Here is a 205,229-nt window from a genome sequence, read left to right as displayed (position 1 = left end):
TGCCCTCCCCCACCCCGTATTTTAGCCTTATTTCCCCAACAGACCTGCCCCCCTCAGTTGTCAGGCTAAATATTTTGGCTTAGCCGGAGGGGCGGAGAGAACTGAGAGGTCCCTGCAAGCCAATCCGTGCCGAGTGGGGGCGGGGAGGCGGGAGCTGGGCGCGGCCCCAGCGTGCCCGCCCGGAGACATCCAGGCCAGCGCGCCCAGCAGGCGCTTGGGAACCGGGCGTTCCGAGGGGGCCGGAGACTCTCCCCAGTCTAGTCCCTTGCGCCCGGGGACCCCGCTGCCCTCCTCGGAAGCGCTCCCTGGCCTCTGCTCTGCCCTCGGGGTTGTCTGGCCTCTTGGCCTGCCTTTTACTCTGAACCCTGTGTCACTTTCTCCCTCTGGAGACCTCTCTGAGGCTCTCCCTATCACTGTTCGCATCTCTGTCCCCATCCCTCTGTCTCTGGATTCACAGAGTCTGTCTCCACCTGCCTGTCACTCTGTATCTCTGTATCTCTTATTTCTTTTTTCTGTCTCCGGCTGTCTCTATGTGGGATTCCTTGTCTCTCTGCCCCTGCCTTCCCCCTCCTCTCTGAAGCCTGGGTCTCTGTGTCCCTTAGAGACCCTTCTCTTCCCTGAAGCCACCTGGAGGAGAGCCAGAACTGGACCCAGCCAGGGCTGAGACAATGGCAGTGCCCAGACTGTGGCCCTGGGGAGCACGCCTGCTCGTGATCTTCCTCTCTTGGGGATCCGGCCTGGACACACTAGAGGGTGAGTCCCCAGCACTGGCTCCTGGACCCCCATCTCCCTCCCAGCCAGCTGGGGTGCCAAACAACCGAGCTTCCAGCCAGAATACATCTACTTACCCAGAATACATCTACTTACTCTGCCCTGCGATAGGGGACTGGGGTTAGCTCTCAGAAGGACTTCCCATCAGGAAGAGCAGTTAGTTCCTCACATAAAGTTGTTTTTCTCCCAGCTCCCTTGGACTTCAAAACAAGGGGGTGAATAGATGTCCTCCATTCCTGCTTTTGAAATCATGATCCCAGCAAAGCCTGAATGAGAACCAAAATGAGGCTATGGAGAGTGTTAGAGGTCATCTCTAAGGCTACTGAGTGGGAAGGGGCAGGGAGGGGAGAGGTAGCCGAGAACCACGCACCATTAAGTAACTCAACCTATTGTGCAGGCAGGAAACTGAGGCTCAGAGAACTAAAGGTAAGGCCTGCCTAAGTCCGGAGCTCCTGCCTCCAGGGCCCTGTTCCATGTCCCCCACCCTGAGGGTCCATCCACTGTGGGGTTGCAGAGGCTGGTTTCGAGGGAGGACTGCTTTTCCTCGGTGCCCAGGGCCTATCCCCAGGCTAGACACTCCCCAGGAGTAGGGCTTGGGGAGTGGGGGGTGGGACTATGTGGACTAAGCGGCCCTCATTGGGGGTTCTGGGGGCTTGTGGGGAGAGGAAAAAGAGCTGAGGATGGAAGATTCCAAAAGGGAAGGATTAAGAGGTATCCCCTTCCCCAATTATCCCCTTCCCCACCAGACTGAGAAAGCTCAGGGAGTCAGCCCGCTGTGCCTGCCTGAGAGGTCCCATAATGCCCCTCAGACTGGGGGCCTCCAGAGGCGGGACAGAGCCTCCCCTCCCACAGAGACAGAGGAATGATGCAAATGGGTTGGGGTGGGGGGAGGTCCCCTGAAGGGTGCAAGTCACAGAGGCTCTGCCTGCAGGGCATAGTGCCCCCCCCACCACTGAACCCCCTCCATCCTCCCACTGCTGTGCCAGGACAGGGCACAGCAGATGCCAGCTGGAAGTATGGTTGTCAGGACAGGAGCACGTCCTTGTGGGGGGGGGTTGGTATTTGGTCAGGGGACCCAGATGTCCCATTCCCAGTGCAGCTCTGCACAGAGCCATGTTCTGAGGGAAGGCAGGGGTTAATGTGTGACAGTCTTAGATGTGTTTTTCCAAATGACTCCCATCAGGGGAGCCATAGAGAGGCAGGGGCATGATGGGAAGTGGGATCCTGAGAGAACCCCCCATCTGCCTCACAGAGCCTGATTGGCCTTTGCCTGGAGGGGATAGAAGTGTTTTCTCAATCTCTCTCCTTCTCTTTTGTGTGTGTGTGTGTGTGTGTGTACCTGCATGGGCTCAGACACACACACACACACACACACACACACACACACACACAGAGCTGCTGGGCACAGCCAAGCTCAAGACCACTTTGTACAAGAGGGAAAAGGTGTGACGTAACCCCCAGGGAGCCAGCCCTGCCTGCCCACCCCCTTAACAAACCATCAGGGGATGGGCCTGGGCAGTGTGTGTGTGGTGTATGATGTTGCTAGAGTGCTAGGTGGGAAGGGAAGTAGAGGCTGGAGAGGTCAGCAGGACCTGAATGTCAGGTTCCAGAATTCAGACTTGAATCTTCTGCAATTGAAGAGCCATGGAAGGTCCCCTTGGGAGCAAGTAAGTCCAGGCATCTAGCCCCGTTAAGGGAATAGTCCTGGGTGTCTTGGGAGAGAAGGGGAAGTGGGGCTGGGGCCTGGGTCTGAACAAGCCAGACATGCCTGAGTCCTCACAGGAAGAGTAGACTTGGGATCCAAATGTCCATTGTCCATGATCCCTGAGTGCCCAGTGATTCCAGCCCTGGTTTGGGCATCATGGGGAGATGCAGAACTGACTAACAAGGTCTCACCCTCCTTGGAGGAGGTGACAGAAATGTAGACAACAATGCTGTGGCAATGCCCCACGTATGCTGGCGTGGGCACTGGACTAAGTGCACCGGAGCGTGAAGGGGAAGTGATTAACGCAGGGTCAGGGAAAGGAGGCTTGACCTGAGGTTTGCAGGACAAGGGCTGAAGGACCCTTCTGAGGCTGGAGATGTGAATGGGGACAAGTTTGCACCCTGGAATGTGTAAAGGAACAGAAACTTGAATCTTTAGCAATGGGGAGCCATGGAATGCCCCTTCAAGAGTAAACAAATGCAGGGGAAAAGCATCTAGCTCCCTTAGAACCGAGAAAGATGTGGGGTAGAGGAAGCTCAGACCATTGCTTTCCAGTCACAGAATTCACTCATTCATCAAACTTTTATTGAGTGCCAATTTTGTGCCAGGCACTGTACCAGGCACTAGGATACAGCAATGAGTTATACAAATGTCCCTGCCCTTATGGAGCTTACAACAAACAAAATAGATATATTTATAATAACATACATAAGTAAATATATTATATATAAATTACATATTAGCCAGTGTTAAGAATATACATATTAGTATATAAATTATATATCAGTCAGTATCAAGAATTATAGAGAAAAATAAAGCAGAAAGGGGAGTAGGGAGTGTCACAGTTTTAAATAGGATGGTCAGGCCAGGTGTGGTGGCTCATGCCTGTAATCCCAGCACTTTGGGAGGCCGAGGTGGGAGGATCACTTGAGGCCAGGAGTTCGAGACAAGCCTAGGCAACATAGCAAGACCCCATCTGTGGTGTTCTCCACTCTGAAGCCAGAGTGATCGTCTCAAAACCAGCTGATCACATTCCTCCTCTGCTTGGACCCCTCCAATGGTGCCCACCTTGCTCGATCTAAAACCCAAGGACCTCCTCACGGCCTCTGAGGTCCCACACGATTTGGGGCCCTATAACCCCCATAAAGAAATTATAAAGAAATTAGCCAGGTGTGGTGGCATGCACTTGTAGTCCCAGATACTTAGGAGGCTGAGGCAGGAGGATCGCTTGAGCCCAGGAGTTCAAGGCTTCAGTGAGCTATGATGGCGCCATTGCACTCTAGCCCAGGTGACAGAGCGAGACTGTCTCAAATAAATAAATAAATAGGACAGTCAGAGAAGGCCTCGCTGAGAAGGTGGTATTTGAGCGAAGACTTAAGGAGGTGAGGGCACCGCATAGAGAAAAGAGGGTTCCAGCCAGAGCGAACAGAAAGCACAAAGACCATGAGGCAGGGGCCTGGCCTGCTCATTTGAGGAACAGCGAAGAGGTCAAAGTGGCTGAAGAAGAGAAAGAAAAGGGATAAAATCAAAGAGGTTATAGGGCCCCAAATCGTGTGGGGCCTCAGAGGCCGTGAGGAGGTCCTTGGGTTTTAGATCGAGCAAGGTGGGCACCATTGGAGGGGTCCAAGCAGAGGAGGAATGTGATCAGCTGGTTTTGAGACGATCACTCTGGCTTCAGAGTGGAGAACACCACAGAGGGTGGAGGCGGGGAGATAATCCGGGAGGCTGTTACTGTAAATGCAGGGAAAGAGGGTGGTGGAAGCAGTGACGGTGGTGACAGGTGGTCAGACTCTGGATGTGTTTTAAAGATAGAGCCCACAGGATCTAGAAGGTGAGAGAAGGAAAGGAGTCAAGGATGGGGTTCGATGTGGAGCCTGACTGCAAGAATGAGTTTACTATTAATTAAGATGGGGAAGTCGGCCTTGGAGGGGAGGTCAGGAGCTCTCGTTTGCCCAAGGTAGGATCCTAAAGCTGCAGGGGAGCCCTCTGAGGCCCAGAGAGGAGGCCACCCCACACCCAGAGCAGAGCCTGGCTCCCCACTCAGTGTCCTAGTGCCAGTGCGGTTCCCCTCAAAGCTGTCCGGGCTGGATGGGGAGCTTGGCCTGGGTTGTACTTACTGCTGTGTGCCATGTGTGCCCACAGTGTGCCCCAGCCTGGACATCCGCTCAGAGGTGGCAGAGCTGCGTCGGCTGGAGAACTGCAACGTGGTAGAGGGCCACCTGCAGATCCTGCTCATGTTCACAGCCACAGGGGATGATTTCCGCGGCCTCAGTTTCCCGCACCTCACCCAGATCACCGACTACCTGCTGCTCTTCCGTGTCTACGGCCTGGAGAGCCTTCGCGACCTCTTCCCCAACCTAGCAGTCATCCGAGGCACCCGCCTCTTCCTGGGCTATGCGCTGGTCATCTTTGAGATGCCACACCTGCGTGACGTGGGGCTGCCCGCACTGGGGGCCGTGCTGCGTGGGGCTGTGCGCGTGGAGAAGAACCAGGAGCTGTGCCACCTCTCCACCATTGACTGGGGCCTGCTGCAGCCGGCGCCTGGTGCCAACCACATCGTGGGCAACAAGCTGGGTGAGGAGTGTGCTGACGTGTGCCCTGGTGTGCTGGGTGCTGCTGGCGAACCCTGTGCCAGGACTACTTTCAGCGGGCACACCGACTACAGGTGCTGGACCTCCAGCCACTGCCAGAGAGGTGGGCACTGGCACAGAACGTGACTGGGGGCACAGGAGGGGCAGGGTCAGATGGGGCTGGGTGGCCACAGGATAGTGTGGGTCAGTATTTTGCTTGCCAGTTTTTTAATCCACACTCATCCTATGGGACAGGTACTACTATTGCTCTTCCCATTTTGCAGATAAGAAAAGTGAGGCTCAGAAAAGTTAAATAATTAATGCAGGATAAGGCAGTCAAAGGATAGGCATAAGACAGCATCAGGTAGTCATGGAGTAGGTAAAGGACAGGTACAAGGTGGGCGTGGGGGGAAGACGGTAAGCACAAATAGATACAAGGTAGCACAAGATACCATAAAGGGCAGTGGCTAAGTACAAAGCCAGATGGCCTGGGTTCAAGTCTCAGCTCTCCTCCTTACTGGCTGTGTTCACTTAGCTTATCCATGCCTCAGTTGTCTCATCTGTAAAATGATCATAGGGTTGGTATGAGGAATGAGTTATTCTACCAAGCATCAGAGCAGTTCCTGGGCCATGGTAGCAGTTCTGTGTTCCTAATAAGAGTGGCCACAGCACAGGTGATCCAGGGTAAGCTGGCAGTACCATAATGGGGAGGCTGGGCACTGAGCAGAAGGAGAAAGGGAGAGGTGACAGATGAGGAACAGGACAGGTGAGGGCAAAGATGTGAGGTGGGATCCTCTTTAGGAAGATGCACAGAGAGGAAACAGAAAGAAGGCAGTAGAGAAAAGGGGAAGGAGAAGAAGGAGGGGATGCTTGGAGGAGGAGGTAGGGGAGGGAAGGAAGACCTTTCAGAGGCTGGGAGCACATCTGGGGTGTCCCACCTTGGAGGTCTTCTCCATTCAGCTCCTGGAGATCAGCTCCTCTCACCCCCCGTTCCTCAGCATCAGGGTGGGAGAGTAACCAGATCCCTGCTGTATCAGCTGGGCCCCAGCTCCCTGATGCCTCCCTGTTGGCTGTAAACACAGCTGCTGCACGTCCTCGCATGTATGGTGTCAACACACCCTGGCTGCCCCTCACCCCACAGATCGCTCCCACAGACACCCAGCTGCCACTGTGCAGTTTCCAGGCCACTGAGCCCCCAGCTCCAAACCCTCCCACTGCTGCTTGAGGCCACCGTCTATGCAGGGCAGGGAGCTGAAGAGGCAGGCAGTATGGGCAGGGGCATGGGTGAAAGATCGGTGGTGGCCCCTCCTTGCCTGGGCCTAGCTGCTCAGGAGAGGCTGGCTGGCTTACCCTGGCACTGTGCCCAGCCACGATCTGGGAACCAGGCCTAGACAGGACAGCAGGCTGGAGAGCAGCAGCCCTAATGGACAAGGTCACTGCTCTGTCCTGAGTTCTGATCACCCCCCCAACCAGGCACTGTGGGAGGTGGGAAGCCACATACAGGGGCCATAGTCCTTGTCCTCAAGAGCCCTGTCTAAGGGAAATAGACTCAGGTAACTCTGGTTATCCAAACTGGAGGGATATGGGTGCAGATTGAGAGTATCATCCCTGGAGAAATGTATTGGGGCCAGCATTGGAAAGGAGGGCCAGGACTCAGGGGACATGGGTAAGGTCTAACACAGTGCTCTGCCCACAGTGTGCCCCTGCCCCCATGGGGTGGCCTGCACAGCAGGGGGCCAGTGCTGCCATGCTGAATGCCTGGGAGGCTGCAGCCGTCCGGAAGACCCTCGTGCCTGTGTAGCCTGCCGCCACCTCTACTTCCAGGGCGCCTGCCACCGGGCCTGCCCTCCAGGCACCTACCAGCAAGAGTCCTGGCGCTGTGTCACAGCAGAACGCTGTGCGAGCCTGCGCTCAGTGCCCGGCCGCGCCTCCGCCTTTGGCATTCACCAGGGCAGTTGCCTGGCCCAGTGCCCTCCAGGCTTCACTCGTAATGGCAGCAGGTGAGCACAGGGTGGGTGGGAGGCACCCGGGGAGCAGTGAGGGGGCCTCAGGAGGTCCACACCGGTCCAAAGCTCATAACATCTGCTTGCCCCTGCCAGCATATTCTGCCACAAGTGCGAGGGGCTATGCCCCAAAGAGTGCAAGGTAGGCACCAAGACCATCGACTCCGTTCAGGCGGCACAGGATCTGGTGGGCTGCACCCACGTGGAAGGGAGCCTCATCCTCAACCTCCGCCAGGGCTGTCAGTACCTACTTTGGGGCCACACCCCTCCTCCTGGCCACACCTTTCCTCCTAAGCCACACCCCTTGCAATGACCCCCCCCCCCAAGCACCACTCTCCATCACCCTGGGTCCCAGCCCTGAGGGCCCACCTCCTCTGGGCCCCCATCCAGCCCCCTTGCCCTGCAGACTCATCACTTTCCCTGCTCCTGCTCCAGCCCTGTCTTCCCATCCCCAGATAACCTGGAGCCGGAGCTGCAGCACAGCCTGGGGCTGGTAGAGACCATCACTGGCTTCCTCAAAATCAAACATTCCTTTGCCCTCGTGTCCCTGGGCTTTTTCAAGAACCTCAAACTAATCCGGGGGGACACCATGGTGGATGGGTAAGGGATTAGAATCAGGTCTCTGTCTAGCTCCTTCTATTACACTCCCTCCCCAACACTGTCAGAACAGGGGTGAAGAGAATGGGCTCTGGAACCAGTTCTGCTACTTAGTAGCTGTGTGACTCTGGGTACGTTACTTAACTTCTCTGTTCTTTAGTTTTCTCATCTGTAAAATGGGGCTAATATAGCACTACTTACTTCATGAATATTACTCATGTTGTCCTGTGTAAAGCACTTAAAACAATGCCTGGAGGCCGGGCGTGGTGGCTCACGCCTGTAATCCTAGCACTCTGGGAGGCGGAGGCGGGTGGATTGTTTGAGCTCAGCAGTTCGAGACCAGCCTGAGCAAGAGCCAGACCTCGTCTGTACTAAAAATAGAAAGAAATTATATGGACAACTAAAAATATATATAGGGAAAATTAACCGGGCGTGGTGGTGCATGCCTGTAGTCCCAGCTACTCCGGAGGCTGAGGCAGGAGGATTGCTTGAGCCCAGGAGTTTGAAGTTGCTGTGAGCTATGATCACTCCACTGCACTCTACCCAGGAGGAACCCATAAGCCACCCCCTTTCCCATGCCCTGCCCCCACCTCCCCACAGATCAAGGTCCCCTGGCCTCCCTCAGGAACTACACTCTGTACGTGCTGGACAACCAGAACCTACAGCAGCTGGGGTCCTGGGTGGCCGCGGGGCTCACCATTCCGGTGGGCAAGATCTACTTCGCCTTCAACCCGCGCCTCTGCCTGGAGCACATATACCGACTGGAGGAGGTGACTGGCACGCGAGGTCGGCAAAACAAGGCTGAGATCAACCCCCGCACCAACGGAGACCGTGCCGCCTGTGAGATGCCAGCCCCAGAGCCAGCGAGTACACTCGCAAGACACGACCCAGAGACACACCCAGAGATATACACAGGAACACCCAGACACTCACACACTAAAACACACTAGACACACGCACCTGGGTGGGAGGGGGCACCTGGAGGGGACAGTCTGAGAAGTTCTCTTCAGAGGTCGCATTGGGGATGGGGTGCCGCGGGGTCAGGGTGTGAGCTCAAGCAGGTGGCAAGCGCTGTTGAAAGCAGGTGTTCGCCCTCGCCCCACCCAGGCCAGACTCGAACCCTGCGCTTCGTGTCCAACGTGACGGAGACCGACCGCATCCTGCTACGCTGGGAGCGCTACGAGCCGCTGGAGGCCCGCGACCTGCTAAGCTTCATCGTGTACTACAAAGAGTCGTGAGTACCGGGGGCGGGGCCAGAGCGGGGGCGGGGCCAGAACCCGAACCGGCCAATTTCCTCAGGACCGCAGGCCCCGGTGGGGCTATGGAGAGCCAGGGAGCCAGGACCCCCAAGTTGCACTCTGTTGTAGGTCCCATGTCTGGCTCTCTCCCCTCACTTTCTTCATCCTTCTGTGCCTCAGTTTCCCCTGACCAAGTGAAATGGGTCGGGCTTCTGAGAGCCCAGGAGAGCCATCCTTCTGGGAAGGCTAGCATAATTAAGCTTCAATTCACTATGCTAATGTTCTACACTGACCACATGCTCCTGCCCCAGCAGCGGTTTGGGGAGTGCCCACTAATTTGGCCAGTTTTATGAGCAGCTCTGCCAGCATTTCATTTAAGCTTGAGGAAGGGAGGGAGCAGGGACCAGCTGCTCTTTTCTTTGGAGAGAGTGGACTGACCCTAGCAGGAAGGAGAGTTGTTAGACCACAGGAAGGACTTCTCCAAAAACATGGCTAGGAATCAAGAGATATCCTTAGAGGAGAGAAATGGATGTTGGGTGGCAGGTTGGGAGGGCAGGAGTGAGGAGTACTTGCTCTCTCTATGGTAGACAGAAGACGGGGGGCCACCTGGCTTGAAAGCATTTCCTGTGAATTCAAACTGAGGTCTTAGTTGACCGCTAGCTCAGGGCCTGGCCCAGGAGGAGGGAGGAATGAAGTCAGTGGTAGGAGGCCTACTCAAATGGCCAAGACTCTCCTAGGCCTCAGTGGTAAGTGAAGGTCTCTAGCATGCGGAGCTAGATAATTTGTTAAATATGGATTCTTGGGCCTCACCCCTACAGATTCTGATTCAGTTTAGTCCTGAGTAAGGCCCGAGAATCTGCATTTCTAACAAGCACTTAAGTGATGCTGAAGCTGCTGCTTCAGGGACCACAGTGTAAGGAGCACCAATGTGGACTGCAATGTGAATGGCACCCCCGGCTCATGCAGTTCACAGTCTGTGCAACTATACACAGCTGCCTCTGGGCTTAAAGGGCAGAGAAATTTGGGGGTCCTTCAAGAAGTTTCTATAACGTCACTGCTTTGCAGTGTGACTGTGGCTGTGCTCCCTCAGAGGCATACCCTGTGTTTCCTGGCTCAATTCTGGCTCTGACAGACCCAGACCTACTCAGTGTGTCATGCCCCACAAGGCACCTGTCCCCATGGCACCCACTCTGAACCTCCCCCTTCCCCACCTGCTCCAGGACAATCCTGCCTCTGGGTCCCAACAACAGCAGGCATTTCCAGCTGGGCCTCAAGTCTCCCCACCCCCACCACCTGCTTTGTCCTTGCCTCAAGTTTTGTCCCTAGTTCAACATGAATTCCACCTTGTCCTCCTCCAAAGAAACACCATGGACATCAGTGTGATGCTCCCTTGTCTCCCTGGTCTACTTTGATATCTGTCAGTGTGGGCTTCATTTTTATCTCACCCAAGGAGCAGCCCCCCTCCTATCCCTAGAGTACTTCCCCAAGCCCTGCCCCTGCCCTGACCTTCAGGCACTCGGCACTGGTTGCCTCTGACTCCAATTAATTACCCTGTTGCAGTGGGTCTTGGCCTTTTGGGCTCATGAACATGTTTGAGAAGCTCCTGAAAGCTAGGAACCCTCTCTCTAGAAAAGCACACATGCACAAAACTTTGTCTGTGGTTTGGGAGGCTCATAGACCTCCAGAGCCAATTCATGGGCCTAGGCTAAGATGCTCTACCCCTGGGAAGAGTGGTCTCCTGGTTCTAGTTCCAGACAATCCCCCTTGAAGGGATTAGAATAACCTTATTGCTTGCTGTTCATAGGAGAGGGGACCCTTTCACATCTACCTTCTAGTTTTATTTATACAATGCAAGATTTTTTGAATATTTATTGAAACTAAATCTTCATATTCCCTGCTAAGGATGAGGAGCTATTTCATCACAAATCTGGCTGGTGACACAGATATGACAGGGTCCACAGGGTCTAACAGGTGGCAAGAGTCATGGCTCTGCCCTCATGCATACAGGAAGAAGAATGACAATGACAATCCTGGGCTGATTCAGAAAGGGGTGGTCCTTGGCTGGGCATGGTGGCTCACGCTTGTAATCCTAGCACTTGGGAGGCCGAGGCTGGTGGATTGTTTGAGCTCAGGAGTTCGAGACCAGCCTGAGCAAGAGCGAGACCCTGTCTCTACTAAAAATAGAAAGAAATTATATGGACAACTAAATATATATAGAAAAAATTAGCCGGGCATGGTGGCGCATGCCTGTAGTCCCAGCCACTCGGGAGGCTGAGGCAGTAGGATCCCTTGAGCCCAGGAGTTTGAGGTTGCTGTGAGCTAGGCTGATGCCACAGCACTCACTCTAGCCCGGGCAACAGAGCGAGACTCTGTCTGAAAAAAAAAAAAAAAGAAAGAAAGAAAGAAAGGGGTGGTGCTAGAACTTGTGGTTGGGGCTGAGCCACCCCTCAGCTCTGGGGATGGGGTGTTCAGCCCATTCCAGAATGCCACGGAGCACGTGGGTCCAGATGCCTGTGGAACCCAGAGCTGGAACCTGCTGGATGTGGAGCTGCCCCTAAGTCGCACCCAGGAGCCAGGGGTGACCCTAGCACCCCTCAAGCCTTGGACACAGTATGCAGTGTTTGTGCGGGCCATCACTCTCACCACTGCTGAAGACAGTCCCCATCAAGGAGCCCAGAGCCCCATTGTCTACCTCCGCACGCTGCCCGCAGGTAGGCTGAAGCATTTGGAACCGGCAAGTTCCCATCCCACTGAGAATCAAGGGACCAAGCACCAGAAATAGAGAAGCCGAGGCACTGAACACCCGGCCCAGAAAGACCAGGAGGCCAGATGCTTGAGTCCTAGAAACAATAGGGGGCATTTGCTTATGTCCCAGGGAGGCCTGGGGTTGTGACAGTACAGGGTGAGTAGTTGAGCAACTACAGGGCCTGTGGAGGAGAAGGGAAAGGACAGAGTGCTGCATTCTAGGAAGAAGGGGTTCAGGGCCACGTATTACTTGGGAGAAGAGCGGGGTTGGACCCCAGACAGAGGGGCTCATTACCAGACAGTATTCAGAAGGGGGACCCGCAACCCTTGAGTTGTACCCTCCTCACACCCCCAGCGCCCACGGTGCCCCAGGACGTCATCTCCACGTCCAACTCCTCCTCCCACCTCCTGGTGCGCTGGAAGCCACCGACTCAGCGCAACGGAAACATCACCTACTACCTGGTGCTGTGGCAGCGGCTGGCGGAGGACAGCGACCTTTACCTCAATGACTACTGCCACCGCGGTGTGCAGGGAGTCGGCGCAGGCCGGCGGGGAGAGGCAGGGGATGGGGACGCCGGCCAGGGAGAGCGGAGGGACCGGGGCGTGTAGACCACTGGTCTGACTACTGTCTTCCCTGCCGCGGCGCCAGGCTTGCGGCTGCCCACCAGCAACAACGACCCCCGCTTCGACCGCGAAGATGGGGATCTTGAGGCCCAGATGGAGTCCGGCTGCTGCCCTTGCCAGCACTCACCTCCCGGTCAGGTCCTGCCCCCGCTGGAGGCGCAAGAGGCCTCGTTTCAGAAGAAGTTTGAAAACTTCCTGCACAACGCCATCACCATTCCCAAGTGCGAGGACTGGCGAGCAGCGGGGCGGGGCTGGTGGGCGGGGCCTGTGAGGGGAGGGTCTGCGGTTGGGAAGGGTGGGGGGCTTTGTGGGCGGGACTTACAATCCTGTGGGTGGGGCTTGAGCTGTGGGTGGATTTGGAGGCCTTGAGCCGCTCCAGAGGGCACAGGGATGCGTTCCGGACAGGCCTGATAGGGCTCCCCCTTGGTCTCCCCAGATCCCCTTGGAAGGTGACGTCCATCAACAAGAGCCTCCAGAGGTGAGAGGGGTGGGGCCGGGAGCTGAGGGCGCGGCTCCCGGGGCCGGGCCTTGGCTCTGACCCACGCCCTCCCCAGGGACTCAGGGCGGCACCGCCGGGCCGCCGAGCCCCTCCGGCTGCGGGGCAACAGCTCGGATTTCGAGATCCAGGAGGACAAGGTGCCCCGGGAGCGAGCGGTGCTGAGCGGCCTGCGCCATTTCACGGAATACCGGATAGACATTCATGCCTGCAACCACGCGGCGCACACGGTGGGCTGCAGCGCCGCCACCTTCGTGTTTGCACGCACCATGGCCCACAGTAGGTGACACCCACACACACCTTCACCGACCCTAAAGACCCCTGTGCTCTAACTAGCTGAGTTTGACCTCCCACCAGCCCCAGAGCCTCGTTTTGCTCTCCCCTCCCAGTTCCTGTAATACCAGAGCTCCCCCCGCCAAACATCCCAATTCAGCCCAGTTTAGCTTGGGTTTGAACATAAGGTGAGAGGAACTACTTGCAGCCCTGCTGCTAGATGCCCCCTCCCGCAGGAGAGGCTGATGATATTCCAGGAAAGGTGGCTTGGGAGGCGGCCAGCAAGAGCAGTGTTCTCCTGCGCTGGCTTGAGCCACCAGACCCTAACGGGCTCATCCTCAAGTACGAAATCAAGTACCGCCGCTTGGGAGAGGTAGGTACCCCAGGGAACCCTCTATCCCAGGCCCATTTTGGGCCTCTATCCCCTTCCCAGCTAGCTGTTCTGTGTTACCCTCAGGAGGCCACAGTGCAGTGTGTGTCCCGTCTTCGGTATGCCAAGTTTGGGGGGGTCCACCTGGCCCTGCTGCCGCCTGGAAACTACTCTGCCAGGGTGCGGGCAACCTCACTGGCTGGCAATGGCTCCTGGACAGACAGTGTTGCCTTCTACATCCCTGGCCCAGGTATGCACAGCCTCTCTCCCAGACCTGTATCACTGAACAGACCCACCTGGTCCCCAGCCCACCACAGGCCCCGCCACCCATCCCTCCCCCGTCCTCATCCCCTAGTGTGCAAAGAGAAGCATCCCCTTCCCTCTAACTTCTCCATCTTTGATCCTGCCCTCTGCTGCCCTCTGACCCTTTCCTCTGAATGATGACCCTGTCCAGAGGAGGAGGATGCTGGAGGAATGCATGTCCTCCTCACTGTCACCCCTGTGGGGCTGATGCTGCTCATCATTCTTGCTGCCCTCGGTTTCTTCTATGGCAAGAAGAGGTGATGACAAGTCCCACCAGGTCCCATCCCCTCCTGCCCCTGAGCCCTCATCAGAAGGTCAGTGCAGAGGATGGTAGGAAGGTCAGTGCAGTCGGAGTAGAAAGAAAGGACTTCCGTAGAGGCAGTAACTTTTCTCCTGAGAATGGCATGGAGGAGACACACTTCTCAGCTAGAATTAGCCTGGAACGTCCCTAGTTTTAGCAGTGAAAGTCCCGCATCCTGGGAAACCCTTCAGTCTGGGCACACTGGAACTGGTGGTCACCACAGTCTCAGCCCAAGCTGAGGAATAAAGAAGCTGGTCCTGCCATAGCGTGGGGAGAGGAAGGAGACCTCAGGGTGTATCCCAGGATGCCTGATGTCAGGACCCTCTGGGGCTGGCTACAAAAAGGAAATGGGGGAAGGACCTTGATTAGCTGGGCTCCAGGGACAAGCTAGGGGGCAGAAGCCCCTCTCCTCTTGTGTCCTCCCTATTCCCACCCTGTCAGATGCCAGGACTAGGACCAAGACCAGCTTGGAAAGTGCTTAGGGCTTGCTGGGGGTCACCCTGACCAGGGCTGGGGGTGTGGTCAGTAACTTCCCTCCTCCATGAAATATCCCTCTTCCTTGTCCTCTGACATTCCTGAGGACCCTTCCAGCCTGACCCCTCACCTCCCATTGCAGAAACAGCACCCTGTATGCTTCTGTGAATCCGGAGTACTTCAGCACCTCCAATAGTAGGTCTGGGGTGCATGGGCAGGCAGTGTGGGAAAGGGAGACAGGAGAGGAGGAGAGGCAGACTTCCAGGAGACCTTCTTGCAGAAGGCAGCCTCCAGACCAGAGCCTTCAGAAGAGGAGGGGAGACGTGAGTGGAGGTGTGGCAGAGGGCAGCATCCTTGCCCTGTGACCCCTGCCTCCTCGCAGTGTACATCCCTGATGAGTGGGAGGTGCCTCGAGAGCAGATCTCCATAATCCGGGAACTGGGCCAGGGCTCCTTTGGGATGGTGTATGAGGGGCTGGCACGAGGCCTTGAAGCTGGAAAGGAGTCCACACCTGTGGCCCTGAAGACAGTGAATGAACTGGCCAGCCCACGGGAACGCATTGAGTTCCTCAAGGAAGCTTCTGTCATGAAGGCATTCAAGTGTCACCATGTGGTAAGGGAGAGTCAGGAGCATTGTCAGGGTCATAATTAGGGTAAAGGTCATGTAGTAAGAGGGGAATGTCAGAGATGAGGTTGGGGCACCATCAAGGTCAGTGTTAGGACTATGGTTAGGATCCTAATTGGAGTAAAGGCCATGGTTGGGGTTAGAGTCAAACAGTGTCATGGTAGGGTGATGGCTAGGACTAAGATCAGTCATGGTTGGTTATCAATATTGAGTTTCCAGATCATTATTAGGGTCATGGTTGGGATCAGGGTCACGGTTGGACCAAGTGCATAATTGTGATGATAGTCAGATATGATGAAGGTCATGGGCTAGGGTCAGGGTCATTATTAGGTCAGGATTTGGTTACAGTCATGATTGGGGTTAGGGTCAGGTTGATGTCTTGGTCAGGCTGTGGTCACAGCAGGTCAAGCTTTTGGCCAAGTGGGTCAAGGGAGCTAGGTGGACCTGCAGCCAGGCTCTTTGTCTGTCCCAGGTGCGTCTCCTGGGTGTGGTGTCTCAGGGCCAGCCAACTCTAGTCATCATGGAGTTAATGACCCGTGGAGACCTCAAGAGCCATCTTCGATCTTTGCGGCCTGAGGCAGAGGTGGGGACCCTGGGCCAAGGGGCTAGAGAGTTAGAGAAGACTTGGGCACACTGTGGGGTGGGGGACAGTCCTGGGCAGGAGACAAGTTCCTTCTTCACCAGCCCCCAATCTTGGCTCTAGAATAACCCTGGGCTCCCACGGCCAGCGCTGGGGGATATGATCCAGATGGCTGGTGAGATTGCAGACGGCATGGCCTACCTTGCTGCCAACAAGTTTGTGCACCGAGACCTGGCAGCCCGCAACTGCATGGTGTCCCAGGACTTCACCGTCAAGATCGGGGGTACAGAGGGTGCCAGGCAGATGAGGGTGGCCTAAAAACTAGAGAAACTCCCCTAAGCTCTGGCCCTGATAGCCTATGAGAACTTTGGCAAATCACCCCCACCCTAGATCTCAGTCTCGTCCAACGGCAGAGGGGCTTGGATGGGCTGATCTCTGAGGTCCTTTGAGCTTCCACATTCCAGGGTTCTTGGAGACTCTCGGGGTGAGAGGATTGGGAGAGGTACCCCTGGGCCAGGAGCTAGGGTACTGTGCGGCTCTTCTGCCTCACACCTCCTCCACTCTCACCCTCACTTTCCAGACTTCGGGATGACTCGGGACGTGTATGAGACAGACTATTACCGCAAGGGTGGGAAAGGGCTGCTGCCCGTGCGCTGGATGGCCCCTGAGTCTCTCAAAGATGGAATCTTCACCACCCACTCGGATGTCTGGTGGGGCCTGGCTGGGGCACAGGGCTCCAGGGATGTGGAGGTGGGATCTGGAGAGGGACCTGGGACACTCCCCTTTCTTGGGGTGCACTGAGCAACGTGAAGAGTGCTGGGCTCAAGTGCTCCCATGTGTCATCCAGGTCCTTTGGTGTGGTGCTCTGGGAGATTGTGACCCTGGCTGAACAGCCCTACCAGGGTCTGTCCAATGAGCAGGTGCTCAAGTTTGTCATGGACGGCGGCGTCCTGGAGGAGCTGGAGGGCTGTCCCCTTCAGCTGTGAGTCACCCTGCCTGCCCCCTCCTTATCCCTGCTATGCCCACACCCCCATGATTCTGGCCCACCTCTTCTGGTGCTTTTACATCTGCTGATCCCCAGCTATGAGCCCCCCAATTCTAAGCCCCTACTACAGCTCCCAATTACTTCCCTCTGATGCTCCCAGACATAATGCCTATGATCTCCTGTACCCACTGACCAACCCTCCAGTGCAGGAGGCCTGGGGTGTGGCTGGGACTCCCGGACCCCTCTGACCCTGCTCCCCACACCCGCCAGGCAGGAGCTGATGAGCCGCTGCTGGCAGCAGAACCCACGCCTGCGCCCAACTTTCACCCACATCCTGGACAGCATACGGGAGGAGCTGCGGCCCTCCTTCCGCCTCCTTTCCTTCTACTACAGCCCGGAGTGTGGGGAGGGGCCGGGGCTCTCTGCCACCCACTGAGGCAGAGCCTGACTCCTCACCAACCCCAAGAGGGGCTTCCTCAGACTGCAGCCCTTAAATGGGGGTCCAGGGCGCTGAGGGACACTCCGTTCCCAGCTGACTGGCCTCCCATGGGCAGAGAGCAAGGGGTCCAACCTGTCTGACAGTGAGATGTCTAGATGTCTCCTGACCCCCTCTCAGACAGGCAGGGGCCGAGCATGGTGCAGAGGGCAGGAGCAGGGAGGGGCATCAGAGCAGCCCCACTGTAGGAAATAGCTTCTCAGCAGTCTGAGCTCTCCATGAGAAAGCAGGCAGGGTCACAGCCAGAGTGGAGATCAGGCCATGGACAAACGTCCTGCACTCAGAGTGAGGGGTAGGAAAAGAGAGCCTGCTCAGAGTAGGAAAAGAGGGCCCACCCACCCTGGAGGCAGGGTCTGGAGAACCCCACCCTCAGCTTTAGGTCTCCTGTGGACATCTGGGGCCATCAACACCTTAAAACCAGATGAGCAGTCAGAACCAGGCCTGGAGCCCTCTCTGGCCATGTTTGGGATGCTCGGGTGGGTGTCCGTATGACTGTGCTGCCTGCCACTGCATTTCACTTCCTCCCTCTGCCCCAGACCAAGTGTTGTGTAGCGAACCCAGGGACCTGGGCGAGTGGTCCCCAGCCTAGCCTGCCATCACCTCTTCCTCCCCTCTTGTCCCACCCAGGGACCCCCAAGCTTGGTGCTCCTCCTTCCTTCTCTCCAGGGGCATCTCTTGGTGCACATTCACCCTCTTTTCAGTCCCTTCCCCTCAATTATTAGCCCTGGATTATTAAGGCTTTACGAGCCTTGTCTTCCTCCCTCCCCTCACCCCCCACCCCCACCCCCGCCTCTCATGGGAAGACTGGAGAAGGCACAATAAATGCCGACGTCTGTTTGTACCCTGGTCCCAGGCAGCCCATTTTCTCTCCATCTATATGGCGTTAACACTGGATGAACTTCCTCTCTCCCTCCTTTGGGACTTGAGGCAGTGACCCTAAGGCAGTGATACAGGATAAATACACTCTGTCAACACCATCTCCGTGAGGACCTGAGCAGCCAGAGTTGCCACGGCAGTGAAGCAGGACAATCTTGCTATTATCCCCTGTGCAGGGCCAGAAGTGGTTGCGCCTGGCAGGGAACCTTTGTATCTGGCCTCCAAGCAGAACCAACCAGTCCCTGGCACCACACCTTTATTTTGTCCCTTGCTATGTCTGTCCACTGGGCAAGCATTTCCTGAGTACCACAGGAGAGACTTTAAGTGGGCAAACATGGTGGGGGGAGCCTGATGACATCATCAGTTTGTGCTCTGTGTCTCCCACCCAAGGCAGGGGACACACACCAGAGCAGGGTCTGTGTGTCTGGCACCCTGCGGTTATTTGGGAGGCCAGAATCTCAGCTTCTGGCTGAGATGCCACAAGCAGAGATGCCTTTGAAGCACGTTGAAGTTGCGCAAGAGGGTCGGTTCCCAGGCTTTTATGCCAGTGCCATGAGGGCTTTGAAAGGAAGAGTTGAGGACTTCAAACCTTGACGAAGTGGGTGGCAGTGGGAGGGGCTGGTCACGGCTCAGGACTTTAGTTTCCTGCATCCAGGTGCTTGGGGCCATAGCTCCCACACGCTGCCACGTGCTCTGGGTCTGGTGAGATGTGTGCCTCGGAGCCCCTTTGCTCGCTCATGCCAGCAGCTGTCCTATAAGCCGCAGCTCCTTCGGGCGGGGCCTGGGTGGAGCGGGCATGAGTCTGTGCCAGGCCGTCTCTAAGACAGTAACTACCCTGTTACCCCGACGGAGTCAGGGCTGGCGGCAAGGACCACCCCTCCCCTGCCCGGCACTGGTGACTGAAGCAACAGTGACCCCTACTGGTAGCTAGCAGAACCGCAGCTAAGGGAGAACAGATGGGGGAAGTTGTGTTCCCTCCCTTCTGATGTTGGTCTCCCGGAGGCCTGCAGGAGAGCGGAAGGGCAGAGAGACTCCACACAAGCCCTGGATCTGAGACCCGCACGCTCACAGAGCACACAGCCACACCTGCACCTGCACACGCCCGGAGGGCAGCACTGGGGTCAACCCGTCTCCCCACCACCCATGCCCCCTAACCTTCACAGTGCTGGTCATCCGGATGTGGAGGAGCTCAAGGAACAGGCTGGGAGTCAAAGAAAAGAGGGCTTCAGAAATATGCCATCTGGCCTCCGCCTCCAAAGATGAGCAGGTGATGACTGGCCCGGAAGTACTTTGTGGAGAAGGATATAGGGATGCTAGAAGACAAGCTCACTGCCATCCAGGTTCTAGAAAAAAAAAAATGGATTTAACAAGGTAGCAAGAGAGATGGAGGGTGGACTTCAGAAGGGACTTCCCAACTATACAGAGAAGCTTTGTCTCCTCTCTGAGACATCTGGGGACAAGACAATAGGTTGGCCTGGGGAAGGAGGGATAGACACCTACCACAGAGGCAGAAGGGTAAATTTCATGAATCCAGAAACACCCCTCTTGGTCTCCTCTTCTCCCCCGGATTCAGACAAAACCCCAGGAAAAATAACCTGCAGCTGGCTGAGCAGAGTGGAGACAGATGAGCATAAAAGGGCATGTTCACCATCTAGTCCCTTAAAACTGTCCCTGTGGCCTTGAAACAGGTCCTCCACCTGGGCACTGGGGGCTGGGGACTATGGGTCTCATGGCCTACTCCCTTCAAGCTCAGGAACAACTGATGCATCTTTGTGGGGACTGGGACAACAGGTTGCAGTCCTGCAGGGAGAGAGGCCTACAGGCCTGAGAGAGGAGGTAGAAATGGCCAAAGTCAGGCAAGCTGTGCCCTGGAGCCAGGTCTCAGTGGAGGCAGGACGAAGTGGACACTCATAGTTTCTCTTCCTCTAGGCTCTCGCTACAGAGCAGAGGGCTGAAGCAGAGACGGTTCCTGGATGTCACCAAGTGGGAGGAAGAATGGGGTACAAGAACATGAGAGCTCAGCATCCCACCCCTGCTTTTGGCAAAGTCTCTCATCTCACCCCATAACACCAAGCTCACGCCAAGTCCCAGGGAGCTTGGATGGGGGCACCAGGTCTTAGATGCCCAGTTGAGGGGCAATCCTGGAGTAGAAACTGTGGACTTTCCCCTTGGCCTAGTGTCCACACACTGTGGAAGATATTCTGTGCATGAGCTGTTTGGCTTCTCCAACTTTCAGCTGGGGGCTACAAACAAGGGGGGTGTTAGCACAGGGCCACCAACCCACAGCAAAGGTCTTCCTCCTTCCAGCCAGAGGCTGCTATGCACAACCCTTCAGGCCAATGCTGTCTGTCCCTAGGGGTGGGAGGAGAGTTTGGGTTTCCTCCCATCCCTGTGGGGACTTGCCTCCTGCCCACCCCTTATGTTTGTCCAGGAGGCAGAAGACCTGAATACGTGGGTCGTCTCCTGGTGAGCCACCATGAAATTGAGCTCCTCTGGGTCACTCATCCAACAGGGCCACTAACAGGTCACCACTAACATGGGATTATTCACTGCTAGAGAGGGTGAGGGAAGTGGCACCCTCTTGAATTTGTGCCAAATCAGGAAGTACGGTGGGTGAGGCTGGGGATAGATTCAGAACAGAGAGTGCGTGGTGAGTCCTGGTATACAGTCAGCGCAGAGGGTTCTTGGTGAGTCTCAGGCACACAGTTAGGAGCCTGAGATAAAGTCCTCAGCCTCAGCTAATACCGACTGAGGCAAGGCTCTTCAAAGGGGCCACATGGCTAAGAGTTTTGATGTCCCTGCTGTTGAAGGACAGCCTGAATGGCCATGGGGCAAGTGTTCAGAGTGGGTGGTGAGGAGTGGGGTGACATTGGACCTGCATATCTGAATTTCCCTAACTATGGGCTATTTGCCCTTCTCCAAAGTCAGTAGATCTAGCCCTCTGCCCAGGATCCTGGCTAACTGAGTAGGTGGCCCAACCCCAGCTTAGCTGACCCTGGGAAGACAGGACATCTGAACAGTTGGGCCTCCCAGAATTAGCAGACTAGGAGTTCCTGGCAGAGGTACCGCCTCTCCCCAGTCTCATCACTGCCACCACGGAAGAGGAGGGAGAAGAGAGAGGGCAAGAGGGGAGGCACTCACGGGGTGTTGATGGGACTGAAGTCCTAGGACAAAGAAGGGGGGCTGATCCAGAGGTGCATGACATTCCTCTTGCCTCTCCCACCCTCTCCCTCCACCCAGAGTGAGAGCAGTTCTCAAGCACCAAGGCCGTTCTCCAGATGCCAGGCAGAGGGAGGACAGGAAAGGATGGGGGTGTCAGCGAAGTCATGAGCAGAAGGAAAAACAGACAACAGGGGGTGTGGAAGAGAGAGAGGCACAGAGAGGTGGGGAGACCTCTCTACACACAGCAACGGAAGCTGTGAGGACACCCCAGGACTTCTTACCCACCCCTGCCCCTTTGATGTCTATGGGTCTGGCCCTCAGCCCTCCCTGCTTGTGAGCAACAACATGGGGACTTTCTGCTCGGTCATTTCCAGAAATGGCAGGTCACATCCTGAGGGAGTAGAGGACCCACTCTGGCTCCCACCCTCTCAGGTTGTGTCAGGCTGTGTCCTTAAGCAGAACTGGACAGGAGGAGGGAGGTGGACAGGGGTGCAGGGGGAGAGAGGGGAAGGATGGTCGAAGCAGAGACCAGGGTGGCAGCTGGGAGGAAATTCTGAGACTATGAAGGATTCTCAAGAAAATGAGACAAAAAGGACAGAGGTCGACAGCTGGGTCAGACAAGAAGTGGAGAGGGAGGAGGGGCCCAGCCAGTAGCCACCTGTCCAAGTGGTGGTGGGCGTGGAAATGGACTGCTGCCAAAGCAGGAAGGATGGCGGTGGCACTGTGGAAAGACTTCTGGGGGTGGAGGGCACAGGTGTGAATGAGGCAGGAGGGAGGCCTCTTTTGGAAGTGGAATTTCCTAAGGCAGAGACCTCCATGCTGCAAGGCCAAGGGCTGGAATAAGAGAATGGATGCCCAGCGTTTTGTAAGCTACAGCGCACAATGCAAAGTATTGTCCTTGCTATCTAAGTGTGGGATCATTTAAAGAGATGCTGCAGAAGTACATTTAGTGACATGGAAAGATGGTCGTGATGAACTGCAGAGTGAAATGAGCATGTTACAAATAATACAAATGATGCCATTGTTCACATTTGCATGTACAAACTGAGGAACAGATCCGGAAGAGTAAATATACATCTTCGTGGTGGCTTGTGGGAGATTCACATCTCCTTTTTGCTTACCTGCATTCTCTTTAGGTTTTTTAAAGAATATACAGTATTTATATAGTGAAAAACAAGCCGTTTGCTTTTACAAGGAGGCTCCCTGTCCAGAGGGTGGAGGTCCGAGGGGCAGGGCTGGGGACGGGTGAGGGCAGAGCTGACGGGGCCCCTGGCCCTGCCCTCCCTCCGCCTGGGCGTGCACCGCCGGCTCTGTCCTGCACACACTCTCCAAGAACACTTTTTCCTCCATGTTTTAGGCTGGACCGAAGTCCGTTTTCTTGAATTTAGGATTGGCAGCATATTTTTGTAACCCCACCATGTTTTCCATCTGGGGAGACATAAAACAGGTGGGAAGTAGAGAAAAGCAGGCAGTTCTTAGAGATTCCTGGCAGCCCTGGGAAGGCCGACAGCGCTCTGCTTGAAGTGTCTCTGGGGCCACAGAAAGTGAGTGCACCTTCCCCCTTCCAACCCTGCGGGATCTGCCACCACCCACGGTGGCTCCAGCTGAGTCTGAGATCCCATGCCCTCTGTTTCTCACGTGTGCCACGCCCTTCGCCCGACATGCCTTCCTTTTCCATCCTTCCCTCGCCCTCTGCCCAGCCTCTCTTCCCAGTCTGAGTGGGGATCATTGCACCGCGTGAGGCCTCCCTCCAAATTCTTCCCCACTGGGCTCCCCCTCTCCTCTCTTTCCCAGCCTGGAAATACACGCCCCTTCTGTAAGTTCCTCACCCAAGGCTGCTCCTCCCTGGGAGCAACAATTTACACTGGCAAAGAGTTTTCTATTTCCAAAGTATATATATTATGTGTGTGTGTGTGTGTGTGTGTGTGTGTGTGTGTATAGTGTGTGTGTATATGTGTATGTATATATATATGTATGTGTATTAAAGATGGGGTCTTGCTCTTTCTCCCAGGCTGAAGTACAGTGGCACAATCATAGCTCACTGCAGCCTTGAACCCCTGGGCTCAGGCGATCCTCCTGCCTCAGCCTCCTGAGTAGCTGGGACTACAGGCATGTACCTCCACACTCAGCTAATTTATTTTTTGTAGAGATGGGGTCTTGCTATGTTGCCCAGGGTGGTCACAAACTCCTGGGCTCAAGCAATTCTCCCACCTTGGCCTCCCAATGCATGAGCCACTGTGCCTAGCCTATTTATTATTCTTAGACCTAAAATATATTGAGCACCTAATACACATCTACACTTGACATACACTTTAACACAGGAAACAATCTGATGAGCTCATATTATTGCTAACATTTTTCAGATGAGGAAACTGAACCTATAGAAGTACAATACATGCCCAAAGTCTCACAAGTAATACATGGCAGAGCTGGGGTTCAAAGCCGGATCTGTGTGCACTTTCTCCGCTGTAACACACTGCCGACAAGGCATGCCACACTGGGCCTAGAGAGCTCTGGAGATGGTATAAGTCCACATGAGCGGGATGGTGTCCATACGGCCCCAACATCAAGCCATCTTTAGACATGGCAATGTGCTGAATGCCTACTCGTAGTAGGTCCTGCAGTGGACGAGGGAGTCACAAAGACGGGCAAGAACCGGCGCCTGCCCTGAGCATCACCCTGTCTGTTGCAAGAGAAGGCTTGTGCACAAATCCCTGCAGTGCGCCCCACAGCAGCCCCTCACGGAGCTGTGTAAGAACCAAGTCTATGAGAGCACCATAATGAAGGAATGAGGGTCATGAAACTCAGATCTCAACGCTTCCCTCCCGAAAATCCTTCAATGGCTCCCCAGTGCCAATGAGCTAATGACAAACCACACAGGCAGGCTGACCTCTGGGCTTCCTCTCTACAGCCTCCTGCCCCTCACACCCATGCCATCCCCCAGAGGGCTTCGCAGCTCTAAGCCTCCAGGCCTTCACTCCTGCACCCTACAACATCTTCCACCCCCCTCCACCTCTCCCTTCCCGTTTGTCCTGAGGATCACCTGCTTCCCTTTGAATCAACTCTCCACTGTCCCCTCCTCTCTGAAGCCTTTCCTGACTTCTCTGCCCCATGCAATCTTGTCCTAGGCAGGGTGGACCACTTCTTCTCACACCCTCCCCCCACAAACCCTTGCTTGTAGTTTAACTCTTACCACCCCAATTACCGGGATCTATTTACCTATTTATCTTTCTCACCCTCATGTCTCATTTAGTCCCTCATTTATCTTTGTATCCCTTGAAACTGCCACACACGCCAGCACATTATAGGTTTCCAATAGAGGCTCGATGAATTAATGATAACAAACAGGCTGGGGACAGAGAGTGCAGAAAGGAAAAAAATACTGCATTTAGAACCAGTCCTGAACTGAATCTCAGTCAAGCATACTTAAGTTTTCTGGAGCTAAGTTGGTAATTTACTTCTCCAATCCTCAGTTTAAGTCATCTATCAAATGGGAAGTCCACTGCGCACCTTGAAGCACGATGCCCGACCCAAGACACCTGCAGGACTACCTGCCTCTTCCTTGAGGTGGTCGGGGATGACGTTCAGGCCACATATGGGGACTTCAACCCCGGCACTGCATCAGGAAGTCTCAGGCCTGATTGCCATGACTCCTTCTCAGCCATGAAGTCTGAGCTCTGGACCATGCTACAGGAGGGAAGGGAGGATACTTAAGTCTCTCCAGCTTCTTTAGCCCTCTACTTCCAGCACTGAGTCTGTGAGATCCTGAACTCCCTCTAACATCTTACTCCTCAATCCCCAAATCCTCTGGTTTCTGTCTCTCAGAGCATCTGAAGCCTCCCTGGGTTCTCTGGGGTCCCTTGAGCCACCAGGATCTTCTACATTTCTCTACTGGTCTGCCTTCCTGACCACCTCCACGCAATCCTGGAGCCCGACTCTCGGGTCACCAAGAACCCTCTCTGCCAGTCTCTCCAGACCCCCAGGATCTGTCTTTCTCTTCGCCATCCCTCTCCGCCCCTCCAGGCACTGTGGGCTCTCACCCTGGCACCATCTGGACACACAGCCGCCTGGCACAGGGACTCCAGGTGCTGCAGGGCTCCTCCCCCTGCCCTCCTGTCGCTGCCCCAGCCAGTTGATTGCAATCCACAATAACAGCAAATTCAGCCTCAGGAAACTTCTGACAGCAAATACCCATAGCAGGGGAGAGAAGGAGAGAGGCGGTGAGGGCAGGCTGATCTGACCCAGTGTGCTCCTACAAGATGACCATCCTTCCTCCACGTCTTTGCCCGGGCTCTTCCCCATGCTCGCGATGCCCTCTCCACCCACGACTTCTCCTCGGGGTCCTGCTTAGCTTTCCAGGCCCAGGCCAGAAGCCCCCAAACTGCACAATCCTGAGCCTCCTCCCCTCCTCGCTCTGTGGCCCTATCTGCTTTAGGACACGGCCCCTTGAGGGGAGAGGATGACATCTGGGAGCCCTTCCCATGAATGGCCCAGCAGCGGGCAGGGGTGAGGGGAGACAAACTCAGCCAGAGGGGAGACCTGAGGTCTGGTCCTCAGCCGCAGTCAGCAGGGATAAGAAAGGTGTTAAGTGCTCCCTTCGTGGTGCTGGGAGCTCCTGAGAAAGAAGGGAACAAAATACTGAGCTTCTCCTACACATCAGACCCTCTGATAGCTGGCATCCACTGACGGTGGAATCCCACAACCACCCTTCCAGAAAGGTGTTCTTTCCTCATTTTCCAGACAGCAACTGAAGCTTTGAGGGATCAAGTAACGTGCCCAGGTTCCCCTAGGCACAGGGGTAGAGGGGAGATGAAGATGCAGATGAGGGTGACAGTCTACAGCCCGAGAGGCTAGGACTCATCCAAGCTGAATCCATCTGAGTCAACGTCAAGGCACACAGAGATTCCTGGCAGCCCTGTAACCTGGTCTGCACGGGGACAGCGCTGCAGGAGGAGGCTCAGCCTCTCCTAGGAGACCTCTGCCTGCCAGCGCTGCTGGCTGGGGCCCAGGCTTCCAGGCACAGTGAGTGATTCCATTTTAAAGGTGAAAAATGCTTCCACTGCAATTATCACAAAGTGTATCAAAGTGGCGGCACGGTTTCCAGAAGTGGGCTGTGCAAAGCTACGTTCCAGCCACACAGAGCAGAGCAGAGCCCCAACATTTGACTGGGCTGTGCTGAGACTGCCCCCCACTCCCAGGGAGCTGTGCTTCCACGGCAGGCCCTGGAGAAGACGACAACCGGGTGTTTGAGTGCTAATAATCAGACTCGCTGCTCTGCTTGTTTGGCCCTTTTCAAATAGAAAAAGAGACAACCGATTTGAAGGGAGAGTGGGGGGTGGATACTTAAGACCAAGCTGTCCTAGTCCTTACAGGGTCCTCCTACTCACAGCTAGGGGCAAGGAGACAGAGTCCATCCCCAGGGGCCTCCGTGTCCAAAAGGCAGAATCCTGAGGTGGGGGTGACCCAGGTTCTGGAACTCTCTGCAGAACAGGGGCTGGGTGGGCAGACTTTGCAGCCCCTCCACACTCCTCCCCTCTGCCTTTTTATTTTTTCCCATCTTCAGCCCTGCTCTGCCCCACCTCAGGCCTGAAAAAGGGGACACAGGGACACAAGGAGCCTGGTCCCTGGACTGGGCTGCAGTGCCCTAGGTCATGGTACCCACTGTCCCCTGTTTGGGACACTTTCTCCAGACTTTGAAAGGCTGGTTCCTTCTCACCCGGTCACTCCTCAGGAGAGGCCTTCCAAAAGCACCACGTCTCCATCTAACGCCCTGCACTGTCATCTTCATAACCCAGATGATGAGCTGAAATCACCTTTATTATTTGTTCCTAAGTTTATTTCTCTCACCCTCACCAAAAAGCAAGGGCTGCGCACATCCTGTTTGCTGCTGCGACCCGGTGCCTGGCACCGCCTGACACACCGTGGGAAGGCTCGACTCCGTCGCATGAGCTACCAGGACGGCCCTCCGTTTCTTGTTATTACTCTATGGATATAATAAATCCAACGATGACAATCCCCGACCTGAGTGCAGCAGCCTTTTACAGCTGACAGAGCATCACCCTGAGTCACTGTTCATGTTGTACATACCATGCCTGAGTCTGGGTTATTCCCATTTTACATATGAGGAAAGTGAGGCTTAGAGGGCCTACAGGACTTGCCGCAGTTCACAGGTCCTTACTGGTGGTGAAGCAGAGGCTCAAACAGACCCTGAGTCCTAGCCTCCTTCCACAGCTGCGCAGTCACCTATGCCACGGAAGGGTAGACCACAGTCCCTTCTTCCCTCGCCATTCTCATCCATGCAGGTGCCCGTGATAAACGCAGGTGCGTGTGTGAAGACAGCGGCTGCCACAACAGAGGCTGGCCTGTGACTGCACGTGAGGGGACGCACGTAGAACTGCAAGAGAGTCGCCAGTGAAGAGGACCCGTGTGGCAAGTGGAGGAGGAGCCACCTCTGCCTGGAAGGGCTGATGTCCTCCAAAACGTTCTTTTGTTCCCTTCTTTATGTTTTTTTTCTCAAAATGTCAGTGCATACTTATTCAGCATCTCCTACCTACCAGCATTTTGCTAGGCACTGAGAATTCAGCATAAATAGGAGAAGGTTACCACCTTGGAGAGGAAAGGAATGAAGAAAATAAACTCAGAAACCTATCACTTCTGCCACTGATTCACTGTTTACTCAGTAAACCAGCTGATCCTGAGCCCACTGTAATATATTTAAAACCAAGCAAATGATCTAATTTATCAGTTTCAATACTAATATTACATTTGCAAATGGATGGCCTTATAATTTTCAAAGAATTGGATATATTATATGACACTACATATTATTTTACAGGAGAAGTTGTTTTCGTAATTTCATAAGAACAAGGAATAATTTTACTAGGCTTGGCTCATTATAAATTCATGTACTAATTATGTTAAAAAGCTGTGATTTAGAAACCCAACCAGACACATGCAGGCCTGTGGAAAAAAGTAGCTGTTGAAATCAGGGCTAAGGGCTGACAATTTCAGGTTCCTAATCTCTCACTTCTAGGTCACTTCTTTTGTTACCTGCTAGTTTTCAATTAGAGGAAGAGGCACTAAAAGGTTAATATGCAATTGGTATTTCTTTTCACCCAGATGTGAACTCCAAAACAGGGAGCTGAGATTTCCTTTACTTTTGCCTGCCCTAGTGCCTAACATGTTTGGTGTACTGCGGGCATAGAATCGATGTTGACTAAATAGATAAAGGAAGAGTAACTATAAATTAATGCTTTGGTTCTATAAATGCCTAGAGCTGTTCAGAGAAAAGACATCATGTGAAATCTAAAATATCACTGCTCCTTTCAGTAATGTTGTGGGAGTGTGTCATGATCTCTCATGATGTTGGCAAAGCACATTCTGCTGGGTAGAAAACTACATGCGAAGATGACTATGATTCTGCAAATGAGTCCATGTTTTGGGCTAAAATTGTTACAAAGCATACATTACCGAAAGGGTAGAGTGCGGGCTGGTGGTTAGAAAAGTGTCTTGGATTCTCGTTTCTTAAAGCTTGAAACTGATCCGGTGTGGTGGCACATGCCTATAGTCCCAGTTACTTGGGAGGCTGAGGCAGGAGGATTGCTTGAGCCCAGGAGTTTGAGGCCAACCTGGAAATATAGTGAAACCCTATCTCTAAAAAAAAAAAATGGAAACTGATCTTTTTTTTTTTTTTTGAGACAGAGTCTCACTTTGTTGCCCAGGCTAGAGTGAGTGCCATGGCGTCAGCCTAGCTCACAGCAACCTCAAACTCCTGGGCTTGAGCGATCCTACTGCCTCAGCCTCCCAAGTAGCTGGGACTACAGGCATGCGCCACCATGCCCGGCTAATTTTTCTTTCTATATATATTTTTAGTTGTCCAGATAATTTTTATTTCTATTTTTAGTAGAGATGGGGTCTCGCTCAGGCTGGTCTCGAACTCCTGACCTCAAGCTATCCACCCGCCTCAGCCTCCCAGAGTGCTAGGATTACAGGCGTGAGCCACCGCACCCGGCCAGAAACTGATCTTCTAAGGGGAATTCCATAGAGGGCTCTTTTGCTGTAGTAATAGTTAAAGGCTTTGACAGTCCTGCTCCTTTTCCACTCCCCTCAGGTGTCTTTAATATGAATCACTCAGTGGGAAAGCAGTTCAACAGTGCCTACCCCTCTGTGGGGGATGTGTCCTTAGCCCTTTGGCAGCTGTATTGGCTAGTGGTTGAGAGCCCAATATCTGAAGTCAGACCACCAGCTTCTAATCCCCATCTAGGGTCTGTGTGACCCTGGGCAAGTTGCTTAACCTCCCTAAGTCCCACATTCCATATCTGTAAAGTGAGGAGAGTAATAACACCCAGTTCCTGGGCCTGTTATAAGGGCATGTGAGTTCATACCTGTGAGGCACTTAGCACAGTGCTCGCTCATGCAAACACTCAGGACATGGTGGCTACATCTCTCTCCCCACCCCTACAGCCAAGAAGTACCAAGTTGGAATCTCCAGGTTCAGATTAATGTTCTCATTGTATAACTGAAGCTAAGCCTCTTGACCTTGATCTCAGTTTTCTTGTCTGTAAAATGGTACCGGGTAATCCTCAAATCAGGCAAAGCCAGGCCTTGGCAGTTATTTGTCAAACAAGACCTGAATATACAAGGTAATGATGGGCTATTGTTAAAGTCTGGACACAAAGGACAGGATGGTAAAGATTAAAACTCATCTATTTTGGCTGGGCGCAGTGGCTCATGCCAGTAATCCTAGCACTCTGGGAGGCCGAGGTGGGAGGATCACTTGAGGTCAGGAGTTCAAGATCAGCCTGAGCAAGATCTGGTCTATTTTTATTTCTACTAAAAATAGAAGAAAAAAAAATCAACTGGGCATGGTGGCTCACATGCCTATAGTCCCAGCTACTCAGGAGGTTGAGGCAGGAGGATTGCTTGAGCCCAGGAGTTTGAGGTTGCTGTGAGCTAGGCTGACGCCAAGGCACTCTACTCAGGGCAACTGAGTGAGACTCTGTCTCAAAAAAAAAAAAAAAAAGAGAGAGAAAAACCTCATCTATTCAGTTCCCTGAAAGCAGATAGTAGGAACAAAAATGTGCAGAAACATATCTGTATGATCCACTGTGTATTATTCTTGCTATATTGGACATAGGTCTCCTCAGATTCCCTTAATCACCAGCTTCTTTCCAAAAAGCCCAGCCTAGAGCTAGCTACAAAGAAAAAGATGTTGCCCCTTGCACCTGTTAACACTACGAAAGAGGCACAGCTTTCATTTGGCCTCTTTGGATTTCAGGGGCCAGGTATGCTGCACTTGAAAATTTCGCTCAACCTAGTTACTGGGTGACCCAGAAGGGGTCGGTTCAAGTGAGTTCCAGAGTGAAAAAGGTCCCTGAAGCAGTCCAGGCTATGGGACAGCCGCTCTGCCTCTTGGGCCATGTGATCCAGCATGTCCAGTGGTGCTAGAAACACTGCCGTGGATAAGGGTGGGTGGAATCTTTGGCAAGCTCCAGTGGAGAAGTGCAGCACGTGCCCTCGGGTTCTGGAGCAAGGTCAGACCCTCTCTGACACAGAATTACACTCTGCAAAGCAGTTGCTGATATGCTATTGGGCCGTAACAGAGACTGAAGGCTTGACCAATGAGCATCAAGTGACCATTCAACCTGAGCTGCCCATCATAAGCTGAATGTTTTCTGATGCAATGAGTCATAAAGTTGGAGATGCAAAGCAGTAATGGAAGTGATGGAAGTGATGGAAGTGATACATTTGGACCAGGCTTGAGCTGGTCCAGAACACATAAGTAAATTACATGAGCAGGTGGTGGCCCACACTCCCAAATCACTGCCCCTGTTGTACTATTTCTTCCTCAGCCCACATTTATGACCTCATGGCAGGGGTAGGGATGGTCCATATAACCCATTGACAGATGTGCTGGTACCAGTAACAGTATGGCCCCACTCGGGGTGTCCCTGAAGGACAGCGGTAAAGGGAAATCCTACCAGGGATCACATATTCGGTCATCCACTCTGTAGATAGTCAGTGATGGTCCGGAGTGAGAACATACATGGACTACTGGGAAGTGGCAAATGCCCTGGCCAGTTGGTCAGGGCTCTGAAAGGAATAAAATAGAAAGATTGGAGAAAAGGAGGCCTGGAAAAGAGATAAGGGTATTGCAGGGCCAGTATTAGGAGCATTTGCACGATCCTGAGAATGAGTGCCCAGTTTGTGCCCTCAGCACTCACTGGCCTCACCCAATCCCAGCCCTAGGTGGACCTATGGAAGTGTGTGCCCAGCATGCAGATCTTTGTGCCTCTTGAGAAAGAGAGAAAAATACTCTTGACTACCACCTTAAAGTGGGCCCTGTGACAACTGGACATGAAGCTCTCCTCTTGGGGAATAAGTAAGGAATTAGGAACATCTTTGCACAGAGTAAGTTCATGCCCAATGCTGTAGTATGGGAGCTGGATATGATGAGAGGACAGAGGGGTGCGCTGTGTTGGACACAAAACTTGTACACTCCTTAGATTTTTTTAATGGACTCCTTGTTTCCAAAGGGGCTATCTGCTTCCCAAACCTCCGCCACTTCTATCAGGGCCCCTGTTTTGGTGGCCAGAGCTGACTGGAGTCCCAGGAACGCATCATCTTCTCACCCCACATCTTGAGGCCACCTCTGAGTCACGCCTCCGTTTCTGATTAATATCAAACACCGCACATGGGCCGTGGGTCTGGCTTCCTGAGTGGGCAGCAAGGTACAGGCGATCAGCCTCTATGTCAGTTCCCAAGGGATAAGCTTAACCAGTGGGAAGTGGGAAGCAAGACAGAGCTGGGCAGATAGACAAATTCCTCCTTCTTTCTCCCTTCCGTGGATGACTCCAAGGTGTGATTTCACCTCGCACCCTGTGTGAAGAAAGCCCACTTTGCCAAGTGAGAATGCCTGTAAGCACCTGGCTGTTGCTGTTTGCTGCGGGGTTTGCAGTGGTAGCCAATGCGTTAACATCGTTTTGCATCTTTTTTGGCTGCGCTACTCCTTTCCTCACTCTCACCACTCTGAGCTTGGTCCCTCTTCTAGAAGCAACTTTCCCCAGCGTCTTCAACCTGACTCATTCTCTGCAACTCAGTTCAACCCCATGTCTTCTGACATCACAGCCCCCCTACACCCACCCCCCTACACACATACATACACCCCAAGCTAAACTGGGGGCCTCTGAGGGGAGCTCCCATAGCATTGGCCCACACCACCAGCTCACTACAGCTTTAATAAGTATCTGTTAGCAAGTCCATGTCCCCCACCTGATATCTTGAGACAAGGTCCTTTTTCCTCTCTCAGTTCTCAGCAAAAAGAACAGTGCCTGGTACATAGTCACGAATCTTTGGCCTAAATCCCAGTGGAATTAGTGAAAGGAAATCTAATTTCAAGTCCCAGCTCTGACATCAACTTCTAGACACTGAAAGACCCTGGCCAAGGCACTTAATTCTGTGCGCTTCAGTTTGCCTTTCTGGGAAACGAGGATAATGTTCCCTGTCCCCTTCTTAGTTTGTGAGGCTCAAACAAGAGAGAAATAGGATTGGTCCTCTGAAGTGGCAGTGGGTATAAGCACAACAGAGGTTTAAGACATCATCACTGATGTTATTAACAACTGCTAACAGTGTTGATAGTAATAACAACCTGCTTAGCTGGAGGAAAGTCTTCTCTCTTCCTCCAGGATTGCCCAGTTTTGCCCTAGCCCACCTCCATTATCTGCTCAAGAATGGAAGCCATGGCCGGGCGCAGTGGCTCTCCTGAAATCCTAGCATTCTGGGAGGCGGAGGCGGGTGGATTGTTTGAGCTCAGGAGTTTGAGATCAGCCTGAGCAAGAGTGAGACCCTGTCTCTACTAAAAATAGAAAGAAATTATATGGACAACTAAAAGTATATACAGAAAAAATTAGCCAGGCATGGTGGCGCATGCCTGTAGTCCCAGCTACTCGGTAGGCTGAGGCAGGAGGATTGCTTGAGCCCAAGAGTTTGAGGTTGCGGTGAGCTAGGCTGACACCACTGCACGGTAGCCGGGGCAACAGAGTGAGACTCTGTCTCAAAAAAAAAAAAAAAAAAAAGAATGGAAGCCAGGCCCCCTCCTCCCTAAGCCCTTATCTCACAGATTTCACATGACCTCAAAAAGTCCTTCCAGAAGTCTGACCCACATCCTTCCTGTTGCAGCCCCGCCCCCTCCCCTCCTCATGTCTCCTCAAAGTATAATCCTGAGTAATAATCTCCAAGAAGCCCCAAGCACCTAACAGGGCATACCCTTCTGAGGTTGACATTCCCATTCCCACCACTCAAAGCAGGCCAAGAGACAAGGCCCCTGTGGAAGAATTTTCAGGGAGAAAGCAGAAACCCAGAAAGAGAGAAAGGAAAATACTAGTCTGGGGTAAGTGAGCAGAGAAAGAATCAGAAGGGATGGAGGTCAGATAGCAGTAAGGACTTCCCAACACCTAAACACAGAGTGAAACAAATATCCACCACTGCCATACCACCACTACCTTCAGCTGCACAGCTTCCGGGGGTGGGACAATTAATTGCCTGACGGCTTTCCATGACGTGGGTCTTCTGCTGGGGCTAAGGCTGTGGGTAAGGTGACATTTCCTGCCTCCAGGGGCCGAGGCGAGAAGAGAGATGAGTTGCTGAGTGTGCACACCTTTCAGGAGCACACAGACACACCCTGCTCTGGGATCCCTTCATTGGCTGGCCCCATGGAGTTCCCCCTGACCCAGGTATGCCCCCAAGGTAAGTGTGAAACTTGTGAATGCTGGCAAGAGGGGACACCAAGACCCCCATGCCCCTGCTTGCTCTCCTGGATCTGAGCTCCCATTTCAGAGGTGAGGGCCCCACCCCAAGCCAGAGCAGGCAAGGCTGATTGGGAGGGTGCCCACAACCGCTGCTCCCTTTCTGGGGCTCCATGTCCACTCATCCCTGAGGACAGAGGTGACAGGGCTTGCTGAGTGTTTCTTAGAGAGGAGAGAGGAGGAAGCAAGAGGATGAAGGGGGTTGGGAGGCAGAGGCTCTTGGGCCAGAAGAGGGGCCTGCCCTGAAGAGACTGTGGGACTTTGGGGCCATGAAAAGGCCAGCCTAATTCCCAGGCTCTCCTTCCTGGCACCTGGTTTCCCTGACAACCCCCTCCGTGGGCATTAGCTCTCTGTGCCGCCTTGGCTCCTTACTCCTTATCCCTGAGAAATCCCCCTCTGCTGTCCCTCCTGCATTTCTCCTGTTGTCAAGACCATCCCAGCCCTCCAGGTCCATGGTCAGAGGCCTGTGGGGCCCCTCTGAGCCTGCGGGGAGGGGTAGGAAGCAGAGAAGAGGCTGCCCCTCTCTGAGAAACCCCAGCTGCCCTCTCTGTGCTAACAGGGAGTCACAAAGCCCCCGCCCAGACCTTCAGCACCTTTCAGCCCATGGACTTGACCCGTAGGAGCTGCCAGGGCCTGGGCTTGCTCTCGGGGCCCAGACTGCAGACCCTGAGGGCTGAGGAGGCCCAGCCCAGCGGCACAGCCCCAGCAGGCCACTCTGCGGTGAGTCAGGGGCGGGGGAGGGGGTATGCAGCTCCCTCATCTCTCCCACCCTCTCATGGGTGTGGACTTGTGGATGGATCGAGGTCACCAAGGGAGGAAGCAGGAATGATGGGGGCTTCCCACAGGGCCAGGGCACAGAGGCAGGGAACAAAGATGGCGTGTACCTTCTTCACACGCTGGGTTGCTCACTTGCCCCCTCTCGGCTCCTCTCCCCGGGGAGGCTCAGGCTGAGCCCATAGGTGACCGGAAACAGGCAGAAACAGGCATCTGCCTCTGTGTGTCAGCGGGCTTCACTCGCCCAGTGCATTCCAGATCCCCGGCTCTGTCCCTCCCACCTGCGCAGTCATCCGGGAACCTTCTACTGCAGGGTAAGGCCCCCGCATTCTGGCCTCTGGGGGAACTTCCTGCATCATCTCCCTTCATCCCCAGGCCAGGAAATGACTCTGTCCACCTGGAAGGCCTTGCTGCCTCTCTCACCTCTATTCGACGCAATTTAACAGCTCATTGCCACTGGGCTACAGTTCCGCAGGACCCAGAGGGAAGAAGAAGGAGAGTCTTTGGAAACCAAAACAGCTGGAACTGAGGAAGGGATTTAACTTAGACCTTAGGGAAAACTTTTTGGTCAGTTATGCCCTAAAATAGGCAGGAGGAGCTGGGTATGAGGATGAGAAAGTGGCAGCTGACTTGGAATCACAAAAAGGGCCACTCATGGCTGCTTCCGGCTCCTGGAATTCTGCCCCTGTCCAGGTATTGCCCCAGGCACCTGGGGCTGCTTGTCCCCCAGACGATGCTGAGGAGGTGCCTGCGGAGGAAGGAAGCCTGTCCCTACAGGCCGAGATCCGGGCTTGGTTCCAGAAGACCCAGGCCCACTCGCTCCTGCAGCACGGGGCAGCCCCTGCCTGGTTCCATGGCTTCATCACCCGGAGGTGAGTCACTGAGGAGGCCCAGAGGGGGGCAGGGGCAAGTGCTGGGTGCTGCGGCCAGTCAGGAGTAAACTAAGGCTACAACTCCAGGCTCCAGCTCCTGGAGTTTCCCAGGCCTTTCACTGAGGCAGCTCTCCTGGGGCAGATCATTGGAGAGGCGCCAGCTCAAAACCCTCTGTGCCTCAGTTTACCTTCTCTTGGCTCCATTATCTTCCTGTCTCTAAGGCCTCTCATCCTCATATTTTCCACCTCTCTGTCCTGCCATCGCTTACTCCATGTTTACCTCTGGCTATCTCCAGCCCTCTCCTCTTTCTTCCCACCCTTGCAGATCCTCCCTCCGCCTCCATTTCTCAGCCTCACTTCTTGTTTCTCTTTGTTCACCTCCTCAGTTCAGCTCATGACTTCTGAAATCAAGAAGGCTAACTACCATCCCTGTTGCGATGGTCGCAGCCCCTCCAGGCTGCCCTTCCAGGGTGAGGCCAGGGGAGGATGCAGGGCTGGGGGTGGGTGCCCTGGCCCCTGTCCACACCCAGTCCGCGCAGCAGGGGAGAGCGGCACGCACATCCTCTCTCCCCATCTTCACCCTATCCCTTCTCCTGCGGCTTCAGCATGCTGGCTTGGGGGTAGGTGTCCCTCATGAGAGCCAAGGCGACAGAAGCGAGGCGGGAAGAGTCAGAGCAGGGTTCCACCTCCTCTCTGTCACCCACAGGGAAGCCGAGAGGCTGCTGGAGCCCAAGCCTCAGGGATGCTACTTGGTGCGGTTCAGCGAGAGCGCGGTGACCTTCGTGCTGACGTACAGGTGAGGGGCCGCGCCCCGCCCAGCGACCTGGAGGCGGGGCTTCGGGCCAATTGGAGGGGCGGGACTTGGTGCTGGCCCCCGGGGGGGCGGGGCTGTTTGCTCAGCCGCTGCAGGTAGGGGTCACGCCCGCGCTGGTGGCCCTGGCGCAGGAGAGGAAGAGGCTCTGACCCCAGTGGCGCCTTCCAGGAGCCGGACTTGCTGCCGCCACTTCCTGCTGGCCCAGCTCAGGGACGGGAGCCACGTGGTGCTGGGCGAGGACAGCGCCCACGCGCGGCTGCAGGACCTGCTGCTGCACTACACGGCACACCCGCTCATCCCCTATGGGGAGACGCTCACCGAGCCCCTCGCCCGCCAGGTATGCCCCCCCCCCGACCCTGACCCAAGACCCCAGAGTCTCAGGCTAGTGCCCTTTTGCACCAGAGCCCAGGCGCAGGACTACAGCACCAGGCCCTATCTCATGCCCACGGACAACCCAGCCACACCAACCTTGCCCACACATCTCTGTGGGAAGCCCTTGGAGAAACACCGGTCCTGGGGAGGAGTCCTTAAAAGACCAGCCCAGCTACTCAGAGACAGAGGGCAGGGGCAGGCTAGCTGGGCACACAGTGGTTTGTTTTTTCAGTTGAGATATTTTACTGAGTACCTAGAGCGTGCCGGGTGCGGCAGGCCCTGAGAATAGACCCATGGACAAGACAGACAGGTCTCAAACTCACAAAGCTTACCTTCCAGTTGCAAAGACAGGTGAAGAATAGGAATTGAGTGTGGAGGGGGTGATGCAGGGGAGATACAGGGTGCCATTTAGCCTGGCAGGGAGCAGCAGCAGGGAGGGTCTTCCTGAACAAGTTCAAGCAGTTCTGAGGACCGCTGTGTGCCAGGCATCTTTTGGGCACTGGGAAAATGGCAGTGAACAAAACTGACCAAAATATTCCCACCTTAATGGAGCTTACATTCTAGTAGGAGACAGACAATCATTAAGTAGTACAAATAACAAGCAAACATTACATAGTACGTCCAGTAATGGAAAGTAAGTGCAAAGAAGAAAAACAAAGCAAGTGATATGGACTGACAGGGTTGGGACAGTTTTACATACGGATGTCAGGAAAGGCCACTCCAGTAAAGGGACATCTAAATAGAGGCCTGACTGCAGTAAGGGGGAGAGCCATGCAGATGACTGGAGGAAAAGCATTCTTGGCAGGAGCAGCAGGTGCAAAGGCCCCGAGGCAGCAGGCAGCCGTGATGTGTTTGAAGAATAGTGAGAGCCTCGAGGAAGCTAGCGTGGGCGACAAGGACTGAGGGATGGAAGCAGGATATGAGATCAGCAAGGTGAGGGAAAGGGGTCCTGTAGACTCTCATGTGGATTTGGAATTTTATTCTGAGTGAGTTGAGGTGGCACTGGAGAGTTACATGCTGAGGAGTGACATGACCTGCCAAGTGGGGGAGGGGCAAGAGTGAGGTTGTGACAGACGAAGGCTACTACAGTATTTCAGGTGAGATGACGGCAGCCTGGACCTGCCTAGCAGAGGTGGAGGCGTGGGGAGGGTGGAATGCTGGGGCTGGTTAGAAGGTGGAGTTAACAGCGTTTTTGCAAGATTGGATGAGGATGAAGAGATGGGGTTGTCACTGACTGAGATGAGGAAGGCTATAGGAGGAACCAGTCTGGGTGGGGCGGGGAAATCAGGAGTTCAGTTTCTGACATGCGCAGTTCAAGATGGCCATTTGACGGTCCAATAGAGATGTCAGGTAAGCAGTTGGAATACAGAGGTCTGGGCTGGAGATAATATTTGACAGTCACCAGCACATAGATGGAAGCTAAAGTCTTTAGAAGGGGTGAAATCTCACTCAGGGGTCAGTGTATATGGAAAAACAATGAAGCCCAAGTCTTCAGCATTTAGAGTTTGCAGAAATGAGGGGAACCTACAAAGAAAATTGGAAAGAACAGTCAGAGAGGAGGAAAACCAGGAGAGGGTGACACTTGGAAGCCAAGTGAAGAAAGTGAGTCAAGGAAGAGTGAGTGGCAATTGGTCAGGAATCGTCCATTGGACTTAACAGAAAAAGTCAGTGACCTAGACAAGAACAGCTTCACAGAGCTTTATTGGGGTCGAGTCAAAGAAGTGGGGGCCGTGCCTGTGGGGACCACCTCTTTTGTGAGGAACAGGCGGGGACCTGAAGATTCCCAGGCAGCAGGAGCAGCAGGCAAGGAAGTCTGGAGGTGAGGGGAGCCAGCTGGAACTAAGGAAGCTGAAGTCAGAGCTGCTGGAGTCCAAGATCAATGCCCAGGTCACACACGGCCTTGTCACTGAAGCTCCCGGGAGTTTGATTTATCCTGGGGCAACAGGGACCACTGAAGGATTGCTAGGGGAGTCTGTAAGATCACTGTGTTAAAGACTGGAGAATAGGTTGGAAGGGCAAGAGGATACAGGCAGAGGAATTAGGAGTCCTGAACGAGGGTGCTGGCTATGCGCACGGAGAACTGTGCTCGGAAGTGAAAGATATTTAGGCAGTGGAAGGAACAGGGCTTGTGTTCGATTTGATGTGGGGAGGAAGGTGGAGGTGTCAAGGCTGAGTCGGAAGGTGCCATTTGGCAGCAGGGTGGAAGTGCTACTTTTTATTCATGAAAGAAATGCAAAGGAGGGGGTTGGAACAGGGAAAAAGAATTCTGATGTGGATCCATGAAGCCTGCAATACACCTTCACTTGGAGACATGCACTTGATGGACTGCAGGAGCATGAGAAAGCCCTACGGCCTTAGCCTACAGACTCAGCGGGCGTGTGGAGGGCGTTCATGAGCCTAGGGCTAATGCTGGGCTGAAGGCGCACCTGCTGTAGGATGGAACCTTCCCGCTGGGAGGCTCATCTCTCCCAAGGCAGTCTCTGCCCTTAAAAATTCTAGCTGGTATCTCCATATATTAATCTTCTACACCCATAGAAATAAACATGCACAGCTGTCATGGAGATTGGTCCCCATGCCAATAACTTTTAAGCTAAAGATTCCTAAAGCCTTGTTGCATTTTTACAGCCATAGGCACAAAGGGAGACTGGCCTGGCCTTGTGTTCCAGAAGAAATTAGGTTTAATGCTAGATATGGCATGTGACCAGAGCATACCCCACCTCCATCCATCCCCGGGTCTCCTTGCCATCTCCACCCCCGCTTCCTCACCATGGGAACACAGTCCAGGCCAAATTCCTGTGTCTGTCCCCTCTCCCCCATCCTCCACTTGGACCAGATTATTCCGTCCTCCTGGATCTTCTGCCTACCCCCCAACCCTACCCTCCCCTGCACCAAATCCTTCAGACTTCCTCCTTTCCCAGCAGATTCCAGAGCCTACAGGACTTTCCCTGAGGACTGAAGAACCAGATTCTGGAAGCAAAACCCAGGACCCAAACCCTCAGTACAGCGCAATCATCAAACAAGGGCAGGCCCCAGCCCCAACGCAAAAAGAAGGGGCCTGGGAGCCAAAGGAGGTATCACTGGGCTGGAGGGGCTGAGGGAGGGGGAGGGGCCCAGGGACAAAAAGAGGGGAGAGGCCAGCAAGGGAGGTGAGGGGCCCAGAGGGAAGGTGGTGGGGCCCAGAGGGGAGGAGGCTCAGGCTGGTACTTAGGCTCGGGCTTTGGCCCTGCCTCAGTTGCTCTCACCTGACTCCTCCCTGGCCTTGCCTTCTCTCCTAGCCCTCCCAGCTGCCCAGGCCCAAGCCTCCAATCCCCGCCAAACCTCAGCTGTCCCCCGAAGTCTACACGAGTCCCCATCCGCGACCCCGCCGGGCCCCACGCCCCAAGCCCACCAACCCTATCTACCATGAGCCTGATGAACCCATAGCCTTCTACGCCATGGGCCGGGGCAGCCCTGGGGAACCCCCCAGCAACATCTATGCCGAGGTAGAAGGCGAAGACCCACCATCCGTGCCAGTGCACCCTGTCCTATAGAAGTGCCAGTCCAGACCTGTCCCAGGAGGCCAGGTACATGGGGGTACAAGGAAAAGGTAGTCCAAGGTTTTCCTGCAAACTAGACTGGGGAGGGTGGAGAAGGTCAGGATGCCTGGGTCAGGATAGAGGTCGGAGGTCTGAGGTGGTTTGGGAAGGACCAGAATGGCCCAGGCTGCCAGCAACCCTTTTCCAGGCCCAGAGATTGCTCCCTCTCTTCTTCTAGGAGTCATTCAGACCTGCCTCCCCTTTGTCAAGCTGCCACCCTCTCCTACTCCACAGAGAAAATAGAGGCCCCCAGGCAGGGTCCCCCTCAGCCCCTCCCCACCCGAGCCTGCATTCTCATCTGTGTCCATCTTGTCTGGCAGGCCCTCTTCAGACGCACCTGGGGCTGGCCCCACCCCGTGCCTCCCTGCCTCTCTTCCTTGGCCTTCATGGAGAAGGGCACTTGGGGTCCTCTGTCATCTCAGATGAGCTCAGGGGAGGAGGCATCTGCACTCCCGACCTCCTTCTGCACACTCCTCCCCTGCCATCTCCCCTCACTGATCCAGTCGGTGTTAGATCCACTGGCTGCCCCTGCCCTCTCCCTCCACCTCCGCCCTCTCCTCAGGCCCTTCCCCAGCCTGCCGCCCCGCTCCTTCCACTGCCCTGGCTCTCCCCCAGCCCTGGTGCCTGCTCACACCCACCCACACTTCTGCCAGCTACTGCTCTCCTAGAGCTGATGTCACTGCTCATGTCTCCATCCAAGCTTCTTTCTGGGCTTCTGGTCAGCTCCCCAGTGTCCCACAGCCTCCAAAATTCAACACGGCCAACACCGCTCTCACCCTAGCCCCCCAAACTGCTCCCTCGAGTGTTGTATGTCCTGACTGATCACTCTCCAGCCAGCCAACTAGCCCAGCCAGAATCCCAGGGCTCCCTCAACATCTCCTCCCTCCTCACCCTGCTCTCCTCAGAAGCCACTAATTCCTGCTCGGTCTCTTTTCCTAAATAGATTTTTCCTTTCCCCAGTTCCAGCCCTCATCATTTCTCATCAGGACTTTTCCAAGAGCTTCTCAACTGGTTTACTAACCACCAGTCTTGCTACTTCTGATCCACTCTGCCCCAAGGAAGCCAGAATGGTCTCTCTGAAACAGCTGCCTGGCCCATGAGACCTTCCATACTTGGGAGGGGTGTCCCACCTCCTTAGCCTTAATACCACTGCTCCCATCCTCCTAGAATTATTCACATTTCTCCAAACTCACCAAGTGGTTTCAAGCCTCCTAGGGTTCGCACCCGCCAGTCCTTCTGCCTATATCAACTTCCAGCAAGCTCATCCTCCCACTGCCCAGCAACCTTCTAATCATCCATCAAGACCAGCTTGCCCTTCTTTGGAAAGTCTTCCCTGACCTGACCAGAGGCCACCCACCATGCTTTATATACACCTGCCACTGATCACCTGGGGCTACTCTTATCTTCCCATCTCCCCATCTCCCTGATGCTCCCCCTTCCCCAGTAGAGTGTGAGCTCCCTGAAGGCAGGGCTGGGACTTATCGTCTGTTCCCAAAGCACCCAGCTTAGTGCCTAGCACAGAGCAGGTGCTCAGGAAATGTTTGTTGAATGAATGAATGAGAGGGGTTTAGACCCCCTACCTGGAGGCCAAAGTCTATTAAGACCAGATGTCTTGGTCTTGAGACTTCAGGTAGGCCTAAGAGGCAGAGGGTAGAGGGTGTGACCTAGGATTATCCTTCTCTCTGCAGAATCCAGGTGGGCCACAGCTGCATTCTGAGACCTCTGTGGCTGGACAAGGCCCTCCCCTGCCCCACAAGCCCCCATTTCCCTGGAGACACACCCTTCCCCACAATCTTTCTAGATAGATGCTTCTGGACAAAGGACAGGCGTGGCTCCTCCTTGGGCCTCCTCAGTAGGTGGTGAGTCTGAGCAGGGGGAGAATAACTTAGAACATCAGGTCCAAAGACCATCACACATACCTGGGCACCCTTCTCAGGAAATATGGATGGAACAAACAATAGGTGATCAAAGCTGGAAAGGATCAGCCATCATCTATTGCAAGGATGGCAAAGATGTCGTCTTGGATGTCAACTCCAATCCATTGGTCCTGGCTGCCTAGATCACTGCATTGGAAAGGATGTTAAGGTCATATCTGAACTCAGGAGAAAAGAACACTGTGATTGATTAGTGATGTCTGCCTTGGGTGAGGGAGGGAGGATGAGCAGCATTTCATTTGCCCTTACAGATCAAGTCCAAGTCCCTCACTGTGCAGATAAGGAAACAAAGCCAGAGAGGTATAGTGACTTGACCAAGGTCAAGGACTAGAACCTAGGCTTCTTGATTCCCATTTAGTGCTCTGTCCCTTACCCCACATCCACAAACTCTCCTCCACTGGAAATATCAAAGATTTGCCCAGACAGGAAATCTGGCTGCTTTCCAGAGTGCTGCCACGCAGGGGCCTAAGTGCTGGATCCCAGCTTAACCCTGTCCCCCTGACAGGCCTGGCCCCACTCAAAAAAGCCTGGAGGTCAGAGGAGCAAATGTAGAGTCCGTTTCCTCTTAAGGACATGCCCACTGGCTCCCTCCTGCGAGTCCCCAAGAACCCAGTGGCTCGGTGCTTGGCGATCCTCTAAGACGGCAAGCAAGCATATTAGGAGGGCCCTGCTGGCTCCCACTGCCCTGGTTTCTCCTCCTGGAGTCTAATTTCCTCGGCCCTGTGAGCCTTTGAGTCTGGGCCCTGGTCCAAGGCTGCTGTTATCTGAGGAATGGTTTGGTGAGAACAGATGTTAGAACTTGTTTGTTGATTCTTGTCTGGCTAATAAATCATCACCAACTGCCTGCCCCCACAGGGATCCAAGTCCTCAGGCTCCTTCTGTCTCTGTCTCTGACTTTCTCTCTCCCTCATATCGTGGAAGGCAAGTGGTTGAACTGCCATTGCAGTAGGGATAGAGGGGTCAGGGGCTTGAGAGACACCTGGGCAAGGGTCACAGATCTATCGGCTGAGGGCTGGGAGACGCCAAGGCAGGGGACACAGACCTCTCTCTGCAAAGTATTCCTTCTCCAGCTGGGGCGGAGGCAGCCAGGGGCAGAGGGGTGGCTGCATCACCTGAGGGGTGCCAGTAAGGAAAGAGGGACAGGGAGGGGTGCGGTGGAGGGGTATCCCCTTCATCTTCTCTGCAACCCCTCTGCCAAGCATGGCACTGGGGGGAGGAAGGTGTGTTATAAGCCTGTGTGTGTGAGTCCTTGGACAGGAATCCCCCCTGAAATGGCTCCAGGATTCTCTCGTGTCTTCCCAGCCTCTTGGGTTTAGGCCCCTTGCCTCAGTCAGGACCCCATTCCCTCTCCTGTCCCTCTTATGATGCTTCCCCTCTTCTCTGTCCAGACCCGCTTCAGGGCCAGCCTCCTGCCCCTGTGCAAAGCTTCACATTCTGGGCCTCCGGCCACCTGGAGGAATGCATCCTGGGTCTTACTTCTGTCTCAGACTGGGGACTTTCTGAGGCAGGGCTGTGTCTGCCCCTGGAGCATTCTCAGGGGTCAGAGACTGCCCCCGACCCCCCAATCCGGAAGCCACCCAGGCCTGGGTACTCCTGCGGTCCCATCTGTGTAGCCTGTTCTTACGTACCCATTCCTACGAGAGCTTAGTTAAGGCAAATCGGTGCCTCTCAGGGTCCCTCTTCCTGCCAAGTGGCCCTATACCAGCCTGAGGCACAGAGATCCTCCAGAACCTTCCTTCAAGCCATGGTCCCTACGCCTGGGTGCTGCCACCACACTGCACCACCCCCAGCCTGGCACGGGCACCAGCGCCAGTGACTAGCCAATTCCCCTCCTTTCCACTCCAGTGCTAATCAGCTTAAGGAGAAATATGGTTGCTGAGTCAACAGAGTTGGGATTCCACTTCCTTTTGTTTAGACTTCAGGTCTAAATGCCCTCCTAGCAAGAGAAGAGGTGGGGAGGGAGGCAGAGGGGGAGGGAGAGAGGAGCAGATGGCTTTGCTGAAATCAGGGAGGAGGCTGAAAGTGCAAGAAAGGTCTCAGATTAGACTTGGGGAGTCACCTGTGGCAGATTCCTTGCGGCAGAGGGAGGAGGCAGAAGAGTGGCTTACTATACAACAAGAGATGGAAATCAGAAAGTCAGAAAAAAGGATTTCCTCGGATTTCGGGGTGTAACAGAATGGGCAGGTGTGGGGAGGGGGCCAGAAATGCCTAGGGACCCACTTGGTGTTTCTGGAGAAGCAAAGCCTACTAAACAAGGGCAGAGCGGGACCCAGGGACCTCTCCCTCCTTCAGCTCCACACAGTTGGGGTGGTGGGAGAATCCAGATGATGCCCTGAGTTCCTGTCGTGGCACTGTGCTAACTAGCTGTGCAGCCTTTGGCAAGGAACCCTTTTTCTGTGCACTGCTCCCCACATTCCTTATGAAACAGAGACACTGCCCCCCTCATTTGCACACAAGGTCACTGGCACAGGTGAGATCATGAAAGTGAAGGGCTTTGAAAAGCAGGACTGCTGGGGCTAGAAGGCACTTCACAGACCCTTGTGAGAGACTCAACTAAAGAGGAAACTGAGGTGACGGAGCAGGAGGCAGTCAGGCCCAGGGTCCGAATCTTGTCATCCCAACTGTGTTCCTCCCAATACCATGGGCCCTCCCAGACCAAAGGATAAGGTTCCAGTCCTGCTAAGGGCAGGACCCAGGGGTGGAACCTCCCTTCCCCTCACAACTGGGGGCTCCATGCCCCATCCTTAGCTGAGGCCTGGGCTGCGGTGAGACCTCAGGAGGAAGGAGTTGAGTAACTTGTACAGACGGGGACTGGGCAATTATGCTGAGCAGATTGTTCCTCCTCCCAGCCAGGGACGCCACTCACACAGGGGGCGGGGAGGCATTTTTCAGCTGACTCCGTCCGCCCATGGTCATTCCTTCTCTCCCCCTGCCTCTTCCAGCAGGGCCCCCTCCGGCTCAGCCCCAGCCCCAGGTCTCCGTCAGAGCACATGGAAGTTCTGGCCGTGAGCAGAGCAAGTGAGCAGAGCAAATTGCTCGTACTGCAGCGTCCAGCTCTGTGCTGTGTCATCAAGAGCCCTGGGTTCCTGTTGTGACACTGTGCTAACAAGCTGTGCAACCTTTGGCAGGGAACCCTTTTTCTGCGCCACTGCTCCCCACATTCCTTATGAAACGGAGATACCGCCCCCCTCATTTGCACACAGGGTCGCTAGCACAGCCCCAGCCCCTTCTTCAGTGCAGCTGACCCTGATGGCTCCTTCCTGCTTCAGTGTCCCCTAAGCTGCCCCTTTCGCCCTATCTGCTCGCTCAGCTAATGCAGTAGATGGTCTCAGTAAGGTGACCTGTGACTCTGGCTCAGGGGAAAGGGGATTGAAACTACTAACTCCCAAACCTCAGCTGTCCTGATCCCACAGCACATCACACCTGACAAACCCACTCTGGGACGGTTGGGGGCCGGTCATCACTGAGGCCCCACCCTTACCTACCTCTACTAGTCCTCACCTGAAAGCTGAACCTAGAGGGAGAGAAGGTAAAAAAAGACAGGAGCACGCAGCCCCGAGCATCCCAGCATCCTTGCCACTTCCCCCAGGCCCCACAGGACTTACCACTGGGGTTTCTTGGACAGCAAACTGAATACCTCAGCTGGGGTAGAGACCTGACTGGGCCCTGCCTAAGGGGTCTGTGGCACTGGTAGCACTGAAACACCCTCATTACGACAACTTGTCATCTCCGTGCAACTCTGATGCTTATATAGCCCTCAGCTCTGCTGTCCTCGTCAGAGCAACACTGCACCCCAGAGCTTTCCCGTCCCGCCAACAGCTGCCTGGGATATCTGGATCCATTTCTGACCAAGGCCTTCGCACCTTCCTCTTTCTGCCCATTGGCTGTTGCTGCCATGCCAGTTTTAGCCAATATCATTCCTTCAATCTCCCTCATCCCTGTCTTCACCCTCCTATTTATTTATCAGAATTTGAGGCTACTGCCTCCAAGAAGCCCTCCCAAATGCAGCCTGTCCATTTCCTAACTTGTTAGTATTTCTCAGTGACCAGAAAATTCCAACCACCAAATAAAACGCCATTTTTGATAAGACTAAAAAGTGGCTTTTAAAAAAAAAAATGTGGCCTAGGCTGGGTGCAGTGGCTCATGCCTGTAATCCTAGCACTCTGGGAGGCCGAGGCAGGAGGATAGCTCAAGGTCAGGAGCTCGAGACCAGCATGAGCAAGAGCGAGACCCCGTCTCTACTAAAAATAGAAAGAAATGATTTGGACAGCTAAAAATAAATATAGAAAAAAATTAGCTGGGCATGGTGGCACATGCCTGTAGTCCCAGCCACTCGGGAGGCTGAGGCAGGATTGCTTAAGCCCAGGAGTTTGAGGTTGCTGTGAGTTAGGCTGACGCCACAGCACTCTAGCCAGGGCAAAAGAGTGAGACTCTGTCTCAAAAAAAAAAAAAAAAAAAAGTGGCCTAAAACTACTTGAGGAGGAAAGGGGAGGCAGGAAGACCCTTAGGGATATCTAGACCAGTTCTGTCCATTCCCAGAAGACACTGGGTCTCGCCCCACCACCTCCTGCCTCCTAGCCCAGAGTTCTTCCGGCTACATCATGATGCTGCTCCTAAAACAAGAAAGCTGAACTACTGGGCAGGGCTGCACCTATTGCACAGATGGATATAAGCATTTGACTCATGGGGATCTCAGACCTTTGGGCCCAGCTGAGCCTGCCTCACCACCTAAGACACCTAGAGGGGCAAATCTCAGCACTGGCCCCCAGTGCCTCTGGACAGTGGGAGTGTGGCCGGGGCTGATGCTCCTTGCTGAAGGATTGGCTGGATGCACAGATTTGGCCAACTATAGCCTTAGTGTCCCCGTGGGATGCAAGAGCCCTGTCTGGCTCCAACCCGAAGTAGGTCAGATTTCAGATAAGCGGGTGGTTTTCCTGTAAGTGATGAAACCCTCCTCTGTACTTAATGAGAAACAGACTCCTCAACTTACCCCAGCATACAAAACCAGAGGCGTGGTGAGATTCCTCATTTCTGTCTCTTCCTTCTCATCTCCAAGACCCCATCACATACCTCTTCAAACTGCCCCTCTAGCCTTAGCCTTGTCTCCCGGTCACCATGACTGCTAAACACAAATTCTTCTCAGTGTTTCCCTGCAACAATGGACTCAAGCATCTATGTCTGGTCAACAGCTCCTCCACCTGGCATCCAAGGCTCTCTTGTAGGAGTTTCTGCAACACTACTTCCCTGCAGGAAACCACAGCACCCAAGCCCTACTGGAGTCCTCGTACCCTTTACAATATTTCTCAGTGGTAGTTTGCACTATGACATACACACTATGACTATCCCTACTTGAACTTTGCCCTGAGAGAAAGGAATCATGCCACCTGTCTTGTCACTTCTGGGCATCACAGTGCCCTATAGCTAACTGGAGTTTAAAGACCCTGCCACCTCCTTCCCCAACAAAGGCTAGGGATCTGGAAGTCTCCAAGGATATCCATCTAGCCCCCAAGCTCTATGTGAAGTTTGTAAAACAATCCAGGACAACAAACACCAGTGTCAATTTGAATCATCTTTAGGGACAGGCATTTCATCACTTTACCTCCTGCTGGATGGAATTTTACATCTAACAACTCTTTTATGCCACAGAAAGAACCTCCTGACTTCCCCAGTCTCCAGAGATACCCAAGATTAGCAGTACTTTCCATATTTGCGATCACAGGCCCCTTTGAAAATCCCCCTGCCCCACACAAAATTGTGCATACAATTTCTAGGGTCTTCAATGGCCGTGAACTCAGCTGATGGTGGGTAGAGGGGAAAAAAAGCAAAGCAATCATCAGCACAGCTCAAGACAGTTTGGAAGGTGCTTCACATAGGTAAACACTGAGATCCAGGACAGGGCAGGCAGCATCTGTCGGACTGAATGTTTTATTTCAACAGACATCCCTGGTTTAAAAAAAGGGGGGGAGGGTCAACACTTCATCACATCCGACAGGGAGCAAAACTCCCATCCAAGAACTCAGAGCCCCTTCTGAGGCATCACTCGAGTCTTTGCTAGCTCCAAGACAGAAAGGAGCTGAATTTTCTAACTTTTGTTAAGAAAAATCTATCAAATGTGTTCATTCTCGCAGAGGCGAGCACTGGGTCCTCAGGGAAAGAGATCCTGGGCTTAGAGCAGCTGGGGTCCCAGAGGTGAGGCTGGGGGCCAAGCCAGCTGAGCTGGCAGGAGATCCTGGGAGCAATCGGTTTCAGAGCCCTAGAATCCATACTTGGCTTGCGTCTGACGGCGGCTGAGCTTGTTTTCTGACCAGGTGTTCTTCAGTTCCAGCTCCCGCTCCTTAGCCTGTGGCAAGGAAGAAGGGGTTGGAGAAAGTCAGACTGGAATTCTGAGAGACATTTTCCTCTTGCCAGTGTGAGCATCCCAATTTAAAATCTTTCTCCCATTAAAACAATTATGAGGAAATAGCAAATCCCTTGAAAGACTGACTGCTCCAAGTAGGAGGAGAAAGCAAGAAGCAAAGTAAAGAAAGCAAGCAAAGCAAAGTCATCTCTTTCAGAAGCTATCAAGATTTAAGTAGAGGCTGGGCACAGTGGCTCACACATGTAATCCTAACACTCTGGAAGGCTGAGATGGGAGGATTGCTTGAGCTCAGGAGTTCAAGACCAGCCTGACCAAAAGCAAGACCCCATTTCTACTAAAAATAGAAAAATTAGCTGGGGTGTCATGGTGCAAGCCTGTAGTACCAGCTACTTGGGAGGCTGAGGCAGTAGGATCGTTTGAGCCCAAGGAGTTTGAGGTTGCTGTGAGCTAGGCTGATGACATGGCACTCTAGCCCGGGCAACAGAGTGAGACTGTCTCAAAAAAAAAAAAAATTAAGTAGAATAAATAATCAAGAATCCTGGTGCTGCTTCTGGTAGAATTAATGCTGAAATGCTCAAGTGGGAAATAGACAAATGAGAACTAGAATTTGGCTTCTGAAAGGAAGGCAAATCAGCTGCCTTAGATACTCGACCAGCAGAGTGACAGGGGACAGCCTTTTCAAAGACTTGGTCAGGTCAAAACAGAACATCAACTAACAACAACTTAGTCTGGAGATGCAGTTTTGCTGCTGTGTTAAACATACTGTCTGTGGTACCCCAGAAATTCATATCATTTTAAAGTAACAATTTAAGCTGTGAAAAACAGAAGTACTACAATAATGACTTCTCTTTTCTGATCTCAACAACTGGATCTATATTAAATCCTGGGAATGTACAAGCACCATCCTAGAAAGGGGACTCTCCCCAACCCCCCATCCCAAAGTTATCTGATGCCTGCTCATTTCCATTGAAATTGAGGGGAGAAAGTAAGAATCCGTGTTTGAAAAAGACCCTACCCTCAAATGTTTCCACTACAAATCACAAGATAGGGAAAGAATACAAAGGAGTACCTGAAAAGGAAGGTAAAAAGATGACAAACACGCTGAAAGCAAGGTTTGCCACTGAAATCGCCAACCAGAATGTACATTCACTCCCTAGGAAAAGGGCCAGGAAGGGGTCTTATTCATGTCTGTATCTTTGACAGCACTTAGTACAGTAGGTCTCAAAAAGATGACTTACAGACTGTACCTGGTGCTATTTATAGTCAAGAGAAATGTAAACAAATGTAAAAATACAGTATTAAACTATAACTGCATAAAATTTACTCTCTACTACTGTAATAATTTCATAGCCACCTCCTGTTGCTATTGCAGTGAGCTCAAGCATTGCAGGTATCAGCTTATAACGCCATGTCGCACTAAACATTTCTGCCTGAGCAGTTGTCTCTCCAGTAAATTGCATATTGCAGCAAAATGTGATTTCTCTCAGTTCTTGCATATTTTTCATCATGTTTACTGCAATACCATAAACTTCGAATAATACCTTGGGATCCATACGAAGTGCCACCAGTGATGCTGGAAGTGCTCCCAAGAAGCAGAGAAAAGTCGTGACATTACAAGAAAAAGTTGAATTGCTTGATATGTACCACAGAATGAGGTCTGCAGCTGTGGCTGCCCACCATTTCAAGATAAATGAATCCAGTACAAGGACCATTGTAAAAAAAGAAAAGGAAATTCATAAAACTGTCACTGCAGCTATTCCAGCAGGCATGAAAACCTTGTACGTTTTGCAAAATACAAAACATGTGTTAATCAACTATTTATGTTATCAGTAAGGCTTCCAGTCAAGAGCAGCTAAGTTTTGGGGGAGTCAAAAGTTATGCACAGATTTTTGACTGTTCAGGGGGTTGGGACCCCCCCCCAACCTCCCATGTTGTTCAAGGGTCAACTGTATTTGAAAGTTGCCCAGTCATATCAAATAAATACCAAGACATATTCTAACAGACATTTTTGGATTGTCTGTAATTCTGAATTATTTGTGTGCTCCCTGCCACAGAAGAAGGAGAATATAAAACCAAGCTCCTCATCAGGTGGATGTTTTGCTAAGTTGGTGAATCAACTTCGTAAAAAATTTTAATTACTAGGTAAATGTGCCATTTAAAAGAACCCTATGATAAACCATTTAATTATGTTTTAGATATCTGAATTTTCACTTACAGAGTTTATTCCAAGCACCTGCACCTGAGTCTTATCTGCAACAAGGCTGAAATAGAGCAGGATCATACTGAAGGGGATAGCCCCCCCTAGTGGCCACATGGAGAACAGGGGTGGACACCTGCTGGAAGATGGTTCCTGGCACCTGGGCTTCCAGCCTACATCTCAGCCTTCAAATTCCCAGGTTTACAGGGATCTTGCCTGCAGCAGGGCCCTCTGCTCTCTCACCTGATGAATCAGATATGTGATCTGGTGTTTCCGCCGCTGCTGGCCTGTAGGCTGCTCACCTTTCTTCTGCAAGGGAAGAAAACACGGTCATTAACCCACAAGAAGAAAGCAGAAGTTTCTCAGTTGCCCAGACAGTACAAGGTTAGGATAGAGAAACCAACTACGCAGCCCAAATCTTGGGGGAGAAAATTCAACTTGGAGCTGTTTTTCTGTCTATATACTTACAAAACAGTTATTCAAACCATTATATAAAAAAACCAGTTCAGAAATACTTGCCTAAAATAGCCTGCGAATATCCCCATTAGACTGGAAATATTTTGAGGTCAGGACTGTCGTCTGTTTCTTTGGTAATCTCACCCCACTCCCAGCACCCACCACGGGGCTCTATCCATGATGGATACTCGAGACCAGTTTTACTTGCCTGCAGTCAGTCTGAATCAGCTTACATGCCAAGGCACAAGTGATCTTCTGCCCTCCCTCCATGCCTCCCACAATCCCTGTGCCCATCTCCCCTTAAACCCTCTTCATCTCTGTCCCCTTCTCCCCAGTCAGGCCAGATGTCTAGCCTGTCTCCTACCTACTGCTTACCAAGCTCTCTCCCATCAATCATCTCTGGCTGAAACCCTGCCTCCCCATTCTAGTAAGTGCCAGCAGCTTCCCTGGAATCAGAAATTTCACAATTACTCCACCTCTCTCCAAGCTTCCAGCCTCTGCCCATAACTGCATCAAACCCCTAACCAAGCTTTGATGCAAATGATTTACTGTCAAAGTCTATATTGGTCTGGGCTTTCATTCTGTGGTTTTTCTGTCCTCTGCCAGAGTTGTCTCAGACTAGAAGCTTCCTAATCAGCTCCACCCAACTCCCAAAACTCCTCTCTAGAGTCTCCTCAGCACTTATGTAATCAATTTGCACCATAATCATTTACACTCAAGTGTCCTTAAATCTCTTCTTCCCAACTACAATGCTGTCAACTACTCAAGGACAAGGACTGTATTTTTTTCTCCTTTTAAAAAAATCTAGTTCAATACAATGAGATGGTAGGAAGAAAACTTGGAGGGGGAAAGTAACAAATTCTAACAGCTTGCTGCTATTTAATGTCATGTAATGTGACAGTTAAAGATGATATACATAAAACATCCAGCTCTGTTCCTGGCCCATGGTGAGCATTAACAACAGTAGCTATTACTATGTGACCATGCTTCTCAACCCACAGCTAGTAAAGCATGCTCTCCTAAGTGGTTTTTCCAGTAAACAGTGATGGATCTATGCTGATCTAACCACAATCCTTTGCTCTGTCCTGTATGACCGCCAGCATTCAGTTATAACAAACGGCTGGGGCTCAGATGGCCATCTGTGGCCATAGAACAAAGCAAAGCAAATGGGGGGGGGGGGCGAGGAGAAGGGAACAAAATCCTCGACCTTGGCCTTGCTGGTGCTGGGCTCAAATCCAGGGCTTCCCCATATTTTCCCCCCTGTGGCAGGCTCATAAATGTCCACATTTGCTGTTCTCAGCTACCAGGTGAAAAGATGTTCATCATACTGACTGAAGAAAACTAGCACAGAGAAGGTAGGAGTGTGGTGTGGGAAATGTGATGAATAAAAGCATCTGAAGAGACTACAGATGGCTACAACAAATAATGAAAAGAAAGGAGAGAGCAGGAATTGCATGATCAGAATCTAGGAAACCCAAGATTTCTGAAGCTCTGTTGTGCCCACACCTCAAAGATGTACTGAGCCAGGTCCTAGCTTAACAGGATGGAGAGAGGGATATGATTACAGGGAGAGGGCAGAACAGCTGTGGACTCTGCCCAGCCAGGGAAGAAACCATAACACATGAGAGATCTTCCCAACTGCAGGCCAGGTAACTGCTCTAACCATTAAACCTCAGCAATCAGACTCCACCATCCAACTGGAGAGCAGTTAAAGTGCTGCAAAGTTCTGGAGGGCAGGACCTGTATCTGTGATGCTTGGTGCATACTACTGCAGTACCACGAGCAATATGTGTCCCACTTACTTTGCTGAACGACTTCATGGTTTTCTCTTCTGTCAATGACTTCGTCATCCACTGCTGGGCCCCACTGAGCTGGTCATCACCTTTGATCTCCACAAAGTTGATTTCCTCCCTCCCTCGGTTTCTCTTCCCCTGCAGCCGCTTAAACTGGAAAAGAAAAAAAAAATGCAGGAGTCAGGAATCTGGGTGAGGGGATCAGGAGATGTTGCTAAGGATCTAAAGTTATAGGGAATGATTTTATGACTCACCAATCCCATTGCACCCTCTATTCCCCTCTGTGCAATACGTCCTTTCACCCTGCCATCTACCAAGCCCCCTTGATGCCAGATGAAAGGCTGCTTCTACTCAGAAGATCTCCTGGACCCAGGTAAAGGGAAGCCAAGAGATATCCCCAAGCTTCATGAGTACAGAAAAACAGTGGTATGAATTTGTATTCAAATTACATATAAATCTTATCTGCCTAAAAGGAACAGCATACAATTTTCAAATTATTAATAAGAATCAGGGTAAAAAAAAAATCCAGGATTTCTCCTCTAAAAATCAGTTCTTTCTTTATCTCTGAATCAGCAGGCCCCATACCAGAGTGGATGTTAGAGCGGGAGAATGTGGAGCTGGGTAGAGAGGGAGCCTCACACACACACAAAAAGGCCCAGCAAACTTTCTAGGAGGCTGCTACTCTTCCCTCCTAAAACAAAAACAAAACAAAACAAAAAATGCCACAGATCACACCACAAGTCATCCAGAGATGTACCTGGAAGGGAGTGTGGGTGAAGGGGAATAGAATTTAAAAACACTCAGAAACTTCAATGAGACCCAGGTCCTGGTCTGAACATTAGTGAGGCCTCTTAGGTTCACTCTACCTGCAAAAAACTATTATAACTTTTGCCACTGAGTTCTCAGCTGTGTCATGGGCTTAAGAACAAAAGGGCTCAACTACTGAACTTGCCAAAAAGGATACACACAGGGGACTGGATGAACACAGTATCAATCACAGGCAGAAGTATGCAAAGGGACGGATACTCTTCTGGGAAAAGGTGAGTAGGGAAGAATTACTTTTTAGAAGAACCTCCATGGAAAGGTAGCACCTTGCTATTTCTCCAACTCCCTCCTAATAGGCTGTGGCTCCCCTACAGATTGAATAGTACTTTATATCCTAAATGTGGGCCTGATACCCACAGGGCACTTCCCTTGTGGTGAGGTTCAGGAGAAGCTCCACAGTAGGGGAGATACAGTTATGTGAAACACAGGGGTTATTTAACACAGCTGCTGGGTGCCTCCCAAAATCCATTCTCCCCTTTAGTGTGAATGAGTCCAAAATTTTAGCGAGGCATATTACCACACAACTAAAAGACTACATTTCCTAGACCTCCTTGCAAATAGATATGACCATGTAAGCAGATTCTAGTGAGATAAAAGGGGACATGCTCTTAAGAACTTCTAGGAAGTCTCCTAAAAAGGGGGAAAGGGGTAACATGCCTCCTATCTCCTTCTCCACCCTGCAGTATCTCCAATGCAGATGTGATGGCTGTAGCTTTAGCTGCTATCATGGACCACAAGAATTAAGGCCACAGTCTAGAGACAGCAAAGCAATGATCAGAAGGGGACTGGGTCCCAGATAACTTTGTGAAGCTGCCATGCCACCCCTGGCCTGTCTACCTCTATCCTGTTTTAATGAGCAAAAAATTAACTTCCCTTATAAAACCCATGATTATTTAGAGTTTCTCAGTTACATGTTGCCAAACTAATCCTGATACTGTTTTTTGGTTTTCATTTTTGATTCTTCTTTATTTCCTTTAGTTGCAGATTTAAAACCTAGTGTCCAAGGGTCAAAGATGGTCATTTATGCTTTGTTAACTTACTGCTTCGTCATCAATGAAGGAGGCATCTGGTGCAATTTCCTGGGGGGGGACCAAGGCCGGGTCCTGTGCAGGATAGTAGCCACCGCTATAATAATCCTGCAGCCAAAGAGAAAAGAAAAACCACACCAATTGAGGGCACAGTGGAGAGGGGAGACCAAGGTCTGCCCAGAAACAGAGAAAACTCTCAGCAAAGAGGTAGTAGTGACAGACGCCACACTACAGCCCCCTCAAATGGACCAGTTAAATGCATAGATCCTAAGGACCTACCCTATAACTCAAGAACAGTTCTGGCAGCTTTCCTGATCTATACTATCCAGACAGATGGATATATTTTAGGGAAGGGTGACAAGGAATCAACAAAGTCTCTCCTACTTCAGTCTATACCCTGTTCCCTTGGTTGCTCCCAAGAGCAATTCCCATCCCTTACACCTCTAATTGCATCCTCAGCCCTGCTCTTCCTGCTCTTAAGACCCCAATAAGCTACAATGTGAGCAGAGACAAGAAGGTATGAGCCATGCCATTCCTACTCCTCATCCTATCTGGACACAAGGAGACTGTCTATAAGGGGTAGGGAGGTTGTAGAACAGTGACATAAAATAAACCACTGTTTGGTTTATTATAAAATTTACAATGCTGGTAACAAACCAGGTTTGTATTACCAGATTTTTAGTTCAGAAATCTGATGATTCCCCTTAGAGGTGAAGTGCTCAGATATTATTGTGGACCCTAGAGGAAGGGGGTGAAGGCAAGGGCAAGGCCCCTGCTGTGGCCAAGTCAAGTACCCATAGGGCCAAGAAACTGTTTCCCTCTTGCCTATACTTGTTCCTAATTCTTCCACTTTTGCCCAAAACTCCAAGAAATGCCCCTCTAAGAACATTCATTTTATAATGAGCTAAATGGAAAATAGGTTTAATATTCACCACATAAAAATAATATATAAAAGTCCAGGGCAATTAGAGTATGGATTTTCTATAATGGTATTCACAATAAGATACATTTAAATTTCAGAGTCCCCTCATGTTTTTTTGTTTGTTTGTTTTTTGAGACAGAGTCTCACTCTGTTGCCTGGGCTGGAATGCCGTGGCATCAGCCTAGCTCACAGCAACCTCAAACTCCTGGGATCAAGCAATCCAACTGCCTCAGCCTCCCAAGTAGCTGGGACTACAGGCATGCATCACTATGCCTGGCTAATTTTTCTATATATATTTTTGGCTGTCCATATAATTTCTTTCTATTTTTAGTAGAGACAGCGTCTCGCTCTTGCTCAGGCTGGTCTCGAACTCCTGAGCTCAAACAATCTGCCCACCTCGGCTCCCAGAATGCTAGGATTACAGGCATGAGCCACTGGCCACCCCTCATGTATTTAAAGTGCTTTAATTTGCATAGACTCCCTCAGTGGTATTTATAACTGCATAGAGAATTCCAATTTCCTATTCATTTGCTGGATGTAAACCAGTGGTTTCATGGATTTAAATAGCATCACTTTTTTTGCTAACGAGGTCAAATCACTTATTATCTTCCCCTTTCCCTCTAAAAACAACCTTGAGGGGAGATATATGTCTCTGATCAGCCTACAGGATACAACAAAGTTTAACAGTAAAGACTTAAGAAACAAAATTGTTTTCAAAGTCTTTGGTCAGAACAAGGTCCCCTCAAAGCCCTGCCTCCCTATCCAAGCCCAGAATCAAATTAAGATTAACACCGACCATTCAGAATCACAGTGGCTGAAGGAGACTTAAGTCTTCCAATTATCCCAGGCTGGCAGTAAAACTCTGCAGCTGCCCGGTCAGGGGGCCAGCCAGCTGCCTCTATTCAACCCTACCACTGGTGCCAGGTCCAACTCCTAGGAGCCTTCTCCATCTAGGGAAGCTCCGACTGCTGAGAAATTCTTTCTTTTTTTTCTTTTACAAGATTTCGTCATGAGTAAATTCTTTCTTAAACCTACTTACAAACTGGTATCTTACACTTTCACTCTCTAGGGCCACAATGAACAAACCTAAATATCTCTTCCAAATAACATTTGAATGAAATGTCAATAAAAATAGTTACTATAACCATTTACTGAGCATTTACTACATTCCAGACACCACCATGCTAAGCTAATGTAATTCTCCTTGCAACATTTCTCATTTTATAGCTGAAGGAATCTGAGACACAGAGAGGCAGTTAAGTAATCTGCCCAAACTCACACAGCTTGGGATTCAAATCCCAAACTGCCCTCAGTACCCACTTTCTGTCACTGCCCAAACTATGGTCTTCTCTCTAAGAACTTGCCCTTTCAACTTCTCCTGACCCAGTCGAGGCCTTTCACCATTCTCCTTATTCCCCCTTTGCATTCAACTCTCTAATTCCCTCCTTTCCTCCTCAGCCCCACCTCTCCATTCTAGTTTTCTCACCACTCCCCATGTCCAGAAACTCTTCTTAGACTAACTGCTATCTAGAAACCTATGCCATAGTTCCTTTATTCTCATCATCTATATTTCAGGAGCCTCTCTTATATCTTTAAGATTAGAGACCACTCCTCTTCCACCTTCTCCCTATACCTCTCACCAGCTCCCACAATAAGATTTTGTTTTCAGCAAAGGGGTAGTACTCCAGGATATCAGTCTAGGTAAAGATTTTATGGCTAAGACCTCAAAAACACAGGCAACAAAAACAAAAATAGACAAATGGGATGATATTAAACTAAAAAGCTTCTGCACAGCAAAGAAAACAATCAACAGAGTGGAGACAACCTGTAGAATGGGAAAAAATATGTGCAAACTATTCATCCAACAAGGGACTAATATCCAGAATATACAAGGAACTCAAATATCTCAACCGCAAAAAACTGAATAATCCCATTAAAAAGTGGATAAAGGACTAGACATTTCTCAAAAGAAGACATACAAATGGCCAACAAGCATATGAAAAAATGCTCATTATTAATCATCAGAGAAATGCAAACCAAAACCATGATGAAATATCATCTTACCCCAGTTAGAATGGATATTATAAAAAAGACAAAAATAACAAATGCTGGCCAGGATGTGGAGAAAAGGGAACTGTTATACACGGTTGGTGGGAATTTAAATTAGTACAGCCATTAGGGAAAATAGTATGGAGGTTTCTCAAAAATCTAAAAATAGAACTACCATATGACCCAGCAATCCCACTACTGGGTATTTATCCACAAGAAAGGAAATCAATTTATCAAAGGGATACCTGCACCCCTATTTTTACGGCAGCATTATTTATAACAGCCAAAATACGGAATCAACCCAAGTGCCCATGAGATGAATGGATAAAGGATATGTGGTGTGTATGTGTGTGTGTGTGTGTGTGTGTGTGTGTGTGTGTGTGTGTGTGTAAAATGGAATACTATTCAGCCATTAAAAAAATTAAATCCTATCATTTGTAGCAACAGGGATTCAACTGGAGGTCATTCTGTTAAGTGAAATAAGCCCGCACAGAAAGACAAGAATCACATGTTCTCTGGCCGGGCACCGTGGCTCATGCCTGTAATCCTAGCACTCTGGGAGGCCGAGGCAGGTGGATCGTTTGAGCTCAGGAGTTCGAGACCTCATTTGAGCTCAGGAATTCGAGACCAACCTGAGCAAGAGTGAGACACCGTCTCTACTAAAAACATAGAAAGAAATTAGCTGGACAGCTAAAAATACATAGAAAAAATTAGCCGGGCATAGTGGCACATGCCTGTAGTCCCAGCTACTTGGGAGGCTGAGGCAGGAGGATTGCTTGAGCCCAGGAGTTTGAGGTTGCTGTGAGCTAGGCTAACACCCTGGCACTCTAGCCCAGACAACAGAGTGAGACTCTGTCTCACAAAAAAAAAATCACTTGTGATTCTCACTCATATGTAGGAGTTATAAAAGTTGATCTCATGGAGGTAGAGAGTATAATGAGAGTTACCAGGGGCTGAGAAGGGTGTGTGGGGGTCGGGGGTGGGGGGTGAAGAGAGGTTGGTTAATGGGTACAAACAAGCATATAAAAGGACCAAGTTCTACTGTTCAACAGCATAGTAGGATAACACCACATTGTATATTTCAAAATAGCTAGAAGATTTGAAATGTTCCCAATACAAACATTCTGTGCCTATATCAAAATATCACATGTACCTCATAAATATGTACAAATATTATGCGTCGATAAATAAATAAAAAGATTTAGTTTTCAGAATAAAGGTGTCAGTTATGTCGTTCACCCTGTCAGACTTCAAGACTTGGGCAAGTTAGATCAACATGGTTCAGAATAAAGGTAGTATGTTTTAAGGCCTAATAGGTATAAGAAAATCAAGACACTATAAGGTTAATTCAGCCAAGTGACACTACAGAGGCCTTATTACTGGCACAAAGCTCTCCCTCATCACCATTCTCCAACATTCCCTGGCCTGCCCTTCATGCCTCCTACTCACCTGATAATAAGCACCAGCATTGGCATCGCCGTATGTGGAAAACTGATTGTAGCTGTAGTCATCCCCAGGCTTAGGCATCCAAGGGGCCCCACTTGAGCCTGCTGCCATCTTGAATTCAAGGGGGGCATTGGCTGCATCGTCCTGGAAAGCTGGCTCTGGTTCCGTGCCTGGAGGCAGCTCTTCAGGGACAGTGGGGATGGGGTAAGGGTATGGCTCAACTCCAGGTGGCTCAGCCTTTTCAGGGAGGGAAAAAAAGTTCTCAGGGGCTACTTCCTCATCACTGTCATCCTCCTCCTGTGTGATCTGCTTTGTCACCTGCAGAGCAGCACTCTTGGCAGCAGCCTTGATGGCAGAGGGCGACGGAGTTGTGGTTGTGGTGCCCACAACAGGGGCAAGAGAAGTCTTGGTCTTAGAAGCCAGTCTGGAGGGCTTAGTGTCAGAGGAGCCATCCGAGGGTTTGCGGGAAAAGGCATGGGGCAGGAGCAACCTGTTAGTCTCTTTCGCAGTCAGGTTTTTAGGTTGGGGAAGCAAGGCAGACAGACCAGTCCCCTCACCGGATCCCTGGTGAGCCAGGGTTTAGAGTAGGAGGGAAGAAAGAGGATAAGTGAGATTTTATGTTATGTACTAGCAACACCAAAAACAACAATTTCAGATATGTGCTCTAGCCCAAAATATTACCAGCCCTTGTTTCCTTCTTACCTCCGTCTACTCAGGACATCCAATCTGGGCTTAATTCCTCCTACCTCAGGGCCCTCTGCTGGCTGCTTCTCCCAAGGTAAGATGTCATTTCTCTTCTCCCTGACTCCATCCCAACTCAGCTCTAATGCCCTCTCTGCCAGAGAGCCTTCCCCAATTCTGTGTCTTCAGCAAATACAATACTCTTTATCTCACATCATCGTTCCTCCCAAAATGCTCAGGTATCTCTCCAGCTCACCATTTAACCTCTCTCCATATCCAGAAGGGATCTCTTAACATGGGAACCCTCTCCTTCCTTTAGATTGCTACCCAAAGTCAAGAAAGAACGAGTCTCTGTCCAAAAGAGACATTCATGCATATTGCCAAAAGTCTCCTCCCCTCACTGAGGCAGAAGGTTGACCCCAGCCAGACCCCTCAGCAGCTGCCAATGATGCCTAGGAAAGAAAGGAGGCTGATCATGTTCAAAAAGGAGGCAGTGAGTGTGGAGACTAAGAGGGGTCCAAGACAGCTTTTTCCAATTCTTTAAATTACTCTCCTTGTCACCACTCCCAAAGCAAAGGAGGTAGAATTTCCTTTTTCTTTTCCCAGATGCAAACTGAAGCCTGAGCTTGGGCTGAGCAGCCCCCTTTAAACTTGAGTGCTGGCCGGGCGTGTTGGCTCACGCCTGTAATCCTAGCACTCTGGGAGGCCAAGGTGGGAGGATCACTTGAGGTCAGGAGTTCGAGAATAGCCTGAGCAAGAGTGAGACCCCCAACTCCACTAAAAATAGAAAAAAATTAGCCAGGCAACTAAAAATATAAACAAAAAAAAAATTAGCCGGGTGTGGTGGCACACACCTGTAGTCCCAGCTACTTGGGAGGCTGAGGCAGTAGGATCACTTGAGCCCAGGAGTTTGAGGTTGCCGTGAGCTATGATGATGCCACTGCACTCTACCCCAGGAAATAGAGTGAGACCCTGTCTCAAAGAAAAAAAAAATCTGACAAAAGTCCCCTCCCCTGCCCACATAAAGCCCTACAGATGTAGTATATTAGCTTGTTAATGCCAGAGGCAAGCATTGAACTTATCAATTTGTAAGCTAATTGGCCCAGTGCATCCATAGTTCCTAATACTCATAAGAATCTCTGAGATTCTGCTGTCTGTATGCTAAAGGGCCAGCTTGGCTGAGGGCTGAGGACTGAGGGAGGTGCCAATTGGAAAAAGGGGATGAAATAAGGTCACTGTGTCACTGTCCTAGAGTACCAGCATACTCTAGCCCTCTCAGCCAAAAAATGCCCAGAATGAATAAAAATAAGACTTCTGAGTCAAGCTGGCCAGGCAGAATTGTTCATCTGGAGAGTGGGCTCTTCTCTGTTGTCTGTGTTTACAGATTTGGGTCAGTCCAGCCTGGCAGCTCCCAAAGGCTCAGGCTCATAGGAACCAGATTGAGGAGCTGGGTTGAGCATACCCTCAGGCTCCCTCTGAAGTGTCTGACTTCTCAGATGACACCTGGGATCATGGCTACATCCCTTTGCAGTGCTGGGTTCCCACTCTGCCTTAATAGCTCAGAATTCCTCTATCTACTCATCTTTTCCTACCACCTGAAGACTGCTCTTTACTTGTGGGATACCTTCTGAGCCAGTCCACCTCCTCCAGGAAGCCATCCTGGTAACAGGACTGGCCTTGCTCTGTCTCAGCATGCCAGCTTCTTCTATGACTCCTTCCTCCTCGACACTCACTATAAATACAGACACACCAGTACCCTGACCAGTTATCTTTCTAACTTCCACAAGACCATGTCCTTCTAAGAACTATCAGAAGTGCAAGTGATACTTTAACACAGTCAGGGGAAGGGGCACCGTCAGCATCATACACCTGAATCATGAGACTACTTTATAAAGGCAGGACTGCTTTTGCTTTTCCCTGAGACATATCATCAACGTGAGGACAGAAAGTATATAAATCAACAAGTGTGGAAAGAACAGGAAGAAACTCCTGGGGGCCAGAATAATGGTACTAAGACAAGGGGAAACAGAAGCGAACAGCAGGGAGATCATCTACTAACACTGTCTTGTTGAGGACTTATAGTCTTGTTTACGGAGAAGGAGCCAAGTGCAATTATTAAGAAGTTGGACTCAATAGTCAGACTGTCTGAATCTGAATCCCAGCTCTGCCCACACTAGTTATCTGACCTTGGACAAGTTCCTCAGTTTCGTCATATGTAAAATAAGGATGTAATAATACTACGACTTAGGCACTATCATGAGGATGAAATCAGTTAAATGCTGGTAAAGCACTTAGAACAGTGCCTCATACATAGTAAGTGCTATTTAAGTGTTTATTTTCCAGGTTAAAAATGAGACAGGGAAAAGATGGACAATTTTAAAATATAGATGGTCCCTAACATCATTTTAACCAATCCATTTATTCTACCCTCCCTAAATAATCCTTTTACACGAAATGTAATGAACTGAATTGAGTTACAATTCATCTCCTACCACTGCCCGTCCTCTAAGAAAGGTAACACCATCATGCTAAAGCCAGGAACAGTGAAAAGAGGGTAGAGATGCACGAGGTCTGAGGTTATAAAGGAAAACAAAACCAAAGCTAGATAGTTCTCAAATACTTGTGTTTGTTCTAAACCCGATTTGAAAACTGCTAGGCATTGTAAGTCCTGTCTTTCAGGAAACAACAGAGAAGAAATGGCTTGTATTATGTCACAAAGCTTACCTGAAGCACAGTCCTCTTCTTTGTGGGTTCATCTTCCTCAGAATCTGACTAAGAGAAAAAGAAATGGAATAAGGCCTCACTGTTTTGGAAAAGTGGAGGAAACACGTTAAATGGAAGAAATACATCTGGGACAGCAGAGGAAAGCACACATAAAGGGTTAGAAAATAGAGGCCATCTTGTCTGTGCCCCACCTCTGTACAGAGGTGCACCTACCCTAGGCCCAGTCAAACAGCAGAGCTTCCTTCCTGATTTTAAACACTTCAGAGAGCTGGGTATGCCTTGACCTCCCTTGGTCACTCATTGCCCTACCCACCCAGGCCTGCTACATAGCCGTCACAAAATCAATTTACTTTCTTAATAAATTAACGCTATTTAACAATTAATACTATTTCTTCCTATTTAGTCCTTGATGGAAAGAAAAAGCTATACTCATTCTTCTTTCTATAAATCTGTCCACTAGAAGATGAATGGGATTTGGCCCACAATCTCACCCAATCTCGGCTTCACTTTTAAAACCACTTATATAGACTACATAACCACAGGGCTGGGGAACTCCACTGGGACTAAGTGATGTGTTAACTACTCTTCAATGAGGCATTAAAGGTCAAAGCCATTGGAGAAATCCATTCCATCTCCAAGTATGATCTATACTCTGCCAGACAGAATTGTTCATGTTCAGGAAGAAGGCAGGCAAATGATGACTGTGAGGATTTGGGGCAAGACTGGATGGAGGTCATCTGTGTTATCCTTCTGATTCATCAGGATTGTTTCTAAGACAGCTCTCACAGTAAAAAATATCCAAATTTTCAGCTCAATACCTTCAAGTCTAGGAAAGATCCAAGGCATACGAATGGCAAGCTTTAACATTTTATTTTTAAAAATTACTCCCCAAACCAAGAACCTTAAAGCTTTCCATTTGTTCCCAGGGCCTTGGTTTGGACATCTGTAAAAAAGGTGATTAACCAGGAATCTAAGATTCCATTCATCTCCAACATTCTATAAAAACTCAAATCCTCTGCCTGCCTTTCTCAACTGACTGCTACATCTCACAAGTTCCTTTTTGAATTTGTCTGTTACAAAAATCTTTCCATCATAATTACCTACTATATTCAAGACACGGTGCTAAGTTCTGTAGACAGAGTGTCCCAACTGGCATCCCAGGCAGGGCTTAGGGCAGCTAGAGTCCTGAACCGCTAGTCTCTACGGGTACAACCTAGACCATTAACCCCAATGTACTTCAAAGATTTTGTGTGCACCATGACATGAAAAAAGAACATGCTCTCCAAGAACTTACACCCCAGTAAGAAGAATGAGAAGTACCTAAATAATTGTAATAAAAGGCAATAAAAGATTAGAGCATTGACTGTGGTTCAAACATCCCCTCAATTAGTTCAGCCTTTATGGAAAACTATATGGAGGTTCCTTTAAAAACTAAAAATTAGAATTACCATATGATCCAGCAATCCTAATTCTAGGTATTTACCCAAAAGATTTGAAATCAGTTTGTCAAAGAGATCTCTGCACTCCCACGTTCACTGCAGCACTATTCACGATAACCAAATTATTAAATCAACCTAAGTGTCTATCAGTGAACAAACAGATAAAGAAAATGTGGTGTGTGTGTGTGTGTGTCTGTGTGTATATATATATATATATATATATATATATATATATATATAGTAGAATACTATTCAGCCTTTAAAACTAAGGTTCTTCAGGTACTACAGGATAATAGAAGATAAAAATTAAAATTAAAATAAAAAGAAGGAAATTCTGTCATTTGCAGCAACATGGATGGAATTGGAGAACGTTATGGTAAGTGAAATAAGCCAGACACAGAGAGACAAATACCACATGTTCTCATCACTTATATGTGGAATCTAAAACAACCAAATTCACAGAAGCAGAGGGTAGAATGGTGGTTACAGAGGCTAGGGGAAGGTGGGGGAAATGGGGGGATGATGGTCAAAGGGTATAAAATCTCAGGAGCAATAAATTTGTTGGGTTTTTTTTTTGAGATCTATTACACAACATGGTGAATACAGTTAATAATAGTATATGGTACATTTCAAAATTGCTGAGAGGCCGGGTACGGGCAATCCTAGCACTCTGGGCGGTGAAGAGGGAGGATCGTTTGAGGCCAGGAGTTTGAAACCAGCCTGAGCAAGAGCGACCCCCGTCTCTACAGAAAACAGAAAAATTAGCCAGGAGTGGTGGCTTACACCTGTAGTGCCAGCTACTTGGAAGTGTGAGGCAGGAGAATCGTTTAAGCCCAAGAGTCTGAGGTTGCAGTGAGCTATGATGACAGCAGTGCGCTGTAGCCTGGGCAACAGAGCAAAACCCTGTCTACAAAACAAAAAAAAAGCTAACAGTAAATTTCAAATGTTCTCACCACAAAAAATAATAAGCATTTGAGTTAACAGATATGTTAATTAGCTTGATTTAATTATTCTACATTGTATTCATAAATCATAGCATCACTTTGTACCCCATAAATACATATAATTATAAATTGTCAATTTAAGGGGGGGTAAGGTGGGGGAGGAAAAAATTTTTAAAAAGTAGTCAATTTAAGCCAGGTGCAGGGGCTCGCATCTATAATCCCAGCTACTCAAAAGGCTGAGGTAGGAGGATAGCTTGAGCCTGGGAGTTCAAGACAAACCTGAACAACACAATGAAACCTCAGCTCAAAAGAAAAATTATCAATTTAAAATAAAATTTAAAAAAAAGCTCATTAAAGAATCTGCTGCTCCTGCATTTGTGCTTTCTTTCATGTAAGTCCTTCCCCTTCCTAATCCCACTCCCTGTACCTGTATCCCTGCCACCTGTCTATCAAACTGCACTCTGTCCTTCCTGGCTCAAAGCTCCTGAGAAGTCTCTCTGATGCACGGCACCTTGCTCTTTATCACTCAGTGTCCTTGCATCACTCATCTGTTTAAGGTGGCATCGTATTAACTCTGGTCCATTTGTGCTTGCTCTATAAACATTACATTTTTCATGTGTGTATTCTCACCTTTACTCTGACAGTGACAGCAAAGGCCATATCTTATAGTTGAATATTGCCTCCCAATACTCAGTACACAATGATTTTAATTACTAACTGCAGTCAAAAAAAAAAAAAAAAACCATAAGGGAACTCTGTCTTGGTACCTGAATGTGAGGGATAAGGAAAAGAGTGTCAAAGAAAGGGACAAACATCTACTGAGTACCTCCTACATGTCAGGCAATTTACTCATAATTTTTCATTTAATCCTTACAATAACACTTCAAGATAAGCATTAGTATCTCAATTTTAAGGGTAAGGAAAATGAGGCTCAGAGAGGTTAAATAATGGCTAGGACGTGTTGGAACCAGGACCTGAACCAGTCCTAGTTTTCATGCTTTTGTAGCAACACCACGCTAAGCTATGTTTGACCAGGCCTGAGACCCACGCTGACTAGATCCCACGTGATACGGCTGAGAGTGAGAAAATCAGAAACATGGGTTTAAGTCTCAGCTCTGCCACTTACTGGGTGGGGACTCCAGCTATTTAACCTCCCCAAGCTTCCCTTTTCCCAAGAGGTAGCTGGAAATAATACTTATCCACTTCACAACTGCAGGAGACCCAGTAAAAATGGGTCTCCTGTCAGTGAAAATGATAACAAAAAAAATTCTAAACAGAGTTCAAAGATTATTATTCCTTCTGGTTTGCCAAGATGTCAAACTCAACCAAGAAAAACAGCACCCAACCCCTAAGCATTTTCTACCTCTTATCTCTGTTCCAAACTCCCATTGCCTCCTTCAAGCTCCTGACCATCTCCCTTGTCTTTTAACTGTGAAGATTCATCTCCTTTCTGGCAGACCACACACAACCACCTCACTATGGGGTACAAGGTTTTCATGGAGTCCTCAGGCACATTTAAACTTTAACATCTTAGGCAATGGGTCCAATGGCAACAATCTGAAAATAAACAAATTTTATACAAGTTTAAGATTCTATTTGTAAAACTGTATAAACATATTCTTATTTTTCAGATCCTGTGACAAACAAAAAGTGGCTAATTTGAGAGTGGTAAGCAAACTGTCCTACAGATAGTAAAATTGAAGGACAGATCAGCTATAGGAAGAAAATTCAATTTCTCTTTAAATGTTACAGATTGTTTCTATCATACTCTGACAATCAGAGTTTATGGTTTAAAAACACACACACAGAAAAAACCTGTAGGAATACTTTAGAACACCTTATTATTTTTGGATTTAAAGGACTACTGGCCCGGCGTGGTGGCTCACGCCTGTAATCCTAGCACTCTGGGAGGCCGAGGCAGGAGGATTGCTCGAGGTCAGGAGTTCAAGACCAGCCTGAGCAAAAGCGAGACCCCCATCTCTACTAAAAATAGAAAGAAATTATCTGGACAGCTAAAAATATATATAGAAAAAAATTAGCCAGGCATGGTGGCACAGGCCTGTAGTCCCAGCTACTCGGGAGGCTGAGGCAGAAGGATCGCTTAAGCCCAGGAGTTTGAGGTTGCTGTGAGCTAGGCTGACGCCACGGCACTCTAACCCGGGCAACAGAGCGAGACTCTGTCTCAAAAAAAAAAAAAAAAAAAAAAAGGACTGCTATGGCTACTCACATCATCCTTCTCTTTGAACATCCTATACTAAACTTCTACTGAATCCCATTACAAATTATCTCATGACATGCCCTAAATGAAAGACTTCCTGGAATAGAACACTAAAATAAGAACCTCAAAAATGTGCTGAGCCCCTAAATGCTGTTAAGGCATGGTTACTCATCTTTGAGGGAGAGGTTGAAGTATTTACTTCCCAAAGCTGACAGACAAACAGGGCTCAGAGACATTCAATAATAACCTATGCCACAAAGGATGCCTGGGGAGATTGAGAGAGAAACAGAACAAGGACCTACTGCTTGGCCCTTGCACTAACTTTAGTGAATTACATTCTAGAAGAGGTTAGAAGCATGGCACGCACTGGTTCACTATAGAAAGACGTTTAGATGCCACTCAAAGCACTTCTGGGCATGTGGAGGCCTGAATGAAAACTCACAAGAAACACAGAAAAGTACAGGAAGGAATTATCTGAATACTTCACAAAAGAAAATAAATTTCAGTTTAAAGTACCAGAAGGCAGAGAGATGAATAATCCAAATGCTAAAAGATGTGGTATATTCTCCAATCATCCTGGGGGGAATACAGCTGTCTTAGAGCATGTGAAAGCAAATCAAGTTAGCTCCTATCAAGAACTGAGCTAGAGGAAATAGGCTTAGCCCAAGCACACAGGATTCAATTTAGACACTAAGAAGAACTTCCTTGATGGTGAGAGGTACAGGAACATTTTATTTTTTATCATGGTGAAATACATATAAAATTTACCATTTTAGCTGTTTTTAAGAATACAATTCAGTAACATTAAGTACATTCACAATGTTGTGAAACCATTGCCACTATTTCCAAACTTTTTCATCATTCCAAACAGAAACTCTGTACCCATTAAACAGTATCTCTTCATCCCCACTCCCCCAGCCCCTGGTACCCTCTATCCTACATTTTCTCTATGAATTTGAGTATTCTAGGTACCTCATAAGTGGAATCACACAATGTTTGTCGTTTTCTGACTGGCTTATTTTACTTAGCATAATGTCTTAAAGGTCCACCCATGTTGTAGCACGTATCAGAATTTCATTCCTTTTTAAGGCTGATGTGTGCACAGATCAGATTTTGCTTACTGTTCATCTGCTGATGGACACTTGAGTTGTTGCCACCTTTGGCTACTGAGAGCACTGCTACTGTGAACACTGGTGTACATGTATCTATTTGAGTCTCTGCTTTCAATTCTTTTCACCTAGGAGTGAAATTGGTGGATCATATACTAATTCTATGTTTGTTTAACTTTTTGAGGAACTGCCAAATGTCTTCCTCAGGAATATATTAAATGGAGGTTGTGGGTGATCTGAGTGGGTCTGTGCCATTAGACCAAGAGAAGGGCAATGCTAGAAACACGGGAGCACCCAGGGCTGAGAGAAAGTGTGCTGGGACACAACAGTTACATATGGGTTTTGGAGGCACAAACTGGTTATGTCTCGTAAGAAAGTATTGTATTTCTTGGCTTCAAAAGAACCTGGGCCTCAATGGCCACCACTGTCCTCTCTGCTCCAGCTGCCAAGAGTGACAAGACACACATACCCCGAGACTGCAGAGCAAGTACGGAAACAGACATTTTCCATTAAGCCAGGTCCAGTGGGATCTGCTAATCTATCAGAGCCTCATTCCCCATGGCAGCTTCCCTCTTATCTTCCCAGGCTCTGGTTCTGAAAGACTCCCTCTCCAAAAAGCAATCACTAGCAGCCAGGGCCAGGAGCCAAGGAAGAAATAAGGGCCCAAGAACAGACACCCCCGCCCTGGGCTCCAAACTCTAATCAATCACTGCTACTATTATCCCGATTAGCCAAATTCATCAACTTTTTTTACTCTGTGGTCTCTAGTATCTTCTGCTAGGATATTGTTTTCTCTCCCATTTTTGCATTCCTCATTTGTATTGCGTTCTGGTTATCTGGATGCCCAGGGCTCTTCCGTCTATCTTTTCAGTAGGCACTGTGACAGAACAAAACCTAGGTTCAAATACAACCTCTGCTACTCCCAAACTATGAGATTTCAGGGAAATCACCTCTGTTCTCTAAACTCCTGTTTCCTTCTCTGTAAACAAGGGATAAGTGCCCAGCATAGTGTCAGACATTAAGCAAGTGCCCTACAAGTATTAGCACACTCCCCTTTCCCTTCAACTAGGGCTAAAACTTAGCTAAATCCACAGCAGATAACTCTTAATTATTTGGTTACTAGAGATGACAAAAACTGGTGAAATCTCAGTCTCAGAATTTCAAATTTTCCACCATCTGGATAAACAATCTGAAAGTAGTGGTAATACTAATCCAAGTAACCCTAAAATTTCTAGGTGCTTTGGTATACACATTATATGACAGAAAACTCTTACAGCAGACATTCTTCTAATTTTGGTTTTTCATATCTTAATTTCAGAAGTCTGCATCCCCTGAGCCTATCAAATCAACCAATGTAGCTTGGGTCACAGCAAGAAGGGTAAGAAGGGAAAAAGGAGGGGATGATTATACATTCGGTGGATCATTTCTAATTCCTCACATAAATCACAAGCTGACTAAATTTAATTTTGGAATGCACCTGGAGGGAGGATTTGATATTATCCTGACTGTAGATGATTGGATGATCTAACTTAAACCAAACCAATCAAATGTTCCCTATTGGAAAGCCAACACTGGGTCTAAGACTGTAGTTCAATCTGAGCTCATCTCTAAAAGGGAGGAAATAAAAACCAAGGTGTGGGTGGCCATCTTTCCCTACAACCAAATGTGCAAAGAGCAGCTGTGTGGGTCTCCAACCAATCTCCAGTTCCTAATGCCAGGCCCTTTCTGAGGTACTGCAGTATATTTATGATGCATTACCACTTAAGCTAGCTTAAGTTGGTGTCTGACACTTGTAACCAATGAAATCTAACTAATCCCCAGTCTGCTCTGTACACCACTACCCCTCCAAGTGCCTGAGGCAAAATGCACAGGGTCAACCTTGAATACTCTCCTTCACTGGTGACATCTAATCAATCCTCTAGTCTTATCACTTCTACCTACTAATTACACCTCCATCCTCCAGTTCTCTCCATCCCCTGCTATTCCCTCACCCAGGCCACCAGTCTCTCTCGTACTGTCTCTAGCCAGTCTTGCTCCCTCCAAATCTCCCACCACTCTGAGAATTTTTGCCCAGCCTTTAAGAGCTCTTTACTGCCCCAGAATGAAGTAGAAAAGATCTTAGCATGGCATCCAAGGCCGATTATCATCTGGCCTCAGCCTCACCCTGGCCTCATCGTTCACCACTAACAATGCGCTCCAGCCACTGTGCCTTACTCACTTGAGGTTCCCCCAAAGCACTTTCCCTCTCACTCACCTCTGGGCTTGTATACATTCCTCTGCCTGATATGCTCCTCCCCACTCTACCCTCCTTTATCTGACTACCTCCTACTCATCTGTTTTCTGTTTAGACATCTCCCCCTCCTAGAAGCCTCCCAAAACTGGGTTGGTTATCTGCTAGATGTTCTCCCATGGCACCAAATCTATCACGGTTTTTCTCTGACCTGACCTAAAATCTATTTCTTCTCTGTGACCCCTGGTAGACCATAAGCTCCTCTTGGGCAGGGTCTATCATGTTCACTACTGTACTCTTAGCTTCAGGCAAAAGCAGCAGCTCAATATTGTTTTATAAATGAATGAATGAAAAAGAGCTTGGAGTTAATTATTTATACTTCAACACCAAACTCTAAAGGGAAATTATTTAAGAAGAACTAATCCGTTCCTTCAAACATGTACTAAGTGCAAGACGTGGAGCTTAGAACCAGCAAAGCTTAGAACTACACAGGGGCACAGACCTGAAAGGTGAAGGTCACCCTCACCTGACCATCTTGAACATTCTCAGGCTACCTTTCTCTAGGAATTATGTGTTCAGAGAACAAAAATATCAACTTGAATAGAACAAACATGGGAAACCAAACCAGTTAAGAGCTAGAATTTTACTTTATTAGCCATGTCAGTGTTCACCTCAGAAATTTAGTGAGTTATACTTACTAAAAAGGGATAGAGTTAGGAATCTTCAGAGTTTTCTGCCAGGGTCAGCCATCCTAAATATAAGATTACCAGCCTCTACCAGCAACGTTTTCTGATGCTACCTCCGCAGAGCTAGTAATGAGCCTTTCTACTGTCTCAGTCAGGGAACTTCCCTTGTCCCAAGTTAAACCAAGGCCAAGAGTTTCCATGGAGCAATAAAAGGCTTTATTCTCGAACCTGAACTTAGTCGTGACAGACTCAGGTGTGAAAGAAGGGAGAAATGATAAGGAAGAAAATTTGGAACAAGATAGGGAGGGAAATTCTGGAACCTCTTTCCATAAAGAATCCACATTCATTTTACTCAATCCATAGTTCATTCACTCTGAAAATATTTACTCAGTATGTGCCAGGCACTGTTTTAGCCACTAGGGATATGGGGGAGCAGGGCGGGAAACCACCAAAACCCTGCCTTCATGGAGTTTTGTGTACTAGTGGAAGGAGAGAGGCAAATACAATATATAATACGTTAGTAAGCGCTATGGAGAAAAATAAAACCAAGAAGGGGAATGGGGAGTAGTAAGCAATTGGAGGTTGCAATTTAAATAGGTAAGCTAGGGAAGCCCTCACTGAGAACAAGCTCTTTAGGCCAAGACTTGAATGAAGTGAGGGAGAGAACATTAGGATACCTGGGGGAAGAAACTTAAGGATCACCAACTGCAAAGGGCCCCAGTAAGGGCAATAAACTTCTCTAAGGTTCTCAAAGGTGAGCCCCAGGGACTGACCAATTAACTTCTCAGAGGTGAGAAGGGAAAGAGCTCCCAGGTAATGCTAAAAACACTCCCTGCCTCAGGCTTAATGCCACCTTTATACTTAAAACCCTCACTCCAGAAGAGGCTTTGTGTTATTTTTCTGCTCCAACACATAGAAACAGCATAAGTTTGGCTGCCTCTTCTAGAAATACCCAAGCATCTTAATTCACCTAGGTTTGACAATACCTACGTGGTGAAACTGAGGCATAGGTCTGAGGTTCAGACAGACTTAGCTCTTAATCTTCACTCTGCCCTTTACCAGGGGAGATCTTACATGCTATACACCTGCTTCTCATCTGTAAAAAGTAGTATGCTGGCCTGGCGCAATGGTTCACACCTGTAATCCTAACACTCTGGGAGGCCGAGGCAGGAGAATCACTTGAGGCCAGGAGTTTGAGACCAGCTTGAGCAAGAATGAGACCTGTCTCTACCAAAAGTAGAAAAATTAGCCAGGTGTGGTGGCATGCGCCTCTAGTCCCGGCTACCTGGGTGGCTGAGGCAGGAGGATTACTTAAATCCAGGAGTTTGAGGTTGCAGTGAGCTTTGATGACACCACTGCACTCTACCCAGGGCAACAGAGTGAGACTCTATCTTTAAAAAAAAAAAAAAAGTAGTATGTTACGTCCCAGAGTTCTGTAATAATTGAAGGAAAGGACCAATGCCTGGCAAATAATACGCACTCAACAAATATTCAATTTCTTCTCGAACTCTCCTCAAAATCAGAATCCAGGATTCCTATCCTTTTTCTCCCGGCCTGATGGTTTTATGTTCAGAGGCAAAGAAAAAGATTGGTCCCGGATGTTCAGCAAGGGCTCAGAAGTCCTGTCTCCTGCCATTTCTTCAGCTGCCAGATTTCATCCTGTTCTCAGTATGGGAAGAGGGAAAAAAAACAGCCTGAGGTGAAGATGCAAAGAGGGAGCAGAAGCAAGCAAGTGTTCCTAGGCCTGGACCTGGGCCTGGCAATGCCAGGTAGGTGATGATACGTGGCCCTTCTGCAGGCAAGCCCAGCTTCGAGAAACCCACATGGACAAACACCCTAACTCCCCAAAGGTGACAAACTTCAGCTCAATTAATCACACTGTAAGAGGATTCCAGTGACTTGAGGAGATGCATTTATAGGAAAGAACCCCGCAATCTCCACAAGTCCCTCCTACTGAGCTCAAACCCGATGGACAGCTTGGGGGTGCCCTCCCCGGATACTCACATCTCCCTTATGCAGCTCCGGCGCCGCGATCTTCACAGGCTCTTTCCTCTTCTTTGGCTTGGGAAGCCCCAGGGGGGGCCCGGCACCGCCAATTGGAGGGGGCAGACTGAGGCCAGGGCCTCGGGGCGAGGGCAGCCCCAATCCCAGCCCCTCCCCAACTCCCGCCGCTTCAGCTGGGCTCACGCCCGGAGGTGGGGGGAAGCCTCCCAGGCCGAAGGGTAAGGGGGGAGGAGGCTGAAGCCTGGGGTCTCCGGTGGGTGGGGGCAGCAACAGCGGCGGGGGAAAGGCTGGGGCCAGCATCTGAGGGGGCGGAGGCAGCAAGGCCGGACCCTTCGGCGCAGGGAGAGAAGCGAATAAGCCCCCTAAAGTGGGCCCAGATGTAGGTGCTGCCGCCTTCTCTTCCTCTGGCTCGGGCTCAGCCTCATCCGGCTCACTCTCATCGCTGCTGGCGTAAGCAACCAGCGACATGGCGCCTCCCGCCTTTGGAGCGCCCTTGCCGGCAGACGAGGCCTACTTGAGACCGGGGATGCCCGGAGGCCTAGTAGGCCCCGCCACTGGGCGGGGCGGGGCACCGAAAAGTACGCCTGTTCCGTACTCTAGGGCTAACCCCGGCAGAAACCCATGGCTGCGGTTGATTTCCACCGAATAAGGATTCCCTCTTCACTTAAGCTCCTAGTCCCGGGCAACTACACACAGCTAATGGCCGCCGAGTCACTCCGCCTCCTCCTCGCCTCACCAATATAGAAACTACAACTCCCAGAGAAGACTTTGGTCACAGCCCCATTCTTCGCCGCAGGGATCTCAGCGCAAAGCACGGCGGGAGTTGGAGTTCGAAGAAGGATTAAGGGGCGCGCAGAAAGACAGGAGGGAAACCCCCCCCCCTGACGCAGGGGCTCCTGGGATGAGTAGTTTTTTTGCTCGCCTGACAATTCCAAGGAGACTACAAGCCCCATCGGTCACAGAGACGGGTAGGAGAGCATTTCGGTACTTGAAGTTCCCTAGGGTAGTCCCTTGGGCGCTAAGGTTTCTGGGAGATGTGGTGCTCTTAGAAACTGCATGTGATGTCGGGAGTGAGAAGGAGTCTGGGAAGGTGGAAGATGGGGGTGGGAAATAGCTTAAAGGGAAAGTGATCTGTAAAAGAATTGATGAAGCTCCAGAGTCGGCTGAGACTGGGAATTAGAATAAAACACCCCAAAACGAGCAAGGGCCCGAGGGACCTGTACGAAATTGGGCTGCAAGCCAGAAAGAAGCGAGACCACAGGCCTAATACTAAGCATCTGAGAACTGAAATAAATGTGACGTAAGAGGGAAGAAGCGCTCTCTCTTGCCATGACCAGGGTGGACAGCCAGGAGTACACCTAACCCTGGGGCCTGGGGCCTGGCCTCCCTCTGCAGCGACCAGTGAGACAGAAAGATGGGCAAGGCCCTGCCAGCCAGGGCCGGGTACTTGGAGTTAATCCCTTCTCAGCTCAGTGGGGTAAAGGGGCTGGCTATGGCTCAGGCCCTTTCACAGTTTAGGAGTCACCGGAGTCCATTCCTACCTGCCTGTGCCCCTCACCTATCCATCTGCAAGTGTCTTTTGCATCCCTTTATGTCTGTAAGTGCTGTTTTTTATACCTTCGTGTGTGACCTTGTTACATCTGTCTCTAAGTGCCTTTCTTATCTATCCATGTTTATTGGTGTCCCTTTCCAGCTCATTTATGTCTGCCCGTAATGATGTGCTCTGCATCTGTCTTTCCTGTTCACCTGTGATTTTGTGTCCTTTTCTTTTCCTTTCTTTCGTTTTTTTGCTTTTTGGTTTTTGTTTGTTTGTTTGTTTGTTTGTTTTTGCTTATAATCACAGCCTGAGTGGGTCTTTGAGTAGGGCTGCACAATCTGAGAGAGAGAGAGAGATGGATTTAATTTAACCATCCATTCATCCACACCAACCCATCCCCCTGTCAACATTTATTGACGACATACTATGTGCCAGACACTGTTCTAGTGTCTGTCCTCTTCTTGTTTGTCCATCTTTGCCCCCACCTGAGACCCTGTGACTGAGTGCCCTCTACTTGTCAGCCCTAGTTGTGTGTGTCCTTTACATGCTAATCCACCTCCCTGCTACCAGAGAACAGAAAATTGTATTGAGCTCAGCCTGCAAAAAAGCTGTTGAGGTTTGGGGAGAAGGCTGAAGAGGAAGATGGAAAAAATAATGAAGTGGGGAACAATGATGATGACAACAATGAAGAGGGACAGTGAAAGCCCCAAACTTGAATTCTCCATCAGACAAGTCTGACATGGGGCTCCTCCTCCCCACCCTCTCCATATGTCTAAATCCCACCTGGCCTTCAGAGGCAAACTCATATGCCTCCTTCTCCATGAAGCCTTTTAAGACCTATTTCCTCCCTGCTCTGGATGCCCACAGCATTTTTTCTGTGCACCTGTGCTCAAACTTTAATGTGCATAAGCATCACTAGGAGAACTTCTGAAAAATACAAATCCTAAATTCCAGCCTAAGATATTTCTTTCAGTAGGTGTGGGGTGGGGCCCAGAAGACTAGATCTTTAAGAAACTCCTCAGTTGATTGCAAAGCAGGCACATTGAGGGCCACATTGAGAAACTAGACCATCAAGTCTTACCTCACAGCTGGTATGCCTTGTACAATGCTGACTTCTAAAACCTGCTTTCGAATCTAGGTTCCCCAACCTACTCTCTGGTGACTTTGGGCAGTCACTTCCCGTCTCTGAGTCTCACTTTCCTCCTTTGAAAAATAAATAGAGTATTAGGGAGCCCTGTCCTACTTCTGTGAGAAACATCTGACATTAACACACAGTGAAATGATTTAGAACTAAGAGAAATGACTGTTCTTGTTATTTGTCAACACATCTTGCCACACTGCAGAGAAGCCCCTAAAGGAGAAGGACCTGCCTTTGTTTACCAGTTATTGTCTAAACTAGTTCTTCTTACTGTGAAGATCCTGATTCATCTTATTAGGTATATACCCTGCCCTCAAAAGGCTGTTTTCAAGTGAGAAATTGATAATAGAAACTTCAGGACAGGGAAGGTAAAGGGATTTATTTCTCATTACGCAGCTGTTTTTATATCTTTAGAAATTTGTAAACAGTACATGTATTATCTTTTCAAAACTAATAATAACAATAATAAATTCTTCCAGTACAAGACAGTGAAATAAATAGGCATATCTAATGTTTCCTTCCTAAAAAACTACTAAAACTTCAATAAAGGAATTTTTTAAAAGGCATGAAAAATAATTTTGAAAAGACTTAAACCCACAAAGATGGGGAGTTCAGAGGAAGAGACAACACAATAACAACATTTTGGAAGGCGGAAAGCACATGCGCCAGAGGTACCTGACTTGGCACATCAAGAGAGCTGAGAACCAAGCTGGCCTCAGGCAGGGTTGAGAAGCAATCTGATCTATACTGTAGAAGCTTCAGAGGGCTCAGGAGTGATGGCATCAGGTAGCTCTGGAAGTGAAGGAGAGGGGAGGGGAACAAAAATGAAGGCTGTTTAAAAGCTGTTTAAGAAAAAGACAGGTCCTTATATCCCCTACCCCATTTCATGCTAGTGGAAGACTGCCTCTCTCCAACCCCAGAAAAAATAAACAAGGGGTCTTTTTCTCAAGAAGGAATAAAACAATGGGTTTCTGCTGTAGGGAAAACCAGGCACAGTCAAGGGTATGGGTACTATACAGAAATCAGGAGAATTAAAGCAATATGCAATACTGAGACCCCCGCCCCCCAACCCCCATGTTTCCCAAAAGACAGGCTACCAAGTCTTTATCCTCCAGAGAGGGTACTGGAAAAAATCTCCATAGAAAGTCTGTTCAGCCCAAAAGGAAAGACCTATAGGGTCTGATACCAGGGATTCCCGCTACAAATTTCCCAACCAGATAACCATGATGTAAACTTTTCAGTTGACAAGCCCCAACCACATGCCCAGAGGTACAGAGTGGCTTTTTTAGCCCCCTACTCTTAAACATGAGCAGGCACCAAGGGTTGCATATTGAAGAAAGCCTCTGAGTGATAAAGATAAAACAAGTAAACAAAAATAGAGAAAGTGAAGGAAGAAGAAAACTTGTAATATCCGTTAATAATTTTCTCAAATAAAAAGAAAATACTCTATATATGAAACAGGAAAAGAATGCCATAAAAAAAAGTAACATGCAAGCCAGGTGTAGTGGTGCACACCTGTAGTCCCAGCTACTCTGAAGGCTGAGGAGGATCACTTGGAGTTCAAACCCAGCCTGGGTAACATTCTATGGGTTTTTCTAAAACCCCATCTCTAAAACAAAAAAAAAATAATAAATAAAAATTTTAAAAAGGAAGTAACATGCAGAGAACAAAACAGAACTCTTGGGAAATAAAAATATAAGAGCGTAAATAAAATTCTCACTAGAAGTGTTGGAAGACAAAAGTTAAGACAATCATGTACACTGTGATAGCTCTTCTCAAAAAAAAAAGAAAAGAAAATCAGAGAAGCAGCCCAGAAAATCCAATATCTGAATAATAAGGGTTCCAGAAAAAGAGAACAGAAAAAATGGAGGGGAGGGAATCATCAACAAAATAATTACAGAAAACTTCCCAGAATTGACAGACAAGAGTTTTCAGATTGAAAAGGCCTACCCACTCCCCAGTAAAATGGATAAAAGTGGACCAACACCCTCATGAAATTTCAGAACACTAGAGACAGAGAAGATTCTACAAGCTCCCAAAGAGAAGAAACAGATCTCTCAAAATGGGTCCGGAGAGAGTGGCTTCAAACTTGGTAACGGCCATACTGGAAGCTAGATGACAAAAGGCTTCAAAGATCTGAAGGAAAAATACTTCCAGCCCAGAATTCAGCACTGAGCCAAACTATCAGTCAAGTGCAAGAGTAGAATAAAGACATTTTCAGACACGTAAGTTCTCAAAAACTTTCTGCTCTAAGCACCTTTTCTCAGGAAGTTACTAAAGGGTATGCTACATCAAAAAAAAAAGGGGGATTAAACCATGAAAGAGAAACAGTCTCCAACACAAGAGAAGGGTGAAGGGAATCCCCAGGATGGTGCAAAGGGGAAATTCCAGGACAGCTGTGCTCCAGATGCAGAAGGCTCCAGCCAGGCTGGATCGGGACAGAAGGCTTCAGGAGAGATACCAGCAAGAATTTGAAATCGAGAGTGTATCTGATGTGTCTCAGTATTTTGAGAAGTTAATGAAATGGTGGAGAATTCATGGCCGAATGAGTGAATAAGAGCCTAGAAAATTAGCAAACAAAAACCCCAAACAGTTAACAACTTAAGGAAAATAAAATGTGCATAAAAGGAAAAGTAATCATGGTTTACTACATGGCTCAGATGTGACTGATACGTGAACACTGAATATCAGTACAACAAAAAATGTAGTGTAACTCTCATGTTTGGGGGATAGGAAGAGTCTATGAGGCTGAGTCAGAGGAAAGAACTAAATTCTCATGTTCCATAGGTTTTTGGTGACAGATAATGCCTAGAACTGAGTAAATCAAGAAGTCAGAAAAGCATGTTGTTTAGAGATATGGAGGTAAAGAACCCATAATTAGTTAAAACAGTTTGAATGTTGACTGTTGTGTCTCTGGAGAGGGGGAATAAAGGAAAGTGGTAGCTGAGATCACTGTTTTTCATTACAACTGTACGACTCTGCTTCCTTAAACCATGTGCATATGTGACTTTAAAAAACAAAACAAAACAGAAAACTCAAGTAGAGTTATACAACCATTGGTTCTTAATCTAATTTCATCATTGGTCTATACATGATCCTATTTGATTTATCTATTAAAAAGATATATATTTAAAATATATATATTATATATACAAAATCACCACCCAACCCAAACTATTCACACTAATTTATGGCTTCTTATGTTCCCCTTTTTCATCAGCACACCGCTCCCCCCCCCGGCCCCCCCCTTCCACTAGGTACCCACTGTCCTAAAAGACCTGTTTCTAGGCCAGGTGCGATGGCTCACACCTGTAATCCTAGCACTCTGGGAGGCTGAGACGGGAGGATGGCTCAAGGTCAGGAGTTCGAGAACAGCTTGAGCAAGAGTGAGACCCCATCTCTACTAAAAAATAGAAAGAAATTAACCGGACAACTAAAAATGTATAGAAAAAGTTAGCCAGGCATGGTGGCACATGTCTGTAGTCCCAGATACTCAGGTGTCTGAGGCAGAAGGATCGCTTGAGCCCAGGAGTTTGAGGTTGCTGTGAGCTAGACTGACGCCACGGCACTGTAGCTCGGGCAACAGAGTGAGACTCTGCCTCAAAAAAAAAAACCTGTTTCCATATATACACATACATTTTTTTAAACACATCTGTAGGTACTCCTGAAAATATACTGTTTAATTTTAGCTGTTTTTAACTTTATCAAAGGGATATCAACCTGTAGGTAATAACTTCCTTTTTTTTACTCTATATTCCCTAGATTCATCCACACTGAACATGTCTCTTGTTCTTTTCTGTTTTAAGAATATTCCTTTGGGCTGGGCATGGTGGCTCACACCTGTAATCCTAGCCCTCTGGGAGGCCGAGGCGGGTGGATCGCTCGAGGTCAGGAGTTCGAGACCAGCCTGAGCGAGACCTCGTCTCTACTAAAAATAGAAATAAATTATCTGGACAACTAAAAATATGTATAGAAAAAAATTAGCCGGGCATGGTGGCGCATGCCTGTAGTCCCAGCTACTCGGGAGGCTGAGGCAGTAGGATCGCTTGAGCCCAGGAGTTTGAGGTTGCTGTGAGCAAGGCTGACGTCACGGCACTCTAGCCCGGCAACAAAGTGAGACTCTGTCTCAAAAAAAAAAAAAAATATTCCTTTGTATGAATACATAGTTTAACTCCCCACTCGCCTGTTGATGGGCATTTGAGTTCTTTCTAGGTTTTTGCTGTTAGGAATTAAGCTGTGATGTTCTTTCTTCTCCATGTCTCCCAGTGCACACATACAGCAGCTTCTCCTGAGCATATGCTTAACAGTGGGAATAATGGGTCCTAGAGTATGTGAAAGTTAGACCTTACAACTTGCTGCCAAACTGATTTCCAAAGCAACGTGTAAGTGACTCTGTTAGTCCACAACTTCTCCAACATCTGATACTAGCAGACTTCCTAATTTTTGCCCACTGAATGAGTGTACGTGGTTTCTTACTGGGATCTTGATTTGATTTTGCTGATCACTAATGATAGTTCCTGTGCCTTCGTATGTGTATTGGCCATATGTTTTTTTTTCCCTTGTATGATACTATTGTTCGTGTATTTTGCTCATTTTTCAATTGGGTTGTTTGTCCTTTTTTTATTGATTTGTAAGTGCTCTTTATTGTCTTGATGTGATCTTATTTTGGTTTGCATGTATATTTGAATTTTTTAAAATACCAAAAAATAAAGGAGAAAAGGCAGGGAAAGATGAAATCTGGAGAAAAAGAGAAGCTTCCAAATGGAAACACTGATGTCAGAGCAGGATCAGGGTGTGTCAGGGTGACTGACAGGACCCAGGGCTGGAGACTAGACCACTCATAGATGAGCCTCTTTATAATCCTGCCCAGCCACCTGTCTTTTTCATCTTTAGAGTTGCTCCCATTCCCCAATACTCACCCAAGGCCTGGCACAGCATCTAACAATGCCCAAGGAATATATGTAGGAGTGAATGAATGAATAATCAGGTGAATGAACGAAGCCCTGAGCCCACAGGCAATGTGGTGGCAGAAAGGGATTTTCAGTACCCTCACTGCCATCTGTCCTCTACAGAACCACAATAAACCTCCTCCAGCAAGGCCAGACCTGCTGCCCAACGTAGGGGGAGGCTCTGTCTCCCTGAGACGGAGGGCAGAGAGCCCAGAAGGGCTCAATCTTATCAGTGCAGAAAAATGGACTTGGTCCCTGCTCACTGGTGCACCTCCCAGGGTCCTCTCCTCCCCAAGCCTCTGTCCCCAGTATCTCAGCAGCAACAGCCTTGGTGGGAGAATGCTGAAGAGTGTGGGTAGACATGGTCAGAGCCATGGCAAATCTGTCCACCCGACTCTGGCCCCAAACCTCATTACTTTAATCCCCAGGGACCAAAGAATAAATAGACAAACTTGGGGTTTGTGGCTGTACAGAATGGTGGGCTCTCATCCAACCTATGGCACCCCTGTCTGTAGGCAGCAAAGTTACTTCCAGCACTTGTCAGTAAACTCCTGCAAACAATGTTGCTATGAATGGCCTTATAACTTTTTCATTTTGCAAAGTGGAGAAAAAAATGGTGAGAGATCCTCACTTCTGAATGAGATGAAATGTGTACCGTATTATTTACTGCTACATTGTGTTATCAAAAGAAAGAAAACAACCTAAATGCCCATCAGCAGGGGACTGATTAAATAACTTATGAAACTTCCAGTCCTAGGATGCCAGTAAAATAATAATAAGAAGAATTTATGACACAGAAATATGGTGAACTAGTACCATTAAAATGAATGGGGTGGATTTCATGTACTAATATGAAGGAGTCTCAAGGGTGAAAAAGAGTAAAAGTATAGCGTATATGGTATGTTGCAATCTGTGTAGAGGAAATAGGTCTCTCTGCATTTGCTTGAAAATTATACAGAGAACGTATTACTGGAAGAATACATACAAAATTGGTAATATTTCTGCCTTTAAGAAGAAAATTGGAGGCTGGGTGCAGTGGCTCACACCTGTAATCCTAGTACTTGGAGGCCAAGGCAGGTTGATTGCTTCAGCTCAGGAGTTCAAGACCAGCCTGAGCAAGAGCGAGACCCCGTCTCTACTGAAAAAAACAATAGAAAAATTAGCCGGTGCACACCTGTAGTCCCAGCTACTCAGGAGGCTGAGGCAGGAGGATCGCTTGAGTCCAGGAGTTTGAGGTTGCTGTGAGCTAGGCTGACGCCATGGCACTCTAGCCTGGGCAACAGAGTGAGACTCTGTCTCAAAAAAAAAAAAAAAAAAAAGAAGAAGAAGAAAATTGGGTTGTAAGGGAAAGGGGTAACATGGAGATGACTTTTCTATAAATTATCTTCTCTATCTCCTAAATTTTGAATACGCATGTATTACCTACACAAAAATTAAACTGAATTTTTTTTTTTTTTTTTGAGACAGGGTCTTACTCTGTCACCCAAGCTAGAATATAGTGGCATGATCATAGCTCACAGCAACCTCAAACTCCTGGACTGAAGCAATCCTCCTGCTTCAGCCTCCCAAGTAGCTGGGGCTACAGGCATGCACCACCACGCCTGGCTACGTTTTTTATATTTTTTGTAGAGACGGGGTCTCGTGATGTTTCCCAGGTTGGTCTCAAACTCCTGGCTTCAAGTGATTCTCCCACTTCAGCCTCCCAAAGTGCTGGGATTCCAGCTGTGAGCCACCACCCCTGGTCTAAACTGAATTTTCTAAAGTGGCAGTCTGGAACTCATGAGGATCTTAAGGTGCTTTGACCACTTGCTGCTCTACTAAGGTTGAAGTTCTCTCCTCTGAGGGCTAAGGAGCCACTGTCACCACAGTTCTTGGGAAGAGCTAAAAAAAGAACCCAGGAATACAGCTCCCTGGGAGCCTTCATAGTCCCCTCCACACGCAAGTGCTCACATTGCTCAGCCAGGATCACTGCTGTCCTCCTTTCCATGGCCTGGCAATTCCAGGCCCCTCCACCTCCGTGCTGCTGCCAGATAAACCTTCCAGCAGCTCACCTCTGCTCATGTTTCTCTCCTGCCCAAACCCTTTTATGGCTCCCACTGTCAGCCAATTAAATCTAAATTCTGGGGTATCTGGCCCAGGCATTAGTATTTTTTTAATTCCTCAAGTGACTCTAATGTGTAGCTCCAGTTTGAAGTCATTGCCCTGGAATAAAGGTATCCAATAGAACTTTCCTTGATGACGGGAATGTTCTATATCTGTGCTGTCCAATACAGTAGCCACCAGCTATATGAGGCTACTGAGCACTGGCAATGTGCATAGTACAACTGAGGAACTGAATATTTAATTGGATGTAATTTTAATCAATTTAAGTTTAAATGTAAATAGCCACATATGTTGGACAGTAGAGTCTTAGAGAATGACTTTAATGATTTTCCCTTCTTTTAAACCAGAACCCTCTTTTTAAAAATTAACTTTTTTATTTTGTTATACACATAAACAGAGGAGTTATAAAGCAGCATTTTAAAGAAAAATAGCTAATACTACTGTACTAACAGCTAATAGCTAACACATAGTAACTAATAGTACCTACTGTGTGCCAGGCACTGTTCCAAGCATTGTATATATATCACATATATTGATTGAATTATCAACATCCCCCTTTACAGATGAGAAAACTGAGACACAGAAAGTTGAATAACCTACTGCAGGTCGTACAGGTGGTAAATGGTGGAACTGGGATTCAAACTCAAGTAAGCTGACTCCTCAGCCCACACTAACCACCCTCACCCTGTGGTACTGCCAGCTTTGTCAGAGCATAATGCCTGTACCTTAGAAGCTCGATTGAAGGAATCCACATTTTCAAACCAAATATTATTCAAAATCTAATATAATGATAAATGATAACCAATTTTACCAAACACTTATTATGTTCCATGCTCTGTTCAAAGAACCTTAAGTGCATTAATTCATTCAGTCCTCATCACAATCCCATATTATGGACATGGAAACTGAGACTCAGAGAAGTTAAGTAACTTTCTTAAAGTTACACAAAGTGTCAGTGCTGGACCCAGTACTCAGACCTTGTTATCTCTGACTCCACAGCCCATACTCTTAACCACTCTGACTCCATATAAAATGCATAAAAGCAGGGCTGCTCTTTTATTTGGGGTAGCATGGGTGGGAGGGGGCAATGGAAACACAGTTTTGAAAACCACTGGGCAACATAGCAAGACCCTGTCTCTACAAAATATTTAAAAAATAGCTGGGCATGGTGGGGCGCACCTATAGTGCCAGCTACTCGGGAGGTTGAGGAAGGATCCCTTGAGCCTCAGAGTTTGAGGTTGCAGTGAGCTACGATGGCACCACTGCACTCTAGCCTGGGAAACAGGGGGAGAACCTGTCTCAAAAAAAAGAAAGAAAAAGAAAGGAAGGAAGGAAGGAAAGACAGGAAAAAAAAGAAGAAGAAGAAAGAAAAAAGAAAGAAAGAGAAAAAAGAAAAGAAAAGAAAACCACTGGTCTAATCTAACCATCATTCTCTCTTCCATTTTACAGAGAGTGTAACTGGGGCCAAGAAGTCATGATGCCAGCAGGTCACATGGTGCTGAGGGACAAACCCCTCGACTCTCTTGGAAGTTAAAGGGAAGGAAGGGGATGTTTCCCTTGAACCTAATGAGCAGGTGAGGTTTTATATTATTATTATTTTTTAGAGTGGAAGAAAATTTCGTTTAGAAATTCTAGTTAAGTCACTTACCCAAAGCCCTAAAGCCAGTAAGTGGGCAGCAGAATTCAAACTCAATACCCTTGACATGCAAAACCAGGTTGTTTCCACTGGACTGCACTGCCCCTTCCTCCATTACTCTAAAGTCTATCTTTTCCTGCTGCTGTCAACTCCTCCTTCCTGATATGTACAAAAATAAGTTCACCACTATCTTGCCTGACTTCACTCCTCTAGAGACTCACTTCAGAACCCTAGAGCCAGATCTGTACCCACAAGCCTTATCTGCTTTGGGGCCCCAAGTCCCCCAGCTTCTATCCTGACCTGCTCCCTCACACAAATGTAGAAACACTCACCAGCATCAACAGAACATTTCACCAAAACCAATTTTGAATTGGTTCCAGGCTGGGCCGGCAGGTTGTGGGGGGCCTATGTCTTGTGTTGTTTTAGACCCTCACTACTCAAATTGTGGTTCTAAGCAGCAGCAACAGCAGCCTCAGCATCTTAGAGTTTGTTAGAAATACACACACTCCAAACCTACTGAATTAGAATCTACCTTTTAAGAAGATTCCCAGGTGATTTGTTTGCACATTAAAGTCTGCAAAACACTAAGTTAGACCTGAATCCCAGGGGAACCAGGCTTATGCCCGCCTGTGTAACTGACCCTCTGCAGCTCTTGGCTTGGTTGTTAGGGACAGCTGTGAGTTGGTTGATGATGTTATTGTAAGGAGAACTTGGATATTAAATTGCAACCAAGGCCTGGGAGATTATTGCAACAAAGGGAACCCTGGTCATATTATTGCAACCAGCATCTGCATGGTGGACTGAATGAGAGGCCCAAGAGATTTGTTGGAATAAGAATTAAGAAGCCTGATTAAGCCTCTTCCACACTGGCTACTGTGATACAACAACGTGCAGAAATGGGTAGGACTCTTGGTTTTAACTAAATTGGGGTTTACTAAATTGGAAAATAGTTTTGAAACATGCTTGTTGTACTGCAACTGTGCATATTTATAATAATGGCCTGGACACTTAAAGAAACCTGTTGTGACACTGGATTTACTCTTGAAACATCTTTAAGAACTTGTGACAAGATTCTCTCCTAATAATAAGAACAACAGGCAGGGCGCGGTGGCTCACGCCTGTAATCCTAACACTCTGGGAGGCCGAGGTGGGAGGATCGCTCGAGGTCAGGAGTTCAAGACCAGCCTGAGCAAGAGCGGGACCTCGTCTCTACTAAAAATAGAAATTATCTGGCCAACTAAAATATATATAGAAAAAATTAGCTGGGCATGGTGGCGCATGCCTGTAGTCCCAGCTACTCAGGAGGCTGAGGCAGTAGGATCGCTTAAGCCCAGGAGTTTGAGGTTGCTGTGAGCTAGGCTGATGCCACGGCACTCACTCTACCCCAGGCAACAAAGCAAGACTCTGTCTCAAAAAAAAAAAAACAAAAAAACAATAAGAACAACAGAGAAAAAGATTAGCCTGACAGAATCTGGACTATTACTCTGACTGCATTTCAGAGTGGAATGCATTGTAGAGTAAATACCAACTGGAATCTAGTTGCTCTGTTGCAACATGTTTGGATTTGCTGCGGAAACAAATCGACAAGTCTGTGGCTGAGGCCTGCATGGCTCTTTTATCACAACAGGACCTTGCAGAATGGCCCTACCCCATGCCAGAAGGGCCTGGTGTGCCTACGAACAGGACCAGAGGGACTCCTATCACAAGTGGAAACTATGCTGAGAGGCCACACAGTTATAAAGGCAAAACGCATGAAATGCATTGCCATTGACATAAGGACAGCCAACTGTTATGCAGGACTCTGGGAACCACAGGTGTCTTCTAATGATAGGCCTGGTGTTAGCATGGCAGTCATGTTATCCCATCTTACAATTGAGGAAACTGAGGCTCACAGAAGTTCAGGGGATTGTCCAAGTTCTCATGACTGGTGAACAGCAGGGTAAGATGTGGACCTGGGCCTTTTAGCTGCATGCTGTACTTCATTGTAGGGAGACTTTGCATATGCTTTGAAGTAGGATCACGAAATATGTGGGAAGAAAAACATGCATATTTTACCTATTGGAACCTAGCATATTTTGTTACAAAATTTTAATGACCTGGATATGCTGTAACATAAGATCCAAATGTCTTATAAGAGACCATAGGTGTCTGGAATTTGGGCAAATACAATGATAGCAAATCAAAGATGTAATTACAATAGTCTTCTTCAGCTTAGAGCGAAGAGGCCTGAGTTCAAATTTTGGCTCTATCACTTCTTAGCATATAACCTAGGCCAAAATGTAGTCTCTGCGAATTTGGCAAATTCCTAATCATTCTTTAAGGCCCAGCTCAAAGTCACCACCTTTGTGAAGCCTTCCCAGATCCGGCCCCACTTCAGCCCTTAAGAGAGGCAGCACCTGGCTCCTCGGTCTTCACAGTTTGTTGGAGGGTTTGGACTTACTGGCATTCTAGTGTCTTTTCCCGCTAGAAAGAACAGAGCTCATCTTGGAGGGGTTAGCTAGTCATAGAAACCAGTTCTCTTTTGCCAGGCAGTAGCATAGAGAACTAAGATCTGACGCACCCGGAACGTTGTGCCATAACCCCTTGACCACCTCCTGACTACCAAACTCAAGCCTTTCCTCCCCAGCAAAGGCCGACCTGAGGGCTCAAATCCCCGACGTTTCCGGGACTGCCCCCACAGACGGTAAGCCGGCTGAGGTCCAGGGCGGACCCATGTGCGCGCAGCGGCACAGTGCCCACGCCTCTAGCCCGGGGCGCCTAGCACGCTGCCAAGAACCGCGTGTGCTGAGCAAATATTCGTGGATTGGGAGGGAGCAGAGGGCAGGGAGACACTACATGTAGACGTCCACACTTGACTGCGCGGGGCCGCGGGAGTGAGCGCCCCGCGGAGCCAGGAGAGGGGCGGAGGCCGCTCCGTCCAGCCGGGCGCCAGCTCCTCCCGGGCGGGCGGGCACCCTCCGACATTGGGCACACAAAGCCTGCTCGGCGTGCTCGGCGATCGGCTCCTCATGTCTGTGTCGCCACGCGCAGCCAGGCGGCTCCAGGTTGGGCGTCGGGCTGTGGCAGGCACTGGGCGTCAAGAAGCTGCACGCATCAAACCGCCGCGGGAGGGAGCGCGAAGGGGGGAGGAGGAGGAGGAAGAGGAGTGGGCAAGGGAGGAGGGAGGAGTAGGGACCGGGCGGGGGGTGGAGGAAGAGGCCTCGCGCAGAGGAGGGAGCAATTGAATTTCAAACACAAACAACTGCACGAGCGCGCACCCACCGCGTCGGAGCTTTGCCCCCGATTCGCGCCCGCCCCGTCCGTGCGGCGCGCGGGCGGAGACGCAGTGGCCGCGCGGGAGCTCGGGCCGGGGGCCACCATCGAGGCGGGGGCCGCGCGAGGGCCGGAGCGGAGCGGCGCCGCCACCGCCGCACGCGCAAACTTGGGCTCGCGCTTCCCGGCCCGGCGCGGAGCCCGGGGTGCCCGGAGCCCCGCCATGTCGCGATCCAACCGGCAGAAGGAGTACAAATGCGGGGACCTGGTGTTCGCCAAGATGAAGGGCTACCCACACTGGCCGGCCCGGGTGAGCAGCGCGGCCCGCCGCCCCCTATCCGCCTGCGGGCTTGGGTTGCATAACACCCGGGAGGGCGCGAGCGCGCCGCGCGGAGCGGGTGGAGGTGGGGGCAGGGGGCATTTCGGTCTCCGACTCTTTCTCTGTCGCTTTCTAGCCCACCCGCCGGTTATATAATGGTGGAGGCGGGGGTGGGGGGGGCGAACACCTGGCGAGTACGGCGTCCGCGCGTAGAGGCGTGTGCGCGGCGTGGGGTTCCGAGGGCGCCGGTCACTTCCCGGCCCCCGGCTCCCGGCTCCGCGTGCTCAGTTCCGCCCCCAACCCCCATACTCCCAGAGGTTTCGGGCACGCAGCCTGGGTTTGGGCCAGTCGTGTTATTCCTCCCATGCCACCCCACTCCGGGACCCCCTTAGAAACCCGCAGTTTCTTCATTGTCGCCCCCAGTTCAAACTCTTCTGGCATAAATGGTTAAGGATTCCAGCCCAGAGAGGGATAGATGGAGGCGGAGTTCGCTTCTAGAAAACTTTGGTTTGGGGCATCTATAAGAGGTCTGAAGTTGGGAGGGTCGAGGAATGGTTGGAGGCGGTGTAAGAGGGGATCTTCCTGGCTTGGAAATGATCCGCCAGAACATATCAGACCTCAGCTCCACAGATAGAGGCCTCCAAATGCTGCCAACTCAAATTTGGCACTGAGGGTGGCAGGGCCCCTTTGTAGGGTTGGGAAGCCCAGTCCAGAGTGTCTCTTAGTAGGGGTAGGGGAAGTCTGAGTTCTTTCTCCCACCCCCACCCTCACCCATGTGAGCATCTGCCGCCAGAACGGCCCAGTCTCTGCCATGTGGTTGATTCAGCCCGCCAATATAAGTCCCCTCGCCACTTCCAGCACCTGGCCAGGTGGGAGGGTGGGGCCCAAAAGCCAACCCTAGAGTGTTCATCATGTTTCCCCTAAGGACTGAGACAAGTTAAGTAAGGAAGATGGGAGGTTACCAGTTGCTGGAGGGAAGTGGGGGTGTCACCGAGACAGGGAAGTGTCAGTGCATCTGGCAACTTTAAAATAAGCTGGTGTAGAAGGGCCTTTGGTATCGTGTGAGAGCTTAACTCAGTCCCCTAGAGTGTAGGACTCCCGTAGAGTGAAACCCAAGAGTAGAAATGGGTTGGGGGAGGGGACCAAGTGCAGAAGGACTGCCTTATGGCCCTGGGTTGCTCTTCTCAGAGTAAGTGTGTCTGTTCATCTGGCCCAGACACTGCTCTGAGCTTAGGAAATTGTCCCAGGCTCATTTAGGGTGTCAGGCCAACTTTGGGGCCACTCTGAAAAGTCCAGGAGACCATTCTTTACTCTGTACCCTCTCCTGATGAGTGTACCTAATCCCGCATGCCTTGAGCTCCTTGTTCCCTGAAACTTTCGGATGGATCAAATAAGACCTGGCCTCTGCAATGGAGTGAAGTACAGAGAGAAGTGGGTCTCTATAAGCTTCCAGGGCCTCCTAAGGGAGGTTAGGGAAGGGGCAGTGTGAGGAAGCAGCCACTGACAGCCTTGTGTGTGCATATATGTGTGTGTAGCCTATGAACAGTGGTGTACTTTACCCTGAACCCTGTGATCCAACTGGCTTCTTGGCCCAGACGCTAAGGCCCTAATGGGCAGGGCAAGAACTGAACCCAGGTCTCTGCTGCCCCTACCTCCTGGGGGTGGGACAAAGTCCAGAGGCTGGGCTAAGCCCTGGGGAAGGGGGTGTTAGCTGGAATGTGGGTTGAAGAGAACCCCTTCTGGATCAGGTAAGAGAGAAAGGGGGTAGGGGTACACAGAAGGACACACACTGGCCCCGTGAGGAAGACCCTCAGGTTTCTGGTGGCCTTTGGAGTGAGGGCAGTGCCTGCGACTAGGGCTGCCCTCCATTTCTTCTCTTCACCCTGGACCTCCAGAAGGGTGGGACAGGGGAGGCAGAGTTTCTTCTGTTGAGGCCTGTACCTCTTAGATAAAGTTAGAATTGGGGTAGGGAGATCAGACTGATCTCAGAGAGGTAAGGCCTCACAATTTGCATGTGTCTGGCTCTTGATTTTGACAATTGAGAGGAGGGTTACACCCAAAACTGTTACTTCCCAGACACATCCCCCTTGAGCCCCCAAAGAACAGACAAATCTGAGTCTCCTCACCATTTCTTGGACCCTGTCTTAGTCTTTAGAGTGGCAGAGCCTGAGGGGCCCAGCACCCCTGAGATAGATGAGGAATAGGAGCCTTACTGACTGCCCCATCCACTAGGCAGCCAGAATCTGCAGCCATAACGAAGGCCACTGTGGACCTTTTTTTCCTCAATCCCTGCTGCTGGGGAGGATGGGTGATTCTGGGTGAGACTAGAAGGGCCCAGTGCTTGAGAGCCCAGCCAGAGGGGCCACGTGATAGGCAGGACCTGCCTGGAAGGATGGTGTGACTCCATCTTAACCTTCTCCTTTCCCTCTTCCTCCTGCCTAACTTCCTGGGGGATCTCCAAGCACTTAACAATTAGCGTCCAAGACTTCAGGGATTTTTTTTCCCCCCCTCAGGTTCCTTCCTCCTTTCTCTGCTTCCTGTTTCACAATCCCAGAAAACCTGAGGACCCCACCCCTCCCCCCTCCCTCAGCACCTTCTCTTTTCTGCCTCTTGGGCTTGCCACACTTTCCCGGCCCCAACTGTCTCCTGCCCCAGATTTTCCGGTTCCTGGGTCAGGTTGGGCCTCAGCCCTGGGTGTGGTGGTCAGAACCCTGGCTGGCAGCCAGAATGTGCCTTAGCCTCCCTAAGTGCAGGGTAGGTGATCCTGGGCTTGTTCTGGTTTGAGGCTTGGAGAGAGGTGTTCAGTCCTCTTTCCCCGCAACACCTGAAAACTTCAGATTTCTTTTCAGACCTTGGAGGGTATCCATGGGCTCTGGAGGATGGGATTTCATGTGCTCTGGCTGGTCTGATGGGCTTGGGCAAATGCAGAGGGGTGAAGGTGGGGCTGGATGGGCCCAGGCCTGAGGAGAAGTAACTTGCCTGGATCCCTGGAATGGCTAAGAGGTAGCAGGGCCCTCCTCTGTTGGCTAGTGGAGGGCTACAGTGGGGTCCCCAGCACTATCTGGCTCCACCCTGACCCACTTAGCCTTGACTCATTTGTTCTGAGTCACAGCCTGGATATAAAGACACCGCCTGGGAAACAGACATCTGTATTGGGGTACAGGACTCTCCTGAGACCTCATATCCTCTATGTCAAGGAAGAACCGCCTTTGACTCCCAAATGCATGAAAAGACATTTCTTTTGTAGTTTAAGGGATAGAGGTGCTACTACAGAAGGGATTTCTCTCCTTTTTGGGGTAAGAGTTTGGGAATTCCATTAAGTGACTAGAGCACACCTCTCCTGGCCCTTCCCTGACAGATTCCTACAGTCAAGGTGAGGGAGGGGATGGAATGACCCTTTTGGGGCAGATGCCCAGCTGCCCAGGCCCCTGTCCTCCTCCCTCTTCCCTCTAGACCCACCCTTTATGTAGCTAGAAGTCAGCAGGGCGGGTGTATCTGGTGTGTCTCATTCTATTTTTAATCCCATCCGTTCTTTGTTTCTCCCCCACTCCTGGGGCTGGGCAGCTGGTGGCCTCCTGGGTCCCCTGCCACACCGTTCAGCTCTGAGTTTGCTTTCTATGGGAGTTTGGGGTGGCAAGAAATGATGACCAGGTAGCTGCTTTGCTTTGCAGCCTGTGCTCCTGGAGAGAACCTTAGGTTTCCTCATTTCTGACCCATCACCCACTCCACCCCTCTTTTTGAGCCTCAGTTTCTCCTCTTTTATAACACATTTACTATGAGCATATTATAAATGCCCTGGCTCAGATGTGGGCACTGTAAATGCAGAGATCAAAGTTCCCTGCTGCACTCTCAGCCTTAGACCCTTCAGTCCCCACCCCCACCTCTGGTTCCGGGTACACACAGATCCACTGAGAAGAAAAGCCTAGGGGAGGGCTTTTGCTATTATTGTCCTATGCCTGTCTCCTGGGATCTCTAAGCCCTGGAGGCTCTCATTTTGTTTTTTGCTTCCCCTCTGAGAGGAGGGTGAGGAGCTAGCTGGTAACCGGACCCAGGTGTCCTGGCTGAGGACTGGTTCCTCCACCCCTACCCCTGCCCCTGGTCTGGCTTCCTGAGAAGGATGCCCCCTCCCTGTACCCCCTACAGCGGCAATCCAGCACTAGCTGTGGTTTAAGCACAGCCAGGGACCCAGGTGCCAGACTGCAGGCATGGGGGTGGGGTATGTGTTAGTGTCCCCTCCTCCCCAATCCGGAGTGAGGGCCTGGGGGGGAGGGGCAGTCACATTCCTGGTTGCTGAGTGGCCCCGGGGGCGGGGTTGGGTTGTCATGGCGATGAGGATCGTGTTTGGGGGGGAACTGCGTGCCTTTCCACCCCCTGCTCACACCCCAGTGTCTCCTGGTTGTGGGGAGGGCCTAGTTTGTGCTGGCCCTTCCTGGGGGGAAGGGCTGGACCTCTGTCCCCAGAGGCCACTGGGCAAGGGAGGAGGTGCCCAGAAGCCTGAAGACTCCAAGTCTGGGGCAAGATGCCCCTCAGATTTGTGCCCAGGGCCCCACCCCTTCTCCTGGGTCTGTGTCAGCTCATTCCCATCTACCCAGCTTCCCTGTCTCCTCAGGCCCCTAGTTGGGCCCTCTGTCCCTGTCTCTGTGTGTTAACCACTGCCTTGGCCTTCCGGTCTCTCTCCTGTCTGTGCCTGGGGCCCTAGTCAACATGGCCACCTGGCCTCTGTCCGGCGGGAGGCCAGGCTGCTGGGGCTGCTGCAAGTGTTGCTGGGAATTGTAGTCCCCACCCCACCCCAGTTCAGCTTGGCCTGGGCTTCCCAAGGCCTGGTCTGGGAGAGGCTAGCTAGGCCACTGCCTCTCCATTTCCCTGACCTCAAACCTCCGTATCTCTCACCTTCTCTCCTCATGCCACCAGCACATGTGCAGCAAGGGAGCAAGTCAGGAGATCTGAGTCTGAGACCTGGCCCTCACTAACTTGCTCTGTCATTTTGGGGAAATCCCTTCTTTTCTGGGCTCAGTTTCCTCATCTGTTAAATGAGTTTGGCTACTTCAATGCCTTTCAAAGTGTTCCCCAGAAGCCTTTGGGGGGGGTATTGAATAGGTAGCCTTTTGACCTCACCCTTCCACTTCAGCCAGAGCAGTCTTTTGTTTTGTTTTATTTTGTTTTGTTTTTAGGAACAGGGTCTCCCTTTGTTGCCCAGGCTAGAGTGCAGTGGTGTGATCATAGCTCACTGCAACCTCAAACTCGGGCTCAAGCCATCCTCAAACCTCGGCCTCCCAGGTAGCTGGGACGATAGGTGCCCAATACCATTCCTGGCTAATTTTTAAATTTTTTGTGGAGATGTGTTCTTACTGTGTTGCCCAGGCTGATCTTGAACTTCTGGGCTCAAGCAAGCCTCCTGCCTCAGCCTCCCAAGTAGCTGGGACTATAAGCACAGGCCACCATGCCCAGCTAAAGAGCAGTCTCTTTTTATCTGTATCATAGATTTATTCAGCAAATATTTATTGTGTACCCACTGTGTGCAGGGCACTGTGCTGAGATAAAAGCAGACCTGGTCTCTAACCTCAGGACAGATCTAGTCCAGGTAGTCCACGTAGACATTAGTCAAATAATGTTATTAATCAGTGTAAAAATGGAACTGTGAAGAAGTCTTAGGAGAGAGTTTTACCTGAAGAGCCCACCGGGTCAGGAGTGAAAGGGAAGCTTTCTGAAATAAGTGTGATGGAGCTGAGGTTGGAAGGATGATCAGGAATTAGTGGATATGAGAGACTGAAAGGACAGCATGGTGGGAGCAGAAAGGGCAGCGTCCTGGGAGAGGTTGATTGCATAGGTAGGATGCAGTATATGCCACGATGTGGTCATTTCATTCTCAACACTATGGCGTAAGCACTATGACTATCTCCCTTTTACAGATGAGGAAACTGAGACAAAGAGAGTTGCCTAAGATCATACAAATGGTGGCAGAGCTGGGATTCAGAGCTCACCATTATGAGGTGGGCCCTGGAGTCCTGAAACGGAATTAGAAAGTTTGAGGCAAAGGGATGAAATGCTTGGATGAGCATTTGGAAAGGCCCATTCTGGCTGCAGTGTGGAACATGGACTGTCGTGGGGCACAAATGGAGACTGAGAGGATAGGTATTATAGAGGCTATGGTTTTAGTCCAGGCAACAGAGGACAGTGGTTGGACTAGGGTGATAGCAAAGATAAGGGGCTTCGTAGCCAAGACCTGGACATGTTGGGGGACAGTATGTGTGCTGTCTGGTTGGTGAAAGAGAGGAAGGGACTCCTGGGTTTCTGTTGGGCTTCCACGCCTGACTTCATTTGAACAAAGTTACACTGCTAAAAATGGTCCAAAAGCCACCTTGCTAATCTCCTAGTTCTCTCTCTCAGTCTGGCTTTATACAAATGTGGCATAGAGGTCAGTGCCCCTGCCTCAAACGTGAGACCCCGGGACTCCAGCTCACGCTCACTTCCCTCATCTCACCCCCAGATTGACGAGATGCCTGAAGCTGCGGTGAAATCAACAGCCAACAAATATCAAGTCTTTTTTTTCGGGACCCACGAGACGTGAGTTAAGGCCAAAGGGGCGCGTAGGTTGGGAGGCCATGGGAGGACCGCTTTGGGGAAAGAGAGGTGGTGATGGTGCCCCTTTTGTGTCGGGCTATGCAGCTCAGGGGCAGTGAGGGGCTTGAGAGCACAGTCTCCCATCTTTCACCAGGGCATTCCTGGGCCCCAAAGACCTCTTCCCTTACGAGGAGTCCAAGGAGAAGTTTGGCAAGCCCAACAAGAGGAAAGGGTTCAGCGAAGGGCTATGGGAGATCGAGAACAACCCCACCGTCAAGGCTTCTGGCTACCAGGTGAGCCACCATCTGCCCCAGAGACCCCCTGGAAAGCAGGTGTGGCCATGGGCTTTGGAAGCCCCGGGCCCACAGATGATGCTTAGTCTTCAGAAACACCAGGGCTTTCAGGGTAGGAGCTATCGGGGTGGAGGGGAGGGGGGCTTTCCTGCAAGAGGAGATGGGGTTGGGGTGTGTAGCCTAGTTGTGGTTAGGGCCATCTGTTAGCAGCCTGGGGGCAAGAACAGGATGGAGGCGGTAAGTGGGGATAGGCCTTTGTTGGGCCCAGTGTGAGTATAGGATATGGCCTTAACTCTTTCCACAAAGGCTTCCAGGAGGAGGTGCTTGTGAGCCGGGCAGGACGAGGCGGGAGGGTGGGGGGCGGGGGTTGGCGGGGAAAGGGTCCCAGCTCCCTTTGGGAGAAGTTGACCCGAGGTTTTGCCTCCTGCTCCAGCCCTCCCCCCTCCTGCACAGAGCCCTGCCTGCCCGGCCAGTGGGTTTACCCTGGGGCTAATCCGACAGAGGTGGGTCTCAAATCACTCGTGAGACTGGGCACCTGGGTGGGGGTGGGGGAGAGGTGGGAAAAGGAAGGAGTGAGTGGCTGAGGGAGGGGTCTGGGGAGGGGGCCCAGCATGGCAGCCACTGGTGCCACTCAACCTCTGATGTCTCTGCCGCAGTCCTCCCAGAAAAAGAGCTGCGTGGAAGAGCCCGAGCCGGAGCCCGAAGCCACAGAGGGGGACGGGGATAAGAAGGGGAATGCGGAGGGTAGCAGTGATGAGGAAGGGAAGCTGGTCATCGATGAGCCAGCCAAGGAGAAGAACGAGAAGGGGGCGCTGAAGAGGAGAGCAGGGGACCTGCTAGAGGTAACTGCTGCGTGCTGGGGCCTGGGCCACTGGAGCATCCTCAGCAGGGTGTGCTACGCTCCTATTTCAGGGAGTCCTTGGTCTGAGATAGATCCAGCCCCTAGTCTTGGGGAATCCCCAGCTGAGCAGATGGAACACAGAAGGCATTTTAGCCAGTACAAGGCTGGGGAAGGACTAAGGGTGTCAGCCCAGGAGGGAGCCTCTGAGGAGAGGAATGGGGGCACAGATAGGTGGCTGGTATCCTCCGTTTCCGGCCTCAGCCCACCTTGTCTCTGACAATCCTGCCCAGGACTCCCCTAAACGTCCCAAGGAGGCAGAAGACCCTGAAGGGGAAGAGAAGGAGGCAGCCAGCTTGGAGAGTGAGAGGCCCCCCCCTGTGGAGGTGGAGAAGAATAGCACCCCCTCTGAGCCTGGCTCTGGCCGGGGACCTCCTCAGGAGGAGGAGGAAGAGGAAGAAGAGGAAGAGGCTGCCAAGGAAGATGCTGAGGCCCCAGGCGTCAGAGATCATGAGAGGTGAGTGAGCCCCCTGCCCTCTTGGCAGCTGGGCTGAGAGGGCCCGGCCACTTGCGGAGAGGAGGAGAAGGGCCTGCAGTGGTCAGCCTCTTGGGAGGCAGGGTGGGCTCTCCCAGGAGACCGGCACTGGCTGGGGCAAGGCCAAGCCAAGGCCACACTATTAACCCTTCTCTCCTCCAACCCTCCCCTGCAGCCTGTAGCCACCAATGTTTCAAGAGGAGCCCCCACCCCGTTCCTGCTGCTGTCTGGGTGCTACTGGGGAAACTGGCCATGGCCTGAAAACTGGGAACCCCTTTCCCACCCCAACCCGCTCTCCTCTTCCACTCACTTTCCACACCTCAAGCCCATCATCCCATGGAGGTTGACCTGGATGGGGTAGGCCACCTGGCCCTCATCTCTAGGTCCTTACACCCCTATGATCTGAGTCAGGGCCATGTCTTTTGCTCCCTGGGATGAGATCAGGCCATTGGGTTCCAGGCTTGGAGCTGTTTTCTAGGGCTTCTTTTGGGGCCTAGATCAGCTGTTTCCACCTCCTGACACCCTTCTCCCCCTCCCCCAGGCATCCTGGACCTCTGGGTTGGGATCAGAGGTAGGGATGGAAAGGATGGAGCATAAACAGCAGGATGGGCTTCTGGGGCCTGGGAGGAGCAATCCTCAAGTAGGGGGTTGACACAGGAGGGCAGCATCTTCTTGAGCTCCTGTCCTCTCCCACACCTATTATCCCAGCTGCCTGGATTCAGGGAAAGTGGGACAGCTTGTGGGGGAGGGACTCCCTTCCGCAAATTCTCCATGATTTAGCAACACCCATTCTTCCTTTTGCTGACCCCAGGAGTTCTGGGAGTTGTAGTTTATCATCAAAAGATTTTGGGGCTTCCAAGTTTGGGCCAAGGGCCTGAGATCTAAAGGGTTGGCTTTACCCATTTGGGTGGGAGTATTGAGCAGTATCTGTGCCCCTTTGGATTTCCGGAGCCAGAGATAACATGCCCTGGGGAGACCCCTGGCTGCCCTTTCCCTTTCCCCACAGTGCTCAAGGCCAGATTAGTCATATATATCACCCAGACATAAAGGAAAAGACACATTTTTTAGGAAATGTTTTTAATAAAAGAAAATTACAAAAAAAAATTTTAAAGACCCCCTAACCCTTTGTGTGCTCCCCATTCTCCTATCTTCCCCACCATTGCCCCCATTTCTGAGGTGCACTGGGAGGCTCCCCTTCTATTTGGGGCTTGATGACTTACTTTCTTTTTGTAGCTGGGGCTTTGGTGTTTCTTCCAGTGTCATTTCCCATCCACATACCCCCACCTGGTCCCCTCAGTGTTGTCACCAGATCCGATTTGTAACCTGCTGAGAGGACAGAGGGAAGTAAGTGCCCTCTCTCACCCTCTTCCTAGTGGTCTCTCTATGCCTCTCTTTGTCTCTTGTCTCTTTTACCCTGGCCCCTCTCCCTCGGGCTCTGATGAAAAATTGCTGACTGTAGCTTTGGAAGTTTAGCTCTGAGAACCGTAGACGATTTCAGTTCTAGGAAAATAAAAACCGTTGATTACTATATTGGATTCTGACTGATTCTTTGGGAGCATGTTGGTTAACTGAAGACAGGGAGTGAGGGAAGGGAATACAAGTGGTTTCCAGATCATCTCAGTTTGAGGTAGGGGGTGCCAGCCTCCATTCCCAGCCTATTGGAAATCCAAAATTCTACCTGTGGGCAGAGTCCTAGAATAAACCACACCATTCATTCTACCCCTCCTGCCCAGCCACTGTTTAACACAGGTTACCCCATGAGCACAAGAAGTGGGGTGTGGGAAGGTGCCATAGCCGGCAATGGCCATGGAAGGTGGGAGTGTTCGGGCTGGTTGTAGAAACAACACTGACACCAAAGAGTGATCCAAAGAATAGAGACGTATAATCCTTTCTCCTTGCTAATGCTAGGGGTGTCCGCTAGTCTTCACTGGTGGTGGGGGGTAGGGGGAGGACGTTAATAGATGGAATTCTCCCAATACTCCCCTGTTAAGTGGAATTACTGGATTAGATCATCTCTGAGGTTCCTTCCAGATTCTGACATTTTGTGACTAGATCATTTAATACCATTGGAAAGGCCGCGTTTCGTCCCTTTCTCTGGAAAGCCTATAGCGGTTTTGAATGTGCCTTAACCTCTTCTGCAGAAAGGGACAGGGAGAGTTATTGGCTGTACTCTGGCCTGGAAAGGGAGGAGAGGCCCTTTGCGTTAAACAGGAAGCCACAATCACCTAGAAAATGGAGCTATCGTCTCTAGAAACTACAATTCCCAGCGGCCTCCACGTAGAGCATGCGCAGGAATATGCCACGCGCGTCAGCCTAACCAGCTTACCTTTCAATTACCGACATGCTCCACGGCGTTCTCAGTGTCTTTGATTTCCTGCCCCGGCCAGATTTCCTGTTTCCAGCTTATTTCTGATCGCTGGACTACAACTCCCAGAATGCTGAGAGATTAGATTCATTGCTGAGTTTCCGCTTTACAGATGGACTACATTTCCCAGAAAGTCGACCCGCGGGGCTGACGTTCCACGTGCCAAGGTGACAGGCGGCTACTCCGCAGTGCTGCGAGAGGCGGAGGTGAGGGCCGCGCGGCCCTGAGGTGTTGCAGTTCCGGGGCGCGTCCGGGAGGCAGGTGTGGGAAGGGCCCATCATTTTCCCTGGCTGTGGCTCTGTCGCCTCCTCGGGGTTTCCCTGCACCGAAAACTTGGATCGGGTGGGTGCTGAATACTGCTGGGGCCTGGCGGTGTCTGGGATCGGGGTTCGCACCCGGGATGAGGCTAATGGAGAAAGCTAGTTGTGACCTGAGGGATAGACGTTCGACCCCACTACCTTGCACGGCACCTCCAGAACACGCTGTGAAAACCCCACTGCAAAAGGGGCACCAGCTTCTGGATTAAGGAGGGAAAGAAAAGAAAGATCTATGGGGCGTGCAAGCTACTCCAGTCTGGGCTGGCTCAGACCTAGAATGAGTGGGGTTAAGTGACTCCTTGCAGTAATCACGCAGGAGGCTTGGGTCTCAAGATTGGCCCTATTTCTATCAAGCTAAGGCAAGTCACTCCAGCTCCTAGAGCCTTGATTTTCTTGTCTGTAAAAGGGACCTTATGATGCTTACACCTGGCAACCTCCCTCAGTGGACAATGTGAAGATAAAATGGCAATAATATTGAAATTCCCAGCATTTGGTTTGTCACATAGTGGTGTTCCCTAAGTATTTGTTGAACCTGATATAGGAACATCGAGGCCCTTACATTCAATCAGTGTTAACTGAAAATAACATTAGGCCTTTTTTTTTTTCATACTGAAAAGTATAAAGAAGAAAAAATGACCCGTATCTCACTGTTTGGATAAACCCATTGATATTTTTTTTAATGCATATGATTAGGAAGTGCAAATGTTATGGAAAGGAACAAAATGGAAAGTAACAGCCCTTCCAAATAGTTCCTCTTCTCCAAAACAAGTACTTTAGTTTCTTGTTTCCTTCCCATAATAATATATTTATGCCTGTGCCAGAATATATATTTTTAATTTACCCCAAAGTAATAATACTATTTACATTATTCTGTACCTGTGTTTGTTAGACTATTAAAAATAATTTAAATGACACCTACAACCCAGTAAAATGACACGGATAATGAAACTGAAGCTCAGAAGTTAAGTAAGTTGCCTAGGGTCACACAGAAACATGATGGTGGAACAGGGACTGGACCCAGGTCTTCTGACTTCCCAGTCCAGATTTTTTTTTTGCCATTACAGTATACTTTGTCTTTGAAGTTAGGGTTCATTTCTTATCTATAAGATGAGATTAATGATAACTTCTTCATCAGTTGTCCTTAGGCTTAAGTGAGATGATACAGGAAAGCATTTATCCGGGCAGTTGGCAAGTAACAATTGCTCGATAAACTGAAGAACTTATTATTTTTGCCCTCAGTTTATTTGTTACCCCATTAATTTAGTCCATCATCCAGAACTGAGAGGCATAGAGCACATACTTAGTTCGGAAATTTATGACCCAATAATCCTACTTTGGCCCTTTTTCCCCTTTAAAAAAGAAGCTAACTTGGGGAGAAGTGGTTATTTCCTGAGAATAGGAATTAGAAGTGGGATGGGAACATTTTAACCCATTTTTATCTCTATTACCTACTTGTTCATTTCACCCTGTAACTGCCTGCCTTTTGGCCCTATGCCAGTGTGTGTTCCATTATGTTTTCTTCGTATCCTGCTGTTTGTACATACATTCAATAATTATTTATTGGGTACCTACTATGTGCCAAGCTCTACTGGGATCTGCTGGATTCAAGAGTGAGCTAGATAACATGGCCCCTGGCCTTAATGAATTTTTTGGACTTTGAAGTCAGATATATGTGGATTCTGCTGCGTGGTAACTTTGTGACCATGAGCAAGTTACTTAACCTATTTCCTCATCTATAAAGATAATATCATCTTGTGAAGGTTCAATGAGATGAGTTCCTTTGAGCAACAGAGTAAGTGCTTTAAAAATGTTCCTTCCCTTGCTTCTTTGCCCCGTTCTACCCCAAAGCTGACGAGGAAGGTTTCTAAGCCTTTTGCTGGCAAAGGGATTTCTCACAGCCTTCAGCCATGCGTCTCTCTGCCCTGCTGGCCTTGGCATCCAAGGTCAGTCTGCCCCCCCATTACCGCTATGGGATGAGCCGCCCAGGTTCCCTGGCAGACAAGAGGAAGAATCCCCCTTGGATCAGACGGCGCCGGGTGGCTGTAGAACCTATCTCTGATGAAGACTGGCATCTGTTCTGTGGGGACATGGTGAGAGCCTCAGATGGGGCAGAGTGATGGGGAGGCTCCTGGACAAGGATCCTCCTCCCTGACCCTCATGTCTTCCCACAGGTGGAGATCCTAGAAGGCAAGGATGCCGGGAAGCAGGGCAGAGTGGTTCAAGTTATCAGGCAGCGAAACTGGGTAGTCCTGGAAGGGCTGAACACAGTAAGTGAAGAGAGAGGATGGGGTGCCCAGGAAGCCTGCCCCATCTGTCCTCCATTAAGAGCAGCACAGGGCAGCAGGAGACTGGCTGAGGGGCTAGTGGTACTTCCGAACCCTCTACTTTTCAACTTGGGCTGAATGCGCTGAGCAGCATAGGCAAATCCCCTTTACAGCCCCTTGCTTTCTGACATCCCCACTCTCTCGGACAGCATTACCGCTACATTGGCAAGACCAAGGATTACCGGGGGACCATGATCCCTAGTGAAGCCCCGTTGCTCCACTGCCAAGTCAAACTTGTGGATCCTGTGGACAGGCAAGCACATGGGGCTCTGGTCAGAGGGTCTCTCACCCTCTGAGTCCATGAAGGTGTTGTCCAATGGGAATGGTGGGTTGGATGCTCTGGAAATTGAGGGGCTATCTCATGGACACAACTTCCTGTGGGTACCCCCAATACAGAAGTAGAGAAACAAAGTGGTAACCTTGGTGTTTTCAGCCATTGACTCTACTTTTGGGTTGGAGGGTGGCAGGGTACCTGGCTCCCAAGTCAGGCTCACCTCTTCTATCCACCAGGAAACCCACTGAGATCGAGTGGAGATTTACTGAGGCAGGAGAGAGGGTACGAGTCTCCACGAGATCAGGGAGAATAATCCCCAAACCTGAATTTCCCAGAGCCGATGGCATCGTTCCTGAAACATGGATTGGTAAGGTTGGGTGAGGGGCAGGAAGATGGGGGGTGGGCAGGAGGAAAGTAAGGGATGTTAAGACAAGTTGGCAAGCCCTTCCACCCATCTCCTTTCCTCTGGCTCAACAGATGGCCCCAAAGACACATCAGTAGAAGATGCTCTAGAAAGAACCTACGTGCCCCGCCTAAAGACACTGCAGGAGGAGGTGATGGAGGCAATGGGGATCCAGGAGACACGGAAACACAGGAAAGTCTATTGGTATTGAGCCTGGGGAGAGCAGCTTCTCCCCCACTTCTGTCAGCATTGAAGGCTGGGGCACCTCTTCTTCAGATCCCAATAAAGAGCCATGAGTCCTCCTGTGTGCAGCTGCTGTCTCTAGTAGAATAGCACCCCTAATCCCAGTATACCCATTCCTGATGTTATGATATAATCTGGATGGAAGTCAGCTAGCCTTATAGTAGCCCTCCCAAGGACAGGGCCTGCAAATCAGGGATGGAGGCCAGAGGGAGAGAGAGAGGTTCCCTCCTTGGAGACCTCTGAGTAACAGAAGCTGCCACTTAGGCTGCCTGTTAGGGAGGGCAGTGGGGACCAGAGTATGACAGAGGGAACTCTGCAGCAGCAGCACTATAGGGAGGGTGCAGTCTCCTTTTCTCTCCTTATAGAAATGGAAGGGAACTAAAGATTTCCATTTTTTAATAAATAAAAAATAAAACTTTATACAATATTACATAACCTATGAAAGGAAAGGGTATGACACTGAAGGCTTGTGGGGAACCAGGATTCTGGAGGAAGCAGGATGCTGGTTCTCTGGGTAAGGTACACTGTGCTACACTATGGTATCTGGGTGGTTTCAGATGGGGTCTGAGATGTGCCCCTACTCAGGCTGTGTCAGCTGTCTTCAGTCTCCAGAACAGAGAAGGCCTGACCCAGGGGCATCTTGGTGGCCACCAGAACCAGGTTTCTGGGAGAGAGTTCAGGGCTAAAGATGGGCAGGAGCTCAGCGTGGAAGCCTAGGAGAAAAGCAAGGCTAATCAGAAGGGAAGAAATGAACCAAACTCTCAGCCACTTCTTGCGCAGCGTGTAGGCATACCCCCTTTTCCTCCTGGGGGAAGCTCTAGGGGGACTAAGGAGACCCTGCTGTCCATGAGGAAGACTTGGGACTGACTTGGGAGGCAGTCCTCACATGTTGGACCTTCACAGTGCCTGGGTAGCGTGCTTAAAATACACCTTAGGGAGCCACCAGCAGAGGCTGATTTGGTGAGAATCTGTACTTTTTAACAAATCGCCTACCCTCACCCCACTGGTGACTCTAAAGCAGGGGTCCAAGAATCACAACAGTGATGAACCAGGCCCAGCAGATGTAGGGGCTAGGACTTGAAGGAAGAGCCCTAGAACTCTAGCCTCTCTGGCCCTGGGTCCCTACTGTATGTCATCCTTACCTTGCTCCTGAAGGTAGAGCAGCCGGTCCAGTAGAATCAGTGTCTCCACCAGTGGGGCCAGCAGTAGAGCCAGGCTGAAGAAGGCCACCACACGGTTCTCCTGGGCCTGGTGGCCCTGGAGGGCAGCCAGATTCAGCGGTAGCTGGGGGTCTAGCCCCACACGCTGCAGCCCCCGCTGCACATATCTGTGGGATAAGCCATAGACGGCACTTGGCTTGGTTTTAGGAACCTCCACCCGCACTTAAACTTTGCCTGTTTCTAATTTGATTCCAACTTTGCTTGGTTTTCTACCCTCATATGCGTTTTTAAATATTTCTCTAGCTATGGGCTATCTAATAGCAAATCAATCTAAAAATTTATTTTCCGTCCAATTGTTTTGCCATATTTTTAGCATTTAAAAAATTTTATATTTCTTTGATAGTCTGATAAAAGAGGGACAACTCCCTCTTAAAGAAATTTTTGTGGGCCAGGTGGGGTGGCTCATGCCTGTAATCCCAGTGCTTTGTGAGGCTGAGGCAGGAGGATTGCTTGAGGCCGGCCTGGACAATACAGCAAGACCTGTTCTCTGTAAAAAATTTTTTTAAAAAATTAGCTGGGCATGGTGGTACATGCCTGTAGTCCCAGCTACTCAGAAGGCAGAGGCAGAAGGATCCCTTGAGCCCAGGATTTCAAGGCTGCAGTGAGCCATGATCATGCCACTGCACTCTAGCCTGGGTGACAGGGCAAGAACCTGTCTCTAAAAAAAATTTTTTTACCTTCCCCATGCTATGTCATATGAAAAAAATTTTTTAAATAAAAAATAAAAGAAGTTGCCCTGGTCAGAGAACCCCAAATCACTCCTCTGGGCACATTTAGATTTTCTCTGGGCCATGCTAACAAGTGAGGGTGGGAGGAGAATCAGATCTCCAGATGGTGATCTTCCCCCTACCACCCTCCACATCCCCCAACCTCACTCTTCAATCTTGAGCTCGTGGACCCGAGGGATCCCCTGCACGCCTGGCCGACGGAGCTCGGGCTGGGCACGTCGGATGACTGTCTCCAGTGCTGCACGGTAGCAGTGAGTTCGGAGGCCAGGGCCAGCTTTCTGTAGCCGCTCAGCATACTCTTCCAGGGCATGGCAGGCCCCCTCCCGAAGCCTGTAGGGCAGTTCACAGCCAGGCAGCCCAGCCACCCACTGACTCAGCGGGTAGCCGCCAGGGTCACTCAGTTTCATGTAGCAGCAACCCACTGAGGCCAGGGCCACCACCTCAGGGCAGCAGGAGAAGTGCCTCAGCAAGGCAACGCTCAGATCCCCACAGGCATGGAGGCCTGTTAGCAGCAAGCGGGTGCCGCCCTGATGTGGGTTCTCCAGGGGAAGCAGAAGCTCCTCACACAGGGCCGTGGGGTCTACCCACCTAACCACATGGTGTGGGGAGTGCCGAGGGCCAGTTTGGACCATCTGTGGAGGCAGGAAAGGACAAAGGCAGATGGAAAGTCTGTCTGCTGTCCCCCAGCCACCTTAGGCCACAGGAAGGGATCTGTCCTCTGTGTTACTTCCCAGGGAGGAACCTGGGAGAGAAGCTGGGGCACAGGAGAGCGCTGGACCATGAATCAGGAGATGGTATAAATTCTGGGTCTATCATTAACTTTGTAAATCTTTGAGACCCAGTTTTCTTATTTGTAATGAGTCCAATATCTGGCCACTTCTCAGGTTGTAAGAAGTACGTATCAGTGTGGAAAGCAGTTTATAACTAGAAAGTGCCTTTGAGATGTGGGGAAGCGCTGGGGAAGGGAGGAACCTTGGGAAAGAGGTAACAGAAATGGGGACCACATCATTTTAAACTAAGAAACTAAAGAGGAAATTCAACCTCTGTGCCCAACTGCAGCCAAGCAGATCCTGCCCCTGCAGTGCAGGCTGCAGGAAGGGGCGGCCTACCTGTGGGTTCCTCCGCTCCTCCTTCTCCAGGGCCTGCAGAAGCTCCTGGTCCAGGCGCTTGGCTCTCTCCACCAGTCTCTGATCCCCCTCAATGCTCTTCACCACCAGCCCCAGCCCCAGAGACATGAAGCGGGAGAGATGACCCTGGAGTCATGACAGGAAGGATGGAGACAGCCCTGTTCAGTGCCCTATCCACTGTCACCCTCCCTGTCATTGGCCTGAGCACCTGGGTCCAAGGCCCCATAAAAGGCTTAAGTTCTAGCCTGCCTAGTTCCACCACTTTTCAGCACCTCCCTCCCTGGGCCAATGGCCTATTAACCTGCCCTCCCGCTGTTTTATCCCCATGACTCAAATAAACAGCACATTAGGGGTCTGGCTCACCTGGCCTGAGCCCACGTCCACAACCTGGGTGCAGCCTGTGAGGTCACTCAGCTTCTTCACCAACTGGAAGAGGAGGGAGCAAAGGTCTCTTGGCCACTAGTTCTTGATGCCTGGGGCAAACACCCATTATGAGGGTAGAGGAGACGAAGATGACAGAAGATGGACAAAGGGTGCCCCAGATGTAGAAACCAAATGGGGATAAGGGTGGGTGCTGACCCCAGGTTCAGGGCACTCTCTTTGCTCTTCAGATCAGTGACTGAATCTCCCCCACAGAGCCCTGCTGTGAAGCCATGAGCAGACTGTGGAGATGTGAGAACAGGAATAGGGTCATGACACAGACTTAGTTGCCACCCAACTCCACAAAAGGAGTGTTTAAAAAACTCCAGCATCGGAACATTATTATAGTGTCTGCCAAGGTATGTGAATCTCTAGGGCCTTTGGCCCTGCATGTGAGGTAAGGGGCATACATCTAAACAACCCACAGGCTTAAGGAGTCCCTGGGCTCTCAGACACCATCTCCAGTCATCACCTCACCTCTCCCAGCCTCCGGATCTCATGCTGCTTCTTGGGCCTGACATGTTTCCGGAAAGGAGCTGTTAGTCGGGAGCTCTGGCTGGGGTTCTCCAGGAACTCCGAGGGGGTGTGAAAGCCAGGCGTCCGGGTAAAGGCCAGAGCATAGGCCGTGGACTTCAGGGCCAGCAGGGTGAGTGGCCACACCGACCTGTACCTGAGATAGTCCGGCCCAGGCCTCAAGTGAACAGTCCCATCACATCCTGAACACACAAGTTTACAACCCGGGGCCTAGGAAGACCTCGTAAGACTTTGAGCAATAGCTCACTGCAGGGCTCAGTGCCTTGAGTTCCCCAGCACAGGGCCCCCTAGACCATACCTTACCACCTCCCCTTCCCCAGGCATCCCCAGCAGCAGTGTAGCCAGCTGTGGTGGGTTCAGTCCATCCAACGCTTCCTGCCATGAGTTAGGCAGTGTGCCCCACAGGTTGTCTGTGAAAAATTCCTGCAGAAGAGGAGAAGCAATCAGGAGGGTATTACCATTCCCATGCTTTCCTGTCCCATCTCAATTCCATACCTCATCGCCTGCCTCTTCCCAGCACTGCTGCCACACAGGGCCACTGGCTGCAACCAGTAGGTACCTCCTACTCATCCAAGTCAGCTCTTTTCTCTTTTTTTTCCCCTTTCATTCCCAATAATTGCATTAGTCAGCTCTTCTCTGAAGCCTGCTCCAGCCTCCCCCAACTCTGAAGTGGCTGACCTCTGCTTCCTCAGAGCTCAGATTGCATTCCGGACACACCTTTCCTTTTAGCAATTTCCCCAATTATTTGTGTCTGTTTTCTCTACTCAACTAAACTTAAGGGATGGTGTCTTCTTCACATCTGCAGCCCTAACAATTACCAGAGTGACTGACACACAGTATTAGCATATTACCAGTTAGTAACCTGTCCTTATATGTTCCAGATACACAATATTGTGTATTTTTATTCATTCATTTCTCCATCACAATTTCTGGGGCTTTGTTTTGGTTATACACCAAGCTCTAGTCTAGGCTCAGTGGATACAACAGTGAACCAGAGGACAAGATTCTTACTCTTGCAGAGTTTTCATTAAAAAAAATTCAGATGATATCAAATGCCACATAGATAATAAAACACCAATGAAACAGTAGTGTAATAGAGACTTTGGGAGAGGACTACTTTAGATAGGGTGATAAGGGAAGATTTGTCTGAGGAGTTGACAATTGAGCTGAGATGAATGATGAACAGAAACTAGGCATGTAAAGAAGAGAGGTAATAGCTAACATTTATATAATATTTTCTATGCCAGGCACTGTTATAAACATTTGACATGTATTAATGAACTTAAAACAACTGTATGAGGTAGGTATTATTTTTATCCCCCATTTTAAAGATGAGGAAACTGAGGCACAGCAGTTAAGTAACTTGCCCATGTCAAAAAGCTGATAAGTAGCAAACTGGGATTTGAAACCAATTTTACTCTACAGTTCTTGGTCCTAACCATTCTGCTATTGTCTTTCTGTGAAGGAAAAGCATTTCAGTGCAAAGGCCCAGATGCCTGCTGTATTTCTGGAATGGAAATCAGGCCAGTGTAGATACAGCATAGAGAAATGTGGAAGAGGCATTAGGGGTCAGACCGTGTAGGGCATTATAGGTAATGATAAAGGGTTAGGATTTCACCAATGCCCCTAGAAAACAAGGGAGTGTCATGATCAGATTTATATTTCAAAGATATCAATCTGGCTGCTCAGTGAAGAACTGGTTATAGAAGGGCAGAGGTAAACACAGAGAGATTATTTAGGAAGTGGTTCAGAAGACAGATAATGGTGGCCTGGCTCAGGGTGGTAGCAATGGAGATGGAGACAAATGGATGAATTTGGGATCTATTCTGAAGGCAGAGCCAAGAGGATTTGTTGAAGGACTGGATTGTGGATCAATGAAGGAAAGAGCTGAATCAAGGATGGCTTCTGGTTTGGGGTCTGAACAATTCAGTGGATGGCGGTGCCATTTACTCATTATTTCATTTATTCTTCACGATGATCGTTCAGACCAGGATAGGGTGCAGTGGAATCATCATAGCTCACTGCAACCTCACACTCCTGGGCTCAAGGGATCCTTCTGCCTCAGCCTCCCAAGTAACTGTGTGGTAGGGGTCCCCAGCCCCTGCGAAACAGAAAACAAAGAAAACAGGTAGAAATTCTATGTGAACTCTGTACCAGGAACTAAGGTTGTAAAACTGCTAACTTGCTTTATGACTTCTGTAACTTACTTGCTTACAAAGAACAGGCCTGCACCAGAAAGATAAGAATCCAAGGCCGACATGCATGCCTGGCCACTGCCTGCTCAAGATCCTGCCCCCTAGGCATAGAGATAACTACATTGTAACTGCCCCTCACCCTTCCTAAAAATGTGTAAAGGTCAGTTACAGTCTTTGTTCGGGACTCAGAATTTGGACTCTGTCCTCTGAGCCTCACCGGTGAATAAACGCTGGTCTTCTCCCTCACCTGTTGCCTGGTCTCTGGGTCAGTCATTAGGAGAAGGGTCCTCCTTCTCCTCCTGCAACATTTTGGCCAGCGAGGAGTGCTTTTGGTTGACAGGACCCTGCCCCTAGGCTGCACTGCGGGGGTCCTGGGTTCCGCCTGGGTGACACTTGCCACTGAAAGCGCTCTGGAGGCCTGCTGTTGCCACCAAGTGGGAGTCTCACAGCGATGACAGGAGCCCCCACCGGAAGTACCCAGTCTGGGCTCGGACTGGACAGGAACAAGGCTCATCGGCAGGCAGATGTCTGAACCACAGTAGGGAGCCCCGGGGCCTTAAACCCATCCCACCGAACAGGAGGCCCTGATCAACCCTCGCGGACTCCTCAAGAAACTCCCCGAGAAACCGAAACCGATCTCGCTAGGTTTGGGAGGGAGTGTGTAGATTACGAGTGTGTGAAGTGTAAATGAGACAGACGCGGAGCGGGGTTTCCGACCAACCCTCCATAGGGCGGAAGTGAGTGTTGAGTTCCGACCCGCAGTTCCAGGGCCACCTCATAGGGCTTAGGGCAGCACGAACGTGATAGCCGGGATCACCAGCCTGCCAATGCTAAGAGGGGCCTGAAATACCCTCGCGAGGGGACTGGCTGGAGGCGAAGGAAGCAGAAGTTGTCTTTCTCTTTGTGTTGAAGCAGCTGGGTGAAAGCTGGACCTCAGGAACTATGGGTGGAAGTCAGGGAAAACCCACACCCTTAGAGATCATGATTAAGAACTTTAAGAAAGGATTTACTGGTGACTATGGGGTCAAGATGACGGCCCCCATGCTGAGGGCACTGTGTCAATCAGAATGGCCTACTTTTGGAGTGGAGTGGCCACTAGAGGGCACCCTAGACACGGATATCACTCGTGTAGTGACGGGACCCAGGTCACCCTGACCAATTCCCCTATATTGATACTTGGTTACAACTAGTACTGAACCCCCCACCTTGGCTTAGGGGTCCTATTTCACATGTGCTAGTAGCAAAGAAGGGAAAGAGAGGAAAGCTAACTAGGGACTCTCTAGGGCCAGTAAAAGGGGCCTCAGGCCCACCCATCCTGGTCAGAGACCCGGAGGACCATGGCCCTGATTTGCCTCCACCATATGCTCCGGGGCACCGACGTCAGCCACTCAAGCAGCTGACCTCTCCGGCCTCTTCTCAGGCCACCTCACTGGAAACAAGTTCGGATCCCAGACCTCAGACTCCAGTCAAGAGTCTTCCTTAAGTCCAGAAGCTCTGCCCTTCTCTCCAGGCGATGGCTTGAGACCACTGATGCTGATGCCTCCTCCTGGAGGAACCCCTAGTCCACCAGTACTCTCACCCTACACCCCAGGAGTTGATCTACAAGGTCAATATCCCTTGAGGGAGGTCAGAGGTCCCGGACAGGTGGGAGAAGACAGTCAGATTCAACTAGGTCACCCCACCTTGGTTTATCAACTCTTCACAACTACTGACCTGTTGAATTGGAAACATCACACTCGGTCCTATACTGAGAGACCCCAGGAGATGATAGATTTGGTGCAGTCTATCTTCCAGACCCATAACCCGACATGGGCCGAGTGCAGACAGCTCCTTCTGATCCTTTTTAATGCAGAAGAACAGTGGCGTGTCTTACAGGCTGCCTCTAAATGGGTACAAGAAAATGCCCCTGTGGGGACCCTAAACCTCGAGGCTTATGTTCAGAGACGACTCCCGGCACATGAGCCGAGTTGGGACCCAAACAATTCTGATGACATGAGACAGCTCATGGCCTATAGGGAAGCCCTCTTACAAGGCATCCGCAAAAGTAGGCAGCAGGCCACAAATGTAGCCAAGGTCACTGAGATACTTCAGAGGCCAGATGAGAGTCTGGAAGCCTTCTATGAGAGACTGTGTGAGGCCTATCAAACATATACTCCCCTTGACCCTAAGGCCCCTGAAAATCAGCAAATGATCAACACTGCTTTCGTGAATCAGAGTGCAGGTGACATAGGCCGAAAGTTCCAGAAGCTAGAAGGGTTTGCTGGGATGAATGCCACTCAGCTCTTAGAGGTCGCTAACAAGGTCTTTGTGAACAGAGATGTTGAGGAGAAGAGGGAGGCTGAGAGAAAAATAAAAAAAAAGGCTGACCTGATGATCACTGCCGCCATACATGGAACCTCGGGGACCTTGGGCCCGCCAAAGGCAAATCAGAAAGGGAAACCAGGGATGACGAAGCTAACCGAGTTACAAGGACATCAGTGTGCCTTTTATAAAAAGAGCAGACACTGGAAAAATATATATCCAAAACCAATAAAAAAGAATCAGAAACAACAGTGACAGGGGCCTCATGGGGAAAACCCTGACTTCCTCCTCAATATAATCCAGAGTATGCTGTTTGAGGACTAAGGGGGACCGGGCTCCACACCTGCCCTGAGGAGCCCATGGTCAGGATGAGTGTAGGGGGCAGACATAGCCAATTCCTCGTGGACACCAGGGCTACTATTCAGTAGTGACTAGCCCCATGGCCGCCTTGACAGATCAAAAAATAGACATCATAGGGGCCACCGGGAGAACAAGTCAACAACCCTTCTGTAAGCCTAGAAAATGTATCCTGAGTGGACAAGAAGTGCTTCACCAATTCCTATAAATGCCAGAATGCCTGGTGCCCTTGTTAGGATGGAACCTCCTTGGGAAGCTATGGGCAACAGTCACCTTTTCTGAAGAAGAAAAAATGAAACTAGCAGTCTCGCCCCTGGGATTAATCTACACACTAAGGGTCCCTAGAGAAGAGGAGTGGAGGATGTTTGAGGGACAGGAAGGACATCCATTGCAGCAGGAGATCACTAGCCATTGGCCAACAGTCTGGGCTGAGGACAATCGCCTGGGGTTAGCAACACATCAAGAGTCAGTGGTCATCGAACTCCTGCCAAACACACTCCCATTGCACCTCCGCCAGTATCCAATCCCTCGAGAAGCCTTAGAGGGGATTAATCCATACCTTCAGAGACTACAGGACAATAGCATCTTAGTACCCTGCAAATCGCCGTGGAACACCCCACTTCTGCCGGTAAGAAAACCAGGGACCCAAAATAATCGGCCAGTACAGGACCTCCACGTTATAAACCAAGCTACTGTCACCCTACACCCAACTGTCCCAAACCCCTACACACTGCTTAGCCTTTACCTACCTCCACAACCTGGTTCACTTGTTTAGATTTAAAAGATCCATTCTTCAGCATCCGGGTAGCCACTGTGAGCCAAGAACTGTTTGCTTTTGAATGGGGAGATCCGAGAACAGGGACCAAGAGCCAGTACACCTGGACATGACTTCCCCAGGGATTCAAAAATGCCCCCACTATCTTTGGAGAAGCCGTAGCATGAGATATGTGGACTTTCCCGTCAGCCTCACTTGGCTGTGTCCTGCTCCAGTAAATGGATGATCTGTTACTTAGACATGAAGACCTAGAAGGGTGTGCCAAAAGCACAGATGCCCTCCTCAAATATTTGAACCAATGTGGATATAAGGTTCCAAAAGAAAGCCCAAATTTGCCTACAAACTGTAAGATATTTAGGGTTCCAGCTCCAGAAGGGAGAAAGACTCCTAGGAAGGGGACGAAAAGAGGCCATACAGTCCATCCCTGAGCCCACCTCCCAACGCAGTCTAAGAGAATTCCTAGGAGCCATTGGATTTTGTCACATTTGGATCCCCAACTTCGCAGTTATTACTAAGTCTCTCTATGAAGCGACAAAGGGGGAAGAAAAGGAACCTTTCATTTGGAAAAAGAGACACTAGAACGCTTTCCTCGAACTCAGAGGCAAACTCCAGGAAGCACCTGCGCTAGGGCTCCCTGATTTAGAAAAACCATTCTACCTTTACATATCAGAGAAACAGAAGATAGCAGTGAGAGTATTAGTACAGAGACTTGGGTCCTGGGAGAGAATGGTAGCATACTTGTCAAAACAACTAGACGGAATAGCTACAGGGTGGCCTCCATGTTTGCAGGCACTAGCTGCCACCGCTCTGCTTGCCCAAGAGGCTGACAAGCTCACTCTCGGCCGACAACTGATTATTCGGGTGCCTCACTCGGTCCTGACCCTGATGAATGCCAAAGGCCATCATTGACTCACCAACTCCCACCTCATTAAATATCAAAGACTGCTATGTGAAAATCCCAGAATTACACTTGAGACTGTACAATGCTTAAACCCAGCTACCCTCCTCCTGGTAGGACCGGGACCGCCCCTCTATGGTCTACTTGGGGCGACCTGACCTAAAGGACAGCCCCTACTCAGACCTAGACCTAGAGATATTTGTAGATGGGAGCAGTTCTGTGAATTCTGACGGAACACGGCAGGCTGGGTATGCAGTGGTCACTCAGGATGAGGTGCTAGAAGCCCAACCTCTGCCAGTCGGCACTCTGCGCAGAAAGCTGAACTCATTGCCCTCACAAGGGCTCTTGAGATTAGAAAAGAGAAGGTAGTAAACATCTAGACAGACTCGTCTAGCCCTGCTCCAGTCACATCCCGGGAGCTGACTGGTCTACGCACGGCCAAAGCCTGAGGATGCCCCTGATGAAGAAACACATGATTCCCTTAGGGATCGGAGGACAATATGGACTCCCCTCACAGATTAGCTCAGACAACGGGCCTGCCTTCATAGCAGACATAATCCAGATGACCTCAAAGGGGTTAGGGATCTCTTGGCAGCTACATGCCGCTTGTAGGCCCCAGAATTCAGGAAAGGTAGAGAGAATGAACAGAACCATAAAGGCAGGATTAGGAAAGCTATGCCAAGAAACAAACCTTACCTGAGTCCAAGCTCTCCCTATGGTCCTATTTAGAATCAGATGCACCCCCACTAAGAGAACAGGATACTCGCCCTATAAAGCGGTGTATAGCCTCCTCCCATCCTTAAGTCCCTGCCCGGATGACTGAGAGGACGGGAAGAACTAGAAATTCATAGGGTAATGGAGGGACTAGGAAAGATATCAAAGGCCTTAAGTAAATGGTTTCAAGAGAGAGTCCCCATTAGCTTGTCAACTCCCGTACACCCCTTCTCACCAGGGGATCAGGTATGGGTAAAGGACTGAAGTTCTACCCCACTTAAGGCAAGGTGAACGGGGCCATTCACTGTTATACTCACTACCCCAACAAAGTAGAAGGCATAACAGCATGGATTTACCACAGCCGAGTTAAGAAGGCAGCTCCAGATCCGGGTTGGCAGACTCACTCACACCCTGAAAACCCACTCCGACTAACCCTGAAGAGGAAGGCTCAACCCTGAAGAGAAAGGCTCGTCTAGCCCTGCTCCAGTCACATCCCGGGAGCTGACTGGTCTACGCACGGCCGAAGCCTGAGGATGCCCCTGATGAAGAAACATATAATGATTCCCTTAGGAATTGGAGGACTGGGATTAGGGTTATTAGAGATATTTCTATTCCATCATTTTGGAAAACATAGCTAAAGGGCTAATTATTATTAATGTAACTTGTAACTAGATCTTCTTCCCCACTAATAGTCAGTTTTGATGCCTGTCAAGTGTTATCCTGTGACTCCCTACAAAATCAGAGACAATTTTCCTCAGTTGACAAATATCTTTGTCCTTTCACTACAGATGGGTCTGGGGTTGGAAACTATGCAGATGAAGATGGGCCCCACCTAACTGGTAAAGAACAGGGTTGCCCTAAAACCTACAGCCAGCCATGCCAGTCCTAGACTGACGACTTGTGGACCACCCAGTTTCAAGGTTGGACCTCCAGCTCTGGATCCCCTGCATTAAAACCTAAGTTACACTTCACCTGGAGAATTCCACCTCCGGATTGTCAGCCCTTGTCGTGTAACCCAGTACACATAACCGTTAATGTCCCTACCACTTTAGACCAGACCCCCACACTGTCAAGAGTCTATGGTCTAGGGGTTGATATATCAGGCAAAGATCCCATTGGGAAATTTAAGCTACATTTCCTTGAACCCCAGAACGAGACTCTCTCTGTGCCTACAAGCACAAACGCCCCCAAACTCCCAAATAAAGATAAATCTGTACTCACAATAGTGAAGACTGAAGATCTAAAACAGACACTAGCCATAGAAACAGGTTATCAGGATGCAAGTGCCTGGATGGAATGGATCAAATATTCTGTCCGCACTTTAAACAAGAGCGACTGTTACGCTTGTGCCACTGGAAGACCGGAAGCTCAGATTGTTCCTTTTCCTTTAGGCTGGTCCACAGACTCGGTGGGAATGACATGCATGGTTGCTTTGTTCCAAGACTCTGAGGCTGGGAGAAATGCATCCTGCACCTCACTATCCTTGCTATTCCCGGTAACTAAGGGCTCTGCGGGTCAGCCCTCCGAGAGCCATAACGCCACCTGCGGCAGGGGCTAATTTCACCTCCTGCCTCTCTCGGTGGGGGAAGAACTTAGCCTCAGTGGGAAATTTGACCGGGTGCAATAAAAAGTGAGAATTCTCCTCATTAGCCAACCAAGCTGCTGTATTCATCCCCCAAGTCGACGTATGGTGGTATTGCGGACATCGCCTATTTGAGGTTCCTCCGGAGAATTGGAGTGGCACTTGTGCCCTGGTACAATTGGCTATCCCTTTTACCCTGGCATTCCATCCCCATAACCTATCTCAACCATACTCTCACTCCCAACACACGAGAGATGTCCAATGAATGCCGGGAGGATCCTTTGAACCACACATATATCTAAATGCTACTGGGGTACCACTAGGAGTGCCAAATGAGTTCAAGGCTCGATATCAGATAGCCACAGGTTTTTAATTTTTCCTATTTTGGTGGGTCACTGTTAATAAAAATATAGACTAGATAAATTACATCTACTATAACCAACAGAGATTTGTTAATTACACTAGAGATGCCACTAAGGGCATTACTAAACAATTGGACCCAACTAATAGAATGGCTTGGGAAAACATAGCCCTAGACATAATCCTGGCAGAAAAAGGACGTATCTCTGTAATGATTGGAGGACAGTGTTGCACCTATATTCCTAACAACACAGCCCCTGATAGCACCATCACAAAAGCCCTCCAAGGGCTAACCACTCTTGCCAATAAATTAGCTAAAAATTCTAGTATAGAAGATCTCATCAGAAATTGGATGGAAAGATAGTTTAAAAAATAAAAAGGACTTACGACCTCTATATTAACTTCGCTTACTATAGTTATAGGAGTACTTTTCTTAGTAAAATGCTATATTATCCCTTGCACCTGAGAATTAACTCAAAAACTAATAGAAACTGCCCTTACTAAACATAGCTTTTTCAGGCCCCATCCCCCTTATCCTGGACAAATATTACTAGTTGACATAGAAGAAAATGCGAAATTTGAAAGTGAGACTCCTTAAAATAAGAGTCTCAAAGGGCAGAATGTGGTAGGGGTCCCCAGCTCCTGTGAAACAGAAAAGAAAGAAAACAGGTAGAAATTCTATGGGAACTCTGTACCAGGAACTAAGGTTGTAAAACTGCTAACTTGCTTGCTTACAAAGAACAGGCCTGTACCAGAAAGATTAAGAATTCAAAGCCAACATGCATGCTTGGCCACTGCCTGCTCCAGATCCTGCCCCCTAGGAATAGAGAGGACTACGTTGTAACTGTGCCCCTCACCCTTCCTAAAAACGTATAAAGGACTGTTACACTCTTTGTTCAGGGCTCAGAATTTGGACTCTGTCCTCTGAGCCTCACTGGTGAATAAACGCTTGTCTTCTCCCTTGCTTGTCTTCTCCCTCGCCTGGTCTCTGGGTCAGTCATTAGGAGAAGGCTCCTCCTTCTCCTTCTGCAACAGCAAGGACTACAGGCACATACCACCAAGCCCAGCTAATTTTTGTTTTTGTAAAGAAGAGCTCTCCCTCTTGCTCAGGCTGGTGTCGAACTCCCAACCTCAAGGAACTCCCAACCTCAAGCGATCCTCCACCCCACCCCACCCCCGACCCCGCCCTCCCAGAGTGCTGGGGTTACAGACCTGAGCTGTGTTCGGCCTGGGATCCATTTTATAGCTGAGGAAACCAGGACTAGGAGTGGGGTGGGAGAAGTCTAAGGTTAACACAGTAGGGAAAGCAGGATTCTAGTTCAAGTCTGTCAGATTCCAAAGCTAGAGCTGTCCACTACACCACAAAACCAGCAATTTGTTCCAAGTTTGGATAAATGAATACGTGTGTTCTTGGAACACCTCACATGTTCCTCAAAAAGTTCAATGTGGTTGCAGCATGGCTCAAACATCCATGTGTTTTATTACCAAAATAATCTAGATATTAGAAACATCAATGTTTATGTCAGCTTAAAAAAAAGGAATCACCCCTGTTTTAACCCCTTTTTGTACAAAAGACTGAAATTTACAGAAGAGATCAGAGGCTAAATCTCCAGATTCTCTCCCTAGCCAGCCCACGACCAGGGTCACCCAGCCCACACCCCTGTGGCCTCACGATGATGTAGGCGTCCAGGATGGAACGGTAGAGCGCCAGGACACGGGTGAGGTTAACAGCTAGCTGCCTCCTCTCCTCGTGAGAAAGGCCCCGGGCAGACATGCCCGGCATTCCGAGATCCAGCAGGTAGTGCAGGGAGCGAGAACGAAATGAGGAGAGATCCAGGGTCAGTACTATGCGGGTCCAGGACCCGGGCTAGGCCCAATTCTGCAGGAGGAACGGGAAAAAATAATTTTGAGTTCGGTGCCCGACGCTGCCTTTCCAGGATCCCAGTCTGGAGTTAAAGATCTGAGGTGCCCCCCTGACGTCACAGGTCGCGACGTCTCACAATGCGAAGGCGTCAGCGTCTGAGACAGGTGGGAGGCGGTAACAGGGCAGTGACGCCACACAGGCCTGCCGCAGCGCCAAGCTCAAGAAGAGGGGCGGGCCAAGTTACAGGCCCCGCCCCTTCCCGTACACTCCTTCCTCCTCTCCCGGAAGTGAGGCCCCGGGTCTCCGGCGCGCTGCAGTTCCAGGTTGTCGCGGCCTCCCCACACCTTCGAGTTGTACCTCCACGGGGCCAGAGGGGCCGGGGAGCGCATCCCGCCCCCGCCCCCACCCACACCGCCCCCACCTCCGCCGCCGCTGCCGGTCCTCACACACTCGGAATCATTGGCCTCGCTACCTGACGTAGGGACGCTGCGGGCGCGCGCGCGCCGTCCTCCGGCGCGCTCTAACCCGCGCGCCTGCCGTCCCGGGCCTCGTCGTCGCGCCCCGATTTCCGCATCCGGCTCCGGACGCTTCCGGTCTTAGCGGGGCCCATCTAGGAGGTAGGTTTGTGAGCATGGAGGGACGGCCTCCACCGCGGGGGCAAAGTGTGCTTTTTGAGGTGGGTTACCCTGAGCCTCGATTCCACCCTCAACTGATAGGTGGTGTCAATTGTCCTTGCTTGAGAGAAGGACTTGGGTGAGATGCATGTGGAGATTCCCCCCACTCCTAACCTGGAGCCGAGGGAAAGGGATGCCTGGATTTGTATCTTTATTCATGGGGCCCGCGCTGCGGATGCCAGGGTAATCCAGAGTTCATCTACACCATACCCCTCACTGCTTTCAAGCATGATTAGATATTCCCTTCGCAGGCAGATTATAGAGCTCACCTGTTCTGGCCTCCTAGACTCAAAGAGTTCGAGCCCGGTGGGACCTCCAGCCACTTCAATTTACAAATGAAATTGAGACCTAGATATGGGGAATGATCTCCTAAGACCATATGGCCGGTGAATTGTGAGGCTTCACCAGAATTCAGGCTTCCTGGCTCACACCAGTGGTCCTTCCATCATTTCACGTTACGTTTTCATTTCCCTCCTTTCTGAGAGATTGCTTTGATGTCTTTCCTCCCTTAAGTCCTATAGAAATTGGTCTTATCTCATTTTTCTCCCAGACCTGTGGGCTCAATTACCAGGATCATTTTCTTCAGGGTGTACTACAGACCTCCACATGTGGGACAATGGGATTCAGCAGAGAATGAGTCCCCCATCCTCCTTTTATCTGTAAGCCACTCTTTCCAACTGCCTTTCTGCCACCCACTGTCCACATGTCTACCTTACTCCTCAATCTGGACTTTGGGGAACCTCCTCCCAAAAAGGCATTAGAAGGAAATGCCAAGCACCGAAATTTTGTCAAGAAGCGGCGGCTCTTGGAACGGAGAGGCTTTCTGAGTAAAAAGAACCAGCCCCCTAGCAAAGCACCTAAGTTGCACTCAGAACCTCCAAAGAAAGGGGAAACTCCTAGGGGGGAAGGCACTAGGAGGAAGATCCCTCCGTTTCCCAAGAAGAAGACAGCTGCCTCCAGCAATGGGTCAGAACAGTCCATGGACAAGAAAGCTGCAGTGTCTTGGCTGACCCCTGCCCCTTCAAAGAAGGCTGATTCTGTTGTAGCTAAAGTAGATTTGCTGGGGGAATTCCAGAGTGCCCTTCCAAAGATTAACAGCCACGCAACCCGCTCCCAAAAGAAGGCCACTCAGAAGAAATCCTCTCCTCCTCAGAAGAATGTTCCACAGAACTCCACTCAAGGTCTCTCAGAGAATAAATGCTCTGGAGCATCCCAGAAGTCACCAAGGAAGATGGTGGCAATTGACTGTGAGATGGTGGGCACAGGACCCAAGGGGCATATTAGTTCCTTGGCTCGATGTAGCATTGTCAACTACAACGGAGATGTGCTTTATGACGAGTACATCCTTCCCCCCTGCCACATTGTGGACTACCGGACCAGATGGAGTGGTATCCGGAAACAGCACATGGTGAATGCCACACCCTTCAAGATTGCTCGAGGCCAGGTGAGAAGCACAGGGCATGATGGTGGCAGTAAGGTGGGTCAAGAGAAGTCCAAGTCATATTTCAGCCAAGGATATCACTTTCAGAAGGTGCCAAAGGTTTATGGAGGGAGGGAGGATATCAGTTGATGAATTCCTCCTGTTGGGGTAAAAAGTGGTGAAAGTCAAGGAAGGTACAATGAGCTGGTATCACAAACTTCATTAGTTAAGTTTTAGGTCCCTGTTTTAGGGACCTGTTTTAGGTCCCAAGTGGGATCCTAATCTGGGGAACTGGGAATCTGCACAGAGAAAGAACAGCCAGTGATGAAACTGGACAGAGCAGTAGGCATGAGTGTCAGGGGAAAGGGCTCAATTTGGGAATGCCTTGTAGAATTGGGGCCTAGGGTTAAGAGGGGAGAGGTGGAGAGAGCTTCTCAAGCAAAAAGTAGCCTGGGGCAAATGTGGAAAGTTGGCGGTAGGAGAGGCCAGAAAGTTGACAGGTGGGGTATATTTCTGTAACTAGGACAGGGATCCTGCAGTGGAGGATATAAAAGACAGGGCGGCCATGTCAGGTTCTCATCTCACTCATTCTAGCCCTGTGCTGAATATTGGGAGCACAAAAAGTGAACAGGAAAGGAGGGTGAACTGGGAGAGGTAAAGAGGTAGTGAAGGGGAGCCAGAGGGGGAGCCTGCTGCTTGGGAGGCCGCCAGAGGGCGCCCTTGGTCCATGTCATTGCAATTTCAGGTCCGCACTCTGCCTTCACTAGACACACTCTGCTCCAATAATGCCTTGTATGCTAAAATCAGTTGGAGTAGGTTCATCAGATGTGAAGTGGCTGATTATTAGAAAATACTTGGAAGAAAGAGTTGAAGAACATCCTGTGCACAAAGGGCACAGCTAAGCAAGGGCTTCGGAGACGCAGATGGGATGGGTCTGAGACAGCAAATCTACTCAGCTTTAATGAGGATTGTGGGCCGGGTGTGGTGGCTCACGCCTATAATCCTAGCTCTCTGGGAGGCCGAGGCAGGAGGATCGCTCGAGGTCAGGAGTTCGAGACCAGCCTGAGCAAGAGCGAGACCCCATCTCTACTAAAAATAGAAAGAAATTATATGGACAGCTAAAAATATATATAGAAAAAATTAGCTGGGCATGGTGGTGCATGCCTGTAGTCCCAGCTACTCAGGAGGCTGAGGCAGTAGGATCGCTTAAGCCCAGGAGTTTGAGGTTCCTATGAGCTAGGCTGATGCCCCAGCACTCACTCTAGCCTGGGCAACAAAGCGAGACTCTGTCTGAAAAAAAAAAAGTAATGAGAATTATGTGTTAAGGTTAATAAAAAATAAAGGTGGTGGTGGACAGTAAACTGTATGTGAAGTGAGGAGCAGTGACATCTGGTTTTCATCATAAAGCACTTCCCCAGTGCCCAAACTGGGGTTATGAGACTAAGCTATGTCCCAATGAGTCTGACCCCTTCAAAGGAGTCCCCTTGGCAGGCCATGCAGGACTATTGCTTTTATTTGCAACCTGTTTGGAACTGCATTTTGGAATTGGCCTTCAGAGCCGGTGGCATATTCTTTGCTTGTCCTCACTGGTAATATGTCTTCATGCTTTAAGATCCTGAAACGGCTGGGCTTGGTGGCACCTGCCTGTAGTCTCCGCTACTCAGTAGGCTCAGATGGAAGGATTGCTTGAGCCCAGGAGTTTGAGGCCACCCGGGACAACATAGCAAGATACCCTATCTCAGAGAAAAGACCCTCACTTAAGCCTAAAAGTTCAAAGCTTCAGTGAGCTATGATTATGCCAGTGTACTCCAGCCTGGGCAACAGAGCAAGACCCTGTCTCATTAAAAAAAGGAAGAAAAAAACCTGAAATGATAAGTTATTTTCTTTTGGTTATAAGACTAGTGTGAACAAGGTTTCCTCTGCAACCTTAGTCTACAAGTGATTCTCTTTTTTGAGACAGTCTCACTGTTGCCTGGGCTAGAGTGCAGTGGTGTGATCATAGCTCACCACCACCTCGAACTCCTGGGCTCAAGTGATCCTCCTGCCTCAGCCTCCCGAGTAGCCGGGACTACAGGTGTGCACCACCATCCCTGGCTAATTTTTTTTTATTTTTAGTAGAGATGAGATCTAGCTCTTGCTGAGGCTGGTCTCGAACTCCTCACTTCAAGCAATCCTCCCACCTTAGCCTCCCAGAGTGCTAGAATTACTGGCATAAGCCACTGGGCCCAGCCCTATAGGTGATTCTTAATCTTTTATGACCTGTAGATCTTTTGAGAATTTGATGAAAGCCATAGACTCTCTTCCCCCAATGATAACCATACACATCTATCTGCATATAATTTGGGGCTTCTGTTACCTCCCTGGAGCCCATTTTTGATTCCATGGGTCCCAGCCATGGTTCTAAGGCCAGCATAGTGACATTAATAACAGTTAAAGGACTTCAAGTAGCAAGCCAGAACTGACCTAGATACATGTTACATGAACATTCAAATATGAGTGTGATTTAGGATTGAAGGTAAATCTGTCACTAGGACAGAGACTAATGAGAAAGTAAGGAGCCACTGGCAATGTAAATCCAAACAGGGTTATACCATGGAAATTACCTATTAATGAGGAAGAGGAAGGTGGATTTCAGTAGAAAGAATACTTGTGGTAGAGGGCATTTCATGGATGAGGCAGGTAGGCAATCAGGTGAAAAGAACCCAGAAGGAGTGGTGGCCAGGGTGGGCTTTCAGAATACATGGGCTCTACCTTTCCGTCTTCCTTCTCACCACTTCCTGTTCTACGCTTGTTCCAGATCTTGAAGATACTCACAGGGAAGATAGTAGTGGGGCATGCTGTGCATAACGACTTCAAAGCCCTTCAATACTTTCACCCCAAGTCCCTTACCCGTGACACCTCCCATATCCCCCCACTCAACCGGAAGGCTGACTGCCCGGAGAATGCCACCATGTCTCTGAAGCATCTCACCAAGAAGCTGCTGAACCGGGACATTCAGGTAGCCTCTCGTGCCAGTCCCCATGCCCCTACCCCCCATCTTGGGCATGGTAGAGGTTCTTGTTGCTATCTCTCTCTAGGCTCTGACCCCAGAAGCCCTCTCATTGTAAAGATCCAGGCAGGCTGCTCTGATTGGAAGAGCTTTGGGTTAAGGGGCCCAGTAGTCTCTCTCCATCTGAATACAGGGATAATAATTCCGGTTCTTGGCCTCAAAAGGATGTTCCAATGGCTACTTTGAAAAAGGAAAAAAGTCCTAAATGGATATAAAGCCCTAATTAAGAAAGGGAAAAAGCAGGTAGTCGTGGTGGTCTAAAAGGTATGTAATGGATGCAAGGATCACTCATATAATTCACATGCTTGGCATTCCAGGAAGAGGTGGCCCACCTGGCAGGAAGGTGTGGACACATTTCATAGAGAGCACAGTTAAGGAACTGGGGATGGTAGAAGACTTAAAAGGCCTGTCTTTGATCTGGTATGTTCTGTTCCTATAGAATTTAAAATAATATGGTTTACACATGTTGTTGCAGGAACGATTGAGGTAGACAGTAGCAAAGATTTCCTAGGAATTAAACCCCTGAAGTTAGATAAGGGCCCCACCAGAGTTGTGTCTTTGAGCCCACTAATTGTGGAAGAAACTGTGTGGTGGGAGTAGGGGAAGGAATGCAGAGTCAGTTGGGAAGGGAAGAAACAACTTATGACTTCAAGCTCTTTTCTTTTTCTTCCCTTGTTCAGGTTGGGAAAAGTGGACATTCCTCTGTGGAAGATGCCCAGGCCACCATGGAGCTGTACAAATTGGTTGAAGTTGAGTGGGAACAGCATCTGGCCCAGAATCCCCCAAAAGACTAGTGGCAGTGGGGACGCTGGTGATGTGGGGAGGCAGATGCAGCAGCCAGGAGAAATAGGGCAGTGGACTAATGGACAGCTCTGCTAGCTCCACATCTTTGGAAGCTAGAACTGTTGGGGAGAGAGAAGCTCTCCCCAAGACTTAATATCCATTGAAATTTCGCCTCAGGTGTTGTGTCCTGTGTCTGATTAAATGTCCCATGGAAGGGGGAGTCTCCATGTCAGAACCCAGCCCTATACTGGTTACCTCTTAAATGGTGCTAACCATGGGTCCCAGGGTGCTTTGTGCCAGTCAAGCCTTTTGACTTTCAAGGGGCAGGACATCCTGGGAAATATAGTTTCCCAAACTGCCTTATCATTAGGGTGGCCATATGTCTCATTTTATGCCTTTTATTCTTGGGTAATTAACAATACCCTCTTTCATTCTCAAAAGTATCCTGGTTGGATAATAAATTGTATGGTCACATTACATATCACAGAGTGTGCTTTTAGCTCAGAGTCTCCATCTGTGTCAGGATATTACCTATTCTTCCCACCTTGACTTCCAGAGGAGCCATCGCTGGTGAGGTTTAGTTCTCCGTAGGGTTACAAGGCAGTAAAGATAAGAGTGTAGCTTGGAAATCAACTTTTTGGATTTGGGAAAGCAGTTTCTTTCCTAAGGTAATAAAGGATTTATTTAATTTAGATCCTGCCTGGTAGGTTAAAAATAATTTAAAGTGTGTTAATAGTTTTTGGTCTTCTTTTACCTTGCTAAACCAAGCCTCTATAAACTCAAATTATTCCCTTGATAAATTTTTATAATGGAAAAGCAATTGTGTAGTGGTTTCTTTTTAACTTCATGTTAAATAGCTTTGTCATGAGGTATTGTGGGGCTGTAGTTCTGGGGCGGGTATCCAGGATCTCTGGATGGTACTAACTGGGGCCCTCGTTGGCTAGAAGTCATCGAGAAGCACTGACCAATCCTCTGAGGGTAACCCATGTTACATGCATGGTGCCTTGTCCTCATCCCTACTACAAATCAGTGACCACACTGAAAATAACACCCCAAGCCATGTGAAGCCCCTCACATAGAGGGTGTGTGACCAGGAGAGTGAGGCAGAGAATGAATCAGTGGGCATGAGGGAGGGATGGCACGGGGGAGGAAGAGTGCTTGGTGACGGCAGCCTGTTGCTGCTGCCAGCTCTTCCTCAGTGGTACACACCCTCATCTTGGGAAAGTGAGTCATGGGTCTGACCTTGTGTCCAGGATTACTGTCTGCACTCTTTCTTGAGAGAATGCGACTCCACGGCTACCCCAAGACTTTTTCCCTCTTGAGCGCCCTGGTGTGGTGCCAGGGTCCAGAGTCACAGCCATGGCTGCCTGTAGAAGGGAATTTCCTGCAGCCAAACCAGACCCCAGACATGGTCTCGTGTCCTGCACTGCGGGGTCTGGTTGCACAGGCAGCTGTTGCGCTCTGAGCCAGTTGGTTCCTGTGGAGCCCAACACATGTAATGTCCATGACTGTTCACAAAGGGGTGCCAAGCATCCTTACGCAGTGAGAAGTGGGAATAATCCAGGAAGCCCACACCAAAAAGTAGGAACACACATGGAAGCAATTCTTAACACATTGTGATCAGTAAACTGGAAAGATAACTAGGAAGTTCTCATTTAACTTCGGTCTTTAGGGTACTTGTTGGCTGGAACAAAATGGGCTTTGTGTGTGTCTTGGTAAAGTAGCAACTGGCTTTCATGCTCCATCCACCCCCAGGCCCATGTCTAGAAAGGCACTGGGGGTCTCAGTTCAGTGTTGGAGAGAGCTCAGCCTTCTTTTTGCTCACCACGAAGAACCTGGGAGAGCAGAGGACCTTGTAGACATTTCCTTAACTCTTTACTCTCACTATACTTTATGGTCAGAGCCCAGCTCACCATGCAAGGGTGTCTGGGGATCCCCTGTCCTTCAATTCCCTTCCTTTTTTGTCCCTCTGTCCCCACGGTCCTGGCTTCATCCAATTATGGTAGATAAACCCTATTGTAGTTTGTTGCCTGAATCGCAATCAGCAAGTCCCATTTTGCCTTAAATGTCAGGTCTTTCAGAGTGGAGCGTGTGCATGACATAATGTAAGCACTTGCCCATAATACTCATTCTTTGCATGGCAGAATGAAGTTTTCTAATACTGAGACTCTGCTGCAGGTGAGAATGAGAAAAGACGACGTGTGTAAGAATCATATCCTGCCAGATATACTTGTGATAGCCTAAAACTTCATTTAAGAAAGTGGTCCTTAAAAGGGAAAGGTGGAGGGGGGGGAAGGGCAATATATGTAACCTAAACTTTTGTACCCCCATAATATGCTGAAATAAAAAAGAGAGAAAGGGAGCGTGTATTTTGAAATATCAGGGAATAGCACTGCTCCTCCCTCTACCCTTAAGAACCACTGATCTAGGGAAGGCTCCAAGGAGGAATCATTTGATTACAAGTTTAACAGATGATTACAGCTGACAGTAGGAAGGGTCATGTAATTACGAACTTGCCCCAAGACACATTAGCCCGAGTTCAATTTTAGAGAGACAAACACCTATGAATGCAATATGCCAGGTGCATCTGTACATTGTAGTTCACAAAGCACTTTCACTTACCAAGTGAAGAGCAAGTAGATCAAGTTCACTGTACAGCCAACAGCTTAACAGCAAGTTACTTTGGATTATTATTTATTTATTTTTAAGACAGGGTCTTACTCTTGCTCAGGCTGGTCTCGAACTCCTCACCTCAAGCAATCTTCCCGCCTTGGCTTCCCAGAGTGCTAGGATTACAGGTGTGAGCTACCACACCCTGCCTACTTTGCATTAATACTGGGTTCCAAGCTTGATTTTGCCACTTAACGTATATTTGTGACAGTGAGTGAGTCACTTTGGTTCTTGGCATTTCAATGGTTCTAGTGCCAAAATCTTGGGATCCTTTTCCAACCTTGGTGTTTACCTGATGTTTGCTATCATTAAAATTGTAATAAGAATGGCAACCATTTATTGAGTGCTTTATGACAGGCACTGTGCTAATCCCTCCAGGTGCATTATCTCATTCTCTGTAAGGTAGGTGGTATTATGATTTAACACATGAGGAAACTGAGGCTGACAAAAGATAAGAAATCTTTCCCAGGCCAGATATCTGGAGGTTGGCAGTGCTGGCACTCAGACCTGCCAAGTCTGCCTGTCTGGAGTCTCTGCTCTTAACCACCACCTTGCTCTTCTGTTAACCCATCCAAGTGGCATCTGATGAGACGTGGAATCTTTCCACTCAAATATTTATGAAGCACCTGCTATGTGTCAGGCATTGTGTAGGCACTAGGGAATCAGGGCATTGTCTTTGCTCTTGAGTTGCTTACAGCGACCTGAAGAAGATAAACCAGTAGACTACTTTCCATGCACTGTGGCAAGTGCTGTCCAGAGTCATTGAAGGATTTAAAACAGGGGAGCAATGTGATCAGACCTGTGTTTTTGGAAGATGATGATGGCAACCAAATGGAAGCTGGATTGGAGAAGGGTCATGAGATGAGTTCGGTTGGGATAATTTGAAAGAGCAATGGTGGAGGCCTGAATCGATGAAGTAGGAGGATGCATCTGAGCATCACTGAGGAGGTAGAATCAATAATACTTACAGATCAGGGCAAGAGGATAAAAGGTTGACTTGATATTTCTGAATTAGGGGGAACAGCCATTCACCAAAATAGAGAATATGGTGGGGAGAGGAACAGGTTTTGAAGAAGATGACTTGGGTATTCATTGGGTTGACTGAGCTGCCTGAAAATAACCCAAATGGGTATGTCCAGGCAACAGCTGGATATACCAGACTGGAGCTTAGCACAGCAAAGAGATCTAGGGCTGGAAACTAAGGCTTGGAGACAGCAGTGTAGCAGGGGCATGGAAGCCTGAGATTGGGCTGAGACCTTCCAGGAAGGAGCTATAAAGAAGAGCAGAAGGTCACTATCAGTTGGGGAGTACCCATACTTACACACTGCTGGAGATAGAGAGGACTAAAAGCAACCAGACAGGTAAGAGGACAACCAAGAAAGAGACTTTCCAGGAGGGGGTAGATACCACTATCAGATTTTATAGAGAGGACCAGTAAGGTAAGAACAAAGAAAAGTGTCTGTTGTAGCTCTTCACCTGAGCAATGTTGGGGGCGGGAGTTGGGAGGGTGGCAAAAACTCAATTGCAGCGGGTTGGGGAATAAATTGGAGGTGAGGAAGGCGAGAAGTGGGTGTGGACTGCTCTTGGCTCTGGAGGGAAGCAGATGAGGGTTGCTATAGGAGCAGAGGGCTGAAGATGCTGAGGGATGGAGCCAGTGGGCCGTGATGTAGCTGGGGAAGGGGCAGGTGAATGCTACTGTGGATCCCGAAAGAGTAGGAGATGGGATCCCGAGTTTAGCCTTGGGCAGCATTAGGGACACCTCATCTTCGGGGACAGAAAGGAAAGAGGAAAGCGTAAGGGCAGAAAGATATGTTTATTGGTGGTGGTGGAATAAAGTGATTAGCACATGGTGACCTTGATTGCTCATTAAATTGGTGGTAGAGTGGTCTGCTGAGTACGAGGGGGAAGCCAGTGGGTCAGAAACTTGGAAAGAACAGAGATAGTTTAGAGAAACCTATGAGAAGAATGGGAGAGTGAGCTGCGCAAGGACACAAGGAAGGGCTGCTGAGCAATGTCAAAGTCCCTGATTTCTGTCAGAAACTGAAGTTTCAGGGGCATTGCAAGCTGGTTGTGATTTTTTTTTTTTTTAAATACCCTTTGGCATCCCAAATAAAGAAGCAGAGAGTTTAAATGATTCGGGCTGTGTAGGCTGCAAGGCGAGGACAGGGTGTGGTTCCAGAGGCCAGTATCTGAAAAGGGATGGAGACATAGTAGTCAGTGTCCACGGAGCTGTTGAGTAAGCACTGGAGGTGCCCAGTGGCTGCAGGATTAGAAGGAGGGGAAGACTGGGAGCCTGAGCTAGACCTGAGCCTCAATGACCTGAGGTGGGCAGATGCAGCAAAGAAGGAAGAGAAGATACAATAAGTACGTGGTATGAGCCTTATAGAGTTTGGGGGAGGAGATTTCTAAGAGGGCAACAGAGGCATAGAAAGCATCATTGAGCAGCATGAGGAATTCTGAGCTCTCCCAGCCAGTTGTCATGGCCTCAGCCAGGACTGTGTCACTCTCCTTTTTATACTTGCTATTTTTTTAAAAGTACTCCTCTTTTGTGTTTTTTTTCCTTTGTTGTTGTTGTTCCCCCTCCTGTTCTGCTGAACAAAGTACCTCTCTGATACACCAAAGCTCCTACCAAGGACAGTTAAATAAATGATTAAATCAACAACAAGGCTACTGATGAAAGACACAATCAAGTGTTTCTCTGAGCCATAGTCATTGATTTTGGCTGAAGTCATTCACTATGTTTCATTCTTTTGTTTAAAAAATACTTGTTTGAGCTCCAACTATGAGCCGGACATCGTTGTAGGCAAGGAAAGTCCACATGGGCATACCTTCTAATGGGGGCTTGGTAAGTGATATGAAGAAAAGTAAGGCCGGGCGCGGTGGCTCACTCCTGTAATCCTAGCACTCTGGGAGGCCGAGGTGGGAGGATCACTCGAGGTCAAGAGTTCAAGACCAGCCTGAGCAAGAGCGAGACCCCGTCTCTACTAAAAATAGAAAGAAGTGATCTGGACAACTAAAAATATATAGGAAAAAGAAAATTAGCCGGGCGTGGTGGCACATGCCTGTAGTCCCAGCTACTCGGGAGCCAGAGGCAGTAGGAATGCTTGAGCCCAGGAGTTTGAGGTTGCTGTGAGCTAGGCTGACGCCACGGCACTCTAGCCAGGGCAACAGAGCGAGACTCTGTCTCAAAAAAAAAAAAAAGAAAAGAAAAGTAAGAGGGTAAGGCAGGTATATCTGTACATGAGATTTTACATGGGCTGTTTAGGGAAGACCTCTCTGAGGAGGTGACATTTGAGCAGAGACATGAAAGAAATGAGGAAGCAAGTCATGTAAATATCTGGGATAAGAATATTCCAGACAGGGATAGGTGCAAAGGCTGGAGTGTGCTTGTGTGAATAGGGTTGGGGTTAGGGTTAGGGTAAGGAGCAGCATGGAGGCCAGTGCAGCTGGAGCAGAGTAAGCCAAGGGGAAGTGGTAAGAGATGAAGTGGGAGAGCAGGGAGAGCTAAGCAGGTGATACAGAGCCATGCAGCCCACGGTAAGGACTTGGGCTTTTACTCTGCATAAAACGGGGAGCCACAGCAGGATTGTGAGCAGACGAGTGGTGTGAACTGATTTATAGTGGATGACAGAATCAGTGCAAAGGCTCTTACTGTAATCTAGGCAGGAAATGACAAGCATGGTGGCAGTGGAAGTGGTTAGAAGTGGCCTGATTTAGACAGATTTAACTTTACACATACGGATGATATTTGGTGTGGTTGATGTTGAACAAATGTTTAATCCAAGACTGACATCTTTGGCCTTTGAGCCCTTATCAGAGCTCCTGTACATACTGGCCCACTACAGAGTGCTCAGGGAATGCTTGTGCCCTCAGAAGTGGGGGACCCAGGTGTGGTCATGGGTGAAGACTGGCTGCAGACACACTGGGAAGACAGTTGGGGGGTGCATGATCTCTTTTAGGCAGTGAATAAATGGGTAAGTGACATCTACAGACGCTCTTTGACTTAGATGGGTATGTCCCCATCAACCCATCATAAGTTGAAAATATAAGTCAAAAATGCATTAAATACTTCTAACCTGCTGAACATAATAGCTGAGCCTAGCCTACCTTAAATGTGCTCAGAGCACTTACATTAGCCTACAGTTGGGCAAAATCATCTAACACGAAGCCTATTTTAGAATAAACTGTTGAATATTGCATGTAATTTCTTGACTACTGTACCGAAAGTGAAAAACAGAATGGTTGTATGGGTACTATTGAGTGTATATTGCTTTTGCACCCTTGTAAAGTCCAAAAATCTTAAGTTGAACCATCGTCAATCGGGGCCATCTCAGCGTAAAGTTGTACTGCTGAGGAGAGGGATGGGGCAAGCCAGGCTTCTCATCCCCACCCCTCACGGCCCCTGGCCTTTGTGAACTGCTGCGGGGGTCTTTGTTGCATCTTCCCTTTGCCTCCAGTGGCTTAGCTGATGACTTACTGGTTTTGTTTGTTTCTTGTACTTTTTTTTTTTTATATATGGCTTCTAGTATTATTAGGGACATCATCAACTCTATGCTTTCTTTGAAAGGGTACATATAATACATAGGATTTTCAGAGACAGAGGGTTAGGAGAGAGAAGGCATTCTTAAGAATTTCTCAGAGAAGGAAGGACAAGCATACCTTAATCCTCTTCCGGGTTTAACCAAATTCCATACTGAAGTGTTTAAGAACAAAGCTTTGAAACCAGACGGACCCAGGACAGCACATGGAAAGCTCTTGCACAGTGGTGGGCCCAGAGTAAATGCTACTCATCTCCCAGGTCCATGCCTGTGACCCTGACCTGGCCTGTCAGAGCACAGAGCAGCACCAGAAATAAATCATAAATCATCTGGCACCCCTAGGTCAGAGGCAGCTTCGCTAAAGGCCAGGCCCTTCACTCCCTTGCACCCGATGGAATCCTGCTCGGTTGCTTCTTTGGAAAGATTTCATGAGAGGGATACAAATCACAACTGAAGGAGGAAGAAGGCAACTGACTGCCCCTGCCCTGGGAGCCCAGGGAGGGAGAGGGAGCACACACCCAGGACAACAGGGAGGCAGAGGCAGATAATCCAGCCTGGCAGCTCTAGTCCTGAGGCAGGGGCTGGGTCTTGGGGCTGAGCTGGCAGAGTGGGTAGTTCTTAGGAAGGTTTCCTGAAGGGTGGGAATGTGGAGTTGGGGCGGGAGTGAAGGAGCCAGGACTGGGGAAAGCTCAGAGTGTTCTAGTGGCTTCCTCCTAGGCTAGCAGCACACATAAACACTCTCCCCTCTAACACAGGGACTGCCTTTACCCAGCGTTGCAATCAATTCCCTGAGGCTCCTGGGAGCCTAGCATCAGGGGGTTAGGGAGTTTATGAGGAGACTTGGCCCACAGAGACCACAGGTGCCCAAAAGCAGCAAAAAGGTGCCCCCAGTGAGTGTCCTGGATCTAGATGGCCCCCTCTCTGGGCCAGTTACTGTGGCCTCAGCTGGAAGACTGACTAACCAAATACCCAGATCATATGGAATCCTGGAAACCTAGTGCTGACAGTCCCTGAGCTCTGGGATTTAGGAGGCGTGAGACTGTAATGAGGAAGTTGGCAGCTGTGAATTTCAGGAGCTGCTGTCTCCTTTGGTCCCCCGGGGGACATGTCCCTGCAGATCCCCAAGTCCCAAAGCTCCCACTTGGATGCCTTGCCCCAGGTTAGTAGACGAGTTACAGGCAAGGGGAGGTTAGCTTTGCAGGGTGTCAGGGCAGCCTGGCTGACTGTGGAATTCACAGGCCTCAGCTCAGGGCCCTCTGGGAATCCAGGCAGGCTGGGGGGCCCTGGCAGATGGGATGGGGTAGGAGCACTGGGCAGGGGGAGGCAGGAGACTGTTCAGTCTCTCTTTTTTTGACAGCTGATATTTTCCAGAGCTGGCGCCCGCATAGGAAAGGAAATCAGAGCTTCCCACCTCACACATCTTTTTCCCATTTTGTCCATGCTGCCTAGAGAAAGCCATTAGGGCTAGGTCAGTCTGGGGCCTCCCCCTCCTGCCCATCTCTCCACCCCTGCTATAAAGAGGGGTGGGGGTGGGAGGTCATTGGAAGGACAAGGCCCTAGCCCGGCTAAGGGGCCAGACTCTGAACTCTTGTATCCCTTCTTAATTCCCTGCCTGCTCAAAATAGGGGGTGGGGGCTGGGACCAGGAATCTGGGCTCCTGGGGCCCTCCCTTATTCTGCTCAAATCCCCCTGAACCTGACTATCTCCAGGGAGTCTGGCCCTCTGGCCCCAAGGAAAGGGCATGCCAGGCAGCCAGTCAGTCCTGGGTCTGTTTGCAGCAGGAAGCGACCTTGGGTTGGGGAAGCTGGTCCTTAATACCTGACTCCTGGGACTCTAGCCTCCTTCTTGGAGCCACCAGGACAACTGGTTTCCACAGGCCCCTGGGAGCCAGGCTGCTGGCTAAACTACTGGGTCTTACTATCTGGAGACCATAGCTGCATTTGGGGACTTGAGAAAGGAGGGAAATAGGAGCCCCGAGGAGCCTTGGAGAAGAGTTCTATCCAAGCTGGCTGACCACCTTCCTGAGGCTGACCTGCCTGTCCCTCCTACCCTGCCCCCCAGGGACAGTGAGTCCAATATCCTCTTTCTGTCCCCATCCAGAACTTCAGAGCGCAGAACTGGACCCCTGTCAGTCTTCTCTGGGACTTTGCCTTTCTCCCATCCTCTTGCCTCTTTCCTCTTTAATCTTAGAATCTGATTGTCTGGCCCAGTGCGTACCCAGCCTGCAGCCCCTCCTCCATCCCTTTTTTCTTCCTCCAGAAACTCCAGCTCATCTCAGTGCCAGCAGTAGGAGAAAGGTCCCCGGACCTTGTATCTTCTATTTCTCGTCTACAGAAGGTAGGAGAGGAGGCATCTGAGAGGTGGCCTGTGTTCCCCAGGTCTAGCGCCTTGGGCCATAGTGGCAGGGATGGAGACTACTGCAGGCTGCGCATCTTTTCCAGGGCTGGTCACTTTCTCCAGGTCCCACACGAACCCAGATGTTCAGCCTGCCAAACCTGCCATGGCTACACCTTCTCCCTCCTGCTCTGGGCTGCAAGGGGTTAAGGGGCCAGTGCAGGGGAGGGGGTGGGAGTGGCAGAGTGGTCTGGCCCCAGGCACTGGATTGTAAAAGCCAGAGCAGTTTAACTGCAGGTCACACCATAGTGGGGACTGATTCCCCTTCGCAGGGGACTGAAACCCAGTCTGGACAAGTCCTCAGCCAGTGCATCCCCACCTCTTCCCTCTCCCCTCCCTTGGCTCAGCCAGCCTGGCCCAGCCCTGAGGAAAGCGTTGGCAGCTGGAGCTGGGAATAAGCTGGCAGAGCCAAGAACAACAGAGGCACCGCCTGGGTGCTGCACAGACCCACGCTTGGTCTGACTGTAATCCTGCCTGTCACAGGCAGAGGCGCCGCCTGGATGCCCGGGTGCTGCGCAGACCCCTCCTGGTCTGACTGTAATCCTCCTCTGCAGTCAGCCCCCTTCTCCCAGTCTGTGGTCCTGAGCCTACTGGGCCATACCTGCCTCTCTTTGCCAGGCCTCAGTGCTGGCTCTGGAGGTCACTGTCATCCCCTGCCTTTGGGTCCAGCTGCCCCTTTCCCCAGGTCACTCAGGATTCTCTGCCCTTAGCCTCCCTAGTTCTCAGGGTCTCTCCACTGCACCCAAATGTTTCTGGGAAATGAGTTGCCTCCTTTCCAGATCTCTGATCTTGTCTCCCAGTTTGCACTTCAGTTTGCTGGAAGCTCTTTTTGGTCTAACTCCCACCTATCCTGCTGCAAGGGCAATTTCATTTGGGGCAAATCAGAGCCTGGCCTTACCAGATTTGAAAAGGGCTGGGTTCCTGAACCCAGACGGACAGACAGACAGACAAGAATGCAGTACTCCCCTCTGTACCGAGAATCGGGCCAGAATTAGAGGCAGGATGCTTGAGTCTATGCTCTGTGCTGAGTGGAATCCTGAGGGCTCAGCATGAACAGGAGACACAGCTGTCTTGCTCCAGTGGCTCCCAACCCTCTCTTTTACTCTCAGACTTCCCTACCTTCCATACAAGTCCTCCTGCCTTCTTTGCTGCCCCTACACTGAATGGCAGACACCCAGGTGTCCAGCCCCACCTGGGTTTAATTTCTACATGAGTCCCAGCCAACAAACCCTCTGACCCAGCAGATGCAATAACACTGCTCTGGGTGAGGCTCTTTTACAAGTGCTGAATTTGGCCAGAGTATCTCCTTGATCCCAGTTGGGGGTGAGGGTGGGGGCTTCATGACACTCCTACTCTTCTCATCCCCAGTCAACCCTTCCATTCCCAGCAGCAGGGCTGGGTGGTCAATCCTCCTCCCCCCTCAGCCTCAAAGAGGTGACGGAGAATGGGGGGGGTCTCCTCTTCCCAAGTCCCAGACCCCTCAATCGTGCACACATCCCCGCTCACCCATGTTCACACTCCTCACCATCCAAAAACCTTTTCCTACCCATCTCTGTTCCTTCTGGTGCAAAACCAACCACTTTCCTTTTAGCCACACTACAATGGAACAAAGCCCCAGAATGTTCCTTTCTTAGCTCTCTCAAGCTTGACTCTTTTCCTCTCCACTCCACCCCCATCCTACTCCTGCTGCCCCAGCTTTTCTCACCAACTTTGCACCCTCCCCCTTACTTGAGTCTCCAGATTCCTGGGGAGGCCCCGAGGGTAAGACCAAGGCTCCTGGAAAGGTGGAAGGGGTCGCCACTGGCAGATCTGCAGCAGATTTGGTCATAATTAAAAGGCCAGTGCACTGGGAAATTCCTTCTCCTTATTGATCCCAGCGGGAAATTAAAGCCAGTTGTTTGTGACTGAGTGGCTGATTTGGCTGCAGCTCCTCCCCACGGCCTGGTTTCAGGGCCCTAGCCCCTGCCCCTAGGCTCCCCCATCCTCTTCCATGACCCCCTCTTCCAGTGCCCCTCAGCCCTCTCTCTCCTGCCCCTCAGTCTGCCCCAAGCCCCTTCCCTGGCGTCTTCCCTAAGCACCCCACATGCTGCTGCTCCCCTACATGTAACAGGGGTGTTACAGGCTGAGGCCTCAGCCCCAGCTATTCAGCTCCTTTCTCAGACCCCCTACCCACCTCCCTCAGCCGGAGCTGGGGTACTGGGAATGGAGCTGGAGCTCAGGCCCAGAGCTGCCAAACCACAGACGCTCACATCTGGAAAGAATTCCCCTCCCAGCCCGACTTCCCTTTGTCTTACTTCTGTCTCTTTGGAAATCCTGACCAGTTGGCTGGTGGGGGAAGTGGGGAAGTGAAGGGAGGGGAGTGGGCCCAGGCCTCCCTGCCCCCACCCCAGGGAGCCCCCCTCCCTGGCTCCAGCGTCCCCAGCATCCTCAGCCAAGCCATCCAGCCTGTGCTCCCACTGCTCTAGCATCGAGGGGCCAGACCACCTCCCTCCTACAGGCTCGGACCCTGCATCCTGGTAACCATCTTTTGGGTGAGATTTTAACATCTTTAGTCACAAGACTGTAGGGGACAAGACCTGCACTGGCCCTTTTCTCTTGCAGGAGGAGGGATGCCTACTGAGCAGGAGACTGGGCTCTTCCTGCTGGGGAGCCCAAGACAGCTGGAGTGGAGTGGAGCAAAGTGGAGGTTGACATGATGACCCATGTGGGAGAGGCAGGGGGCAGTGAGCAGAAGGAGGCAGCAGGAGTCTGGTTTCCACCACGTTCCCTCCTCCAGCCTCTCCTCATCCCTTTGGCTAGGAGCCGGATTTCACTGTCAGAACCTAATCCCACTCCCTTTACCTACAGCAAAGCAGAGCAGGGAGGCTGGGGGAGGAGCTCAGGCTGTGCCTGCAACCCCAGGCCCCAAGCACTCCCCAGGGACCACCCCCGTTTCCTTACACCACCTCTGCTTTTGTCTGTCCTTCAGACAGCTCCTTGCCTTCCTGCCCTCTTCCAGAAACCCAGGTCTCCCCACAACCCGAAATAAGCTCTCCCACACAAAACCTGGACCCCTAAACCCAGGCTGAAGTATCTGGCTCCCTTCTTTATTTATTTATTTTTATTTTTATTTATTTATTTTTTTTGAGACAGAGTCTTGCTCTGTTGCCCGGGCTAGAGTGCTTGGCGTCAGCCTAGCTCACAGGCAACCTCAAACTCCTGGGCTCAAGCGATCCTTCTGCCTCAGCTTCCTGAGTAGCTGGGACTGCAGGCATGCGCCACCATGCCCGGCTAATTTTTTTCCATATATATTTTTAGCTGTCCATATAATTTCTTTCTATTTTTAGTAGAGACAGGGTCTCGCTCTTGCTCAGGCTTGGCTCCCTTCTTTAAATCTGACAGTTGATGGGCTACTGCTGTATAGGGCCGCTTCCAGAAGTCCTTTCTACAGTGTAACCTTCATCCCTCTAGCTGCAGAGCCTGGCTGCTTTACTTTCTCTCCACACGCCCATTATTCAGAGATTTTCCTCTGCAGCCCAGAGGCCCGAGCCACAGTACTTTCTGCAGCCTCAGCTCTCAGTGCTGCCGAGATCAGCCCTCCAGCCCCTCTCCTTTGACACCTTTCCTCAAGGCGCCTGCCCAGCTCTCATGGAAGCCCCCAACTCCCTCGCCCGCTTCTGGGTTCCAAGCGCAAGGGCTCAGAGATCCGGAGAGCCTGTCTGCTCCACCCTAGGCCACGCTGGCAGGGAGGGGCCAGGGCAGGGACCCGGAGCTGGGACCAGATGTGGGGTTTTCTTCCCGGCTCGGCAGGAGCTAGGAGGGCGAGTTCTGGGAGGGTGGGACGTGGGGTTCGGGCAGCTGGGCCATGTGCGCCGGTTAGCCAAGGGCAACCGGGCCACAGGGTCCCTCGGCTCTGGACAAGCCGGGACGGCTCCTCCAGCTCCAGGCATCGCATGTCCGCTCCTCTGCGGTTTCCCGCCTCGGATCTCCCAGGCTGTCTCCGACGCTCTCTGGCTGACCTCCATTTCTGTTTCTCTGTCTCCTGGCCCTCTCCACCGGGGTCTCGCGCACTCCCACCCGGGTCTCCGCAGGAAGCCGTGCCCTACCCCCCTCCTTTGATCTCCCACTTCAAAGCCAATCTCCGAGCCGCGGCCGCTCCTTCCGCCTGCTTTACAGCTCAGGACTGTGACACCTGAGACCCTGCTCCTCCTCCCCAGCACCCAGCCTCCCTCCAATTTAGGTGGCAGCGCGGCGGCGCGCCGGGGCTCCGGGACTCTGCCCCCGCCTCCCCTCCCAGCAGTCTGTCGCCTACCGAGACCCCCCTTGAGGTCTGGGGAGCGAAGCAACAGGGAAAGCGCTTTAATAAAGAGCTCGTGTCAAGTGATTGGCTGTGACCTCTGCCCTCCCTAGCCTTGCACCCCGGGCTCCTGCTTAACCCTTCGATGCCCGCCCAGTGCATTAAGAGGAATGAGTAGCCTTGTTCCTACTTCCAGAGTCCCCAGGCACTACCCAAGCCCGAAGCCGGATGGGGGCGAAGGGGAAGGTGTCGCCCCCTCCCATCCTCTCTGAGTAGTTCCAGCAGGGGGCGCCGTTGCCTCACTTAGGTGCCTGCCCCCTGGAACCCGGGCTTCAGAGCCGTCCCACTGAATCTAGTGCAGGTTTCAGTGGAGCCGGAGCTCAGCCGCCCATTCCCTTCTCCATCCAGCTCTGGCTCGAGATCTGGGGTTGAACAGCTGGGGGGTCGCCGGGCGTCCGCCGCCAAGGAGTAGAGTGCACCGAGTTAGGTGTGGGACAAGGGGGAACAGGCGAAATGTGGGAAGCACAGGTGGGGAACAGCCACACGTGAGCTCTGAGCATCTGCGCCCCAGGCTAGGCGCCCCCCACTCTCTGCCAAAAGCGCAATTCGAGTGCTCGCCTCTGTCCGCTCCCCCTTCCACACACTGGCGCGGGAGGAGGCAATCTCGGCCCCCAGCGAACACTGGACCCACCCACAGGGCTAAATCCAGAGGTCGGGGGCCCGAGCACAGGGTCTCCCAGATGGGGGGCGGGGCAGGAGGCGGGGCCCCCTCAACCCTGGGCAGGGGCGGGCCGTGCAAGGTATAAAAGTTGTCCGCGCGGGAGCCCAGGCCAGCTTTGGGGTTACCCCCGGACGTGTCTTGGTTCCTGAGTCTCACGACACAGTGAAGGCGGCAGCGACGTCTCCTTCGACTAAAGGACTCAGCGTCCAGTGCTGCAGCCGAGGGATCTAAGCACACTGCCTCCCGCGCCGCCACCATGCCCAACTTCTCTGGCAACTGGAAGATCATCCGATCCGAAAACTTCGAGGATTTGCTCAAAGCCCTGGGTAAGGAAGTTTTCCAGCGCCGGGGAGAGGCTAGGGGGACCTGGAGTCCTCCGAGGTGAGGACGAGAAAGAAAGAGGGACCGGAATTAGGGCGTGAGAGGCTGGGCGTCTGCATCCCCAGAAAAAGGGGCTGGGTCCTGGGGCGGTGGGCCCCGACGCCTAAATCCTGCTTTCTCCCGCGGGGCCCCCACCGGTGCCATCTCCAGCGGTGACTCAGAGCCTGTGAATCAAGTAGAAACCAGAAGCACCAGGTCGTTCTCTAGGGCGGAGGGCTGGCCTCAGCGCCCATCCCTGCTGACCAGGGCACCTGGCTCTCCGCAGTTCAAAAGCTGCCGCTGATAGAGCCCTGAAACCTGCATCCGGGCTGGGAGCCTGGTTACCTGCCCAGCCAAATCCCTCGGAGACATTCCAACCTCCTTCCTGGGTTCCCCCAACCCACCCACCCCCACCCCCGCCGGTAACCCAATCCCTGGGGCAGGTTCATTACCCTCTGCTCCTGGCTGCACCTACCAGGTGATCGGCCACCTCAGTGCCCCCACCCCATTCCTTCCCCTTCTGCACTTTCCACTCCCCGCCCCCCATCTGTGAGACGAATATTTTCCTGCAGCAAGCAGCTCCAGAGTCCTGAAATCGCTCTGAATAATTATCACTTTCTTGGATTTCAACAAATGGCTTCGTGTGAAACTCCGACCCCCCATTTCTGAAAATCCGGATTCCCACCTCCCTCCCTCCCCAGAGGGGCCTGGGCTACAGCCCCGCTGGGTGTGTTGGTCAAAGGTGGGGAAAGCTGAATCAACCCAGACTGCCCCTCCAGCTTTCCCCACCCACATTCTGCCTGCCCTCTGGGGTCTGACTAGGCTAGACGGCCTGAGGAGGGGGACAGAGCCAGAACTCATGCCTGGGAGAAGGCTCTGGAAAGATATAGAGGCTAACTAAGGACCTCAGTCCTTGCAAAGGGCCCTGGGAGCCCTGGAGCCCAAGGGCATACATGCCACCTGCAATTTCAGATTGAACACAGAGACACTGGTTGGGCAAAGGGGGTGGGGGGAGGGCACCCCGTGTGGGGCAGGGGGCTGTTGGAGTGAGTCTGGACCTAAGAAGAGTCTGGAATGCTGTGAGGAGAGCAGGGGTATCCATCATTTCTTGCTGTTAGTTATTCCTGCAGTCTAATTACAATACTTCTTATAGTTACGTCAGTCTTTCTTGCCTTGCTCTTGCTGAAATTAAAGACCAAAGGATAAAAATTTTCCCTGCAGAAAGCCTAGATACCACTCACTCCCCATCTTCTCTGGATTCTGGCCCCTCTCCCCAGTGGATGAAGTGATGCCCCAGCACATCCCCAGGCCCCAGCTGGAGAGTAAGATCCAAAGGCCAATCCTGTTGTCTGTCTTCAGTCTGTTTGTCCTCCCTGCAGGGTCTCTCAGAGCCACGTGCCCTCCTCAGGCCCTGCTAGGGGGCAGATTGAAAGCAAACCCATTAGACAAACACAGTCCTGAGTCAGCCAAGGTCACTGAGCAGGGCCCCCAGCTCCGTAGGCACCAGGGGCTGGCTGGACGGATGTCTCCTCTGAACCCAGCCTTGCCCCTGCAGGAACCTCAGTCCCTTCACATCCCCCTTTGCCCTAATCAAGGGTCCATCCCATGGTGAGGGATGCTCGGGTATTTGGGGGGTATCTGTCCCATCCAGTATCATAGTCTTGGCACAAAGCAGATTCTGTTACTGTAACAGGAAAGATGGATGTTAGATAGCAAGATGGACTTCCCAGGGAGCAGCAGAGAACGTAGTAGCCTCTTTGTCCAAGATGTGTCTCCTCTAGAAAGTCAATAGGACTAGCGAACATCAACCATTTCTCTCTGGACGCAAGAGATCGGCAGCCAACAAGTGGAGCTGCTGGGGCTCCTGGCGGGCCGGGCTTCCTCCCTCCCCATCCCTCCTGTTTGGCATAGGTTGGGTATGCTTTGGCGCTGAGCAGAAAGATGATTTGTTTCTCGAGGAACCCAGGTCTAGAGGAGGGCCAGCGAGTTGGCCAGAGCAAGGGCAGGGGATCCTGCTGCCTGGCCCAGGGCCCTGCCATCTGACCTACTGCATCTCTGAAGGGCTCTGCTCTAGTTCAGGGTGGCCAGCTCAGGTGAGGTGGGGGTGTGGAGCCTGGGCCCCTTCCTGACAAGCCTCCCGCCCTGCTTGTATTCCTGTCAGTTGGGGTGAGCTCCTGTTCCCCCCACCCCTCTTAATAACCGGGGAGCAGAGGGAAGGGGTCCAATCTGGGAAAGGATATGGGGCACACAGGGATATGGGAATCCACAGAGGCGAAGGAGAAGGCCTGACAACCTGAGGGGCCCTGGGGGATTCTGGGGGACACATGAGAGAAGGGGGAGGGGGGAGAGGGGTGTGATCTTTTCTGTCCCTTCTTGTCATGGCAAAGTTCCTTTGAGGGGAGCAGGACACAGGAACCTTCCAGGAAGGCAGGTGAGCAGGCAGATGGATGTGGGAAACTTGAAGCCCCAGCTCTGGCTTTTTCTTCACCTTCCTTTTATCAGTAACAATAGCAACAGTAATAATGGCCATTGTTTCCTAAAAACTTCAAGGTGTGCCTGGCACTGTGTTTTCTAGGTCCTAAACATAACAACACCCCATTTGATAGGCTTTGAAGAAGCTATTGTTTCCATTTTACAGTCAAGGAATCTAAGGCTCAGAGAAGTTAAGCCATTTGCCCAGGGCCACCCAGCCTGCAAGGGGGCTCAGACAGGAGGAAATCACATCCTAATGGATCTTACTCCAGAGCCTCTGGCGTCCCCAGGCTGCTAGCCATTCTGGGGAGGGAAACCGTTGCCCCATTACTTCCCCTGGTGAGAAACTGGTTCCTCATTGTTGGGAGGGGCAGAGACTGGGCAAATGAAGACCTACCTAGCACCAGACAGGTGAGTGGATAGAGCAGAGAGGGAGGTGGCCCCTAATTCCCAGGACATGCAGGGTGGGGCCTGGCTGGGGAGGGTCTGCCCGGCACTTGGGCAGGGGTGAAGAAGACACAGTGACTCTGATGAGCCAACCCAACACGGGGTCTCAAGCCAGGGTGGACAAAAGGCCAAAAGTGAGGTGAACGGAGCCAAGGTGAGCCCATAGAAGGATGTTTGCTGAGTGGGGGACTGGGGAGACGCTGCCCCTGAGGACTCTGGGAGTGAAGAGCTGAGCCCTGGGGAGCCGGATCCAGTCCAGGCCTGCTAACAACTCAACAAGGTGGGGCCACAGCTAGAAGCAGGACTCCCAAGGGCAGGGCTCTGCCTCTCAGACCCCCCCCCCCTGCTAAATCCCTCATCTTTCTGGTCTACATCACCCCCCATCTCTGTCAAGGTACCTTCCTGGACACTCAGGCAGCAGGCAGACACCCCCCGCCCCAAGCAAGTCACAGATCAGCCTCCCCCAACTGCCTCATGTGTGAGGATATGAGACAGGAGCCTGGAGCATCCCTAAAGGCAAGCTTCTCCCATCTCCCCGCAGGGGTGAATGTGATGCTGAGGAAGATTGCTGTGGCCGCAGCATCCAAGCCAGCAGTGGAGATCAAACACGAAGGAGACACTTTCTATATCAAAACCTCTACCACTGTGCGCACCACGGAGATTAACTTCAAGATCGGGGAGGAGTTTGAGGAGCAGACTGTGGATGGGAGACCCTGTAAGGTGAGTGCTGGGAGAGGGCCCTGGGGTCATGCATCCTTGCCCTGCCTCTTAACATGCCATTTTCCAGTCTTTCCCAGCTGATTCTCTCCATTCCCAATGGAGAAACCCCTGGGTAGTGCTGGGGAGAGAAAGGGAATCTATCCCTTATCCCTCTCACTGCATTGTCCCTGCTGTGGGCCCAGCTCACTTGGCCACCTGTCTCTTGCAGAGTCTGGTGAAATGGGAGAGTGAGAACAAAATGGTCTGTGAGCAGAGGCTTCTGAAGGGAGAGGGGCCCCAGACCTCCTGGACCAGAGAACTGACCAATGATGGGGAGCTAATCCTGGTAAGTCCTGCCTCCTCCCACCCAGTAGCAAACCCAGTGCTGCCTTCGGAGATGCTCTGGGAGACTCCAGGGTGCAGGAGGTTCAAGAACAACCAAGGCTGATCTCCCTACCCTCCTCATGGGACTGCTTAGACAGGACTAAGTTGTCCCTATCCCGTACAGGGCCCTTGTGTGAATTAGAAATGCTGTCCCTTTTGTGTGGAGCAAAGGACATGTACTGAGGAGCCCCAGGGGAGATCTTCCTGGCTTGGGGGAGAGGATAGGACCCTGGGGGGCTCTACTGCCATCTCCCTGCAATGATGCCCAGGCATTCTGGGACCAGCTCCTGCCTATTGGTCCTGAGCCAAGAAGCAAGTTTGGACCTGGAGGCCAAACAGAGCATCTCCATTCAACTCTCCCCTTCTAAAGCCACAGGACCCCAGGGGCTGCCCAGGCTAACAATTCCTTCTGTCCTTCCAGACCATGACGGCAGATGATGTTGTGTGCACCAGGGTCTACGTCCGAGAGTGAGTGGCCATGGGTGCAAAAGCTGCCCGAGCCCACCACCCTGCTTCACTCCCACCGTCCCTGCCATTCCCTCCTTCCAGGCTAGCTCTCCCCTTTCCCCATCACTTCTGGGGGTCACTGGGATGTATCTTGCAGGGTTTTGCTTTCTTTGATCATTTCTCCCTTCCCTTGTAAAACCAAAGAGGAATGGCTTGCAAGAGCCCAGATCACCCTTTCCGGAATCACTACCTCCCTCCCCACGTCAGCAGACCCTCCCCAAACCAGCCCAGGGCAGAGTCTCTTAGTAAGGGGAACCGAGGGCCTGAGAGGGAAAGACTGGTCCTCTGGCTTCCACTCTGTCCCTGTAGCCTATTCAGTTTAGAATATTTATTTGTTAATTTTATTAAAATGTTTTTAAAAAATAAAACCTGTTTGTGGCTCATTGGGCAAGGGATAGATAAGTTGTCTGCATTCAGCCTTAATCTCTGAAATGTACTGTGGCAAGAGTTATGGTTCCAGCAGCATGGATCTGAGTTGGACAGCAGGGAGGGGACAGTCCTCCCGGTCACCCTTCTGACCACCACCCCTTCATCTGCTGCTGAATCCACAAGCTTCACTTTTACTTCTTCTCTGGCTTCCAAGGTCACCAGGGCCTCCTCCTCCTCCTGACCTGGGGCACTGACTCCCATCTTCTCCTCCCATGTTTTCCACGATGGTGACCCAGCTTCCTCCTCCTCCTCTGTCTCCAATTGTTCTTCTCTTTCCTCCAACCTTGGCCTGTGAGTGACCCCAGGCCTGGCCTTGGCCTCCCACATGGTTCTAGATGAGTTCATCGACACCCACAAGCTGACCTTGCTCCTGCCTAGGTCTCTCGGTGAGAGGTCCCTTCCTGCCTCTCAGCCCTCTGTGTCAGACACAAGCCCATCTCTGCCACCACCCTTCCTCCTTCCCTCAAAATCTCTCATACACCCTTCTGCCCCTGGCTTCTAGACCTTCCAGGCCCCTTGGAGCCTCCCCCTCCACACTCAGGTCTATACCAAATCTTCCAAATTCCAGCATGATCTCTCCCAAACTCTCCCCTCCTTCCCCAGGCCACTGCCCTAGACCAGACCTTCTCGTCGCTCAACTGGTTTTATAGAACAGCAGTTTCTAACTGGTTTGCCTGTCCTGCTGTCTCCACTATCACGGCAGGACAGAGTGAAACGAGCACAGTTGTTGGAGTAAGAGGCACCTGAATCCTGGTTCTGCCATTTGCTAGTTGCATGACCTTGGACACGTTACTTAGTTTCTCTGAGCCTTAGTTTTTTGCATTTTTAAAACACAAATAATGTAATTTAATGGCTTCCCAGTACAACTAGGAAGCTCTAGCTGGGTCTGTCTTCAGGTGTGGCTAGGTCCAGAGTTTGAAAGAAGGTCATCAGCCTCGCCCTGTCCACACATCCTGCTCATCTCTGTTTCTTGTGTGCACTGGCCACATTCAATCCTGTCACACACAAGCTTTCTCCAAGTCAAGGGAAATGGACTCCTGATGCCCCAAGATTACATAGTCACAGCTTGAGATCCAAAAAGAAGAGGGACTCACTCCTAGGGGCCATATCTTCAACATCCCAAGACAGTCTGGTTGTGCTTGGATCACATGACCATCCCTTGGACTAGTTGGTGTTGGCAGGGCAAAGGGTCAAACGACTGGCCAGGCCTGGACCTCATGCCACACTCATGGCCAAGAAACAGGGGGGCATTGTGACAATCCCTCCAGAATCCCAAGGGACGGGAAGGAGCAGTTTTCCAACAAAGAGGGTCACTATGAGTCTGACTTCTAATCTATAAAATAGCAATTGGAAATAACATCTACCTCACAAGATAGTCTTTCAGAGTTAAATAAACTAAGTGTTATTAAGCACAGAGCAATTAGGATAGGAAGCCCTCAAAAAATGACGGTCTTACTTCTCCGATCTGCTCTCCACAATTCTGCCAGGGGTTCTTCTAAAACAGAACTTTTATCACTGTTTAAAAAACAACAAAACAAAAACTTACCTTAGCTGAAGCCTCTCTTTTGTCCAGAATAAAGTCCAAACTGGTATTAGAGGCCCTAAAGGGGCCCTAAAGACATGGCCCCTAGCCCTTACCACACCCCCCACCCGGATGGCACGGTTTGCCGCCCTCCCCACCCTTTGGCACCTGCCCTCTCCGCCCATTGGCACCTGGCCTTCTCCAAGCCTTAGCTCCTTGCCTGGCCCAAAGCAGCCTTTCCCTCCATTAGTGTTGACAGTCAGTGTCACGCTTCACAGCCTCTGTGTGGCAGGTGAGCCTCCTCTCCCAGCAAGACCAGGGTGCCCTGGGGCCTCCTGCTCCTCTTCCCAGAGAAGCCACATTCTGCAGTTGAGGGCAGAGGTCCAGGGAGTGGCAACCGGAGCTTTTGGCCAAGTGAGTCCCCTCTCTAAGTGTTGGGTGGGGGAGGTGAGGGGCTCTTTCATTTAATTATCCAACTATTTGCTGAGAGCCTCCTAGGAGCCGGGCCCCCTGCTAGGTACTGGGAACACAGAAATGAATCAAATAGACAAGCTCTCTGCCCTCACGGGGCCTGTGGGGGAAACATACCGTTAGTGGGGAAATATGGAAAGATAGACAATTACAAAATAAGTGCACTAATAAATACGTAATTGCATATTGTGGTAAGTTCTGTAAAGGAAAAGGCAGTGGGGAAAAGAATAACGGAAACAGGGAGGAGCAGCGGGTGAGCAGGGGTGTCAGGAGAGGGGCTTGTAGGACTGGCAGAGTACAGAGCAGAGAGAAGGTGCTCTGGGCAGAGGGAATCTTGGAGTAAAGGCCCTGAGGCAGCAAAGCATTTGGGGCCCCAAGGTCTCTGACTGTAGCGCAGGGAGGCTGGAAGGCCACAGAAAGACCGAAGGCCACACTGAGTACTTCTTGCTTTATTCTAAGAACAACGAGAAGCCATCAGAGGATTTTAAAAAGGGAGTGGCATTGCGTTTGTGCTTTTAGGAATTCCCTCTGGCTGCCAGGTGGAGACCCCTTGGAGCAAAGGGAGAGTGAAGGAAGAGCCAGCAGGAAGCTAGTGAGACTAGCAGGCAGAGGGAAATAAGGTGGAGGGGACAGACAGACGATGAAGTGCACAGGACAGGGTGATGCACACGTGGGAGGCAAGGGGATGAGAGAGACGGGGGTGTCCAGAAGGGCTCAGGGGCTTCTGGCTTTGTTGGGAGACTGGTGGTGCTGTTGTCAGAAATGGAAAAATGAAAGCCAGTGTGCTGGCTCATGCCTGTGATACTAGCACTCTGGGAGGCCGAGGCTGGCAGATCATTTGAGCTCAGGAGTTTGAAACCAGCCTGAGCAACATAGTGAGACCCCATCTCTACAAAAAAATAGAAAAATGAGCTGGATGTGGTGGCGCACACTTGTAGACCCAGCTACTCGGGAGGCTGAGGCAGGAGGATCAATTGAGCCCAGGAGTTTGAGGTTGCAGTGAGCTATGATGATGCCACTGCACTCTAGCTCAGGCAGCAGAGCAAGAGCCTATCTCAAGAAAAAAAAAAAAAAAGGAAAAACAAACCTACTGGGCTGGCTGCTGAGAGAGTCTTTCTGGATGCCTGCTTTTTGTTTATTTGGTTCCAGAAGACCTCGAACTCCTCAGCCCTCACTTCCTCTCCTCTCTGCATCTCCTCCTGGCACCTCACCCCATCCCTGGCTCCCAGCTCCATCTGATCTCCCCATCCAGGTCCTCAGCTCCCCACTCCCCGCCCTCCCCAGGCCCTGGTGGCTGAAGCTCTGTTTGGAGCATCTGCTCTTATTTCTCTGTCTAGTTTGTCTCTTTTTGGAACAAAGTTGTTGAGAAAGGCAGAGAAAGGAGGCCTCTTTCTAGTTCCCAGGAGATCCCTGAGGGCAGGAGCTGGGTCTCCATGGCACACTGGGGGCTCCCTGATTGCAGGAGCTGCATCTCACCCTGAGAATGGGGCTCCCTGAGTGCAAAGCGGGGGCTTGTCTCTTTCCCTAGCTCTGCTTCTCCAGTACTTCCCTGCCCGCCAGCCTAAGACGACAGTGAAGTCAGTCATGGACCCGGAGATTGGATCAGGGAGGGGCCACCTCACCCTGCTGGTCCAGCCAGGCCCAACCCATGAGAAAGTCCCTCCAGCTTCCCCCTCCCACCCCGAAGGCCCTCTTGGGCTCCTCTTCCGTTACCTGGGCCTTGGTCATGCACTCAGCGGTGCATTTGGGAGAAAATGCACAGAGGCCCCCATCCCCTGCCTGAATCCCCAAAATTCTGTGAGATCTCTGTGGGCAGAAAGCCATCTCTTCTCTGAAGTCCAAGCTTCTTAGAGCCCAACCAAAGAGGAGGCAGCCAAGGGGCCTGGGCCACCAGGTGCCAGTCCTGCCGGGGCTGAAGAAGGAGGGCCAGAGAGGCTGGAAGAGCAAAGACGGGCGGGGCACATGTGGGCAGAGAATGACTCTTGCTTTGGGTGGGGAGGCGGACATACATGGCGGAGGTGCTGACAGGCACTGGGAGAGTCTGCACCAACTTCTTAGGGGTCCCCCAGTAAAAGACAGGAGTATGGAGCTGAGAGAAGGCCCAGAGATGTCAGAACCCAGAGATTCAGAGCACAGCTGAGACTAGAGAGGACAAAGCCCAGGGGGAGTCCAGGGCTCAGTGATGCATCTGAGGCCCCAGTACTGGGGGCAACCCCATGCCTGTGTGTGACAAGAAGAGCCACGTTGTGGGAGGCCACAAAGGAGGGCTGTCCAGCCAGAGATGGGAACAACTCTGACAGAGAGAAGGAGAGAGACAGAGCACGAGACACACAGAGAGAGACAGAGTGAGACAGAGACAGAGAGAATCAGAGACTGAGAGAGACACGCACAGAGACAAAGAGACAGAGATAGAGAATGAGAGATAGAGAGACACAGAGAAAAGAGAATGAGACACATAGAGACAGAGAGACAGAGTGAGACAGAGAGACACAGAAAAGTGACACAGAGAGAGAAATGACAGAGAGAGAGAGAGAGAGGAAAGGAGGAGACTGGGGGAGGGCGACACAGGAGAAAGTGGGGGAGATCCAGACTCAGAGACTGAGACACTCAGGAGGAGGGGGAGAGGGAAGAAAGGGCCCCAGGGCTGGGGGGCAGAGGAGAGGGGACGTGCCGGCCAGGCACTCTGACCCCAGGTCCTGACAAAGAGCTGCCTAAGGACAGAGCCACAGGTGCAAGATGGATGGGACTGGGGCCGCTGGGCCCTTTGTGGCGGGGGATGAAAGGGAACAGGCTCTGAGGAGCGTCCTCCAGGGCCCCCCACCCCTTGTGGCTCCCCTGCCCCTCCCACAGTGACCTCTGGAGCCTTCCAGTGTTGGTGGGAGGGGGCAGGCGCTGAGAGAGGGGGAGGGAGGGGAGGCACTGAGTCCAACCAGGTGTTTCCCCTGGCTGGGCGATCCCACCTGAGAAAGATGGGAGGGGAGGGGAGGGGAGGAGAGGCTGGGGGGGCCTTAAGTCTATGGAGAAAGTGACTCAGTTACAGGCAAATAAAATACACCGGCCGGGCCGACAGTGGCCCCAGCAGAGGTGGTTGAGACTGTTGTTCTAGTGACCTTCAGGGGTCTCCTGGCCAGGGCTTCCCACCTCTCTCTTCTTGGGGCCTGGCACTGCCCTCCTGACCTTTTGGCTTTCTCCTGCCCTGTCCCCTTTGGCGCTGCCAGTTGAGGAACCAGGTCTGTTCCTGCCCTGGATAAGAATCTCTGGGCTGGGCTCTTCCCAGGCAGCGGCAGAAACCTGGCAGGCTGACAGCGGCCCCGCCCCCAGCCAGGGCTGCCAAGAGCTCCCGCTCCAGGCCCCTTCCTCACCCTCTCTCCCAGGGTTCAGTGCCACCTTCCTTCAGTCCCTGGGTAGACGGCCATGCTGTCTGTTCTTGGTCTCCTTACAGAGGATGGGACCTAAAGGAGCCTCCTTCCCCTCCTGTGTCTAACCTCCTTCTCTTCCAGTGACACCCAGACCCTCTAGAATGCCTTGCCCACCCCCATTCCACTCAAAGAGAAGACCTCCGAATGTCCTTGCAGGAGGCAGGGCCCCTCCTTTGGCTTTTTCCTTGAGGGTCCCAGAAACTGAGTGCCCCTCCTCTGCCCCCCGCCCCCATCAGTGCCTGCCCGAGCCACCTCTGCCCCCTCCCCCAGCTCCCACAGCTGCTCTCATCAATCCCCCCACAGCAGGGTCAGCCCCTCGCCCAGTCACTGGCACTGAAGGGGGTCGGGTGAGATAGGGTTGACCCCACTTAACCCCAGCCCCTGGTCTCCTCCTGAGCCATCATTCATTCCCCATGACACTCTGGTCTCTTTCTCATCCCTTGGAGCAGCAGCCCCCCAGTCCTCCAACTGGAAGGGACTTTAAAAGGTCATCCCCTCCATTCTTCTCCCTCCTCATCAAATGTCTGCCTGCCCTGTGTCCCTGCCCAGCACCCCAGGAATTCAGGCTGCTCCTTGTTCCCGTCCCAGCCCACCACAGGCTGGGCCAGCCTTTCCAACTTCACCCCAGGATCCAGCCACTCATGGGGGAGTGGGGAGACTGAGAGCAGAGAGGAGGGCAATTCTGGGAGCCACCAGGCAGGACTGGGGGCGTCTGGAGGACTCTGGACTAGGCCTCAGCTCTCACCCCCGCCCCTTGAGGTGAGCGGGTGAGTCAGGCCAGGCTGGGACTGAAGCTGGTGACTCAAGAGTCCTCGGCAGCCAGCCCTCCCTTCCGGCCACTCCACAGTGGAATCTTAGACGCTGGGAATTCTAGAATCAGAGTCCCAGAAGGAAGGGACCTCAGGGATCGTGCCTCTCCTTTGTGTGAGAGGAAACTGAAGGGAGGACTACAAGGGGGCGTGGCCAGCTTGGGGGTCACTCGGGTGTCAGGGGAATCACTGGTCACACAAGAGGGGCTGCTTGGGTTTGGTACAAACCAGCTTGGTCTCAACAGGTGCCAGCTAGACCCTCCACATCCTCCTTCTCTCCAGGGAGGGGAGTGGGCGCTTCATTGTGAAGAGAAATGTCAGTCTCTCCCACAGCGTGACTCCCACCTTCACCCTGGAGCAGGAGAGCCCCTGCCCTTGTGCTGGGCCTCCCTCCTCTCCTGCTCAGCTGCAGACCATGAGGGCAGGACAGGTGTGGGGCCCTCCGGGCTCAGGTGGAGGATTACAGGCTAAGGTTTCAGGAGGAGCCTGAGGGCAGGGGGGTCCCGGGCCCAGCCAGAGCTGTGTAGGGAAGAGCCACGCTCCTGGCCCAACCTGAGGGAGGGACCCAGGAGATCCTGAGGCCCAACCAGCCCCCAAATCCACCTCAGCCCACCCAGGGATGTGCCCAAGTCTAAGCAGACCCGAGAGGAGACAGGTCACCCCACACTTGGTCACACATGGGCACAAGTGTCATTACTGTTTGCAGGGTCTTCAAGTCCACTTGGGGTGCCTGCGGCAGGTGGGTGGTATTTGTTCCCTCAACAGACATTTACCGAGCACCAGCCATGTGTCCAGACACCGCGGCGAGCAGGGCCCAGGCACTCGCTGACTTGGGCGATTGCACATAGCCTTCTGTCCATTGAGGAAGTATTTCCTGACCTCCTACTATGTGCCAAGCACGTCGGTTCCTGCACCTCCCTGTCTGTTCCAGAGCCAGGATGGGACCTCCAGAGCAAGCTCTGTGGGACAGGTGAAGTGAAGGGCATGCTCTTCTTGCCACCTCCAGCCTCTGCCACCCTCAGCCTGCCTGGGTCTTAGCTCCGGCCTCCTTCCTCCTGGCTGCAAGTAGAGGCTAAATCTTTCAGTGAAACTTTCCTGCAATTGTCCTCCTGTCATCATGGCCCCTGACACAGAAATCAACCAAGAAACTGTGGAAACACAGAGGCAGAAAGGTGAGGTCATCCTGTCTAGCACCCAGTCTCAGGGCAAGAGCACATTCCACGAATGAACCAACGAACCGGCTGAGTCCCAGATGGCGAGAGTCCATCCTCCCGCAACCCTGTCTGGGACATTCTTTCCCAGGGTTTGCTGCCATTCCTCTAGAGAAGTCCTTCCTGAAGGCTAACTTAAGTGCCTTTTGCTGTAGCTTCAGCTCCTCAGATGGAGAGAATCCACCCTCCCGCAACCCAGTCTGGCACGTTCTTTCCCAGGGTTTGCTGCCATTCCTCCAGGGAAGTCCTTCCTGAAGGCTAACTTAAGTGCCTTTAGCTGTAGCTTCAGCTCCTCATGGTGATGAAATGCAGAGGACAGGCTGCTTTCCTCAGGGGCCGAGGGACTGGGATGGGGAGTAGTGTGGGCACCCAGGTGGGGAAACTTTCTCCTCCTCTCTCAGTTTTCTTTTCTTTCTCTTCTCCACACCTCATTCTCTCCCCTTCCCTCCTCTCTCCTTAGTCCCCCACTCAACTCCCAGCTCCTGGCTGGAAGCCAGCATTGTTCCTGCCTGGCTCCCCTCTCCCCCTCCTTCCCTCCCTGCCCCCCTCCAGCCAGCCCTGGGCCCTGGGGCACCAGCCTGCCCAGTTCCTGGCGCAGCAGCCCCAGCTGGGGGAGGGCAGCATAGGAGACCTTTCTTGCCCCATCTTCTGCTTTCTCGTCACTCTGCCCTTCTAGTCCCCACTGATGGCCCCCACCCCGGCATGGAAGGCTAGGGAGCTTGGATTACTCAGGCCCCTGGTTATTTTTAATACCACCAGCTCAGGAGATAAATATACCTTCCCCTCCCCCTAGTTGTCCTGGGCAGACTTAACATCCCTTCCAGATTCCCTCCTTCCCCTACCATTCATCCAGCCTTCTCAGAGTCGACTGGCCCCTAATGCCTTTTCCTCACATTCTCTCCTAGTCAATCCCTCTGGACCCTGGCCTCTCTCGGCAGGAAGACAGCTTGACCCCCGTCTCATAAATGGGGTCGGAGGCAGAGCCTCGGTGTCCTGGCTCCACCTAGTGGTTCTTGAGACATCACACCCCCTGATGCCACCGGGGTTGGGGCAGGGCTTCAGATCGCCCTCGGGAGGCGGCGCTGAAGAGCAGTCGTCCCTCCTGCTGCTGGGTTTGCTTGCTAGGACCCAGCCTTGGCCCTGAGACCCCTCTCCTATGTGGCCAGGGGAGAGGCTGGTGGTCTGGATCCCACTGCCTCTTCCTCCTTGTTACCCCACACCATTCTGTTAAATACCACAATGCAGCTCTCTAGAGAGGACAGAAGGGGGATCGAAACAGATCGTTGTTCATTCCTAGATTGTTGGAGTCTCCGGAAATGAAGAGGCCATCAAGGTCCACTAGAACCGATCCCAAAAAATGAATGGGTGGTTATCTGGTCTGTGCTTGAACACCTCTGGCAACAGGGCACTCACTCCCTCTGGTGGCAGCTTGTGCCAGTACAGAAACAAATACTGGACTGGCTCCTCTGTCCGGGTTGAAATCCAGTCCCTATAGCTGAAATCCTTCAAACCTGGTTTGGCCTCCTGGACCCACATAAGAAAAGTCTGGGCCCTTTTACCCAAGAGCCCTTCAGACACTTAATATAACCCTACCCTATGTTTTTATTTATTTTGAAATATTTCATGTCCTCTATCAATGAAGAATTCCATTCCAAGCAGTGGTGTATCGCTAGAGCCCGCCACAGCCCTTCCGCATCAGCCCCTGCTCGCGTCTTCTCCTTCCACCTGAGAGGGAACCAGGCTCCTCTCCTTTATTTTTATCATCATTTTTGCCTTTAAAATATTTTTTTTTACTACATATATAAGTATCTCTAAATAACATCATTTGGTTTTGCAGGGTTTTAAGCTTTTGTATAATGGCATCTACTGCGTGTGTTTTACTGCAGCTTGCTTTTCCTGCTCAACAGGATGTTTGCAAGATTCGTCTCTGTTAATGTATTTCCACGGTTGTATTGAATGAGCATACCTCACAATTGTGAAAAAAATTTAAATCTCCCGGTACCATGACAACGTGGAGCAATGGGAACTCTTTATTCACTGCTTGTGGGAGAGTACATTGATATGATCACTTTTCAAACGATGTGGCATTATCCAGAGAGGTTGAAGATGTGTTTCCTCTGTGACCAGCCGTTCCCTCCCAGGTTGCACGGAAGTAAATAGGCAAGAATGTTCACCGCAGCGTGGTTCCTAACAAGTCAAACACACCCGCTTTGTTCACTCATTTTCTTCATTTCACACACATGCGCTGAGCACGTGTGGGGGGTCAGACGCTGGAAATCTGAATAAGGCAGACCCAGTCCCCACCCTCACAGAGGTGATCACTCTGTGTTTGAATGAGGTGGGTGTTTTTGTTCCTTTGTATAGATAAAGAAGCTGAGATTCAGAAATGTTAAGTGCTTCACGGAGACTCAAACTCAGGTCTGCCTCCTGAGCCTGTGCTCTTAATGGCCTTGCCACACTGCTTCTGGGTTTCCACATCCTTCACGCGTGGGCTTACTATGGTGCATCTAGGCCTTCCTCCAGTGGAGTGCTCAGAGCCAAACTCAGCCCTGGAGATGTGGTCAGACCAGCAGGGGGTTGGGCATTCAGTCAATGAATAACTAATGGGAGCTCAGCGTGGCAGGGCATGGAGGTACTGCCAAACACAGACCTCACACCTTCAACCTCTCCCCGGGCAGCGCAGCCCGGCCCAGCCCTTACCCCCTAATCTCACTCAGCTTCAGCCCAGCCCCAACTGACCTTCAGTTCTCCTCTGTCCACTTCTCCCAAAAATTGGGTAGACAAGTGGTAGTAGGATAGGAAGACTAGAGTTTCACCAGGGGAAAGGGTTTTGAATCCAGAGTTGGTCATCTCCTGGCTCCATGTGGGCTACTCTGGCCCTGGGTGAGATGGCAGGAGAAGTATGAGGGTTGGTAAAAAGATTAAAGATTTCCCTGCTTGTTCCTCTCTGACTCATACTCTGATTCCAGCCCCTGCTCCCCACCCCTCACCACTACCATCTATCCTGGAGAGAGGGAGGTGCAGACTAAGTCAGAAGTCTAAGTTCAAGTTCTAGCCATGTGATCTTGGATAGGTTACTTAACTTCTCAGTTGTTTTCTCAGGTGGAAAACTGTGGATGACAATGATGATAATATTACCTGCCTTACTATGTAAATCTTAGGTTTTTAAGAATTGTTTCCCAGGGAATGTGACTTTTCTTGAGGTAATAGCGGCCCCTGGTGGCCACGGCCCACAGCGGACCCTGCTACTTTCTGCGTGGTGGAGATCTGTGCTGAGGAAGGGCTGCAAGTTGCTCATCAAAACCACAGACCCAGAGAGTCAGAGTGAGAAGGGAACCTCTTGTCGTTCTGTACCCTCACCCTCTCTCCCTGTGTGACTTTGTCCTTTGTCTACCCTGACGGGGCATCATCCTTCTAGATCCCAGTCCCAGCCCTGAGCCCCAGAGCTGCACACCCGGCAGCTGCTGGACATCACCCCCATGCTTCCCTCCCCTTCCCCAGGGCCAAGCCACATAATTGGGAGTTTTCCCTGTCCCATCCTCTGCATCCCCACATCTAACTCATCCTGGGACTCATACATCCTAAAAATTCTCACACCTCTTTCCTCCTCTCCATCCCTAGGTTCAGGTCTCATCACCTTGAACCTCGCTGGTGGCAACTGCCTCCTGACTGGCCACCCTGCCTGTCTTCCCCACCCGACCCCACGATGATCTTTCTAGGATGCAAATCTGACCAGGTTATTCTCAAGTGAGATTAAAACCCTTCATGCTCCTTGCTGCTTAAAAGACAAAGGCCAAGACTCCTGCCCTCACAGTGCCTGCTGCTCCTCTGGCCCCCCTGCTCACGGTCACCTCTCTGCACGGGTCACACTCCACAGCGCCCATGTCTGTCCTCCAACATACCCATAGGCTCTTCGGGGACGGGCTCCACATTAGACATCGTTGATGACTTTGCAGCATTTATTGGGTGACTATTATGCACCTGGTCTTCAGTAGGTGCTTTAAAAATATTGTTTGAATAAATTAATTAGGAAACTAAGACGCAGAGGGGCGACACGATTAGTCCAATATCCCACACTGAGACAGGGCTCCCCGTTCAATGCTTTTTCCACCCCATTAGGCTGCTCCTCAACATCTACGCCCACGATGGAGAATGGGGAGGTGACCTTTCCTGCAGTGGATGTGAAGGAAAGGACAGGGCAGGAAAGCCAGTTCCACCATCCTCCAGCTGGGGAAGGAGAAAACCGGAGGGAGGAGGAGGATTCCCCCCTCCTAGCCCCAGCTCCAAGCCTCGCTGGAGTGCCTGGGGAAACGCAGGGAGAAAGGCAGGGTCCAGCCAATACCCAGAGCTCTCGGGTCAAAGCCAGACTGCCCAGGAGACATCTTCCCCTTCCCCTAGTTCCCCAGATGGCTTGGAGCACAGCTGCTCAGCTGTTCCCCTGCCATCTGGTCCCCGTCCTGCTTGCTTCTCTCTTCCCATCTCTTTTCTTGTGGTCAAAGACAGTGGCCCACTGCTAACCGTATCCCTTGCCACACACGTCCAGTGTGGGACCCATCGAGCTGGGAAGCGGAGGGGAAGGGAGAAGAGGAGAGATAGATGAAGGGGTCACATTAGGGACGAGGACAAGAGTGACTTCCTGGTCCCTGCCTTGGCCCTAGAATTATGAGGCAAAGAAGATGAATAGAAGAGGCAAAAAACAAAAACAAAAAAACAAAATACACAGTTTTAGACCTCTCTGATCACTGCCTGCAATAATGTTCCGTTGTATCTCCTCCCCTGTCCCATGATGACATTTTAGCCAAGCTTAGAGCTTTCTGGACACTTGGGCTGTTAAAAAAGTGTCCTGTATAGTCCAATTGACACAGTTTAAAGCTTCAATTTCCCATCCCATTAAAGAGTTCTTCATTAGCTGCTGGCCGAGGCTTGGCCCCAGCTCAAAGACAGGCGGGCAGCAGGGCGAGAAACACTCCGCTCTTTGCTCCCAGCCCTGCCCCTGGCCGCCCCCACCCCCAGCCTCATCTCTCCTCTGCAGGAGGGAGGAGGAAACGGGGTGGGTGCTACCTACCTAGTGCTGTGGTCTCGGTTGGCTTCCCTCAGATGGGGGTGGTGACGCCCAAGCTGGCTACCTCATTGGGGATCCTTTCTTGGGGTCCTCTTGGCACAGAACCTCACCTGTCTCCACCTGTAGCACCCTCTCTTCTCTGGCCACCTTTCTCCAGGGCCTGTTTCCCTTGCTCAGTGAGACCAAGAGGACAGATGAGCAAGTCCTCCACCCTATAAGACAGCTGCTCGGGGGTGGGATGCCAAAGTATCCTTCAGTCAGGCCCCCAACCCTGAGAAGCCCTTCCCTTGGGAGACTGCACCTGCTCTCCTTGACGGGCATCACCCTTCCTCTCTGAGCAGAGGAGGGGAAAGCCACGGCCTGCTACCAGGGCTAGCTCCACACTCCAGTGCTGCTGCACACAGCCTCTTCCCATCTGCCTGCCTTCTCCCATGTAGACTGGGCGGCGGGACGGGGGGTGGAGGGGAGGCCTTCAGCGTGGGTTTGTAAATTTCCTGCAGGATATCTGTGGTACTCAGAGGCCATTATTTTTAGTTTCAGAGTTTAGGCACAAGTTGATTCAGAAAGCCTTCATCACTAGCCTGAGCAAAAGGGAGATCCCATCTCTACAAAAAACAGAAAAATTAGCCAGGTGTGGTGGCACACCTGTAGTCCACCTAATTGGGAGGCTGATCCAGGAAGATCACTTGAGCCCAGGATTTTGGGGTTGCTGTGAGCTATGATGATGCCACTGCACTCTAGCTCAGGCAATAGAGCAAGGTCCTGTCTTAAAAAAAAAGAAAAGAAAAGAAAAAAAGAAAGAAAGAAAGAAAGAAAGAAAAAAGAAAAACAAAAGTCTTCCAAGTTCCCTTACCATCTGGTCATCTTCCTCTGGCATGAACTCCAACCCATCAATGTCCCTCTTAAAGTACAGTGTCCAGAACAATACTCCAGGTATGGAGGGCAATGGGAATGTCACCATCCCTGATCTAGACACCTTGCATTTATAATCACTTATATCCTTTTTACTTTCTTAGACAACCACTTCACAGTGTTGGTTCATAACAAGCTTGTGGTCTGCTAAAACCCCCAGCTTTTCTTCACTAGACATGTGCTACTCTTCAGATAGTCTTTGCTCTCCCCTTCTTGTGCTGTTGATTTTTAAAAATTAAAAGCACTATTTTACATTTATCCTGATTAATGTCATCTGCTTCATTTTTTTCCTATTCTGTCAAAATCTAACTCTCAATTCTTGTATAATCTGTAGATTGGATAAACAGGCTTCTGTGTTTTCATCCAAGTATTTTTTTTTTTTTTGGAGACAGAGTCTCACTCTGTTGCTCAGGCTAGAGTGCCATGGCATCAGCCTAGTTCACAGCAACCTCAAACTCCTGACTCAGCCTCCCGAGTAGCTGGGACTACAGGCGTGCACCACCATGCCCGGCTAATTTTTTCTATATATATTTTAGTTGGCCAGATAATTTCTTTCTATTTTTAGTAGAGATGGGGTCTCGCTGTTGCTCAGGCTGGTCTTGAACTCCTGACCTCGAGTGATCCTCCCACCTCGGCCTCCCAGAGTGCTAGGATTACAGGCGTGAGCCACCGGGCCCAGCCCTCATTCCAGTCTTTAACAAAAATTTTTAGTAGTCAGGACCAAGGACAGAACCCCCCTCGGGGCAGCCCACAGGGCCCTCCTCAGCTTGCTCATGGATGTCTCTGGGGATGAGTGCTGAACTGACTTTGTATTTGCCCACCATAATATCACATAGCCCATATGGCTTCAGTCTGGAGACATAAAAGGTGCAACCAAAGGCCCCACAAAAATCCCAGTAACCCAGTGCAACCACCAGAGGAGGAGAGGAGGCCCACCTTGTGCCCACTGGGTGCCTGCTGGCCCCTAGGAAGGGCCTCAATTTTCACTGAGTGCTTCAAATATGAGTTATCTGTTTAGAATCTGGTGAGCATTGAAGTCAGCTCCACCATGCTGTGGTTGCTGGAACCCACCTTCCCCTGTCTTAGGAAAGTCAACATCACACTCCTGACCTTCTCTGCTCCCCATAATCCCCCAGACTCACCAAGAGTGGTTCGTGGGAGGAGGTTTTCTCCAGCTTAATGGCTTTCATTGTGATGGTCCTCAAAAAAGGCTTCATACAAAGACCTACCCCTACCTGGTCTCACTTGATTCTCAGAACAAACTTATGGAGATGAGCAGGTATTGACTTCCTTTACCAAATAGGTAAAGTGAAGCTTGCTTAGAGAAGCTATATGATTTGTCCAAGGTCATTCAGCTAGAAAGTGCAAAAGTCAGACCTTTCTCCATGAGACACAGTACCAAATGTCTCCCCTCTGGGTGAGGGTGAGGGACCCAGAGAGAACACCCTCACCCCAATGCCACCTCACCTCTCCAGGGGACCTCCTTCCCCAAAGGATCCCAGGGATCTCAAATATTCAGCATCCCTTTCCTCCCAGCCAGGAAGTGAAAGTCAGGAGGGTGAGCTTTGGGGAGCCCCCAGCCTAAACCAAATAGCAGGATTTGTGGGGTAATGTGCAGGTGGAGACCCTGGGGCATCCCAGATCCATAGCCTTCCAGGCTGCATGGACTCATCAGCCCCCTCGCTGCACACTGCACTGGCCCCTCCATGACCTCCAGTCCACATATTGGTGGTGAATTCCAAAGCCCTGCTGTCCTGGGGACAGGGATAGGGTGCAGCCAGACTCCTCAAGGGATGCAAGTATTGGTTCCAGGATGGCTTCCTGGTCATTGATCCTGCCGTATCCTCTACCCAGAAAACCACCTCCATCCTCTGTGTTCCCCCAGCTCTCTGTCCCCAGCACCCCAGGGGCTGATTAGGTATTGTCATCATCTGATTACGTTTGCTTGACCACCAGACTATCACTATTGACCTCATATCACCAAACTATGAATACCTTCAAGGCTGGGACAGAGCCCCTGCAATCTTTTTGGTCCTGACACATAGTAGGTGCTCAATTAATACCTGAACCAAATTGGATTTACATGAGCAGAAGTTCCTTCCTCAAAAATCCCTTCTGTCTCATTATCCCTGAGTCTCTTCCTCTATCCCTCCTTCTCCTTCACATACCCCCAATCCCACCAGTCCCTTACCACCCAGCTCAAGGACGCCCCCTCCTCCAGAAAGCCTTCCCAACTACTTCCACCCTTGGTGAGCTCTCCTCTCCCTGAACTGTAGAATCTTCAAAGGGCTGTTTTGAGGAGTATGTCAGATAACGTAAGCAAAATGTTAAAACAGGATTTGGAACATCACAAAGCTCAGTAAACTCGGGCTAGTTGTGATGAAGAGAAGAGGGGCCTCTTTTGCACAGCTGCCTCTTCTTGACCTGATCAGTTAGCCACCAGGGGGCGCCTTCAATCCAAAAATCTCTGGCGCTGGGGATCCGCTGGCCGGCCCTTCCCTAAGAACAGCGGGAGAACTTCCTAAAGTGGGTCTGCGAACCTCGGTAGTGACACGGAAGAGTTGTAGGAAGGATGGAGGGAAAATATTCTTAAGCCCATGACGTTCCTTCGCCTGATGTCCCTTTTTTCTGATGGTGGGTGTGTGTGTGCACACGTGTCCCCCAATATCAGATATCTGTTCTTGTTTTCCACGCAGTGCCTTTCCAGCTTCTCTTTGCAATGCTGCCTCTCTCCAGTATTTCAGGAGGGTGGGCACTTGCTATGTACAAAATAAAACCATGGCCACATCCATCCTTTCTGCAGCCCATGGGATTTCCATCATTGCTCCCATTTTAGAGATGAGGAAATTGAGTCTTAAAGGAATTCAGTAAGTGATAGCTCTCTTGGGTGTGCTGAGTAGCTGAGACTCGCACCCCCTCCCAGGCCAGACTCTCCTGGCAACCCCTCCCCAGACTCAGCTCCGTGCATCATCGGCCTTCATGGGGGTTATGACCCTTTCTCGCGGCCTCCTCCCTCACAAAGCCACCATCATCGGATCAGATTCTCCACGGCATGGCTTTTCTTTTGGTTCCACTCTTCAGCACCTTGGGGACGCAGGCACAGAGGCTGCCGTCCTTTATCTGAACTCTAAGGGGTTAAGGCCTGGGTCCCGCCCCTTTTCCCGCCCGGCTGGCGGGAGTATGAATAGCCTCGCTCCCACTCCCGACTCGCAGTCGCTCAGGCTACTCCCCGCCCCGCCCGGTCATTGTCCCTGTGGGTCTCCTTTTCTTTTTCGTCTTAAGAGCTCTGAGAGCAGCTCCCTTCTCCTGGTGCCCCGTGTGGGTCTGACAAGCAGGATGGAGGGCTGCATGGGGGAGGAATCTTTTCAGATGTGGGAGCTCAACAGGCGCCTGGAGGCCTACCTGGCCCGGGTCAAGGCGCTAGAGGAGCAGAATGAGCTGCTCAGCGCGGAGCTCAGGGGGCACCGGGCACAGTCTGGGGACACCTCCTGGCGGGCCCGTGCGGACGACGAGCTGGCCGCCCTGCGGGCCCTCGTTGACCAGCGCTGGCGGGAGAAACACGCGGCCGAGGTGGCGCGCGACAACCTGGCTGAAGAGCTGGAGGGCGTGGCGGGCAGATGCCAGCAGCTGCGGCTGGCCCGGGAGCGGACGGCAGAAGAAGCAGCCCGCAACCGGCGAGCCGTCGAGGCCGAGAAGTGCGCCCAGGCCTGGCTGAGCACCCAGGCAGCGGAGCTGGAGCGCGAGCTGGAGGCTCTGCGCGCGGCGCACGAGGAGGAGCGCGCGGGCCTGAACGCACAGGCTGCCTGCGCCCCCCGCTGCCCCGCGCCGCCCCGCGGGCCCCCCGCGCCGGCCCCCGAGGTGGAGGAGCTGGCAAGGCGGCTGGGCGAGGCGTGGCGAGGGGCAGTGCGCGGCTACCAGGAGCGCGTGGCACACATGGAGATGTCGCTGGGCCAGGCCCGTGAGCGGCTGGGCCGTGCGGTGCAGGGCGCCCGTGAGGGCCGCCTGGAGCTGCAGCAGCTCCAGGCAGAGCGGGGCGGCCTCCAGGAGCGCAGGGCGGCGTTGGAACAGAGGTTGGAGGGCCGCTGGCAGGAGCGGCTGCAGGCCACTGAAAAGTTCCAGGTGAGGAAGTCGAAGACCTGGGTGAGACCAGGCTCCAGGAAGTCCCTGGGAGGTTCAGAGACCTTTTGGGAAGGGAGGGGGACAGGGGCGGCTGCCGATTCAGGAGCCACTTCACAGAAAACCCATACCTGGTGCCACAGGCCCCAGACTTGTCTAGGGTAGGGTGGGAATGGTGGGGATTCGACGTCCTCTCAAAACCACATCCCCTGGAAGGGCAGGCGGGCCCAAGTCTTTTTGCAGCAGCCCCCTCACTCTCTGGATGGCACTTTCCCTTTCTGATGACCCCCTGGGCCCCTCCCTGCACTCTGCTATCACTCAGAAGCTGCCCAGCACGTCCCCCTCAGCGCTGAGTCTGATGGTCCAGCTACTCAGAGCCTCTAATTTCCCAACAGCTCTCCTCCCCCTGACGGGACGCTGGCGGCCCTGAATGGGTGGCCACCAGCCCCTCTTCCATGTCATGGCTTCTCGCCCCGCTAGAGCACATTCCAGAGCCCTGGGACAGCTGCTCCCCCTCACACAGCACAGACGTGACCAGCAGCTGAGAAAACAGCCTCTTGCCTGGGCCAGAGGTGTCATGGCCACCTCCCCAAGCCTCCTCTCAGAGGAGGATTCCAGAACATGTGGGAAGTGGAGGGGTGGGAGCCCAGCGTGAGGCGCAGAAGACTGTGATGGGAGATGGGAGCAAGGGACTGGGGCTGCTTGGCTTCCAGTCCTGAGGGCTCCAGTCCTCTTGATTAATCGTTTTTCCTTCTGCTTCCACTTTTCCCCTATCCTCCCTGTAACTCGTCTCCTCTCCCCCCTCACCTCCCCCTCCTGTGGGAGCTGAATTCTGAACAACATGTGCTACCATTTAATCAGCATCCTCAGAGGAGGAGCAGCCCGTGGGAGAGGACCGAGAGGGGCCCCTGCACTCATCTCGGCAGACACAGAGGGGGCTCTCTGGGCAGGGGGTGGGGTGGGAGAGGCAGGGGTCTGCTCTACAGAGAAGTCAGTAGGGGGGCAGAAGACGCTGCCATGGCAGCCAAGCAGGATGTACTTAGTTAGCAGGAGGGACCCCACCCGTTCACTGACTGCCTCTGGCCTGCTCTGCAGCTGGCCGTGGAGGCCTTGGAGCAGGAGAAACAGGGCCTGCAGAGCCAGATCGCCCAGGTTCTGGAAGGTCGGCAGCAGCTGGCACACCTCAAGATGTCCCTCAGCCTGGAGGTGGCCACATACAGGTAGGGGTTGACCCTGACCCACTTAAGCACACAGATGCACACAGGTGCTGGGGCAGACTACTCAGCTGAAGGGGCCCTGAGACACGGGTGCTGGCAACTCTGTGACTCTAGGCTGGTCACTTCCATGGACCGGAACATGTCCCACCTGAGCCCACTTGCACCCCCATGGGTTCAAGACCTGAGAGATGTCCTGTGTCCAGAAAATCCCCCTAGAGGAGGTGATACTGCCTAGGAGGACGGCCTCTGGGGAGGGGCTGGGCACGTGTGGGGCATCCATATCCAGACCCTTCCCCAAGGGGCTGAAAAGCCCGGAGTCTCTGAGTGTGTGCTCAGACAGCGGGTGCTATCCCTCAGCAGCCTCAGAAAGGAGGCATTGCAGATGTGGGGTGGCCGCACTGACTTGCCACCTGGCCTGGGCCTCAGCCTTGTCTAGGGCTGAGAGCTGGGCTGAGCGACTTCCAAGGCCTCTTCCAGCCTGAATGTCATGGGGCCCGACTCCTCTCAAGCCCTAGTGCCGTTGGCCTGCCCTGGCCCTCATTGACCACGTTTCCTGTTGTGTTAGGTAAGGTTGAGACCAGAGGAGGGGGTGCTACTTCTCACTGGCTGTGCAGCCTTGAGCAAAGCCCACAGTCTCTTCTGGGAAGCTGGCTAGGGAGGCTCATGGAGCCCAAGGAAGGGGCTTTGTGGCATGTGAAGGGCGGCATACACCAAGCCCACAGTGTGGAGGCCTGGGCTGGACAAGCTATTAGGATAGTGCACCCCTCCCCCCAGAATCTGTTGGCAAAAAAAGCAGGGGCCCTGGCACAGGCCCAGGATGCGGCGGGAGGCAGGGTCTGGAGAAGGAAGGCCAGTGAGGATCTAGGGAGTATTTGAAAGACAGGGCTCCACCTCCATAGACGACAGAGCTCTGAGGGAATGATGCTGCCCTGGGAAGGACAGAGGAGTGACTACGGCAAGTACCAACCAGGTCACAGAGAGGAGCAGAGAGTAGATGTGCGGTGTAACTTGTTGGATTGATTGGTTCCCTCCACCCCCCAATCAGCTCCCAGGGGCACTGAGGCAGGACCCTGAAAACAAAGACCTCCCTGCCCCGAAGAGCTTGGGATCCAGAGGGCTTAGAGATCCCAAGATGAGGGCCTTGACCCCCACTGAAACCACTGAGCTGAGGGGTCTTACGGGCCCTGAGGAATTTAACCGCTGGCTTTTGAGGCATGAAAAGGATTTGGAGAGAGGGAGCTGAATTCGTTTGCTTTTGTCTGTCGCTAGCTCTGGGGGCCCCAAGGGAGGAGGGAGCCCATGCCTTGGGAACGCCTGAGAATTCCCACTTCCCCATAAGCCCCCCTTCTCAGACCCTCCAGATGGCGGCGTGGACAATGGCAGCAATTAGCATGAGAATCGGTCCCCCACACTGAGGATGAGGTCATTGGCCTGGGGTAGGAGGAGACCAGCCGAAGTGATACTGTGGGTGTGGCCTAGGGCAGCATCCGACTGTGTGGGAATCTGCTTGTGTGTCTGTGAGCTCCACTGTGTGTCCCAAATATGTGTGTGACTCTGTGTGACCAAGTGTGTGATGCCTGTGGGTATGTGACCATGTGACTTCACACCGAATGTGGCTTTTGTGTGATAGTGGTCAAATGAAGAGGAAGCCTGCAGTGCCAGGGATGGTGACAATCAAGCCCGAGCTGTCCCCAGCTGGCTCACTGCCTGCAGGCCTGGGGCAGAGGGCTGACCCAGATTTTCCTCTCTCATCTCCAGGACTCTCCTGGAGGCTGAGAACTCCCGGCTGCAGACACCTGGCAGTGTTTCCAAGGCTTCCCTCAGCTTCCAGGGTAAGAAGAGGGATCAGGATCCCCTTGAAACTACCCTTCTTTGCTCTTCATACCCAGACCTACCTTTCCTGAGAGGTACCAATCTAAGCCTTAACTTCTTGGCCCCCAACATTAGTGCACATACTCTCAGCCCAGCCAGTGGGAGCCAGGGACAGAGCCTATGGGCACTGTTGCCAGAAATGGTGGCTGCTCTGTGGCTTCCCTCACTGCCAGTGACATACTGACACTGCTTCTTGCCCCTCTGCCTTTCTAGACCCCAAGCTGGAGCTGCAATTCCCTGGGACCCCAGAGGGCCGGCGTCTTGGACCTTTGCTCCCTATCCTGAGCCCAACTTCCCTCCCCTCACCCTTGCCTGCTACCCTTGAGACACCTGTGCCAGCCTTTCTGAAGAGCCAGGAATTCCTCCAGGCCCGTACCCCTACATTGGCCAGCACCCCCATTCCCCCCACACCACAGGCACCCTGTCCTGCTACAGATGCAGAGATCAGAGCCCAGAATGCTCCTCTCTCCCTGCTCCAGCCACAGGGTGGGAGGCAACAGGCTCCAGAGCCCCTGTGGGCTGAAGCCAAGGTGGCCATTCCTGCCAGTGTCCTGCCAGGACCCGAGGAGCCTGGGGGCAAGCAACAAGAGGCCAGTACAGGCCAGTCCCCAAAGGATCAGGCCTCCTTGGCTCCAGCCCTCAGCCCTGACAACTCCAGTTTAGAGGCTAAAGATGGAGAATCCAGAGGGTCTAGAGTATGCAGCATGTTCCAGGAGGAAGGTGAAGGGCAAATCTTGGGGCTGGTAGAGAAAGAAACAGCCATAGAGAGCAAAGTGGTAAACAGCTTGCAGCAGGAAATATGGCAAGAAGAAGGAGATCTGGACATGAAGGAAACCCAAGACTCTCAGGTTCCTTTGGAAAAAGAAACCCCAAAGTCACTGGCAGAGGAGATTCAAGAGCCACTGATGTCTCTGGAAAACCAGAGCCAAGAGACACTAGAGAAGGAGAATCAAGAATCTCTGAGGTCTTTAGAAGAAAACTTAGAAACACTGAAAAGTCTAGAAAAGGAAAATCAGGAGCTAATGAAGTCTTTAGAAGAAAAGGATGTGGAGGTAGTGAGACCTCTAGAAAAGGAGGCTCTAGAACTACTTAAGCCTATAGGAAAAGAGGACATACAGACACTCAAATCCCCAGAAAAGGAGAAACAAGAACTAATAACATCTCTTGAAGGTAATATAGAGACATTTTTATCTCCAGAAAAAGAAAATCAAGAATTAGTAAGTTCTCCAGAAGAGAACTTACAGTCATTGACAGCTCTAGAAAAGGAGAATCAAGAGCGACTGAGATCTCAAGAAGCAGAGGACCAGGAGACATTGAGACCTCTGATGAAAGAGAATCAAGAATCCCTGAGGTCTCTTGAAGATGAGAACCAAGAGACCTTCAGACCTCTAGAAAAAGAGAACAAGGAGCCACTGAGTTCTCTAGGAGAAGAGGACCAGAAGATAGTGAGACCTCTAGAAAAAGAAAATCAGGAGTCACTGAGGTCTCTAGAAGGAGAGGACCAAGAGACATTGAGACCTCTTGAAAAAGAAACTCAACAGTCACTGAAATCTCTAGGGGAAGAAGACCAGATGACATTAAGACCTCCAGAAAAAGTGGATCCAGAGCCTCTGGAGTCTCTTGGAAAAGACCAGGAGATAACTAGACCTCTTGAAAAAGAGAATCAAGAGTTCTTAAAGTCACTAAAAGAAGAGAATGTAGAGGCAGTGAGATCTTTAGAAACAGAGAACCTAGAATCACAGAAGTCTGCAGAAGAGAACCTGGAAACATTGAAATCTCTAGAAACTCAAGAGCCACTGTGGTCTCTAGAAGAAATGAACCAGGAGACAATGAAACCTGTAGAAAATGATACTCAAGAACCACTGGGGCCTGTGGAAGAGAACCAAGAGACAATGAGACTCCTAGAAAAGGAGAATCAAGAACTTCTGAGATCTCTTGGAGCATGGGACCTAGAGAATTTGAGATCTCCAGAAGAGGTAGACAAGGAAAGTCAAAGGAATCTGGAAGAGGAAGAGAACCTGGGGAAGGGAGAGAATCAAGAGTCACTGAGGTCTCTGGAAGAGGAGGGACAGGAGCTGCCACAGTCTGCAAATCAGCAGAGGTGGGAAGATATGGTCTCGAGAGACCAAGAACTGGGTCAGGAAAGTCACCCTGGGAGGGCCGGAGTGGAAAATGAGGATGAGGCAGAGCTAGACCTGAGGGCGCAGGATGGCTTCACTGGGAAGGAGGAGGCAGCAGAGCAGAGAGAGCTACAGCTGAATGCCACAGGGGAAGCCTGGAGCCCAGGCGAGGAGCACCCAGGGAGCCCTGAGCCCAAAGAGCAGAGGGGCCCAGCTGCAGGAGCCAGTGGGAAGGGAGGTGTTGAGGGCCTGCAGGACCCTGAAGGGCAACCAGAGCAAGGGGGGGGCCCAGGCCTCCAAGCATCCCAGGGAATACCAGAGGTGACAGAACCCCTGTTGGAAGATGAGGATGCGGTCCCAGGAGGTGAGCAAGCCTCCCCAGAGGTTACCTTGGGGTCAGAGCCAGCCATGGGTAAGTCTGCTGTGGGAGCTGAGCAGGGACTGGAGCAGGAAGTGCTAGGGCTGGAGGACCCAGGCCACCTGGCCGGGAAGGAGGTGATGGAGTCACCCCCGGGAGAGGAAAGTTTGGAGGTAAAGAGGGTTCAGGGCTTGGAAGGGCCTGGAAAGCATGTAGAGGAGGCAGATGCTCCGGCAGCAGAGGCAGAGCTCTCCCAACTGCCCAGGAAGAGCAGAGACCCCCCGGAACCTCCCCAGGGCTGGGAAGAGTCACAGCTTGAGGCCCCCTGGGGAGCAGAGGAGGTGTTCCCTGCTGAGATCTCAGGCCACGATGGAAGTGATGCCCCTCAGCCTAGGCCCTTGGGGTCAGAGGAAGCAAAGGAGGACATACAACCAGTGCTGGGTCCCGCTAGCCCTAGGGCCACTGAACCCTGCTCACCCACCCCAATCCTGGAAGATGCTCCTAGGCCACAGCCCCAGGCTGAGAGGAGCCAGGAGGCTAGCTGGGGGCTGGAGGGCAGGGCTGAGGTCCTGGGAGAAGTGGAGGGTGAGCAGGAGGAGTTAGGCTCTGGGGAGATCTCTGAGGGGCTCCAGGAGGAGGAGGAGGAGAGCAAAGAAGAGAGCGAGGCTGATGAGCTTGGGGAAACCCTTCCCGACTCCACTCCCCTGGGCCTCTACCTGAGGTCCCCAACTTCCTCCCAGTGGGACCCGGCTGGTGAGCAGAGGCCCTCCCCTCAAGGGGAGACCAGAGAGGAAGGCTGGGATCCTGTTGTCCTGGCTTCTGGGGGCCTTGGGGCCCAACCCTCAGAAGAGGAAGGAGAGGAAGATGGGGAGGAGGAGTGTGGCCATGATTCTGACCTGTCGGAGGAATTCGAGGACCTGGGGGCTGAGGCTTCTCTTCTTCCTGGTGTCCCCAGGGAGGTGGCAGAACCTCTGGGCCAGGTGCCCCAGCTGGTACTGGAGCCTGCAGCCTGGGATCGGGATGGGGAGTCTGATGGGTTTGCGGATGAGGAAGAGAGTGGGGAGGAGGCAGAGGAAGAAGAGGAAGAGGAGGGGAGGGAGCCAGGGGCTGGGCGGTGGGGGCCAGGGTCCTCTGTTGGCAGCTTCCAGGCCCTAAGTAGCTCTCAGAGAGGGGACCTCCAGGAGTCTGAGACCCTGGGTGTCAGTGCCCCCTGGGATGATGGCTTGAGGGCTGTGGTGGCCGGTGCCTCTGTGGCTACCCTGGGGACTGAGACCCAGGACAGCGCTGAGCCTTCTGGCTCAGAGGAAGAGTCTGACCCTGTTCCCTTGGAGACGGAGGACCAAGACCCTGGCCTTCTGGAGACCCCCAGTGGGGTAGAGGACATGGGCCCAGGGACAGGGGACATCTGTGGTGTCGATGGCCAGGGCCCCAACTTGGAGGAGTCAGAACACATGAATGGGGGGGTGGTGAACGGGCTGGAGCAGTCTGAGGGAGTAGAGCAGGGGAAACTGGGGGCTCCTGAGAGGGACCGAGGGAGCCCCGTACAGGAGGAGGAGGGGGGTGTCCTGAAGACCCCTTGGGCAGGGGCTCCTCTTCAGCTGGGCCCAGGCCAGTTCCTGAAGTTCACTCAGAGGGAAGGAGATCAAGATTCCTGGTCCTCAGGGGAAGACTAGAGAAGAGGGCCACCTCCCGCAGCCCCTCCCTGCTCAGGGCAGCACCCTTAACTTATGATCTCTTGACCCATGGTTTCTTCCGAGAGGCTTGACCGGCTAAGGTGACATGGGGTGTGGCAAAGGAGCCAGTTCCCAGATTGGAGGCCCTAGGAATAAAAACCTCACCTGCACCATCTCATAGGCTTAAGTCAGCTGAGTTGCTATAGCATTGGGCCCCTTTCTTCTGCATAAGCTGGGAGAGGCCTGCGGCCCTGTGGCTCCCCCTCCGAAGGGAGGGGGCTGTGGTGGTCCTTGTGCCCTGGCTCACCAGCCCTGCTCCGTCTCACCCTAGTAGCACCACCCTCACGGGATGTCTGGCCCGGGGCTAATGCAGGTGAGGGTGCTCCTACGTCCTGACCCCCCCATCCCTGCCATGCTGTGGCCTTGCCTGGCTCACCCCTGCCTGAATAAAGTAATGCCTCTGCCTACAAAGTCTGGACTCTTCCTTCCGCCATTCGGGAGCAGACAGTGGGGAGACAGTAAGGGATGAAGGAGAGGCTAGTGCTGGGGAGGGGCTACCTCCTGAGGAGAGGAGGGCCCGGAGGAGACCTCCTGGGGAATACAGGCAGACAGACTCAGGCCTGGGGAGGGCCGGGGGTTGCTGCACTGAGGGAGGCCAGTCCAGGGTGACCTCAGCATCTGCAGAAGCCGGCCCGTCATCATCTCTGCCCACAGCATTGATTACAGGGATTAGGCCTTGGGCCGCCCCCACCCTTGCATGTCCTTGCCACTAGCCCCTCAGTGCCGCCAGCATAATAAGCCCCCTTGTCCCCAAACCTAAACAGTTGTCTGGCCTGTGATGTCTACTCGCACTGGCTGGGTCACAGCGAGGTGAGGGAAGAGGGAGGTTGGCTCTCCCTCAGTCTGGCAGTGTGTCCTCAGGTCAGCAGTTATCCTCTCTGAGCTTCAGACTTAGCCACGTGATCAGGGAGGCTGGGCCAGGTGACTTGGGGGCCTCCCAGGGCAGGGAGGCTGGGGGAAGCTGGAGGACAACAGCTCAGATCTTTGGTAGGACTTCCCTCACAGGCCGCAGCGGGAGACAGGGAAGAAAGGAAAGTGGAAGGAAGAGGGGGTAGGCGAAGCCGTGGGGTGAAAGCTATGGGTGTGTTGTTGACCGCTGTGCTGCCAGGAGGGTAGCCTGAGGGCCTATCAGCCACCACCCAGGAGTTCTCTGGGTGCCTGTGTAAGGCAGGGAGGGGACCAGAGGATCCTGGATTAGGCCGGGCCTGAAGGCCTTGAAATCAGGATACCCAGATAGAAACCACTCCTCCTCTCAGCTCTGCAGGGAAGGAAGATCTAGCCACATCTCTGAATATCCCAAGTGGTGGTGGGATAGGGGGTGCTAAACAAATGTTCCGTATTTGGAGACAATCCCAAGTCCAGGAGCAGGCTCTTCCTCTCCTTGAGCTCAAGGCTGAGGGTTGGGGAAAGATGAGAGGATGAACTCCCAGCCCCTCTGGCCCCTACTCCTGTCCTCTGACCAAGGAGGGGTGGACAGGGGGCCTCCCGGACAGACTCTCACTGCTTGTCTGCCCATGCCTCTTTCAAAGCTTCCCTGTCTATAGTCTCCACCTTGGGCACCCAGACCCCATTTCTCACATACACACACACACACACACACACACACACACACACACACACACACACACACAAATACATGTGCGCACGCACACACTCCACCCTCCACTTCGGGGTCCAGGATCCTGTCTCTTCCCACCCCGCCCTCCTGGCAACCCAAGCCTCCGCTGTCCTCTCTGTACCCACTGTTAACAAGGCCCCATCTGATCCTGCCGGGCTGCCAGGCCTGGGGCTAGCACATTGGCATTCAGGCAGGAAGGCCCACTCCCTGCCCCTCTAACAGGACAGAAGTGCCCTGTGCTTGGTCTCCTCAGGCCCTTGGGCACCCCCACTTGGGTGAGGGCCGAGAACAGAGGCCAAGCCAAGCAGTCCCTCCCTGTGCCTGGTGCCCATCCTGCTCCCCACCCAGGGCCTCTGGTCCCCTATAGAGTTACCCAAACAGGCCATTGCTGCCAATAATCCGTAACGGGGGAGGGAAATAAGTTAGAAATGAGGACTTTCCTAAAGGGAGTGTGTAGTGGGAGCCACGTTCTCTTTGGAAGTGATCGTCTATCAATGCAGCAAGACAAATGAGGGTTGGACAGTAAGAGGGACATTCCTGGTGGTGGTAACAGGAGTGATCATCACTTTTCTTTTTTGTCTTTTTAAATTTTATTTAAAAAAATTTGTTTTTAGAGACAAGGTCTGACTTTGTTGCCCAGGCTGGAGTGCAGTGGCATCACCATAGCTCACTGTTACCTCAAACTCCTGGGCTCAAGTGACCCTCCCGCCTCAGCCTCCTGGAACTACAGACTCACACCACCATGCTCAGCTATTTATTTATTTAGTTAGTTTTGCTTATTTAGGAGTGGGGTGGGGTGAGAAGTCATGGATAAATTAAAAGCTGGCAAGTATCTACCATAGCAGAGACACTTTTTAGGGGACACAAGAAACACCAGTAAGTCACCATTTTGGTCTCATTAGGGAAGTCCATATGTTGAGAAGTAAAGACCATTTTGCTATAATTCGTGCTGCAAAATGCAGTAGTCACGCGGTATTTCCAAAAGGATTCCAAAACTATAGTGCAAAAGAAATCTAAGAATATAAATAATCACAAAAACCATCAACATTTTCCAAGGAAACGTGTTCAAAACAGTGGCTTTTACAAAAGACATAAGTTTGTTTTAAATGAAAAAAAAAATTCTCGTATGAAATACCAAAGACTCATTCCACAGGTAACTTATACTGCATTAATGATTCAATTAACAGTGTGTAAACAAGAGCCATAGTTTTTTTAAATTAAGTATGAAAGATCAGTATAAATACTGATGGGGAGAGTCTTTTTTACCCCAAACTCCAATATTCCAGCTCTGTGTCCTGTCCTGTTATAATTTGTAAAAATCTTAACGACGTAGCGATTGAAGTTTTCCTAACTTCAGCGATGTGTTAGAGGACGATGTATCTTGGTTTGAAGAATTTGTTGAATCTGAAGGCTGGAACAGTACTCGACCACGATGATTAAATACATAAAAGGATGGGTGATTCCTTAATGTATCAAATGTCTTATTTTTTAGTTCTGAAGTGGCATCCATGTCTTTAAACTCCCCTGTAATATGAACTATACCATAACAGGTAACTGCGAAGGCCAGAAGGGTCTGAAGAACTGTATCTATTGGCAGGGATTCATCTTCCTTTTCCATTAATCGCATATAAGAATGATGCTGAGCGGCAGAAAAGGCGGCATGGGCTAGGGCAAAGAGGCCAATGCCCACCAGCCCCTTCCATAGCGACAGTGCCATGATTCCGAAGGTGCTGTAGCCAGACAAAAGAAGTGAAGGGTGGTAGAGCTCTTCCTTCTTCCACCTGCAGGTGTCCGTCTAATTTTTTAATATTTTGTAGAAATGGAGGTCTTGGTATGTTGCTCAGGCTGGTCTCGAACTCTTGGGCTGAAGTGATCCTCCTGCCTTGGTGATCATCATTTTTCAACAGCTATTTACTGAGCATCTACTATGTTCCATGCACTCTGAAGGCTCTAGGAATGCAGAGATAAATAACAACATGGTTCCATGCTTATGAAGCTTTACCTACTCATTGAACAAGGGCTCCTGAGTGGAAATCACATTTTAAAACAGAGAAGGCCTAAGTTATAGGGGCATAGAACAGGGGACCTCATCTGGCTTGGGCTAGGGGAGTATGGGAGGGGGTGATCAGAGAAAGGGCCCTGAGAATCTGAAGGATGAGCAGAAGCAGCCAGTGGGGGAAGGAAAAAGGAAGGGGAGGAGGAGGAAAAGGGTTCTAGTCAGAGGGAACAGCATGTGCAAAACCCTGAGGCAAGCAGAGAGAGCCCAGGCAGTTGAGGCAAGGAAGGGAAGGTGGAAAAGGAGGGAGGAGAAAGTTCAAAATGAGGTTGAAGGGACTCTGGAGTTGGGGCACAGGCCTTGCAAGATAGCGAGGAAGTATGGACTTCTTCCTAAGAGAAATGGAGCCTCCCAGGGGTTTTAAGCAGAGGTGATATGACCCGGTTTGCATTGTAAGAGTCAAACTGGAAGGGGAGGGCTGCCTTGTGAGAATGGGTCAGAGCCGGCAGGAGTGCCCCAGGGAGGGCTGTGGCAAAGTGGGGGTGGAGGAGATGTGTAAGGGAAGCAGAATCATAGGACCTGGTTATCCGCTGTAGGGGATGGAGGGGGATATGCCAGCAGAGGTCTCCAGGCTTTTGGCCTGAGCAGCTGGGAGGTAGAGGTTCCATTTGCTGAGCTGAAGACTCCAGCAGGAAGTTGTAACCTCCAAGAGGTGGTGCCCTGGGAGTGGGTGGACATGCGGATCTGGAGCTCAGGAGAGAGGACAGGTTGGAGACAAGAATTAGGAGGTCGCTGGCCTAGGGATTCCCCCTGAGAGAGAGCACGTATTAATAGAATGAAGAGAGCCCAGGACAGAGCTCCCATGGAGCTCCCAGCAGAGAAGAGCCCCTGGAAAGGAGCTGGAGAAGGCCAAAGAGGAAGAAAGCCAGGGCATACAGCAGTTCTGTCACTGTAGAAAGTTCTGGGAAAGCAAGGCCTTTGTCCTGTTCACCTGCAGCCTAGCACAGTGCCTGTGCCCAATGGGTGCTCAGTAAACATGTACTGAACAAATGAACAAATGAATGAATGAATGACAGACAACAGAACACACTTCTGACAGTGGAGTCCCTGGGGGAGGGAATGGGGAGGGAGCAAGAAGGACAGCACCCCCTACACGCACACGCACAGGCACACATAGCACAAGGACAAGTGGGAGGTTATTCTGGGGCCTCCTCTGGGTAAATATAGCCTCTGAATGGGGTGAGGCGGGGTGGGGGGCCGGAGGTGGCTTCCTCGGTTTGTTTGGGGCACTTCCTTATAAGGCTGTACAGGCTGAGGCGCCTCAGAGGGTGAGGTCAGGGGCTGAGTGCTCCATTCAGCCCAGCCTGTTGCTGTTCCCTTTGCTGCTGCTGCCACCAGCCGCCAGAGTCTCAGAGGAAATCAAAGGCCTAGGCTTTGAGCTCCAGCCAAGGGAGCTCAGAGTGCGGCCTTGGAAAGGAAAGGGATCCTTCAGCCATCGCCGTCGTGACTGTGTGGGAGCCCAGCCCTGGGGGGGCGAGAGGGTCCTCTCAGAAGGTGATGCTGAACAACTCACTCCCCCACGGGGCCTTGGTGGGACTGGGTCATTCCTAGAGGCGCCATACAGCTATGACATCCTGTAGTCTAACCTTTATCCCTCCCACTGCAGGGTCTGCCCCTCTTTCTCTGGCTTCTGGAGATCAAAGAATCAGAGTTCATTTATTGTCTCCAAAGAAAGGCCTTAGTCCCCTCAGCTCCCCTCAGCCCCCCTTCTCAGCCCCTCCTTGGGGAACCAGCTGCTGCCACTTGACCCTGTGGTATCACAGCTGCTGTCAGCAATGCCATCCTCGTCAGGCAGGGAAGGAGGAATGTGATTTAATTTCAGCTGGAATGTACCCTCTGGGCTGCCCATAGAAGGAGGAGGGAATGGAAACCAAGCCCACCTAAGCCTAGGAAACCCAAGAGGACTCTAGGTTGGGAACGGGCCCCTGGTCCTTACTGGACACCCCCAACCCCCTGACAGGGAAGGGCTAAGTTCCAGGCTGTCCAGGTCCTGCAGCAGGATGGGTGGAAGTTACACTTGAGGGTCTTCGGGGAGGCAGGAAAAGAGAAAGCTGGTCTTGCATGCAGCGTAAGTGGATGTTGAAAGGACCTGGGCACCCCCTTCTTGGGTCCACAGGACACTTAGAAATATGAGAATCTCAAGGGCCAGAACCAGGGGAGGCGCTTCTTGGCTCAGGGGCAGCAGAGGGACAGGATGGCCTCAGGTAAAGCCCTGCAGAGGAAATCATGGCCCTCTCTATTTCCTCTCTCTTGGCTCTGAGATTCCCCACCCCCTTCCTGCTTCCTTCCAACCCAGGGCCCCCTTTCCCCTCTCCCTCCTCTTTGGAACACAGCATCCCCACACCCAGATCAGGCTTGTCTCTTCTCTGACATTCAAGAAGAATGGGCCTGCCTCTTGCTCTCCAACCCCTTGTCCAAGCCCCGCTATTCCAGGGGCTCCAATGGGGATGTCCTGTAATCCAACTCCCACTCTTGATGCTTTTGCCCAAAGGGATGGACCCCAGGTCCCAGAGTCCCAGGTCCTGGAGCCTTCTTCCTTCCCATCAGCCTTCTCCTCTTCCAGCCATAGACTCCCCTCCCCACAGTCCCATTCATTCTCCCCACCCCCATGACTCAGCTGTGGCTCCAGAAATAAACCGAGGCAGGTGCCAGGAGGCCTCTGTCGAGGAACCCCCTCCCAGCAGCTGTGGGCTCAGCTGCTTATAAGCCAGGGCCCCAGAGCCCCAGAAAGGGGGGCTGGAGACTTGGGGGTGGGGAGATGCCCAGCTGGCTCTGACCCCCTCCTGGGTCCTCTGAACTCCATCCTCTCCACTAAGGAGAGACACTTGCCACTCAGGGACCCAACTCTCCTTTCCTGTCTCCCGCTTTTCACCTCTCCTCTGACTTCCACCTACTTTCCTCCACCCTCCCTGGCCCCTTCCCAATTCCTAAATCCCTTAGTCCCTCCAGAATTCCTTCCTTTTCTATTCACCTCATTTGCCAGGAAATAATGTCAGAGAGAACTTCAGCTAGCTCACTTTGATGGGGAAACTGAGGCACAAAGAGATGTCCCTTGCCAATGATACTAGGAGTCCCTAGAAGCCACTCGGGATCTACAGAACATGGGCCGGGGGCTGTGGGCTGTCCCCCTTAAATACTCCAATCCAAAGTGGTCAACAACCTTCTCTCTGTTGACAAGCCATCTAAATACTAAGGAAGAACCACCGGGGAATAAACACAGAAGCCACAAGGTCCACCCACACAGACAATTAACTGGAGTCTAGAGTCCCTCGGTGGGGGGAATTTTCTCACATCCCTCTTCCTTCTCCCCTGTTTTCTTTTCTCTCCCCTCCTTCCCAAGCCCTTCCTCATGCTCTGCCCCTGCATCTTTCAGTTCTCCCTTCCCAGGGAGAAGTAGGCTGCATTGCAGCAGGCAGAGTGCAAGTGAGATCTCAGGAAAGACCTCCAGTCTGGGGAATGGAGGAACTCTTCCACAGCTGGGAAAGACAGCACGTGGGCCCTCAATCCAGCCAGAGATCTGCCTGCAGCCCCTGGGGAAAGTCCTCCCACCCACCCACGGGGGTCTGACAGCCTGAGCATTTTTGGAAGTCTTTCGGAGCTGCTGTGTCACAGCAGGCAGCCAGGACAATGGGGCCCTTTCTCTCCATATGTGAGAGACAGGCCCACAGACAGAGCCTCCAGGCTGACAAAGGCCCCAGTGAGGTCAAGGCAGTGCTGTGGGAGTTGAGGGTGTGGGGGAGGAGTGGGGAGGTAGGTGTGGGTCAGAGCAGCCCAGGAGGAAACTGGGGACCCTGGCACATGAGGGATCTCTGGAAGGCCCTGTCACCAGGCTCCCAGGCCCCTCAGCAAGGCTCAAGCCCCTAACTGTCACCCAGGCTGAGTCTATCTCCATACATACTCTGACCCCCTTCATCCTCAGGGAACAGGAAACCCTGCATGGGGACCCCACTTTAGACATGTGGGAAAGAGGCTGAGAGCTTAACCATGCATCCAGGGGCTTGGCAGGGGAGTTATATTGTCAGACCTGTGCTGTGCCCTGGCGGTAAAGGCAGACACAGGTGTGGCCCCTGATCTACCTCCCAAAGACACTATGTGAAGGCCCAATTTCTCTCGCCCAGGGCCAAGAGGGGCCACAGACACACACACACACACACGCATACATGGCCAGGGCTTAGATTCTGTGCAGGGTGCTTAGTCATCCCTGGACCAGCTCCCTCTTCCCCAGGAAGCCCAACAAAGCCAGGAGAATGCTTCCGTTTCCGGCCCTGCCAAAGCAACCCAGCAGGTGTCAGGGAGGGGTTAGGAGTCTACTTCCAGCCCTCTGTCTACCTCTGGAGCTCTCCTCATCCACAGATCAGAGAAGATGAAGGACCCCTGCCCCTGCATACTGCTGTGAGGGACAGTCAGTGAGAAAGCCTTGATGGGAAACCAAAGTCCATCACTAGCTCACCACTGTGGTCTCTCTGAGAAATCCAACATGCTATCTAAACTCCACCTCTGTGAGGATGTGTTTCTCAGGGAACCTCCCTGAAGAACGCAAGGACAGACACTGCCCACCCCCAGCCTTCTCCTCTTCATGCTGTACCTTCAGAGGCCCACCTTGGTCTTCAACCACTCACAATTCCAGCTGAATGCCCTGAAATCCCTAAAAATGCATTGACTGGGCAATCCAGGTTAATATGGGGTAAAGTGAGGGTCTACTCTGGCCCCAGAATCATCCTCTTCTCTGTAGCTCCTTAAGAAGCAGCCCCCACTCCCTAGCCATGCTGGGCTGGGCAGAAGGCAGGGCAGGTGAGCCCTGGGGTGAGGAAGGAATGCGGTGGTAGGTGGGTCAGCACTGATATACCAGAGACCAGCTGGTTGTGGGTTTAGATATAGGGTGGGGAAGGCCCAGGAGCCGGGCAGGGATGACCACCACCTTCCCCCAACACAAACCTGTCTTAAACCTGTCTCTGTCTCTCTTGCTTTGCTATCTATCTCTGAGTGTCTCCGCATCTCTCTTAGCCTTTTGTCCCCTGGATCTGTCTCCCTGCCTCACGGTTTTACTGACTTCAGAAGAGGACTTGCCCATGTGGGTGAATGTGGTGTAACTGAGTGTGCACAAGCAGGAGTGTGTACACACGACAGTGTGCAGGTGTGTGTGCATATGTGTGACTGCGTGTGGCTAACCACGCGGATCTGCAGCAATAAGATTCAACCCCATCTTGAGGACAGAGAGCATCCTGTCACACAGTTTACCAAGAGGCACAATTCTGAGCACTGTGATGAGGCCCACAGAAAACCCCCCTCTTCACACACACATACACACACACACACGCGGTCATTCTCTCCCCAGTTCTCCAGAGTGACCTCACCATCTCAACCTCCGCTGACTCACCGGCCCCAGGGTCAGCTCAGCCCCGCCGGAAGTCTCACTGTCCCGTCCGCAGCCAACTGCCCCCCTCCCCCCGCCCGGAACGCCTCAGAAAGGAAGAAAGACTGCAGCGCCCCCTGGCGGGTTCCTGGCCCTCCACACGCTCCCAACGCCCGTCTGCACTCGCGCACGCGCACACGGCGCTCGCAGAGCCCACGTGTCTGCAACCGCAGCGCCCTCTGCTGGCCTGCGGGAGCCACGCGTCGTTCCCCAAAGCCCAGCCCACAGAAGGCTGGGGACCTCCCCTCTGCCCTTACCTCGTTCCCCTATTTCCTGCATCTCTGCCGCCTCTGGAGGTCAGCCTTCCTGCAGCCTAAGCCCCAGAGCCGCTGAAGTGACAGCCGAGCTTTCCCTTCACCCTCACTCTCACGCCCCCTGAGAGAAAACCCTGCGGAAGTTCGAACTGGGAGACCAAGGCACCCACCTCTGAGACCTCAGCCCTTCTCCTTCCCGAGATTGAACTCGTCTAAATTTGTTTGACTCTTGGGCACTCCGTCCACTCCATCTCTTTCCAAACATCCCACACCACTCCAGCTGCCCCCCAACCCCTGTGGGTCCCTCCATTCCCTAAGTACGGTACTGGGCAGCTATTCTGTGCCAGGTATGTTCTAGCCACTGACATCTTGGGGACTTCTTTGACTTTCAGAAGCTAATAAACACAGAAGCTCTATCTATCCTATGAGGCCCTGCCCAACCACACACCTCTCTCTCTTTCTCTCTCTCTCTCTTCCTCTCTCTCTCTCTCTCTCTCTCTCACACACACACACACACACACACACAGTCACACAGGAGCATACTACTTGCTTGGGCTCAAACACAGCTTTATTTCCTGCTGGTTTTACAGGTACTCCATCCTGCAAACCCATTCCCCTGGCAAACCAAGAATGAGTGGGCACAGTGTGCCCCCTAGAGGAATGGAGGGGACAGGATGGCTGGCAGGGAGAGGGCAGTTAAAGGCACTTAGGGACTTACCCGTTGCCCTGAGGGAAAAACCTGATGCCCAGGGTAGGGGGAGAGGGCCTGGGCTGGGCTGAGCTGGGCTGGAGCCTCCCAGGTATTTCCCAGAAGCCTCTCAGGCACTGTCACCTGGACTCCAGCTCCACCCCTCTCAGGTTGTCACTTCCTGTGGTAGCAAGAGCACAGGGTGTGAGGGAGGGTTGGGGTGAGAGGGCAGTGCTGGGGCCAGCAGTGTTCAAGGCCATGCCCCCTAGGGACCTGGAGCAGGGCTGGAAGGAGGGGTCAACAGCGCCTTCCAGTGCCCCAGTAGCCTTCCCTGACGTCCTTCTGGGGCCTTCACTGGGTGCAGAGCTCGGGCCTGGGGAAGACACACACACTCACCCTCCACCCTGGGCTCCTCCTCTTTCCCTCTCTCTTCTCAGAGCCTTCCCTCTGGTGTTCTTGCTCCTTGACTCAGACCTCATCAAAACACTTACTCTGGCTCAGCACTTAAAAGCCCAGAGTCTGGCCGCATGTTCTCAGACATCAGCACCGAAGGGAGCCCCAGAGTATCCAGCCCACCTCCTTCTCTTTGCCCCAGAGAGGGGCAGTGGTGAATCCAAGGTAACATGGCCAGTGACAGGTAGAGCTGGGACTGGAGCCCAGGGCTGCTGTTGGCTAGTGCCCCCCCCCCACCTGCCTCCTCCTGGCACTCACAGGCCTTCGGGGCACACAGGAGATCTGGGGAGGCTCCCAGTGACCATTCTCCTGGCAGCGGATCAGTGGCAGGTTTCGCTGGGCCAGTCCCTCCCGGCATCGGTAGCGAAGCACTGTGTCCACCTCATAGCGTAGACGTGGACGGCCAAACACTTGAGCCAAGGGCAGCTCCGGTGGGGGCCCACAGGACACTGCAAGGGGGACACAGTTAGGAACTAGGACCCTGGATCTGTGGGTGACAGTTCCCAGAATCTTGATGGGGAGGATCTGAGCCACAACATGACAAAAGAAATCAAGATTCCAAATGGACCCATGTAATTTGTTAGCCCTCACATGGTCTGCAACACATTTTGACTCCTCTGTGTAGCTTTTTGTTCTATAAATATCAGTCTCCCCGTCTCCTACCCCAGCCCCTCCACTCCCTTGCTTGAACCCTCCCTTGCCTGCCCTCACCCAGCCCCATCTTGCAGGTGTAGGACAGGTGGTAGTTGCAGGGCACATCACTCCATTGTCCCTGATCATGCCACACCATGACCACGCAGTTCTCTCCAGACAGGAAGTAGCTGTCAGGCTGCCCAGGGTTCCAGTTCTCATAGAGCTGGGGGGTCGGAGGAGACGGTGAGGCGCTCCAACACCAGTAGCATTGGGGGAATGGACCAGAGCCTCTGGGGAGGAGGGGTGGGAGGGCCCCCAGGAGAGGGAAGGCTAGGGGTCTGGGGAGTAGCCCCCCGCCAAGGAGAAACAAGGCAGGGGCTTTGGGGGAGGGAGAATGGGAGCCTGAAGAGGAGATGGACACAAGGAAGGGAAGAGAGCCCAGGGAGAAGCGAGGAGGGGCACGGGAAAGGGAAGGAGGCCAGGAAAAGAAGAGGAAGGGACCACTGGGGAGAGCAGAAGTGCGTCCAGGAAGCGAACTAGACTGCATTGGAACCGACGGGGCTCTCACCAGGGGGACGCCATCCGACCACAGGAAGTCACCTTCGATGGTCCGGTCATTGAGCCCGATCCACTGGTACTCCCGGTATCGATCTGGGGAAGAACCGCCCCGGCAAGAAAGTGTGCAGTGAGCTCCGCTGCCAGCAGGTGGCGGTCATTCCCCGTTACAGGGCGGTCTGTGGTGACCGCCGGGGATATCCTTGCTCGCAATCCCGAATCCGCGCCTCCCGGTTTCCTTATCCCTCCCTCCAACCTCTGCACACCGACCAGATGGAAGGCAGGGACGCAGGGATGGGAGAAGAAGAAAAATATCAACCTGGGCTAGAAAAGGGAAACTCGGGAAAAAGTAAAAACTTTCAACAAGTTAGAGTGGGGGAAGGCAGATGAAGGTGGGAGAGCCAGAGAGGTGGAGCGACTGGAGGGGAGCCCCTGTGCGAGCCTGGCTGACACCGGTGTAGTTGCTCGCACGAACCCCAACCCTCCCTTCTGAAGCCCCGCTGCCTAAATGTAGAGTGGTGGGAAGGAGGGAGAGAGGAGAGGGTGAATGAATGAATGAACGAAACCTAGTAATGGCTGCGTGAATTAATGAATAAGGTCGTTAATTAGTAAGAGAGTGAGTGAGCGAGTGAGAGAGAGCAGATGACCGGGGCTCCTCCTGCCCCGTCCCCAGCCCACTGTTGATGAAGTCCTGCTCCTCCGGCGTGCTGATGCTGGCCAGATGCGCGCCGTACATCCGGCACTGGGTCTCTGCCTCCTCCCAGCTCCTTCGTGTAGAAAAGTGCTTGTAGCAGGCGCCCTGGAAGGTGTCCCAGCCAGGGCTACAGAAGCGGAGGCCTGGGGCACAGAAGGGTGGACATATTAGGACCCTAGAACCCAGAGGGGCCAGATCTCTTGGAAGGGACTGGCTCCTTCCACCGCAGCAGACCGAGAGGGGCGGGACTAAGGGGCAGGAGGGCGGTGCCAAAGAGCTAGTAGGGAATGAGGAGCTAGCATGAGCCTGGAGGGGCTCTTGGGCAGGGGCATTGGTGTCTTCTCTGAGCGATAAGGACCAGGATGAGGGATGGAGTTCCATCCTGGGTCTCTGCAACCCTCCATCCTAAGGAAGAGTTGTACCCTGCTCTCTTTCCAGGGGAATGGAAACTGACATGTATTGCCTGCCCACCAAACACCAGGAGTATGCTCAGCACTCCTCTCACACACCCGCTAAGAGAGGCATTTTGATTCCACTTAACAGATGAGGAAAATGGGGGTAGGGTTCTGAAAAGTTATGTAACTTGGCTAAAATGGGGATTCATTAATGACAAAGCCAAAACCGGTGTCCCCCTTCCCCGACCCCCAGAAGTGGCACATTGTGGCAGGATCCAGGCTTTAGATCTTCCCCCCCACCAAGCCCCTCAACACACTCACCAACATCGCACAGGTCCCCCCCATAGCCAGGCAAACATAGGCAGCGGACCCCCTGCTCCTCCTCCAAGCATGTCCCACCATTGTGGCAGGGGCTGGGGACACAGTCACCTGAGGGGGGGAAAGAAGTGAGGTGGTGGAGCAGGGGAGCACTACTCTGAAGACTGAGCCCTCCAGGGAAGGGTCCAGAAGGTCCCCCAGCCCTGACCTCCCTGTCCTGGGAGCTATCACACCACCCTAAAAGGTCACCCTGGAACCTGCCTCCGGGCACAGCTCAGTGCTGAGTTCTGGGTTTCTTTCCTCTCCCTGCCCCCAACTTCAGCATTGGTTCAGCCCTGTGCAGGCCACTGTCATGCCCATCGGGGTGGGCCCAGTCCAAAAGGAGCTGGAGAAAGTGGCCAGGAAGGCCCTCAGGGCCCAACCCCACTACAGGGAAAGATACTGGGCTGTCAGTTATAGATCTGGACTCTTCTCTGGCTCATGGCTCTTCTATGTGAAATTGGGCAGGTCACTTTTCCTCTCTAGGTTTGGAGTTTTTCCCACACCCACTGTCTTTGTGCCAGGTCCCAGCACAGTCCTGTATAGTCTAGGAGGGCTGGGTGGAACTAGAAGAGGGGAAGAGGAGAATTACCACAGCAATGGTAGGGTGTGGCCTTCCTGGACTGCTCCAGGGACCTAATGTTGGCATGGTCCACATGAGTGCTAACCGTTCTTCCTGCTGTCCACTGGGCAGAGTTAGCCAGCCCCAGAAGTGGTTAGCAGAGATCCAACCCACTTTCCTCACTCTATGTTCTACCTCTGTTCCCCCAGCTCAGGAATGAAGTTGCAGCAACCCTCATTATCCTGCAGTGCTGGCTGGCCTTACACATTCAGCTTTCTCTCAACATCACTCAACCTGTTTGCCTCCTCTTCTTATCTCCCCAGACTCTTCCACCTTGCAAGCTCCCCCTCCATCTCCACTATGGGCCTTCTGCAGGTTCTGCAGCCTAGAATCCATCTCACTCCTTCCTTCTGGCTCCCTCTCCTCCAGGCAGTCCACTTAGACTAACACACCACCCTGAAGGCCTGCAATCTGCTTTTGGGATCCATCTGGCTAGGCCATCTGCCTTCTCTTTTGGACTTCTTCCTCTCTGGATCCTGGGGTGGAAGGTGGGCTGCCCTTAGGCTGTGCGTGGGTGCTGGAGGAGCTATCAGTTTCCACTCCTTTCTGGTCCCCATGACCCAGGGGACGATGGCTCCACAGACCAACAGTGCAGGTCATGGCCTTCAGCCAGCCACCGGAAGTGAAACTATCCCAGGGTGGGACCCTTCAGACCTTACCATCCTCCCGTAGCAGCCATGGACAAGGCCCATAGTGCTTCACACTGGCCTGGCCGCAGATCCCACACACTGGTGGGGATCAGAGCAGGGGGAGGGGGAGGAGAAGCTGGAGTTGATTCAAAGAATTTTGCTGGGATGACCTAGCTGTTTTGGGTAAAATGAATCAGCTTTTTCAGCACCATTCCTCATGTCATCTCCCCTCCTGCCAATAGTTTCTTCCCAGCTGGTAGAGCTGCCCTCCCACCCCCAGGAGAGAAGGTATTTTATTTAACCCACTAGGCACCAAGCCCCACAGAGGGTAGGAGTTCCGAACCCCTCCCCCCATTCCTCAAGTTTCCTTACTCCTGTTGTCCTCTCTGCTCTTTCCTATTCAACCCTCCAACCCTGGAGTACAGAGATTCTCAAACTTGTTCCTTGATCCCCTACCCAGGCCACAGGTCCCTCCCCCTGGTTGTGGGCTGCTGCAGAACCTGAACCCAGCTAGGCAGAGTAGGGTGAAGGAACTCTTCTTGGGACTTTCTTATCTCCCTCCCTCCCTCACTTTGGGGCCAACTACTATACATAACCAGAAAGTTTTTCCTTCTCTCCTGTTGAAATAGCAGGCCGGGGGCCTCTCACTTATCCTCCAGGAGGGGAACTAAGACATCCTAGATACCTCCAGTTGTGCTGCTTTTCCCACCAACCCCTCTCCTTCCCCCACACTGTGCTGAGCTCCAAGACCAGCTGGGTAGGGAGCAAACAGTTGAAATGGGTGAGCCTGGGTGTGACGCAGGGTGTGATCCATCAAGGAGAGGGAGTCCTGGGCTGAGAGAATCCCAGCCTTCTCTGGGGCCTCCATTGGGAATCTTGACCTTCCCTGAGTAGGTAGGGCTTCTCTCAGATTCCAGAGCCTAATTCCCCATTCCTCCCCTCTCCACACTGTCCATCCTTTGTCCTCTGATTTGTGTCTTTTTCAGCATTAGGGACTTTGAGATCCTTTGGATTTGGAGAGGGTGAAACCATTTTTTCTGGGGAGGAGCAGGGGGTGGTCATTAGTGCCAGGGTTAGTGGAGGAGGGGGAAGCTGTGGGCAGTGGGGTGAGAGTTACATACCATCCCCTTACTGAGACAAAGGGGTAGGAGATGGGAGGTTAGGGCACCTGGATATCAGGGGACCACCACCATGCTGAGAGACTTTCTCCATCACTGCTCTATATGGGAGCCACCAAGATGGATCAGAAATGAATGTAAGTGCACAACCCATGCATCCTAGGCTGTGCGAGTTTCTCCCCATCAGGAGTGAGGGGCTACAACTCCCAGCACTTCTGCAGACTGATGGACGATGAATTCTCTGGGGTAATGTGTACAGTCAGGTTCAGGATATCAGCAGCCAGGAAGGAAAGTGCAGACACTTGGGAAGGAGAGGCTGAGGGATTCGCAACGGGCTGTTAGACTGTTAGGACAGAAAAGGGTAGAAGCTGAAGATGAAAAAAGAAGAGACCCAGAGGAGCAGGACACAAAAAAAGGAGAGACATGGAGCCAAAGGGAAGCATCAAAAGCTACCCATGACACAGACACATGGAATGAGAAGGGCAGACAGCTAGAGATGGAGACAGAGGGTACCAGAGCTTGGTTACAAAGCGGTTTAATAGAGATTTATTTCCAAGGCTTGTTTTCCATGAAACAGTTAAAAAAATACTTCACAGAAGTAGTTGCTTAAGGCTCTATAGGGATAAGGGCTCTCCTGGACCCCAGAGGTTGAGGAGCAGGGATGGACTCCCAGGCTCCCCTGAGACCAGTGTGAGGTGGCTGAAGGGGATGGCACACAGGAGGGGGAAGGGAGCAGTGGAAGGTGGGCCTGCCCCAGAAAGTGCGATAGGTGACGCCGGCACCCCGAAGAGGCATGAGGATGCTCTATGGGGCCGATGAGATGTGAGCCACAGGTGAGGGCCCAAGGGCAGGAAAGGGTCACAGGTGGTCAGTGAGGGGGCTGGGATCACAGGGTGAAGACTGAGAGTGGAGTGGAAGTCACAAGATGGGTATCAAGGATTGGAGACCCATGGTAGAGGAGGGTAAGAGAATGAAGGCAAAGGACAGGAGAGTCTAGGGTGATGGTGGGTTAAAGGACTACAGGTCAGGTGGCCCAGAGCTGCGGGGGGAGAAAAAGGAGGAGGATAAAAAGGGAGGTTGAGCCTTGGGCAGAATTACCTGATGAGGGGGCCACGGCCACTCCACCTCGGCTGGCGCTGTCAGTGGGCAGCACTGGCTGGGCCTGCACTGAGGTCCCTGATGGGGCAGCTCTTCCAGAATTCTCTTCGGAGGGGGCCTCCAGCTCCCTGGTACCCTCAGGGGCCCGTGTGGCTGGAAGCAGGGAAGGGGCATCCTCCGAGCTCCCTGTCTCCTCACTCTCTCCTCGAGGGACCCCGGATAGCTCAGGACCACCAGTTTCCTCCCCCACCTCTCTTGCCCCAACCGGTGTGGAAGGTGGTGGGGATGTTAGGTTCCCCTCCCTGGGAGTGGGCAGGGTCTCAGTAGGTGGTCCATGGGCTCTTGGAGGCCTAGGAGCTTCTGACTCTCCATCAGGAAGTGGTGATGCCCCAGGCTGCAGGACTGCTTTTGCCAGGGGGGATTCCTGGGAGGGCAACTTGTCCTGGGCTGGTTCTGTGGGGAGAGAGGACTCAGGGCCTAGGCTGCTGAACTGGCTGGGCCATGCCCACAGGGCCTCATCCTCCACGTCTTCCTCTTCTTCCTCCTCCTCTTTCTCTTCTTCATCCTCATATTTCTCTTCTTCTTCCAGTGCCTTGCCTTCCACTTCTGAGGACCCCGCGGGTGGTACAATGGATTGGGTTTCAAATTCTGGGCAAAGCACAAAAGGTTCAGCACCAGGGACAGCACCCACCAGAGGCCAGAAAGAAGGAAAAGGAAAGGGAGAAAGGCCGGGTGGGGGAGGGTGGGGCCTGGGGCAGGGGGAACAGCCCACCCTGGAGAGAGGTGGTTTTTGCTCCACACTGGAAGAACTTCAATCTTAGCTGCATTGTTGAGGCTTGGACAACTTGAGAAGGCTCTGTGAGCTGTCATTAGCCCAGGAGAACATGGTGGTTGTGTCTCCACTCATCTAGTCTGTCAATACTCTAGTCTGTTTTGGGTAGGTGAGGTGGAGCAGGGACCAAAGAAGGGAGGCCCCTCCTTCCCAGGGGACAGCGCCTTAGTCCAAGCATCTCCAGCCCCATATAGTTGGAGTAGAATTTACTTGAAAGACAAAGGTTAGGAGAGGGACCAGAGAAGGGGTGCCCTGTGCTACTGAGCTGCTGAAAAAGGACAGGGCAGAGTCATATCAGCCATGACCCCAGCACCAAACTGGGCTTGTCCCTTCTGCCCCCAACTTCTCTCAGGTGGAGACGTCCCCAGGGTAAGGGATTCGAGTTACCTAGGAGGGTTCTAGGGGCCTCTGCCGGGTCTTCTGGAGTGGAGCTTCCACCTCCTCCATCCTCCATGATGGGAATGGAGTAGATGGCACCACGGGACTCGCTCTCCACAGCTTCCCGAGGCAGCTGCAGTTCCTCCAGGGTCTCTGTTACTGTGACGATGGCCTCTAGTCCATCAGAGGCCAGGTCAGAAGCTGGGTTGGAGGCGTCAGGGATGGCAGAGGGCCGAGCAGAGTCTGTGGCAGGAGGAAAGTGCTGATGGGAGGCTGAAGAGGTAGCTCTGTCCTCCCAGGTCACAGCCTGTATGTGAGGGCTCTCAGTTAGACTGTTGGAGACCATGGGATTTTCTCAGTTCTCTCACATTTTCCTGCGGAGCACCCACTGGGGCCCAGGGAGCACCCCAGAACTTTGTCACTCATTTCTCAGGCATTAATCAAGTGCCTACTACATGTCATGCCAAGCATTCTCCTGGGCACTGAGGACACGGTAGAACAAAAAAGCAAACTTCCTGCCCTCAAGGGAATTTATATTCTAGATACACATAGTAAACAAACATATACTATATTGTTACAATATAAAGAACAACTGAGCAGGGTCAGAAGATAGAATGGTGGGAAGCACTACTTTAGAGTATCAGGAAAGGCTCAGGTGAGAGATACGTCCTTGAGTGAGGGGATGGAGCCAGAAGGATGGATGAAATGGCCTCAGCATCTTGGGACCCTAAGCTTGGGGCAAAGTGTGAGGGGTCCCAGTCATCCCAAGATTTTTTGAACGGAAGGGGACAGGCTGGCATCCCCACAGGAGAGCTGAAGGGCAGAGTGCAGGAAGAACATTCAACAGTCGTCACCCGAGGATCTCAGCAGTGGGGCAAGAGAGCACAGGGGCCACCTCCTTCTGTGATCTCCCTTCAAATAACCAGAGGTTTAGAATGGATTACCTTGTCCTCTGGGGAAGGGAACTGAGAGCAGAAAACCAATGAAGTGAATAAGGAATTGGGCTAAGAAAAGCCTTGAGGGCTGTCTGTGCTCAGCCAGGTGAGACAAGACAGTGTGTCCTTGCCCTCATCACCTGCCCCAGTGAGCACTGCTCCACAGCAGAGCAGCAAACCTATGTCCTTGCTTCCTCTGTCCTCTACCAATGGTAGCCCCCATGGTAGTCATACTCTCCCTCCCCCTTCTCCTCCCCCTCATCCAGCTCTTCCTTCCATTCCTTCCCAGAGCAGTGCTTGGCACATAATCATAACCAGAGCATAGAAGTTTCAGCTATTATTATTATTATCCCTTTTTTGGACACCTTTTCAGATGGACCTATCTTCCTATGAACTTTACTTCCTCACCCTCTCCAGCCCCAGGCCAAAGATGTCCACAGATCTGTCCCAATGGAAGTAGCACTTTTCTCTCAGTCTCGCCTCATCCTGGGAGCGAGGTGTTTTGTCGTCCCCTAGATAGGGATTTCCCACGGCAAGAATTGTGTCTTCCCCCTTCAGACTAGGTGCTCCTGGAGCGTAAAGACTGGGTCTTGTCCTCTCATCTCTGTTCCCAGCCTTTGTACCAGTATTGCAGGCTCACAACTAGGTCAGGGACCCAGACACCACATGGCAATACCTCCCTGATTGTCAGTCCCCCATGGCCTGGGCCCTGTGCCTCTGGGAGTCCCAGACACTGCCTCCCCTTCAGCTCCCAATATATGAGATGTCAGCAGGAAGCCATCTCTGTACCCAACTGTGCTTGAGGTCTTGCTCCCCATGGGGGGAATTGCATCTGTCCACCAGTATTTGGTGGTTAAGGCTCTGACACCTTTAAGCTGCAGGTTCTGGAAACCTTCCTGAAGGCTCTCGAGGGCACTTGGTTAACTGGGAGAATTTGAGCAGATCACCGGATTCAGAGAATGTTGGTCATCTCTGTTCTGCCAATAAGCTGACAGGAAATGGGAACTTACTCAGCAGCCCAGTGTGGAGAGGCCACTTTGAGACTGGAAGAGACAAGGTGTGGACTAATGGTGGGAGGCAGATAAGGAGACGCAGAGAGATGACCACTCCTTGAGGCCACACAGCCGAGTGAGACCAAGGCAGGGGGCATGCCCAGAATTAGAACTCTAGATCACAAGCTGGGCATCACCCATGACTCCTTCAGGCAAATGGCAAAGACCTGAGAGAAACTGGTCAGAGCTGGGGTGGGACTTTCAAGGGCTCCACTCTGCCTTTCTGAAGTTGGTCTCAGCCTCTACAGGGAGGCAGGCTCACCTCGGAAGCAGTAGACGTTGAAGCGGCTGTGCTTGTTGGGGAAACCCGTCTGGTTGGGGAAGAGGAAGAGAGTCTTGACGCCAGGCAGGCCCCCACCACAGCGCTGGCTGGGTGTGACGATCGGGTAGCGCACGCTGCCATCGGCTAGCCAGCCTGGGCTACAGCGGTCCAGGCCACCATCCCAGGCTGCATACAGTTGGCCCGTGGTGGCAATCTCTGCACCCCGCTCCTGGCAGTATGTCCGTGCTTCCTCCAACGTCAGCTTATCTGGAGGAGCACCTAGGAACAGTTCTCCTGGGTGGGGAACAGGAGGCTGGGTTACCAGGCAGTTGGTAGCCCCTTCCACCCTGGGCTTCCACAGGAACCCTGGGCAAGCTTCTCCAGGCCTCAGTCTCCTCATCTGTGACTTGGGGTCAACTACCCTACTTCATAGGATGAAAGTCTGGATAGAACCTCAAGATGGATATTATAGCTCAGAGGAACCTGGCCCAACTTCCTTATTCTGCAAGGAGTCCTGCACAGAGTCTGCCCAGCAGGTAGCAGAGGAGTACCTGGCTGAGGCTTTGGTGGTGAACTTGCCTCTATGACAGTGTTTGGAAGGAGGGCCACCAATTGTCTCCTTACTCCTGCTTGCCCTCTTAAACATGTGAGGGACAGTAAGATCCAGCAGAGGCCCTGGGAGGACCTATGGGCAGCACTGGGAACCTTTCACCCCCAATCACCATTTAGGTCTTCAGCATAACAGTAGACATCATACAAGTCACCCGGGTCCACCACTCCATAGTTCCGGACCCCAGGGAAGCCATCCATGTCTCCGTAACAGGCCTCTCGTGGGGTCTGGATGGGATACCTGGGGAGGGAGGACAGAGACTCGGTACAGATGCCTTCACCAGGAAGCTGTCCATATGGGCCCTACCAAATCACACTGCCCTTTCACTGCAGCCAACTGCTGATAGCCTGGCTGTCCTCCCAGCTCTGCAGGGACGCACACCCTTGTGGCAGGGTCCTCACGCCCCTCCTCATTCCCCAGAGGCAAGGAGCCCTGTATGGCCCGACTGGCATAGCAGGCAGCGCCTGGCAGAAAGGGAGGCCACAGCCACCTCAGGAGCCAATAGAAGCCCTAATCCACAGCCCCAGCCCACCTCACAGTCTGGTCCGACAGCCAGCCAGCATCACATTGCTCATAGCCCCCAAGGTAGGCCGCATAGAGTTGCTCCGGGGTGGCAATGCGGGCTCCGATGCGGGTGCAGGCCTCCTGGGCCACAGTAAAGGAGAAAGCGTAGCGGGCAGAGCCCTCTCGGTAGAGAAAGACGACCCCTGAGGGGCAGAGAGGACTCCTGAGCCAGGTGATCACCCAGTACACTGACCTCCCCTCACCCCCTTGTCATTCCCCTGTACACAAAAGTTAAGTTCCAAATTGTGTTCACTCTGCAGCATGAGGGTCTTAAGTTAGACTATGGGTAGAATTTCCTCCACCTAGAAAAAAGGGGAGGTAACACAAACCGGTTTCCTCACGCCTTTTCCAACCCAGTCTGTGCTTTCTAGGTGCATTTGCTTCCCCTCTCAGACTGTGGGCTCCCAGAGAGCAAGAGTCCTCCCCATCCTCCCTCCCGGAACCGCTCTCTATGTCTGCCCTCTCACCTTTGACCTTGACCTCCACAGCGTCACTGCTGTCATCGATGCCATGCTGGACCTCGCAGCGGTAGATGCCTGAGTCGTTGGGCCGCAGCTCGCTCAGCGCCAAGGAGACATCGGTGAGTGATGCAGGATACGCAGGCAGTGCCACGCGGAACCGGTACGCCTCGTTGACCTTTACGCGCACTCCTCGCGCCACTAGCACCTCCGCCTCCTGGCCCCCGGACAGGAAGGTCCACTTGACCCGCGGAGAGCCCAGCACCGCGCGGCGGCTCGGCGGCGGCCGCAGGTAGTGTACGTGGCACGGGATGGTGAGGGAGCCGCCGAGCACGCCCTGCAGTGGCGCGTTGCCCGCGATGCGCACGCGGAAGGCGCGGTCCTCTGTGGATGGGCGGAGCCGGCTGGAACTTCGCGCGGCGGACCCGCGGGGTCCCATCCAGTGGACTCCAAGCCCTGCTCCAGGATCCCCTCGCCCCGCCCCAGGGCTCCCCCAGGCCCTTCCGGACCCCAGCCCAGGACCAGGGTCGCGCAACTCCATCTCTAGGTCTTACAGGCCAATTCCCACGGTCCCCAGACCCATCTCCCAAAGTCTCCTAGACAATTCCACCCCAGGATTCCCTTGCCCTGCTCCCAGAGCTTCCCAGTTCCACTGCAGAATCCCCGGGCCACACCCCAGGGTTCTCCAACCTTGCGCTCTGGGTCCTCCAGCCCTGTCCTCAAAATTTCCCAGTCTGTTCCCTCTAGAGTCTCTTCAGAGTATCTCCCAGTTCCACTCCTTGTCCTCCTCCCTGCTCCATTCGTCCTAGCCCCAGGGTCCCTCATCCTCTGCCCTAGCGACCTGAAGCCTTGCACCGAGCGACCCTCTCCAGCCTTATCCCCAGGATTCCTCCACCCTACCAGGGGCCCACAGCTCGTTCCTTATTTTCAAGTGTTCTAGCCTGGACCCTTCCCCACAGTACTCCCAGTTCTATCTCCTTCCAGGGTCCCCCAAGGCTGGAAGCAGTTGGTTAGGGCTGAACAAGAAGCCTCCGCCTACCATAGGGGATGCAGGAGACAGAGACAGTGACCCTGAATGGGGTTGCTTACCTGAGCTGTCCCCTTCCAGGATATCAGCTAAGGCTGCAGGGAGCTGGGCCAGAGCCAGGGCCGCCAGCAGGGGCAGGAGGAGTGGAGCCATGCTGCAGGCTGGTGGAGGGACTTGAAGAGGAAAGATGGGGTTAGACTTCAGGATGGACTTCCCCTGGCTCCCTACCACACCTACATGGGTTCACACATACCCTGGCCTCAGAAGCCCACTGCCCCACCTCACCATTAACTCTCTGTTTCTGATCCCTGTCTCCCCTCCAAGGGATTCCTCCTGAGAGCCAAGACCTGGGTCCTAGTCCACTCACTGTGTGCCCTAAGCCAAGTTCCTTACCCTTTCTGGGCTTCCGTTTTCTTACTTGTAAAACAGCACCATTGCTACCACCTCACAAGCTATGATGAGACTGTGTGCTTTGAGAGTGCTTTATATTCTTTAAAAAAAATCCCTATACAAATTCACAGCATCAGGCACACAGTAGGACCTCAATAAATTCTTACAGCATGAATGGTAGGTGCTATTACACTTAGACATCCATCTGCCCTCCCAGTGCCAGACTCCTTCCTTGAACCCAGAGCCTCCTTCTCCCATAGTACCCCTCCCACCTTTCCTGCCATTCCTTCCTCCCTGGGCACCTACCCACCTGGCTTCCTGCAGACCAGGCTTATCCCACTGGCTGCCCCTCCCACTCTCAGCCTCCTCCAGAGAGCCCCCTAGCCCCAACCCAGGCAGTGCACTTCTCCCTAGCCCATCCGTTCCTTTGTCTCCTCCCCACCATTACTTATAAGGAAACTCTTCTCTTTACTCCTCCACCCCCTTCCTTGGCTGCCTCCTCCCTTCTTTCTCCCAGCCTTTCCTTTCTGCCTGGCACGGGCTTTCCCACCGGATCTCCTGGCTCAGAAACCAGTTGGGACAAAGCCCCTGTCTCTGCCAGTCTGGCCTCCATCCAGTCTCTCCCTTCCCCCACCCCAATATTTGTGAAAGCCCTGGGCTGGGGGTGGACTAGACAGGGTGAGAATAAGTGAGAGAGGCTGCTCCCTCCTACCCCTGGCCATCAGAAGCTCTAGAACCCAGAATATTCCTCTGAAGATCGCAAAGCACTTACACTCTCATAAGAGGGATGAGGTGTGACATTGAGAAATGGAGACTGAGGCCCAGAGAAAGATAGAGCTGACCCTGGGTCCCCAGCAAATCTAAGTCAGACACCAGGCCAAGGTACCCCCAGGAGGAAAGGCTAAAGAGCTAGTGTCCAACGTCATCTTTAAGGGTTGGGCTAGATTTGGAAGAGCATGGTGACCCAGGTCTATCATGGAATAGGCTGATGATGCAGCAGGAGAATTAAAGGTTAGACTGCAGGCAGGACTTCCTAGAGATCGGGCTTATTCCCACTGGCTACTCACTCCCACTCCAGGTCCACTGTTCAACCTCCATCTTCCGTGTCCTCTAAGGCTCTGCCTTTATACATAACCCCCCACATGCCCCCCACTTTCCTGATCCTGAGCTGATGGGAAATTTCCCTCTTCTCCCAGATCCTCCCAGGCTAAGCTCCCCTGCCTCCTACCATTGTAACCTCCATTTCCCCCACTGTGCCCGGGCATCATTTCCTCAGGGTCAGAACTGGGGGAGGAGTAGCTGAGCCAGATGAAGGTCCCTCTTTGACCTTTGAGAGGGAGGAGGTGCTTGATGGGGCCATATGAGAGGGGGCTGAGACCAGCTCTGGGCATGGGGGCACTTGGGAGGACCATTTTCTGGGGCTGGAGTGGGACCATTCAGCATGAGCAGCCAGTGCCTGCCAGGTGCTGGGCGACTGTTTGCATGCATCTGAGCTGTGCCAGGGCCTGGGCCCGGCCCCTTCCTGGTGCCCTCCCTCCCCTCTCTCTGGGCTGGAGCTGGAGCCACTCACAGACCTGGCTCCCAGCTCTCTGACAGGTGGCCCAGAAACCCATATAGTTGGAGTCACTCTGGGGCCAACACCCTGGACCACCCCTTTCACCTCTGTTCTGACGGTGGGAGCCTGAGGGAAGAGGGTCTGTCTGAGTCCAGTGAGGACCTGGCCGCTCTGGAACATGGAGGGCAACCCACTCCTACTCCCAGGAGTGACAGTTGCTGGCCAGAGAGGTCAAGTGGGTAGCCCGGTGCAGTTCTCAGAGAGCTGTCTCTCTTCTCCCCTCTGTTGCACCCAGTGGGGGCCTCAGCCCTTCCTGGTGCAGGTAGGAGCCCTGCACACTCAGGCAGCCCCTCATTTGGCACCAGGCTCAGAAACCAGGGGTCCAGGGTGCTCTTCTATGCCACACACTCACCTCCACTCCATCTTCTCTTCCTGCAGAGCGGGAGGCACCACTCTGTCTCTAACCCTGAGAGCTCAGCAGTCATCCTGTCTCTTCCCCTGACCCCACATCCTCCTCTCTCTCAGCTCTCTGTCTCCTGCTCCAGCCTCTGGGTCTCTGCTCTTGTTTTGGGTTTCTCAAGCTGTTCAGGAAACTTTCTCCTTGTTACACCATCACTGCTGTCTGACCGTGGATGTCCGTCTCCCTCACAGGCTTTACAGACTCGATACGTGGAGAATTAAGACCAGGCTGTGTGTGGGTATGTGTGTGTGTGTGTGTGACCTCCAGGCTCAATGCCCACCAGCTGGCAGTCCGAAGCCTGCCCCACAGGAGCTGAGCTCCAGCAGTCAGCAGGGTCAGCAGGAGGCACAGGAGGCCAGAGCTTCTGTCACAGCAGGTGGGAAGCTCTCACCTACTCCCTCAGTGGCTGTGTGAGGAGCAACATGAGCCTACAAAATATCAGGGAGCCCTTAGGGCCTGTAGGAGTAATGGCAATGATCGTATAAATAGTCCTATTTATCGGAAGTACAACTAATAATACTATTAGCAACATCACCAGCCGAGCTATTGCAGATCCCCCTAGTACAGAATCTGAAATGTGGGTGATGCTGCTCCAACAGCAGAGTTAGCCCTAACAGCACAGGCACTGGCAGTGCTGGGGGCGGGTCCCTGATCTCATTGGTGTTATCTGCAATCCAAGTAATAAAGATAATAACCATGCCCAAAACACTGATGCCAGTTTCTTGGTCCTATTAGAGCCATGTGAGCAGAGCTGCTCTGGTAGGAGAGGGATATGAGGTGGTCATTGCCAGCCTCCTGGCAGCGCTAGGAAGGAAAGCAGGAGTGGTAACCAAATCCTGGCTAGCAAATACTGACCATCTACCTGCACCAGGTCTCCTACTAAATGCTTCCTCAGGATAACCTCAACTGTGAGGAAAATGCTGTTTATGTTTTCCTCGGTACACTGCCGAGGAACCCAAGGTTCAGGGATGTCAACTAATGACCCCAAGGTCACACAGCAAGTGAGTGGTAGAGCTGGCACCCCGACCGCCCGCTATGGCGGCTCCGATTCGCGGGCTACAGTAAGGTGCCCGAGGCGGGCTGCTCCCCACTGCTCCCCCCGCCGTGCTGCCCCCACGCGAGCACGAGTCAGCGGCTGACCCGGACCGCCGCCTCCCTGCTGGGGACAAGGTCGGAAATCTCGGCGTCCGCTCCGGGATTGGAGAGCGCAGCCGGGAACATCTGAGGATCCGGAGGGGTATCCCCATAGCTGCGCACCCGAAAAGGGGCTGCTGCTCAGACCGCAGGCAGCAGGGGGGCTGTCACCGGCGGAGCCGGGGTATGCAGATGGGAGATGGCAGCAGGAGCTATAGGCGCTTGAGGCCGGCCGGCAGCACACCCCGCGGAGGTGTCAGGGCGGCGAGTTGGGTGCCCCCGAGCCTCGGGGGCAAGGGCTGAGGGGTGGGGGGGCGCGGACAACAGGGCGGCGGGTGGGCGCTCCCTTCTCTCTCTCCCTCCCAGGGCTGGGCGGCCGGGATGCGGCGGCACTCACCTAGCCAGGGCTGGGGTTGAGGGACGGTCCTGGGAAGTTTGTCGCCTCCTCCCGGGGTCTCCTCCGGGTCCACCGCTCCGTCCTGCAGCTGCAGCCGAGACTGCGGCGGGGACTGCGCGGGCGCGAGAAGAGGCCTGGCCCGCAGGACGTTCGGAAGAGGGCGCCGCACAAAATCCCCTTTCTTCCCCCCTCCCCGCTCCTGCCCCGCCTTTCCCCGGGGCCGCCCCCGCCCCCTGGCCGGACCGCTGGGGGCTCGCGACGGTCACGGGACCCTCTGCGTTCTCTGCGTCGGTTCCCGGCGGCAGCAGCGAGAGCAAGGACAAGCGAAGTAGGACATCGTTCCGAGGATGAGAAGCCGAGGACCTGGAGTAGGGAGGGAGGGCAGGAGGGCCGGGGAGGGAGCTTTCGCCGAGCTAGAGGATGATGTTGCAGCTGGAGGGATGGAAGTTAGACAGCTGGAGGGACTTCCCATTGGTCAAAGGAGGAAAAGGAGGAACTCAGGCTTATCTGTAGGCAAGAGAATGAAGGGAGAATGAAGGTTTTGCTCCTGAAAAGAGAGATATTCCTCACCCCATAAAAATGGGAAGCTCTTTTTTGGAGGCAGAGATGAGGTGCAAATCACCATAGCCACCTCCCTGAGGAAGCTGATTGGGTTTTGTCTCCTGTGGTGCTCCCACTCCCTGCACAGAGGAGGAGCTGACTTTGCAGCTGGAGGGATGGAGATTAGATAGCAGAATAGTGGGTTAATCAAAGACAGTCAGGAAATCTCTAGACCTGGTGGGGGTGGGGGTGGGTGGCACTGTGAACCGACATTACTGGTCACGCAAACCAATGTGCAAAATGCAAGCGTTGCTGGGAGCCCAGAGGGCCTACTAGTCAGGGCTGTCGCTACTGAATGTGCAGCCTGGTGCCAGGGGGTGGGCCTTGAGTGCTGCCCAGCCAGGAACTCCTCAGCGCCCAGAATACCAATGACCCACCCCCACCCCCAGCTCCAGGGCCTGGGCTTCCCTCTGCTTTCCCAGGCTCTCTTTCCTTCTCCCTCCTCGCTGCCCTCCTCCCTCCCCGGACTCTAGGCAAAGCCCCTGGCACAGACTGTGGTCAGGACAGCCAGATGCCTAGATTCTGTCCCCTGGATACCAGTGCTGGCACCCAGGATAGCTTGTGGGGGGCTTTGATCTCCATAATCTCCAGCAGCATCTTCAAAATATCCCAAGTAAAATGGGGTGCCTACTGTGCAAATGTGGCTGAGGGCAGGGCCCTAGCCTTCTAGCTAGACTGCACCCTAAGTCCCATCTGGGAACTGTGGGCTGCCCCAAACCCCGACTCACCACTGCCTGGCTTCCACTCCCAGTGCTGTGGACTTGGTTCCAAAAGGCTTTGAGAAGCTCACAAAGAAACTCCACCCCAAATCCTTGAGGACCTGAAGGGAAGATTCTGGCTTCTCTCCAGAGACCCATCTACTGTAGGGGCAGGACAAGAGGACCCCGGGGGTGGTGGATAGTAAGTTCCCTCAGCAAGAAAAATGCAGGGATGCCAGACTGAGAGGGCCAGAGCCAAGAGGCCTGAAGGAGTCCGGGGAGGAAGAGACCTCCGTTTATTCATTTCATTAAACAAATATTAATAGAGTTCCCACTGTGGACCAGGCACTGTTTTAGGCCTGGGAATGCAGTCCCAAGTCCTCTAGTAGAGAGGGGAGATCTGGGTAGGCCTTTGGGGACAGATCTGGGAAGCCTTAGGACCTCCTTCTGCTCCCCTCAGACCTGTATCTCAGAGCTGAAAGAAAAGCCCCTTCCCCCAGGCCAGTGTCCGCATGGACGCCTGGGCCCGGCCTACCACCTCACTGGCTCTACAGGGCTTGAGGCCAGCCAGGCTGAGCCAGGCAACCAAGTGGCTGAAATTCAATCCCAGTGGTGGCTCAGATGTAACCACAGTTCTTGCCTCAGGGAAACCTGGCTGTGACCAGAGAAAGTGACCTTCCTTGCCACCTCCCCTCATGACCAGAAGTGTGGGCACATATTTTGGTGTCCTGGGGAGTCCAACCTTGACTGAGGCCAGCAGCACCTGGGTCTGGACAAGGGCGGGTGGCAGACAGTCTGTTCCAGGAGGCAGCACCCTGGTGGGAACGCAGACATGGCGAGAGCACAGGCGGCTGTTGCTGTGAAGACGAGGACTGTGGAGTCACAGGAGCTGAGGGCAAGCTCCTGTTTAGCCATTTGCACTGCAAACCTCAAAAAGGTCTTAGTTTCCCTGAAACTATCTCCTCTTCTGCACAGTAGGCTGAATCATATCTACGGCACCTGGGCTGGGTGAGGGAAACCCCTGGCCCGTGGCTTGGACTCAGCAAAATCCAGTTCCTCTCCTTTGCCAGTCACACACACATGACAAAACACATGCACCCCTAATCTGCACCAGATCTCTGATCAGGAGGTTGGGGGATCACCCTCCTATGGATGGGATGGAGGACTCATATTTGGGAATGGAGTCCTTTCCAGAAGATGTCTCAGGGAAGAAAATGGGCACCTCCCCGGGACTTTTCCAACATTTCCAGCTGGAAAAATGTATACCAAAGTCTAACCTGCACTTTGAACTGGCAGTTGCTGACTGGGGACTTTGTTTACAATCAGAGTCTTGCATCTCGCCCACGGCCATATATGTCTCCTCCATTTCCATCCACTTTCTGAGAGGAGGCAAGAACCAAGACCTCGCTCTGTCTGACCCCTCCAGATCCCAGAGGGGATCCTTAGGGCCTGGCTGAAAGCAAACAGAATCAATGGAAGCAGGAAGAATGAAAGTCAGATTTCACGTGGAACCTCCTGTCTCAGTAACAGGAGAAGAATGTCTCAGGTAACCTTAGGTATCTTCTGGACAAGGAAAGTGAGACTCCAAGAGGTGAAGTGAGAGTCCAGGGTCATACCGCCTGGAATGGCTGAACCATGACCAAACCCCAGGTCTCCTGACTCCCAGGCCAGGGTTCTTGCCAGCCCCCTCACCCACAGCTGACTCTCTCAGGGGAGAGAAAAAGAGGGAGGTGGAGAGAGGAAAAGGAGAGGGAGGAGGGAGCTCACCTCCCTCTTCCACGTGCAGCCCAGCTGGCTGCCTCCCAGCCTCCCAGGCTCCGGGGAGTTTTCCAGCCTCTCTGATGAGAACAATCCATCTTCTGCCTCCACTGCCTCCCAGCAGCCCCCATCCAGGCCAAAGCCGAGGCCACGACCCAAGTTGAGGAAATCTCCCCTCCAAGTTCCTGCATCCTGAGCTCCCCCCATCTCCAGTGTTAGCCTCGGGCCTTCCTCACTGGATGCCCATACACAGTGGCCACTGGGACAGCTTGGCCTTCCAGCCCCTTGAACACCTGTCTCCACTCTCCCAGACTTGGAGGTGGGGGCCCAGGCAGCTGAGTTCCTCTCTGAGGCCCTGCACATCATACAGGCACCTGGGTCCCATGCCATGGGGACGTGGGAGTGCGGCTGAAGTTGGGGGGGGGATGTGGCGCTGAATGTGGCGCAGCTGTGCTTAGAGAATGGGGGCTTTGATAACTTCTGAAAAGGGCCAGGAAGCATGGGACCCCAGCCCAGGAGAGGGAAGGGCCAGCAATGGCTGGGCTCTGAGGGCTCCTGCAGCCGACAGGGGGTGGGGAATGGGAGGGGAAGTGGGGCAGTAGACAGCAGTGAGACCCACGGGCTGAACACCACCATGGGAGAGCCCCTGCTGCATCAGTAGGAGCCACTGTCCCCCTGTACTGGTCAGACCCTTGCTTTGAGAGGTGCAAATCCATGTGCTCAGAGGAGACCACCAGCCTGTTACTCAAAGAGCAGCTGAAGGAACTGGAGGGCTTGACCCTGAATACATCCACATGTACCTCTTGTGACAAAGTCTGTGGCACCAGAAGGCTCCCCACAGCTCCTCTCCCTGCCTCCTGATGGGGAAAGAACACTCACTCCTCTGTGACGCTGAGGCAGCTATTAACCTGTCTGAGCTTCAGTTTCTTCACCTGTAAAATGGTAATGACACCTCATTGTGCGGTTTTGATGTTGGAACCATGTACATATTGTATACAATTAAAATACAAAATTAAATTACTTTTAGATTAAATTAAAAAGAAGAAAAGTGAGGCAATTCTTAAAAATCTAAAACAAACTGAAACAAATGTACCTAACTGTATACGAAGTTGGAGCAAAATCACATAGCAGAATTTTCTTTCAAGTGATTACAAAACTCAATATCTTGACTATACATCCCTAGCTCTCTAAGAACAAATGGAACATTGCATAAATTTTAATTTTGGCATTATTATTTTGAGCATAATTATAACGCACTATTTATCGTGATAAAGCAATAAGTAATTATAGTAATGGTGTTAGGAAACCAAGATTTTTAGTGTAAGAAAAAGAAAGTTAAGCAAAAACTGCTAATCTTTCATCTGAATTGGAAATATCAGCATGAACTAATGCTACTAAAAAGGCTCAGAAGCAGTGACAACCCAATAACAATGAATACCCTTTGTGTCCCAATTGTGGTCTCTAAATAGCAGTTCCCACTGAAAGGAACAAGCATTCTTTGGAGAAATTCCAGGTCTGGGGCTTGAGAAGGGGGAAATTATAAAACTCAGGTCAGGGGCATGTCAAAAGGATGGATAAAGATGAAACAATTTCAGCATTAAAATAAATAGTGACTGTAAGAGATTGAAACACATCAAATATATAAAACGTCCATGAGTTCATAATGATACTAAAAGACAAAATCTCTGATCACATTTGGACATTGCTAGGGCACCAACTCAAGGTTTTCAAAATCAATAGTGTATAGCAGATCCTGCCGGTGCCCCCTGCATATCCCCCCAGCACTCACCTTGGCAAGCCAAAGGCTGCTTGCTGCCTGAGGACGGTTTCCTGTCTGGAGTTATGCTTGGCCTGAGTGCACCCTGAGTCCGAAGGTCCAGAGAGTTAATGCCCCTGGAAACCACCTCCAACCAGTGACAGATGGGGAGCTGTTCAGTTAAAACCCCAGCCCCCTCATCTCTCAGGTGGGACATCTCTGGGGCAAGTTCTACACTGTCTCCCAGAGCCCCCCAGCACTCTGCGCTCCAGTTGCCCACAGCCATAGCCTGTTCAATTGCTCACCCTTGATTGGATTCCTTCCTTTCCTTGTCTCTCTTGCCCATCAAAATCTGGGCATTTTCAGACCCACAAAGTCATGAGGACACATGGGCACAGCAGCAATCCAAAATAATATGTTTGTGATTGGGTGTGAGCATGTTCAGAGGGCACGAATAAGCCTCATGAGCAGGTAGCCCAGACCCCACATTACCTACCTCTGTTGCTCTCACACCTCTCTCTCAGCTCACCCTGTAGCCTTGGGGGTATTTCTCTATGGCCAGGCTTGAGAGGAGGAGAAAACCCAGGCCCGGTTCATGGATGGGTCTGTCTGACATATTGAAGTGAACTAAACAAATGCTGCCACCCTACAGCGCCGCTCAAGGGTGGGCTTGGGAGACAGTGTGAGGGGTAACCCTCCCAGGAGGAGGTTTCAAGCGATGCACTGACTGTCTACGCTGCAGTGAGAGAGGTGGCTTGAGGTAAGGTCATATACTGGACTCCTGAGCAGTGACAATGGCTTGGTTGGTTGGTCAGGGACCAGGAAAGAGCAAGATTGGAAGTTTGGAGATAAGGAAATCTGGAGAAGAGGTGCATGGATGGACTTAGAGGGGTAGGCACAAAGTGTACAAATCTTTGTGTCATATGTCAGTACCATTGCAGAACATTGACTAGAGAGGAGGCATTGAACTGCTAGGGAGACAGAAGGACTCCAATGGGTAACAGCCAGCCTTTGTCACGCCAGGGCTTGCACGGTGGGCCCATGAATAGAGTAGTTATGGCAGTAGACATAGAAGCTATGCAAGGGCTCTCCACCAGGGGCTGCCTCTCATCAAGGCTGATCTCGCTACTGCGACTGCTGAGCGTCCAGCCTGTCGGCAGCAGAGACAGATGCTGAACCCTCAACACAGTACCAGCTCTCAAGGACACCAACCAGCCACTTGGTAGTACGTTGATCACAATATATCTCTTTCAATCTAGACGGAGGAACAATATGTCCTCACTGGAATTAGTGCATATTTTGAATATGGATTTGCCTTCCCTGACCAAATGCCTTGGCCAGCACTAATATCCAAAGGCCCAAAGTAAATGATTTAACCTTATGAGATCCCTTATAATCATTTTTATTTTTATTTTTTAGAGACAGGATCTTGCTTTGTCACCCAGGCTGGAATGCAGTGATGCAGTGACAAGATCACAGCTCACTGCAGCTTCGAGCTTCCAGGCTGGTCTTGAATTCCTGGCTTCAAGGTGACCCTCCTGCCTCGGTCTCCAAACATGCTGGGATTATAGGTGTGAGCCACAGCAGCTGGCCTAAAGATCCCTTGTAATCTCACCTCTAACCAAGGGGACCTACTTTATAGTGAAGGAAATGTGACAGTGAACACATGACCTCAGGATTCATTGGCCCTACAATGCACCACATCACCTCGAACCTGCCAGCTTGTTAGTACATTAGTATGGCCTCTTTACAGCACATCTAAAACCACTTGGAGAAAAGATCCTCTGGGGTTGGGGTGCTGTCCTTCAAAATGCGGTATATATTTTGAGCCAACGGCCATTACATGGTTCTGTATCCCAGCTAGCTAGAAATCATGGGCACAGGAACCAGGAATGGAAGAAGGAATGCCCCTCTCACCATCAGTCCTAGTGACCCACTTAAGGAATTTATGCTTCCTATCTCTATACATTTAGGCTCTGCAGGATTAGAAGCCCTGCTTCCTGGGGTGGGGGAATGCATCTCCCAGAGATCACAGTAAAGGTACCACCAAACCTAAGGCTACAGCAGGCACTGGGTCATTTTTGGTACCTCATGCCAACTGACCAGTGGACAAAGAAAGGAGTTATAGTGGCAGAGATATTTGATCTTAATTATCCCATGGGCAGGCAGTTGTAGCAACAGTGGCCTGGCAAGGGTGTGGTAGTGAAAGACTGAGACCTTCAGGCATAAAGGTCTGGATTTCCCATAGGGAAAGCCCTGTAAACGAACAGAATGAAGTGTAGAGGAGGGAAACGTTGAATGTTGATTACAGCCTTGGAATCAACTGCAGCAAGTAGTTTTTCCCACTAACCCTCCTGTTGTTAAGACTTTCTGTTAAAAGAATTAGAGATTGCAATCAGCCACTACCTTGAACCATCAGTGACAGGACAGAGTGGACTTAATAAGACACCTAGTGGATCTGAGCAGTGCAAAGGGTGAATTGTAGCTGTGACCCATATCCCTCAGCATTCGCCTCTGCAAGGAGAAGGCTCCTTTGTGAACATCTGTGACTCTGCCTGAGGGCTTTTTTTCTGGCTGTGGGAGCATGTTTGTGCTTAGGGCAAGCCAGGAATTTGAGAGAGTTAATGCTCCCAGAAGGAGCCCTCAACCAACAGACAGAATTGACAATACCCTAGTTTCTCAGATCACAACTTGGTAAGAGAAGTGAAAAAAAAAAACAAACGAAAACAACCCTAGTTTCTTTTTTTCTTTGCCCCTCACATGGGATTCTCTGAGGCAGCTTCTCCAGTCTCCCAGAGTCCCCAGCAGGATTGAGCCCCAGTCGCCCACCCGCTCCCTGACATGCCTGTAATTGACTTCCTTCCCTTTCCTGTCTCACTTTTCCACCACTCTCCCAGTGTCTCTTAGCATCATCTCCCAGATAAACTACTTATACTCACAATCCTCACTCAAGATCTGCTTTTAGGAAACCTTCCCTAAGACAAATGGGAGAGAATCAAGCATTAATCCTACCTGTTCAGAGTAGGTTATATGTCAGGGCAACAAAACAGTTGTTGAGAGAAATTTTTCTTTATAGGTGATTCACAACTAATAAATGAAGGAGGAATGGAAAAATTAGAAAAATCTCCATTTTGCAACTCCTAATGAAATAATCTAGCCAATGATCATCAGTAGCCATTAGATAAAAAATTGAAGCTGGGCGTGGTGTCGTGTGCTTGTAGTCTCAGCTCCTTGGGAGGCTGAGGAGAGAGGATCACTAGAGCCTGCAAGTTTGAGACCAGCTTGGGCAACATAGTGAGACCTTGTCCATCCCCCGTCCCCAAAATTGATAGGTATAATGGGTTAAATGGTGACCACAAAAAGATATGTCAATGTCCTTATCCTCTGGAACCTGTGACTGTTACCTTGTTTGGGAAAAGGACCCAGAAATTTAAATGGCCCTCCTTGGTGCTTGTGGATGCTGGTGCTGTTCATCAAATATTCGCAGTTCTCCTACTTCTAGGCAGAAGTAGGATAGCTCTTTCCCCTCTTGTGGTGGGGTGGGGCCACATGACTAGTTCCTTGGATGAGTTGTGAACCACAGGGAAAGATGTCACCTCTGGGTGAGAGTTATTGACTGCCTGTGTAAGACCCTCCAGAGCTCTTTTTATTTTTTCCTTCTTGTGTGGTGATTGATGACATTTGAGATGGCAACTGCTCTATCAGCCTGTGTCCCTGAATGACAAAAATAAGAAGAGTCCCCTTGTTGACCACGATGCACATGTAGCCTGAGTGAGAAATAAACCTTAGTTATTTTAAGCCCTGAGATTTAGGAGCTGTTTGTTATCATGGCATAATCTAGCTGATCCTGATCATTAATAACCATCATACAGCAAATGAAATATTTGTGCCACTTCCTAAACCTTGGTTTTCTCATCTTGGTTATGGGATAATAATGTCTGTCTCTTTGGTTTGTTGTGAGAGCTAGTTGAGACATTACATGTACAGGGTATTCCATGCCTGGTGCACATAATAGGCAGTCAATAAACAGTACCTATAATAATTAATAATTATTATAGCAATAACATGGCAACAATGATAGTAATTACTACTGAGGTTCTTACCAAGCAGCCTGTAGGACCGGTTTGCTGTATGATGGTTAGTGAAGATGCTGCACATTCTGTCATTCCCTGTCCCTTATATAATGTCCCATGGGATGAATTCTCTTTAGCAATTATAGCAAGAACCCTCTGGGAAAGTATTAATAATTTTGCAACGTGTATCAAACACCATTAGAATGTTCACACCCTTTGCCTCACTCATTACTATTACTAACCCAGGCTTTTTGTGGTGTACATTGCTTGAACAATATCTATATTTGAAAAAATGAATTAATAACATTAGAATTACTAGTTTGTTTCCTTTAGCCATATGTTAAGAAAGTTAACTAGTCTAGGCCGGGTGCGGTGGCTCACGCCTGTAATCTTAGCACTCTGAGAGGCTGAGGTGGGTGGATCGCTTGAGCTCAGGAGTTTGAGACCAGCCTGAGCAAGAGAGAGACCCCGTCTCTACTAAAAAAATAGAAAGAAATTAGCTGGACAACTAAAAATATATAGAAAAAATTAGCTGGGCATGGTGGCACATGCCTGTAGTCCCAGCTACTCGGGAGGCTGAGGCAGAAGGATTGCTTGACCCCAGGAGTCTGAGGTTGCTGTGAGCTAAGGTGATATCATGGCACTTCAAAAAAAAAGAAAAAGAAAAGAAAGAAAGAAAGAAAATTAACTAGTCTAGTTCCTTCTTTTGCCTTGGTGGCCATGGTGTTTGGTGTTTGCCTCCTCCTCCTTCTTCCCTGGGGTTAATTTCCCGCCGATTGTAACAACGGTATAATTTTTCTTTTTCTTTCTTTCTTTCTTTCTTTCTTTCTTTCTTTCTTTCTTTCTTTCTTTCTTTCTTTCTTTCTTTCTTTCTTTCTTTCTTTCTCTCTTTCTCTCTTTCTCTCTTTCTCTCTTTCTCTCTTTCTCTCTCTCTCTCTCTCTCTCTCTCTCTCTCTCTCTCTCTCTCTCTTTCTTTCTTTCCTTTCTTTCTTTTGAAAGAAAGAGTCTTGCTGTGTCGTCCAGGCTGGAGTACAGTTGCCCCATCATAGCTCACTGCAGTGTCCAGCTCCTGGGTTCAAGCAATCCTCCTGCATCGGCTTCTGAGTAGCCGGGACCACAGGTGTGCGCCACCACTCCCGGCTAATTTTTCTTATTTTTTGTAGAGACGGGATCTCGCTATGGCACCCATAGGCTGATCTCGAACTCCTGGACTCAAGTGATCCTCCCACCTCGGCCTCCCAAAGCACTGGGATTACAAGCATGAGACACTGTGCCCGGCCAACTCTTCAATCTTTCCATCTTTAATACTACTCCCCGCAAACGCTTCTGGGAGACCGGTACTATACAAACACATTTTGAAATATGTTTAGGTCCATCTTACGTTTGTTCTTTGGAGCCCACAGGGTGGGCCTGGGGATATGGAGCTCTCCTGGCAGAGTTGAGCTAGAGCAATC

The 205,229-nt window shown here is 51.5% G+C and overlaps 11 protein-coding genes and 1 long non-coding RNA gene across 26 annotated transcripts; 7 read left to right on the top strand and 5 right to left on the bottom strand.

The window, feature by feature from the left end:
- Positions 1 to 374: 374 nt before the first annotated feature.
- On the top strand, positions 375 to 17,930 carry INSRR (insulin receptor related receptor). Its single transcript, XM_045545420.1, is given in 23 exon segments — positions 375 to 753; positions 4,619 to 5,170; positions 6,743 to 7,046; positions 7,146 to 7,288; positions 7,505 to 7,649; positions 8,272 to 8,486; positions 8,754 to 8,880; positions 11,357 to 11,595; positions 11,985 to 12,152; positions 12,279 to 12,474; positions 12,690 to 12,731; positions 12,808 to 13,028; positions 13,259 to 13,395; positions 13,480 to 13,642; positions 13,847 to 13,952; positions 14,613 to 14,665; positions 14,853 to 15,082; positions 15,567 to 15,677; positions 15,798 to 15,957; positions 16,255 to 16,384; positions 16,522 to 16,656; positions 16,930 to 17,065; positions 17,067 to 17,930. Coding segments are annotated over 23 exon segments (3,885 nt in total). The 5' UTR covers positions 375 to 668; the 3' UTR covers positions 17,154 to 17,930.
- Positions 17,931 to 18,278: 348 nt separating this feature from the next.
- Positions 18,279 to 35,029, bottom strand: LOC123634122. The gene is made up of 3 exons (XR_006733865.1): positions 34,881 to 35,029; positions 19,187 to 19,374; positions 18,279 to 18,812 (listed from the first exon to the last, which is right to left on the bottom strand). It is a non-coding gene; the product is annotated as an uncharacterized LOC123634122 (long non-coding RNA).
- On the top strand, positions 33,786 to 45,310 carry SH2D2A (SH2 domain containing 2A). Of its 3 annotated transcripts, none has more exons than XM_045545418.1 (8): positions 33,786 to 33,937; positions 34,556 to 34,716; positions 35,464 to 35,642; positions 36,349 to 36,438; positions 36,625 to 36,793; positions 39,747 to 39,899; positions 40,104 to 40,391; positions 45,280 to 45,310. In XM_045545418.1, exons 1-7 carry the CDS (start codon positions 33,904 to 33,906, stop codon positions 40,356 to 40,358), a joined length of 1,041 nt encoding a protein of 346 aa, XP_045401374.1. In that variant the 5' UTR covers positions 33,786 to 33,903; the 3' UTR covers positions 40,359 to 40,391; positions 45,280 to 45,310. The 3 variants fall into 3 exon arrangements, with proteins under 3 accessions (XP_045401374.1, XP_045401375.1, XP_045401373.1); XM_045545419.1 differs by lacking the exon at positions 45,280 to 45,310 and adding an exon at positions 42,092 to 43,186 and having other exon boundaries at positions 39,750 to 39,899; XM_045545417.1 differs by lacking the exon at positions 45,280 to 45,310 and adding an exon at positions 42,092 to 43,186.
- A 2,936-nt stretch (positions 45,311 to 48,246) lies between these two features.
- Positions 48,247 to 74,487, bottom strand: PRCC (proline rich mitotic checkpoint control factor). Its single transcript, XM_045545416.1, has 7 exons — positions 73,447 to 74,487; positions 62,817 to 62,864; positions 59,415 to 59,975; positions 55,007 to 55,102; positions 53,151 to 53,294; positions 51,136 to 51,201; positions 48,247 to 48,677 (listed from the first exon to the last, which is right to left on the bottom strand). The coding sequence occupies exons 1-7, from the start codon at positions 73,912 to 73,914 to the stop codon at positions 48,591 to 48,593; spliced, it is 1,470 nt and encodes a 489-aa protein (XP_045401372.1). The 5' UTR covers positions 73,915 to 74,487; the 3' UTR covers positions 48,247 to 48,590.
- Positions 74,488 to 87,391: 12,904 nt separating this feature from the next.
- HDGF (heparin binding growth factor) lies at positions 87,392 to 98,135 on the top strand. 3 transcript variants are annotated; one of them, XM_045545415.1, is made up of 6 exons: positions 87,392 to 87,492; positions 94,868 to 94,944; positions 95,096 to 95,234; positions 95,891 to 96,076; positions 96,366 to 96,589; positions 96,783 to 98,135. In XM_045545415.1, exons 2-6 carry the CDS (start codon positions 94,877 to 94,879, stop codon positions 96,787 to 96,789), a joined length of 624 nt encoding a protein of 207 aa, XP_045401371.1. In that variant the 5' UTR covers positions 87,392 to 87,492; positions 94,868 to 94,876; the 3' UTR covers positions 96,790 to 98,135. The 3 variants fall into 3 exon arrangements, with proteins under 3 accessions (XP_045401371.1, XP_045401368.1, XP_045401370.1); XM_045545412.1 differs by lacking the exon at positions 87,392 to 87,492 and adding an exon at positions 87,968 to 88,371; XM_045545414.1 differs by lacking the exon at positions 87,392 to 87,492 and adding an exon at positions 90,033 to 90,128.
- Positions 98,136 to 99,077: 942 nt separating this feature from the next.
- MRPL24 (mitochondrial ribosomal protein L24) lies at positions 99,078 to 102,593 on the top strand. Of its 3 annotated transcripts, none has more exons than XM_045545411.1 (6): positions 99,078 to 99,178; positions 101,138 to 101,379; positions 101,461 to 101,556; positions 101,763 to 101,866; positions 102,124 to 102,254; positions 102,365 to 102,593. In XM_045545411.1, the coding sequence occupies exons 2-6, from the start codon at positions 101,197 to 101,199 to the stop codon at positions 102,499 to 102,501; spliced, it is 651 nt and encodes a 216-aa protein (XP_045401367.1). In that variant the 5' UTR covers positions 99,078 to 99,178; positions 101,138 to 101,196; the 3' UTR covers positions 102,502 to 102,593. The 3 variants fall into 3 exon arrangements, with proteins under 3 accessions (XP_045401367.1, XP_045401365.1, XP_045401366.1); XM_045545409.1 differs by having other exon boundaries at positions 99,119 to 99,314; XM_045545410.1 differs by having other exon boundaries at positions 99,129 to 99,233.
- Positions 102,594 to 102,912: 319 nt separating this feature from the next.
- METTL25B (methyltransferase like 25B) lies at positions 102,913 to 118,165 on the bottom strand. 8 transcript variants are annotated; one of them, XM_045545401.1, is made up of 9 exons: positions 118,081 to 118,165; positions 117,417 to 117,623; positions 106,861 to 106,985; positions 106,506 to 106,698; positions 105,972 to 106,034; positions 105,591 to 105,734; positions 104,629 to 105,113; positions 103,676 to 103,860; positions 102,913 to 103,246 (listed from the first exon to the last, which is right to left on the bottom strand). In XM_045545401.1, the coding sequence occupies exons 2-9, from the start codon at positions 117,525 to 117,527 to the stop codon at positions 103,125 to 103,127; spliced, it is 1,428 nt and encodes a 475-aa protein (XP_045401357.1). In that variant the 5' UTR covers positions 117,528 to 117,623; positions 118,081 to 118,165; the 3' UTR covers positions 102,913 to 103,124. The 8 variants fall into 8 exon arrangements, with proteins under 8 accessions (XP_045401357.1, XP_045401356.1, XP_045401358.1 ...); XM_045545400.1 differs by having other exon boundaries at positions 118,030 to 118,147; XM_045545402.1 differs by having other exon boundaries at positions 118,055 to 118,136.
- Positions 118,166 to 118,204: 39 nt separating this feature from the next.
- On the top strand, positions 118,205 to 123,710 carry ISG20L2 (interferon stimulated exonuclease gene 20 like 2). Its single transcript, XM_045545408.1, has 3 exons — positions 118,205 to 119,726; positions 122,500 to 122,700; positions 123,432 to 123,710. The coding sequence occupies exons 1-3, from the start codon at positions 118,986 to 118,988 to the stop codon at positions 123,543 to 123,545; spliced, it is 1,056 nt and encodes a 351-aa protein (XP_045401364.1). The 5' UTR covers positions 118,205 to 118,985; the 3' UTR covers positions 123,546 to 123,710.
- Positions 123,711 to 138,389: 14,679 nt separating this feature from the next.
- Positions 138,390 to 143,364, top strand: CRABP2 (cellular retinoic acid binding protein 2). Its single transcript, XM_045546510.1, has 8 exons — positions 138,390 to 138,459; positions 138,580 to 138,689; positions 138,801 to 138,915; positions 139,771 to 139,815; positions 139,873 to 139,989; positions 141,954 to 142,132; positions 142,341 to 142,457; positions 142,917 to 143,364. The coding sequence occupies exons 1-8, from the start codon at positions 138,390 to 138,392 to the stop codon at positions 142,965 to 142,967; spliced, it is 804 nt and encodes a 267-aa protein (XP_045402466.1). The 3' UTR covers positions 142,968 to 143,364.
- A 16,684-nt stretch (positions 143,365 to 160,048) lies between these two features.
- Positions 160,049 to 168,664, top strand: NES (nestin). Its single transcript, XM_045545398.1, has 4 exons — positions 160,049 to 160,956; positions 162,049 to 162,173; positions 163,929 to 164,002; positions 164,256 to 168,664. Exons 1-4 carry the CDS (start codon positions 160,174 to 160,176, stop codon positions 168,191 to 168,193), a joined length of 4,920 nt encoding a protein of 1,639 aa, XP_045401354.1. The 5' UTR covers positions 160,049 to 160,173; the 3' UTR covers positions 168,194 to 168,664.
- A 1,958-nt stretch (positions 168,665 to 170,622) lies between these two features.
- Positions 170,623 to 177,342, bottom strand: LOC123634112 (ER membrane protein complex subunit 5-like). Of its 2 annotated transcripts, none has more exons than XM_045545396.1 (2): positions 177,305 to 177,342; positions 170,623 to 171,821 (listed from the first exon to the last, which is right to left on the bottom strand). In XM_045545396.1, exon 2 carries the CDS (start codon positions 171,586 to 171,588, stop codon positions 171,193 to 171,195), a length of 396 nt encoding a protein of 131 aa, XP_045401352.1. In that variant the 5' UTR covers positions 171,589 to 171,821; positions 177,305 to 177,342; the 3' UTR covers positions 170,623 to 171,192. The 2 variants fall into 2 exon arrangements, with proteins under 2 accessions (XP_045401352.1, XP_045401353.1); XM_045545397.1 differs by having other exon boundaries at positions 177,282 to 177,329.
- A 798-nt stretch (positions 177,343 to 178,140) lies between these two features.
- On the bottom strand, positions 178,141 to 195,209 carry BCAN (brevican). The gene is made up of 14 exons (XM_045545395.1): positions 194,891 to 195,209; positions 191,017 to 191,115; positions 189,937 to 190,311; positions 189,438 to 189,612; positions 189,018 to 189,145; positions 188,296 to 188,589; positions 186,056 to 186,289; positions 184,837 to 185,484; positions 181,334 to 181,441; positions 180,602 to 180,760; positions 179,937 to 180,019; positions 179,447 to 179,591; positions 178,994 to 179,184; positions 178,141 to 178,655 (listed from the first exon to the last, which is right to left on the bottom strand). Exons 2-14 carry the CDS (start codon positions 191,105 to 191,107, stop codon positions 178,548 to 178,550), a joined length of 2,739 nt encoding a protein of 912 aa, XP_045401351.1. The 5' UTR covers positions 191,108 to 191,115; positions 194,891 to 195,209; the 3' UTR covers positions 178,141 to 178,547.
- Positions 195,210 to 205,229: the final 10,020 nt, after the last annotated feature.

Source organism: Lemur catta, chromosome 3 (assembly GCF_020740605.2).
Source record: "Lemur catta isolate mLemCat1 chromosome 3, mLemCat1.pri, whole genome shotgun sequence".
Lineage (NCBI taxonomy): Eukaryota > Metazoa > Chordata > Mammalia > Primates > Lemuridae > Lemur > Lemur catta.
Note: the sequence above shows the minus strand (reverse complement) of the source record. Positions and strands in the feature narration are given on the sequence as shown.

Bases quoted from the DNA above. Each gene is read 5' to 3' on its own strand.
- SH2D2A (XM_045545418.1), top strand. From the start codon at position 33,904: ATGGAGTTCCCCCTGACCCAGGTATGCCCCCAAG. The intron at 36,439-36,624 runs GTGAGGGGCCGC...GGCGCCTTCCAG, and splicing joins ACCTTCGTGCTGACGTACAG to GAGCCGGACTTGCTGCCGCC. The intron at 36,794-39,746 runs GTATGCCCCCCC...CTCCTTTCCCAG, and splicing joins CCGAGCCCCTCGCCCGCCAG to CAGATTCCAGAGCCTACAGG.
- PRCC (XM_045545416.1), bottom strand. From the start codon at position 73,914: ATGTCGCTGGTTGCTTACGCCAGCAGCGATGAGAGTGAGCCGGATGAG. The intron at 62,865-73,446 runs GTGAGTATCCGG...TTTTTCTCTTAG, and splicing joins CGGAGCTGCATAAGGGAGAT to TCAGATTCTGAGGAAGATGA. The intron at 55,103-59,414 runs GTGAGTAGGAGG...CTTTGGCTGCAG, and splicing joins ATGCTGGTGCTTATTATCAG to GATTATTATAGCGGTGGCTA.
- HDGF (XM_045545412.1), top strand. From the start codon at position 88,285: ATGTCGCGATCCAACCGGCAGAAGGAGTACAAATGCGGGGACCTGGTG. The intron at 95,235-95,890 runs GTGAGCCACCAT...TCTCTGCCGCAG, and splicing joins TCAAGGCTTCTGGCTACCAG to TCCTCCCAGAAAAAGAGCTG. The intron at 96,077-96,365 runs GTAACTGCTGCG...AATCCTGCCCAG, and splicing joins GAGCAGGGGACCTGCTAGAG to GACTCCCCTAAACGTCCCAA.
- MRPL24 (XM_045545411.1), top strand. From the start codon at position 101,197: ATGCGTCTCTCTGCCCTGCTGGCCTTGGCATCCAAGGTCAGTCTGCCC. The intron at 101,557-101,762 runs GTAAGTGAAGAG...TCTCTCGGACAG, and splicing joins TCCTGGAAGGGCTGAACACA to CATTACCGCTACATTGGCAA. The intron at 101,867-102,123 runs GCAAGCACATGG...TCTATCCACCAG, and splicing joins CTTGTGGATCCTGTGGACAG to GAAACCCACTGAGATCGAGT.
- METTL25B (XM_045545401.1), bottom strand. From the start codon at position 117,527: ATGCCGGGCATGTCTGCCCGGGGCCTTTCTCACGAGGAGAGGAGGCAG. The intron at 106,699-106,860 runs GTATGGTCTAGG...GGACTATCTCAG, and splicing joins GGGGAAGGGGAGGTGGTAAG to GTACAGGTCGGTGTGGCCAC. The intron at 103,861-104,628 runs GTGAGGTTGGGG...CTTATCCCACAG, and splicing joins CACGAGCTCAAGATTGAAGA to ATATGTGCAGCGGGGGCTGC.
- ISG20L2 (XM_045545408.1), top strand. From the start codon at position 118,986: ATGTCTACCTTACTCCTCAATCTGGACTTTGGGGAACCTCCTCCCAAA. The intron at 119,727-122,499 runs GTGAGAAGCACA...CGCTTGTTCCAG, and splicing joins TCAAGATTGCTCGAGGCCAG to ATCTTGAAGATACTCACAGG. The intron at 122,701-123,431 runs GTAGCCTCTCGT...TCCCTTGTTCAG, and splicing joins TGCTGAACCGGGACATTCAG to GTTGGGAAAAGTGGACATTC.
- CRABP2 (XM_045546510.1), top strand. From the start codon at position 138,390: ATGCCCAACTTCTCTGGCAACTGGAAGATCATCCGATCCGAAAACTTC. The intron at 142,133-142,340 runs GTGAGTGCTGGG...TGTCTCTTGCAG, and splicing joins TGGATGGGAGACCCTGTAAG to AGTCTGGTGAAATGGGAGAG. The intron at 142,458-142,916 runs GTAAGTCCTGCC...CTGTCCTTCCAG, and splicing joins ATGATGGGGAGCTAATCCTG to ACCATGACGGCAGATGATGT.
- NES (XM_045545398.1), top strand. From the start codon at position 160,174: ATGGAGGGCTGCATGGGGGAGGAATCTTTTCAGATGTGGGAGCTCAAC. The intron at 160,957-162,048 runs GTGAGGAAGTCG...CCTGCTCTGCAG, and splicing joins AGGCCACTGAAAAGTTCCAG to CTGGCCGTGGAGGCCTTGGA. The intron at 164,003-164,255 runs GTAAGAAGAGGG...CTGCCTTTCTAG, and splicing joins GGCTTCCCTCAGCTTCCAGG to ACCCCAAGCTGGAGCTGCAA.
- LOC123634112 (XM_045545396.1), bottom strand. From the start codon at position 171,588: ATGGCACTGTCGCTATGGAAGGGGCTGGTGGGCATTGGCCTCTTTGCC.
- BCAN (XM_045545395.1), bottom strand. From the start codon at position 191,107: ATGGCTCCACTCCTCCTGCCCCTGCTGGCGGCCCTGGCTCTGGCCCAG. The intron at 181,442-184,836 runs GTAATTCTGCCC...TCCCCCCCTCAG, and splicing joins GGCCGTGGCCCCCTCATCAG to GTGACTGTGTCCCCAGCCCC. The intron at 178,656-178,993 runs GTGAGTGCCAGG...TGTCTTCCCCAG, and splicing joins CCTGTGTGCCCCGAAGGCCT to GCCCGAGCTCTGCACCCAGT.